This window comes from Silurus meridionalis, chromosome 10, assembly GCF_014805685.1.
Source record: "Silurus meridionalis isolate SWU-2019-XX chromosome 10, ASM1480568v1, whole genome shotgun sequence".
In the NCBI taxonomy this organism is placed as follows: Eukaryota; Metazoa; Chordata; class Actinopteri; order Siluriformes; family Siluridae; genus Silurus; species Silurus meridionalis.
In genome coordinates this window covers 5,217,002-5,492,015 of record NC_060893.1, presented here as the reverse complement: position 1 = coordinate 5,492,015, position 275,014 = coordinate 5,217,002, and the positions used below count along the sequence as shown (strand labels likewise).

Below are 275,014 nucleotides of genomic sequence, written 5' to 3'. Positions count from 1 at the left end.
AGGCTATGAAGCAGCAGGTCTTCAGAGCCTTTGTTCACAGTCAACCACTCCATTGCTCACCACACACTACTTTCCACACAGCTTACCCAGTGTGGGACAAGCCAGATTCGAACCAGCAACCTCTGCGCTCAGAGGCAAGGCTTTTATCACAAAGCCATCAAGTCCCACAACACACCTTCTTTTTTTTGGGGGTTTATCCTTCGTTTAATGCTTCAAAACAAGAAATTCTGACCAGACAAAGACACAGAAAGCAGGATTCGAACCCTGAACCCCACCAACAGCAAAATACCAGTCTTAACCCACTGTACCATCAGGAAGGACCGGCTGCGACGCTTGTTAAGAGCAGGTCTATCTTTTCTTTCAAACCATCAACACAAGAATATAATGCTAAAGACAGACGCAGGAAGTAAACCCATATCGTGACTAGCAGGGACAAAGCAGGATTCGAACCCTGATTTACACCATTAGCAAGGTACCAGCATTAACCCAATGAACCATCAGGAAGGACAAGTTGGAAAGCTTGTTTAGAGCAGGTCTATCTTTCTTTTTAACCCAGCAAAACAAGAATATGAAGATGTAGGAATCAGGAATTTAACCTACCTCATGACTAGCAGACAGAAAGCCAGGTTTGAACCCTGCCCACCAACATTAGCAAAGTACCAGCCTTAACCCACTAAGCCATCAGAAAAAACAGGATGGGAAGCTTGATTAGAGCAGATCTATCTTTCTTTTCAAACCATCAACACAAGAATATAAAGGAAGATGTAGGAAGCAAATACAGATGTAATTAGCACAAGTTGAACCCACATTGTAAATAACAGAAAAACAGGATTTGAACCCTGATCCCCACCACCAGTGAGATACCAACCTTAACCCATTGAACCATCGGTGAGGACAGTCTAGGAAGCTTGTTTAAAGCAGGTCAATCTTTCTTTTCAACCCATTAAAAAAATATATATATATATTGCTAAAGAAAGATGTAGGAAGTGAATCCTGATCGTGACTGGCAGACAGAAAGCAGGATTCGAACCCTGAACCCCACCAAAAGCAAGACACCTGATTTAACCCACTGAACCATCAGGGAAGACAGGCCAGGAAGTTTGTTTAGAACAGGTCTATCTACCTTCAAACCATCAACACAAGAATATAAAGCTAAAGAAAGATTTAGGAAGCAGGAACATAACCTACATCGCAACTAGCAGACAGAAAGCAGGATTCAAACCCTGATCCTCACCATCAAGTCAAGTTAAGTGGCTTTTATTGTCATTTCTACTATACAACGTTCCTCCAGAACCCTGGTGCCACACTAAACAACAACAAGCTACATAAAGTGCATCGAGTGCAACCTAGTGCAAACAGTGCAGACAAAAAACAGTACAGACAGACAGTGCAGACAGAAAACACAAGACAAGACACAAAACCTGTGATAGCGCCAACTAGTAAACCTACTGTATACTCTGAATATACAGTACTGTATGAGGAAACTGTAAAAACTATACCCGGGACTGAATATAAACAGACACAATGTAGTGCAAAAAACAGCATGTAAACAGTATAGTATAATAACAGTATAGTGTAATAAGAAACAGTAAAGGTGCAAAAAACAGCATATAAATGAGTATAATAGAGTCAAATGTGCAAAAAACAGCATGTAAACAGTGTAGTACAGTAGAGTATAAATAATAATAAATAAATGATGGTGGAATGGGCTGAGATGAGTAATGAGTGTGTGTCGAGTGTTAAGTCTAGGACTTCAGCGAGGCACCAGCCTTAACCCACTGAACCATGGAAGAGATCAGACTGGGAAGCATGTTTAGATGAGGCACAAGCCTTAAACCACTGAGCAACCACTGCTGAAAAGCATGTGTGCTTTTTGGAGGGTTCATACTTTGTTTAATGCCAGCGCAGTAAGAAAGAATGCATGTAGGACTGGCTTTGAAACCTTATCACCAGCGTGGACTATATTAAGGACCATGTTCAGGCACAAGCCTTAATCCACAGAGCTACCACAGAAGTGCCTTTTTTTTTATCTTTCATGTTATCTTTCATTAAAGACCAGGAAATCAAGAAATTAATCCAACACAGAAAGGACAGAATTGAAATATTTTCAGAGTGGACAAGGTCCAGAAGTTTTATTTACCAACACAGCAACCAGGAATCAAACTCTCAAACTCATCCTCATGGGGACCCTGACATTAGCCCACTAGGCTATCACATCCATCTATCCATCTATCCATCTATCTATCTATCTATCTATCTATCTATCTATCTATCTATCTATCTATCTATCTATCTATCTATCTAAGTCAAGTCAGGTTTATTTGTATAGCGCTTTTCACAACAGACATTGTCTCAAAGCAGCTTTACACAAATCAACAGTTAAGGTGAATGGTGTGAATTTGTCCCTGATGGGCAGCCATGGCGACTGTGGCAAGTAAAAACTCCCTTAGATGTTATGAGGAAGAAACCTTAAGAGGAACCAGACTCAAAAGGGGAACCCATCCTCATTTGGGTGACATCAAGAGTTTGATCATAAATCTTTCAACAATACAGAACACTGGAGAGTGAGAACTAACATGATTACTGGAGTATAAGATTATAAGTGATGTTCTTTCTGCAGTCTTCTACAGTCTATATGGTCAGTAGCTCCTAGTTTTATGAGCTCAGCATTTGTGATCATCACAGATCCAGCATCAGCTTCTCCATGCCAGAGCCTTTAAACACTCCAGGAGGTCCAATGTCAAACTCCACACATGTAGCGGGATCCAAATGGCACTGGTACGTCTCTAGATGGTTCAGGATGTTTGCGAGTTCGGCATCTACTTCTTCAAAGGTCCGTAATCATCAAGATGGTGGGAGGTGACTGGAGCTGGCCAAACCTCAAGGTGTCTCGGGATGGGGAGAGAAAGAGAAGCAGTGGAGAAGAATTAGCGTAGCTGCTGTTCATGATATTAACAGCACAAGTTGATAATGTGCATGTGATCAGATGTTCTGGAGCACAAGGTTATGATGTAATGTGTGTTATGTGTAGGCTTTGCTAAAAAGATATGTTTTTAATCTACACTTAAACTGGGTGAGTGTGTCAGAGCCCCGAACACTGTCAGGAAGACTATTCCAGAGTTTAGGAGCTAAATGTGAAAATGCTCTACTACCTTTAGTGCACTTTGCTATTCTAGGAACTACTAGAAGCCCAGAGTTTTGAGATCTTAGGGAGCGTGGCGGATTGTAGCGAGTTAAAAGACTGGATAGATACATGGGAGCCAAACCATTTAGTGCTTTATAAGTGAGTAGCAGTAGTTTGTAGTCTATTCGAAACTTAACAGGAAGCCAATGTAGGGACGATAAGATCGGGGTTATGTGATCATATTTTCTTGACCTTGTAAGAACTCTGGCTGCTGCATTCTGGACTAACTGAAGCTTGTTTATTAATGACGCAGGACATCCACCTAGTAATGCATTACAGTAGTCTATTCTGGAGGTCATAAACGCATGGACGAGCTTCTCTGCATCGGATATAGACAACATGTTTCTTAACTTAGAAATGTTGCTGTCTAAAATAACTCCCAGGTCTTTTACCGTTGAACTAGTGGTTACAGAACATCCGTCTAAATGCAGGTTAAGATGCTGGAGCTTCTGTATACTAGTTTTTGGGCCGATGAGCAAAATCTCAGTCTTATCGGAATTTAAAAGTAGAAAGTTATGGGTCATCCAATCTCTTATTTCCTTAACACACTCAGTTATCCGAGTTAATTGAGCTATATCGCCTGGTTTAGATGAGATATATAGCTGAGTATCATCAGCATAACAATGGAAGCTAATTCCATGCCTTCTAATAATATTTCCTAATGGAAGCATGTATATTGTGAAGAGCAGGGGGTCCTAGAACTAACCCTTGCAGCACGCCATAATTTACTTGCATTAGCCTGGATAGCTCTCCATTTAAATCTACGAAATGGTAACGATCTGACAGGTAGGATTTAAACCAGCTTAATGCCTGTCCCTGAATGCCGATGTAATTTTGTAACCGATCTAGGAGGAGATCATGGTCTATAGTGTCGAATGCAGCACTAAGATCTAGTAGAACCAACAGCGAGATGAAGCCTTGGTCTGAAGCTAAAAACAGGTCATTAGTGATTTTAACTAGGGCAGTTTCTGTGCTATGATGGGGCCTAAAACCTGACTGAAACTCTTCAAAGATATTGTTCTCTTGCAGGTAGGAACACAACTGGGCAGCGACAATCTTTTCTAAAATTTTAGACATAAATGGGAGATTTGAAATTGGTCTGTAATTCGATAGTCCAGATTAGGTTTTTTAATGAGGGGCTTAATAACTGCTAACTTGAGGGATTTAGGGACATGTCCTAACGATAGTGAAGAGTTAATAATATTCAGATTAAAAATATTCACCAGTTGTATATAACACTTCCTTCAGTAAATTAGTAGGAATTGGATTTAACTGACATGTTGTCGATTTAGCTTTGGCAATAACATTTTACAGCTCTTCCTGTCCTACACATGTAAAACAGTGGAATTGTGGAGTTGAAGGTAACACTGTCTCAGGAGATGGTGTCAGAGGTTGGACCGCCACAATTGTTTTTCTAATGTTATCTATTTTTCAGTGAAGAAATTCATAAAGTCCTCACTACTAAACTGTGATGGAACACAATTTTCAGAGCCCTGATTTGTAGTTAGTTTAGCTACTGTACTGAAAAGGAACCTATCTATCTATCTATCTATCTATCTATCTATCTATCTATCTATCTATCTATCTATCTATCTATCTATCTATCTATCTATCTATCATGATGTGAGGTCCAGTTAACAGCTAAAACAGGTAGAAGTAATAACTACTTTTTACTTAAGTACATGTCAGACTTGTCAGACTTCTTTACTTTCACTTCAGTAAAAAGTATAATCTCAACTTTTACCCGAGTATTTTAATACATGAGTATCTGTACTTCTACTTAAGTAAAGGATGTGTGTACTTTTGCAACCTCTGCAATGCATACAAGTAAATTGTGTTCTTGCTGTTGTGTGTAGATGCCTTTGTTTTCCTTGACTCTGACGCTCCTGATGTCGTTGCCGCCCCTGTTTGCATCCCAGTTTCCTGAAAAAAGCATAACAGGTGGTAATTTTTTTTTTTTTTTTTTTTCCCTGAATTTAAAAATCAGTACATACTTCCGAAGCGAACTGAACATTTTTAATGAACCCAATAATCATTGTTGTGATTCAGACGTGAGGTCGGTTCAAACACATTCGAAGAGCAATTCAACTCAAGGTAATGGTAATGTTTGAAAATAATCAGAAAAATGCATGTGCATGCTTGATGTTATTGGCTGCAACTATTGAATACAAATCAAATATGATAAGTTAAAATACCTTTAAATTGGAATTTGTTTAAGTGGTGTGTGTGTGTGTGGAGGGGAGTTTTTTTTTTGGGGAGCTTAGTGGTTAAGCCCCTGAGCATTGCCCTTAACCCTAAGGTTAAGTTGCAAGTCGCTTTGGGTAACGGCATCTGCCAAATAAAAAAAGATTTATGAAGTACATTCTATTATAAGCTTGATATAATAATTTTTTCTGGTAGGTCATTGATCACTTGGCAAGCATGTCCTTCTAGGAGGAAGCAAAATGATCTGACCACAGTATACCAATTACTATACTGTAATTATGTCTAGAAATAATAACTTTAATTGTAATTCTATAATAGGAAATACCAGATGCATTAGCTGATATTCAAGATATGATTCATTTTCATGGCACATACTGTACCTACCAATTTGCTTACAAGTAAATTCTTGGGGCAAGTAAACAGATCAGGCATTGACATTATAACATTATAAGCAGTGAAGTGAATAACACTGATTTATCTCTTCATCATGGCGCCTGTTAGTGGGTGGGATGTTCCTGGTCTGCAGTGGTCAGCATCTATGAAAAGTGTTTCAAGAAAGGAACAGTAGTAAACCGGTGACAGGGTCATGGGCGGCCAAGGCTAATCAAGGCATGTGGGTAATGAAGGCTGGTCCGTGTGGTCCGATCCAACAGACGAGCTCCTGTAGCTCACATTGCTAAAGATGCTGTTGATGATCGATGAGTCAGGAGTGTAGCAAAAGAGGGACCAACACAATATTAGGCAGGTGGTCATAATGTTATGCCTGACTGGTGGCCATGAAGTTATTCCTGATCTGTGTATATCATTATAATCTCTGAAATATGTATTGAATTTGTTCGAGCACCTGTTTAAGAACGTAAACAGCCAATGTGTTCGCAGTGTACGTGGCTCTACCTTCATCCAGGAGGCTTTAAGGCGAGCCAGAGAGCTAACAGATGCTGCTTATGCGCGGACTAATGAGAGGTCTGATGTGTTTAGATCTCATTAAATTGGAGATGTTTTACAAAATGAAATGCTGCTGTGTTCATTTTTGAGCTTTTGTGTCTCAGAGTGAAGATGTCTGTGAAACACGGCTCTTTCCGTCCCAGTGACCTGCTGGCACAGTTCAAACAGATCGGCATTGGAACCAGGAAGCATATCAGAGCTGCGGAGCTGCTGGACAACACGATGGAAGTCATCAGAGAGATGGTGTACACACACACTATGGCTCAGCCTAAACATACCGGTATAGACTTTACCACAAATATTCAGAGGTCCGATCTAATCACCTTAGTATCCACAAACATCTGTTTAATCTATTCATGTCTACAGCATGCCTACCTACACTAAATCAAAATCCAATTGTGTGATGTGTGAGCCATGTGAGTCCATCATGGCTGATGTGTGTGTCTTAGAGCTGTTGAGCATGGAGGATGTAGAGACCTTACTGGAAGCTACAGGCTGTTTAGCAGAGATCAAGAGACCTGAGTGCAAAAGAGTCTGCCTTTCAGAGCGCTACCGCACCATCCCAGGCCACTGCAACAACAGGTATTTACTGAATATGGCAGCACTAAAGACCAGTGGTGTACGAAATACACAAACCATGTAATAGAGATACACTAAGTAAAATATTACTCCAGTAAAAATGCTCCACTTTCCCATCGCTCCCTTTGAATGTACTTCAAAGTATATAAAAAAAAAAAAAGAATTTTGAGAGGAATAAATAATGGAAGAAACTCCAGACTCGAACTCGTCACAACACCCGTGGCCTTCATTGCACAATTTATTTTAAACAGGTAAAAAGAAGGTTTTGGGCTCATGATGATTTGAATAGATATCAGTGTTGGACTTATTAATATTATTCTATGAATAGATCAGTGTGCTGAGAGTAACATTAGAGTCTTTTCACATAAACTGAGTTGAATCTTGTGACAAAAATGATAAGAACATTATAGCCATAATAAATCATAGTACTTTGGATACTTAAATACATTCGAAGGCAAATATTTGTACTTTTACTTAAGTGAAAGTTTAAAGGGAGCACTTTTACTGGAGTCATATTTTACCCTGTGTATCTCTACCTTATCTAAAGTACATGGTTTGTGTACTTTAACCACCACTGATCTCAGAACACACATGCAAAATCCCTGAGGTGAATTCAATAGTGTGCAACAATAAAGGGCCAACTTAGGATCCAAGGTCAGACACAAACTCACAGGGTGGCCTACAGGTTACGAAATGCATCCCCTGGTCCAATTGTACAGTTTCAATGAATGTCAAATTACAATGTGTTCCTTAAATGTACATGAGAGATATAATATATAATGCAGACTGAAAGGTGTAGTTTTTCATTTGTATGCAGACAGAATCCACTGCTGGGGGCGGCTAATACTCCATATGCTCGCTGGCTTCCACCAGCGTATGAAGATTTTCATGGCACCCCCAGAGGCTGGAACCCTCAACACACCTACAGTAACTTTACATTGCCTCCAGTAAGATATGAATTATTACTCTATAGACTGTGCAGTTGTGTGTAAACACATATATGTATTGTTTTTTTTCTAATTTAACTGTTGTATAATGATGCAAAAAAACTTTCCAATTGAGTTCCATCGTTCACACTTGTGATGTGAACGCGAGAAATGCATTAATGTATATAAGAAAAAATCCACGTTTTTGTCCATGAGACCTATTGGATAAATATTTTAAGGTGTATTAATAATGAATAATAATTAGAAAATTAAATAGCCTACATTGCATATATTCAAATAATACACTATTTATTGTTATGATATTATTATTAGTATTAATGAATAGTCCCTGTTTTCTTTTATAAGCACTGAACTGTTGATGTCTGTGTAGGTTCGTGTGGTGTCACAGGAGGTGTTGTACACCCAGAATGAGAAAATCTCCTTGGATACATCTCTGTCCCATCTGCTGGTCGAGTGGGGTCAGTGGATTGACCATGACCTGTCGCTGACCCCTCAAAGCCCAAGCACGGCCTCGTTCAGGACCGGAGCGGACTGTACACGTACCTGCAGCAAAGACACACCGTGTTTCCCTATTCAGGTATATATATACAGTGCCCTCCACAATTATTGGCACCCCTGTTTAAGATGTGGTCGTGGACTTCTGAAAATTCTCCTTTTTTTTAAAACAACATAGAACCCAAATGCAAAAAAAGAGAAAAATCCAACCTTTCATTTAAGTACATAACTTTGGTGGTAAAAAAAATCATACATTTAGAAAAAAAAAAACTTGAAATCATGTGTCCCACAATTATTGGCACCCCTAACATTTCCTCTGAAAAATGTAATTGTTTTTTTTTTTTAATATATTTTTCTGTAGTTGCTAAGGTTGGTCAGGGTATCTAGGGACTTTTAATTAGTAATTCATGATTTCCTGTTTCCCTGGGGTATAAATATGACGTGACACAGAGGCCTAATTCTCTTACCCATTTGTCAACATGGCAAAGACAAGAGAACACACCATTCAAGTAAGGCAGATGTGTGTCGACCTTCATAAGTCAGGCAATGGCTACAAGAAAATAGCCACTCGCCTTAACTTGCCGGTATCTACAGTCAGAGGAATCATTAAGAAGTTTAAAACAACTGGAACAGTGACAAACAAGGCTGGAAGAGGTCCCAAGTTTATCTTGCCACAACGCACAGTGAGGAGGATGGTAAGAGAAGTAAAAAAATCTCCCAAGCTCACCGTCACAGAATTGCATCAAAGAGTGGCATCTTGGGGTCACAGAGTCTCCAAAACAACCATCAGACGCTCTCTACATGCCAACAAGCTGTTTGGGAGGCATGCAAGGAAAAAGCCTTTTCTCACTAACACTCACAAACGTAAACGCCTGGAGTTTGCTAAGCGGTACTGGGACTTCAACTGGGATCGTGTGCTTTGGTCAGATGAGACTAAGATTGAGCTTTTGGCAACAAACACTCTAAGTGGGTCTGGCGTAAAACAAAAGATGAGTATGCCGAAAGCACCTCATGCCCACCGTGAAGTATGGTGGAGGATCTGTGATGCTGTGGGCCTGTTTCTCCAAAGGCCCTGGGAACCTTGTTAGGGTGCATGGCATTATGAACGCTTTGAAGTACCAGGATATTTTAAATAAAAACCTGATGGCCTCTGCCAGAAAGCTGAAGATGGGTCGTCATTGGGTCTTTCAGCAGGATAATGATCCAAAACATGTGGCAAAATCTACACAAAAGTGGTTCAGCAGTCACAAACTCAAGGTCCTCCCATGGCCATCTCAGTCCCCAGACCTCAACCCAATCGAAAACCTGTGGGGCGAGCTAAAGAGAAGAGTGCATAAGAGGACCCAGGACACTGGATGATCTAGAAAGATTGTGCAAAGAAGAATGGTCAAAAATCCCTCTCTCTGTGTTCTCCAATCTTGTAAAATGTTATAGAAGGAGATTAAGTGCTGTCTTGTTGGCAAAAGGAGGTTGTACAAAGTATTAACATCAGGGGTGCCAATAATTGTGGCACACATGATTTCAAGTTTTTTTTTTTTCTAAATGTGTGATTTTTTTACCACCAAAGTAATGTACTTAAATAAAAGGTTGGATTTTTCTCTTTTTTTGCATTTGGGTTCTATGTTGTTTTAAGAAAAAGGAGAATTTTTAGAAGTCCACGACCACATCTTAAACAGGGGTGCCAATAATTGTGGAGGGCACTGTATATATATATATATATACACCAGTGGCAGGCCGTGCATTTGGTACCTGGGCCTTCATTGGGGACTTACCAGACTTAATCCACCTCTTAATACCACCACTATCATTATTTCATCAATTATAGAAACCATTAATACTATACAAAAATGGAATATAACAACACGTGGCATTACAGAGAGAGAGGCATTTCTCACATGGAGGGTGAACACCATTTTACTAAAGCAAGCACCAAACCTTTAAACTACAACCACAACTGTGCCACCTACATCATCTGGAAACAAAAACATTAAAATGTAAATAAAATACAACCTACTCACCAGAGATGCAGACTCATAATTTGCAGCACTCCTCAGAGGCTGTAAGCCAATGGTACCACTCGTGTAACAGTTTTCATCTAACCAACCAATCAGAGGATGGACAAATTGTGATGATATTTTGGGCCAGCTAGCTGCCCTGTAAGGCGAATATGAAATCTGATTGGTTAAAGAAACAGATCCATTGCAAATATAGTCTAAGGTACATAGGCCAGCACTACTGATTGTGAAGGCCCCGTGCAGATTAGATTGACATGGCAGCACATAGAGGCTAAAATCTGATTGGACAAAAAAAAATCTAACATCCACATACACGTACTGGAAGCAGTGCAGCCAAGAGAAATGCTACAAAATGAAGAGAATAAACTGTTGGGAATAAATTAATACAATTTCATAGAACAAATATTAGAATTTACGTTGTAAATGTTGGTCAGTTCTTCTGATAGTGTTTAGGCCAGCGGAGAAGGCTTTGCTGGCCCTGACTGCCCACCACTGATGGGTGCGCACACACACACACACACACACACACACACACACACACACACACATTTCTCTTTCGCTGCCTCCTACTTTCTGTCTCTCCCTCAGATCCCTCTCATGGACCCTCGTCGTGGTGTTCAGAGCTGCATGCCATTTTTCCGATCAGCTCCAGGCTGTGTAGACGCCTCTGTCGTGTGCCGACACCGGGAGCAGCTGAACGCCATCACGGCCTTTGTAGATGCCAGCATGGTTTACGGCAGTTCAGAGGAACTCGCTCGCTCTCTGCGTAATCTCTCCTCACCTTTCGGCCTGCTCACACACAACCAGCTACATTCAGACCAGGGACTCGCATACCTTCCGTATCTGCCCCGCACACACACACAACTGGACCCGTGTGCACCGCGAGAGGGCTCCAACACAGGAAAGAACACAACATCTATGGGCAACTTGACCTTCTGCTTTCTGGCAGGTTAATGGATTAATTGATATGATTTTGTGGTAATTAATCATAATAAAAAAATGGCCCTTAAGTAAAAATAATATATAATAATTATTTGCTGTTTACAATTACAAAACAAAATGTGAATCAGTTCTGTGTACCTTCTGGACATTCAATTTTCATTTATGAAAACGAAAAAGGACCGTTATTTTTATTTTGTTCTAATACTCCAGAACCACATTTTAGAAAAACAAGTCATTTTCCATTTCTTTGCACTGAAAATAAAATGAAAGGGAAAATGCAATACAGCACAGCAGGTTCAGGACAGCAGTTTCAGATCAGAAGTAGGGGAAGCTTATACAGTCTGTTTAGGTTGATGTGCTACCTAATATGTGTAGTGTCCTTTTTTTTAGGTATAAACTATAATACATAGATTCTTTATTGTATTGAAGTTTCTTTTAATATAATTTTTGTCCACATTAAACAATTACTTTATTTGGGACGCTAAACTTTGCTCGCTGTTTTCATGTTCTGGCCTTTATACAAAAATGTAATACAAAATGTAATGCCCAGAGGGTACACGGATACCACGATGCTTTCATTCCATTCTTTCTATTTAATACTGAAAAAATACTAAAAAATTGAAAACTAGTTTTTTATGGTGTTTGAGAGACATATGCATGTTCCTTTTACTTGTATGCAACAAACTACCTGTAGGTCATCAATGGTATGAAGATTTACTTTATAAATGCACAGATTGAATTCTGATCTGAATTCTATTTTCATTGAAAAATACTCCCTTAGCATGAATAACAGCTTTACACACTCTCTTAGCAACAGGACAAATCCTTCCTCCATTCAACTTAAATACTTTGTCATGCCTTGTGTAAATGATTAGTTGGAGATTCCTTTCTGACCTTGTGATCCAGTCCATCCCAGACCAGTTCAATAGGATTTAGGTGCAATGACTGGGCAGGATGTTCCATGATAGATATCACTCCAGACGACTGTTTGCTCTTTAAATAATGCATACAGAGTTGGGAAGTATGCTTCGAGTCGGTTCCAATGTGTTTAAGTGTGGAATGGTAGCCAGTATTCATTTCACTCAGAACCTTCCATGCTCCAAAACATCTCCAAACCATTAAGCTTCCACCTCCATGTTTGACTGTGGGGGTGAGGCAGTCTGCTAACATCTTCTCTCCTGTTTTCCATCTTACAGAAAGTCAAACAGTTCTTATTGGTGTTTTCAAACTTTTGGCAGACACTAAATGCATACATTTTCTCTATTCATTTAATGACATCAGGTATAGAAATTGGTCGATTCTCCCACTACTAAATATGGTCAATGCCCAAAAAAGTGCAATATTTCCAATCTCACAATCCTACACAAAAAGTGGATTTTAGGTTCACGCCATCATATCATGATTGAAGCAACAGTTTCAGATTCAGGACTGTAAATGTGCTCAACCAATGTGAAAACCAACTGACCAAGTGACAGACATCCATATTTACTGTAGGACTAAAACTGGTCAATATTCTGTTTCAGATACGTGATGGTCATCTTCTTGTCAGCATCCATATGTTATTAAAACATCTAGTACCTGAGTAATGTATTTGCTCTAACTGAGCTAAGAAATGAAAAAAACAAATATGAGAGATGACAGTTTCTGAAAAGGGACTTGAAATAAAAACCCAGTACTTGTCCACTAACTCTACAGCAAGCAGTTTGATCTGTGACCTGTGACTAAATATTTACCTACATTTTATTTGCATATTATTAGTTCAGCACATCATTAACAAACATGGATTGTCGATGTTCTCCTGTGTCTTTCAGGTGATTCTCGGGCTAATGAGCATTTGGGAATGATTGCTCTCCACACCCTGTTTCTGAGAGAGCATAATCGAATAGCCAGGGAGCTGCACATGCTCAACCCCCACTGGAGCCCAGATACACTGTACCAAGAGGCCAGGAAAATCCTTGGAGCTGTCCATCAGGTTCAAGAAAAAATTATTTGCAATTACACAGAATGCTGGATGTGTCCGATTTACACCGATCAGGCATAACATTAGAACATTATGAGCAGTGAAGTGAATAACACTGATTATCTCTTCATCATGGCACCTGTTAGTGGGCGGGATATTATTATTATGCGGCAACTGAACATTTTGTCCTCAAAGTTGACGTGTTAGGAAAAAATGGTGTTTGACAAGAACCAGATTGTGATGGCGAGACAATTGGGTCAGAGCATCTCCAAAACTGCAGCTCGAGTGGGATATTCCTGGTAGCAGTGGTCCAAGGCTGGTCCGTGTGGTCCAATCCAACAGACAAGCTTCTGTAGCTCCAATTGCTTAAAAAGTTAATGCTGTAAATGCCAATAGGTCACGAAAGGCAGCAAAAGGGGGACCAACACAATATTAGTCAGGTGGTTATAATGTTAAGCCTGATCAGTGGTCATGCAATCTGTCTGAAAACTGTGAGTTTCTTTCCTCTGCAATCTCAGATCTTGACATGGGATCACTACTTGCCACATGTCCTGGGGCACAGAGCATACGCTGAGCTCATGCCACCCTATCGGGATTATGACCCTGAGGTTGACCCCAGCATAACCAATGGGTTCTCCACTGCCGCCTTCCGCTTTGCCCATGTGACCGTGCAGCCCATAGTGAACAGACTGGGACCTAAATATCAGCTCAACCCTAAACATCCACCGCTGCCTTTACACCACTCCCTGTTTGCCTCCTGGAGGGTGGTGGAAGAAGGTGTGTGTGACAACAGAAACTCAAGTCAAACACACAAGTTTTGTCTTTTGGTATGACGTGTGCAGCACAGATCAATACAATTATGCCCATTAAATAATTTTAACAATAGACAAAATTGTATCTATTCTATAAAAATGATTTCTCCACATTCTCTAAAACTACTGTAAATGAGATATTTAAGTGTTTTGCATTTATATGTTGAAGATAATTCTGAAATTGTTCCACAGTTTGTTGAGAATTTTTCACAGCTTGAAGCTCGTCTTTACTTCTAAGACACTCTCCCTCTCTAAGATACACTATTTATACCCAATCATATTACTGACCTGTTGTCCATTAGGCTAATTAGTTGCAAAATGTTTCTCCAAGTATTTAATTCTAAAATGACGTGTTATGAGACGTGTTGCAGCCATCAAATTCAAATTTGACCTTATTTTTTCCTTAAAATTGGACATTTCCTTAATATAAACATTTGATATTTTATATGTTCAATTGTGAAAAAAAAATATAGGATCATAAGATATACCAATAATTTATATTTATATTTTTACACAGTGTCACAGCTTTTTTGGAATTGAGGTGAATATATTTATTGATATTGATATTAGATGATATTGCATTATGGTTTATTTAGGTTTCTCTGTTTCTGTAGGTGGTATAGATCCAGTGCTGCGAGGTATGTTGTTGTCCCCAGCCAAGCTCCAGGCTCCTGAGCAAATGATGGTGGAGGAGTTGACTGAGAGACTGTTCCAGGCCAATGGTGGACTGCCCCTGGACCTTGGGGCTCTAAACTTACAGAGGGGACGTGATCATGGCCTGCCTGGTAGTGTAATGTGGTTTTCACATTATACCAATTATGCTAGAATTATCAGCGTGGATCCTATTAGCATAATAGTCAACAATTACATACATACATACATAATGTCCCTTTTTAAAGCACGTCCTGATCAATAAATAGAGAATATGACTTTTTTTTGTTTATATCTCAATTTTTCCTTATTTTTATCTACCAAGGATACGGTGCATGGCGAGAGTTCTGTGGTCTCTCTGTCCCTGGGAACGAATCTGATTTAATAGAGATTTTAGGGAGCGTAGGCCTGGTGCGTAAGCTGCTCGCCCTGTACGGTACAGTCTGGAACATTGATGTGTGGGTGGGTGCAATCTCAGAGCGTCCACTGTCTGGAGGGAGAGTTGGACCCCTGCTGTCCTGCCTGATTGCCAAACAATTTCGTGCACTCAGAGATGGAGACCGGTAAGCCTGTAGTTATTTATATATTATTTTTATATATATATATATATATATATATATATATATATATATATATATATATATATATATATATATATATATACACACACACATACATACATACATGATGGTGGCACTAGATAGTCGATTCCTCACAACATTTTGAAGCCACAATGTACAAAACATCAGGGCTCTATAAGTACAGCAACATTGATGAACAGAAAAGCAATCAAAAATGAATTTACAACATGTAATTAGACCAGAATATACCTTTACAGAATCTCCCAGAAATTGTAAAATATTTAAATCCCTGCTGCTAAGATGCTCCTTAGTCAGTCACGGATCACGGAAACTGAAACTCAAAGCTGGGAAAGGGTGGGTTGGATTTATTCACATACGTCAAAATATTTATTAAAACATTTATTATAAACTTCTTTTGCCTTTTTTTTATTTACAACAATATTATAATATGTTGTATATTAACTTATTAGAAGAAAAACAGTATTTATATGAGAAATCCGACACACACACACACACACACACACACATATATTATATATATATATATATATATATATATATATATATATATATATATATATATATATATATATATATATATATATAAAATTATGATTGGATGACCCTGTCTGTCTGTCTGTGTGAGGTTTTGGTGGGAGCGAGAGGGTGTGTTTAGCACCGCTCAGAGATGCTCGCTGCGTACGGTATCTCTCTCTCGCATCATTTGCGACAACACGCACATCTGCCTGGTGCCCTCGGACCCATTTGTACGGACCCTTCACCCTGACAAGCTGTTACCCTGCACACATGCAAACATCACACACCTAAATCTCTCTGCATGGAAAGAACCAGAAACTGGTAGGACCAATGGGAGAGTGTGTACTCTTTATTTATTATGCATAGATATTTACAGTCACAGACAGCCACTGAAACAAAACTGCTCTCAAATGACCAAAATGCTCTCAAAAAGTACTGACTTTTCCAGCCATATGTGGTTTGTCCCCAAATGTTTACCACAAACCACACAATTGTATAGAATGTTTTCGGATGTGGTAGCATTACATTTTTTATTCACTTAAACTAGGAGACCCAAAGCTGTGCACAAATCCAGTTCCACGAAAATATCTATACTTTACATGGAGTTAAAGGTCTTAAACATTGCACACCTTTGGGTAAATTTGAACGCTGACTGCACCCCAGGCCTCCTCACCTTACCTTCATCAATACCTGACTTTACTAACACCCTTGTAGATGATAAAGCACAAATCTCCATAAGCACACTTTAAAATCTAGTGGAACACCTTCCCAGAAAAGTAAAAGGTATTATTGGAGCACATTGGGACCAAATGTGGAGTTGTGGACGCTGTGTAATATGTAAATAAAAACAGAAGGTTCTGATTTGCAAATCTCATAAACCCATATGTTATTTACAATAGAACCTAGAAAACATATCAAATGTTTAAACTGAGGAAATGTACCATTTGAAGCAAAATATTATGAACATTTTAATTTGATGTCTGCAACATGTCTCGAAAAGTTGAGATAGGGCAACAAAAGTTTGAAAAAAAAAACTGAACGAATGAAATGTTTTATTTCTTTTTGGAAACCATGGATGCCACATCCTCTGGACTAAAGAGGAGAGGGACTATCAGGCTTGTTATCAGAGCTCAGTTAAAAAGCCCCTGATGGTACGGGAGTGCATTAGTGCCTGTAGAATGGGCAGCTTGCACATTTGGAAGGCTCCATCAATGCTGAATGATATATACAGGTTTTAGAGCAACAAATGCTTCCATCCTGAAAATGTCATGTTTCCAGGAAAGGCCTTGCATATTTGGGGGAAACAATAACTGCATACTGCATCTATTACAATAGCGTGACTTCTTAGTAGAAGAGTCTGGGTGCTGGACTGGCCTGTCTGACTTCTAAACCTTTTTACCAATTGAAAACATTTTGTTCCTCATGAAATAAAAAAAACAATAAAAAACATAAAACTGTTGATTAGCTAATCCTGTATCAGACACACATTCAGTTATTTTGTTGTTTTTGCTGAACAAAAATTCAGCAACTGTCTTCTCAGTCCCCAGATGTTTACAGACAGAAGATGTGATGCTACACATTGGTAAATAAGGAACTTTTTTTTGAGACCTGTTACAGCCATCAAATTCAAAATTATTTCTTTCTTAAAATGGTGTATAGTCTTAGTTTAAACATTTGATATGTTTCCTAAGTTCCATTCTGTTTTCTATATTCTGGTTTTATTTACATTTTACACAGTGTCCCAACTTTTTTTTGGAATTGGGGTTGCAGTATATATAGATATGACTATATACATCAACTAATCAGATGGCAGAAGTGCAATGCAAAAAAAAAAAAATTAAAATGCAGTTCAAGAGCTTCAATTAATGTTCACATCGATCAAGAAATTTAAATAAAAAAGATTAATCTTTGTGACTTTGTTTAGGGCTTGGCTCTGATCATTTCATTTGGACTGCTCTGGTCTTTGGGTCTTTAGAGTCCTCTAGTGCAGGGTTCACCACCAAGGGGTCACCTTTTCTAAAAATAGGTTTCCTACATTGTTAAATCATTGTTTGATAATTATTACGAGAAATCAATAACATGATCAGTGTCTTAACATAGATGAATATCAATAATTATTAATAATAACATAATAAAAGGTAAATTGAGCAAATTTGTTATTTCAGATCAAACTGAAAACTGTGTGTATCAAACTGGTAGCACTTTACATTAATCGGTACCCAAAAAGTAGCTCTCAGATTCAAAAGGTTGGTGACCCCTGGTCTAGTGTCTACTCCCAAATGCACCATGTATCAAAACAAAAGTCATATCAAAGTTGCATCATGAACATGACAATAAGTTTAGTGTTCCTCCATGTCACAATCTTGCAACAGAACGCCTAGGTGATTTCCAATATCTTGTAGAATCCATGCTTTGACAAATTGAGGCGGGTTTGAAAACAGTAAGAAGAAACGCTGTCCAATCTTTTCCAAAAAAGAAAATCTAAAAAGGTGGAATCTGGTGTGCCTTGTTGGAATGAAAGCCTACACCCACACTGGCTCTTTGTGGAAAAGATCGGACAGCCCTGCCATATACATTATCAGTGCCATTCTCCCAATAAAGTACTTAATAACTTTTCCTTTACTCCCTCCTTAGACCCAGTGTGTGGCTCCATTCCTCGGCTGACGGTGGGTTTCTCGGTGCTCTGTGATTCAGCAGTGCTGTACCAGTGTCCCTCTGGCTATCTGCTTCATGGGGCAACAAACATTACCTGCAATCCAAAGACACGATTGTGGACTCCAAACCCCCCCATCTGTCAAGGTTTGTTTGTGCATGTTTGAATAAGACTTGAGGCTGAAACCTAAAAATCAACACAAGGATAACAACTATCAATTGGCTTTGTCTCAGATATTGACGAGTGCCTAAGTGGACCTGTCTGTCCACCAAACCTGCTGTGCCACAACACCCCAGGTTCCTTCATTTGCACAGGTTTGAGCTGTTTGCTAATACCTTCTTCTTCTTCTTCTTTTGGCTGCTCGCATTAGGGGTCGCCACAGCGGATCATCCGTCTCCATACCACCCTGTCCTCTACATCTGCCGCTTCCACACCAACTACCTGCATGTGTTCCCTCACCACATTCATGAACCTCCTCCTTGGCCTTCCTCTTTTTCTCCTTCCTGTTGGTTCCATCCTCAGCATTCTTCTACCAATATAACTTATGTCCCTCCTCTGCACATGTCCAAACCATCTCAATCTCGCCTCCCTCACCTTGTCACCAAAACGTCCTACATGGGCTGTCCCTCTAATAAACTCATTTCTAATCTTGTCCATCCTCGTCACTCTCAACGAAAACCTCAACATCTTCAGCTCTGCTACCTCCAGCTCCGCCTCCTGTCTTTTACTCAATGCCACTGTCTCTAAACCATACAACATCTCAGGTCTCACGCCAGTCCTATAAACTTTCCCTTTCATTCTTGCAGATACTCTTCCATCCCAAATCACTTCTGCTATCACTCTTCTCCACCCACTCCACCCTGCCTGCACTATTTTCTTCACTTCTCTAACACACTGTACATTACTTTGCATTGTTGACCCCAGGTACCTGAACTCCTCCACCTTCTCCACCTCTTCTTCCTGCAACCGCACCACTCCACTGCCCTCCCTCTCATTCACACACATGTACTCTGTCTTACTCCTACTGACTTTCATTCCCCTTCTCCCCTAATACCAGAAACCAGAAAAAATTCTAATGAAACTCTTGTTGTAGAAGACTTTGTTTTAGTCATATTTGAGCAAGTTTGCGTCTTTTTCCAGAGTCCACTACACTTTCTGCCTCGTCTATCGTTGCTGCAGTGACGACAGTCATTGGAGGTGTTGCTGTGATGGCCCTAATAGTTAGTTTTTATAAAGGGTGGGTTTGGTTTAAGATGTATGTACTTGCTGTATTACGTCGAGCTTCAGGATCAAAATCTGCTATTCTTTCTTGCAGGCTTTTCATCAGAAAAGGGACAATCAGCCGAGCATGTTGTAAACAGAAACACTGAAACTTCCGTTTCACCCCTCCTGACCCCTAGGGGTGACGTGAAACATCTGGATGCGTCATTGTTTATGTTTGCAGCATAGTTTCATAGTGTATGCATGCTGCAGAAACGGCAATGCGTTCTGCTGCCTTGCAGATGTCTTTCTTCTTGCTCTGTATAAAACAGTAACAGAGCTTCATGGTGTAGCCACTGAATTTTTACAAATCCCCATTGCTACCTAACCAGCAGCTAATCAGCAGCTTTTTGCTGCTAATCCACAGCTGTAGGGTTTTATTTGCTTTTCCCTTCACAAATAAATGGTCACCACTTTTCTCTTTAGAGTCCAACTTCCCTCTATCGTTGATGCTATGCTAAAAACCTGTGTCTGAATCTATTGGATGTTAGATGGGCACTAAATATGTACTCACTCTTTTAAAATTGAGCATCATACAGTTTTTCTCAGTTGCTCTGCAGCTTTTTTCTAATCATCCGTAATATTTGCAAAGCAGTAAGTGCATTTCTCAAAACATTGTGTACAAACAGCACAACACATTGGATTTCTTGCAAAAGTCTGTATTTTAAATTTTAAAAAATCCCTAGTTCATCTTTCACAAGTAAGTATTTGTATCAATGATCACCTCATTGCCATCAGAATGACACGTCCTTTTCTCATTGTTACAAACAAGATCGTCAAAATGTTTGGTTGTGTTGTCAGTATGCTGGCGCACGGTTTGGCTTCCAATGATTGAAAATGACGAGGCTGAATTTCTTCTGTATGGGAATCTCAACAGCACAAATGTACACATTACTGTACAGTATGTAGGATATTGATTGCATAAGACCGGATGTACACTTTTACTGTTCTGTACTAGTGTTCGTTCTTTTCCTGGTTGTTCCTCCATTTTCATTTTTTGCTCTGTCGCTAATTGAAGGTTCACGAGACCTTTGACCTGTTTTAGAGAACTAGTTGATCATTGGTTGATCTGATGCCGTACATGCATCTATGCAGGTTGCAGAACAGAAATGTTTGTCTTTGGGAACCACATACACACAGGACCAAGACCAAGAGTTGGAGAGTTGTTCATCGTGGGGATAACCTTGTCTTCTATGTGTTGGTAGTCACAGAACTCTGGGGTGAACTTTTGGTTCCTAACCAAGGTGGATAGTAAGGAAGTAAATGCAATTAGTTTCTGTATTTAAGTCATGTATCTGTACTTTACTGAAGTATTTCCATTCGGGAGACTTTTACTTCACTACATTTTGCGAAATCACTCGTTCCTTTTCATTTGAGTGGATAAAAACTGGTCAAACACGCAGCAATCCACCAATCAGAGTGAAGCGCACCCTGTTTTGAACTTGTTTTGATTGCTGCTTTTACTTATCGCCAACCTACAGTTCAGCATCAAAGGAACAAATGATGGAAGGAACTCCTGATTTTATTGAAGTACTTGAAAAGGTTTTGGACTCATGATAATTTGAAAAGATATAAATCAGTGTTTGACTCATTAATATCATTCTATTAATAGATCGATGTGCTGAAACAGTAGAGTCTTTTCACATAAACTGAAAAAATCTTGTGACAAAAATACTTTTGTACTTTTACTCAAGTGACCGTTTAAAGGGGACACTTTTACTGGAGTCATATTTTACCTTGTGTATCTCTACTTTAACTCGACTACACAGCACTACATTCTCACCCTCAAGTCAAGTCAAGTCCAGTTTATTTCTATAGCGCTTTTCACAACAGACATTGTCTCACAGCAGCTTTACAGAAATCAACATCAAGGTAATTGGTGTGTATTTATCCCTGATGAGCAGCCGTGGCGAATGCGGCAAGGAAAAACTCCCTTAGATGTTATGAGGAAGAAACCTTGAGAGGACCCAGACTCAAAAGGGGAACCCATCCTCAGTTGGGTGACATCAAGCTACTACTGATCACCCTCTACTGTAATGTACCATTCTGGTAGGAGTATTTTTCTCATGCCAATTGCTTAAACACCAGCCAATCCAAAAAATCATTGCTAGTTTCACTTTAGCATTACAAAGCTCTAATTTAAAAATCTAGGATAGTCCTAAGATGATTAATGTTCCTCTTGGTTTTTTCATACTAGTTAAATGTGTAACCACGTTTCAATGTTTCAATAAACCACTAAAAAAACAACTGCCATGGTTCAAACCAGTGCAAACCCGATAAGGTCTTGAGTAATGACGGCTGAATTTGATAACGTACCTTATAAAGCAATCATTCAGTTGACTTACACCTCTCCTAGTGCTTATCTGGGGTTTATAAAGCCAGTCAAAGTTGTAAGCAAATATGGATTGTATTTCTATTGATTGTTTTAACGGGTAATTTATCTACAGTGACATAACGTGTGTGTGTGTGTGTGTGTGTGTGTGTATATATCTGATTAAACTATTTACTGTAAACAAAATATTTTTACTCAACCAACCAATAATAAAGTATTTTGTTATGTATACTGTATATACTGCAACAGTGTGTTCTGTGTTGTTTCTGCCTTTCTTTTGCCCTGGTAAATCTGTTCTTTCCTGCTTACCTAACCCATATATCAGATTTATAGCCTACAGGCACTTCTGCCATGGAGTATCTTCTCCCTACAGCCAATCTGATATGGATTATTCAGTGCTTTGAAATAGACCTGCTTCCTTATTTCACAGCACTGAATTATCCATATCAGATCGAGATACTTTAAGCCTTAAAGTATCCCACTCTCTCAATTTGAGTGAACTTCAGACGTATACAGTAGCGACGGGTCGTTCATAAGCGATTTGTTCATTTTGAACGAGTCTTTAATGTGACTCAGAAGAACGAGATTTATTTTCTACTGAACAGAGTGGAGTAGTTCATTTCTCGACTCTTCCAGTTCGAGTTATTTCTTCTTTTACACTTTTTCTCAGCTGCATGGGAGCATTTCTCGAATCATCCTGCATTTCTCGAAACAATGTGTACAAACAGCACAAAACATTGGATTTCTCGCAAAAGCCTGTCCTTTTTTTTTAAAAATCCTTAGTTCATCTCTCAAAAGTAAGTATTTGTGTCAATGAACATCTCAGAATGAAAAGTGCTTCAGTCATTGTTCACAAACAAGATCGTCAAAATGTCTGTAAATACAGTGTGTAAATACAACCAAATCCCACTTCAGATTTTATTTGCTTTGCATTGCAAAGATGAATTTTTTTCTTTATATTGATTTTGTTTGCTTGGTAACAGTCAAAATGTCATTTTAATTGACTAATAATGTAATCACTGGTCAAGATGATGCACACTTTTAGAAAAATAGCGTTATAAAAAGGTAAAAATGTATTAAAACTATTATAAAAAAAAAAAATGAATCCCTGTCACTGCTGAGAATTGCCCACCACAGAGAATATGAAGAATTTCAAAAGTTTTAGAAGTCAGCTGTCCATTGCATTCCTTAAGGTACCAGCACAATAACTCACTAAGCAAAATATCCTCGAATATGATATCCTGAATATCGTTATCAGTAAAATCCCCCAAAAATATCAAGATATTGTTTTTTTGTCAATATCGCACACCCCTACTGGAGCTGATGATAATGTAAATCATAAATATATATATATTCATTCTACTACTATAGTGTTATATTGTATTATTTTATTGCATTGTGTTGTATTAATCCAATAGGCAAGGCAGTAAAGCGTAAACATCAAGGAAAAAACAAAGAACATTAATGGCTTAAGCTTGAATATTTATGTAATCAATATATTTTCTGGTTCTAAATAAAAAAAAAAAAGAAAGACTAAAACCATTGTAATCAAACGAGCATGAGCCTCTCTGATGTAATCAATACATCAATCAACGAGATTTAAGCCTGACACTAGGCTTAACTATGAGCTATGCATAGTTTTGTTGTGTGCCAATCTGAAAAGGAACTTCATTTCGATTGTCAGATCACGCAATTATATAAAGATACAAAATAATTCTGACCCAAAGTCCCACCCAGTAAATCAATTCAATAAAAAAAAAAACATAAATTATACATTTTGAATGAATTTATACTACAGGACTGCTTTGTCCTGAAAATGTAGTTTTTCTGACCCCTGGTCAAACTTTCATTAAAATGAGTTTATAGTGATAACAAATCTAGGGCTGATTGCTTGTATTTCTCTTTGTGTGCGTTTTTTTTTTTATTCCACTGAATACGTCACAGTAAATACGTCAAATACGTCACAGTGAATATATTACAGCTCATAATTAGACATCAAATGGTGTATTTATTTGGAAGATGTCTACGGCCTTACGATGACATCTATGCAATTTCTCTCCAGCAACATGAACATGTAGTGTGTGTTAGTATTGTAATTTGATCTGTGCTTGATAAAGCAGAAGCAGGTACACTACAGAATAAGTTGGATAGTGTGAACTCTTGAGAGTGTGCGTCGGACAGGTTCCAACTACGAGGACGTAAAAGTTTTGTAAACCGTCCCTTCCCAAAAAAAGTCTAAAAGTCAATCCAAGGCAACTGTATATATTTGCTCCATAATAAGAACCATGCTAATTGTTATAGAATAATAATAAAAAAAATAATCACATTCCAGTCCAATACTGATCATCATGGCAGAACACCTTTACACAGATTACCTCTGGGCTTCTAACATAGCAGTCAATGTCTCAGTAACGGAGTGTATCGATGGATGATCTGGTGCTGGTGACGGATTTCAGGGTGTAGAAAAACCTGTCATGGAATCTGGGTGTCCTTCAGTTCTCTTCATAGAAGAACCCTAACTTGGCGACGGACATCTCCCGTCTCAAGCGCATCACCTCGCAGAACATCTGCTCGGCTGCAGGAAGAGAAAGACTTGGTGTTAATGTCAAATACCGTATGTATGGAACAGAACAAACTGAATTTTGTTCTTCATAAGCATATAAGGGGGAGCTATCGCTTACCATCATGTCTGACCAGACCCTGCTGGATGTATCTGATGTAAGTAAAGAAGTTACACACTGCTGTGATCTAGTGTTCGAGCAAGGAAGACATAAGTCACATATATATATACATATACACACATAATCAAAAGGTGCAGGCTATTTGTTGGTACCCCAAATAATAAAGACTACAGCAGGGGGCGGAGCTACTGTAGCCCACATTGCTATAGAAAATAATGCTGTTAATGCTCGATGGGTCACAACTGTTTTGGCAGCAAAAGGAGGACCAACCCAATTTTAAGCAGGTAGTCATAATGCCTGATTGGTCTATATGTAAAAATGAACAACAATTATGAATAATAAAACGAAGTTGGATCTACTTAAGCTTTAGTAGAAAGTAAAAAAAAATAAAAATAAAAAGAATAAAAAGACAGAACATTCAGTTGTTTGTACCCTCGCTCTGCTGGAAGGCGAGATGTAGTAATAATTCTCTTTATCTCCCAGTTTGATGCGATGTCGGCAGAGATGAGACATTCCACTCAGAGCACACTTCCTGCACTCGCACACAAGAGACTTATTATCAAACAGTAGACCATTGTCTGTAAATCACTAAACATCCAGTCCAATGTAGTCAAAAAAAAAAAACACACCAGTCTAACAAAAATCCAGGTTCTCCTCCCAAAAATCAGGGTTACTTCAATAACACTATTTTTTATCAGGGGCATCCAAAATATTTTTTTAGTGGGGACCAGGTTAGACCTCATGAAAGTATCAGAGAGCTGGTCATATACACATACTGTATATCTACTATATTACAGTTAACAAGAAATAATGAATAATAATAATGACACAAAGTTCATTTCTTTTTGTATGTGGTCCCCACTAATCTTAGCCGCTTTTACCCATGGGGTCAAACTTTGGACACCCCTGTAAGAATAAAAGGGGAAAAAAGGATAAAATGAAGAGAGAGTGTGCTGTTACAGGAACAAAAACCATGCGATTAGTGCATAGTCCCCTGTCCTGAAAAAACTGTTATAAACATGTTATAAGGCACTACAGACTCTTTTTTATAAATATGAAATACTTACTAAAGACTTTTCCAGATCAACGCTAACAAGTTTTTTTTGTAATCTGCATATTATAAGGCTCAGATTATGTGGTAAAACACCATGGTGTGTCCATTATATGAATCTTACGACAGCGTTTTTAATGCCACCTTAAAAAAAAAAAGTATATTACGAGATTAAAGTCGTAGCAATACGAATAAAGTCACACACCGTTGTTTAACTCCTTCATGGACGATTAGTTTAATTCAATTTAATTTACATTTTCTACATAACTGCTGCAGTGTAAGTTTCTGCTCCTTGCTGATGTGCCAAAAGACAAATTTTCTTAATGCTAATTTATCAAATCCTACACATTTATTTTATGGGAAACAGCCAAAAAATTCAGCGATTTCTCTTAAAATATTACCAGTTTAATCTCGCATTGCAAAGAGAAACATTTCGGCTTTATTCTCAGAATTACGACTTTATTATCTTATTGCTACGACTTTAACCCCTATATTTTAATGTGCCACTAAAACACTGCCGTAAATAGTTACAGAAATGTAGAATGAACAATTTCTTTAATATACACTTGTGATTGACCTCACAGCCAGAACTACTGTCAGCGCTTTTGTTACACAGCATTTTTTAACACCTTTTTACCAATCAGATTTAAACATTGAAGAGCTCTGTGGTTTGAAACACTATATGGACAAAAGTATTGGGACACCTGACCTTCCCAGCCATTTCCGGTTCTTTCGCAAACTGTCATCGCATCGCTGAAGGCATGCAATTGTGGATGCAAAAGCGTGAACCTTTCCCTTCACTTGAACTAGGAGCCTTTAAACTGTTCCAAGCATGACAATGCCACTGTGCACAAATCCAGCTTCATGAAGATATAGAGTGGAGGATCTCTTTGGCATAGAGCACTGACCTTAACCCTAACACCTTCGGGATGAATACCTGACTTTACTAACACGCTTGTAGCGGAATGAGCACAAATCTCCATAAGCACACTACAAAATCTAAAACATCTTCCCGGAAGAGTGGAAGGAATTATAAGACCAAACTGGAACTAAATGTGGAATACAATGCTCAAAAAACCCACCAAAAAACAATTTTATATATATAGTCTACACAAGCTCCCCATTAAATCTGTCACTTAACGGTCTCAAGCCGCAGTATCTGAGTGAACTTCTGTACCATTATGATCCCCTATGCCTACTTAAATCAAAAGGTGCAGGCTATTTGTTGGTACCCCAAATAATAAAGACTACAGCAGGGGGTGGAGCTACTGTAGCCCACATTGCTGTAGAAAATAATGCTGTTAATGCTCGATTGGTCACAACTGTTTTGGCAGCAAAAGGAGGACCAACCCAATTTTAAGCAGGTGGTCATTTATAAAAGATAAATAAATAAATAAATAAATAAATAAATAAATAAATAAATATCACATAGCATTTATACGACCAGGTGTCCGCAAACTTTTGGGAATATAGTGCAGAAAATCATTTAGCTTAAATAAAAGTGTGGCAATAAATTTACTTATTTTTCCAATTCAAAATAGATTTGTAATAAAAAATAGCTACATTTAATGCCACACTTTTGTTTAAGCTAAATAATTATTATTATTACACACCAACCAGTGAAAGGTCCAGAAACAAATTCACATTCTCCCAGCTCATACCAAAAGATATGTGGTAAGTAAAAAGGCAAGAATTAGAACGGCGATTTGACACGATAGGCTTCTGAAGTCACTTACGTCTCTACTGGTGCTCGGCAGCCACTGCGAAAATAACCCCATATTAAACTGATCAAAATGTGATTGACGACATGGTGCCCAAATCGTAATGTGATTACCGTCCCCGAATGAAACGTATGCATCGAAACGCTATGCTACGACGTTGTGTGTAGTGCACGACTCACTTGGGTCCTCCGCAGTCAACAGCGGAGGTCTTGTCCATCTGCGATGTGGTCAAGGCGACAGGCTCGATAGTCAGAATGTTATTCTCCACAGCGCTCTGAACTGACCGAGACAGCTAGAGAAGGATACAATGATATGTTCTTTCACAATGTATGCAAAAGATATCTAATACATATGCATACATGCTTGAACGACCTTACTTCTGAGCAGGTGAAAGAAAGACAGGGTCCGATTTCCTCGTTGTAGATCCGGGTCAGGAAGGCAGATGACCGATCCAGACTGGGTTTCTCTCTCCAGGACAAAAACTCAGCAAACAACACAGAGTCCAGCTATAAAGAGCGATAAACAGTCGTTTTAATTCTTTGGATAATTAAACATAATATCGTGTTACTACAAGACTCATACGCGATATTGGCAAAAGTTTGTGGACACCTGGCCATAAGACTCATATGTGACTTATGAACATCTTATTCCACATCTACTCCTTATTTGCTCTTATAATAACCTCCACTCCTCTGGGCAGATGTTCCCCTAGATTTTGGAGTGGGATTGTAGAGATCATTCAGCCACAAGAGTGTTAGTAAAGTCAGGTGCTGATGAAGGTGAAGTGAGGAGGCCTAGGGTGCAGTCAGCATTCTAATTCATCCCAAAGCTCAATAAGTTTGAAGTCAGAGCTCAGGAGATCTTCCACTCCAACCCATGAAAATCACATCTTAATAGAGTGTGCTTTAAGTGAAGAGAATATTTCATGCTACAACATCCAAAGACACCCTGAACAATTGTGTGCCTTCATTTCTGTGGTAATGGTTTGGAAAAGAACCACATATGGCTAGAAAAGTCAGGTGTCCCAATACTTTTGTCCATATGGTGTATTAGAGAACAACTGATTTTTCTTCAGAAGACGTTTATTAAACATTTCTTCAATCTCAAGTTTCTCAGCACTGGAAAATCTTCAAGGTTCAAGATTTTTTTTTGTCTTCAGGAACTAAGCAGTTTGTGCTTTCTGGTTTCTCAGTAAAAACACAAGCTGAATTTATTTATTTTTGCATTCCCTTGCAAACAAATGCAAAAAAAAAAAAAAAAGTTTCCATTTCATCCTGTAACTTAAGCGAAAAGTAGAATCCGAAAAAAATATGTACAGTACATAAATTGCAAGAATTCTTAATATTGGACTTTTATTTAGTTTGTGTTTAACCGATGATCCACTTTAGATGAAATCCATATGGTCTGAAAGCCTGCTTCGCTTGAACAAATCCATCTTACACATAATCTGAACTTTCCTTATAAGGTTAACATCATACATGTGCTTACGTTTCAATAGTAATATAACAGCCGTAGTCAGTCAGCGTCATTGATATTTAACTAGAGTTGACTAGAAACTTTCCATGGGGACTAACAGGAATTAAGGGGAATAAACTGGGAAATTTAAATAAAAAAAAAAACCTGCACATTTATCAATCATACAGCACAAATACTGCAGGTCTGCTGAGGCCACGCCCCCTACAGTGTAAAATAATTCTTTGATCCCCTGCTGATTTTGTGTTTACCCCTTACAAATAAATGAACAGTCTAGAAGTTATATATTCTGTCTGTCTGTCTGTCTGTCTGTCTGTCAGTCTGTCTGTCTACACACACACACTGTATAATCAATTTGTATTTGATCAAGTGAAAAGTATTTGATCCTGTACAAATCAGCAAGAATTCTGACTCCCACAGACCCAAATTATTCCTGTACCATTAGGAAAGTTCTCCTATTAATTCATTATGTGTATAAAAGACACCAGTCACAGAATCCTCTACCATTTGAACCTCTCCACCACCATGGGCAAGAACAAGCAGCTGTCAAAGGACGTCAGGGACGAGATTGTGGACCTGCACAAGGCTGGAATGGGCTCGAGTAAAATAAGTATTTAATCCCGTACCAATCAGCAAGAATTCTGACTCCCACAGACCCAAATTATCTTGTACCTTTAGGAAAGTTCTCCTATTAATCTCCTAATGATAAATAAAATGTATTTGTTAGTTTTCAGTGTCCTATCCAACGTCGTGTGTAAATAACTAGATCCTAGCGAATGTTAAAATGAAAATGTGTTGTTTAGGCACTAAATGTATAAAGTGAGGTGTCCACAAATTTTTGTCCTTATAGTATATATACACTGTATACCTCTTTTTCTTGCCGGCTCGTGTGTGCGTTTTCGCTGGGTGGCTCTGATTGTAGCTGAGACAGAGTGAGGGTGGCGCTCTTGTTGCGCGTGTGTCCTCCCGTCCTCCCAGCTCTTCTGGACCCTGGGGAGAGTAACTGGGGGTGGAGCTGGGGATTAGGGGAGGAGGGGGTGGAGGTCAGCACGAGGGTCTTTAATGCAGTCACTTCTGCCTGAAGCACATCAATCTAAAATGGGGGAAAAAACATGTACAAATGAGACTGATTTTAGGTTTACACTTGAGCTTATTAGTATTAAAATAATACAATACCTTGCCCTGTGCCTCTTTTAGCTGCTTCTCGGCAGTGGCCTGTTTAACATTGGCCTCCCTCACCATCTTGTGAGCTTCCTGGAGAAATAATTTCCAGGCTCGGGTAAGTCATAGTCATACCTTAATACATCAACTACTGAATATGTACGAGGTGGTATCAAAAAGATTCAAAACTGGTTCTGTAATACGCCAACAGGTGGCAGCACAAGGCTGCACGCGCAGTCACAGGGAGCACCAACCTTCAGAAGACTGCCCTGTGTACATCGGGAGCTGTGCAACTGGTGCTGTTCTGACCACGTGCGCACTCTTTTACCGAGCTCTCCTCACACGCGAGTTTCTCCAGGAAACATCGTCACTTCGTCACCCACCCTACTCGCCAGATTTGGCTCTTGTAGACTTTGGCTTCTTCCCGAAATGAAGATCCAGCACAAATGTTGCCGTTTAGACACCATTGCGGAGATCCAGATCGATTCACAGAAGGTGCTTGACACGCTTCAAAAAGACGACTTCTGGGACAAATTTCAGAGGTGGCAGTAACACTAGGGGCGCTGTATTGCCGTGGAAGTGGACTATTTTGAAGGTGACGGTGTGTAAACGTTGATAAATAAAGTACTTTAAACAGAGCTAGTCTCGAAATGTTTTGGCACCACCTCGTAGTATGCTTAATCCCTCTCATTTATGCTAATAAAAGAAGATAAACGAAACAGGATTATACCACTGACAATCACGAGTTAATGCATTTCACCTCAAACAGACTTGCAGTCAACTCTTCTAGTTCCTGCTCCAGCTGGTTTCTCAAATGAGACAGGCGCTCACATTCTTCCCCCTTTAGCTTCAACTCCTGCAGACAATATTATTAAAAACGTTCATTGGACAGGACAGTTGAATGTAAAGCTCCACCATAACTAATGCAATCAATCAATCAAATATGATCAAAAGTCATCACTCTCAGAACTCTCTGAATTCTAAGCTTAAGAGTTTGATCATGAAGAGGTATTTTCTTTGCTTTTCCTGTTTAGAGGTTGGGAATTATGAGTTACAATCTCTTTCTGAAATGTAGCCTTTAAACTCTTTATTTCCATTTTCAAATGAGGAAAAAATAGGTTTCATTTCATTGTGTCTTAAATGATGTTAACTACTTTATACTGGACCAAGTGACTGTTAAATCACTATAAAAACACTGCATATAACCTCTGTACAATCATGCAATGTGTACTATACAATATAATATGTACTATACAATGTACATATTACATAGTATATCTTTTTTACTATCATTACATCTGCACTATTTTATCTATATGTATCTTTATATCCTTACTGAACATTCTGCCCAACATTTCACAATCATGTATATATGTGTATATAATGTGTGTGTGAGGAGAATATTTATTATCACTTATATCAAAGTCAGAAGTATACATACACTTCCTTAGTATTTGGTGGATTTGCCCCGAAACTGTTTCACTTGGGCCAAACGTTTTGGGTATCCTTCCACAAGCTTTCTACAATAGTTTGCTGGATTTTTGGCCCACTACTCTTGACAGAACTGGTGTAACTGGGTCAGGTTTGTAGGCCTTCTTGCTCGCACTCGCCTTTTCAGTGCCGCCCACAAATTTTCTATGGGATTGAGATCAGGGCTTTGTGATGGCCACTCCAATACCTTGACTTTGTTGTCCTTAAGCCACTTTGTAACTAATTTGGAAGTATGCTTGGGGTCATTGTCCATTTGGAAGACCCATTTGCGCCGAAGCTTTAACTTCCTGGCTGATGTCTTCAGATGTTGCTTTAATATATCCACATAATTTTCTTTTCTCATGATGCCATCTATTTTGTAAAGTGCACCAGTCCCTTCTGCATCAAAGCAGCCCCACAACATTATACTACCACCCCCATACTTGACAGTTGGGATGGTGTTCTGAGGCTTCAAAGCTTCGTCTTTTTCCTCCAAATATACCGTTTATCATTGTAGCCGAACAGTTCAATTTTTGTTTTGTCAGACCACAGGACATGTCTCCAGAAATTAGGATTTTTCCCCTCATGTGCAGTTGCAAACTGTAGTCTGGCTTTTTTATGGTGGTTTTGAAGTAATGGCTTTCTCCTCCCAAAGTAACCTTTCAGCTCATGGTGGTACAGTATTCGTTTTACTGTGGATAATGACACTGTCTTACCAGTTTCAGCCAGCATCTTCACAAGATCTTTTGCTGTTGTCCTGGGGTTGATTTGCACATTTCGCAACAAAAAACTTTCCTCTCTGGGACTCAGAATCTGTCTCTTTCCTGAGCAGTATGATGGTTGTACATTCCCATGTTTTTTATACTTGAGTATTATTGTCTGAACGGAAGAACGTGGGACCTTTAGGCATCTGGAAATTGCACCTAAGGATGAGCCATACTTGTGGAGGTCAACAATTCTTTTTCTGATGTCTTGGTGGATTTCTCTTGATTTTCCCATGATGTCAAAGAAAGAGGCTCTGTGTTTGAGGTGTGCCTTTATATGCATCCACAGGTGTGCCACCAATTAACTCAAATGGAATCAATTAACCTATCAGAGGCTTCTTAAGCTCAGAATGGAATCATCTGGAGTTGGGTTTTTTTTGATAAACTTAGTGTATGTATACTTCTGACTTTGATAAAAGTGATAATAAAAATACATAAAAATTCTTCCTCGCTCGATTCTGACATTTACCAAATGCAAAAAATATGTTAATATTTATTGATTTAAAACAGAAAATGTTTACTCTGATTTAATGTATGACAGTAAAGAAATAAAAGTTTTTGTGTTTTTTCTGAAGTGTATGTAAATATCTGGTTTCAACTGTACATACATATATATATATATATATATATATATATATATATATATATATATATATATATATATAGTAGACTTGTTTATTCAGCTTGCACATTTCTTAAATCTATCTATCTTCTTTGTTATAGTTTGAACATAGGGCAAAAAAAAAAAAATATATATATATATATATATATATATATATATATATATATATATTTTTTTTTTTTTAATTATATTTTCTGTTATTTTCTTTAAAAAAAAAAGGATAAAAAAAATTAAAGATTTTCTTTGTCCTATGTATCTATTACTAAATCCCTAAACTCCCTTATATTGTCCTTTTGCTCCAGTGTTCAGCATTTAACACTGTAGTGAAATAAAAATGAAATGAATACTCTGAAATAATGGTTTGAAATGCAAAGTGATGGACTGCAGAAGAATCGAACACGCGTATGTGATCTGAGCGAAATCACTGGTATACAACGGATCAAAAAAGTTCTTCCTCTAAAATTGTTCATACTTTGTTCAATTATTTAAATATTTTTTTCCAGAATGTCCATTAACTCATTCTCACTGCTGGTAGCTGCGAGGTGTTGCGATGGAGTTTAATAGGAAATGTGGCAAACATTTTACACGCCGATTCCAGACTAGGAACCGAGTTGGAAGAGATGACGTCATACGGAATGTGTTTACATTCGTTTAAGCTTGTTTTGCAAATAAAGTTTCCGCTAATTTACTGAATTTGTGCGAACTTTTGGGACATAGCGGTAAAAAACATCACACTCATGACTGCGACTGGATGTACCTTCTGTGCAGCATCCAGCTGCTCTCTGAGGAACTCTGTGCCTTTTTCTCTGATCTCTATGGAAGAGCTTCGGAGTCGAGACACTCGTCTCTCCCTCTCAGTCTCTGTATCCTCCTGGAGCATTGTTTCTCCTCGACTTCCTCGTCCAGACTCTGTGCCGAGATCCAGATCTGCCTCTAGGTCAATCAACCTATAGAGACAAAGAACTAATTATGCTACTGGAATTGGAATTGAGGATCTCCTGCTTTGGAGATCTACAACCCTATCAAACACCTTTGGAATAAACCGGAACGCTGACTGCACTTCAGGCCTCCTCACCTCACCTACATCAGTTCCTAACTGGCTGAAAATCTACTTTTTTGCTGGTTTGTCATGTCAGGCCAGTGGTTGTTCTTTCAAACTAGGAGACCAAAATCTGTTCCAGCATGGCAATGCTCCTCCACACAAAGCCAGCTCCATGAACTTAGGGTTTCCAAGGGTTGGAATGGAAGATCTCAACCCTATTGATCATCTTTGGGTTGAAATCCTTACCTCACCTACATCAGTACCTGACTCCAAAATCTAGTAGAACATCTGCCCAGAAGTGAAGAGGTTATGATAACGTTCTTGTGATCCAATTTCATCGCAGGATACTGCTTGTTCGTGGTTGTTTACATGAACTTGGAGACATAAACCTGTTCCAGCTTGACAATACCCATGACAGCTCCATGAAGATATGGTTCCTTTAGGCTGGAGTGGAAGATCTTCTGCTTTAGAGCTCTAAACATCTACATCAGTACCTGACTGAATGAGCATAAATCTCAAACAAAAGCACACTCCATAAGCTAGTAGAACATCTTCCCAGAAGAATGGAGGTTATTATGGCTTTTGCCATGTCATGGCAGAACCAGTGCTGGTTTATAAACACTTATAATGATTCAAGACCACAATTAGAAGTTGTAGAAGGCCTGCTTAAAGGTTCATAAACCTATATAAAGTGCATAAGTGCTTCCAAAATGTCCTAAGATTAAACAATGTGTCTATTAAGAAATAAAAAAATCGTAAACAAAAAGTCTTAAAAGAGCGACAGGCTTCTTGGGGAAATATGTTGAATGGTAGGTTTCAGAGAGAGAGGAGATCCACACCCTTCTTACCCCACCGCTGTTTGACTGAAGCATCCGATTCACATGTCGACAACTGAAAACAATAACAAAACTTTGCCGTAAAATTACTTTTAAAAAGATTAGTGTCGGAAAAAACACAGTCTTCTTCCACGAGTCCACGAATTCCCTCTCCGAGACTCCGCACTGAGCCGGAAAACTTTCGGTGGTTAGTCCAGCTGGACTGGGTCACATGACCGCCGCAGCTCAGACTCCGCCCTCTGAAAAAAGGGAGACACCCGGAAACTTAAGTAACCCTGCACTTTTAAGATGTGTGACGTCACGACGCGGGGTTTCTAAAACAAAATGGGCGTGGCCTACCTTTTTCTTTTCCCCGCCGCCCCTTTTCAGTGTTACGTCTCAGATCCCTACTAGAGGCGATTCTAGGGTTTGTTTGTTTTTTACAGGGTGGCACAGGGGGGGCCAAGACCCAGTCAGGGGGGCCCATTGGAAAAGTCAAGTGGAATGACATAAAAATAGCACTGCACAAGTGCCTGGACAACGCATCTCTCTTTTTTTTTATAAATAAAAAATATTGAACAGACAATAACTGTGCCTGACTTTGTCCCCTTTCCATTTTTTTTCAAAACAATTCTGTCTAAACAAACGTAATCATCAATGTTACACAAATAGTATATTTAATAGTCACATTTAAATGTTAATCTCCTGTTTTAGCTGTGAAATTGGCAGCACTCTAAACCAATGGCATTGTAAATATACGGGAAATAATTGGCAGTGAACCAGACAGTGAATAGGTGTGTTCTACTTCGTGTGACGCTAAGCTGTCGATTAGCGTATGACATCAGCTCGTGAGATTTTAAATGCACCTGAATTGCTCCTGCACCACAGATGTTATTCTCTGTGCCACCCCGTGCTACCCCGTGCCACCCTGTAACCCCCCCAGCCCCCCACGTTTAGACTCACCCCTGGGTTAACCCTCAGTGCAGGGGTGCTGTAACATCACTGAGACCCCAGCTCTAACCCTAACTTCCTAACATCGCTGAGATATTCAAAGAAAGATTTTCACTGTTCTGTAAAGTATATGTGACAAGTATAAAGCACATTTCTTTAATACCATTATTATGATCCCACAGCTATAAAAAACATCAATATTAAAGAGAAACGAAGTATAACAGAGCGCTGAATCACAGACAGGTATCTCATACAGTGTGAATGAAAGGCATTACTAAAGCAAGAACCCCATTAAACACAATTCAACAAGTCTCCTTTCACTGTAGCCACAGCTGCACATTTAACTAATAGCAAATTAGCAAATTGTGTGTTTTTGTGCAGAATTTGTCCCACCATCCTTTTCAGTTTTTCTAAAAACAGCTTTTAAAGCTAAACAAATATATTTAAACTTGTGAAGTTTGTTACAGGTTGCACAGACCCAAAAAGCAGACATGATTCTATGCCTTCCAGAGGGCGATTGAAGTTTAAACTTGCAATCTGATTGGTTGAAAGCAACACTTTCAACAACATGGATTTAAAGTTACCAAGTGGCCAAATTGTACATTTTTGTGTTGGCCTTTTGGCAATACATGATGTGACGGCTGAAATTTGATTGGATAGAAACTCCAATGCAAAATTCCACTCGGTGAAGCACCTGAAAAAAAATTTAACGAAGAGAACACCGAACATTGGAAAAACAGGTGAAACGCTGTATAGGAAAATATAATCCATCTAAAAGTTTTTTGCAATATGTATTTACTATTAAATCCACTAGTATTTTTTTCAATCTCTGTATTCAACAAATGTAGTGAAATAACAATGAAATGAACGTGTATGAATTAATGAGATTAAAAACAAAACGAAGGACTACAGAAGCCCCAAACACGTGATCTGAGTGAAATCATTCTGATATACAGCATGTCCCAAACATCAGCAAATTCATACCCTGATGTTTTCTCAACCTCTATTTCATAAACGGTTAAAAAAAAATCTATAAAGAAACTATGGCTCTAAGATAAACCACCTTCTGTCTAGTCAGACTGTTACAAAGGATGACTAAACAGATGCCGTGAATGCATTACAGCAGAACATGTTCATGTTAATGGGCTATGTTCCACCAATTGTCCACCATTTTCTCTTATAATCACCTCCATTCTCCAGGGAAGACGAGAGATTTGTGTTAATCAGTCAGCACATTAGTAAGAACAGGGACAGCTGATGATTGGGGATTGGTTTGGGTGTGTATTTAGCATTCTCAGGGAGAGCAGGACACTCAAGTTCTTCCACTGCAACCTTGGCATGTCCTCAAGGAGCTCCATTGTGCAGTAGCAGTGTCATGCCAGAACTTATCTGAACCCCTTAGATTTGGATTCTGCAGCATACAAAGGCATACTGACAATTTAGTGCTTTGTGGCAACAGTTTTGAGAAAGACTTATGTATTAGAATTATGTGTCTACATGTTTTTGGCTATGCGGTGTAGTAGTTACAGATGTCACAGATGTTATACTGATCTTCATTATCATCATATTTCATCTTCAGTTTATCTATCATTTTCATTTCAATTCATTGTTGTATTTGTTAACCTTCACCACTACTTGTTTTGTTCTTGTATAACTGGTATGGCACTTTTATTAAAAAGAAAATGTTGCCATTAAATGATTTGTTTATCTTCAATATACACCTTGTACAGAGTCAAATCTGTGGTGTATCCAGATCGCCAAATACTGAAAGAAATGGAAAATATAGCCTCTGTGCTATTAATTAGGATTTAACCATAAACCTTTAGCTGTACTGTCTGATCGTAACACATAACTACAGATTTTCCTCTTTTAAATAATAAGAGCCCCCTTTCTAAGAAAACGATTTATATAGATGTAGAAATTGGCAAAAAAATATTCCATTTAAATGACCTTTTATCACATTAAATAATAGTGATAAAGTCAGAACATTTATTAATATAGCAACGCTAAAAATCATCACGCGTCTTAATTAATTTGGCATTCATTACAACATACTTTCCAACAGGACATTCCTTAACTCGGCTGTGGTTGTTTCTCCCGACCTCTGAAGAATCCTCTTTCCCGAAAAATACATGGGAGGAGTACAGTGCTATTCCTTTGCTGCCTGTAACCAGGAGCTCATATCCAGGGCTGGGTGTGGATCCTGCTGGAGGAGAAGACGAGATACATACTGCGTGGATTCCCTCAAACGAATCCATCTTCCAGGGAGATCTAATAAATCCAACCCACGGATCTGTCAGGCTTTCTGCATTGGCACCTCCATTGTTTTTAAGTATTCTCCTGTGCCTGGATAGGAGAGGAAAGTGATTTCTCTTTCCATTGTAAAATTACGACAATGTGATCATTCTCTACAGATCTGTTAGGTGTCAGACCCTCTACATATGTGCTTTGTTTATTGTCTAAATCTTTTTCCTATTTTTTCTCTTTGTATGGTCTTAATTTCTCTTAATAATGAAACACAGCATTTCATAATGGGCTCAAACCAACTCCATGGACATGGGTCTATTATTGTTGCGCATTGTCTAAAGATCTGAAAGGGGGAATACCAACTTGTGATCAACTATCTCCTTGTCTAGTCAGAATGGAAAATGTTCAATGATTAAGCTTAACCTGTAGAGGTTTAGGTAATATTTACAGCCACAGTTCAAAGGCCTATCGGGCTGATATACACCACTACATTGTCCTAATTTAATGTTGGCACAATGTTGGATTGATTTTAGGATTGTTATTAAAAAAAAAAAATGCTCCTTTGCTAAAAATGGCAAAAAAATATAGAGTTTCAGACCTAAAAGTGATGGTGTGCTGCTTTAATTCCTGAAAGAAGGGATAGAAAAATAGCTGTTTTGATTTGATGATCTTTGTATGCTTTGTATACATCACTAGCTGTGGATACTATAGAGTAATAATACATATTAAATTAAAGTATGTGCTACAATACGAATACATGTGCTGATATAAAGAAAAAAAAGTTTGTTGTCCTAGAACTCATTTTTTTAATAAGATGAAGAATGTTCCATTATAAGTGTGTTTTTCACAAATGGTGTACTTGAGGTCATGGGCTGTTTCTGATTTATCCTACACTTCAGCACAAGTTAATCATAAGTTAATGGAAGTGCTAATTCAGTGGTTAAAGCATTGGACTTTAAATGGAAAGGTCATGAGTTTAAATCCAAGCACCACCATGTTGCCACTGCAGGGCCCTTGAGTAAGGCCCCTAACCCCCACCTGCTCAGTTGTAAGTGGCACGGGAAAACTGTCGTGAATGTTAATCTGTCCGATAAGTTGTTTATATTAACTGTCTGTTCTTTTGAGTTGTCTGGATTCTTGTAGTTAAACATAAACATTTCTTCATTTTCTGTACTCGAGAAAATATACTCGGATTTTGCTTCGCTTCATCTCCACAGGTTCGAGGGATTTTTGTGCGCTCATGTGGTTTGCTGATTAAACATTTCCCAACCCTGCTTAGATTATACACTTCTTTCCCCATCATGGTGTTATGAGCAAAACAATCTGAGCAAACAGGACCTACATCAGGTCCAAGTGTTTTTGTTTATATTCGCTTTATAATACAGTGATTATTATATATATTATAATTATATAAATATCATGATGTCATTGTTTTTGCTCGCTTGTTTGGTAATAGTTTGTTTACCATGGCCCATGTTAAATTCTTGTGGAAGCAACTACAGTATTCAACTGAATTTAACTGAATTTGTCTTACCTAGCAGTAAATAGTGATGGTATGATAATCAATCGGTCCTTACGTCTTGACAAAGTGAGCTTTAGTAGTATACCAGTGGACTAGGTGGAAAATCCAAACTTATTAAGAAGAATAGGGGAAAACAGTTCCCCTTCAGTGACTTAAGCATGAACAGTAACTTGTGTTGTAAGGGAGGTCCCTCTCACAGCTCTCAGGAAACTAAGCAGACAATGTCATGGTTGCCAGATTGGAATATAATTACAATAAACACACACAAAATATCATATTACACAGGAAATCAGAACGAATAACACAAGAGAAACATATTGTTAATTAAAGATAGACTCATATCATTTTGATATACACTCACCAGCCATTAGAAACACTTGCTCGGTGGTTTATGAATCAATCAATCAATCAATCAATCAATTACTCATGTGTTATCAGAGAATCATGTGTAAGATACACTGTATTAATGCCAGGAGATCAACTTCTATAATACTCAAATTAGTCTATCTGGTACTAATAATCATACCAGAGTAATCAAGATCACATTTATTTCCCCATTCTGACTAAATCCGGCAACTTCTGACCAAAAACAATATGAAATATCAAATGGCAATAATGCAACAATTTGAAAAGCAAATATATAATCTCAAACATTTATTGATCCATTTAGTATATTTGGATGGAAAAAAACATTCCCATCTTGTAAATATCTGCCAGTCCACCAGTTCTTCCCAGGATCATTTGGTTACATTTTGCATTTTTTTTTTTTTCATTCCAGCATCCTTAATTTTATTTCATTGTGTCCTTTTGTCAAGGTTGTGGCTTTCCGCTGTCCATAGTCAGCATTTTCTTTTAATACTCTCAAAATGTGTTGCTATAAAAGTCAGTAGGAGTAAGACAGAGTACATGTGTGTGAATGAGAGGAAGGGCAGTGAAGTGGTGCGGTTACAGGGAGAAGAGGTGGAGAAGGTGGAGGAGTTCAGGTATCTGGGGTCAACAGTGCAAAGAAATGGAGAGTGTGTTAGAGAAGTGAAGAAAAGAGTGCAGGCAGGGTGGAGTGGGTGGAGAAGAGTGATAGCAGGAGTGATTTGTGATGGAAGAGTATCTGCAAGAGTGAAAGGGAAAGTTTATAGGACTGTGGTGAGACCTGTAATGTTGTATGGTTTAGAGACAGTGGCATTGAGTAAAAGACAGGAGGTGGAGCTGGAGGTAGCAGAGCTGAAGATGTTGAGGTTTTCGTTGGGAGTGATGATGATGGACAGGATTAGAAATGTGTTTAATAGAGGTATAGCGCATGTAAGACATTTTAGAGACAAGGTGAGGGAGGTGAGATTGAGATGGTTTGGACATGTGCAGAGGAGGGACATGGGGTATATCGGTAGGAGAATGCTGAGGATGGAGCCACCAGGAAGGAGGAAAAGAGGAAGACCAAGAAGGAGGTTTATGGATGTGGTGAAGGAAAACATGCAGGTAGTTGGTTTAAAAGAGGCAGATGCTGTCCTCTCATTGATGCAAATACGATGCTGTCCTCTCATTGAAATTATTATACTGTAATACATTATGCAACACAACCACTTGCTAATACCTTTAGTGCCTCTGTCTAATAAAATCAGTGAAATAGTAATTTAGTTCACGAGAAAATTAAGTTGTAATCATGAGAAAACAACTTTTGTTATAGTGGTTATTTATTTATTTATTTATTTATTTATTTTCTGTTTGTTTCTCTAATCCTGTATCCATGCTAGCGACCTAAAGAAAGAGAGAGAGAGAAAGAAAGAGAGGGAAAGAGAAAGAGAGTTAGGGAAAGACATTTTTCACACACCTTTACTTATATTACACTACATGAACATACCGTAAATTCCAGACTATAAAGCGCACCCATATATAAGCCATATATAATATATAATATTTTACAAATATTTTTATTTTTAACATAAATAAGCCGCACCTGTCTATAAGCCATCTACACTAATGTACTTTACACAGGCTTTAACGAAAGACACGTTACACACGGTGTAACGGGTGAAATATGTTGCGCTTCCTTTAAGAGCAGAGCGGTATTTTGGGAATAGCCTGACACTGCATTTTTCCAGTATTACTGCATGTGTGCAAAACTGAGGAATATGTCCTTATTATTTTCTTATGCTCATTTCTAAGTTTCTTTGACTAACCTGTAACGCTGTTGCCAAGAAAAATAAAAAAGCACAAGTTTTGGAAACCTGTCTGTGCTTATATGATTTCTGTTGCAACTGGAGTTAGTGAGCTCTCCCTTCACCCAGACTCAACGCGCTACAACGGCTTGTATCTAAACAGTAGCCGACCAAGAAAGTCATTGTTTGCTGTCTTCCTCCTTCCTTTTACAACTATTTCTCTCGGGAGTTTTTCTTTTGGCATCGTCGTGCGTTTAAAAAAAAAAAGCAGCTCAGAACATAGGTGAGGTGCGTTTTTTCGTTTCCGTTCGGAAATTTCCTTGGTCCAATGTTATGGGGTTCAGATTTTTGGCTTGAAGTTTGTGAAAACAGGAAAAACCCATAAATTAGCTGCTTTGTTGTTTAAGCCGCAGGGTGTGAGAAAAAAGTAAAAGTAAACGTGGGAAAAAAGTAGCGGCTTATAGTCCGAAAAATACGGTACTTCATTAATGCGATAATGTGGTTTCTCAAGGAATAATCATTAAATTGGATAAGAACACAAATAACATTTTTTCCTCCAAGTGTTGCCCATTGCCCTGAAATTATGCGCTCTAATTCAATCGAATGTCATTTAAGAGCAGCCTTTAAATGGATTGTTGGTCCATAAAACTGCTCATTGCACTATTATTGGGATAAACTTGTCCTGCCAGTGAATGCAGGTTGTTTTTCACTAAAGGATTACTGTAAATTAATAAAGCACTGCTTCCCCCACAATGCTCTTTTGTTAAAATGAGATTACCAGATCAAGTGACTTGCGTTGTAGGCGCCTCTGTTTTTCTTTTTTCTCTCCAACATCTTTAACTTTGCTGCTGCTCCTGAAGTCCGTTTCCTTCCATCCTGTGAGTAGCTTTAATATGAACTTTTTCTTTTTTTGTCACTATTTTGTGTTGTGGCAGTGACAAAGTATTCAGGTGTTTATTACATTAGAACCCATTTGTGATACTGTATGGAGCCTGGAATCCAAAAGATTTGGGTCAGTGCTCTGACAAGCCATTGCAGAGCAAGTGTACAAATCCCTTGTATTACATTTTATTAGTTTTTCTCCGTTGCTTTAGAGCATTTTTTCGACTCATCCTCAATATTTGGAAACCAGTAAGTGCATTTTTTAAAACAATGTGTACAAACAGCACAGCAAATAGAATTTTTTTGCAAAAAAAAAAATCTCCAAATCCTTAGTTCATCTCTTATAAATAAGTATTTGTGTCAGTAAACATCCCTGTTGTCTTTGTTAACGAACAAGAGAGTCACAATGTTTGGTTATGTTGTCAGTATGACAGCACTTGCTTTCAATATTTCTTGATATAAACTACGGTTTGTGGGATATTGATTGTAAAGTGTGTTCACACTTTTACTGTACTGTACTAGTGTTCATTCATTTGCTGGTTGTTCATTCGTTTTTAGAAATTGTAATTCTGTGTTTTGCTCTGTCGCCAGTTGAAGGTTCACGAGATTCACCTATTTTTCAGAACTAGTTAATAATTGGTTGATCGGATGCAGTACACATTAAAAACAATTGAATAGAAATTTTAACTTGACAGATTTTAACAATGGATTTAACCATTTTGCATTCAATGAACTGATGCCCAGATGTTGTGTGGGTTAATACTATTCAGGTAAGAATCAGTATAATATATTTTAATCAACATATAACAAACAATTGGTGGTCTAGTGATTAGGATGCCTGAAGGATTCAACTCTAATTCCTTTTACTAAATCAACATGTACAGTAATATGCACACAATCACAATATCATTTTCTTATACCAATTTATTGACTTTCTTTTTGTTTAAATGCCACACAGACTTCAAGAATCCGCAGCCCGAGCGGCAGCATTAAATTGTGTCCTGGTAAAGCAAAAGCAGAAAGTCAGCGATGACAGTAACGTACTCACGCAGGGTTGCTGATGCCCGTCTTGGGACCTTTTCTTACCTGCTACTGCGCTGGAAAGGAAGTATTTATAAGCTGCTGTACCGCGAGCTGCTCATCTTTATTGCTCTTTACTACATCATTAGTGTCCTGTACAGGTACAAGCAATCCACTGGCACCATTGCACTGTGGTATTTTGTCTGGTTAAAAAAGCTCTAAGCAGGATTTGGGAGAGATGAATTTGTCCTTAACCAGTAATAGAAGACAATATTGTTTAGGAGAATGTGTATGAATATAAGTGATCACTATATTTTGATACAGATTGCTCTTAAATGATGAGCAAAGGAGGCTGTTTGAGAGACTTGCCATCTACTGTGATCAGTATGCACAACTCATTCCTGTATCGTTTGTACTGGGTGAGTACAGTCTTTATGTTGACCAAATACATTCCCTTCTTCTTGTACATTACCCAAGTCCCAGCCTTTTTTTGACACTCCTTGCAGCAGAATTTCCAGTGATGGAGAGTAATAAAGTAAATGTAATAAATTACTGTACTTAACTAGCTTTTTCACATACTTTACTGAAGTATTTTCATTTAGGTGGGATTCAACTTTAACTTCACTACATTTCAAAGTCAAATATCATACTTTTTACTCAGCTACATTTTGTGAAATCGGTTTCTTTTTGTTTATGAAATAGATTTAGTCTAATAAACTCTCAGAACCAAGAACCATAAAACTCCTTGGCTATTTATCATAAGATACATACAACATCTATATCCTTATAATATATGTATTTTAAATTAGCCTTTTATGCTTCACTGGAGATTCCCCCCTTACTGAACTCAGTTCAGGACCTTAGCACAATCACAAAAAACCTTTATGACATCACCTCAATTAAAGGTAACCAAATCAATTAGTGCTATTTTGACTACTATCCAACTAGACTAGTTTGGCTGTAATTGTTTCGTTGCTACACACATTATGCTAAACTACATACTATAAAGTATAATGTTATGCAGCTAAAAAAAATATATTGTTGCTCTATGCGTAAAAGCACAGCAGGCAACACAGCATTACCCAAGTGCTATACAGTTATTAGCCTATTTTATTAAATGCATTACCCAATACTATCCTCAAAACGAGATGATTGACACACATGACATATACACACCTTTATCTTTTGCATGTTTCCCCCTACTTCCTTCCTCTGTTTTCTGAATTGGGTTACTGAAGGTTTAGACCTTTTTTGTCACCCATAATTGTAATTTGGGTTCAGCTTTCCTTACTGATGTGATGTCACCCAACCACCACCTCTCCTTTCTGAATGTGTATGAGTGATGGAACTTCTTGCGACCAGATTCATTGACCGTGACATGATATAATAATTGACACGACCATGCATATGAGCGATAAAAATGAATAAATAAATACATAAATACATACATACATACATACATACACAAATATATATATATATATATATATATATATATATATATATATATATATATATATATATATAAATAAATTACAATTGATTTTGTTTTGGCCGCCCCGTGCTTGGCACTGTCGTCTAAATCGCCACTGCCAAGCGGCAATCAAAACCAGTTTAAAACAGAGCGCGTGCTCAACCCTAATTGATGGCTTGCTGTGTGTTTGACTATTGACCAGTTAAGTTTTTATCCACTCTAAAATAAAATAAAAAAACAATTGAAAATGTAGTAAAGTTTAAGTAAAAATCTCCCTAAACGGAAATATTTGAGTAAAGCACAGATACGTGAAAAAACTAATTACACAAATTACATTTACTTCGTTACTGTAATAACGTTACTGTAATAATATATGTAAATAATATTACTTGTGTTAAAAATATACAGACACCTTGTGTATCAAAACTTTTGTGTGCGTCTGGTTTTGTGTTTGTTATAAAGATATCAATCCCAAGCTTGTTACTCTGTGTAGACAAACCCGAGTCATAACAGTGGATAAAAACGTAACTGGTCAAGTGCAAAGCGGGCCACCAATCAGGGTAGAGCGCATGCTTTCTTAAGAACTTATTTTGATTGGCGTTTGGTGGTATCTACTTAGCACAAAAATACAGTTTAGCATCAGTTCAACAGCAAGCAGAACATTTCGAGAGGAAAAAATGACTCCTGACTCGAACTCGCCACAACACCCGTGGCCTTATTAAGTAGTTCAAAAGGCAGTTTTGGTTTATTGATCATTTGAATAGATATCAATCAGTAAATATAAATATCTGCACTTGTGCATTCCAGGTTTTTATGTGACCCTGGTGGTATCTCGTTGGTGGGGGCAGTTTGAGAGCATCCCATGGCCAGATCGCTTGGCAATGTTGATTGGGGGACACGTCCGGGGAGCTGATGAAGGTGCCAGGTTGATCCGCAGGAGTCTGGTGCGTTATGCCAACCTGTCTGGCATTCTCATCTACCGCTCCATCAGTACTGCTGCCTATAAAAGGTTTCCCACCATGCAGCACCTGGTACAAGGAGGTACGCTGGATGAACTAATGATGAACTAATAATCCCGTATTATCTATGGTTGTTGTCCTTGTCCAGGCACACTTCCTTACTGCATGTGTTTTATTAAGCCTGTGAGTTCATCTAAATAGCCAAATTGTGCTTCTGATGTGGTATTTAGGAAATACATACATTCAAATGAGAGCAGTGTAACCAATAGATATATATAATATCTGGGGCAGATAATATTTCAAGTGTGCATTACATGTGTGTATGTATGTTTTCTCTATATGAACACAGGATTATCACAGAAGTATCAGAAAACATAATAAGGAACACAGCAGTAGATTTCTGATTTAAGTTGTTTTAAGTAATGGAACAGTCTGTGGAATGCAGTCTGTCTATTGCTTTTGTACCCCCCAGTGTCAGGAGCTCAGCTTGGGATTATGGTCTGTTTTTTTCCAGAGCTTTGACTCTAACAGAGGAGATATACAGTTATATACTTTACAGTTATCATTTTTAGTGAATTTTCATAATGAATGAACATTGGATCTATAGAATTATGCTTTATTAGTTTGTCCCCCTTTTCCCATGTCAGAAAATATACAATACTATAATGAGAGAAAGAAAATACTTCAATTCTGTGTTTCTGATTATCAAGGTCCTCACCAGTTTTCATACATTGATCAAAGAACCCTTGGTCAAAGATTATCCCCGCTCAATGCGTAAAGCAAGCAGGCAACACAGTGCTATACAGTTTTAGCCTATTTTATTAAATGCATTACCCGATACTATCCTCAAAACGAGATGATTGATAGAGCTGCACACACACCTTAATCTTTTGCATGTTTCCCCCTACTTCCTTCCTCTGTTTTCTGAATTGGGCTACTGAAGGTTTAGACCTTTTTTGTCATCCATAGTGGAAAAGTGGAAAAAGTGTATACACCCAAGTGAAAAAATTGTATACACCTTTTAAATGTAATCAGGTGTTACCAATCTTTTGATGTAATCAGGTGTTACCAATAAAATGCAAAAGATTAGTCCTTTTGACAGTATGGTGTTTTGGAGCATTACAGTGTATATCAACATCTTATATCGAATTATATAAAATAACGAGATCAGCCATGATCTGAGAAATACAGTGGTTGCTGCTTATTAATCTGGGAAGGGTTATAAGGCCATCTCCAAAAAAAATTGCCATTCTACAATGAGAAGGTTTGGTTACAAAGTAGGCATCCTTTAGTCTAAGATCAAACAAAAAACCTAAGGGTCTTTTCAAGCACATTGAATGTTCATGTTGATGATAGCACACTCAGAAGAAAAAAGGCTAAACAAGTACAGAATGGCTTTAATGGGAGGGTGGGTGGAGAAAAGCTCCTAATCTCCAAAAACCATACAGCAAAATGACCTGATGCAAATGACAAAATTTGCATCTGAACAAATCACAGTACACACTTTCCCCCTGACTGTACTTTAAAGTGTAAAATGAGCGTTTAGCAGAGTAGATATTTCCTGTATAACAAGGCTAAATAACAAACATATCACAGTTTTATATTTGAGTCTGCCACATAATGAACTTATGTCCATAAAGCTGATCATATAAGTATGCAGACATATACAGGTTATATGTTGCAGGCTTATACAGGTTACAGGTCATATGTTTACACCAATCAGGCATAAAATAATGGCATTATAACATTATGACCGGTGACGTGAATAACACTGATTATCTCTTCATCATGTCACCTGTTAGTGGGTGGGATAAATTTAGCAACAAGTGAACATTTTGACCTTCAAGTTGTTAGAAGCAGGAAAAAATGGGCAAGTGTAAGGATTCGAGTGAGTTTGACAAGAGCCAGATTGTGAGGTCAGGGCATCTCCAAATCTGCAGCTCTTGTGGGGTTTCCCGGTCTGCAGTGTTCAGTATCTATAAAAAGTGCTCCAAGGAAGGAACAGTGGTGAAGTGAGCAAAGGCTGGTCCATGTGGTTTGATCCAACAGACGAGCTCCTGTAGCTCACATTGCTGAAGAAGTTAATGGTGTTGATACTTGACGAGTCAGAACTGTTTTGGCAGCAAAAGGGGGACAGACACAATATTAGGCAGGTGGTCATATCATGTTATGCCTGATCAGTGGCCATAAAATTATGACTGGTCGGTGTATGTTTACATATGTAGCACCAAACAGGATATTTCATTCCATTGTATGTCTTCACTTGAGATGACTTGAATATATCACTGCAATGAGCTGTGTTATAATAACTAGAGTCTTATTCCACTCCAGGACTGATGACAGTAGAGGAACTAAGGCAGCTGGATGAACTGCCGTCTCCTCATAATAAATTCTGGGTTCCTTGCATGTGGTTTGTAAATCTGGCACTCAGAGCACGGACAGAGGGACGCATCAATAACGACGTTGCACTCTCTGCCATTCTAAACGTACGTTTGAGATCTGTATATTTGCAAATATTTAACGAAGTACTGGAACTGATTGTGTTTCTAGTGAATTTAAAAGGAGGTAAATTTGAAAGCTTTGTCAAATTGTACTTGCAGTTGTGTATGTGTGTGTGTGTGTGTGTGTGTCTGTTTTTTCTCCTCCTAGGAGCTAAATACATTGCGCTCTCAGTGCATGAAGCTGTACAGTTATGATTGGATCAGTCTGCCACTTGTATACACTCAGGTCTGACTGATTAGACTAGATTAGTGTCAATCTGATGTTACTAACAACAAAGAGGAACAATTATTTTAGCCTTACACACCATAGTTACACTTGCTGATTTGGACCAAAAAATTCAATTCTTCTTCCTTGTCTTCAATGTTTGAATCAGCATAGAAAGTCCAATAAGTCATCTGCTCATGAAAACTAACATAAATCTGCAATCTTTCAAAGGTGGTAACTGTGGCTGTATACAGTTTCTTCTTGACTTGTCTGATTGGTCGTCAGTTTCTTGACCCCGCCCAGGGCTATCAGGGCCACAACCTTGACTTCTACCTTCCGGTCTTTACACTACTGCAGTTCTTTTTCTATGTCGGCTGGCTCAAGGTACGTTTTTCTTATACTTAATAGAAACTACTTAAAGCAGCCATTTCTACTCATTTTATGTCTGTCATTAAACTCAATTATGACAAAAGGTCGCAGAGCAACTCATCAATCCATTCGGGGAAGACGATGATGACTTTGAGACCAACTGGCTGGTGGATCGCAACCTGCAGGTATCTTCATCTTCCACTGTAGAAAAAATTGGGACAAATTTGATTGAATCATTGGCCTAATACCACCATGTCCGTTTGTACATCGTAGGTATCTCTGCTGTCTGTTGATGAAATGTACGATCTGCTTCCGATCATAGAGAAGGATAAATACTGGAATGAATCAGAGCCTCAGCCACCGTATACGCCTGCCAGTGCTGAACACCAAAAACCCTCTTACATGGGATCCGCTCTGGATATCAAGTAGGGTTGCAAAATCCCAGGAATTTTCAAGACTGAAAACTTTCCATTGGAATGAATGGGACAATATTGGAATTAATGGGAATAACCTGGGAATTTACAAAATTGCAGGTTAGCCTATAACGGGGACATAAATGAGGTTGGAAAAAATCTCAAAGGATAATTTTGTTTAAAACAACCAAATGTAATGCAATTTTAGCTGAATTTCTGACCTGCACATGCATCAATCACATGCACACAGCACATTTCCTGCTGGGCTGCTGAGGCCACGCCCCCTACATGCAACAAAATTATACTAATAATTAAATCAAAATAAATTATTATTTTTTTTAAATCTGTATTAGTTTGCATGCATGTCAGCTTATGACCAAACTCAATGTTTATATTTACGTTCGTATATATGATACAGTTTATATAAATTTCCCCCAATTTCCAATTTATTCCTACTCATTTCCATAAATTCCTGTTAAGCTCCCATGGAAAGTTTCCAGAAAGTTTCCAGAATTTCCACCGCTCAGCAAACCTAATATCAAGTGACTAATCAATAGTCTTTGTGTATTTTCTGCTAGAAAAAAAAACATATTTTGTAGAGCTTCATTTTTTTCCTCTTTCTCCAAGTGTACCTAAAGAAGATATGGAGTTCCAGCATAACCTGGAGCAAATCAAGGAACATGAGGAAGCCAACCATTCCACTCCTCTTCTGGGCAGCCTGACTCGTTTGCTGGGTGTGAAGTCGTCTATTTTTCCCCGATCTTCCACTTCTTCTTCTAGGGCTTCTCTCCTTCGTCGCCGCCCACGTGCACCATTCAGCCGCTTCCCTCTTTATTTCCATCCTGAAGCCCCTGTGTTGCACAGCCAGAACCAAAATCCGCCTGAATGTGACGTGACTGAGTACGCTTTTTCCTCCATGCCCCTATATGAGAGACCTGGTTTTTATAGTTGCCCCCAGACACCCATCCACTGTTTGCCCCCACCTATCAATTGGCCCCGCCCACTCCGCAGGGCGCAGGGCGACTTGGTACACAGCACCAGCTCAATTTCTCATTCTCTACTAGGATCACAGCTTCTGCTTCCTGGTACACCAGGCCACATGCCCCCTACGACATCCTCAGGCTTTCCTGGAAAGGTAGAAGAAAGCTCAGAACACCCCTCAGCATCTATGTTCTCCTTCCCTGACCCTGTAGGAGAGATGTGCAATTCAGGTAAACTGTGGCTAAATCAGGCACTGCTATCCAATCGTCCTCCACCTTCTTGTCTCTCTATGGACATTCCTCCTTTAACAGAAGGACAACTGGGACCCTTAAGCGCCCATACGATGAGTGGAGGAGGAGAGAGAGTGTTCTCCTTCACTCCTCCAATACAGAACAACATTCAGAGCAGCATGAGCTCAGGGTGCATCAACATACCCATTACATCCACCAGCAACACCAACAATACCAACAGCAGCATGGGGAACCTGTGTAATCTCACAGGTCTTGTATCTGGCTTGAGCAGTAACCCAAGACTTGGCACCATGGCGCTGACTAACTCAGTCAGTACCGTCACATCTGCTGCTGCAAACACAACGCAGCAAACAACCAGCCAACACAATTCCCCCAAGGATTCTGGGATCTCATTGTCTGAGAAGGATTTACTGGGCGGGTTATTGGTGCAGAGTGGAACTGTGCAACCCAGTGGGGCGAGGGAACCGTTCTGAGAAAGGGCAAAGTTTTTCTGATGCGCTGGATGAAGTGGGGGATGACGTACACAAACCATGTACTTGAGTTAAAGTAGAGATACACTCTGTATAATATGACTCCAGTAAAAGTAAAAGTGCTGCCTTTAAACTTTCACATGAGTGAAAGTACAAAGTATTTGCCTTCAAATGCAAATCATTTATTACGGCTACAATGTTTCTATTATCATTTTTGTCACAAGACTCTTTGCTTAATAAACTCAGTTTATGTGAAAAGACTCTAATGTTACTCTTAGCACACCGATCTATTAATAGAATGATATTAATGAGTCAAACATTGAATGATATCTAAACCTTTTATTCAACCACTCCAAAAAATTTAATGCAAATGAGGTCGCAGGTGTTGCGGCAAGTTCGAGTCAGGAGTCAATCATTATTCCTCTGAAAATGTTCTGCTTGCTGTTAAACTGACGCTGAACTGTATGTTGGTGATGAGTACACCGAGCGCCAATCAAAACGAGTTTAAAACAGAGCGCATGCTCGACCCTGATTGGTGGATCGCTGCGTGTTTGACCGGTTACGCTTTTATTGACTCATAAATAAAAAGAAACGACTGATTTTGCAAAATGTAGTTGAGTGAAAAGTACGAAATTTTACTTTGAAATGTAGTGAAGTAAAAGTCAGTAAAGTACAGATACGGGAAAGAGCTATTTAAGATTGACAAGATGATAACAGTATGGTGGAAACTGAAAAAATGTGGTGGTGAATGTGAGTGTTTTGAAAAACAATATATCTCTCGTCGTCCTCCAGTGATGTTCTCCTGCTCTTGAAGCATGTGCAAACGACTCATTGCAGCAACACCGTATGTCATGTTAAACATCTCTGGCAGATTTGCATGCAGATATTCACTTTTACTCTTTTTTCTAACTTGCTGTCTGTGACGAAATCGCAGACGTGCTAACACATGTGGTCAGAATAGCACCAGTTAGCATCATTTGTCTTGAATATAAATAGTCTCTTATATAATTCGATGTACAGATTGTAAATAAAATATATAAAGTATGTGTGTGTATGCTTTGGGACAATAAACCTTATATTTTGTTTCTGTACATCATGCACAAAGAAAAAAAATATATAAAAAAGTTTGTAAATACTGCACACACTCCTCCAGTCTGCTAGGTGGCGATAACACACACTATGAACGGCTAAAACCGGAAGAAGGCGCTGAACCTCAGAACCATCTTCTCCACTCCTATAGTGCACTACGATACAGAGGAAATAATAGTGTCTACAGCCTATATAGTGCCCTCTGTATGGCTTGGGGGACTCGATTGGGATACAGCCTGCTTTTTGGAGCAACGTGAGCCCAGATTTGAAACTGGATGGCATTAGAAGAAAATGTCTCAATGGAGACTCATTGATAATATTTTTGTCCTGTTGCACTCTCCATTTATTCCAATCTAATATGTAAATGAGGTTTTATTAGACAAGATGATTGATATATTGTAATAAGTGTGTGCAGTTGAACATGGAAGTCAACCCTGAGTCCACTGATTCACCTGCTATGGTTTTCTTTGATTTGGAGACTACTGGCCTTGGTATGTATTTGAAAACATGAACACTTTCTGCATCATTACAACATAAATCCAGGGCAGTTTGAAGGTCATCCTACTGAAGATCATAAATGAAAATGGTAGCTACCAAAAGACAGACTTACCTGGACAAAATGCTAGAAATTCATTTCAGTTCACTTATATTAATATAGTACTTTGAGTAATTGGACTCAAAGCGTCTTTACAGATATCTGGATATGGGCAACGACTTCTCACGAATGAGCAAGAAGGTATGGCGATAAGGAAAAACTCCCTGAGATGACATGAAGAAACCGAGAGAAGAACCAGACCCACCTGTGATACCTGATCATTATATTTATATACATACTGTATGTATATTGAAAGGAAACTCTAGACCAGGGGTGTCAAACTCAAATTCACAGCGGGCCAAACTCAATAGCCTTTCGAATTCCTTTTTAATGTAAACCTTTTTTCACAGGGCAACAAAAAAACCCGAAAAAACTAATAATAAAATAATAATAATTTCCTTCAGTTAAAAAAAGCAATAATTTAACTATTAATAGTTCATGCTTAGAGTAGAAAAAGTGCATAAAGACAACATTCATTCAAGCTCAGTTTTTACACTCTGATTTACTCTGATTGGTTGAAGTCAGATTCCTGCATCTCTTCTTATATGCACGTGCATCATGTCTGGGTTTAGGCTCTGAGCTGAGCATCATGTCTGGGGTTTAGGCTCTGAGCTGAGCATCATGTCTGGGTTTAGGCTCTGAGCTGAGCATCATGTCTGGGTTTAGGCTCTGAGCTGAGCATCATGTCTGGGTTTAGGCTCTGAGCTGAGCATCATGTCTGGGTTTAGGCTCTGAGCTGAGCATCATGTCTGGGTTTAGGCTCTGAGCTGAGCATCATGTCTGGGTTTAGGCTCTGAGCTGAGCATCATGTCTGGGTTTAGGCTCTGAGCTGAGCATCATGTCTGGGTTTAGGCTCTGAGCTGAGCATCATGTCTGGGTTTAGGCTCTGAGCTGAGCATCATGTCTGGGTTTAGGCTCTGAGCTGAGCATCATGTCTGGGTTTAGGCTCTGAGCTGAGCATCATGTCTGGGTTTAGGCTCTGAGCTGAGCATCATGTCTGGGTTTAGGCTCTGAGCTGAGCATCATGTCTGGGTTTAGGCTCTGAGCTGAGCATCATGTCTGGGTTTAGGCTCTGAGCTGAGCATCATGTCTGGGTTTAGGCTCTGAGCTGAGCATCATGTCTGGGTTTAGGCTCTGAGCTGAGCATCATGTCTGGGTTTAGGCTCTGAGCTGAGCATCATGTCTGGGTTTAGGCTCTGAGCTGAGCATCATGTCTGGGTTTAGACTCTGAGCTGAGCATCATGTCGGGGTTTAGGCTCTGAGCTGAGCATCATGTCTGGGTTTAGGCTCTGAGCTGAGCATCATGTCTGGGGTTTAGGCTCTGAGCTGAGCATCATGTCTGGGTTTAGGCTCTGAGCTGAGCATCATGTCTGGGGTTTAGGCTCTGAGCTGAGCATCATGTCTGGGTTTAGGCTCTGAGCTGAGCATCATGTCTGGGTTTAGGCTCTGAGCTGAGCATCATGTCTGGGTTTAGGCCTGAGCTGAGCATCATGTCTGGGTTTAGGCTCTGAGCTGAGCATCATGTCTGGGTTTAGGCTCTGAGCTGAGCATCATGTCGGGGTTTAGGCTCTGAGCTGAGCATCATGTCGGGGTTTAGGCTCTGAGCTGAGCATCATGTCGGGGTTTAGGCTCTGAGCTGAGCATCATGTCGGGGTTTAGGCTCTGAGCTGAGCATCATGTCTGGGTTTAGGCTCTGAGCTGAGCATCATGTCGGGGTTTAGGCTCTGAGCTGAGGAAATCCTCAGGATTGAGTGAAGGTGTTCATCAGTGAGAATCCTGAGTGGTGTTTTGTTCATCTTCATTAAAGAGAACAGTTACACACACAGATATGTGCTGGTGAACACAGAGAGGATTTGAGCAGCTTGGGCACGGAGTTGGTGCAGTGTGTCGGGAAGAAAACATGGAAACGGTGCAGCACACACAGAGTCGTACTTTGACTTGAGCGTGTCTCTACACTGGAGTTCAATCAGCTCCATTTGGAGGTTGGTTGGTGCGCTTCCCATGTCAATCACAAACGGATTACTGAGCAGTTCAAATCCGCATTTCTGGGATTTAAAGTCGGTAAATCGCCGATAAATTCAGCGCTTATTCAGCGCGGAGTTTTTCAGCGGTCTCGACTGACGCGCATGCGCACTAACAAAGCATTCTGGGATTTGTAGTATTAGCGGTGTATGCGCTATATACTGGCGGGCCAGCTAGATTTTTAAGTTTGACACCCCTGCTCTAGACTCCTTAATTGCAACATCAGTGTTCTGTTTTACAGAAGTCTATAAGATCCAAACGAAGTTATCTTCTGTACCATGAATGAGACGTGAGCATTCTTTTGAGCAGGTGTGATCTTCAGACTGTGCAAGCAAGAACACCGAACCTCATCTTCACATTACGTTCATGGCATTTGGCAGACCTGCATTAGGCAGTAATTAAGGCTCCTGCACTGGCAGCTTGGTGCTGATTTAAACTCGAGACTTTCTGACCAGAAGTCTAACACCTGAACTATTAAGCTAGTAGGGGTGTAACCGTACACAGAATTAAAAGTTTGGTACGTACCTCTGGTACCTTTTAAGTCACGGTTCGGTTCAAGTTCAATATATTTGGGGAAAATGCAAAATTGCTCGTCATTTTTTTTTATCAACGTCATTTATTATTAACGAACAATTTCTCACTCCCAACTCGTCACACATCACACAGTGGAAACACAAAAATGTTATTTATTCAATCAATTTATTCATTCATAAATGAATTCATTTCTTCCATCCTTCTTTCATTCGTACACTCCTTCGATATTAGATTAGATTCAACTTTATGGTCATTGTGCAAGGGAAATGTCAGAAATTATTGAAGCTGTACATTAAATGCGAAATAATCCATATCGTTGTAAAAAACGACAGGAAGTCATCGATTTTACGCATGCGCAGAACAAAATCGCGTTCCCTGAACGGGTCCAGTGGCCACATTGACCAGAGGTGGCAAAAGTACACACATCCTTCACTTAAGTAGAAGTACAGATACTCATGTTGTAAAATATTCAGGTAAAAGGTGACGTACCGATTATACTTTTTTTTTACTGAAGGTAAATTAAAGAAGTTTGTGCTTGGACATGTACTTAAGTAAAAAGTAGTCGTTACTACTACCTGTTTTATTGTCAACCTGGTAACTGGACGTCAAGTCATATTAATATTGGGGCTGTATGGTATATTTAATCGTGATTAATTGTACGATTGTCATAAGTCAACTCGCGACTTTTTTTATCTGTTCTAAATGTTCAAACATTTCAAGTGTTTATGGGCAAATGTTGATGCTTTATGAAAATGTATGTTAATTATTAGTGAAACTCAACAAACTCAACATAGAGCATAAAGACTAAATATGCTTGTAAATGTTTGAAAGTAATTACGGTGTTTTGAAATACGTGAATCATCAGGTCACCAAACCGAACCTTTGCTATGTTTCCACACGGACGATTAATGAGGTGATACCGCAGCAATTGTACCTCTTCTAACTTCCATATGGATTACATAATCAGATATTTGTTTTAGATATGAATTATTCTGATTATTTAAAAGTAGACATTTCGCAATTTATGTCCTTCATGGCGGATTTTGGTTCTGATTTGAGAATCGGCGCATCAGTAAAACAAATATTTATATGCGTGAATAAATAAATAAATGATGCGTTGAAGGTTTTAATTTCGCCTCATATTTATTTATCTATTTTTAATATAACTGGTAAATTTTAAAATCAATTTGTGTTAACAAGCTATTAACGCTTAGTTTTGACAGCCCTATTTAATATATAAATACAAAACGAATTTCAAATTTTGATATCTAATGAATGTGTCCAGGCTGAACATCCACATATAGAACACAAGCAGAGAAAAGATGATGATGATCAGGAATGTCTCTGTTTTCAGTCATGTTTACATCACTGACTCCCTCTGTCTCATCCACGTTAACCCCAGACAACTTGTTTCCTTCTGCCTGCTCATTGTTATCGTCATAAACTAGTCTGTGGTGTGTGAGAGACAGGAAATGATAAACCAGTGGTAGATTGAAAAAGCTGCGCAAAGACAGGAAACGGGTTGATAAGATAAAACCCGCACTTAATGAGAAGAAAAAAATATAGACATTTCACCAAATAGTAACGAGTCTGTTTTGAAAATGTAAGAAGTAGAAATAACAGACGATGAAGTTATGGGAAAGAGTAGTGGAAGCCAGGCTGAGAGAAGAGGTGACCATCTGTAAACTATAGTATGGTTTCATGCAGAGGAAGAGCACCACAGATGCATTATTTGCTTTGAGAATGTTGATGGAGAAGTATAGAGAAGGTCAGAAAGAGTAGCATTGTGTGGTTGTGGATTTAGAGAAAACGTACGACAGGGTACCGAAAGAGGAACTGTGGTATTGTATGAGGAAGTCTGGTGTGTCAGAGAAGTATTTGAGGGTGGTGAAGGACATGTATAAGGACAGTGTGACAGCAGTGAAGTGTGCAGTAGGAACGACAGACTGGTTTAAGGTGGAGGGTGGACTGCATCAAGGATCGGCCCTGAGCCCTTTCCTGTTTGCAGTGGTGGACAGGTTGATGGACGAGGTCAGACAGGAGTCTCCATGGACTATAATGTTTGCGGATGATATTGTGATTTGTGGGGAGAGTAGTGAGCAGGTTGAAAAGAGCCTGGAGAGGTGGAGGTACAGTTGGAGAGAAGAGGAATGAAAGTCAGTAGGAGTAAGACAGAGTACATATGTGTGAATGAGAGGGAGGGCAGTGGAGGGGTGCGGTTGCAGGGAGAAGAGGTGGAGAAGGTGGAGGAGTTTAGGTACCTGGGGTCAACAGTGCAAAGTAATGGAGAGTGTGTTAGAGAAGTGAAAAGAGTGCAGGCAGGGTGGAGTGGGTGGAGAAGAGTGATAGCAGGAGTGATTTGTGATAGAAGAGTATCTGCAAGAGTGAAAGGGAAAGTTTATAGGACTGTGGTGAGACCTGCGATGTTGTATGGTTTATGGATATGGTGAGGGAAGACATGCAGGTAGTTGTTTTGAAAGAGGCAGATGTAGAGGACAGGGGGGTATGGAGACAGATGATCTGCTGTGGTGACTTTTCATGTCATTTCATTAATTTTTCAATAAAATTGCTGTAATATTCTTTATAAGAACTTGCCTAAACTAGATACATATAAGATACAATAAATCTGAAAGACTTCAGTAAACGATTTAGTTGATCAGATTGCGTAGTGTATATCTAAATAGTCCAATACATAAGTAAAAATGTAGGCATGAATACATTTGAATCCAATTTTTTTTCCCATTAACCCCAAAAAAAGGAGACTGAGGATTTGTTCAACTTTATACTTTCTTTCGGCTTCTCCCATCAGGGGTCGCCACACCGGATCCTCCGCATGTTTGATTTGGCACATGTTTTTACACTGGATGCCCTTCCTAATGCAACCCTCCCCATTGATCCGGGCTTGGGACCGGCACTAAGAGTGGCTGGGGTTGGTTCCCTGACCTGGGATCGAACCCGGGCCGCAGCGTGAGAGCGCCGCATCTTAACCACTAGACCACCAGGAACCCATTTGTTAAACATGTCACAAGGCAAAAATACAGTTGAGGGTTTTGACAGAAGTAAAGTCAGTAATGATGTGATTGAGAAGGTTTTGTTTTAAATATATGTACTGCACATTTTAACAATTGGAGTGCATATAAACAGTATGTTAGGAATTTGCGATCTGTGTTGAATTGGAATGATTTCTGATTTTAAGCTAATTAATTGCTCAGTAGCTCCTGGTTCCACAACTCCAACTGCTTGTAGAAGACTGTAGAAAGGACATTACTCATAATCACACACTCTGGTGCTCATGTTGGTTCTCACTTTCTGGTGTTTGTAATGTTTTAATGATTTACAATCACACTCTTAGTGTCACCCAAATGAGGATGGGTTCCCCGTTTGAGTTTTTCTCATGTCATCTACGGGAGTTTTTCCTTGCCACAGTCGCCCCAGGCTTGCTAATCGGAGATTACTCATAATTTCCCTATATTCAAATTTTTGTTCTATACTTTTAACATTCTTTAAAGCTGCTTCGAGACAATGTCCATTGAGAAAAGTGCTATAGAAAATAAACTTGAACTGAATTGAAATAATCAGATTGGATTTATCTGAATTGATGAAAATTGGCCTTTGAGGAATGCAGGCAAATCAAAGTGCTCAGTTTGATGCTCCATCAAGTCTTTAAAGCAAGCCGGTTTTCCAAAGCTCCCTCAACTTATCTTGACTCCATGACCGTTTCTCCTCCAGGGCCCTCGTGTGACATTGTTCAGCTCGCAGCGGTGAGCGGTCATCACACTTTCAACCTCTTTATGGTTCCTCGGTGCAGGATGGAGCCTGGTGCTTCCAGGATTACGGGCTTCAGAGTACGTCGACATCGACTCTTTCGCCACCGCAGGCCAGTGCTCACCAATTCGCTCAAGGAAGCCCTGGTGTGCTTCATCACCTTCCTTCGCATGTTTGGACGCCCTCTGCTGGTGGGTCACAATATCCGCAGATTTGATTGCCTTGTCCTGGCTAGAGTTTTGGACGAGTTTGACCTAAAAGCAACCTTCCAGGATGGAATCTTGGGCTTCCTGGACAGTCTCCCATTGACCCGGCAGCTTCTGAAGGACAGCGGCGTTCAAAGCTTTAAGCAGGAGAACTTGGTTAAGACTGTGCTTGGTGTTTCCTATGCGGCCCACGATGCCTTGAGTGACGTCCAGGCCCTGCAGATGCTTTATCGTGCTCTAAAACCAGCAGCCAATCAGATTCAGCGGCACACGTTCAGCTTGGACTCGTTGTTTAGCAAAAAAACGAAAGACTGAACGAGAGTTTTTTGCTGGATTCAAATGAATGATCCGTGTATAACTCGTTTCGGAGTTTCACTTTGTTTTTAAGAATATTTATTGAATTCCTATATTTAAATAAATGTTTATTTAACTACAAGGAGTTATGAATCAGTTTTGCGCCTTGTTCGGTTTGAATTCAAATTCCACTAACACCATTATCTCATAGCTCTTGGATATCCTGCTTGCTAATATCCTCAGCTATGGTTAGGAATAGATATCTTTTTATTTTTTTTTTTATATATTTTTTGGACCGGTACGCAATTGGGCCAATACCATACTACAGGACAAATGACAGTTATCGATACTTCTCTTGTTTTATCTACATATACTTTCGGTGTTAATGGCGAATGAGAAGCGGCTGCTTGTCATTTTCCGTCCATTAATGATGTCATCAAGTGGCCGTCGTTTGCTCAACGTACATGCGATATCCATGCGCATGTGTGGTGTGTGTTCCTGTGCAGACAATCAGTCATGGCAGAAGTGTTTTATTGTTCAAAAGTGTGGGTTCATGTTACAAAACTTTACAAACAAATCTTCAAAACCAAACATGCCATCTACCTCAAGCAATATTTACTATATCTCCGTCATCTCCTGGCCACAACTCCAACTTTACTGCCTCAGCCTCAAGCGAAGGTAACATTCATTATAAAATAAGTCTTTAGTTAGAACTAAAAGTCTTTCAGGACACCACATCTGTTTTAATATGTGAATCTGATATGAATAACCCCACAGAAAACGATACGCTAAAAAGGGTTTAACCGTCAGGGTCTCACTGACTCTGACACCCAGGAGCAGCCCCTTCACTGTTGTGATGCACGGAAAGAGGGTCCTAGGGCTGTCACTACATTCAAAGTGGAAGATTTATTGCCTGTCACTATGGTGGAGTCAAACTGGTCAAGTCAAGAAACTTTTGTCATTTTAACCATATATACACTACATTTCCAAAAGTATTGGGACTGTTACCACAAAGGTGGAGGCACTCAATTGTATATAATAACATTTTGCATTGACTTAAACTTCACTTTTGAAACCAAACCCACTCCAGCATGGTCCCCTCCAGCATGGCCCCCAGCTCAGTACAAATTCAAGGGGAAGTACCGCAAAAGTAAACACTCGGATACACTGCTAACAATGTAATGTTAAATGTTATAAAACAAATATTCTAGTAGTAAGGGGGACAGACTAAAGCACCGCTCTACTAAACAAAATTTATTTCAAATTCTGAGATTAAAGCACCGCTCTACTAAACAAAATTTATTTCAAATTCTGAGATTAAAGCACCGCTCTACTAAACAAAATGTATTTCAAATTTAAGCACTTTCAGGGACCAATACCTTCCAGGCCTTGAAACCATGTGTGTAATATTCAAGTACTTTCATGAAGCGTGGGACTTATAGAGAGTAGTAATAATAAGTACATGTATTGATAAAATGTAAACGATACCCAACCCTAGTGTACATGTTGCCTTGTTATGACCTGGCATCCCATCTTGGGACTATTCCCACCGTGGCCTGGCGTTCCCGGACCAGGATAAACCGTTTGCTGAAGATGTTCAAAAGAAAACACAAAGTCCTGAAGAATTTCGACAGAATTGTAGTTTATTAGGGTTTAAATAGTTTACACATCCTCATGCCACAGCAGATTCCAAAATGCTAATCCATGCCTTTATTCCGACCCTTCACCGGAGGTAGCAAACACTGAAAATCTGAGGATCTGGTGCACTACCCGCATCGGATGCCCTCGCAAAAAAGTGCACAGAGATTACAGTAAACAAATATTCGTAAAATACTTTGTACATCAAATATCGTCATGTGATTCCAGTAAGAGACGTCTCAGGGAAAGAACAAACACGTACTTGCAGAGGAACAGGGACGGAGGACGGGTAGTACCAGGAACAACTTTCACGCTAGTCATGTAAAAACACTATCAGCAACTTGATCACTGGTTTCCTCTTTCACCAAGAAAAAAACAAAACAAGAGATCTGACCAGCATCCTGTTTACAACCGACTCTATTAGCAGATTCATAAAAGAGTACGTAAAATCGGTTTTACGTTCTTAAATAAAAACCGGAAGTTTTTTTCCTCAGTAGTGGTTATTTTTATAATTTAAAAAGTCCCTGAAGAGTGAGTTTTGCGTTTCACATAGTAAGAGTGATTCGTGAGTCTGCTGACTGAGCATGTGCTTTCAGGTTAAAACATTTCCCTGTGAGAATTTCATTTTACATTAGGTATAACCTTCACAAGTCCTAAGAGGTCATGCGTTATAATATTTTTTCTTTCTTCTTTTCTGGTTATCAACATTTAATTGGCATGCAAATGCCCCAGTCTCTCAAACTGGCTGGTAATGAAATCAATTACACGTTCAGGGTCGCTATATTGTCTTCCACAATAAAGTTGCAGACCTGACAGCCTCCTCCCACTTAAGTGTAAGTGTCCATCACTGACAGGCACAGAGCTATTGTAGTTTGTGTTTGAGTCCCCGATCAAAGCAAATGCTTTTACTTTAAAAACAACTTTTGTTATGAGGAGATCACGAGAAAACAACTTCTGTTGTGAAGAGATCACGAGTCAACAACTTCTGTTATGAGGAGATCATGAGAAAACAACTTTTGTTACGTTGAAATCACAAAAAACAACATTTGTAATGGCCAAATTACGATAAAACAACTTTTATGTCCAGTTCATGAGGAAACAACTTTTGTTATTCCGACAAAATTAAATAGCGATAACAAGAAAACTACTTTGTTATGGCGAAATCACGTAATAACAACTTTTGTTATGGTGAGAAAATTAAGTCGTGATTACAAGAAAACAACTTTTGTTATGTCGAGATCACGAGAAAACAAATTTTTGTTATTCCGGGAAAATTAAGTCGTGATGACAAAAAACTACTGTGATGTTTACATCATGAGAAAACTACTTTGATGTCGAGATCACAAGAAAACTACTTTGATGTCGAGATCACAAGAAAACTACTTTGATGTTGAGATCACGAGAAAACTACTTTGATGTCGAGATCACGAGAAAACTACTTTAGTTATGGCGAAATCGCGTAATAACGTTTGTTATGCCTAGAAAATGAAGTCGTGAAAACTACTTTCACGTCGACATCACGAGAAAACTACTTTCATTATGGCGAGATAACGAGAAAACTACTCTTGTAATGTCAAGTTCATGAGACAAGAAGAAAAGAATAAAACATTATAATGCATGCCCTCTTAGGACTTCTATAATAACCTTAATGCAAGCTGCAATTTATTTATTTTGTTAGACTAAATGCTAATTAGAAAGTCAACTACAACATGCAGCTGCGCATTCGAATGATGATTCTAACTGGGCTGGGTGAGGTGATGTCAGCAGATGACTGGCTCGTTTCTATCAAAGCACATGCGTAATAATAAGGAGGAAACTAAGAGGACTTTTTCTTCAGGCAAACACAAAAGCAAATAATCTCAAATGATTTGTCATGCTCGGCCATAAGTATGCTCGGAATGAGAAAACTGGCACTTTGTAAAGTTACCCATCACCCAAATACCTGTTCCTTAATTCAACCATTATACGGCTCAAAGGAAAGGACCCCTACCAAAAGACACCACATGGGTATATTTCTGTGTGTGTGTGTGTGTGTGTGTGTGTGTGTGTGTGTGTGTGTGTGTGTGTGTGTGTTGTTACTATACTGATTTTGCTTGGTATATTGCTGAAATGGTTTGGTTAATCCTCAGTGGTTATGTTCCCTTAAAGTTGCTGATCAAGGAGCAACGTTAAAACCAATGTATTATGGGTAAAATCATACACGCTGAACATATCAGCGAGAGCAAAACATGTCCTACGAACTCAGGACCGCATTTCTGTCTAGAGAAGACAGCAGGCTCGGAACATTCTAATGCCAGAAGACGATGTCACCTGCAGCGTGACGCTCTCATTGGCTGAGATGAACAGGACGGAACCCTTGTGCAGCATGAGGTCTGATAGAGTGCTGGCCTCTCCTGGATCACTAACAGGATAGACGCACAGTCCAAAGAGCTCATGGTGTACTGCTTCACTGAGGGAGGAACCTAGAGATAGAACACAGCAAAAAAATATTCAACTGTATTTAGTACTTAAATCTAGAACTGTAGATCTGAAGTAGAAGACCACCTAATGTGTGATACTGGTCATGTCATCAGCTTTGAACAAAACAAAATATTTTTTTCCTCATGCCTAATCCCTTCTACTGAAGCATGTGTTCAGAAAACACACTGACGGATCTGATCTAAAACGAATCATTAGGGTTTCTGCTCAAAAACACAAAAAAGTGTGCCTCGAATTCTAACATCAGGGGTGTAACGGTACACGAAATTCACGGTTCGGTACGTACCCTGGTTTTTAAGTCACGGTTCGGTACGTACCCTGGTTTTTAAATATAACATAAAATTGTTATTATTAATATTTGTGAAAAACAGTTGAAATTTTTAAAACACTGCTTGGTTAAATAATATTTTATTATATTTTGTAAAGAATAAAATATATAAAAAATAAAATAGAATAAATGAAATGAAATGAATGCAATACACTTTTATTACATTGAGCAATCGATTAAATTGGCATGAATTAAATTTAATACAAATAAATAAATAAAAAAAAATGCAATTCAACATTACATTTATCAGACCCTATTTGAATAATACAGATGTGTATGTAAGTGTGTGTGTATGTGTTTTACATTTAATATTTATTTTTCTAAAGATATGTTCTACTTAACTGTTCCACTTCTATTTCATCATATTTTACCAAAGATCTTCATTCCCTCTATCCTTCATTCATTCACTCCCTTGATATGTGGATTTTCTTAAAGAAGATTTCCTGAAGCTTCTTAAAAATAAAAACAAAATTGTAGTATAAAACGCTAAACAATCCATATTGCAAGCGCTGGAGATGGCAGAATGTGGCGTCGATTTTGCGTGTGCGAAACAACGCACTATATATTGTGTTTCAGCGCACAACAAATCCTATTTCCGGTACGGACTGAGTAACCACGGTGACACTGCGCTAACTGTAGTTTCGTTTTTATACCCCTGGCATTGTTGGGCAGGTTTTCACGTTTAATAATAATAATAATAATAAAAATAAAACAGTGACTCTGAGCTAAAAGTGTGAGGCGGAGACTAAACAAACGTGAGGTCTGCCACTTACGTGAGGGAAATCAGATTTTAGCTACGTTTCACACGTAAAAAAGAATTGTATTCGGTCTGGTACGAATATGTGTACTGTTACACCCCTAGCTGACGTGCTCTGAAATTCAAGGGAATATTTTTTTCCAGTAATGGGGAGTACAGGAAACTGATCCAGGACTTCATTGTATGATTTAATGGATGATACTGCTAACACGGACGCTCTGTGCAGGAGAGAACAAAGATGGCTTATTTCCTCAGAAGGTTGGCGTCCTTCAACGTCCGCAAAAAGCTGCTACAGATGTTCCGTCAGACTGTTAAGGCAAGTGCCCTATTCTATGCGGAGGTGTGCTGGGAGGCAGCGTCAAGAAGAAGGACGGTCATGTCTGGACACTCTGGTGAGGAATGTGGGCACAGTTGTGGGCTCAGAGCTGGACAGCCTGACATCAGTGGCAGAGACACAGGTGCTGAGCAGGCTCCTGTCAATCATGGACAAGCCACTGCATCCACTGCACAGCACCGACTACAGGCAGAGGAGAGTTGCAGTCTTTCCAGAAGCTCTGTGTGCCTTGCTCTTTTTTGAACTTCAGAATGCAGTCTGTTGTGCTTCTGCGAAACGTGTCTCATGACTAGCATTCCAGATGCTGATGTGGAGCTACCTGGACTGTAACTTCTGGCTGTAAGTTTGCCATTACTTGCCCAGAAATTTTGAACACGCCAGTGTTCTTATTGTTTATATTCCCCCACATGCCGACGCAGTGGTAGTTTTTGACATCATCCATTCCGCTGTTGCTAGACTACAAACACATCACTTGTGTTAATCTCTGCGGACTTTAATCATGTTACTCTGAACCGGCTTTCTCCCAGTATGTGGACTGTAACACCAGGGGAAATAGGACTATTGACTATATGACAATGTAAAGGATGCGTACAGCCCCACCCCTCTGCCTGCACTTTGGAAAGCAGACCACAAGCTTATTCTGCTTCAGCCTCACTGCAAACCAAGAGTGAGGAGGTTACCCACAACCAAACGCTCATTCAGGAACATCTACTTAGGCAGAGCAGGCTTTTAGAGACTGCATCAGGAACACAGACTGGGATGTACTGCAGGGGTCGCACAGTGGGAACATTGAGAAGGTTGTGAACTTCTGTATGGACGTTGTTGTGTTCTGGTAAGAACTGTATGCTGCTATGCAAACAATAAGCCCTGACATCAAGGGTCTTCTGAACCAAAAGAAAGCAGGAGCTTAAGCTTATGCAGAGGGAACTCAAAGTCCAGCTCAGGGAAGGAGCAGTACAACAGGAAGCTGGAGCAGATGTTGCACAATAACAGCATGAAGGAGGTGTGGGACGGGATTAAGATATTCACTTGAAGCAGCTGAAAGCAGTCTCCCCGACATCTCTGGAGAGGGTGCTGTTACACCACATGATACCCCAGGTCCACCATGCCCCTTGACCCTCTGCTGTTTGCATACATTTTTTGACTTCTCCAGTGCTTTCAACACCATCCAGACACTGCTCCTCAAAGATAAGGTAAAACAGATGGGAGTGGGCTCACACCTGGTGGCGTGGATCACAGACTACCTGACAGGGAGACCTCGGTACATGCAACTGGGTGACTGCAGGTCTGACACTGTGGTAAGCAGTAGGGGAGCGCCGCAAGGGACTGTGCTCTCTCCAGTCCTGTTTACCCTGTACATAGCGGACTTTTAACATAACTCAGAGTCCTACCACGTGCAATAGTTCGCAGACGACACTGCTATCGTAGGCTGTATCAGGAGGGGGGAAAGAGGAGTATAGGAAAGTGATCTAGGACTTCAATGGACGATACTGCTAACACGGACGTTCTGTGCAGTAGAGGACATAGACGGCTTATTATCTCAGAAGGTTGGCATCCTTCAACGTCTGCAAAAAGCTGCTACAGATGCTTTGGCATCAAGAAGAAGGACGCCACGTGTCTGGACACTCTAGTGAGGAAGGTGGGCTCGGTTGTGGGCTCAGAGCTGGACTGCCTGACATCAGTGGCAGAGACACAGGTGCTCTCAATCATGGACAAGCCACTGCATCCACTGCACAGCACAGACTACAGGCAGAGGAGCAGCTTCAGTGACAGGCTGCTGTAACCGCCCTGCTCCACTGACAGATTGCGGGGTTGTTCTTCCCCCATGCCATGCGGCTCAATTCCAATTCAGGGGGGAAAAGTCAGTGCTGACTTTCTCACTGTTCTGAACTGTACTACACACTGTAGACTATGCACCTTAACACTCCAGTTTGCACAGGACTTCTTAAAATACTCGGATTTGCACAGGACTTGTTAAAAACACTCAGTTTTCGCACAGAATTTGTAACTAAAGTTTATTACTCTACATTTTTATTTGTATTTATTGCATGCCTTATTGCCTAGGTTTGTGGATACTGCTGGAATTTGTAAATTTCCCATTGGATTGAATAAAGTGTCTGTCTGTCTGTCTGTCTATCTATCTATCTATCTAGTCATAACCTCAGATCATAACCAAAAATTGTGCCCGCTTTCTATAAGGATACATAGGAACAAAAGTTTTGAACACCATAATGTGAGGCGGTCTGTGGTTCAGTGTTCGCGGTTACTCCAAAGGTTTGAGGTCAAAACTAGGATTGAGGACAAAACTTTGCGTGACTTACCTGTATCCTCATGACAGTGAAGTCCGGTACAGGTGGGTCGTACAGGCGGACACAGGGGTCTGAAGGGTCCTGAATTGCGGGAAAGATTTTGGCACTGGCCAGAGCGGGACTGTAGTTTAACATTTCACACAACGTGTTCACATCGATGTACTTCGGAGTCAGTCCGGCACGCACCGTGTTATCCGAACATGCCATGCACTCGATGCAGTCTGGAAGATGAATTTATGGTCAGCATTTTGTCATAGTTTAAGAACAAACAATGAACATCTCAAAAAATGCCTTTTGGCCATGTCTACACAGATACGTTCAGTTTGAAAATGCATATTTTTCCGCCCGTTTTGGTCTTCCGTCCACAATGAGACTCTGTTTATCATTAAACGCTCTGCCAAGTGGATCAATTTGAAAAAACATTTTCTAAGTCATTGCCGTAAAACAAAAAAATAAATAAAAAATAAACGCCATAACTACAAATTTACAGCAAAAATATACGTTTTGCTTATGCGCAGTACAGGGACGTGAGTGTTTTCAGACATTTTGCGGGGGGTTTTCAGACGAAAACACTAATTCATATTCATATAATTTCTAATTCATCCGAATAGTGTGGACATAGCCTTTGTTTTATAAAAATAAATATTTTTACAAATTCTTAATTTAATATTTTAGAAATCTGAATAGGGCAATAAACAAATCAGAAGAAGAGAGTGACCTCCAGACAGATAGGCGTGAGGTTCATTAGCTCCCAGAAACATGGCCTCTCCTGGATGCAGCACAATGCGGTTCAGGAAGTAGATGGAAAAACAGCCAATATCACCTGGGTACTGAGAGTGGAGCCGAAGCAGCAGCTCTCCGTTACTGCTGCATACGTCTTTGCCTGCAGCCTCTAGGACAAGAGGAGAATAAAGAAATAGTGTTTTTTTGTCTTTAATTAAACAACGAATACATCTGGTGTATTCTCCTGGGAGTAGAATGTTCACCTGGAAATTTAAAATGTGTTTTTACCTTCTTCAGAGACTCTTTTCACCAGCATGTTTAGCTGATCTACAAATACTTTCTTCTCACAGTTCATCATCCTGCTGAAGCACTTCTTCAGTGCGAGAGAGGCACGTGCAGGGTTATCTCTGCTTCTCTGCAGCTCATCCGCTGGCTCATTACCTACCAGCGCATGAAATTCTGGGACATCTGTGGGCGAAAAACACAGATTCAGCAAAAATGCACATGGGAATACACGCCGCACAATCCAACGTGGGAACAATGTACTGACTCACTTTTGAGAAACGATATGATTTCTTCCAATGGCCGGAAACCACACAGGCCTTCAAACTCAGTCAGTGCAATCGCCATCTCGGGCTTGTGGTTGTTGTCGGGGTAATGCTCAGGGAACTGGGCGTGTAGCTTAGCCGCTAGCTCCTGAAAAGCATTTAGCTTAGTTTAAAAATGTGTGCAATAAATTGATGTCCAGTGAAATAATATGTATTATTTCCTATTCGATCCCCCTGACCCTTTAATACTCACTCTATTGGGATGAGCTTGGATGGAAAGCGCAGTGTTGACCGACAGCACTTTAAACAAGAAAGGGAGCTGCCCATGGAAGGTGTCTTTGACTTTTGACCCCAAGCATGCTGGGTAATCAGCGATCCACTGCCCTAGGGTCCTCTGCGAAATTCTGTTGTCTTTGATAAGAGCATCTCCTTTAGGGTGGGCGCCCATCCAAAGCTAATAAACACACACATGCGCACATAATGCATCTCACAAGATCTACGAACAACCGTAGATTTGTTTATTCAGCAAAAATACAACTGAGACAGAAGCTTCTAGAGCCTTTACACAGCTACGCGACACCTTCACACAGACCCTGCTTGACTTTTTAGCTATTTAAAGAGCCATGCATGACCTCTAAATGTGTCTCACAGGAGGGGTTCCATTATTTTAATAGACCTGCTATGTTTTTTTTTTTTTGGGATCCAGGCCAAGACAGAAATAAACCGATCCACAAAGGCCAAAGCTATTTACAGATTTGTTGAGCTAAAAGGCATGTGTCAGTTTAATTCATTAAGCAGGGTCACAAAGCAGCTTTATAGAATTCAGGATATAGATTCAGATCTTATATGAGCAAGCCAAAGGTGATGTGCAATCCCAAATCAGCAAACCATTGATAATAGGACAGAAATGACATAGGGAAATCTAAATCTTTCCCGGGGGATAGTAGGTTTAGTCGTCGATCTTTATTTAAAGAACGCAATTAAAAACAAGAGAAGTTGCTTTACTTTCAAGTTTACACTTTACAATTTACTTTGTAACAAAAACAGTCTATTAAAAAGTCTATTAAACTCTATAGTGATTGTGAACATCTCGAAGTTGCCGTGTTAAAAGTAGGAAAATGGAAAGCGTTTCTTCCCCGCGTTTCTTCCCCCCTCTAACTGGACCTAAATTGAACCAAACCTTCATTTAAAAACCAAGAAATGGACTGAACTGTACATTTTGTGTACCTCGGGCTGACAATTCTTTATGTCTTTCCTTTTCACTGAAGTATTTTCTCCTATAAGTGAATGCGAGTGAACGACGCTGGACAGCTGACCGTCACACTCATAGGTGATTCTTCTTCCCTAAACCAATACCACGAGTTTAGAAACACAGGACCTTCTAGCATGTACATTTACAACTAAGTAGCAAAGAGTTAAGGGCCTTGCTTAAGGACCCAGTGGTGGCAGCTGGGATTTGAACTCATGACCTTATGAACCAAGGTCCAATACATTAACCACTGAGCTGCCACCTCATCACTTTCCTTCACTAAAACTTAGAAGACCAGACCTTTTCATTTTCTTCACTACAACGGAGCAGTCAAACCTGCTTTTCCAGCAGTGCGAGGACGCTGTATACAAAACGAGTTCCATGAAGACATAGTCAGCCAATGTTATAGCAGAAGTAGAACTCGAGCATCCTCCAACAAAGCCATGAAGAAAGCCCCACTGAACACCTTTCGTTCTGGAACACCGACTACACTCCCTCAACCAACCAGTACCTGAACACACTAATGCCTACACTAAAATAGTCACAATTCCATTTTTCTATATATAATAGGTGTGTACCGAATGCAATCCCTGTTACGTGCGGAACCAAGTTAAAAATCCCAGTTCCCTCAGGAACGTATTAAGTGGTGGACCGCAGGTTTGTTTAGTCTCCGCTTCGCACTTTGAGCGCAGTGTCACTCTCTTTTTATTTTTTATTATTCAACTTCGAAAGAAATACACAAAAATGGCAGAGGTATAAAATAGTAACCTAAATTTACGTAGTGCACTTTTAAGCAATATACGGATTCTTTGCCGTTTTATGCGCGGCTTCGTGAATTTCTCTTGAAAGGAGAAAATCCCGACAATTCCGCATATCGAGGGAGTGAATGAAGTGTTGTGTCAATTTATTCACTATAATAAAAAAGTACATTTCTTTTATCTGATTTATTTTATTTGTATATATTTTATTTTTTTGAAAATATTAGAAAATATTATTTGATATATTTTTTAACCATTTAATTGAAAGAATTAAAAAAAAAAATTAAATTGTTGTTCACAAATGTTAAATAATAATAAACTGCGTTAATAAAAAAACTACAAGCAATTTTTACGTTTTGCATTTATTCCCCCTCCCCAAACGTACAGAACCGTGAATTGTGTGTCTTATCATATGTTATGATATTATTATTGCGTTATGATCATATAATCGAATTGAGTCAAGTCTTATGGAGGGGTCCCCAGTTGTTGTGCAATTCATAGATTTTTTAATAAAATAATCTTGGGGACCCCCTAAGTCTATTTTTTTACTTGTCATGGGGGTCCCTAATGCCTTATGGGGGGTCCCGGATCCCCCAGCCCCCCCTCAATTCAATCACTGTTGTAATACTAATATAATATGCACATTATTACACAGTCAGGTCCGTGATGGAAAAAAGGTTTTGGACTGCTGGGACATTAAAGATAACATATGACCATCAGAACCTATGGGTGTGATGGTCAGGTGTCCACAAACTCAGCTATAATCAAAAGAAGGTTCACCTGATGAGCAGATAAGCCTGGATCTGTGATCTGTGATGATCAGGTGTAAGTGGATCATGTGCTTACCTCGGCGTATGGTCTGTCATCCTGTATGACAGCTTGAGGATCTCCACCTAGCACCAGCTTGGCCACCTCACTGTCCAGCCCCACCTTCCCCCAGGCATAGTTTTGGACCATGCATGACAGTGGAAACACTGCAGAAGACAAATCAAGAGTCTACACACTTGACTTTACACACCGACACCAAGGAAAAGGCGTTCGATAAGATTTAATCATGTAATCGCAAGACTTTCTCAGGTTTCTCACACACTGCGTCTAGAGACAACTGCACTGCGCTATGGACACCAAGTGCACCATGAACGAACACACACACACACACTGTCACACGCCCACGTCCTGAACGCTTCCCTTTCACATATGAATGCTGGTCCAAAACAATCCTTATTTATAATAACGCTATAATAAAACCCAAAGCTGAATGAAACCCACCTCTCACTTCCTCCATGTCTGAAAGGTGCCACTCCAGCAGGCGTGACGTCACTCCAGCGATGCCAAACCGGAAGTCCATTCATTTTGGCCCACAAAAAAAATATTCATAAAATAATAATTTCATAATGAAGTCATTCTTAGTATTGTTTTTGTTTTTTTCTCCCCCAAAATAATAATAATAATAATAATTACAAAAAAAACCGAATCCAACCACAATTCGCGTTTATTCGTGCGAATTAGTTTTCCGTTTATAATACGGATGACCTTTTATGCATGAGATAATTGTATGGCAAATAAAACATTCATATGTCTTCATAATGATAAAATTTTTTTTTAATTAAATTCAATTCTCGTGCACAATGGTGACGCGGGGCCCCCCTTGCTGATGCGCATGCGCATCGTATGACCAAACAACGCGGAAGTGAGCGGAGCCGTTGGACTGCCACGGGACCTGCTCTGCTTCTTGTCTTTCTGTTTGTTTGTTTGTTTTTCCGCCAGGATGTCGGGATTCGACAGCAACCCTTTCGATAACGCAGTAGAGGTCAATCCTTTTCAGGTAAGACACCCATGTCTGTTAGGGTTAAACGTGGTAAATCGGTTAATACGCGTACTATTGTGGAAACCCAGTGATAATCTGGGTTAGTCACAGTTCCGGTTTGAGATGCGCCATCTGATTGATTGGCATGACTGTTAGCCAATCAGCGCTCGGGATTAGTTCGGTAGGTGGGCGGATGAACGTTATAGGAAGTGTTTCGCGCAATTCTTGGTGTCGGTGCGCAGATTGGAGCGGAATCGACGAGAAAATGCGATGAAACAGCAGGATCCTGGTCAGCTTTGTGTCAGGAAGGTTCTTGTTGGATTGTTTCATTGTATAGGATGTAAGAACATCAGTAGATATTAGGATCATCATCATCACCATCATCATCACTAGTACCAGTAGTATTGACAAAATAATCTTCAGTCTGTACAACATAGGGGGAATGGGAAAGTGTTAGTTCAGTGGTTGAAGCTCTGGGTTACTGATCGGATTGTTAGGGGTTCAGGCCTCAGTATCTCCAAGCTGCCACTTTTGGGGCCCTTGAGCAAGGCCCTTAACCCTCCAGACCACCCCTGCGCTCTGACCCCCTCAGCTTTCTAACAATGCTGGGATATGCGAAGAAGTATTAAATATAAGGATAAAAAAACTGCACACACTCACACACACATACAAACACACACTCGATATATACTGTATACTGTCAAAATCTGTCATATTGACAGTTGTACAGATTTACACATTCACTGTGCTGTAATGTACATGTGATGAATATGAAACCACCTTTCATTCTTTCTTTCTTTTAAGTAAAAGGTGTAAAAAAAGGAGTAAATACAGCATGCTGGGAAACCTGCATTTATCCCCGTGTTACACCTTTATTAAATCTCTTACCTTCAGATACCGCTTTCAAGAGGCCCCACTTCCTGTAAAGGAGCTGGTAGATTATTAATTTCCACAGTTGTCCGGGAGAACAGTTTTGTTTGCACACAAAAGCAACACCTCGTAGACATAAAGGAAGAGAGTTACGTCATATTCAGAGAAACACAAGACGTAGGACCCGATTGCCACCCAGGACCAGGATGTATTGACAAACACGTAGGCAATGTGATTGTTTTTCTCGGCGCCGTGTGACATGCACGTGTACGAGATTGCTTTATTGAAATCAAAGGAAATATGTTTATACGAGTATAAGATATAGAGGTTTTCTAATATTGGGTTAGTAGCAGATTTTGGTTTCTTTTCAGGGCTTTTCTAGAGGTTGATGTTCAGGATTCTAATGTCTAATTTAACAAACATTCAGCTCACATCCTGGAATATTCGAGCAGGTGGAGTTGTGTCTCTGTCCTGAAACACCGCTTCGGGACGTGATCGTGCCTCTTATCATCGTTATGACGTGAGCGCGCTTACTGTTTGCCTACAGGGCGTGCATGATTCTGAAACGGAGTGAATAGATACAGTGGACCAGCCAATTATTTCCTCTGACAGTTCAGAAGAAAATCTCTTTTCTCTTAGATGAGTTTGTAGCAAAGCTGCTTAAGTATTTGTTTACGAAAGAGCCAAAAATCAAACCTGACTGAGAAAAGTCGAAAGAAAATGTTGCATTGTGTCAAACATTATAATAAAATGCAGGCGGTTAAAGCATTAGACTTTGGAACCGAAGGTTCAAATCCCAGCCACACCAAGATGACATCTCTGGGCCCCTGAGCAAGGCCCTTAACCCCATAGCTGCTTAGTTGTGTGAAGGTCGTGCTGGATAAGGGCATCTGCCAAAATGCTGTAATTGTATAATGTGAATGTTACATTTAAAGGGAAGTGATGTGTCAGATGTTGGGCTTCTGATCACAATGTCATGGGTTCATATCCCATAATCACCAAACTGCCAATGCTGGTAGATCTCAAGTAGTCGCTCTGGATAAGCGTATCTGACCATAACTGGTTACCCTCATCGACGATTTCATTATATTTAAAAGGAAATAAATGAACGGAAAACATGACTATGTAAAAGTGTGAAAAAGTATGGGAATTGATTTGTGGGGGAAAAAAAACGCTTTTGCCCTATTTTCTTTTTAAAACAAAAAGGCACAATACAAAATACAATAATCCGCATACATTCGAAAAGCTTTTTCGTTTTCAATCACACTAAAACGTCTGAAAACGCTTACGGCCATGTCCTGTGCTCCTCGAAACGTCGCGGCAGTGACTTTGTATTTTTTGTTTTTAATAAACAGCTTTGGACGAAAGGCCAAAAACGACGAGAAAAATATGTCCAAATGGTGTTTTTGTTAATGGGTTTCAATTCTGTTTTGTAGTTTCGTGGACACTTTCACACGAACGATCTATCTTTTGCTCTAGAATTAAACGTTTACAATTTAAAAAAATCACATTTCTAAATAATTCACATATTGAATTTCAGTTTGAATGAAATCCTGTGAATCAGACATGGTTTTGTGTGGTTTATTATAGTTTAATAACAGTTTCTAGTACAATAGAGCTTAACGCCTTCTACAGCTATTCAGGGGCCTCTAATGAGAGCAGGTCGAAAATTTTGTTTAATTATAATGAACTTCTGTTACCTTGTAACTCAGGCTTTAAAAACCATGTGACTTGACATGCGTCATGTGCACTGGTTCACTTGTTCTACAACTCTTCTGGTTAACTCACTCATCTATAATACATTGCTGGAGACGAGTCTGTATAAACGATTTAGATAATATGACAATAACGTTATACGATTACACGTGATTATATTGTTAAATGATGACTATAAATGTTTAAGGCATCTTTGTCCTACCCAGCTTGCGACCTGCCCACTTATAAGAGCTGAATCACCGTGTCCTAATAAACCGTGAAACCTCTCGGTCTCTTTCAGGATCCCTCTGTCACCCAGGTGACCCAGTCCGGAGTGGATCACATGCAGCAGTACCAACCGTTCCCTGCCGGTGACTCGGTAAGTACTTAACAGGATAAACAATTCGCCAAAATCAAAGGAAATCTAAGGAACCTGTGCAGCCCAAGAACAAAGCAGTGATTTTGAGCTTTTGTGCTGGAGAGAGCAGGCAAACATGAGTAAGTGAACGGTTGATGATTGTGGAAGCGTAGACGCAGGTTTGTTTGTGTGTGCATGCATTTACCTCCAGTTTATCCTGGTCAGGGGCATCAGGGGCTGATTTGGTAATATATAGAGCAACAGAACCAGTTATGTTAATAGGAAAATGCCAAAGGCAGGTAGAGACAGATGTAATTGCTGTGGGAGGAGGTGAGAATGTCACATGCCTTCTTTCAGTTTTTTTATTTAATGGTAAATACCTGACCTCTGTACATGATGATGCCTGAATTACAATTGTTTGATTTTCAATCTTACGATGCCATAGCTATAAGACAACATTGTATATTTGAAGGTTTGTGCTATTAGCAGTGTATTAGTAAATTAGACATAATAAGTAGAATATAGCGCTCTCCGTGCAGTGCGCAGTCTCGCGTGCATAAACAAGCGGTCAGCTTTTCGCCTCTAGAGGCCGCTGTTGTAACGAAAACGGGAAAATTCGCAAATCTGTAAGGATTTTTGCTGATAGCTAATAGTTCCAGCAATCAACTATGCATGTATTAAATTAAATACAATTACAAACCAGAGTTTGTTTCATCCTGTATCGCATTAGTCATTCGCTGGAGGTCATTGTAACAGCTGACTAATTGTGTGGTTTATTTTTTATTTTGTGTATATATAGGGAGCTCTGACCGGCACCACCATCCCAGCCTCTACGGCCCAGACCCAGCCTGCTGTGCTGCAGCCGTCTGTGGAGCCGAGTCCTCAGGTCAGCGTTACGCACGATGCAGTGTGACAAGAAAAAGCTTATTATATATTATATTAAATTATTAAGCTATGCTATAGGGACAAAAGTATTTCGACACCTGAATTTTCCAGCCATATGTAGTTCATTTCTAATCAGTTAACACAAAGTTGGTGGTATACAATTGTATAGGATCCGGTATCTGGTAACTAGGAGACCCAACGTTGTTCCAGCTCCATGAAGATATGCTTTACATGGATTGGAGTGCTCTTGCTCTAGAGCTGCAACCCTATTAAGCACCACTGGGATGAATTGGAACGCTGACTGCACTTCAGGCCTACTCACATCACCTACATCAGTACCTGACTTTTAAAATCCGTGCAGCTGAACGAGCAAAAATTCCCACAAGCACACTCCAGAATCTAGTGGAACATTTTCCCAGGAGAGTGAAGGTTTTTATAACAACAAATGGTGAATCAATATGGAATAGGATGCTCAAAACACAAATTATATGGTCAGGTGTTTACAAACTTATGTCCCTTGAGAGCATGTGATGCAGAATACGGTGCCGTATTCACAGCGCTTCACTTTTTCCACTTTGTTTTTGTTACAGCTTTATTCCAAAATGGATTATATTCCTAATTTTCCTCAAAATTCTACAAACAAAAAACCTATATTGACAACATGAAAGAAGTTTGTTCGAAATCTTTGCAAATTTGTTAAAAATAAAAAAACGGGGAAATCATGTACGTAAGTGTCCACAGCATTTTTTTGCTCAATACTTCAGTGAAGCAACTTTGGCACCAATTCTTTTTGAGTATGATGCTACAAGCCATCATTTTGCCATTTTCAGATCTCTACAAAGATGTTTAAAGTCTTGGCTCTGGCTGGGCCACTTAAGAACGTTCACAGAGTCGTCCTGTAGCCACTGTTTTTTTTTCTTTTATCTTGGCTGTGCTCAGGGTCTTCGTCTTGTTGGAAGATGAACCGTCACCCCAGTCTGAGGTCCAAAGCGCTCTGGAGCAGATTTTCATCACGGACGTCTCTGTACATTGCTGCATTCGTCTTTCCCTTGATCCTGACACAGTCTCCCAGTTCCTGTCACTTTAAAACATCCCCACAGCATGATGCTGCCACCACCTTGCTTCACTGTAGGATGGTTGTGGCCAGGTGATGAGCAGTGCCTGGTTTCCTCCAGACATGAGGCATGACATTCTCGCCAAAGAGTTTAATCTTTGTTTAATCAGACCAAAGAATTTTGTTTCTCATGGTCTGAGTCCTTTTGGCAAACTTTAGATGGGCTGTCATGAGCCTTTTACTGAGGAGTGGCTTCCGTCTGGTCACTCTACCATACATGCCTGATTGGTGGAGTGCTGCAGAGATGTTTATGGTTGTTCTTCTGGAAGGTTCTCCTCTCTCCACAGAGAAACGCTGGAGCTCTTTCAGAATGGCCATGGCGCCTTTTACCTAAAAGCTCAGTTTGGCCATCCAACTTTCCAAATCATGTCTAATCAACTGAGTTTACCACAGGTGGACTCCAATCAAGTTGTAGAAACATCTCAAGGATGATCAGTGGAATAAGGATTCACCTGAGCTCAATTTTAAATGTTATGGCGAAGGCTGTGAAAACTTATGCACATGTGATTTTTTTATTTGTAATAATTTTGTAACAAAACATAGCTGTAACAACAAAATGTGGGAAAAGTGAAGCGCCGTGAATATTTTTCCGGATGCACTGTACATTGTGAAAGCCCATAGATAAAAAAAAATAAACCACTGAAACGCTTGTCGCTCTCGCAGGTAGCTGCTGCTGCAGGACAGGCCAATTTGCTGAGGCAGCAGGAGGAACTGGAGAGGAAAGCAGCCGAGCTCGAGCGCAGGGAACAGGAGCTGCAGAGCAGAGAGCGAGTTACAGGTAACATATATATATATATATATATATATATATATATATATATATATATATATATAATATTTGAATTTGAAATGTAGTGAAGTAAAAGGAAATGGAAATACTTCAGTAAACTACAGATACACAAAAAAAGCTACTTAATAATGTAATACATTTTCATTTACTTTATTACTGTCCACCATTGTCTAAATCTATCGCTTTCTCTCCACAGGCAAAGAGAACAACTGGCCTCCATTGCCCAAAATATTTCCCATAAAGCCATGCTTCTACCAGGACTTCTCTGAGGAAATTCCCGAGCAGCACAGGCGGCTCTGCAAGATGATGTATTACCTGTGGATGTGTACGTATTTACAAATGTCATTTTCGTTCTCAGATCGATCAGAACCTGATATAAACTACGGTTTGGTTGAAAATGCACAAGGCTGAATTTCTTCTGTATGGGATTTATAAATTTCAACTACACGAATGTACACATTACTGTATGTGGGATATTGATTGCAAGAGACCAGATTCACACTTTTACTGTACTGTTGTAATGTTTGTTCGTTTCCTGGTTGTTCCTCCATTTTCAGAAATCGTAATTCTGTTTTTTGCTGTGTTTGATCGCCAAATTGATGGTTCACATCGGACCCGTTTTAGAGAACTGGTCAATCGTTGGTTGATCTGATGCTGTACACTCGCTCTCGTTAGTGATTCATCTGCACAATTCTTAATTTGTGTAAAAACAAAAAAAAACTAGTTTAACTATTTAGCATTTAATGACCTATGCAATTAACTGAAGCCCACATGTTTTGGGGATTAAGACAATTCAGGTGACATTTGGTCCTTGAAGTTAGAAGCAGGAAAAATGGGCGAGCGTAAGGATTTGAGCGAGATCAACAAATTGTGATGTCTAGACGACTGGGTCAGAGCATCTCCAAAACTGCAGCTCTTGTGGGATGTTCCTGGTCTGCAGTGCTCAGTATCTTATCAAAAGTGCTCCAATAAATTAACAGTGGTGAACCGGCGACAGGGTCGAGGCTCATTGATGCACGTGAGGAGCGAAGGCTGGACCGTGTGGTCCAGATCCATCAGACGAGCTCCTGTGGCGCAAACTGCTGAAGAAGTTCATGCTGTTGATGCTCAATGGGTCAGAACTGTTTTGGCAGGCATTATGTCTGATCATGTAGGTAGACCATTTTGACCAAAAAAGTGTGAACACCCCCTGGCTTTGACAAATTTAATGCCATCATACCAAATATTTGTGAGAAATGACATTAGGTTTGAGAAAACTGATGCCTGTAGAACCGGGCAAGATTCAAAAGCGTATTATTATTTAGAAAAGGTTTGTAACTCTGGCAACCTTTTACAAAGCACTGGTCTGGGAAGGTCGTACTGAAATGAGGTTAAGGTTAAAATTCCTGAGAATGGGTGTGTAAGGACTTGCTGTGATTAAAAAACAAAAGGAGATGACAGACGATTCGCTGGTCACACCCAAAACTATTGTTGTATACTCTTGTATTCTGCTCTGATTTCATATCCATGTTTTTTTTTTTTTTTTTTGTCCCTTCTTTTTTCCTCTTTATCTCTTCTTTATCTCTCAGTGTATTGCGTGACACTGTTCCTAAACGTACTGGCGTGTTTGGCGTATTTTACCGCCAAAGCCGATTACGGAGTGGATTTCGGCCTCTCCATTCTGTGGTTCATCCTCTTCACCCCCTGCTCTTTCCTCTGCTGGTTCCGACCCGTCTACAAGGCCTTCAGGTGAGGAGCTCTATATATAATCCCCGGGAACTGTATATAAAATATACGTTGGTTTATTGGTGAGTTTTTTTTATTTTGCCCCGTAATGGATAATAACTTCATGGTCAAAGGTTTGTGCTGTCGATCCCCATTTGCTGTTATAATAACAACTGTTCTGGGAAAAACCATATAAATCTGTTTCTTATGAGTTGCAAAGGGCGGAAAATGTATGGGAATTAATTAGAAATTAGGGGAAATTTTCTATAAACTGTATCATATACAATCATAAATATAAACATTGTGTTTGGGTATAAGCTGACATTTATGCAAACCGAAACAGATATAAAAAATGACTTTTTGACTTTGATTTCATTGTTAGTACACTTTTGTTGCACAATAGCTTACACACAGCACAAGGTTTTAAACATAAATGAATGTAATTTATGTGAATACGTGCCATTTCCTGGAATTTTGCAACCCCACTCCTAATTGACAGACTTAAATGCCGAAAGTAGTCACCTGACCTTTCCTGCTATATGTGGTTCTTTTCCAAAAAGCTGGAGACACTGAATTGTACAGAACGTCTAAAGATAGCGCTATAATAACATTTTGCATTCACTTAAACTTGGAAACCCAAACCTGTTCCAACATGGCAATGCCCCCGTGCACAAAGTGAGCTCCTTGAAGATCTGGTTTACATTCTTTGGAGAGGAAGATCTTGAGTGGCCTGCTATAGAGCTCTGATCTAATCCATACTGAACACCTTTGAGATGAATGTGAACGCTGACTGCACCCCAGGTCTCCTTACCTACATCAGTACCTGCCTTTCGTAATACCCTTGTGGCTGATAACCACAAATATCCATAATCACACTCCAAAATCTAGTGGAACATCTTCCCAGAAGAGTGGAGGGAATTATAAGAGAGATTGGGACTAAATCACATCATACTTATGACCAGGTGACCCAATACTTTTGTTAAATGAATTCACATTTGTTTTAAAGCTGTTCAGTAGGGTTGACTTCAGAGCTCTATAGCAGGCCACTCAAGATCTTCCACACACGTCTAACCTGTTGTAAAGTATCTCTTCATGGAGCTGGCTTTTGTGCAAAACATATGGCTGGAAAAGTCAGGTGTCCCATTACTTTTGTCCATTTATCGTGTGGATCTGTGATCCATGACGGATGTTTACTTTTTCTTTTTTTTTTAGGACCGACAGCTCCTTCAATTTCTTCTCCTTCTTCTTCATCTTCTTCATCCAGATCGCAGTGATGATCATTCAGTGTGTCGGGATTCCCCGCTGGGGCAACAGGTCAGTGCGCAAGCTTTTCCGATCCGTGCTTTTTAAACGCTTTAGGAATGAGAATTTATGTGCACTGAAGAGGTACGAGGAAGTGAACAAACAAATATTGTGGAAAGGTTTACACTTGACACTCATCACTCGAACCCATCTTAAAAAGAACAATAAAAGACAGCTTCCTCACAGAGTCGTCCTTGACCCCAGCAGGGAGATTATTCATTTAAACATCTAAACAGTTCAGAGATCAATTCACTCACTTATATGACTTTATAGTTTAGAAGGTGTGGAAGTTCCCTGAACAGCACAGGTTTATATGAAGTGATCTAATTTGTCTATAGGAAAGACTTACTGAGGGACTTGTACAATAAAAAACACCACATAAACTGAAAAAAACCTGTAATAGTTGATAAAATTGTTTACTTAGAATTTCTAGAAAGATTTATTTATAAATTTTTATAATCAGGCAAAACTGCAGTAATCCCCCGCTTTACCGCGGTTTGAATCTGGCGCCCCGGTTTATCGCGGAATCGCGTTTGCCACATAACTAATTAGTTTGGCTGATTTTCCCGGTCTCTCGCGGAGAGCACGACAGACAAATACACTTACAGGGAATAGTTTTTATGGATTTTTATGTTGAAATAATGAAATGTATGAATACAAATATAATTATTAATTGTGAAATAAAGTAAAATGATAATACAGTACAGTACAGAAAGTAAAGGTGACGTGCCCTTTAACTCCGCCTCTTTTTGGACGTCATAAGACGCATCAACCAATAAACAAGCAGAGAAACTACGCTACTAAGGACCCGTATACTGTACATTATACGTACTCACTATAATTGTGATACAGTGCACTGTATTTCTACCAATTCACACAATTCATCTCGCCATATTCTTGCAAATGTTTTCCATGTGTGTTTAAAGCGGGTGGGAGGAGGATTTACGGCTTAAACAATAAAAAAAAAACTTAACTAGTACTGTATCTGATAGGAGAGGAATCTTCAGGACAGACTAGAAGCATTTATTTGAAGTAACTACAGGCGAGAGAATAAAATGGGCGTTTATAGCTACTATAATGTAAGGAGTAACAGGAACTACTACGGTTCTTAGGCGTTTTAGAACATTATATAACTCGAAATGAGCTAAAACCTATTATTTCAGGGGAAATTAAAGAAACGTCCCTTGGTGCATAAGAAGAATATAATATATACAAGAAAAATTATGTACACCTGACAATCACAACTGTGTGTGAACATCCCATTCCCGATTTTATTCCCCTTTCGCTGTTATAATAAGCTCTACACACCTGGTAAAGGCTTTTCATGATATTTTGGAGAGTGGCTGTGGGGATTTGTAGATGATTTTGGCAAAGAACTGCATGGTCAGGTGGTCTTGGACATGCTGTGCTGTAATTAGGGAACTTAGGGAATCAAAGGTAACTTTGTCCCGTGAGAGGACATTTCACTGCAGATACTGCAATGCTCTTTTCAAATAATGTTAGAGACCAATAAAACTGAACAACCAGGATGTTGGTTTCTGGATATCCCTTGGTAAGCTGTTGATGGCCAATAGAATATGCAAACGTTTTAGAAATAGATTCAATGACCTTCTATTAGGTTTAATGTAACCGTATATTATGGATCATTTTGACTTTATAAGTTTGAAATGACCTTTTGCCGTTTGATTTGCTACCGTGGGACGTTTATGGTGTTTGGCAGACGACTGTCTACCTACCGATATATACACCGAGCGGTGAAGTGAGCAACACTGAATATCTCTCCGTCATGGCACCTGTTAGTGGGTGGGATATTATGAAAAAAACAAGTGAACATTTGTCCTCAAAGTTGACGTGTTAGAAGCAGGAAAAAATGGGCTAGCGTAAGGATTTGAGCGAGTTTAACAAATTGTGACGTCTAGACGACTGGGTCAGAGCATCTCCAAAGCTGCAGCTGTCGTGGGATGTTCCTTGTCTGCAGTAATCCAATGAAGGAACAGTGGTGAAAAGGCGACAGGGTCACGGGCGGCCGAGGCTCATTGATGCATGTGGGGAGCGAAGGCTGGTCCGTGTGGTCCGAACGAACAGACGGTGTATATTCCTATACTGGTTCATTAGGTCACAAACTAATACTAGCATCAGTTTAAAACTAGGGAGCAAATATAGCGAATATTTTTGAGGTATACTATATGGACAAAAGGTATTGGAACACCAGGCTTTTCCAGATTTCTTTATTTGGTTCTTTTCCAAACCACAAAGTTAGAGGCACACAATTGTATAGGGATAAAATGTTCCCCTCACTTGAACTAGGAGACCCAAAACCTGTTCCACCATGCACAAAACAAACTCCATGAAGATGTGCTTTACGTGGGTTTGAGTGGTAGATCTTCTGCTATAGAGTTTTGAACTCAACCCTATTGAGCACCTGACTGCACCCCAGGCTTGATCATCTCACCTCACATCAGTAGCTGACATTACTAACACCCTTTTGGTTAAATGAGCCCACAAGAACACTCCAAAATCTAGTGGAACATCTTCCCAGAAGAGTGGAGCTTATTATATATTGTAAATGGGAACTGAACGTGACATTACAGCTGTACGATTTGAAAAAAAAAGAGAAACCTAAAGAAAAGTGGTGCGCTCACTTCCTCAGAGAAACCTCTTTATATATTTAACCCAAGAGCTCTTTTTCACTTGTGGAACAGGAGCGTTTGTGCCGATCTCTAAGGCTTCTGCTCTGTCTATGCCGGACGCTTCATCTCCTTGCATTAACACCTCTTGGGCCTTTCTGCACTTTTCATCCTCTGTGTCTGAAGTAGGTTCTTTCCCTGCATCTGTGTTTCATCTATGGCCTCATTTTTCTGTTCTCTGCTTCAATCTGTTTGGTTTTTTTTGTCTATAAAAGGATTCGTATTATAACACCGTGCTGTTGTTTTGTTTACAGCGGATGGATTTCTGCTCTCACCGAGATCGGCGGTCACCTGGCCGTGAGCGCAGTGATGATGGTGGTCGCGGTTTTCTTCACCGCCTGCGCCGTGCTGTCGGTCATCCTTCTTAAAATGGTACGGGCTTCTATTTTGGAAGTACGCAAGGTGCAACATTAAAAGTCACAGTCTGAATGGTGATTTCTAAATTGTCAATATGGCTTCCCCCCTCCCCTCAGGTTCACTCTCATTACCGGAGCAGCGGCGCGAGCTTCCAGAAAGCGCAGCAGGAGTTTTCCCAGGGCGTCCTCACCAATCGCACCTTCCAGACTGCAGCGGCAACCGCGGCCACGACGGCGGCCCAGAGTTCCTTCCAGAGGAACTAAACCTGAGCAGCCCGATTAACCCTCCCACCCCCACAATCCCCCCCTCCCCTGCCCACCAAGAGCCAAGGTGCCGTCGCGTCTACCCGCGCAGGCTGCGCAGCTCCATAACGCTTTGGCCTTCGGACTGCAGAGACAACACTTTAAAAGTTGTATGTGATGCTGAGGGGACGAAGTTCCAGCACTCAGTAACGTGTCTGTATATTTGTACGTGTGTATGCTTTTCAGTTCGAATGTATATCGTGTATTGCATCTCTGTGTGCGAAATAAAACTAAATTAAGAGTCGGGGAAGGTACCACAGAATCATCAGCGTATCCTTACCACAGAACGACAACGAACAAAAGGTTTCTCCTCAGCGGCGTTCGCGGAAATTATGGGTTCGTTTGCCTGCGTCCGGCTTATAAATTCGTCGCGCTTGGAGCTTTTATTCAGCAACGCCTCCAAATTCTCGTGCCTTGCAATTTCAGCCTTATAGGAATTCAGTCGTTATTGCAAAAAAAAATGAAGGGGAATTCGTGTTCCAGGGTCAAATATAGAAATTAACCAATTATTGCAAAACAGCACTGGAATTGTAAAGTTTTTTTTTTCTCTTTTTTCTCCATGAAGTCCTTTCATTAGATAACAGAGCCAAAATATAGTATACTTCTGACCTTCAGATCATCAATTTCTGAATACTGTTCACTTTCTTATGATGAAGGATAAATACCACAAGCACCAGTGTGTGTCTGATCTCCGCCTGTACATGCATAGATATTGTGCTGATTAGTGGCCTATGGAGTTTGATTCTGCTTTTTTTTTTCTGAAACAAAAAACAAAACAAAAATCTTAGCATGTTTTAGCATGTTCGACTTTTCTAAACAGAAACGCGTAGAGGTTTTTTGCACCTTAAGGAAGGGATAAATAAATAAACGTAACTGTAACGGGTTGTGTGAAATTGATATTGTATTTGCCTGTATTTTTTATTAAATACAGTGATTTAAGCAAATAAAGAAAAATTTAATTTTGTTTTATGCCTCCTCTTTGTCGAATTGTTGAAAATGAGCATGCCAAATATATGAACCTGTCAAACGTTCAAAACGTAGTCCTTTGTGGTTTTTGAGAGACGTGTGTTCCTTTTGTTTAAATGCAATAAACGGAAAAAGAAAAATAGTTGTACAGTGAATGAGTGGAAGAAAGTTTTGTGGAGTTTTTGCCTTTAAATGAAGAAATTCTGCTTAATGGTTTGGGATTGTTTTGGGGCATGGAAGGTTGGAGACTTAATCCGGGTGTAATGAACCAACATGGCAACCATTCCCATACTTCAACACCTTGCAACTCTGCCTGGACTGCAGCTCTTTTAAACCGTCTTCACCATGCACTTTGAGGTGGCAAAAGTACACACATCCTTTACTTAAGTAGAAGTACAGATACTCATGTTTTAAAATACTCGGGTAAAAGTTGAAGTACTGATTATACTTTTTTACTCAAGTGAAAGTAAAGAAGTCTTGGCTCTGACATGTACTTAAGTAAAAAGTAGTTATTACTTCTACCTGTTTTAACTGTTAACTGGATCTCACATCATGATTAGATAGATAGATAGATAGATAGATAGATAGATAGATAGATAGATAGATAGATAGATAGATAGATAGATAGATAGATAGATAGATAGATAGATAGATAGATGGATGGATGGATGGATGGATGGATGGATGGATGTGATAGCCTAGTGGGTTAATGTCAGGGTCCCCACAAGAATGAGTTTGAGTTTGATTCCTGGTTGCTGTGTTGGTAAATAAAACTTCTGGACCTTGTCCACTCTGAAAACATTTCAATTCTGTCCTTTCTGTGTTGGATTAATTTCTTGATTTCCTGGTCTTTAATGGAAGATAACGGCACCAAAAAAAAGGCACTTCAGTGGTAGCTCAGTGGGTTAAGGCTTGTGCCTCATCTAAACATGCTTCCCAGTCTGATCTCTTCCATGGTTCAATGGGTTAAGGCTGGTGCCTCGCTAAAGTCCTAGACTTAACACTCGACACACACTCATTACTCATCTCAGCCCATTCCACCATCATTTATTTATTATTATTTATACTCTACTGTACTACACTGTTTACATGCTGTTTTTTTGCACCTTTACTGTTTCTTATTACACTATACTGTTATCATACTATACTGTTTACATGCTGTCTTTTGCACCTCTTGACTGCTGCTGTTTTTTGCACTACATTGTGTCTGTTTATATTGACTCCCGGGTATAGTTTTTACAGTTTCTTCATACAGTACTGTATATTCAGAGTATACAGTAGGTTTACTAGTTGGCGCTATCTCAGGTTTTGTGTCTTGTCTTGTGTTTTCTGTCTGCACCGTCTGTCAGTACTGTTTTTTGTCTGCACTGTTTGCACTAGGTTGCACTCGATGCACTTTATGTAGCTTGATGTTGTTTAATGTAGCACCAGGGTTCCGGAGGAACGTTGTCTCGTTTTTACTGTGTAATGTGTACCACTGTGTATAATAAAAATGACAATAAAAGCCTCTTGACTTGACTTGACTTGATGGTGAGGATTAGGGTTTGAATCCTGCTTTCTTCCTGTTATTTACAATGTGGGTTCAACTTGTGCTACTTACATCTGTATTCGCTTCCTACATCTTTCTTTAGTGTTAAGTTCTTGTGTTGATGGTTTGAAAAGAATGATAGACCTGCTCTAATCAAGCTTCCCATCCTGTTTTTTCTGATGGCTTAGTGGGTTAAGGCTGGTACTTTGCTAATGTTGGTGGTCAGGGTTCAAACCTTTCTGTGGTGCTTTCTGTCTGCTAGTCATGAGGTAGGTTAAATTCCTGATTCCTACATCTTCATGTTCTTGTTTTGATGGGTTAAAAAGAAAGATAGACCTGCTTTAAACAAGCTTTCCAACTTGTCCTTCCTGATGGTTCATTGGGTTAATGCTGGTGCCTTGCTAATGGTGTGACTCAGGGTTTGAATCCTGCTTTGTCCCTGCTAGTCACAATATGGGTTTACTTCCTACGTCTGTCTTTTGCATTATATTCTTGTGGTGATGGTTTGAAAGAAAAGATAGACCTGCTCTAAACAATCGTCGCAGCCGGTCCTTCCCGATGGTTCAGTGGGTTAAGACTGGTATTTTGCTGTTGGTGGGGTTCAGGGTTCGAATCCTGCTTTCTGTGTTTCTGTCTGGTCTGAATTTCTTGTTTTGAAGCATGAAACGAAGGATAAACCCCCCAAAAAAAGAAGGTGTGTTGTGGGACTTGATGGCTTTGTGGTAAAAGCCTTGCCTCTGAGCTCAGAGGTTGCTGGTTCGAATCTGGCTTGTGCCCACACTGGTTAAGCTGTGTGGAAAGCAGTCTGTGGTGAGCAATGGGCTGGTTGACTGTGAACAAAGGCTGTGAAGACCTGCTGCTTCACAGCCTCAGAAAAAGTGAGGGTGATAGGTTTTTTGGCAGAATTTTTCACTATATATGCAAAACTAAGTCAACACTTTTTTGGACGTTTTTGCTTCATAACACCTTGTTTTCAGCTTCTCAGACACTGGGGGGGCAGATGCCCGGATATTGCCCCCCTGCTTCAGGATACACCCTCCGAAACCGTCCACATCCAACCTTCAACCCAGCCATTCCTGACACCTTCCACACTTTTAACTTCGAGCCCTGGCCGGGGTTTGAACCGGCAACCTCTCAACCCAGAGGCAAAGCTCTTCCAATTGAGCCACAGGATCTCCTGCAAGAACCTGAATTTTAGTACCTTTTATAGTTCTTTAATAAAACTTTTTAAACAATTTAAAGAAAAATTAAGCGGTAGGAATTGAACCGGGTGAGTCAGATAGCAGAGACCGTATCACTAACCACTACACTACCATAGGGGTGGCAAACAATGTGTTGGTTCTCTTGGTTTTCTATAGTTAAGAGACCACTGTTTTCTCTTAGATCATGATGGTAGAGGGTCAAAACTTCTCCTTCCTGTTCATTCTCTCAGTTACTCGAAGTCTATGAGAAGTGACTCAGGTACAAGAACCACATCTCCAACACCTGCACCACTGATATACCATGATTTACCAGCAACCAATTTCAAAGACCTTTCATTGTTCTGTTTTTAAAAACTTCTTATAATGTTCAATATGAAACTAGAGGTAAGAATCGAACCAGGAAAGTCTTTCATCATAGATCGCTAATGGCATTACTTTCAAAACTCAAAACTTTGTTAGACATGTAAATAAGCAGGAAAGACAGAGACAAAGACAAAGAGACACAGACACAGCTTTAGAAAGAGTGAGAAACAAATAGAGAGACAGCAAGAGAGAGACATATACAGTGAGACAGAGACATTTGCTAAAAGAGACACAGAGACAATTAGACAGAGAAAATAGAGAGACAAATATAGCGAGATATAGCCACTTCCTGTTGGAAGTGTTTATCCCGAGCGACTCTTAATGATCTCATTTACTAAATGATCAGTAGTGAGTTAAGGGCTTGCTCAGGTGCCCAAAACTGGCAGCTTGGAGGTGTTAAACATGTATCATATTTACAGCATGTGATATATATGTACTTATAAAGCACTAAATGGTTTGGCTCTTATGTATAAAACAAAGGTTTACTGATAAAAAATATTTTTATCTGTAGTTTATTTCTTTATTTTATATCTAAGTAAAGAAAGGACGTCATGGATAAATTCATTTTTTGCCAAAGGTTTTAATTTTGCCTCTTTTTTATTTAGTTATTTATTTATGTATTTACATTTGGTGAAACAGAAATGTGCGCTGAATTGATTAATTGATTAAATTTTGTGCCGTTTAAAATAATTTTCATTTTGACAGCCAAATATACATATACACACATATACAGTGAGGAAAATAAGTATTTGAACACCCTGCTATTTTGCAAGTTCTCCCACTTAGAAATCATGGAGGGGTCTGAAATTGTCATTGAAGGTGCATGTCCACTGTGAGAGACATAATCTAAAAAAAAAAATCACAATATATGATTTTTAAACTATTTATTTGTATGATACAGCTGCAAATAAGTATTTGAACACCTGTCTATCAGCTAGAATTCTGACCCTCAAAGACCTGTTAGTCTGCCTTTAAAATGTCCACCTCCACTACATTTATTATCCTAAATTAGATGCACCTGTTTGAGGTCGTTAGCTGCATAAAGACACCTGTCCACCCCATACAATCAGTAAGAATCCAACTACTAACATGGCCAAGACCAAAGAGCTGTCCAAAAACACTAGAGACAAAATTGTACACCTCCACAAGGCTGGAAAGGGCTACGGGGAAACTGCCAAGCAGCTTGGTGAAAAAAGGTCCACTGTTGAAGCAATCATTAGAAAATGGAAGAAGCTAAACATGACTGTCAATCGCCCTCGGACTGGGGCTCCATGCAAGATCTCACCTCGTGGGGTCTAAATGATCCTAAGGAAGGTGAGAAATCAGCCCAGAACTACACGAGAGGAGCTGGTCAATGACCTGAAAAGAGTTGGGACCACCGTTTCCAAGGTAACTGTTGGTAATACACTAAGACGTCATGGTTTGAAATCATGCATGGCACGGAAGGTTCCCCTGCTTAAACCAGCACATGTCCAGGCACGTCTGGATTTGGATGATCCAGAGGAGTCATGGGAGAAAGTCATGTGGTCAGATGAGACCAAAATAGAACTTTTGGGTCATAATTCCACTAAACGTGTTTGGAGGAAGAAGAATGATGAGTACCATCCCAAGAACACCATCCCTACTGTGAAGCATGGGGGTGGTAGCATCATGCTTTGGGGGTGTTTTTCTGCACATGGGACAGGGCGACTGCACTGTATTAAAGAGAGGATGACCAGGGCCATGTATTGCGAGGTTTTGGGGAACAACCTCCTTCCCTCAGTTAGAGCATTGAAGATGGGTCGAGGCTGGGTCTTCCAACATGACCATGACCCGAAGCACACAGCCAGGATAACCAAGGGGTGGCTCTGTAAGAAGCATATCAAGGTTCTGGCTTGGCCTAGCCAGTCTCCAGACCTAAACCCAATAGAGAATCTTTGGAGGGAGCTCAAACTCCGTGTTTCTCAGCGACAGGCCAGAAACCTGACTGATCTAGAGAAGATCTGTGTGGAGGAGTGGGCCAAAATCCCTCCTGCAGTGTGTGCAAACCTGGTGAAAAACTACAGGAAACGTTTGACCTCTGTAATTGCAAACAAAGGCTACTGTACCAAATATTAACATTGACTTTCTCAGGTGTTTAAATACTTATTTGCAGCTGTATCATACAAATAAATAGTTAAAAAATCATACATTGTGATTTTTTTTAGATTATGTCTCTCACAGTGGACATGCACCTACGATGACAATTTCAGACCCCTCCATGATTTCTAAGTGGGAGAACTTGCAAAATAGCAGGGTGTTCAAATACTTATTTTCCTCACTGTATATTATATATATATATATATATATATATATATATATATATATATATATATATAAAATACAAAACAAATTAAAAATGTTGTTACCTAATGAATGTGTCCATCCTGAAGATCCACGTATAGAACACAAGCAGAGAAAAGATGATGATGATCAGGAATGTGTCTGTTCTCAGTCATGTTTACTTTACTGACTCCCTCTGTCTCATCCACATTAACCCTAAACTTCTCACTGCCTTCTGCCTGCTGATTCTTAGCTCCATAAACTAGTCTACATCTGTGGTGAGTGAGAGACAGGACTTTATACACCAGTGGATTGAAAAAGACACGCAATGACAGGAAATCGGTTGTTCTGTTGAAATTGGCACACAGTGAAAATAAAAATAAAATATTTTACCAAATCAATGGATTAAAACTAAAGTAGCGAGTCTGTTTTAAAAAAATGTAAGAAGTAGAAAGTACAGATATTTGTGTAAAAATTTAATGTGTAAAAGTAAAAAGTTGTCTGAAAAATAAATAGCGGAGTAAAGTACTGATACCAAGGAGACTTAATCCGGGTGAAATGAACCAACATGGCAACCATTTCCATACTTCAACACCTTGAAACTCTGCCTGGACTGTGGGTCTTATGAACCGTCTTTACCATGCACTTCGACTCATCGTCTTCTTGTAAGTCCAAGTTCTGGAAGTGTTCTTAAGAGAGTCGTCTGGAGAACTACTCAGAAGAACTGGATTGCAAGGTCTCCAACTAGTGTAGAACACATTTTTTGCAAGAGGCACGGCAAAGTATTTCAGCTGAATGTTTGGAGTAACGAAATGCCCGGATGCCGAGAGTGTGTAAAGCTGCTGTTCATGCTAAAGGAAGGATTTTGCAAAGAAAATAAAGTGGAACATCTGGACATTTACAGGTTTGTTTAGTCAAAGTAGATCTTAATTGACATTGCTGGATAAAACCAAAAGGAACATGCATGTGTCTCTCAAAAACCATAGAACATTAGGTGACCGTACACACGTTCTGAAAAAGCAACGCAACACTTTTTAGAATTAAAGATGATTTACAAAAATTTATATATTTTTTTTTCTCTGAAACAACATATTTTCCACTGGGACCAACACATCATTATACAACATCAAAAAATAAGCAGTAATGAGCTTGTAGTACAAGATCAACTCAAAACAACTGAATTCAGAAAAACCCCTCTGTTATTACACAAAATAGGTTCTTTTTTTTTTTTTTTTTTTATACATGACATCAGTATTTCCTTTTGAAACTCCATAGAAAATGTGCAAATGAAGTTTTTATGGTTCGGCAAAAAAAAAAAAAAAACATTTCAACAGTTCGAACGTTTCCTGTTCGGAACGTTCGTAAAACACGCCTTACAAACACTTTATTCGTTAGCAGTCACGTTAACGTTCATCTTTATGACACAATGTACATGGAAATGCATCTCACAGAGTTCTTGTGTTCTGTTGCTAGGAGAAGTGATGGAGTGAGAAAAACATACTTTACAAATCAATTTTCTTCATATACAGCACAGACCGAAAGTTTGGACACACCTTCTCATTCAGAGTTTTCTTTATTTTCATGACTATGAAAATTGTAGATTCACACTGAAGGCATCAAGGGCTATTTGACCAAGAAGGAGAGTGATAGGGTGCTGTGCCAGATGACCTGGCCTCCACAGTCACCGGACCTGAACCCAATCGAGATGGTTTAGGGGTGAGCTGGACCGCAGAGTGAAGGCAAAAGGGCCAACAAGTGCCAGGCATCTCTCGGGGAATTCCTTCAAGACTGTTGGAAGACCATTTCAGGTGACTACCTCTTGAAGCTCATCAAGAGAATGCCAAGAGTGTGCAAAGCAGTAATCAAAGCAAAAGGTGGCTACTTTGAAGAACCTAGAATATGACATTTTTCAGTTGTTTCACACTTTTTTGTTATGTATATAATTCCATATATAATTCCACATGTGTTAATTCATAGTTTTGATGCCTTCAGTGTGAATCTACAATTTGCATAGTCAGGAAAATAAAGAAAACTCTTTGAATGAGAAGGTGTGTCCAAACTTTTGGTCTGTACTGTATATATATATATATGAAACAAACACAATATTAAAAAAAAATGTCTTTTGGAAATGTAGAAAGGAGAAAATTGGTGTCACTCAACTGCTCAATCACATAAAACCTACTGACATCTTGATTCCGTTTGTGCTGCGTTGCAGGGACGCCCTTGAGTGTGTTTTAAAAGTTGATACTCTTGCAAAAAAAACAACCCAAAAAACCTCAAGGTCATGTGTCATGTCTCCTTTTAGCATGTGAACTACAGCACTGTAGACTTCAGCAGGAGTTTTTTTTTTTCCTTTCAGTAGCAAAAATAACTTTTACATCCAAATGTACATATTCACACACATTCTTTATGTTTTACAATTTACAATGCATATGTAGAGTTTCATGCTTCGAATCTCCCTCGGGAAAAATTAATGCACATCCGCATTCTCTCTCTGGTCGGAGGAAATTTGTTCTTTAATGAAGAGTTTAAACCCAGACGGCAGGTTCAACCCAAAAGGTGACGTCCAAACTATAAGAAAAAAACCAAACACGTGTTCCCTTTTACGAGTAAGGATGACTTTGAATGGAGTTTGTGTAAATCCAGGTCTTGTGAATGGAGTGTATGAATTTCTGTATACAAAGAAATGCACTTAAAAAATATCTCCACGATGTTTCCTTTTCGAATGTTTACCTCAGAGGCTGATCCGAAACAAACTCTGGAGCGAGTATCTGAAGCGTGTCCTCCTCCTCCGCCGCCGAGAAAACAACGTGTGCTTTCTCAAAACTTTTCCTTGACTTTTCTCGCAGTAGATGGTGCGTTAACGCGTTCAGGCGGTCGTGATGGCGTTCAGGTCTTTCATCAACCCCTCCAGATGTGCCATCTCCTCTGATAGCTCATCTGTCCTGTAGGCCTTAGAGAGAGAGAGAGAGGCATGCAAGGGAGCGTCGGGGTTAGAGTTATGGCCACAGCAATGAACGCAGAATGAGAGGGAACGAAAAAGAGACATGCGAGAGCCCGAGTAATGAAGGATGTTGAGGGTAGATATGAGAGCAGGGGAAAAGGACAAAAAATCTGGACATGTATTAATGAAACTGAGGTGTAAATAAAACACATACACACACACACACACACATACATTGAGTGTTGATGGAGTTTCGGATTAATACATGAAATTTTGTTTGGTCATTCATTTATACACATTTAGTGGTTATTATGGGTTTAGTACGTTTGAATTAAGCCAAGCAGCAAATCCATGTAAAAAAAAAAAAAAAGAAAAAAGAAAAAATTTTAGAAATAGTTTCAGCATTTTAACAATAAATTAAGTGATTTATCAAGGCTTATTAGCAGTGGTGATCAGTAATGAAGTACAGTATCTCACAAAAGTAAGTGCACTCCTCACATTTCAGCAACCTCAGGCAGCTTCTATAGCGGTACTCACTTTTGTTGCCAGATATTTACACAATAATGGTTGTATGTTGAGTTATTTTTCAGAGGACGGTAAATCTGTACTGCTATACCAGCTGCACATTGATTACTCTAAAATATATCCAAGTTTCATTTTTATGGTATTGTCCCTTGAGAAGTTACACTACAATGTTTGCTGAACTGTGAGGGGTGCACTGTAAATATACTGTAAAAGTATAAAATATACTGTATTTTTTTTTTTCTGTACTTTACTGAATTATTTCCATTTGGGGAGACTTTTACTTCACTACATTTCAAAGTCAAATATTTGACTTTTTACTCGACTACATTTTGCACATGAAATCACTCCTGGAGCAATCTGTTAAATAGGGGTCGAGCTCGTGCCCTGTTTTGAACTCATTTTGATTGGCGCTCTGTGTATCTACTTGTCACATGAACATACAGTTCAGCATCAGTTCAACAGCAAGCAGAACATTTTGAGAGGAATAAATGATAGAAGAAACTTCTGACTCGAACTCGCCACAAAAATTTTTTTTTTTATAATTTGAATAAATATCAGTTTTTGACTCATTAATATCATTCTATTAATAGACTGAATAGTCTTTTCATTTGATTAAGCAAAGAATCTTGTGACAAAATGATAAAACATTATAGCCATAATAAATCATAGTATACTGGACACTTAAATACATTCAAAGGCAAATACTTTTGTACTTTTACTCAAGTATCTTTACTTTAACTCAACTACACGGTTTGTGTACTTCATCCACCGCTGCTTATAAATGAATAAAGTAAGCACACTTAAAGTGGAGGAGAAAGATGGACTTACAGACTCTTTCGGTGGCAGCATCTTGCTGGTTTCTGATTGGTCGGGAGCGTTGGGAACAGTGACAGCCATTGGGGCGCGCACTCTGCTCAGGGTGCCAATACATGCTGTCTTCACACCGGGAACTGAAACAGATAGGAACAATGATATAAAAGCCTGTCCCTGAGGTGCAGTTAGCAGACATTGATCTCTTCAACAGCTAATATGAGTGTGTACTTAAGGGCAGACCTGGTGGGGGCATGAGGACGGTGCAGGGCAGGGCAGAAGTGGGTGTGCTGTGAGTTGACACGGTGACAGTGGGGACAGTAAAGCTCTTCATGGGATGCGTGGGGTGGACGCCGGCCGTGGGAGGTTTATAGCAGTGTGCCTCATCCTCTTTAATCAGCACCTCTGTGTGCTGCAGGTCAACTGTGCTGGAGGCCACCGGCAGCTCGGAACCAGGAGTCCTTATAGATTCTGCACACACACACACACACACACACACACACACACACACACACACACACACACACACACACACATGAGCGCCAAAAATTAAAAAATATGGTGACACTATATGGACAAATATATTGGGACACCCATCTTTTCCTGTCATATGTGGTTCTTCACCAAACTGTTACCACTTAGTTGGAGGTGCACAACTGTATAAAAAGTCATGCAGTAGCATGAAATTTTACCTTCACTTCAACTAGGAGTCCCAAACCAGTTGACAATGAAGATATGCTTTACATGGAGTGGAAGATCTCCTGCTATAGAGCTTTGACCTCAACCCTATTGAACACCATTGGGATAAACTGGAATACTGACTTGCCTCCTCACCTCACCTACATCAGTAGCATGACTTTACTGACACCCTTGTGGTTGAACGAGCACAAATCTCTACAAGCACACTCCAAAACCCAGTGAAACATCTTCCAAGAGGAGTGGCGGTTATTAGAAAAGCAAACAAGGGACTAAATATGGAATGGGATGTTTGAAAAGCGCACACACATCTTATGTTCAGGTGTCCACACACTTTTGTGTCCATATAATGGATCTACTTGCTCTGTATAGTTACATTTTATTGTTCAAATTAGAAAAATGTCTTTTGAAATGTGCTGTTCAAACCTTGGAAAACTCTCTGTTTCAACTTTCTGTTGTGTTTTGTTGAATAGGTCTTCACACAAATATCAAATCTATTTGTTCATCAATTCATAAATAAATAAAGTTCTATAGATGGAGCTATACACCGAAGTGTTTCTATATCAGGAAGGGATCTGAACTAGAAACCTCTTAAAAAATAAGAACTATAAAACTGTGTATACCTATAGAGTGTCTATAACTAGAACCTACAGATATAATTTACAGTGCATTCAGAAAGTATTAAGACCCCCTTTATCCTCTCAGACTGGGTTTCTCAATTTCTCAAATATTGATTGAAGTCTAACAATACATTGTAGAACACAAAACTCACTTTTTCATTTTAAGGGATAAATAAAGCATTTATGTCCATAACTTAAAATTTTCTCGAGTTTGCATAAAAAAGGAACCAACATACTGGCGTAATGTCTAGATCAGGGGTCACCAACATGGTGGACCACATGAGACGTTTCTAAAAATCAGTGAGCTGCATCTAATCTTTTTTGTTGCTATTCTTTTTTTAAATCATACTTGCATTGGTGTGAATTTGAAAATGAAAATATTCAAATATAGATGACTAGCTATAGATAAATATCATTAATTATTAATAATAACATATAATTAAAGGTAAATTGAGCAAATTTGTTATTTCAGAAGTGTGTATTAAACTGGTAGACCCTCACATTAATTGGTACCCAAGAAGTAGCTCTTAGTTTCAAAAGGTTGGTGACCCCTGGTCTAGATGAATTCACTAATGTACCATAGGGGCTGAACTCGCAGGGGGGTATACCCAAATCGAAGTGTGCAAAGCATATCAATCATATCAAAAGCATCATAACATTTCTGAACACTTACGCACGTGATATAATAGTTTTGTTCATTCTAAAAAAAGTTTACAGACATTTCTAGAACTTTGTCGTTATGGGGTCCTGTGTGTAGATTAATAGCATCAGGTTACAACACAGTGGTGGATACCAAACCATGAGGTTGAGTTGAAATAGAGATAAACTCTGTTCATTCAGTTGTAGTATAATATTACTTGAAGCACTCTGATCTATTAATAGAATGATATTTATGAGTCAAACACTGAGTTTAAAATGTAGTGAAGTTAAAGTCTCCCCAAATGGATATTATAAAAAAAAAGTACAAATACGCAAAAAAGCTTCTTAAGTACAGTAAAAAAAAATATTTACTTCACTATTGTCCACCACTGCTGCAACATTAAAAAAAACAAAAAACAGTGAAGGGGGTCCGAATACTTTCCGAATGCACTGTATATATGAATTCCTTTTACCCGAGTCCTATACACGTGTGTGCTTCACCTGATGAAGAAGGTCTGTCTAGATAAGGGCCCGAGAAAGAGGGCGTGGCGGGAGCCCTCAGGCTGATCTGGTGATGGAGGTAACCACGCGGTGGAGGATGATAGTGATGATGATGGTGATGATGAAGGTGGTCAAGAGAGTGGATGGGATGTGCGCTAATAACAGCTGAGAATGTGCAAGGCAAATGATGTGTAATTAAAGACAAATAAAGACAAACCAGTATGTAAAGCGGAACGAGACATTTTTACACACTGGTTAGATGAAAGAAAAATGACAAATCGTTGATTGGATGAGTTGCAAGACAGAGGACTCCTTATTAATCTTAAACATCCTATACATGTTCAGGTTAGAGATTTCTAAAAGCTCACGTTGTGGAGGCGGGGAGTCGAAAGGCATCATTATTTTGGGTCTCATTCCTCTTCTTCCGGCTAGAGTAGACACGCTTTCCTCAATCTCGTGACCTGAGAACACGTTTCATCCAATTCAAAACACGTCTCAATCACAGCAATGTGATATAATTAAGAAGTTAAAACAATTCTGTTCCAAACTATAGTATTGTATGTGAAACCTCGGTATGTGTTTTGTCTTTGGTGCGCCGTCTCGCCACTGGCCGACTCGTGGGTGCTGCGGGGGATGGGCGTCTCCGTCATCACCACGTTCGGCTCCGGAGATTTATCGATAGACTTCATTTCCACCCGCTCGTGATGGATCCACAAGTCCGGAGGCTTCAGGTCTTTAGAGGTGCTTTTATACTTGTGAGAAGCACTGGTGGACTTACTGGCAGCACGTTTCCTGTAGAGGAGAAAGAAACAGACTTGACGTGTATGTCTCACGTGTATGTCTCACATTGATGTGTGGAGAAAGGGTGTAAACCCTTACTTTTTCTGATGGGAGTTGGAGTGGCATGTACACAGGACTGCGCCCACTACCACGGTGATGATGGTGAACACTCCCACAGAAACGATGATGATGATCACCAGGATTTGGTTCTCCTGACTGCCTGTGATTCCTGGCTTGTCTGGGAAAGAGAGAGAAAGATGTAGTGTGAGTGAGAGAACACACTGTGGAAGACAAAGAGAAAGAGTGTGAGTGTGTGTTTTGAAAGAAAGACCAGGACAGAGAGAGTGGAAGGAGTGTGTAAAGAAAAAAAACTTTGAAGACAGAGAGAGAGAGAGAGAGAGAGAGAGAGAGAGAGAGGATTGTGGGTGTGTGTGTGTGTGTGTGTGTGTGTGTGTGTGTGTGTGTGTGTGTGTGTGTGTTCGTGTGTGTGTGAGAGAGAGAGAGAGAGAGAGAGAGAGAGAGAGAGAGATTGTGTGAAAGAATGAATGTGTGTGTGTGTGTGTTGTGTGTGTGTGTGAGAGAGAGAGAGAGAGAGGAGAGAGAGAGAGATTGTGTGAAAGAATGAATGTGTGTGTGTGTGTGTGTGTGTGTGTGTGTGTTTGTGTGTGTGTTTCAAAAGAAAATGAGAATCGAGGAAAGATGAGAAAAGGAGATGAATGAATTGAATAAAGTGTGTGAGAGTATGAGTGAATGAATAAGTGTGTGTGTGTGTGTGTGTGTGTGTGTGTGTGTGTGTGTGTGTGAGAGAGAGAGAGAGAGAGAGAGAGAGAGAGAGAGAGAGGAGAGAGAGTAAATGTACAGTACATTTACCTAACGAGGATCCAAATCCGTGATCTGGAGCAGGAGAACGTCCACCCGGCTTCCCCTGAAAGCCTACTGACATCAATGTTAAAGAGTTGAGGTTCAAGAGCAAAAAGAAAGCGAGATGAACAAACACACACGAGTAAAAAAACTAAACAAAACAAAAAAAAAACAGTTACCTTGATCACTAGACATTTTGTCGGAGGGCTCAGCTGCAGAAATCGGAAAAAAAAATCCAGGGAGATGAAATGAGAAAATGTGTAGCAATAATTCAACAATTGGTGAAATATAAAAAAAAGACGTATCTCATGGGTTATACCTTTGGGCGTGCGGAAGTGCACGGCGTCCGAAAGCGGCCCCATGCCTTTCGAGTTGCGTGCCTGGATTTTAAAGTAATACGTCGTGTCTAAAGTGAGCTCCTGGATCTGGTGGGTCAGTCTGTTCCCCATCACCGGTTCCACGACCCAGTCGTGTACCTCGGCATTGGCATCCGTACTGTAGTAAATGATGTAGCCTGGAGTAAGAGGTGGAGAACCAAAATTTAAACGTTCATGATGAAGCGCTCGATGGCGTATCTGTGGCGTTCAGATTTGTTCTTGCAGTATTGCGCTACCTGTCATTTTGCCATTGGCCTCCGATGGCGGCTGCCAGTTGATGTTGATGGTGCGTGGACGACCTTCTTTACTCACCACCGTGACGTCTTTGGGTGCCGACGTGGGAACTGAAAAGATGGAAATCTGTAACTGAACGACTCCGGCTCAGCCTTCATCAGCCGTTCAATTAGGGTGATCATATATTTTTTTTAAACAGTGACATTTTGACTAAAATACACTCTAGGGACAAAAGTCTGTGGACACCTGACCGTAAGATTTGTATGTGCTTTTTGAACATTTCTGTTATAATAAACACCACTCTTCTGGGAAGATGTTCCATACGATTTGCTTGTGGAGATTTGTGCTCATTCAGCAAAAAGGGCATTAGTAAAGTGAAGTAAAGACAAGATGGTTGGATTGCTGCCCATCAGGTTAGCTAATCGGCAGGTCGGATCATGGACTATGGAGTATTAGATTTTGTGGAAACATGGCAGCTCAGTGGTGAGGATGGAGCCACCAGGAAGGAGGAAAAGAGGAAGGCCAAGGAGGAGGTTTATGGATGTGGTGAGGGAAGACATGCAGGTAGTTGGTTTGAAAGAGGCAGATGTAGAGGACAGGGGGTATGGAGACGGATGATCCGCTGTGGCGACCCCTAATGGGAGCAGCCGAAAGAAGAAGAAAAAGGACGGCAGCTTAGTGGTTAAGGATCTGGGTATAAGCCACGGTATGGTCAAGCTGCCACTCTTGGGCCCCCAGCTTCATAACATCGCTAGGATATGCGAAGGAAGAATTTCATTGTGCTGTAAAGTAGATGTGCTAAGTATAAAGCACCTTTCCTTTCCTGATGTAGGTGAGGTTCGGAGGCCTGGGGTACAGCCAGCGTTCCAATTCATCCCAAAGGTGTTTAATAAGGTTGAGGTCAGAGCATGAAATCTTCCACTCCAAACCATGTAGCAAAGTCAACAGCATTGTGGACGACCCCACACACCCCTCACACACACACACAGTTTCTTCCCTCAAGCTATCAGGCTTCTCAACACAGAACTGAACTTACACTCTCGCACACACACACTGAACTGTGTGACTAAACTGTGTAACTGATCTGTACAACACACACTCATACACACTTCACACATCCATGTCTTCAGCACCACCCATATTACATCACTTCATTATTTCTATCTGTTTTACATGCTGGTTTTTTGCACATCTTTTTGACTGCTGCTACTGGTGTTTTTCACAAACCCTTTTGTTTACATTATGTTTAATCATAAGGTACACTCCTTTATGGTTCCCTGGTGGTCTTGTGGTTAGGATGCGGCGCTCTCACCGCCCCCAGCCATTAGGGTTGCACAAGCCAGTGCACTCTTAGTGCTGGTCCCAAGCCCGGATAAATGGGGAGGGTTGCTTTAGGAAGGGCATCCAGGGTAAAAGCCAAATGGAACATGTGAATCATGAATACGGATGATCCGATGTGGCGACCCCTAATGGGAGAAGCCGAAAGAAAGTCTCATAAGGTACACTCCTGTACTCAGTTCTAATATACTAATATAGTGTAATATACAGCAGGTTTACTGGAGGAGCTATTTTGCGTTTTGTGTATATTTCCTACACCATCTTGTGTTGTCTTTGCACTGTCTTGTCTTGCACACTTTATGCACTTTATGTGGCGAGGACACTTACTAGTCCTTAGCCCTGTGTTTTCTGTTATGTTGTTGTATGTAGCACCAGGGTTCTGGAGGAACGTTGTCTCATTTCGCTGTGTACTGCGTCAGCATATACGGTTGAAATAACAATAGAAGCTTCTTGACTTGATGTAAAGCATATTTTCATGAAGCTCACATGTCTAGCTGGAACAGGTTTGGTTCTCCTAATTCATATGAATGGATCATGCAATGCTACTACATCCAAAGGCATCCTATACAATTGTCTGCCTCCAACTTTGTGGAAACAGTTTGGGGAAGAACCACAAAAGGCTGGAAAAGTCAGGTGTCCCAATACTTTTGTCAATTAAGTGTACATACATGATACAGCACTTGATTTGCATTAGTACACTGTGTGTGTAATAAAGGAAAACACACACACACACAGTGAGTTTGCTTATATTCATCGGGTTGCAAATCCTAGTTGAAGTTCTTACGAGTCTCCAAGGTGGTTCCGTGAGCGGTCATACTCCAGGTGCTGCTGCGCCGACCCTTGGTCACCATGACTGAGAACTCGTACAGTGTGCTGGGCTTCAGGTTCGTCACGGTGTATGTTAGAGTGGTGGTGTTGGCGACCTGTGCACAAATACAAGAGATGGAAACAAGGTTAGCCTCGTTATCATGTTGAGATACTATAACACCGAAAACATGTTTTGTATCTATGATGGCTGTTATGATGATACTCCAATAAACAGCCTTCAGCGCTACATTTTTGTCACCTAAATGGGATTAAACACTTGCCCACTTGGAGGCACTGTAAGCTTTCGAAAAAAAAAATTACACCAATCAGGCATTACATTATGACCACCTGCCTAATATTGTGTTGGTCCCCATTTTGCTGCCAAAACACTCCTGACCTGTCGAGCATCAACAGCTTTAACTTTTTCAGCAATTTGAGCTACAGGAGCTCGTCAGGTCGCCAGCCTTTGTGCAACACGTGCATCAATGAGCCTCGACCGCCCATGACCCTGTCACCGGTTCACCACTGTTCCTTCCATGGAGCACTTTTGATAGTTACTGCAGACCGGGAAACCCCACAAGAGCTGCAGTTTTGGAGATGCTTTGACCCAGTCGTCTAGACATCACAATTTAGTTGTTGTTAAACTCGCTCAAATCCACACACCAACTTTATGGCCAAAATGTTAACTTGCTCCCTAATAATACCCACTCACTAACAGGTCCCATGATGAAAAGATAATCAGTGTTTTTCACTTCACCGCTCATAATGTTATGCCTGATTGGTATAGCGTTTGACACGTTTGAGTTTTCCTTTCCCGTGTGTCTGCGCTGTAGTACCTTATACTTGGTGTTGGCTGGTATGTTGGTCTTCCAGCGAACGGTGTAAAATCTGGAGTCTGTGATCTTCTGATTCTTAGACAGCGAGTTATCGGCCCAGGAGACTTTGACGGCATCGTGGCTGATAACGGAGGCCTGCACACCCACTGGGGGAAGCATTGGGGAAGGCTCGGGTGCTGGGGTGTGAGGGGTATGATGATACATTTTAAATAAATCAATATCTGGCTCGATGGGATCTGGCAGCAGCAAACATGGTATTTAAATGAGGTAAAAAAAAAAAAAAAAAAGTATGAAGCAATGGATTATAAGAAGCAACATAATGAGGGAGGAAACAGGAAGGTAGCAGGATGGCATGGAAATGGGTTGGGGTGTGAATGCAATGTCAGGAGGACAAAGAGAAAAAGAGAGATACTGTTAGAGCCAAGCAATCCTCAAAGAACAGAAACTGATTCACAACAGCAGGATAACATTTAAAAGGAAAATGCAGGTAATCTTAACCAGAAGCGTAAAAATAATCTCTATTTCAGGCTCTGTATTTCATGATACTGAAGATTTAATGAGAACTATAGATTAACCAAGGGTCCCTGACCGAGGGGCCATAGACCAGTACCAAGCTTTGGAAAGATTAGCTTTGGGCCAAGAATAAAACCTTCTAATTTTTATTTTATTTTATTTTCATTTAATTGACTTTTGCGGTCTGCAGGGTATTTTTGCTATAAAAAAACAAACAAACACAAAAACAAAAAAAGATTTGTATTTTTCGCCAATGGCAGTGTTCTAACAAAAATATATATTTTTAATTTTCTTCGTATCGTTACCGTAAGATCAAAAAATCATACCACGGGGACTACGTCTATATGTAACGATGAAATGAATAAATAAACGATATTATACATATATTAGGAATATGAACGTTATACAGAAAAGGTGCAGAAAATAAAAAAAAAAAAAAAAATGTTGCGGACCACCGGATTAAACCGCATCTATTAAATTGACCCGGTGTGTGTGCCTTTCTGTTTCTGATCCTCTCACAAGCTGGAGATGCGCAAACATTTAAAGCTAAGTTTGTCTGCCAACTAGCAGTTTCTAGGTCAGGGTTAGCTGATGTGGTATGCTCTCACATCTGTCCCTACAGACTTCACAAAAGTCTAAGACGTGCTGATGTTAGCCATGACAGGTCAGCGGGGGGGTTCCTGAAAGAGCGATCTCTCTTCCTGCCTCTTTGATGCTTTTCTCTCGATCGGCTGAAAGCACGAGAGAGATGCCAGGGGAGTGCAGTGAAAGGAGGAGAATCGTCCTCGTACAAAATCGTGCACTTCAATCCAACTGACGCACAGGGAATTGCTGGGATCCCAAAACTATAGGAGGTTTTCCTGAGCACCTGGTGCTGCATTGACACAGTAGAAATAGAAAGTGTACGCTACAAATATTTCTACTATGGACATGAAATGTATCTGCACCCCAAAGAAAAGTTTTGGTATTCCAAACAAACACAAACACAATTTACTCGAAACCTTAAAAAGTGCGAGCATTTGCAGGCAAAAAAGTGTGATGAGTGTTGCAATATACCTGATTGAGGCCTGGTGATGGCGCTCTCGTACACAGGTATTCCCTCGCCCATGTTGTTGAAGGCCTTCAGCGTAATCACGTAGTGCGAGCTTGGGTCTAGCATGGCAGAGAGCAGTAAATGAATCGCTGTCGCATGTGAACATACAAGATATGGACAGAAAAAATTGGGACACCTGTACACAAAGCCAGCACAGATCCGAGTGGAACATCTTTGGGTTGAATTAAAATGCTAGCTGCACTCCAGGCTTCGTCACGTGTCCTATATCAGTACCTGACATCACTAAAGCCCTTGTGACTGTGCAAATATCCACAAGGACCCCCAAATCTAGTGGAACATCTTCTTTGAAGAGTGGAGGCTATTATATAAGCAAACGGGGACTCGATGTGGAATGGGATGTTCGAAAAGTACATACGAATCTTATAGTCAGATGTCTGCAAACCTTCGTCCATATGGTCTATCATTTATTATTCACTTTCCCAGTCAAACTACTATAAAATGTAATACTTAAAAAATTTTTCGAACAGATTATCACTTGAAAGATGTGGACAATTAATTAGGACAATGGCCTATGAGAGAATGTGAAAGTAACGGAGCTCACCCAGGTTTTCAATGCTGTAGTAGCGTTGCTTGTGGTCCATTTTGATGCTCTGTGAGTGAGGACTGCCTATACCATAGCCAATGCTGTATCCTCGCACTACGATGTCCTGGTTTTCTGGAGGTGTCCAACTGACTACGATGCTGTTCACCAGCGGACGCACATGCAGTGAACTGGGCACTCCAGGTACCTGAGACTCTGGAATAAAACACATTAGTGGTCAGTACTTGAGGACGACCGATTTGACCGATACCGATAGCTAGGTTGGATCGTACTTGCCGATAACTGATTAATCAAACGATAGTTTTTAAAGTAGATACTGGATAAAAACAAACAAAAGTAACACTCCATGTAAAATAGTATTACAAAAATTTAAAACCGTACTGGATCATAAAATATGTGCTATATTCATTAATAAATAAATTATATAATGAATAAATTATAATCATTAAATATAACATAGCGCTCTTCATGCAGCATGCAGTTTCACATGTAAAAATAAACAGCATGTAGTGTCAGCGATTCACCTCTAGAGGCTGCTCTCGTAATGAAAGTGGACCGGAAGCCGGAAAAACTATTTTTGCCGATAGTTGATAGTTTCAGCAATCAACGGTATCGTATATTACATTCCAGTGGGCCACACACCAGGGTTGTCCCAGTTTTTTGCAAAACCTGCATTTACCTTTAGATGAGAAAACTTCATAGCAGGGCTACAAGTTTCTAATGCTCATAGCAGATGATTCCTTCAACTATACAATAAACAACAACAAAAATATATTTCCCAAGAGCTGGTTCTCCTGATATTCTGTGACCCAGGAACACTCAAATTGTGGTCTGGCTGTGTGCCATGTGTGCTCTTCCAGTTATGTTCAAGCCACACCATGAGAAGAATCTAAGAACGTTAATGTGTTTGAGAACATATACAAAATCCCAGTCAGTGCACTGGCCATGATTTGTGAAATGCAAGTTTCTGGAGAACTGCCAAGGGCTCTACACGATCACAAAGCCACCCGGTCTCTGTATTTAAACCCAAGCATCACTAAAGTCCTGATGACCCCAGGATGAAACCAGAACAGGTTTAAGAGAAAGGTATGAATAAATCAGTGCTGAGACGTAGCTGTTCTTCAGCTCTCATCGTCTAAATGCAGAAAGGGGCCTGTGATGTATGAGGTGGCATTAAAAAAGTTCCGAGACTAGTTTTATAACACGCCAACAGATGGCAGCACAAGGCTGCATGCACAGTCATGAACCTTATAAGTCAGGGTGCTGAAAGACATCGTCCTGTGCACATCGGGAGCTGTGCAACTGGTGCATTACCACGTCTGCTCACATGTGAGTTTCTCGCCCTAAACTATACGAACTCATCTCCCTCTTCCTGAAGACGAAGATCCAGTTTGAAGGTCGGCGTTTTCACACCAGCGCGAATCGCAGAAGGTGCTTCGGAAAGAAGACTTCCAGGACACATTGCGGAAGTGGCAGGAAAGCTGGGGGGCGCTGTTTTGTAGGTGATAGTGTGTAAACATATATAAATAAATTACTTTCTTGTAAACAGAGCTAGTCTCTAACCTCTTTGATACCACATCATGTATGCTCCATATGAACTGATCAAATGGTGAGGGTGAGGAATATTTGTAGACAGGATCTAGACCTGATGATCACGAGCATCCCCTCCTTCTATACCAGCCTTGAATCAAACGTCTCAAAGTTTTTGGTTAATATTTCGACTTCTTAAAATGGCTACAGAAATTGTTACAAAAAAAGGGGTAAAGTGGAGTAAAATCTGTAGTTTTTAAGCCTACATGACATTCTGTTTGACAATTTCGATCAACTCTGCCAGTTGTTGTATTTTTAATGATTTTTGGCCTCCCACAAGAAGAACAGCTGAACTAAACTGGTCAGCTGTTCTTCTTGTGGGAGGCCAAAAATCATTACATTTCTAGGTTGTGCAAGAGGGGAAACTCTTGCCTTACAAAATAATGCTCCGATGGCACTATAAATCTTCTCAAAGCAAATAGTGGTAGCTCAGATGTTGGAATTCTGATCAGAAAGATCATGAGTTTACCACCAAGCTGCCACTGTTGGGTCCTTGAACCATATTTTAGCAATAGATAAGTAATATGCAAAATTGCACATTTGAAACTCGATCTCTATTTCAAGAACTTCTCCAAGCTTTCTGACAAGCCACGGCAGTTCACACAGAATGACAAATAGCCAACCCGTACTAAGCCTTTTCTTTCAACACACCACATTTCTGTGGCCTTATACAGTAACCGATTACAGGCAAGATTGCTGTCACAGTCCCTCAGGACCTTCACACTTCTGAGCACGAGGGAAAAAAAAGACACTAAATTATTCAGCACATCTTTCAGTATTGATGAGCTACAGTCTACCTCCATGCCTTTATTTGATCTGTGTTTAATAAACTCATACTCTCTGATATACCAGACAAACCAATGGATTAATCAATAACATTATACCTATATCTACTGGGAGAAAAAGGGAAAAAAGCAGTGTAGGGACCTTGGTCAAGGAGAACATTCAGGTTTCAGCAGAATCTATTTGGTGCATAATTAATGTTTATGATAAAATACCAGAAATATTTCTATACATAACAGTCAGATTATGTATGTCAGCAGATTTTTTTTTACCATCCAGGTCGTTCTCAAAGGTCTCGCAGAGATCCACTCGGATGCCGGGCCGCTGCCGTTCACTGTGATGGCCGACAGCCGGAACGAGTACTCGGTTCCTCTTTCCAAACCTTCATCAAGATACAAGCAGATTAGCAAAAAGCTTAGCACTTAGAATATTATCCTTTCCTACACACTTTAGAGTGATTATACTTGTAGTGCAATACCATTTAATAACTTTTTGAAAGAAATAATGCGCTGAGAAACAAACAAAAAATACTTGCCAATGACCGATAGTTTTTAAATTGGATACTAAATAAATAAATAAAATACTTTCTTGTAAACAGAGCTAGTCTCTAACCTCTTTGATACCACATCATGTATGCTCCATATGAACTGATCAAATGGTGAGGGTGAGGAATATTTGTAGACAGGATCTAGACCTGATGATCACGAGCATCCCCTCCTTCTATACCAGCCTTGAATCAAACGTCTCGAAGTTTTTGGTTAATATTTCGACTTCTTCAAATGGCTACAGAAATTGTTACAAAAAAAGGGGTAAAGTGGAGTAAAATCTGTAGTTTTTAAGCCTACATGACATTCTGTTTGAGAATTTCGATCAACTCTGCCAGTTGTTGTATTTTTAATGATTTTTGGCCTCCCACAAGAAGAACAGCTGAACTAAACTGGTCAGCTGTTCTTCTTGTGGGAGGCCAAAATCATTACATTTCTAGGTTGTGCAAGAGGGGAAACTCTTGCCTTACAAAATAATGCTCCGATGGCACTATAAATCTTCTCAAAGCAAATAGTGGTAGCTCAGATGTTGGAATTCTGATCAGAAATTCATGAGTTTACCACCAAGCTGCCACTGTTGGGTCCTTGAACCATATTTTAGCAATAGATAAGTAATATGCAAAAATTGCACATTTGAAACTCGATCTCTATTTCAAGAACTTCTCCAAGCTTTCTGACAAGCCACGGCAGTTCACACAGAATGACAAATAGCCAACATTTTAACCCGTACTAAGCCTTTTCTTTCAACACACCACATTTCTGTGGCCTTATACAGTAACCGATTACAGGCAAGATTGCTGTCACAGTCCCTCAGGACCTTCACACTTCTGAGCACGAGGGAAAAAAAAAAGACACTAAATTATTCAGCACATCTTTCAGTATTGATGAGCTACAGTCTACCTCCATGCCTTTATTTGATCTGTGTTTAATAAACTCATACTCTCTGATATACCAGACAAACCAATGGATTAATCAATAACATTATACCTATATCTACTGGGAGAAAAAGGGAAAAAAGCAGTGTAGGGACCTTGGTCAAGGAGAACATTCAGGTTTCAGCAGAATCTATTTGGTGCATAATTAATGTTTATGATAAAATACCAGAAATATTTCTATACATAACAGTCAGATTATGTATGTCAGCAGATTTTTTTTTACCATCCAGGTCGTTCTCAAAGGTCTCGCAGAGATCCACTCGGATGCCGGGCCGCTGCCGTTCACTGTGATGGCCGACAGCCGGAACGAGTACTCGGTTCCTCTTTCCAAACCTTCATCAAGATACAAGCAGATTAGCAAAAAGCTTAGCACTTAGAATATTATCCTTTCCTACACACTTTAGAGTGATTATACTTGTAGTGCAATACCATTTAATAACTTTTTGAAAGAAATAATGCGCTGAGAAACAAACAAAAAATACTTGCCAATGACCGATAGTTTTTAAATTGGATACTAAATAAATAAATAAAATACTTTTTGTAAAATAGTACTGTTCCTTATGAATAAAAAACAGTACTGAATAATTATACAATTAATCAATGATAAATAATAGAAATAAATATAATATAATATTGCACTCTCCGTAAACCATGCGCTCTCTCACGCAGCGTGCAGTCTCACGGGTAAAAGGTAACAGCACGTGGTGTCAGTGATTCCCCTCTAGAGGTCGCTCTCGTAATGACAGCAGACCTTTTCTGCTGCTCCAGCAATAGACGCAACCCGGAAAAAATATCGCTGTGGATTTTTGCAGACAGTCGATAGATATAGCAATCGACTAACAGTGCAGATTTATTGGCAAAACCGATGAATCGGCCGACCTCTACAAAATACTATTACCAATAATAGATTAGAACTACACAATAGTAAAAAATAAAATATATACAATCGAACAGTAAAATCTTCAGAGGTGTTGTGAAATGCAGATCAGGCCATTTTAGTTATATGTGAGGGCTCAATGTCTGATTTCACATACTGGTGTTCTCCCAATAAGTCAATATACACCTTATTATGATAAATGATTAGAATAAATCCAACCAGCCGTGACATATTTATGTTTCACTTTCCATAACCCAAGACTGACACAAGACCATCTTGAAAGCAGGGATTTAAATATTAATTTCAAGACAAGTTCCACTTTTATCCATATAGTGCACATGTTTGTGATCCTACTGTGCCTGTTTTTCAACCTACCATCAATAAGCTGGAAGAGTTGATTAGTTATAATCTCAGCTGCGTCTCCTTTCCTCCCGGCTTTCCTGTAGCGGAGCTTATAACCTGTCAGTTCCCCATTGTGGGTGCCTGGAGGAGGAGGCTGCCATCGTACCATGATGCTCTGTGGTAAAAACAAAAGAGAATGTACAATAACTGTGAAGTCATACTCATAAAAATTCACATTGAGTCAAAGCTACAGTGTGAGAAAGATGAAAAACATTCCTCTTCACAATTTTTCCTTCATTTTGTGGAGCACGCTCTGCTTGGGTTGATTTATTTGCTCAGACGATAACTTGTATATACTTGTTAGTTTTCAAAGCTCAAGCGGACTTTGGACGGAAATGGAATGATCCAAAACGTCCTAGATTACTCCTAACTTCTTGTTCTGCTTCTAAAAAGAGAATAATGTACTTCAGTGCATATGTGAAGATCTGCTCCGTGTGTCTATGTTTAGACACAAATAATCTAAAGCAAATTTTTATACCTGCCTTGAGGTTGCCTAAAGATTCTGATGCATAAGGATCAGAAGCTTTGCATTTTTGTTTTAAGTGGGAGGAAATCAGTGAGCTCTCAGATGTAGCTCGACAGGAAAATAGATCACAAATGACTGCATTGCAAGGCTAAAACATGCTAACATTTAACATGCTACTGTTCTAAGACAAAAGAAGTAAAATAGTTTCGCTATATAGCACACAAAGTGGCACTTACCCTCGAGTTCTGGACTTCCAGAGAGATATTCTGAGGTGCAGTGCTTGGTACTGCAATAAACAGTAACACTGTTAGGTTTACAGTACTATACAATACATAATTATCAAACCTATGATTGTTTATCTCCTGTTATTAAGAGTAATAAAAAAACATTCTCTGGCAAAGCACAAAAAAAACATTGGATTTTGGATTAGATCTGGGATTCCACTGTGGATTTTTTGATTAAACTCGAGCAGTAGGTTGCCTGATGAGATAGAGATATTAAAACGCACGGCTGGAGAGAAATCGCTGCTACTGTGTGTGTTTTTGGTTAAAAAAAAAGGCCCTGCATGATAGATATTACGCATTAGAATGTAGTGAAGTCAAAGTTTCCCCAAAGGAAAATAATCTAATTTTATACAGTAAACAAGTAAAAACACTTCCTTACAGCCAATCACTACTTTAATCAAGATACATCCAAAGTAAAAGAGAGTTCATCTCATATAAAGAGTGCATTATGAAGTCACTTAGCACTAGCAAACAATAAAAACAAGATACCGTCGGAGAAGGTGTGAACGCTCAGGTCGTCAGTAGACACTCCGGGTCCGTGCTTGTTGTAAGCCACGACTCTGAAACTGTATTCTGTGAACTTCTTTAGTCCTGTCATTGTGTATGACAAACCTACAACATCAACGTCCTGATATGGGAAAAAAAAACAGGAAAAAAGTAAACCACAAACACACACACGCAATGAACCATGTCTCATCACACCTTCCTCTCCTCACCTGTTCTATGTCCTTTCCTTTCTCTATGTAGTAAAGTTTATAGGTCTGGATCTCCCCATTCCCTGTGAGTGGTCTCTCCCAGGACAAAGTGACTGTAGTGGGTGTAATGGACACTACCTGGAGATTGGGAGCAGGTCCTGGTACCTGCACTGAAAACCCCACAGAAAAAAATCATGATTTTTAGGAACGTTCTCCTGCATTTTAGGAATGTTGTGTCCTGCATTTCTGAAGTATTGCGACGAGGAACAGTTCCGACAAAAGGTTTCATTAGATAAAAACTACACCTCTCATCCCGAGCGTTAGTCTCTAACTGAATTGGAACTTCCTGAACTACGTTGTGATTTATTACAAAATCGCAGCAAACAGTTTCAAAGCACGAAACTTTTGACTGGTTGCAGTTTTGCTTTTCATCGCTTGTGCTTTCTGCTCTATGCCAAAAACGTTATAGTGTATTAAGGAAAACGAAATAAGTGACATCTCCTCCCACTGCAGCGTACGTCTTTGAATAACAGGCTCGTATGGAAGAGGGTACTGAACAATGACTGATGTATAGAGCGCAGATTTTTTTTCTTTTGATCACTGCGGAAATGTGGTTTGGAAACATACTCTCGTAGGAAAGAGCAGTCTCAAGGCTGATGTGCTGACCTAGAATCAACACTGCTTGCTGCTATCGCTAGACAAAAAAAACAAAAGACAAACACAGATATTATACACTATACGTGGACATTATTGGAATACAAGACCTTTCCAGCTGGACTATTACACAAAAATCTAAAGCCGACCAACCCTATGGTCAACCGTTAGCTTAGGGTGTCCCAGGCTTTAAGTTCTTATCCTTCGTTCTTAATCTAGTCTTGTTCAATAAATGTTTTATTGAAGGAATTTTCTATTACTTTTTATTCATTAACTGTTAAAATCTACATATTTGCTGAAAGAATCCACATCATACATCGACCACCAGCTAAATATCAGTCGACCTTAAACTAACACTCCGCCAGGAATGAACCGAAGACCCTGGAGCATTGAATAGGCAATGCTGATGTCTTTATACGGTATATCAGCATCAGAGTGAACCACTTGTTAGGCAGATATTTTTTATTTATTAAGACACATCTTGCCAAAAATGACAGCTCAAATAGAGAACGCTTCAGTTTGAAAAAGGTGGCAAACCCCCTAAATTTTCTCAATTCAATGTTGGTCAGCTTGGTCAACTTGGAATCATTGCACAGAAGTCCAGTTTGGCTCTGGAGTGAAACGGGCAGCATGTCGGAAAGAAGACTTGGCCAAGTTTCTACTCTTTGCGGTAAATGCTATAAGGCAGAATGTGTGTGGCTGTGTGTGCATGTGGCTCACCTTCAGGCTGGGTGGCCACTGTAAGCGGAGCAGAGCTTTCACCCAGGCCGTTTCTGTTGGATGCCACCACCCGGAATGTGTACTTAGTGTCAGGGATGAGGTTGTCAATAGTGACCTGTAGTTCTCCTGGAGCGGTAGTGTTCTCAACACGCTCCCTGACGAGAAAGCGAGAAAGCAGGCATAAGTGGAGCTCTCACTGCTAAAATAAAGATGCCGTGTCGCTATGTGGTGAGCTGTCAAAGCTTCAAACGACATAGCTGAGTGTTTACCACACGAGATGATCCCTTAGCCTTTTACTATGTCTTGCAGCAGTGTCGATTTCCTACCTGCTGGAGCCATCAAGGCTGTAGAAGACAGAGTAGGTAAGGTTGTCTCCGTGCAGCTCGGCCGGGAGCCTCCATGTGAGCTTGATGAAGCGGGTGGAGACAAGTGAAGCCACAAGGTCGCGTGGCGGCGATGGGACGGAGCCCCGGCGCTCCCTGGAGTCTATATGGTCAGTAGTGGCACTGGTCAGTGAGGGGACAGGAGACGTGGGGAGGGCAACGTCTTGGGTACACAAGGGGGGACGATATCACAGGGGAAGGGAAACAGGGAGGGTAAATAATAGATGCAAAGGTGGGGACGGAAGAAAAGGAGGGCGAGGAAAATAGGAGGGAAAAAAAAAAAACTTAAAATTGACACAAAAATAAACACAAAACCACAAACAGTCCAGGAGACAAATGAAAAACTAAAATTTTCACAATGACGGGATGATATCAGAGGCTCTTGTACAGTGCATGCAGAAGGCTCACACCGAGCGACACAGAAATATGCCACTGACTGGATGAGAGGAAGCATTTTAGATTAGCACAAAACTCGAGAAATTTCGAAACATTATATATCTACATTTTTTATTTTCTACCTTCCTAAAAGCATTCCCTCGAAGAGGTTAAAATGCAGAATACTCCTGAAATAATAATATAATTCTACCGTGCTTAATACAACAAAACAAAGTGAGACAGCTCCTTTTCTGTGCCTTTATCTCCACGATTTATGACTCAAATCGAGCTGTCTGTATCTTTCGTTAAAAAAACAGCAGTTACATCCGTGCGGCCCAGGAAGCCTCAGATACAGACGAGCACTCTCTTTTGCTGAATACTGACTAGCCCATTTTCTCTCCTGGAGGCCCGGCAGACTGGAAAACGACCCGTGGTGAATACTCAAGGCAATTCATTATGTTCGTTTGCAGTGGGATGCGTTCGCTTGCAGAGAAGAAGTCAGTCAGGCAGACATGAGGATCTCATAGCGAAAGTCAAAACAGCAAAACCGGGAGCGTTGGGGACAAAATTCATGTCTCTGAAAGAAAATTTGAGTGATGTATTGTCATTTTAGTATAAAAAAAAATAAAAAAGAACTGCAACCATTACATGACGTGTAAAACAAGCTCCGATACCCCCCCAAAAACCTGCTAAGCTGAAGCAGCCAAAGCCAAGTGCTGAAGGCCAAATCTATGATTTCCTACAGAACCCCTAAGCAGGAGCGTGTGTGTTGGGGATTACCCTTTGTGCAGCCTAAGTATTCATTCACTGCATGAATGAATGTCGGTGCTAAAGCAGGGAGAGAGCGTCAGCTACGAGAGGTGGCTGCCAGCCTGAAGCGCTTGGCAACGAGATGCCAGATCTAACGCCAGCTGGAGTCTGTCACATACGAGGACCACAGAGTGGAGCTCCTCTCCTTTGCTCTCCTAGCAAAATACGCCATTATTAGCAGTCTTTAATCTGGCTACGTTGCAATCGTAATAGCCGGCCCAGATTGCTGGATATACAGAATAAACCTTTCAACAGATTCAAACAGATCCTGAGTCAGGCCTCAAAGCCACACTTCCACTCTTGTACCGCCCAAATCGCCTGCCTAGTGTGTACATTCCGAAAAGGTTACACTTTTCCAGAACGTATCTCTCACCAAACACGTCATGGATCGGCAGGGGGAAAGACAACAGGCCACAAAAGGACATAAGGATAATGCGAACACAGCAGGTCTACCCACGTCACCTTGCTGCATGCTGTTTAATATTAGAATCTCTATTTATCAAAGGCCCTACGAGGCAGGTGGGTGCACAGGATGGTGGTGGATCCACACCCTCATGATAATGCATTTGCACTATATATATAGACACACAAAGATTTCTCCACAGGGTAGCTGATGCTGTGGAGCATTAACTTTGTACTTTAAAGAGAAAATCGGCACAAGTGAGTACATGAGATCAGATATGCCCTAAAAGGACAAAAATCGTGCTCTAGGCGTAGTTCTAAAAACTGTAATCATAAGATCTTGGGGGAAAAAAACATGCTTAATTTTTTTCCTATAAGGTTATCAACCTTGGTCATAGGTTTTGGCAGAAGTTTTACTGTGATGTCGAAAGAAAGAAGAAGGTCTGCAGTCTGGGGCCGATCCATATAGGACTCTTGGGAAGTGCATGTCAGCGCTGCATCTTCCCATCAACCTGCCAGACAGGTGACCTCTACAAAAGAGCTGCAAGGTCTCAGTAGTGCACTACAAATAGCAATAACAGAACATCTCAGTGATCTGTAACAAGAAGTCAGCAGACGTTGCACTGCATGAAGGCTGATGTAACAAATACACCTCACTTTAAAAAAAAAGCCCATTCGGTCTCCACATGTGTCTGGAACTAATTAAAAATACATTCTTCTGCCTTCACATTCGAGCTTTAGCTCTAATATACAGTGTCTAATAGTGATGGGAAAACCGGCTCATTTTAGTGACTCGGTTCTTTGAATTTGGTTCATCAAAATGAACGAATCTTTTAAAAAAAATCATTTACTTCATTACGTTTTCTTTGATTAGAAATAAAGTATTACATTTTCAATAAGCAGATCCCCCAAAACATCTGCATACTTGAACTTCGACTATAGAATCGATAATTTATATACACTATGTGGCCAAAGGTTTGCGGACACAAGTATGGCATGTGCTTTTTGAGCATCGCATTCCACATTTATTCCCAATTTCCACTAATTTTCCCCTCTACTCTCCTGGGAAGATGTTCCACTAGAATTTGGAGTGTGCTCAGATGTGAAATCAGGTACTGATGTAGGTGAGGTGAGGAGGCCTGGGGTGCAGTCAGCGTTCACATTCATTCTAAAGGTGTTTAATAGGATCAAAATCAGAGCTCTTAAGCAGAAGATCTTTCACTCCATTTTATGTAAAGCACATCATCTTGGAGTTTGCTTTGTGCACATGGGTATTGTCATGCTGGAACAGGTTTTGGGTCTCTTACTTCCAGTGAAGGGAAAATTTCATGCTACTGCATCCAAAGACAATTGTGTGCCTTCAGCTTTGTGATAACAGTTTAGGAAATTAACCACATATGGCAGGGGAAATTCAGGTGTCCCAATACTTTTGTCCATATAGTGTATGTACATAGCATATATAGGAGTCACATGACAAAATAACGAGTAAAACAATAAAAGAGTTGAAAAATTAACTACTCAATTCTGTTTCCTGTACATGAACTACACAGATTTTGTGATGATTAGCTCATGTGTCTCGACTAGAAAATGAAAATTTGTTACATTAAAAACCTCAAATCATCACCTGTATCTAACTGAAGTCTAACATCTGTCTCAAGGCTACGAATTGGCACGTTTCATTTTTTGAGCCATTTACAGGTAACTAACCAGCCAACATAGCTTGCTAACGTGTACAATGACTGTGATGATGGCAACCTAGCATGCTAATAAATCTAGTTTAATCTGACCAGCAACAAAAGTGAGCTAAACTGAATAAACTGGTCAACTATCTTTGCTTCAATAACCAAATATTCCAGTAATTAGGAAGCTGGAAAATAACTCATCACCTCTACAAGTTTGAGCAGGTGGCAACTTGTTTTGGCAGCTGGTGGGTGCAGACCCAATCTGGATTTTTTTTTCGAGCATATTTAGCTAATTTAATCTTATAAAAGAATAATAATTAATATTTGTAGTAGGCTTACACCTAGCAAATTAGACCAAAAAATGTGGTCTAGAGCTTGGTTTTATATTCTTTTAAAACTAAATCTTCAGCTTGGGTTATATGGATCAGTGGATCATGGCCTTGTCATTGGTTGCTATTGATCTTTGGCCTTGATTTTTCATTTACTGGCTTGGTCTTGTCTTGGTCAATATGGGGCTTGGTCTTGTTTTGGTAGGTTTTGTTTTAGGTATTGTTTGCGTTGGGTTTTTGTCCTGTCTTGGTTGGATTTGGAGCTGGTAATAGTTAATATGCAATGTGGTCTTGTTTTGTTATCGAATAAAATGGATTGAAATGAACTGTGGTCTTGTGTTCAGTCTTGATCTTGCCCTGGCTTTGCCTAGAGCCTTGGCCTTGGTTTTTGCAGGTCTTAGACTTGGTACCTGCAGGTTTTACCAAGTCAAATGTAACACTTTTTAAGACCTTTTCAAGACCATTAAAAAAAAATAAAAATTTAAGACCAACAGAATTTTATGACATCAAAAACACAAATATGCCCTAAAATATATTTTTTTTCAAGCCGACTATCGCTAAATTTGAAAAATAAAATCTGTTTTATGTCTGTTGTACAGAAAATATGTATTTTTAAATCCCATGGAAACCCTGCTTGTCCTAGAATTATTTTATATACACTTCATTGATCCCATAGGGAAATTGTTATTTCTTCGCATATCCCAGCGATGTAGGAAGCAGGTGCCAGAGCGCATAGTCAGCCATTTTAAAGCACCCCTGGGGCACAGAGGGCTATAGCCAACCTTCTGATCATTAACCCAGAGCCTTAACCACTGAGCTACAACCTTCCCACACAATAGTTGGAAAGAGTTTAAAAAAAGAAGAAGCAAAATTAGACAAAAAAAACAAACGATCAAAATCTGTATAGTTGGAGAATCTGAATAAACCTGCCATAAATCTGTCAAAAATAGACTTCAATTTGTTTTTTTGGAGTCACCACACCTGGACATCAAGTGGTTACAAATCATTTCAAAGCAGAAACAAAACAATGTGGCTCACTACTGAATAATGAGCCACGTCGAAGCTTTCTGTCAAAACGGTCATAATGAGTATTATGTTCAGGAGCGTTCCTGACAGGATGTTTGCATAACCTGAAATCCACATGGGTCTTATCACAGGAAAGGGAGGTGTGCATCACTCTGGAAAACACATTTATGGCTAAATTTGAAAAGGAGATATTAAAGGCAGACTGGCAAAGCCCACTGCTATTAATAGCACTTCACCCTGATCAGGGTGCAGGGAAATGTAGCGCACACTCAACACCAAGGTTTGTCTATAGGTGGGATTTTAAAATGCTGGCGAATAAACCAGCCATTATAACATAACAACTTCATGTCAGTCTAAAGCTGCTTTGCATTTAGTCACACTAAAGAAAAATTCAAAGCAGAGCTTATCAAATGTAGTCAGAGTCTCCCTCCCTCTTTTCGTGCATAGTCCAGGACACCTCATCAGCAGCAATTCTCTGTCTGATTGCTCATTGATGAAGTAGCAGCAGGCTGAATTACTACCTCTGTAAGACAAGATGAGATTTGACAGGGATGAGCTTTTACCTGTAATCATGAGGATGACCAGAGATGAGTGAAAGATGGGAAAAGCAACAGAAAGAAAGAGAGAGGAAGATCAGTCTCAGTATTATGGGTGGTTGGTAAAAGGATTACCAGGGCTCTTTTGTCTTTTTAAGATAAAACGACATCATTACATTATTTCTGGCATCTACATCCGAATTCTTTGCGACATCGCTAGACTTGTATAGTATAGAATGATATAAAGAAGTGAGGGTGGGGCTGGTATTGAGTAATTACACAGAGTGAAACACCCCCTACATCTGTACACATTATTTATGCTGTTATTTTTCTATCATATTTCTATGGATGTATTTGTTTTGCAAAAGTAAAAGTCCATATGTATGCTTTCTCATTTCTATAGTTCCAACCATTAAAGCCCTAACCCCAACTTGTGGGACTTTATCTTGGCTGATGATATTTGTCATGCTCTTGGTTGAACTGGGTTATGGTCTTGGTATAGGTTTATATTGGCTGTGGTGTTAGTATTAGTAGATGTTAGTCCTTGGTTTTTGTCAGTGGTGAACGAAGTACACAAAGCATGTACTTGAGTTAAAGAAGAGATACACTAAGCAACATAATGCCCCAATAAAAGTAAAAGTGCTCCCTTTTAACTCTTACCCAAATGAGGATGGTTCCCCTTTTGAGTCTGGTTCCTCTCAAAGTTTCTTCCTCATAACATCTAAGGGAGGTTTTTCTTGCCACAGTCGCCATGGCTGTTAATCAGGGATAAATGCACACCAGGTTCCCTGGTGGTTTAGTGGTTAGGATGCAGCTGGTCAGGGAACCAACTCCAGCCATTAGGGTTGCACAAGCCAGTGCCGGTCCCAAACCCGGATAATTGGGGAGGGTTGCGTTAGGAAGGGCATCCAGCGTCAAACGTGCCAAATCAAACATGCGGATCATGAATACGGATGATCCGCTGTGGTGACCCCTAATGGGAGAAGCCGAAAGAAAAATTCACCTCAACTGTTAAATTCTGTAAAGCTGCTTTGAGACAATGTCTATTGTGGAAAGCGCTATAGAAATAAACTTGACTTAAGTCAAAGTAAAAACGTATTTGCCTTCAAATGTACTTAAGTATCCAAAGTACTTTGATTTATTATGGTTATAATGTTCTTATTATAATTTTTATCACAAGACTCTTTCCTTAATCAACTCAAGTTCATGTGAAAAGACTCTAATGCTACTCTTAACACACCGGTCTATCAATAGAATGATATTTATTAATCAAACCCTGATTGATATCTATTCAAGTTGTTATGAACCTAAAACCTTCCATACCCTAGAACTACTTCAACAAAATTGTGCAATTAAGGTCACTGGTCTTGTGGCGAGTTCGAGTCAGGGGTTTCATCATCATTTGTTCCTCTCAAAATGTTTCATTGCTGTTGAACTGACGCTGAAGCATATGTTGGTGATCAGTAGATACACAGAGCGGTAATCAGGTGCGCGGAACCAAATAGAGCGTGCGCTCGACCCTGATTGGTGGCTTGCTGTGCGCTTTACCGGTTTTGATCCACTCATAAATAAAAAGGAACTGATTTTGCGAAATGTAGTTGAGTAAAAAGTGCGATATCTGACTCTGAAATGAAGTGAAGTTGAAGTAAAAATCTTCCCATATAATAAAACATCAGTTAAGTACATTTACCGTAATTTCCGGACTATAAAGCACCCATATATAAGCCGCACCCATTGAATTTGACAAAGATTTTTATTTTAAACATAAATAAGCCGCACCTGTCTACACTGAAACTAATGAACTTTACACAGGCTTCAATGAAAGACAGTGTCTGTTACACGGTGTAACAGGTGAAATATGTTGCGCTTCCTTTAGGAGCATAGCGGTATTTTGGGAATAGCCTGTCACCGCATTTTTCCGCTATTACTGCATGTGTGGAGACCGAGGAATATGTCCTTATTATTTTCTGATGCTTATTTCTAAGTTTCTTTGACTAACCCGTAACACTGTTGCCAAGAAGAATAAAAAAGCATGAGTTTTGGAAACCTGTCTGTGCTTATATGATTTCTGTTGCAACTGGAGTTAGTGAGCTCTCCCTTCACCCAGACTCAACGCGCTACAACGGCTTGTATCTAAAGAGTAGCCTACCAAGAAATTCATTGTTCACTGTCTTCCTTCTTCCTTTCACAACTATTTATCTCGGGAGTTTATCTTTTGGCATCATCGTGCGTTTAAGAAAAACTTTTTTTCTCTTGAAGTCGTGCAGTTCAGAAAACAGGTGAGGTGCGTTTTTTCGTTTCCGTTCGGAAATTTCATTGGTCTAATGTTATGGGGTTCAGTTTTTTGGCTTGAAGTTTGTAAAACAGGGAAAAAAAACAGGAAAAATTCATAAATTAGCCACACAACGAAGTGGCTAATTTATGAATTTTTCCTGTTTTTTTTCCCTGTTTCACAAACTTCAAGCCAAAAAACTGTTCAAAACGTGGGAAAAAAGTAGCGACTTATAGTCCGAAAAATACGGTACATTTACTTCCTTACTGTCCAAAACTGTTCTTTGTAATATTTGGTAATATTTGCAATGGTCTTATATGATACAGGCTACGGTCTTGGTACTGGTTGGTATATTTCTTTTTTAATTCGAGGGTCTTGGAATTTTTATGTACCTTGGTCTTCTCATAGCATTCGTTGATATCGGTTGTTGTCATGGTACAGGTTTGTATGAGCTGTGGTGTTATTATTGGTTGGTATGAGTCTTAGATATGCCTTGGTATTGTTTTTTAGTTGGTATAATTCTTTGGGTTTTTGAGGCATTGGTTGATATGGGTCTTGGCATTATAAGGACTTTGGTCTTCTCATAGCATTTGTTGATATGGGCTGTGATCTTGGCATTAGTTGCTGTGGATGCAACCTTTTAGTACGCTTAGAGTAGCTCTAAAAAAAAAAACTACTGAAGGAGAAGACTTGTCGTCTTGATAAGTTTGGTGAGAGTGTTGCAGGTGATAAAAGACACGTCTCCATATTGGGCCATTAATAACCCTCATCTATTCTGCTTGCCCTATACCAGAGCAGTACACCCAAAGAATACAAACCCTACAAAGCCTTTGAAGTCTGGACTTCGAACCTCACAAATACTGTGCATCCTCTCTATATTCTCCCCAAGTGGACCAGAGATTAGACCAGAGATGAATCGGATAAGATGGATCACACTAAAACATTGAAGCAAACACTAAGAAAAAGATCCTATTAAGCAGTAACACCTTTTAGAGCACTGAGCTGCAGATTTACACTTGGCGATATGCACTCTCACAGTGAAAAAAAGTGCTAATATATAGCTCAGTAGTGCAAATGAGATGCAACACACAGTGCTAATTAATAAAAGAATTTTAATTGCAGATGGAGTAGTAGAGCCACTACAGGCTGCACTGTATCTCTGCCTGGAGACTCCCAGCGTAACAGCTAGAAACGCACAAGCAGCATGTAGCAGACTTCACACACACAACAATCAATGCAGCGCCACTCGCACCTTCCATGTGCTGTACGAGTGTGAGAACATGTGCTGCAAAAGATGTGTATGTGTGTGTGACAAAGTGTGTGCCTGTGCTGAGTGACAAGAGCAAAGAGTAAGCAAGGAGAGACACAATGAGAAGAGAGCAGGAGTGTGTCGAAGAATGAGAGTGAGTAAAAAGTGAGGTGTGTGTCAGTATGTGTGTGTGGACATGACTGTCTCTTCTGTGATCTTCAATGCATGAAAAACGAAGCGTGGACCTGCATGCAAATTCGACTAGTTCATATCCTTCCACGATAAGCTAGAGTCCAGGACTATAATCAAACCCCGTCGAATAAACCATACACGTGCATGTGCCCCACACACACACACACACACACACACACACACACACTGGCAGTAATGCTGAAATTTCTGTCCACGCTTTACTCGCTTCAAAAACCTGTATGTAAAGCCAACGTGTTTAAACCCCTACAGTAGGTTTGCTCAGTGGTTAATAAGGCTGCAGAAAGAAAAAATCACAATGTATTAGGGGTGTAACGGTACACGGGGAGATATAAAAGAAACTAGAGTTAAAGATATGACATTTTGCACACAGACATACACACTTGTAGACAATTTAGAGCTGCCAATCCACCTAGGTACATCTACATGTGTGTTTTTTCAGGGATTGAAGGAATCCAGGAACCTTATATGTAGAGAGGTACATAAATAAATATGAATATATGAGATGAGTCATGACTGCACTCAGTGTCTTACCAATGGTGCCATTAGGAATCAGAGAGGACAAGAAATGTTGCCAGGGATAATTATTTAAATAGCCATTAATATTTCTCAGGGGTCCTTAAATGCTAGGAAGGCAAACCAAACTCCTGGCATGTTAACATGATGCGGGTTTTATATTAATAACAATTATTAATGCTTCAGTTATACGGACATTTGAATGTCGGAACTCAGCAAATAGGAAAATGGAGCTACCACAGACCATAAGAAAGCAATAAAGTAAAGTATTTATAAATATACAGTGTATGGCTAGGAATTGGTGGACACCTGACCCTTAAATCCATATATAGGTTTTTTTCCAAAATGTTGCCTAAAGGTTGAAGCACACAACTGTCGAACTATCAGTTCGATAGTTTTTCCAGGTTGTGCTATACAGTAGTTCTAGAGGTGATTTACTGACACCATGTGGTGTTTATTTGAAGTGTCTTTTTTTGTTCATTTTGGATGTTACTGTTTTTATTTGTTTGGACTGTTACTTTTTGTTTAAATCTTTTATTTTTATAAATATTAATTAATATAATGAATATATTTATATTTATTTCCGTTCCCACATTTTATGATTCGGTACCTTTTTTAATTCCCTTTTTAACTTTTTATTTTTGTAATGAAGTTCAGTACTATTTTACATGGAGTGGCAGTATGGTATTTTAAAATCCAATAGCCATTTAAAAAGCTATTAATGGTTATCGGCAAGTACCATCCAACCCAAGCTATTGGTATCGGTAAAATCCACTATAGGTCGACCTCTATAGAATAAGAATAATTCTCAACTCAATTCAAAGCTGAAATTCCTACTTAATCCAGAATGACACTGACTGGCAGTTTGGCAGATGCTCCGGATAAGGACTTACTTAGAGCGAGTCTCATTGATGCAACTGAGCAGTTTATGGTTGCTCAAGGGCCAAGCAGTGGCAGCTTAATAGTGGTGGGATATAAACACAACCATCTGATCAGAAGTCTAACATCTTAACTACTAAGCTACCCTTTTATGCAACATCAAATGCCCCAATCAGGCCAAATGTGAGTCTTACCAAGGTCCAGGATAATGAGCTGTGCACTGGCCTGGGTGTTGCCCACCTCGTTCTCAGCCACACACTGATAGAAACCCTCGTCAGACTTTACCAAACCCAGCACCTGCAAATCATGCTGATTCTGGAAGAGAAAAAAAACAAAAAACATTTATCATTAGATGAACAAGTCACAAACAGGAAGCTGGCTTTCTGCAAGGACTTTTTAATATCGAAGTCGATGTCGCGCAGCTGAAAATTAGGGTAGAAAGCGCAGATGTTAGGACGAGGACACTCTCAAAGGCGAGCTCATCGACTGAATATCAAGACAGCAGATAAGCTAATACATGCAGGGAGAAAATAGAAAACATTGCATGGCAGAACCAAGCTTTTCTGTTCAAATATAAGGGGTTTAAATGTAAATGCTGACACTCATCAAGACTTTAGATTTAGCTTTAACACCGAATACATTTTTTTCCGCATACCACTATTTTAAAGTAGTCACTGGGGATGACTGCGTCTCCGTTCTTCACCCACTTCACCGTAGGGGCTGGGGAGCCCATGACATTGCACTCGAAGATAACATCCATGGCCTCATGAGCGTACATGTTCGAAGGTTTCTTTAGGAACCGAGGGGGAACTGGAAGATGAGAAAAAAGAGGAGAGGAAAACAAATATGAATCCATATGAATACACAGAGGTCATAGCAAGGTATAAGAAATTGCTTGGTTCAGTAAGTATAAGTAAAAAAAAAAAAATTTCGTGCCATAAAAACACAAGATAGTGTTTGTGTTCAGCGACATTTTTGTTTAAGTAAAAAAAAAAAAAAATACACAATATTCCCCAGCTTCTACATCTTTGTGTGGCGGTAATATATTGAGTGTTGATTTATTAACGGAAACAAAACCTTTCCTGCAGCAGTGTAACTCTAAATCTCTGCAGGTTTGGCCTGAGCTCTCATAGCTTGTGAAATATGTGTATATATCCAAACCGATGCCTTGAAGGGACTGCCACAATGTGATATTTGTTCCTACAGGAGCTAAAGTGTGTGTGTGTGTGTGTGTGTGTGTGTGTGTGTGTGGGAGGGGTGGTGGATAATAGATAGTCACATCAATGTTTAGATGTGTTTCTCTGCAGAGAAGAGGCAGTGCCAAGCTGTTCCTCTGAAAAACACTGCTCTGTGTTAAGCCTCGGCTCAACAACGTCCATGTCTGGCTGCAGATTTCGAAACCCGCATTAACAGGAAGTAAAGCTGTTTAATTCTTCCTCTGATCTGGCAAATGTTTTCGATCCGAAGGAAAACCTCTGCGTTCGCACGATTGACGGTTCGGAAATGAAGTCGTCTGACTTCTCTAAGCGGAAATGTTAATAACATTATAGGATCAGTGCGGTGCACAGGGAAACGAGTTGCCAGAAAACCTAAAATGCATCTCGCATTAAGGAGAGCTAAAATACTGAGTGTTTTCCTATGAATTATACATGAGCACTTCTAACTGTAGTGTACAGTATGAGCAGCTTGTGGAACATAATGTCAATACGTATACTATAGAAAGCAAATACGCAAAGCAATGGCCGTTAAAGTTTTTCTCAGGTGCTTTGGAGCGTTTTTTAGATCAGAAATGAAATTCTCAAAACTACTCGCTCAACCTTCACATCTTTTTATCACTTGTGCACATCATAAAATAATTTCTTGTTGCTTTAAACAAAATTGCGAATGCTTTGGTACATCATTTAATCGATTGTGTACAAGTGTCTGCTGTTTTCTACATTATCAATTGTTTATGTTTCATGTTGATCTAAACAAATTATACTGGTTTCACCTGATTAGTCTTAATCCCCCAAATATTTTTAAGTGGGTTGAATTAATGAATTATGCAGCTGAATCTTGAATGTCACTAACGAGAGCAAGTGTATGGCATCAGATCAACCAATGATCAACTAGTTCTCTAAAACTGATCAAAGGTGAATCTCATGAGCCTTTAATTGGCGAGCGTATACAGACAGCAAAACACAGAATTACCATTTCTGAAAATGGATGAACAACTAAGAAAGGAATAGACACTAATACAGTAGAAGTGTGAATCCTGTCTGGTCTTTTGCAATCAATATAAAACAAATGCTTAGTTTTGAGAGATGAACCAAGGATTTTGAGAAAAGTACAGGCTTTTGCAAGAAATCCAATATATTGTGCTGTTTGGACAAACTGTTTTGAGAAATGCACTTCTTGGTTTGCAAATATAAAGAATGATTCGTAAAAAGTGCTCCAAAATTCAACAAAATAGCCTTCTGTTAATAAAAGATTCAGATATTACAGTATTTCTCAGGTGCTTTGGAGCGTTTCTCAGATCAGAAATGAAATTCTCAAAACTACTCGTTCAACCTCCACATCATTAATCTCTCTTGTGCACATCATAAAAGCATTTCTTGTTGCTTTGATCAAATTGCGAATGTTTTCGTACGTCATTTAATCGATTGTGTACAAGTGTTTTTTGTACGTCGCTCTGGATTAGGACGTCTGCTAAATGCCGCAAATGTAAATGTAAGTGTCTGCTGTTTCCTACATTATCAATTGTTTATGTTCATGTTGATTAGTCTTAACCCCCAAAATTTATCGCCATCAGTTTATTGTATAAGTCATTGAATGCAAAATGGTTAAACCAGTTATCATTATCTGTCAAACTTAAATTTCAATTAAACGTTTTGTTGGTAAATATTTCTAGAATTGATGAATTGTGCAGATGAATCTTGAATGTCATTAATGAAGGTGAGTAAGCAGAATCAGATCAACTAATAATCAACTAGTTATCTGAAACAGGTCAAAGGTGAATCTTGTGAACCTTCAATTGGCAACAAAGCAAAACATAGAATTACAATTTCTGCAAATGGAGGAACAACCAGGAAACAAACAAACACTATTACAGTACAGTAAAAGTGTGAATCCTGTCTGGTCTCTTGCGATCAATATAAATCAAATATGCAATCGAATAAATACATTTGTGCTGCTGAAATTCATAGACGACGTCCAGAAGAAATTCAGCCTTTTTCAATCATTTTAATCCGAACTGAAGTTTACCTCAGGAAATACTAAAATTGTGCACCGTCATACTGACAACATGACTAAACATTTTGAAGATCTTGTTTGTGAACAATGACAAAAGGGACTTTTTATTCTGATGGTAATGAGATGTTCATTGACACAAATACTTACTTTTGAGAGATGAACTGAGGATTTTGAGAAAAGGACACAATTTTTTTAAATAACAGTGATGTGTATAACTTAGTGAAACACATCACTGTTATTTAAAAAAAATTTCTTCCAACAGGTATGTCTGTCCTTCACCCCAGACATCTACCTTGGGCAGGGCTTTATTGTGATTGAGGCAAAAAACAAAAGCCTTTCACTCAGCACTCGACTCACATCTGCTGTCTCTCCTGGGCTCTCAGCTTCCGCAGCACAGAGACAAACAGATCCACCTGTACCATCGGTTGATATAATGGAATGACTAAAAAAATCCATTATGACAAAAAAAATAAAAAAACCTTGGAAATTTAAAAGTGCAGGAAAATATCAGCAGACACGAATCCTGCGAGACATACATCCTATTTTGGAAGGTGTCAGCAACAGAGGTCACAGAATAGGTGAAAAAAACAAACATACACACCTACACACACACACACACACACACACACACACACACACACACACACACACACACACACACACCCTTATAGTCAGGGAGGTGATAGATGAGGTCCAGTGTCCAACACACACACATACATACACACACACGCACACACATCCCTATAGCCAGAAAGGTGACGGATGAGCTACAAAGACCAGCACACACACACACACACACACACACATAACGATCACAATGTCGATTTCACATCCACATTTTTTTTTTCATTTCTGACTGAGTGTCATAAATCGTGCTCACAAATTGTCCTGGTTAAAATTTTACATTTCTGAGTCCTCCAATTAAACTTTTATTGTGTAAGCAGGTCAGAAACATGAGAGACACCGATCAAAGCAGGAGCCGTTTCGATTTATTTCAAAGCTCAAATACTGAAACCCACGTATATACTGCCTCCTGTACTTTATTCACTATAGCTTGTAATCATACAGGCTTTGAAAAGAACGTAAAACATGTAAATTAAGATATAGCAGACTATATACATATAAAAGCATGGTATGGGTGCTTTGGAGTCCAGTGACAGTTGTGCAATTGTGCAAAAAATGTTGTGCAAAAGGAGGAAAGGAGGACAGAGAGAGAAGTCCAGGTGCTAGGTGTTTTCTTGGTTTAAACTCTGAATAGCCTGTGGGAAGAAGCTCCTTCTCGTTCTCTCTGTGTTTGCCTTCAAGGAGCAGAAGATTTCCTGTCTTTGCGTGCGGTAGCATTATATTTTCCCTTCACTTGAACTAGGAGACTTAAACCTGATCCAGCAATGGCCCTATGCACAAAGCCAGCACTATGAAGATATGCTTTTTTGAGTTGCCTGCTATAGAGCTCTGATCTCAACCGAACTGAAAACCTTTGGAATGAACTGGAATGCTGACTCCAGGCATCCTCTCCTCACCTACATCAGTACCTGACTTTACTAACACCTTGTGGCTGAGCGCAAATCTCCAGTGGAACATCTTCCCAGAAGAGTAGAGATTATTATAAGAGCAAATGGGGACGAAATGTGGAATGGGATGTTCAAAAAACACAAATCTTATGGTCACGCATCCACATGCTCAATTATACCAACTCTTGTGCCTTGTTTATGCTGTGCTAATAACCAGAAAGCATGGCAGTGCTCTGGACATAAACAGAGACTATTATAGACACCTATGACTAATGATGGTCATTTGCCAGTTAGAAAGCAATTCAAATGTGAAAACACAACATCTTACCTAATAATATACAGGTATGTGACCTAATTAAACATCTCAAACATTAAACCAATTCATGCTCATTTTATGCTAGCAGAAACCATTGCTGCAATACACACATGCTAGGTGAAAAACATGCCAAACATGTGCTTGTATTCCAACGGAAAAAATGCTATTGATGCTTTCCTGAATGAAACGATATTGTCTGTGCAGATGTGTAGCACCACACAGCACTAAACATAAAGTCTCAGCATATTTAGTCTACACTAGAGACTGTTCCAGAAACAAAAACATCCCATGAGATGTAATGGAGCATTCTATATCATACTAACACTCAGACAGGTGCCGGATTATATACCCACCTTGCACATTAAGCTCTGCCTCAGTCTCGATGGTCTCGTTGCCGTTGTCTGCCTGGCAGCTGTAGCTCCCGGCATCGTCCTCAGTCAAATTCACAATCTGCAGGTTGCCTCCACCAATCACTGCAAACCTTTCATCACTGTATTAAGAAAAAGCAAAAATGGCATTAGACAAGGCCAAGAACATCTTGTCATCTTCAGTAAACTGCTTTAAAGGGTCAGGTTTAGGTTGGATGTGAAGCCTGTCCTGAAAACATTGTCCATAAGGTAGAAATACACAATGAATGGGACCAATGCATCGAACCATTCACACTCAGGAGATGCTGGAAGAAACCAACATGGACAAAAAATACAAACCATACAAACCATAATTCAAACTCAGAAGACCCTGGAGCTGTGAGACACCAATGCAACTCACTGCTGCTACTCACAAAGTACATAAGTATAGATACAAAAGAATACTATTTTTATTTTGCATTTGCTTGTCAAATGTACATTACAGAACAGTAAAATTATTTCTTGGCATATACCAGCATATTAGAAACCTGGGGTCAGAGCGCAGAGTCAGCAATGATACAGCACCCCTAGAGCATAGAAGGCCTTGCTCAAGGGCCCAAGAGTAGCAAATTAGCGATACTGGGGCTTAAACCCCCCCCAAACTTCCAATGTACTTGATGCTCCACTTCATTCTGGAGATGTTCAGTGGGGTTGAAGTCAGTTCATCCACAACAACCTTGGCAAAGCATGTCTTCATGTCATTGTCAGAGATACACTATATTAGGGCCGGGAGATATGGCAAAAAATGAAAATCTAGGTTTTTTTTTTCCCAGAATGTTTGACAATTTCCAGAAACGTTCTATTATTAGTTCCCCCTAATGGGAGAAGCCGAAAGAAGATGAAGATGCCATAAATAGTGCTCAACATGGTGTAAATAAATGTAAAACATATTCAATATCTTTGCAGAAAATTTTAATGAAATATGAAAGCAAAAAATGTGCAATTTGAATTAAACGTTAAATATATCTGAACACAGAGAAAGAAAATACCCATTTTAACCAATGTAAACATGATCTCAGCTTAGTGTTTTTGTCGCAAATGCTGAAATTAATGAGTGGTGCCGCCGGTTTCGGCATATTTAGCATTTTGACAAAAGTTTGTTCAACGTCTGACCTCTCAGATCCGAACCATTTCCAAACCACAGATGAAGCGTTACTACCTTTCTTCTGCACGAGGTCATCCTGATGTGAGAGCCGTCCGTCTCCATGATGTTAGACCCTATTTCTACATTACTATCGTTCATAGAATGCTCGAATGTAAGCAGTTAATCAGACGTGCCATCATGTTGTCGGACAATATTGTCTTTTAATTATTCTCCCATTGGTGCAGTGACAATGTTCTGATTGGATACATGTGTCAACATTTGTATTAAAAATCGCGATACCTCGATTTAAGAAATTTTTTTATCTCCTTTACATCTAAGCATTTGGCAGACGCCTTTATCCAGAGCGACTTACAACCGAGCAGGGGAGGGTTAAGGGCCTTGCTCAAGGGCCTGGCAGTGGCAGCACTGAACTACACAGACGATCCAAAATGCAGCTGTGTGACTTGTGTTCAACCTGCCCAAGTTCTCCCACACCACCCCACTGCTGTGCTCCCTCCACTGGCTTCCAGTAGCTGCAAGCATCAGATTCAAAACACTGATGCTTGCCTACAAGGCCAAAAATGGACCAGCACCATCTTACCTCAGAGATCTCATCACATCTCACACTGCACCACGCTGCCTGAGATCCTCCAGCACTGCTCGACTGGTACCACCTTCTCACAGAATGAGAGGTAAGTATACTTCAAGGCTCTTCACTGTTCTGGCACCGAGGTGGTGGAATGAACATCCCGTAGATGTCCTAACAGTGGAGTCACTAGCTATCTTCAACAAGACCGACCTCTCTTCCAGAAACACTAAAACTTACACTTTTCCAGGTTTGCTTTGTCTTTTACAACCAAAAAAAAAATGTCTCCTCTCAACAGAGATGTAGGCCGAGTTTGTAATTTAGCGTAGCAGTGTAGATTTATTCACTGATAGAGACGATTTGTACAACGCTCTGGACATAGGCGTCTGCTAAATGCCATGCCATGAATGAGCAATATACAGATCTATGAGAAATCAATGTAGACTGATGTAAAGGTGTATAAGGTGTTGAGATGAGGTTTATAATGAGAAGCCAATCAAAAGTCATTCAAATAATTGAAAACTTGTAAGGAACCCAGTAGAAAAGTAAGACAAGGACTACTGTATCTACTACTGGATTTGAACCACGAAGAACTAATCTCCGATAAACCCCTTAACCCAGGAGGAAGTGAAATGGCTCACATTGTGGACTTCATCAGAGACTTTGTAAAAGGATACAGTGGCATATCATTCAAAGAATATAGAAGAACTAGGGACCATAGTAGAAAAAGCTTTATATATCATAATATGTCTAAAAATGATTTTTCTGTGTGTGTTGACAGGCAACATCCTGCAGCAATATACAGATGAAAGAAAAGGAATTTGGTGTATAAGCACTGCAATCTATATGTTTCTATTGCATACATACCCATGCAGAAGCAGTGTTTTAATATGTCAGGACTTTTAAAGTGTTTTGGCGATCAAATCATGGTTGTAAACTCATTCTTCCTTTTACTCGTGATAAAACAATTAGCACAATTAGCACAACACCAAGCCATCAAGCCAGTCGTTATGCATTGTCATAACTGCCAGGACACACATTTTTGTCAAGTTTGACTTTTCCTTTATTTCTCCATGCCCTTTCAGGAGGGGTTTGATATCAAAATAGGATGTAATATCAGAATGTTATAGGACCCACTCATAGTGGTGGACACACTCTCGACTTGTTGTTAACATTTGGATTAAAAATAAAAAACTTAGTCATAATTCCACAGTCTGAAGCTATTTCAGACCATTATCTAATCTCGTTTAAAATTTGCCTTAGTCATCGCATTTCTACGTCACCACGTTACCGTGTTAAGCGTACTTTCACGTCAGCTACAGCAGCGCGTTTTATTAATTATCTTCCCGATATTACGATATTAGATAGATCTCCGTCAGACCCCGCAGAGCTCGACTGGGCCACTGAACATCTAGAAACAACGTTACGTTACACTCTAGATGATGTAGCTCCCCTTAAGACCAAAATGATCAGGGAGAAAAAATTAGCACAGTGGTATAATGATCATACACGCACCTTAAAACAGAACACTCGAAAACTAGAGCGTAAATGGCGTCAAACAAAATTAACAGTATTTCAAATAGCATGGAAGGAGAGCCTCCTAAATTATAGAAAATCTCTTAGTGCTGCCAGATCAGCATATTTCTCCACCCTCATAGAAAATAACAAGCATAATCCTAGATTTTTATTCAGCACGGTAGCAAAATGAACAGGGAATAAAAGCACTGCGCTAACATGCACACCATCAATAGGTAGTAATGATTTCATGAACTTTTTTAATAATAAAATTGAAAACATCAGGCAAGAAATCCAGGCGGTTAATATAAATCCAAATTATTTTACAAGTAACCCTGTAGACAGCAGTGTCATTATAGCAGACAATCAATTACAAAGCTTCACTACTATTCATGAGAGTGACTTAATTTCATTAATCTCCTCATCAAAATCATCAACCTGTATTCTCGATCCCTTGCCTACTAGTTTCTTTAAACAGATAGCTCCAGAGGTAATCAAACCTGTTTTAAAAATAATTAACTCTTCCATTAGCACTGGTTATGTACCGAAATCCTTCAAACTGGCAGTTATCCACCCCCTTATTAAGAAACCTGACCTTGACCCATGTCAGTTGTCCAACTACAGACCGATATCAAATCTCCCCTTTATATCCAAAATTTTAGAAAAGGTTGTAGCACAGCAGTTATGCTCACATCTGCTTATGAATAACATTTTGAAATGTATCAGTCAGGATTTCGCCTCATCATAGCACAGAGACGGCGCTAGTTAAGGTGGTAAATGACCTGTTATTGGCCTCTGATCAGGGTTTTGTCTCCTTACTTGTTTTGCTCGACCTTAGTGCAGCTTTTGACACCATTGATCACACTATACTGCTTGCTAGACTTGAGAATGTTGTAGGAATAAAGGAACAGCTCTCTCTTGGCTCAGGTCTTATTTGACTGATCGCTATCAGTTTGTGGATGTAAATGGTGAGTTCTCCACGCTCTATGAGGTAAAGTTTGGTGTTCCTCAAGGATCTGTCTTAGGCCCACTGCTTTTCTCTTTATATATGCTGCCTCTTGGTGAAATTATTCATAAACATGGGATTCGCTTCCATTGCTATGCTGATGACACACAGCTGTATATTTCAGCAAAGCCAGATGAGAGATCAGCTTAACAATGTTGAGAAGTGTGTAAAGGACATTAGACAGTGGATGCTTAATAACTTTCTTCTGCTCAACTCAGATAAGACGGAAGTACTTTTACTAGGACCACATGCAGCTAGAAGTAAACTTTCCGATTACGTAGCATCTCTGGATGGTGTTTCTGTTTCAGCATGTACGGCTGTCAAAGACCTTGGTGTGATTATTGACCCGAGTCTTTCCTTTGAGTCTCACGTGAATAATATCACCAGAATCGCCTTCTTTCACCTTAGAAATATTGCTAAGATTAGAAATATGATGTCGTTACAGGATGCAGAAAAACTGGTTCATGCTTTTGTTACTTCTAGATTAGACTACTGTAACGCTTTACTGTCTGGGTGTGCGAGTAAGTGCATCAATAAGCTTCAGTTAGTCCAGAATGCAGCAGCAAGGGTCCTCACTAGATCTAGGAAATATGACCACATCACCCCTGTTTTAATCAGTCTACACTGGCTCCCAATCAAATCTCGCATTGATTATAAAATATTACTACTGACGATAAAGCACTTAACGGTCTCGCACCGCAGTATCTGAGTGAACTTCTGTACCAGTATGATCCTCCACGCCTACTTAGATCAAAAGGTGCTGGCTATCTGTTGGTTCCTCAAATAATGAAGACTACAGCAGGGGGCAGATCTTTCTCTTATAAAGCCCCACAGTTATGGAACAGCCTTCCAATCAGTGTTCGGGACTCAGACACAGTCTCAGTGTTCAAGTCGAGGTTGAAAACGTATTTATTTAGTCAAGCCTTTTATCAGTAGATTTCTCTTAGGTAAAGGCACAGATCTGGAGGGAACATGGATATAGAGTGTTTGGTGAACTGGTATATTTGTATGCTGTCGCCCCTCACATTCACACGCTCACTCAGGTTTGTTGACGGTGGTGTGGTGGGTCGCCTCATCCCAGAGATCCCTCATGTCTGTGTTACCTTCTGGTTCTCCCTTTTAGTTATGCTGCCATAGCGAGTCTTGCCGGAGTCCAAACTGCACAGTGACATTAACTTTCATACACCAATAGTTACACTTAATAATCCATATCCTTCTCTTCCGTCACCCTCTCTCTCTCTCTCTCTCTCTCTCTCTCTCTCTCTCGGTCGAGTTAAACATGCTCCTGAGGCTCCAGTGACCAGTGTTCCTGCCCCTCTCCCTCCATGGATCTTCACACTTCTGTGCAGCTCGGGACGGTCTCTTAATTCGGAGTAGAACGGGTGCTTTGAGGACGGATTGACTGTAGTTGGTGTCGGCGGTCTGCTGCACTGACTCGGGAGTGCAGTTTGCTTCTGATCATCATCACTGTACCCCACAACATTGTATATCTGCTTCAAATGGACATTTGGTGCAACCCAGATGAGGATGGGTTCCCTCTTGAGTCTGGTTCCTCTCAAGGTTTCTTCCTTATGCCATCTCGGGGAGTTTTTCCTTGCCACAGTTGCTCATCAGGGACAAACATACTTACAAAGAACATATTTATGTTTAATCACCACATTATCTGTGTAAAGCTGCTTTGAGACAATGTTCATTGTTAAAAGCGCTATACAAATAAAAATGAATTGAATTGAATTAATATTAATTCAACACCCTGAAGCCTTTCCATAAGGGAGAGCACAATACCAACTCTAACTACCCCCCATGGTTTCAATTTTGAAGTTTGCACAAATACAATCTACCGATTGTTGGCAGGAGGCAGTGGTGTGTGGTAAATTTAAAGTATAGGAGACATGAAAAGACCAGAAAAAAATGAATAGCCATTGCACAAGTGCAAAGCCAAGAGAGAGAGAGTGCGAAGGGCCTGTAGGACCCTGATGGATATGCAACTCGAATCCCATCCTGCTCCAATCTGCTCAAACCCACTCACTACCGACTGTGAAGCATGCCGTTCGTCTTATTCGTGTTGACTTGGCGAGGCTCTAATTTAATCAGAAATTGAAACGGATTTGTTCTCTGTCTCACTTGTAGGCTCCCTCTGAGATATAGTCTATCGCTATCGTCAATCCATTTTTTTTTTTTTATCTGTAGTGTCCTCTCAGGGGAATTTCAGCTCACCAGGTCATTAATGTCATGTACATATACCTTGCTTTCATAGTCAAACAAATGCTGTGGACTATAGCTAATGGAGCATTTCTAACCCCAATTTCTAAGTTACAGAGTACGGCTCACTAAGTAGTAAAAGCACCCGAGAGCAGCAACCGTGTGCTTGCTGTGATTACAGTTAATTTAACAATAGTTGAAGGGAAAAAAAACAATGAAAGTCAAACCTTATAAATCTAGATGATAAATTAAGTTAATTATTGTCCAACACCAAGCCATTCAACCATTAAAGCCAGGCATTGAAACCCCCTGCTGAATATCACAACCAGCCTTTAAGACCAACTGCCAAAATAAAGAATAAGAAAAATTTATGGCAGATATGAATGTTACTATCCCTATTTTGGAATAAGTTTTGCTGTTACTGCACTAAAGAGAATAAAATTAACTGCTGAATATAAGTCCCCTTGTGCCACCAAAAAACAGCTTTGTCCTTCCAAGCTATGGACTCTACACAACCTCTAAAAATGTGCTGTGGGATCTGTCACCAAGATGTTAGCAGCATATACTTTAAGCCCTGTAAGTTGCAAGATGGTTCCTCTATGCATCACACTTTTGTCTAGCACATGGCATGAACGCTCAATCAGATTGTTGCTGGTTGTCCTTTCTTGGAAGATTTTTCATAGGCACTAACCACAGCATAGTATGAATATCCCACATGACCCAGCTTTTTGGAGACGATACGATCTATTCGTCTAGCCCAGCAGTGAGAAAATACACAAACTAGGTACTTGAGAGAGAAGAGAAGAAGAGAGAAAAACAAGGTAAAATATTACTCCAGTAAAAGTGCTCCCTTTAAACTTTCTCTTTTAAAAAAAGTTTAAAGGATTTGCCTTCAAATGCACTTGAGTATCCAAAGTACTATGATTTATTATGGCTATGATGTTTTATTATCATGTTTATCACAAGACACTTTGCGTAATCAACTCAGTTTATGTGAAAAGAGTAATGTTACTCTCAGCACAAAGATCTATTAATAGAACGAAATGAATGAGTCAAACACTGATTGATATTCATTCAAATGATCATGAACGTTCTTTTCAACTACATAAAAATTGTGCGAATAAGGCAGCGGGTGTTGTGGCGAGTTCGAGTCAGGAGTTTCATCCATCATTTATTCCTCTCAAAAAGTTCTGCTTGCTGTTGAACTGATGCCGAACTGTACGTTCGTGCTCGTGATAACCAGCATTGCTAATGTTGGTTAGCACCAGGGTCTAAATGAATGGGGACTTGGGGCAAAATTGTCAATGTACAACTAATGTAGCTTTATTACCAGTGTCATTATTTAAATGTCATATGAAATGAATGAAAAGTGTTATATTTGAGAGTAGATCTGCCTGATGATTTCGAGCATTACTGAATGACCAATCACACTTGTGTTGAGGAAGCAGCATCCAATCAAAGTGTTTTAATTCGTCACTGCGGAAAATGAAGGGTTTTTTTTTTTTTTTTATTGTGCGAAAGTGCATAAATCAAATTAGACTCAAGTTTTAGACTTTTCTTTGTTATAGAGCTTCAATTTGTAAATGTTTTTTTTTTAAATAAAGACCAGTTTGAGGTTTATATCCCCTTCTCCTTTTTGAACTACACTAGAATCCCCCACCCCCACTGTTAAAAAAGTAGTTCTAAGTACATTTTAAATGAGATACTTTTTTCCATGAGTAGATTTTTAGGCCAACAAATTTCATTGAGGTAACAGTACTATTTTATTTCTCTTTCCACCAAGGAAACATGGACTGGGACACTGAAACAGACCCTGACCTACGACCAATCGACTTAAGACATTTCAGAGATACGACGGTCAATTTGGACGTCGTTAGTTGGGGTCTACCTGTAGTTATAACAGCTCAAGACGACGTTGCATGGCCAACCCAATATTCTGACTTGAAGCTGATTTGCTGATTTACGAGAGGATTTTGACACTGCAAGTCCTTCAGGGGGCAAGCATAAACCTTTAAAAATAGACAGAATTTCAAACGAAAATACAACAAATTTCAACTTTAATACTGCAAATAGCTAATTACATCACGCTAAAGACACCTCAAAGCTGGAACTGTCAAGAACAGCTTTGCAAACAAAATAACACTAAAACTGAATATTTGTGGTATTCGGATAGATGTCTCCCCAATTAATTTTGTTCAGTCTATTGTAAAAATACATCATGTGTGCAAATTTAAAATGAATATGCACTGGAAATAAATTGCATAACCAGAACGAACAGAAACATACGTCCCCTCTCTGTATAAAGAGCCTTTAGAGATTCGCCCAATGCAAAAGACACACATTACATTCAAAGATTTCCCAAATTAGAAGAGCAGCATGAAGAAATTCATACACCTCATCAAATGTTCTGGGGAAAAAAAAAAAAAGACTTGAAGAAAAGAATCCATAGCTGTGGTTTTTTGCTTTTCAAGTTTGGGACAGACTAAAATGTGATGGCTGATGGCCTGAAAGAGAAGGTGAAGGTGACACAGCACGAAGCCCTATTCTTTATTGTCAGATGTTTTTCCCATAGTGGAGCAATACTGCCTGTCTGAAGCATGTGTTGCATTCAAGGTTTTTGTGGGTGTACTACCAGCAGAGAAAAGTAAAGTATTTTGACTTTCTCTTTATCCTATGATACCTTGACATAAAGTCCCAATTCACAGGGAACAAGGGGCTGAATGATTTGATCGTGATGAAATAGTTGACATTGTACGCTCAGCATCCACATTAATAAGAACATCTGTGCCCCTGCTCATTCATGTAGCCAGTCGTGTGGCGATATCGAAATGAAAAAATTCATACAACTCGTGCAAGAAATGTGGTCTCAGTAAATTTGCATGACTGTTGGTGTCAAATTGGCATATTGCGTATTTTAGAAACGGCTGATCTACAGGGATTTTTGTAGGGGTGTATAATAATATCGATACACGTGAGTATCGCGATATTTTGTTTGCCGATACTGTATACCGCAATACTGATATTTAAGAAAAGATTCATGCCATTTGTTTCTTTTTGATTTTATTGTTTTTATCTCGACCACTAGATAGATAGCAGTCTTCTTATCTCTTACAACTCTTAATAGTGACAGGAGGTACTAGGATAAGGGAACACTTTCTTTCCGCTTCTCCCATTAGGGGTTGCCACAGAGGATCATCCGTATTCATGATCCGCATGTTCGATTGGGCACTAATGTAAGCGTTTATATCCACCTGTTTTCTGGGGTCCCTGCTGTAAAAACAATTATGGGCCTTTCTTACGTTATTTTCTTGCCTTCCTAGGATTGTAGCTTTTAAATTTAAAAATCATGCTTTTACCACTAGCCTCGTACTTTATGGTAATACTAATAATATAATACAATAATTGTCATCATCATCAACCCCACTTCATATTGGGTGTCTTTAATAATTATGTGCATATGTTTAAAAAATATATATAATTTACCATGTTAGGTACTATGATACTTACGTAAAACATATCCCTAGATTGCACACAGCAATCTCTAATGTTGACACAGAATGGTGTGAAAAACAACAAAAAAAATCCAATCAGAAGCATATCTGTAGCAAGAAACGCCTTGTTAAAAAGACAATTCAGAGGTGACCTGCCAGGCTTGTTTGACCTGAAACTGTGGCAACCTGAACAATCCCACTTTACATTGGGTCAACTCCTAGAAGACAGGAACAGGAATTTGAGGTTATAGTGGGACAACAATATTGGATAGCTAGACTGGAAAAACATTACCTGGTCAACACTCTCCATTCTTATGTTTGCTAAAGCTATTGACTTGTATATGTTTTGTGTACTGATAAAAGTAGTAAAATAGATGACAGCAGTCCCTACAGTTAGTATCCCAAATGCCAATCATTAGCATCAGAAGAAAACAAACCAAGCTGCTGTGAGTTCAGTTTAGGAAGTCTCATTTTACTGATAGTATCGATCCAAAAGCCTATAGGGGTAAAATGCACTCACAAGCTCACTCGAGTGGTGCCGTAATGTGGTCACGCTAACTGCTTGCTTATGCTTTGCATGTCAAGAAAGACCACAAGGGTTCTTGATCTTGTTCACTTTGGCTGAGATAAATCTTGAGATAAGTGCGAATGGCAAAAGCCAATAAGGCAAGAGTGCTTTAGCTGTCAAAGCAATAACATATGGCAATGTTCATGGAAAAACTTCCTTGTGCTTCGATCAAGCGTCAATGCCTGGTTGAATCTTCCTTCGACAAGTTTATAAGGCACAGACCCAAATTGCTGTGTGATAGTTAAGTGGTGCTTGTGTTTTTAACCGAAAACAGACTGTCATGATTGCGCAAAATAAATGTTTCCCTCTACCAGGTGCAATACAGTGCAACTTATATACAAGAATTTAACGCTGATTTTATTTTTTCATTGTGCATACACCTGAGTCGATGGTTTTGCATGCCCATCGTTCGGAAACACCTGTTTTGTGTAGTTTTTTGAGACACATGCTCCGTTTGTTTATATGCAACAAACTGTGTAAAAAAAAAACACTAGAAACACTAGAATTGAACGGTGAATAACTGAAAGAAAGTTTTGCGGACAGAGGAGTCCAATTTTGACATTTTTATCTCTAACTGAAGAACTTTTGTAAGATGGAAAACAGGAGAGAAGATGTTGGAAGACTTCCTCACAGCCACAGTTAAACATGGAGGTGAAAGCTTCATGGTTTGGGGTTGTTTTTGTGCAGGGACGGTTGAAGATTTATTCCGGGTAAAAGGAAAAATGAACCAACATGGCTACCGTTCCATACTACAAAACCATGCGATTCCGTATGGACTCCAGCTCATTGGAACTGACTTCACCATACACCAAGACAATAATCGAGAGAATGTCTGTAAGCATTATTTATAGAGCAAACGGTCAGCTGGAGTGTTAGAGATAATGGAATGGTCTGCCCAGTCACTGCACCGAAATCCTATTAAACTGCCCTGGGATGAACTGGATTACAAGGTCGGTAAGATATCTTCAACCTGGAAAATTTGACAAGAGACATAGCAAAGTATTTCAGCTAAATGTTTGGAGAAACAAACTTTCCAGATGCCAAAAGTGTGTAAAGCTCTTATTCATGTTAAGGGAGGATTTTTCGATCAAATAAAATTTTAACTGTTTTATTAAAAATTTATACTATCTGCACATTTATACATGCTTGGTATCTCTCATAAAAGCAAGTCAAAATTTTTTATTTTTTGACAGGCACTGTAGACAATCATGTCTACATTTGAAGTCTTAGTTGATCTAAAGCCTATGCCAAGAACACTGGGAGCAAAGGGGGAATACATCCTGGATCAGACACCAGTCCATCACAGAGCGCTGTACACTCATTCACACTCGTTCAGATCTAGGTTCTGGTCATATTCCATATTCCATGCAGTATTTTATAAACTGGTAGGAAACCTAAGAACTCTGAAAGGAAAACAAAGAAACTCAATTTTGAATCTTTTCTTTTTCAATTTTCTTTTTCACTTTCCTTTTCTGAGACTTGAAAGCAGGAAATATCAGTATACACTTGACCACATTTTCAATATAAAATGCCATATTTACATAGTTGTATCAATGGTTAAAGCCAACATTTTGTACACAACAGATAGACAGCTATCAGCTAGCTAGCTAGCTAGGCAAACAAGCAAGAATACAGAATTAGCTAAATCTGCTAAAAGAATAGAAATGATTTCTGAATTCACACTATATGTAAATTTGAATAGTGTCTCTTAATAAGTGTTACAGTGTCATATTTATAGACATTTTCCCCAGAATGTTCTTGTGACCTATTAGCAATTAGCAGTCCGTGTTTTAAAACCTCTGGTTTAAGTAGATTACCAATTTTATATTGAACACCACTTGCACACTGACTCATAGGCCTGTTCGTTCCCCCACTAGCGTGTTGACACAAGCATCTTACACTCTGGCCAAAACAGCTTCTATATAAGGAAAAAAAGCAACAATATCAACAAAACCGTGCATGTCATCTTTCGAAGTAATGTTATCTATAAGTTTTAAAATGGGAAATTTTTCCATCTCATGGATGCTGCACGCCAGTTCTGAACTAGATTCCAGCTCAACTCCACTGAAGCTGCACAGTCAAGTCTGTTCACTGTCATTTCTTTCAAAGCCTCACCGTTTGTAATATCTGCTAAAATACAGTCACAGAACCTAAATCCAGTCTGCTTCAGAGACAGAAATCCCTCTCACCTTTTTTGTCGCATCTTTCAAACAATACCTTTTCAAAAAACATAGAGTCAACGTCATGAGTTTAAGATCATACCCCCTTTTAGAATCTGCGTAAATGTTTTTTAAAAAATGCATGAAGGATCACATTTATATTGCATTTCGCTTTTCATTTAGTACTGGTCTGAATAAGCTATTTCACACAGCAGATGCTTACATATAGTCCACAAGACACATTAATAAATGAATACACTCAAAAGTGTAATATACAGTATGCTTGATTCTTAACACTGTGTGTTGGCCCAGATGATCAACGATCCAGGAACTGCACATTGTTTAGTTTTCCTGCATCTCCTGCATATCTGAACCCCATTCCAGCAGCACCTATTTGATTTCCTACAGTGCCTATTTAGATCCATTATTTTCCACTAATGAACTTGAAAACAATTATTACAAGTTGCAAAGTGCAATCATTCACTGATGCTCAACAAGGCAACACTATACATTAAAAGCCAAGGAGTAAATCTTTAAACAGGATGATAATTGTAAAGACAAAATAATAAAGGCTTACATGGGCTCTATCTTCTTCACCCCATTGGAGGACGATTTGTTGCTGCAATGAACGCACACTATAGACAAATTGACTGGGACATCAGATTTTTTTTCCAGCTTTATGTTGTTCTTCCCCAAACTGTTACTCAAGGTACTTGTGAGATTTGGATCCATTCAGTGAGTGATTCAGAAAGATTTGGATCCGTAAACAGATTCGGATTTCTCATCTCTAGTTGGTAGATCTTGAGTGGCCTGCAATGGAGCTCTGACCTCAACCCTGCTGAACACCTTTGGGATGAACGTAGCTCAGTGCGGGAAGACTCGCGGTGGTGGTGGTGTGTGTTTATATTAACACGGAATGGTCCAAGAACTCTGTGCTTGTTTCACACTACTGCTCATCTCTAGTGGAGTTTGTGACTGTAAGATGCAGACCGCTTTATTTACCACGGGAATTCACCACTGCTTTCATTGTCGCAGTGTACATTCCCCCCAGCGCTAATGCTAAGAAGGCACTGTGTAAACTCCATTGCGCTATTAGCAACTTGCAGAATGCTCACCCCGAAGAATTGTTTAGTATCGCCAGAGATTTCAACCATGCGAATCTCAGGACTGTGCTCCCGAAACTCCATTAGCATGTGGACTTTGCAACGAAAGGAGCGAACACGCTCCTTGTTTACACAAACATCCCCGGTGCGTATCATGCGGAGCCCGACCCCATCTCGGCTACCACATCTCTGTTATGCTAATTTCAGCATACAGACCGCTCGTCAGACGCTCTAAACCGGTTCTGAAACAGGTGAAAACCTGGCCAGCAGGAGCCACCTTTGCTCTTTAGGACTGTTTTGAGTGCACTGACTGGGAAATGTTTAGGGAGGCTGCAACCAACGGCGATTCCATCAACTTAGAGGAGTACACATCAACAGTGACCAGCTACATCAGCAAGTGCGTTAATGACATGACCATCTCCAAGATCATCAATACACGCTCTAACCAGAAGCCGTAGATTGTCGCAAAAGTGCGTGCGCTGCTGAAACAAAAAGACTCTGCTTTCAGAACAGGGGACAAGACGGCCTTAGAGACAGCAAGGTCCATACTGTCCCGTGATATCAGAGAGGAAAAGCACGCACACGCCAAGAGAATCCACAACCACTTCAAAGACAGCGGAGACACCCGGCACATGTGGCAGGGTATCAAGGCGATCATGAACTACAAGACAACATCGCCTGCTTGTGACCGTGACGCCTCCCTGTGCCGAAGAAGTCTACTGTCTCCTGCCTTAATGACTATCCATCGTGATGAAGTGCATCGAGAGGCTTGTCATGAGGCACATCAAGACCCAGCTTCCACCCTCACTGGACCCCATGCAGTTTGCATGTCGTCCAAACCATTCCACGGACAATGTCATCTCCACAACCCTCCATTTGGCTCTCACCCACCTGGACAACAAGGACACATACGTACGAATGCTGTTCATAGAATTCAGCTCAGCATTCAACACAAACATCCCTTAGCATCTAATTGATAAACTGAGCCTACTGGGCCGGTACACCTCCCTCTCCAACTGGATCCTGGACTTCCAGACTGGGAGAAATCAGTCAGTCTGAATTGGGAACAGTATCTCCAGCACCACCACACTGAGCACTGGGGCCCCTCAGCCCGAACCACGTTGTCAAGTTCACTAATGACACGACTGTGGTGGGTTTCATTAGCAGGAATGACATACAGAGAGGAGGTGGAACGGTTAACAGCCTGGTGTGAAGCCAACAACCTGTCTCTGAAAGTTGACAAAACAAAAGAGATGTTTGTGGACTTCAGGAGAGCACAGAGTGGCCATTCTCCACTGATCATCAATGGATCCTCAGTGGAGATCGTCAAGAGCACCAAATTTCTTTCTTGTTTATCTGGCGGATAACCTCACCTGGTCACTCAACACCGGCTCTATCACCAAGAAAGCCCAGCAGCATCTCTACTTCCTGAGAAGGCTGAGGAAAGCTCGTCTCCCTTCCCCCATCCTGACCACGTTTTACAGAGGGACCATTGAGAGCATCCTGAGCAGCTGCATCACTGCCTGGTTTGGGAACTGCACCGTCTCGGATCGCAAGACCCTACAGAGGATAGTGAGAACACCTGAGAAGATCATCTGAGTTTCTCTCCCCTCTATCATGGACATTCACACCACAATGCATCCACAAAGCCAACAGCATTGTGGACGACCCTACACACCCCTCACACACACTCTTCACCCTCCTGCCATCAGGAAAGCGGTTCCGAAGCATTCGGGCCTCTCATCCAGACTGTGCAACAGTTTTTTCTTGCAAGCCATCAGGCTCCTCAATACACAGAACTAAACTGAAACTCACACACACACATACACAACTGTGTGTTACTTATATTTAACCATATTATACCATTTACATGCAGTTTTTTGCACCTCTCGACTGCTGCTACTGCTGTTTTTGCACTGCATTTTGTTTGTTTACAAATACTCTTAGTTATATTCTTTATAGTCCTCTTTGCACAGTACTGTATATTCAGAGTATACAGTAGGTTTACTGGTCGGTGCTATCTTGTGTTATGTGTATTGTCCCACACTTGTGTTTCGTCTGCACTAGGTTGCACTTAATGCACTTTATGTAGCTTTATGTTGTGTGTTGTAGCTCTATGTTGTTTAGTGTAGCACCAGGGTTGTGGAGGAACGTTGTCTCGTTTTTACTGTGTACTGTGTACCACAGTGTATAGCAGAAATGACAATAAAAGCTTTTTGACTCTTGACTTGACTTGAATCAAAATGCTGACTGCACCCCAGGCCTCCTCAACTCATCTACATCAGTACCTGACTTTGCTAATTCCCTTGAGGTTAAATGAGCAGAAATGTCCACAACCACACTACAATATCTAGTGTGACATCTTTCCAGAGATGTGTTTATTACAGGGGACTAAATGTGGAATTGGATGTTTAAAAAAATCACATGCAAATCTTATGGCCAGCCGTCCACAATCGTTTGTCCATATAATTGAGATTAACAAGCCTTTGTAAGAGACACCTATTTATCCGGAACCTAAACTTGAGATGATTTCAGCTAAAAGGACAAGAAAAAGACCAGGATTAGAAAAGTCATCTCTACTGTGTCTTGAATCCACTTGGGCCTGGCAGTACTCCTGTTTCCCAGAGGGGTCAATCAGACATAGCAAAGGTCTCAGTCTGGCTTCAGAGGGGTCAGAGCATTGTGGGTAATGCATCAATATTACAATGTGTGAGAGACCGCCAGGGTGCAGCAAGGGGAGCCATCAAGAATGCATTACGCTGTCGGAAGGCCATTAAAGAAGCAATTACAGGGCAAATGGAGTCTGTCAGCAATATCCATTCCAGCTCACCAAATGAGCAAAGACCCACAATTAGATGTTTAGCCGCGCTGCCTGTTGCTGCACTCTGACGAGAGCCAAACTCAGAAAACACAGAGCTGAGCACCAGGATGCAGCTGGCATGTGTTGGGGAGGCCTCACATTATCAGCTCCTGTACAGCTCCTAACGACTCGTCTATTTAATACTATCAATCCAATCATCACCAGTTACACTCATTAGAGCTACAGAAGCAAAGACATAGCCTAGGGGAATTTCAGACTTCACCTGGCAAAAAGTTATGAATGTCTTCGAAATAATTCATAGCATTTCCAGCTTATATTAGGAGTTTCTCACAAGTGCAGGGACGTATTTGTCACACAGAAGTAAGAGCTCACACTGAGCAATAATCCGATCACTGCAGTGAATCTCCAGCCAAGTGCTTTGCCAAGATGTATTGATGAATGCATATTAAATGAAGTTAGTTTGACTCCAACTCCCCCTTCCATGCCTCTTTTATCCCACTACCTTCCAAATGCAGCCTATTCTCTTGGAAGAGCTCCATGCATTTTTCATGGCTGGTGGCAGAGAAAAAAGATCTCATCGTTAATCTTGGTAAGCTGAAGTCATGGCAAAGACACTGACCAGCATGGATAAGAAATCTAGCAGGATTCTTTAAGGCTCCATTTATTGTGATGTACAACTTACCCAATTAGATTTTTATCTACCTACCCTGTACCTGGATTTCTCTGTACCTGAATCTTGGACAAAAAAAGAGGAATTGTTCTATAAAACCACATTTATTCTACCACAAAGTTCTCAGTAAAGAGAGCCACATAACTTGTCTGCAACCTTCCTAGATTCTCCCACACCAGCCAAAAATACACCAGAACTACTTCTACCTCTCAGCATTTATTTCACCCTGCATTGCACCATGCACCATCTGATCCTCAGGCATGCTTCCAAACTCTTCTTTGCTCTGGCACCTTCAGTAGGTGGCAAAATAAACTTCCATTTGATGTCCAAACAGACTTACATATTTGAGAGGTTCTAAAATAAGCACTTATTTATAGGTATGACAGTGGCAGGTTGTACATTTCACATCTAGGCCTTTAGTGGTGTCCTACCTGACTCAATCCACCTCCTAATGCCACCAATTTGATGCCATTGATATAGAAAGCATCACTATTATAAAGAAACACAATATAACAGAGCATGTCTCTTATACAGCAAGAATGAATATCATTAAAAAAATTATGTTTCACTGCAGCCGCATCTACACTTCCTGCATACATCATCTCTTTTTGATTGTATTTCTCAGCTTTCAGGACACCATTAATCCAGACCAACTCCATATGTAGAAATGCAGCCCCAAACTTGCAGGAAACCTCCACCATGCTTCACTGTTGCAGATACTTATTTTTGTACTGCTCTTCAGCCTGACTTATTTTAGATTTTAATTAATCAATCCAGAGCACCTGCAGCAATTTCTCTGCTCCCCAGTTCCTATGTCCATCCATAGTGTCACTTAGCCTTGGTTTAATATCACAGGTATGGCTTTTTCGTTGTAATTCTGCCATGAAAACTACTTCTGTCCAGACCTCTCCAGACAGTCAGTGGGTGTACCTGTGCCTCACAGGTTTCCACCATTTCTTTGCTGATGGCACTGCTGGAAATCTTCCAGAGTCAAAAGGATGAAAGCATGATGTGCCAAGGTTTCTTTGGCTGACACTGTCTTCTGTCCTCGGCATTGTCCATTTCTTTGTGCTTTTTTCAAAACATAGCAGTCTACTTTGAAATCCTTGTCTGTATGAGAGACCTTGCTGATTCAGTTTAACTACCTTGTTTTGTTGCTGTGCTCATTCTTCTTATGGTGACATGAAACTGTCTTCCACACCCTTACGTTAGTAGCAATGTTCACCATACATATAAAATTGATGATCATCAGCACTTGCTTGGTATAATTGCTTAATCATATACCTGATTCTGATTGTACAAAATCCCTGACTTTGTGCCAGTGTACAAAGTGTGCAATAATTATCTCTGTGCTTTTATAACTATTTTCTCCCAACAGCACTTTAGACGATGATATTCTTAGTTTGTGTCCTAATGAAGAAGGATTATGATGTATTTATTGATGGAGACTTTAAAGCATCACAAAAGTAATCGTAAATGTGAATTAAATTTACAGTGCTCCAGATTCTGACCATTTAGCTGCAATTTATGTTCATTCAACATTTTTAATACGCACTCCATCCTGCTTATGGTTTCACTGGATCTGGAAAAACGGAGCATGAAATGGAAATACACCTTGAACAAGACGCCACCATGCACCCAAACCTTCACACCTAGGGGCAATTTAGTGAAGCCAATTCCAAAACATGAATTTCTGCACTAAAACACAGAATGGTGTATGAAACTACTATTTGAGGTGACATCAAAAAGTTGCGAGACTAGCTCCGTTTACAAGAAAGTACTTTATTTATCTACATTTGCACACTATTATTATTCAAACAGTCCCCTTGCACAGCAATACAGCGTTACCAGCGTTCCTGCTACTTCTGGAATGTTACCTGGAAGTCTTTTCGAATGGAGCTGGATCTGAGGATGATGTCTTTTGGCTGAGTGACTTATGAAGGTCGGTGCTCACTGTGACTGTGTGTAGCCTTGTGCTGCCATCTGCTGCCAACATTTTATACCACCTAATGTGTATAACCTAAAGGTTTTTACTGAAAAAACCTAATGTCCTCTTTAAGTGTCAATTCATCCATGATGACACTCGGGATGAAGATAGCAAAAGTTATATTTATGGGAATGTAATGAAGGTTTCATGTTGGTGAACTAGATCTGCTACGCTCTACGTTAGTGCTGCTGAGAAATTTGAACACTCCTCAGTGAAGCATGCTGAAACATAGAGGTGGAATAAAGATGGAGTGAGAAAGACCCCTGTAGCACATCTACACAAGTAATGCTGGGCAAGTGGAGGGACGAATGGAAATATGCTCCTATAGCCTGGTAACCAAATAACCCAGAAATTACACACTATAGAGTTGAATTTTATTACATAAAGGTGTATATAATAAATCCATTGACACCCATATGATTGATTGAGGCTGGGGTGGTAAAGGGACAGACTAGAGGAGCTGATGGCTCATTTACATTCTGGGTCACACTTGGCAGCTGTTCACAAATTTGTGTGCGTGTGTGCTGGTTGAACAGCAGGATGGCTTTGTAAAGACATAGTTATTTCCCTATTCACTTCACAGAACAAGAAAACGATTTTACTGACGATCTATACGAAATGCAGAGCAGTATATTGTTTTGTGCAATCCCAAGCACATATATGCATATATACCAAGAAAGGTATGTAGAGGTGTGGATACAGCATGCTTCCAGCATCCCAGATCTGACGCCAACACACACACATGCAGGATGAACCACACAATGTCCACACTGGAACAACTATATGTTATAGCACGGTTTCTGCAGGTTTTTAAAGACCTTTTTAAGACAATTAAGAATGAAATTTAAGACCTAAATCACGACATCAAAAACACAAACACGTAGTTAGCAACTGGCCTTAACCAAGCCCTAAATAAATTTTTTTCAAGCCAACTCACTAAAAGTTGTACTTCCCCATAGCTGAAAAATAAAATCTGTTTTAGGTTTATGCTACAATCTAAGAGAGATTCGTGCCAATAACTAAAAGCTGATTGGCTGTTACAATTTGGTCTCATTTGTAATTGGAAAATTATATTTGGACTAGCGAAAGAAAGAACTACATCACCAATAAAACAAACCGCAAATAAGCATTAGAGTTGGAGTTTCATTGACATCGGAAATTTAAGACCTGATTACATTAATTAAACCCTAGAACAGCGACTTTTTAGAGGCTAAAATTAAGATTTTTATATGTTAGACTTTTTAAGACCCAGCAGAAACCCTGCTTTTAGACTGGACTACTATGATTACTTGTATGCGATACTCATTGCAATATAAAGGGAAGTGGTAGCTCAGTAGTTTGGATGTTGGACTTCTGATCAAAAGGTCATGAGTTCGAATCTAAGCACACCTCATCCACTACCACTGCTAAGACCCTGAGCAAAGCCCTTAACCCCCTCAATTCTAGATAAAGGTGGGTGTGTTCCAAATGCTGTAAATGTAAATGACACTTTAATCCAGTGCCATCTTTAATGAGAGCTGGTAACAGTGGGGAATTCTCACAGTCTGAAATTTCCGAATGAATTCTCGTGAAAATAAAGAGTATGCATAATGGAAAGCCCAACCCGAACTCCAAGCTTTTAAATGGGGTCAATTCAAAAGCTTTTAAGAGCAATTACCACAGCAGGCTAACGTCACTTTACGTTCGGTGATGGTGAATGGAGTGTACTGTGTTTATGCCTGAGTGAATGTACTCCCTTTTACTCCTTCTTTATGAGGATTTACGACCGAACTGTACTACATTTGGAGTGGAGGGAGTATGAATGATGGCAGTGTGTGGCTGGAGGTGGGCTGTGCAGTAGTGATGGGAAGATCGGATCATTTTAGTGACTGGGTTCTTTGAATCTCTGTCATCAAAATGAACAAATCTTTTTTTGCCTTTCATTCCTTTGATCAGAAATAAAATTATATTTTTAATAAGCATATCCCCTACATACACAAACGCTGACTATAATTCCAAAATATATGTTTATATAACTGCATAGTGTATATGGGACCAACAAACAAACAATGAATCGGACCAGAGGATTAATGAGACAAACTACTCAATTCTGTTTTCTATATAATGTGCTGCATAGCGTATATGGGAGTCACGTGACAAAAGAACGAACGATTTGAACTAGAAGAGTCGAGAGGTAAACTACTCAATTCTGTCTCCTGTACATAACATACATTTTGCAAAGCTTTGCTCATGCGCGTTCAGTAGAAAATGAACGCATCACTCATGAACGACCCATCACTACTGGAGTAAAGAGAGAGAGAGAAAGAGAGAGTACGGTGTTTTTTTCAGAGCCAATACACTGCATGTGTGTGTGTTCACCCGGCTCATTGTCACATGATTCCTCGCTTAATTTAATTTCTTCACTGAAAATGGCGAGGAAAATGAGCATCTGCAGCACTTTGCGTCTGAGAACTCCTCAGACTGCAAACTCAGCAAAATTACAATCTGGTCCTTGCAGAAAAAAATGAGGCTCTCTTTGAATCTAGAAATATTTTTGAACTCTGTTTCAGGTTGGGCCCTTGATGAAGACAGAAAGCATTATCACGCCTGACACACACACACACACACACACACACACACACACACACACACACACACACACACACACACTCACCTCTCGTCAACAACCTTGCCGTTCCGCATCCAGCGAATGACAGGGAGTGGGAAGCCCTTCACCACACAAGGCAGTAGCACCGTATCTCCTAGTGGCTTCGACACAGCAGACGGGCCAATTATGACTTCCATTCTCTCGACAACAGCAGAGTCTAACACAGAACAGAGGAAAAAACAAAAAACAAGCTTCCAGTTTTTTATAATGTACATCTTCTCTAATGTACGTCTTTATAAAGCAGCGTTTCTCTCAAACAATGAATCGAACATGACCCAGGCTTCTACTTATAAAAAGAACAGTGTTGGACTAAGTACTCCGTTCCTGTACAAATTTACTGCTTAAATATGACTCCATAATTAGTAACAGTATTCCATGAGCATTTCTACTTGAGAAAAAATACAAAAGCTTTAAGTATCTAAAGAAAAAAATTACTTGAGTACTCAAGAACTATGAGCGTTATATTTCAGTAATTGATGCAGTTCAGCCCTTTATTCGTCTGCACATCATACCTGTATTAGAAGAAAGTTTTCTATAGTCACAGATAGTGAGAGAAAAAATGTGAGATAAAAGTGAGATAAAATACAGGAAGTTCCCCAAATTATGATGGAGATGCATTTCGGAGACCCCATCGCAACTTGAAAGGCGAGACGCTGCCTAGCCTACACTGGAGTCTTAAAGAATGGTGTTCAGCATGGGGTAGTTTATTGTAATTTGTTAATAATGTAAGAATTTACAGTACACAATTTAGCAAACTTACAGTACCGTAATGTATAAAGTTTACAGCAGCCACATGGATAAACGCCGGTTCGTGAGTGGAGGACGGAGCTAGATGCACTCTGTTTGAATGTCCAGGGATGTTGATGAAAAGGAGAGAGGCAAGAGCAATTGGGCTTTGAAACACTAAAAACAGAAAAAGGTACACGCTCTAACTGAACACACAACACAAAGCTTTCGACTGCTGTTGACAGTATTGCATCACGCAAGGAATACGCCGCAAGGTTGCCTGCCATGCGAAACTTAAAATACTTTTACAAATGTGTCGTATCGTCATCTTAAGATTAAGAAATCGTAAATTGTAAATCGTAATTCGTAATCGTAAATCGTACATCTCAAGTCTCACTCGGGTACTTCCTGTACTTTAACATCCTTGAGTATCAGCTGTGTATCAGCTTATACTCACTGTCGGTGCATTTCAAACTTTGTCCCAAGTGTGAATACTGAAATAGTAAAGTGTATGGTAAATAGTCCTCAAAAATGAACCTGGTGATTCAACACTTAGGTCATTATTCGCCATGAAAAACCTTTAGGTACAGATATACAGGTCAACCAATTCATTAGTTTTGCTGACTGACAACTGACTGATCAATAGATGCTTGCTGGAACTTTTAGCTATTGACAAAATCCATACAGATAGTTTTTCCGGTCCGCTGTCATTACGGGAGCGGCCTCTAGAGATGACTCACTGACTCCGCATGCTGTTTGTTTTTGCACTTCAGACTGTGTGCTACATTTTTTATTTATAATCTATTAATTATACAATTATATTTACTCTAATATATTCATATTTATTAAATTTAGCCCATTTTCATGATTTAGTCCATTTTCATGATTTTATTTCTGTAAGTTCAGTACTATTTTACATGGAGTGTTATGTTTATATGCTTTTTAGTCCAGTATTTTAAGCTTTGCTATCGATATCGGTAAAATCGGTCGACCTCTTTGCAGCACCTCTATCAGAAAGACTTTCCATACCAGGTTATAAATAGGGCTATGATGATGGAGATGAGCTTCGAAGCTGCACTCACTCAATTATTTCGGCTTAGAAGCCAGCGAGTGTTAAAATAAAAAGAAGATTTGGCTAGGTATATTTATTGCACAGATGTATTTCATCATTAACAGCCTAAAGGATGTAATCTAATTTGTAGCCTGTATTGAATAAAACTGTAATATGAATATTTTTCTGAACATAACACATTATGCACATTTGTTCTGTCGTGTTACCTGGTAAAAGCTCCAACTGAGCATCTTGGCTCCTCTTGGAAGGCCCAAGTCCCTCGATGACGCATTGATACGCACCAGCGTCGGCCTGTGAAGCATTGCTGATCACGAGAGCCACACGTGGCAGCTTCACCAGCCGCATGTCTGTCTCTACAGTCTGACCGTTCCTCTGCCAGTGCGTGAAGGGAGCCAGATCATCACTCACCTCGCAGATGAGCACCTCGGTACCCCCGGCGTGTACGGACACGCTCTCTGGTTGGCTGGTGAAATGTGGCAGACCTGCAGCGCACAAAAAAAACCCCAATACGAATAAATAAATAAATAGCTCTCACTCACAATACAGTTGCTATTAGGAGCCATTGTTCTGTCGATGTGCATTGCATTTTTTTCTCCCCCAAGAAATCTCTTGGAATAAAAATATGAAACAAAAAAACCCCTGCGATTTTCATTACCATTAACAATAATGCAAACTGATACTCATGACCTCAACCTTGTTTGGATTATGAAGGTAATGCCGTATAATTCCGCTCTTTATTGACATATCGCACTAACAAATGGACAAACAACCAAAAATCCTCTGCAATTATTTTATTACTGGCTACGTCAAAGCCTTAATGAATGTTAGCTGAGAAGTAAACAGTCAAGCTTTCAACACAATATCCCATTCCACATGTAGTATTACAATAACCTCCACTCCACTGGGAAGAATTGTGTACCTATGGAGATTTGTGCTCATGCAGCCACAAGTTTGTTAGTAAAGGCAGGTACTGATGTTGGTGAGGAGGCCTGGGGTGCAGTATGCGTTCCAGTTCATCTCGAAGGTGTTCACTAGCTTGGAGGTTGTTAGCTTTAGCAGGCCACTCAAGATCTTCTACTCCAACTCCATTAGAGCCCATGGAATAAAACCATAAAGCATATCTTCATGGAGCTGGCTTCATGCATAGTGGCATTGCAATGCTGGAACAGGTTTGGGTCTTGTAGTTCAATTGAAGGAAAAATTTCATGAATCTAAAGACATTGTACAGTTTGAGAAAAAAGATGTGGCTGAAAGATTCAAGTGCCCCAACATTTTTCTCCATGTGTGTGTGTGTATGTATATATATATATATATATATATATATATATATATATATATATATATATATATATATACACACAGTACAGACCAAACGTTTAGACACACCTTCTCATTCAAAGAGTTTTCTTTATTTTCATGACTATGAAAATTGTAGATTCACACTGAAGGCATCAAGGGCTATTTGACCAAGAAGAAGAGTGATAGGGTGCTGTGCCAGATGACCTGGCCTCCACAGTCACCGGACCTGAACCCAATCGAGATGGTTTAGGGGTGAGCTGGACCGCAGAGTGAAGGCAAAGGGCCAACAAGTGCCAAGCATCTCGGGAACTCCTTCAAGACTGTTGGAAGACCATTTCAGGTGACTACCTCTTGAAGCTCATCAAGAGAATGCCAAGAGTGTGCAAAGCAGTAATCAAAGCAAAAGGTGGCTTCTTTTAAGAACCTAGAATATGATATTTTTCAGTTGTTTCACACTTTTTTGTTATGTATATAATTCCATATATAATTCCACATGTGTTAATTCATAGTTTTGATGCCTTCAGTGTGAATCTACAATTTGTATAGTCATGAAAATAAAGAAAACTCTTAGAATGAGAAGGTGTGTCCAAACTTTTGGTCTGTACTGTATATATAAATAAAAATACAGGAACATAATTTAAATTAAAAGAAGTGGCAGCAGAAAAACCCCAGTGAGACAAACCAAATCGTCAATGTCAGAAAAGTGAGGGACTGGATTCAGCTTTAGCAGATTTTTGGAAGAAAAAAAGAAGAAAAGAAACAGAGGTATGTGTTAGTGTGAATAGTAAACACTTAGATACGGTTTTCTTTGTACTAATAATAATCACTCACGGGTGCAAGGCGCTCAGTAGGAGCGCTAAAAAATAAATAAAATAAAATCAATAAAAGCCCAGGAGTGCACTTTTTGGACATGAGGTTTATAATGGACTGTTTATACGACTCCAGTAGCACTTTACTCATTAATAGCTCTGCTTGCTGTGTTGCAATGCTCTAGACATTTAAATTCAGGGCCCTGCGAGAGCCAGAGTGATGTCCTGATGATGTTACTGAGTGTTTGGGTTTCTTTTCTGTGTTGGGAGACCTCGTCTGCGACCAATGAAATGATCCTACAATGGTTTAGGTTGCATGAACAAATTTGCATTTACATGCCCATCAACTGAACAATGCACCTCAACATCCATCCTACATAGCTGGGATATGCAAAGAAGTAACAATTTCCCTGTGGGGACAATAAAGTATTTTTTAATTCAATTCAATCAACTGTGAAGAAACTGTAATGAATGGACATTCAGTGTCACCCAGATGAGGATGGTTCCTCTTAAGGTTTCTTCCTCCTACCATCTCAGGGAGTTTTTCATTGCCACAGTTACCACTGGTTTACTCATCAGGCTGACTCTACACTTATAAGGAACAAACTAATCCGCACTAAGCTTATGTATTATTTTATACAACTTCATAACCAGTTTATCTTTTTACAGCTGATTTGAGACAATGTACATTAGGGATGTGCATCTCCATAACTGAGGCTGATGCGCTTCTCATCTCAATGCATAGCCAGCAATACAATACATTAAAACTACATATGAAGTAGGGCTGCACGATTAATCGAAAAATGTATCACGATCTCGATTCATACATGCATTCGATCTTCTTTTTAAATGACAGCGATTCACGTGCATATATAGTATTTCCCTGTATTCAGATGCTGCATTCACGTGTTCACGTATTTACTTACAACATTCTAAGATGCTATATCAGTCAAACTTACTCACACTGTGTAAAACCAAACCCTATTTATTCACCAATCAGACCCGATCGTTTCTCTCCTCCCTCGTCCTTATTTGCGGCGTTCTGCTGTCACTCACGTGACGTGTATCAAAGCGGCAGACCCGAATACATTGGTGGATTTAGAGCGGTAACATAACTTGGTGGATTTAGAGCGGTAACATTGGTTTTATTCAAAAGAGAGGAAAAAATGAGCGCCAGTTCGGAAATTCCTGGTGGCGACGATGCAGCAACATTGGTAACGAAAAAAGGAGCACATTGCACCGTGTGGAATTTTTTCGGGTTTAAACCTGACGATGATGCGCAACGAGTCGTAATCTGTAAGCAGTGCTTTTTGGCATTGTGGCAGCCCCGCAAGGTAACACCACCAATCTCTACAACCACCTCAGACGTCACCACAAAATACAGTACGAGTTAGCCATGAAAGACAAGGGAGCCACACAAAAAAATACCAGCCGCCAGACCACACAAACTTCAATAACTCAGACATTACACGGTGCATCCCCATACCCCTCAAGTTCCCAGCGGCACAAAGACATAACAAACGCCATCGCTTATCACCTAGCTAAAGACATGGCTCCTATAAACACTGTTGAAAACGAGGGATTTAAGGCAATGATAAAGACTTTAGACAAGCGCTACTGTCTGCCCTCTCGCAACTATTTTTCATCCATTGCGTTGCCAGGTCTATATACTCAGTGTCGCATGACAGTCAAGAAAGAACTGCAAAATGCAAATTACTACTACTTTTATTATAACTGAAAATCCTGTGTAGCACCGTTTTTACTTGAGTGCAATAAATGTTTTGGTTGAAAACATGAGAATCGTGTGAGAGAATCGTGATCTCAATTCCCATGGAGAAAAATTGTGATTCACATTTTAGCAAGAATCGTGCAGCCCTAGTATGAAGCAGCTACTAATTCAATGTGATACCCTTACTTTAATGCAGTTCGTTTCAATTTCAATTTGATTCAACACAATGCGATTCTAAGCAGTATGAAGCAAAGGGAAAAATATGGTGCTATGCAAATTCAATATGGTACAGATAATTTGCTTTTGTTTCGTGGGTTCTAGCACACAGCAAATCAAAAAATTAAGTGCTTTCTGACGTCTAACACATGGCCCTTACACAAACTGGTCTTTGTAGCGCAAAAAAAAAAAAAAAAGATCAAATAAAACCAGACGTTCTTTTCCCGTTCTGTCTCCAGGAAGATGCAGCTCTACCTCTGCCGTGTTAATCTGTATTCTATGTGACTCTCAGGACGCAGAATCTCGGTCATATTCACGTCGCAGCAGCGGTGCTGAGAGAACGCATTTGAGAAACATTTTAGCGAAGAGAAATGAATCCACATATAAAATTTTGGTCACAAATTATTGGCAACTTTCTAAATAATTAAAGTTTAGCGCATTGACTACTGAATATATTTACAGTCAGACCCCAACCTATGACCACTCTACTTACGAAGTTAATCTCTAAAGAAAAAATAAATAATAATCGTATTTTTTATTTACTTTATTTGTAGTATGTAAAAATTTATTTTTAAATGTGTAATAGTGCCTCTTTATGTCTGCGTCGGAACGCTTCATAAAGTAGGACTTGATGAACTTACGACCCTTTTATCGGCCCCTATCTACGTCGAAGTATGGGTCTACCTGTATATTAAACCCGTGTGGTGTTATACACTAGCTTCACTATTCTTACCAGTTTAAACTCATACATTAGCCACAGCGGATTAAACACACACACATCCAGCGCACTGTTTTTTTTATTCACTGTATTATGTCTAGACCGTATTTAACGTTGAATACATAAATTCTAACATTACATTTCACATACAAATACTGATGCACTGATGCAAATATGTTAAAAACGATGCAACGTGATACAAATGTCACATTTTGTCCAATGCACACTTTTAAGAATCTGTGAATTTTACCATGTCCATTGTTAAATAGCGACATACAAATAAAATTGATTCTGCTCTTGGATATAGACGTGTCCTTGGTCATGAAAATCTCCTACAGCACACTCCTGCGTTATACACGCTGCATGCTGCACAGAGAAGTCTTTACTGAGCCGGAACAACAGAGCAAACATCTCACCAGGCGAACGATTCAAATCAACAAGCACATCGCTCTGAATAGACAAACAGAAACTGGGTTTCAGAGGGAAAAGTTGAAAGATCGGGGAAATGAGTTATAAACTGCTAAAAGCAGCAAAGCAAACACACAACACTGAGAATGTGTTGAAGATGGCAGAGGAACAGTGAAGCTGCAAACATCTGGCTGCAGTTGCAGTGACGCATCAAACACTACACTGTGGCTATTTTGGGCTTCATAAAGACAATATTTATTCATTCTTTGGATTCCAGGGGGCACATAAACACGCGCACACACACGCACATATAAATGTGCGGACAAACATGCGCACACACATAAATGCATGAACACACTTCCACACATGTACACATACACGTACACATTAATGTGAGGACAAACATGCACACAGAAATGTATGTACACACTTACTTACACATACAGGCAAATACACGCAGACGTACACACACATACATATGTTAACATGTGAGCAAATGCACACACACACACACACACACACACACACACACACACACACACACACACATATGTATAAATATATACAGTGAGGAAAATAAGTATTTGAACACCCTGCTATTTTGCAAGTTCTCCCACTTAGAAATCATGGAGGGGTCTGAAATTGTCATCATAGGTGCATGTCCACTGTGAGAGACATAATCTAAAAAAAAAAATCCAGAAATCACAATATATCATTTTTAAACTATTTATTTGTATGATACAGCTGCAAATAAGTATTTGAACACCTGTCTATCAGCTAGAATTCTGACCCTCAAAGAGTCTGCCTTTAAAATGTCCACCTCCACTACATTTATTATCCTAAATTAGATGCACCTGTTTGAGGTCGTTAGCTGCATAAAGACACCTGTCCACCCCATACAATCAGTAAGAATCCAACTACTAACATGGCCAAGACCAAAGAGCTGTCCAAAGACACTAGAGACAAAATTGTACACCTCCACAACGCTGGAAAGGGCTACGGGGAAATTGCCAAGCAGCTTGGTGAAAAAAGGTCCACTGTTGGAGCAATCATTAGAAAATGGAAGAAGCTAAACATGTCTGTCAATCTCCTCGGACTGGGGCTCCATGCAAGATCTCACCGTGGGGTCTCAATGATCCTAAGGAAGGTGAGAAATCAGCCCAGAACTACACGGGAGGAGCTGGTCAATGACCCGAAAAGAGCTGGGACCAGCTTTTCCAAGGTTACTGTTGGTAATACACTAAGACGTCATGGTTTGAAATCATGCATGGCACGGAAGGTTCCCCTGCTTAAACCAGCACATGTCCAGGCACGCCTTAAGTTTGCCAATGACCATTTGGATGATCCAGAGGAGTCATGGGAGAAAGTCATGTGGTCAGGTGAGACCAAAATAGAACTTTTGGGTCATAATTCCACTAAACGTGTTTGGAGGAAGAAGAATGATGAGTACCATCCTAAGAACACCATCCCTACTGTGAAGCATGGGGGTGGTAGCATCATGCTTTGGGGGTGTTTTTCTGCACATGGGACAGGGCGACTGCACTGTATTAAGGAGAGGATGACCGGGGCCATGTATTGCAGATTTTGGGAACAACCTCCTTCCCTCAGTTAGAGCATTGAAGATGGGTCGAGGCTGGGTCTTCCAACATGACAATGACCAAGCACACAGCTAGGATAACCAAGGAGTGGCTCTGTAAGAAGCATATCAAGGTTCTGGTGTGGCCTAGCCAGTCTCCAGACCTAAACCCAATAGAGAATCTTTGGAAGAAGCTCAAACTCCGTGTTTCTCAGCGACAGGCCAGAAACCTGACTGATCTAGAGAAGATCTGTGTGGAGGAGTGGGCCAAAATCCCTCCTGCAGTGTGTGCAAACCTGGTGAAAAACTACAGGAAACATTTGACCTCTGTAATTGCAAACAAAGGCTACTGTACCAAATATTAACATTGACTTTCTCAGGTGTTCAAATACTTATTTGCAGCTGTATCATACAAATAAATAGTTAAAAAATCATATATTGTGATTTCTGGATTTTCTTTTTTAGATTATGTCTTTCACAGTGGACATGCATCTACGATGACAATTTCAGACCCCTCCATGATTTCTAAGTGGGAGAACTTGCAAAATAACGGTGTTCAAATACTTATTTTCCTCACTGTATATATATATATATATATATATATATATATATATATATATATATATATATATATATATATATATATATATATACACAAATACATATACACATGTGAAGAATCATATACACAAACATACACTTCCACACACAATTGAGCACATGCACACACACACACATACACATGTACACACACACATAAATCTGTGCAGAAACATACAACACACACAAATATGTGCTTAGACTAATAAATCTGTGTACACACATACACATACATATAAATCTGCACAGTAACACATACAGACAGAATGCCCACATACACACATTTACCGACACAAACACACAGATACACACAGAGTCCCCAAAAGCCACTGTCCTGCTACTGTAATTCTGATTTTCTCTTTCAATGAGACAGACAACGTGTGTGTGTATGGGTATGCACCCTCCAACCCCTCCAACACACACACACAAACACACACACACACAGAGGGAGATCATTAAACACAGCCGTGGGCTACCTATTGCCTGAGGGAAAGCTTTGGGCTTTCAACGACTGCACATATGAATAAATACACCTGGGTGAGCTGTCTCATCACTGGCCTTCATATTTCACAATGAAAACTGTAAAGACGAGAGAGAGAGAGAGAGAGAGTGAGACAGAGAAAGAGACGGTGTCTGAAGGACACTTGTCCTTCCCTTTTCCATATTCCCATTACTGTTCAATAATTCAGTGTTTAGTAAAGAGTGAACCGTCTTCGTAAACATGATCGCGTTATTGACTCCATTTTATTAGACATACATTAAACGTATAAAGCGTGCAGTGTGTGCTTCTGTTACACGAGAGTTCAAGCACACGGCAAATCGATTCTGTCCGTTTCAGGGGCAAAAATAGAGAGCTGAACTGGCAAAAAAATCGAGAGTGACTTGCGGAGTGAACAGCTACTGCGAGGAAAAACTGATTCAGACCAAGAACTTTTACAGTATTCAGCTGGATTTACTAATTAAATTATGCCTGTTCACTATTTGTACAGCATGGGTTCACTATTAGGCAACTAATCACTACAGTAAGGTTTCACTACTTAGCAAATAATTACTACAGTAGGGTTCACTATTTGGCAACTATTCACTACAGTAAGGGCTCGCTATTTTGCAACTGATCACTACAGTAATGCGTTCACTATTTGGCAAATAATCACTACAGTAAAATTCGGTTCACTATTTAGCAACTCTGGGGTTCACTATTTGGCAACTGATTACTACAGCAAGGATTAATTATTTGGCAACTAATCACTGCAGTAGGGGGTTACTATTTGGCAATTAACTGCCACTGTTCATGTTCTATATAGTTCTATAAAGATCATGTCAATACTATTCCGAGTTCTATATTACTACTGGGGTTCTATATAACTATTTACTATTTCCCACAGTAAACAAATGCTTGGCTTGTGTGATATAATTATCAACCTTGCAAGCTATTTCTATGCTACAACGAATTTTGTGTAGAAGTTCTGTACAAATATTGGTGGACACTTGTCTGAGTGATGTCCCTGAAGCTGAAAACTAAAAGAAAGGAGATTTTGAGTTTATCTAGATTAGGATAGAATCTAGTTTTCCCCAAGGTTTCCTTTTCACACCATCTCAGAAAGTTGTTCTCTCACCACCGTCATCACTTGGCTCACTCATTTGGGATAAACATAAACGGACTGATTTATGATGCTAAAATGTACAATGATCTAAAAAGCGCTACACAAAAACTTTCATTGAAATGAACATTAGACAAAAGCATTACTTTGAAACAGGGGGTATTATGTTTCTTTTTTTTTATTGATTTCATAGTTTGCTCCATATTAGTGCAGACTCACAGTCCAGCTGAGTTTCCACCATTGCCACAGTTCCTGACTGCACAGCTGATTATATTATCTTGCCTTTTGAATACATGAGCTTTTGGGCACCCATAGCTGGCTGGCACAGATGTAACTTCTAGATAATTATAAGTCAAACACAAAACTAGGACATTTTTGATACTCAGTTTGGTAAAAAAAAATCCAGAATCCCTAAAGTTGTTATAGTTAATATTTTTATTTAAATTTAATATTGAGCATTTTAGAGCTCATTTGAATTGGCCACCCTTCAGGCATTTTATAGACACACCCCCAACAGCCCATCACATCCTCTTAACTCATTATGAGATTATTAGATGTTTATTCAGCATGATATAAGTTATAACATCAAATCTCATCATGTAAATGACCATGTGTGTATGGAAAAGATGGTATGGCAGTCCTTCCTAAAGATAACACTAGTTATGCTAGTGATGGGTCGTTCACGTTTAATCATTTGTTTAAGTTGTCTTAGAAACTGCTTTGTTCATTCTCTTATCATCCACCATAAAATAATAATAGCTCTGAATAGAAACAGAAAAAATTAGTTTATCTCCTTACATGTCTGTACTTTTGTACTATTTGGGGTTCATTATTTGGCAAGTATTTTCTACAGTACATGTCTGTACTGTATAGGGTTCATTATTTGGCATCTACAACAGTATATGTTTGTACTATTTGGGGTTTATTTTTTAGCAACTATTTACTACAGTTCATGTCTGTACTTTTTGGGGTTCACTATTTGACAACTATTTACTACAGTTCATGTCTGTATTGTTTGGAGTTCATTATTTGGCAACGATTTAATACAGTTCATGTCTGTATTATTTGGAGTTCATTATTTGGCAACGATTTACAACAGTTCATGCACGTACAAGTTTAGTTTAGTTGAAAAACATTACTTAGCAACTACTACAGTAGGTACACCCCTCACATTTCAGCATCCATTTCAGTATATCTTCTCAACGGACAATACTATAGAAATTAAACTTGGATGATTTTTTTTTAGAGTAGTCAATGTGCAGTATGTATAGCAGTACAGATTTACTGTCCTCTGAAAACAACTCAATATACAGCCATTACTGTCAAAAAAGCTGGCAACAAAAGTGAATACTGTACACCTTAATTGATAACAGCTGTACGTCATTTAACCATGCAAAGCCACATGTCCTGTTCCTCATGGTCATGTTTTTGTCTGCTTGACAGGAATTTTCTCATACTGACTACTGGATGTTTAACATGGCACCTCATAGCAAAGACTCTCTGAGGATTTGAGGATTCAAATTGTTGCTTTCCACAAAGAAGGCAGAGGCTATAAGAAGATCGGTATCACCCTGAAACTGAGTTACAATACAGTTGCCAGAGTCATACAGAGGTTTTCCAAGATGGGTTCCACTCGGGACAGACCTCGCAAAGGCCCAAGAAGTAAAGTCCTCGTGCTCTGTGTGTGTAATTGCTGCCAGCATTGCTTAAGAGGTTGCGGAAGCAGAAGGTTCGCTTGTCAGTGCTCACATCGTATGCTGCACCCTGCAACAAATCGGTTTGCATGGCCATCGTCCCAGGAGGAAGCCTCTTCTGAAGCTGGTTCACAAGAAAGCCTTCAATTTGCTGAAGACAACCTGTCCAAGAACATGAATTAGTAGAACCATGTCCTGTGGTCTGATAAGACAAAAATTTTGTTTAACTTGTTTGGCTCAGATGGTTTTCAGCATGTGTGTTGATGCCCTAAAAATAGTGTCTTGCCTACAGTCAAACATGGTGGGAGTGTCATCATGGTCTGGGGCCGCATGAGTGCTGCTGGTTCTGTGGAGCTGCGGTTTATTGAGGGAAACATGGATTCCAACATGTACTGTGACATTCTGAAGCAGAACATGATGCCTCCCTCAGAAACTGGGATGAATGGCAGTTTTCCTACATGAAAACAACGCCAAACACACCACCAAGATGACAACTGCCTTGCTGAAGGTAATGGAGTGGCCAGGTATGTCTCCAGCCAGACCTGAACCCTATTAAGCACCTGTGGGGATCCTCAGATGGAAGATGGAGAAGCATCATGTGTCTAACATCCAGCAGCTCCGTAATCTCATTATGGAGGAGTCGAAGAGGATCCCAGCAACAACCTGTGCAGTTCTGGTGAATTCCATGCCCAGGAGGATTAAAGCAGTGCCTCAATTTTGTTGCCAGTTATTTTGACAATAATGGCTGTATGTTAAGTTACTTTCAGAGGACAGTAAATCTGTACTGCTATACAAGCTGCACACTGGCTACTCTCAAATATATCCAAGATTCATGTCTATAGTATTGTCAGTTGAGAATAATACTAAAATGGTTGCTGAAATGTGAGGGGTGTACTCACTTTTGTGAGATTTTATCTGTACTCTATGGGGTTCTCTATTTGGCAATGTTTTGGCAACCACAGTGCATATCTGTACTGTATGGGGTTTACATTTACAATTACATTTGAGGCATTTAGCAGTTGACTACAGTTCGTATCGGTACTATATAGGGTTCACTATTTGGCAACTATTTACCACAGTACATATTATTACCGTATGGGGTTCACTATGTGGCAACTATTTACTAGAGTTCAAATCTGTACTATATAGGGTTCACTATTTGGTGACTACTACAGTACATACTTTACTGTATAGGGGTCACTATTTGACAAATATTTACTATAGTTCATGCCTGTACTTATGGGGTTCACTATTTAGCAACTACTTACTACAGTACATATCCATACTAATTGGTGTTTAAAAGTTTGTATAAACAAGTGGGTCATTCGTTTATGCTCTAAACCAGGGGTCACCAACCTTTTTAAAACTAAGAGCTGCTTCTTGGGTACCGATTAATGTGAAGGGCTACCAGTTTGATACACACTTCTGAAATAAACAATTTGCTCAATTTACCTTTAATTATATGTTATTATTAATAATTAATGATATTCATCTAAATCTAGTCATCTATCTTTTAATATTGTCATTTTCAAATTTACACCAATGCAAGTGTTATTTTAAAAAGAATAGCAACAAAAACAAATTAGATGCAGCTCACTGGTAAGGGGCGCTATGGTAAGCTATTTTTAGAAAAAGGCCTGCGGGCAACTCATGTGGTCCTTGCGGGCAACCCACGGGCACCATGTTGGTGACCCCTACTCTAAACTGTATGATGTATCTGTATGATGGGAAAATCATACAGATACATACATACATACATACATCATACATCATACATCAGTTTGATCATGGTTACAGCAACCAATGAACGAAAGACTCTGGGCAGAGAAGAAACTCCAGGCATGTCACTGTTTTCTAAACAGAGCCTGTTGCTCTTTTTGAACAAAATAACTTGTTTGGTTTCAATTTGTTCATTCCGTACAAGATTTTAAAATCCAAGTCAGTAAAATGATCCGATCTTCTCCTACTGCATGCTAACTCTAGTTGAATCACTATCAAATTATTTTGGAGGTGTAGCTTTGTGTGCTTGGGTGAGAATGAAAGTGGGTTCAGTGAACAACAAATAAATCTTTCCTGTTCAGCTTCACCCCTTTAACCCACAGAAAACCTATTGTTCATATATCTTCCATTTTCAAGGGATCTTTGGTTGTCCCTGTAGAGGCAACATTGAATGTTCCATAGAGAACGCTTTATCAGAAAGATGTCCAAGTTTAAGGAAGCTAATACCTTACAGTTATCCAAGGAAACCTCCGAACCAGCCTGGCAGAACATTTTCTAATAGTGTGCTGCAGATGAAAGCAGAGAAATGAAATAGTGTGAATGCTATTAAAGTCATCTTCTCTTTTGTGCTGATTTGCTGAGCACTTAATAGGCCCAATCAGTGCTGATGAATCTATTGCCATCGGTGCAGGACAAGCTACAAAGAACCTGCTCATGGTTTTCTGTCACCAATGCTTGCTAGCCTACTGGGCCTTTATACTGCCAGCATGTTGCACAGCTTTTCCTCTAACCTTTTGGCTGACATCCCACCTCTGTATCCACTTCTTTCAGTTTCTCTCGTTCCTTCTTCCCTCAGCAAAAAAAAAAAATGGTGGACTTCTAAAAAAGCCCTTCAGACATCCAGCTCTCATACCTCTACCTCTGATGGAAGCTAGCAGGTAAACTGACAGTGATATCTGTTGCCACTGACAAATATTTGCCTGAATATTACCACCCACAGTCATTCGTCATCAGGTTTGCTTGGGCCTAATCCTAAAACCGGTCAAGCTGGCCACAGTCAGTGAAACAGTGTCCTTCTGATCCTGGTGTCTGGGGGTAAGGGAGTTTGGGTTTGTAGCTCAGGCCAGGACCTCACACATTCACTCAACCCCAGCGTGAGGAGAGCAAACAAAACTTAGCATGAGAGCACACAGTCACTATTCAGCACTGAGAACGGCAAGTAAACTGCGAGGACCACACAAAAGCACACTGATCCTCAATAGTAAGATGAGGACAGGGACGCTTAGCCATCAAAGCTTACCAATAAAGAACATGGCTGCTTTCCCTTGTATAGGTGGTATTATGGTGAAGATTTCTACTCGCTTAGGCCTAAGATCTATCTTTTCCTCAATGTTTCTCATATGGATGACACTTGATTTTGCATGCCTATCATCAGGCGTGGGTTTTATTTCAGTCTTGCACACAGATCAAGTCACTTCCCAGCTGTGGCATTAAGCCAATAAACTCGCAGCAGGTCCAGACATGAATTTCTCACTCTTGTTTTCAAGCATTTTTCCTATCCATTTTCCTGTAATTACTGAGCAATGCACAGCTACAAAATACAAAGATACTTAATAAATTCTGCTGAGTAACCATCTAATAAATACATAACAAATAATAATTATTTAAACCCATACATGCTAAACAATGTCACTCATAAATATGAAATAATGTCACCTAAGTAATCCATATATACAAAATAATGCAATATAAATACTAAAAATAATAGATATTTATACCAACCTTTTAGAATCCCAAATAGGCTGTCCATGGAATAATCAATACATACAAAAATATCTATCAATTTCTATGGAATAGTCAATGAATACAAAATTAAATCCACTGAGTAGCCCATAGCGATCAAATAACATTTATGCAGTAATTCATTTACAGTAATTTATGCAGCCAAACAGTGAACCCTGTAGTAATTAGTTGCCAAATAGTGAACCCCAAATAGTATTGACATGAACTTTAGTAAATAGATCCTAAAATAAATGTCGAAGCAGAATAAAAACTATTCAGAAACTGAAAGATAATAAATAGTTATCATGAAATGTAAAGTAATCTATATATACTGAATAATAAACATTTATTACCTAACTATACAATACATAGACAAAGGTATGTGGACACCTGACCACAGGAACATTTCGTTAGATATTTAGTCACCATTTGCTGTTATAAAAAGCTCCACTCTCCTGGGAAGATGTTCCACTAGATTCTGGAGTATGCTTGTGGAGATTTGTGCTCATTCAGCCACATGGGTGTTAGTAAAAGCCGGTACTGATGTAGGTGAGGTAAGCAGGCCTGGAGTGCAGTCAGCATTTTGATTCATCCCAAAGGTGTTTAGTCAGGTTGAAGTCAGAGCTTTATAGCAGGAGATCTTCCACTCCAACCCATGTAAACCATATCTTCATGGAGCTGGCTTTGTGCACGGGTGCATTGGCATGCTGGAAAATGTTTGAGTCTTCTAGTCCAAGTGAAGGAAAATTCGATGCTACCACATCCAAATACATTGTATACAAATGTTTACCTCCAACTTTGTATTAACAGTTTTCAGAAGAACTATGTATGGCAGGGAATTGCTAATATTTTGTTGTGGTGTTTCTGATTTTGTTGTTAAATGTCCTGTTTTTGCTGTATTTCTGGATTTGTTTTGTAATATGTCTGGTTGTATAGTGTTGTCTCTGGATTTGTTGTTATATTTCTGGGTTTATTGTGGTGTCTTTGGATTTGTTGTTATATTTCTGGTTGTATTGTGGTGTCTCTGGATGTGTTGTTATATTTCTGGGTTATTTGTGGTGTCTCTGGATTTGTTGCTATTTTTCTGGTTGTGTTGTGATGTCTCTGGATTTGTTATATTTCTGGTTGTATTGTGGTGTCTCTGGATTTGTTGTGTTTCTGTGTTTCTGGTTAGTTTTTGGTAGTGATCCTGATCTTGTCATTGTCTGCTTGATTCTGTTGTACTTTCTGATTTATGTCACACCCAAATGACAAGAACATTGTTATTGTGATTGTGCCAGATTTTGTAATTAATCTTTTTATTTCCCGCTTTGTAGCAGTCATGAGGAGCAGAAATCAATCTTAAGAGTCTCTCTAATCTCAGCCAGCTCACAGCCAACAAAAGCCAGCACCTGGAGCACATATGGCCCAAACCTTCATTCATCATGTCGCTCAAGACACCCCATCCTTAACACACACACACACACACACACACACACACACACACACACACACAAAACACTCACTGCAAAACTCTCCATTTTTCCAACTAAACTTATTTCTAGCTACATGTTTAGAAACATGATACTGGACAAGATCAGATCAAAGCCAGATCTTATGATCCTGCTGATTACAGCTTGAGTGGCTCCTCCTTCTTTGAGGTTGCTTTCCTTCATCTTGGAAACAAAGGCTAACTTGACATATAGCGGATATATAATGTCTGCGAGCCCCTGATGAAATTGCAGGCTTCTATGATGTTAAAAAAATGAACCCAAGATCTACCGTCAGATCTTTTTCCACCTTTAATGTCATATAACATCAAACAAAAATCAAGTGAAAAACAAATATAAATATGTTAGGGGGAAATGAGAAAGAGTTCCTAACTTGGCTGCAGAAGTATTCACACCACTTAACTCCTTTTTTTTTTTTTTGAGCACCTTTTGCTTTTAATGCAGCACCCCGTTTTTTGAGGTAAGAGTCTACCAGTTTATCACAATCATTTACTCAAAGAGTATTTTTTCACTTTTCCTTAAACTGTGAGAAGATTTGGGATCTACTGTGCACAGCCCTCATCAAGTCATTCCACAGGTTTTTGTGGAATGCACAAAACCCAACGGAGAGCTGGTTTCTGACACCATTCGTTTGTTGATTTGGATTTGTCAAGTCAAGTCAAGTTTATTTCTATCGCGCTTTTTACAACAGACATTGTCTCAAAGCAGCTTTACAGAAACCAACAGTCAAGGTGAATGGTGTGCATTTATCCCTGATGGGCAGCCATGGTGACTGTGGCAAGGAAAAACTCCCTTAGATGTTATAAGGAAGAAACCTTGAAAGGAACCAGACTCAAAAGGGGAACCCATCCTCATTTGGGTGATATCAAGAGTTTGATCATAAATCTTTCAACAATACAGAACACTGGAGAGAGAGAACTAACATGAGCACTGGAGTAAAAGATTATAAGCAATGTTCTTTCTACAGTCTTATACAGTCTTTATGGTTATAAAACTGGGAGCTACTGAGCTCAACATTTGTGATCATCACAGATCCAGCATCAGCTTCTCCATGCCAGAGCCTTTAACACTCCAGGAGGTCCAATGTCAAAACCACACATGTAGCGTGTGCTTTAGGTCTGTAGTTGGTATGAAATCTTTCAGACAGCGGTTTTGTGCAGATGTTGAGATGACCCTCAACCTAGCTCCCTTTTATAAACTTATTGATAAGTTTAGTTAATTGGTATAATGAATATATACATTTCCAATAAGACACTGCATGTACATTTGAATCCATTCAAAAGGTGAGGCTTCTATTGTCCGATTGTGCTGGAATAAATAGGTGATTCTGAGCTAATCATAATTCTCAGTTTGCTCTAAGAGAAGCAGCCTTACAGCACAATGCTGTCATCACCATTCCTTACTATGAGTGTGGTGTTCATTGGGTGATAGACCTTTTTTTCTTTATGTGCCAACGTATCTTCAAGCCAAAAAACATTCCACACTGATTTCATCAAACCATAACACAGTTTGCTCAAATGGATAGGGGTGTTTCAGGTAGGCCTGTTTTTTTTTTTTTTACATTTATTAATTTATTTTATTTAGGCCCAGGCATGTGCAGAATACATGAGAATATTGCAGGGAGTGACCAGTCCTTGCTAGACATTCCCGCAACTCCTGCCAGCTCTTGATAGCCCCCAGATAATATACACTATAGGAATAAAAGTATTGGGACACCTGATTTTTCCAGCTATATGTGGTTTTCCCTTCACTTGAACTAGGAGACCTAAACTGTTTCAGCATGACAATGCCCCTGTGCACAAAGTGAGCTCCATGAAGATATGGTTTACATGGGTTGGAATGAAAAATTCCAAGAAAGTTGCTTGCTATAAAGCTCTGACCTCAACCCTATTGAACACCTTTGGGATGAATTACCAGAGGCCTTCTCACCCAACATCAGTACCTTCACAAATCTCCACAAACACACTCCAAAATCAGCTTCCTATAAGAGTGAAGATCTTAAATGCTTAAAAATCACACACAAATATGTTTGTGATGATGTCATGTCTCTGTGCTGCCTATTTTTCCTCCAAGTGTTAATCACGACCTTCACATTATTTTATAGGACAAATAACATTTTTAATATTCTTCCTGATCTACACTTTATATAAAAATATCCCATACATGAGAACTACTATTCTAACAGGAGTGTGGTTTTTTTAGATCCACTGTATAGAAAAAACGTATAAATTAAATCAAAATTTTACAAATGCATCTGCAGGTAGGAAAAAAACATCAAGTTGACAATTATTTATGCATTGAAAAAAAACCACACTGGATACGTTTATAATGGAAAAGGGATAAACACGTGACAGGCGTGTTACTCCTGATTTTACAGTGCTCGCATAAGCTGTCATGTCACGTCTCAAATCTTAAGCTGTAATTCAGAATAGCAGACGCTGTACTCAAATATGACTTTCAGAGCGTCATAAAGCAGCCACAATGGAAAAGGATGAGAAGAGAAGTGGGTAAAAAGACTGTAAGATCTGTGAGGTTTCCTTTTAAACATTTAATCCACTTAATAAAATAAATACATTTTAGGTTATGGAATAAGATTTTTTCATATTCACCTCATCTTAAGTCAGTGTACTGTATGTTTGCGGGTATTGAGTCTTCCCTGAACACCCATATGATACACTATATGGAGAAACGTATTGGCCGCCTGTCTGTTCCAGCCATATTTGGTCATTCAGCAAACCTTGATGGTAGCAATTGATAATGCCCCTATGCACAAAGCTAGGTCTATGCACATATGATTTACATGGATTAGAGTGGAAGATCTTAAGTGGCCTGCTGTAGAGCTTTGACCTCATCCCTATTAAACACCTCTGGGATTAACTGGAAAGCTGACTGCACCCCAGGCCTCCTCACCTCACCTACATCAGTACCTGACATTACTAACACCCATGTGACTGAATAAACCCAAATCTTCCCAAATCACACTCCAAATTCTAGAGGAACCCTAACCCTATAACAGCAAATGGGGACTAAATGTGAAATTGTATGTTCACCAAAAATAGATTCATGTTTAGATGTCCATATAGCTTACCAAGAACCTCACTACAGGTTATACTGATTATGACTCTGGCATTGCAAAATGCAGACAGAAAGCCTGGAACCATGACTGCTCAATGATCCAATTAGCCAGAAAGGTTGGCTTTGAGCTGATGTCATTAAAAGGTCAGAGCCATTATAGTACAAAGATTGTGTTAGCAGTATAGTGACTGCTATATGTATTTAAAAATAATCAGGGGTAAAAAGCATCAGAGATAATTAAAGGATCTCGTAGTCCTACAGTGCAGACATCAGCAATGACCTCACACCTTAAACCAGGTGACAAGTAAATATGGAATTGTCATCCTGATAGTCAGTAGTTATTGTTACTCATAGAGCAGGGATGGACGGACTGAAAGTTACTCCTTTTATTATTATTTTTTTTTATTATTATACATTATTTTAAGAGCAAAATGCTAAATGAAGATTCCCATGGTTTAGCGAATCCCCTTTTCTCTTTTGAAATCTCTGGAAAGCTTCTGGAGCAGGTCCATGATTTTATGGACATGGTTTCATTATTGACCTAAAGGCGGCTTGTCAAGAAAAGAACCAGTTTCACACATTTTCATTGTTTGTCATTGCAGTTTCCCCTCTCTAGCCTGATTAGTCAAGTAAAAAGAAAAAAACAGAATGACGAAACAGAATGAAACTTTTTGAAAACAAAAGGAAGCAGAAGTGTGTGTTTATTCTCTGGCTTTATGGAAGCTATAAAACACATCAAACTGAACATAACACTTTCCTAATGATGTCTGACAAACAAATACCATGATATATATATATATATATATATATATATATTTACTGCTCAAAAAAATAAAAGGAACTCTTTGAAAACATCAGATCTGAATAGGAAAGAAAAATCAAGCCGGATACCTATACTGATATGGACAGGATAATGTGTTAGGAACGAAAGGATGCCATATTGTTTGATGGAAATGAAAATGATTAACCTACAGAGGGCTGAATTCAAAGATGCTTTTTTTTGCATGCGTGACAATGCCAGAGCATGTTCCTAATGAGACGACGGATGGTGTCCTGGGGTATCGCCTCCCAGATCTAAACCAGGGCATCAGTGAGCTTTTGGACAGTCTGAAGTGCAACCTGGCAGCGTCAAAACATGATGTCCCACAGATGTTCTATTGGATTTAGGCCGGGCGAGTTTGGTGGCCAGTCAATAGTATCAATTCCTTCACCCTCCAAGAACTGCCTGCATACTCTCCACATGAGGACGAGCACTGTTGTGCACCAGGAGGAACCCAAAATAAACTGCACCAGCGTAGGGTGTGATAATGGGTCCAACAATTTCATCCCGATACCTAATGGCAATCAGTGCCGTTGTCTAGCCTGTAGAGGTCTGTGCGTCCCTTCATAGATATGCCTCCCCAGACCATCACTGACCCACTACCGAACCAGTCATGCTGAATGATGTTACAGCTTTTTCAGACCCTTCCACATCTGCCACATGTGCTCTGGGTGAGGCTGCATTCATCTGTAAAACCACAGTGTACCAGTGATGGACCTGCCAATTCTGGTGTTCTATGGCAAATGCCAATCAAGCTCCACGGTGAGAACAGGGCCCACAAGAGAATGTTGGGCCCTCAGGCCACCCTCATAAAGTCTGTTTCTAATTGTTTGGTCAGAGACATTCAGATCAGTGGTCTGCAGGAGGTAATTTTGTAGGGCTCTGGCAGTGTCATTCTGTTCCTCCTTGCACAAAGGAGCAGAAACCGGTCCTGCTAATGGGTTAAGGACCTTCTACGGCCCTGTCCAGCTCTTCTAGAGTAATTGCCTATCTCCTGGAATCTCCTCCATGCTCTTGAGACTGTGCTGGGAGAAACAGCAAAACGTCTGGCAATGGCACATGTTGCTGTGCCATCCTGGAGTAGTTGGACTGCCCGGTAAACCTCTGTAGGGTCCAGGTATCGCCTCATGGTACCAGTAGTGACACTGACCCTATCCAAATGCAAAACTACAGTCAGAAAAGATAAGGAGCAAAAAAATAATCTTCTCCAGCACATCCCAAAAATTCTCTATGGGGTTAAGGTCTGGACTCTGTGGTGGCCAATCCATGAGTGAAAATGATGTCTCATGCTCCCTGAACCACTCTTTCACAATTCAACAGTCAATGATGAATCCTGGCATTGTCATCTCTAAAATTTGCCTGTGCCATCAAGGAAAAAAAAAATCCATTGATGGAATAACCTGGTCAGTCCGGTAGTCAGCTGACCTCATTCTTTGGGCACAGAACGTTGCTGAACCGAGACCTGACCGACTGCAGCAACCTTGGATCATAGCACTGCCCCCACAGGCTTGTATCGCAAACTGATACAGCTATTACTCTGGAACAGGGTAAATCTGGACTCATCAGACCACATGACCTTCTTCCATTGCTCCAGAGTCCAATCTTTATGCTCCCTTGCAAATTGTAGCCTTTTTTCAGATTAGCCTCACTGACAAGTGGAATTCTTAAGGCTACACAGCTGTTTAGTCCCAATCCCTTGAGTTCCCTTCGCATTGTGCGTGTGGAAATGCTCATACTTTTACTATTAAACAAAGCCGTGAGTTCTACTGATGTTTTTATTACGATTTGAGGTTTGAATGATCGCTGATTATTCAAGATTTTTTTCCGACCACATTTAGAAAATGATAGTTCTCCACTGCCCTTTCCAGTTTTTAATAATGCGTTAATTTGATTAGTTTCAGCAATCTCCCTAGATGTTTTCTTTGCTTGATGTGTGCCAATAATTTGACCATTCTGAAACAGATGAACATGTTTTGCACGAACCACAGGATGTGTCTTCCGACATGGTTGTTTAAGAAATGAGAAGCTACTCATTGTTAGGAATCCGTAGCTTGTTGCCAGCTGAAACATAATCATCCATGCCCTAATTATCCAATAGGAGGCTCTTATATATTTGCCTGTATAAATATATATATATATATCAAATGCATTACTCATTAAAATGGTGGTGGTCCTGGTTGTGGATTACCCGGTTTGTTCTATGGTTGTTTGCCAGCATTGACAAGTTAATTTTCTTTTATTATTATGTACAATTAATTATTTCTGATTATAAAAAGTAATTAGAGAAAAAGAAAGACAAAGAGAGAGAGAGAGAATTACATGTGTTTCTACCATGTCTCTACTTGTAATGAAGCTGTTGTTGTAATGAAGCTGGCACTCATTGTGCCTTTTTTTATTAATTGTTCTCGTTTGAACCTTTTTTCCTCAGTTTGTCAGATTCATCCTGTGCCTCAACATCGCCGTATTTACCACGTCAGTTAAATGACACAAAATCCATCCATTTAGCTCAGCAAAGGAGTACAGAAATGTCCACACTAGCTGTTTTACTCTGTATGGATCAATAACTCTATGTTAATATCACTAGCCATTTACAAGACACCAATCAATAAAGAGTAGTGCATAAACTGACCTTTATCTGCAATCAAATTTAACTTAAATCAAATTTCTAAATATCTTTAATCATACAGGGAGTGCAGAATTATTAGGCAAGTTGTATTTTTGAGGATTAATTTTATTTGAGGATTTAATTTGAACAACAACCATGTTCTCAATGAACACAAAAAACTCATTAATATCAAAGCTGAATATTTTTGGAAGTAGTTTTTAGTTTTAGCTATTTTAGGGGGATATCTGTGTGTGCAGGTGACTATTACTGTGCATAATTATTAGGCAACAACAAAAACAAATTCATACCCATTTCAATTATTTATTTTACCAGTGAAACCAATATAACATCTCAACATTCACAAATATACATTTCTGACATTCAAAACCAAACAAAACAAATCAGTGACCAATATAGCCACCTTTCTTTGCAAGGACACTCAAAAGCCTGCCATCCATGGATTCTGTCAGTGTTTTGATCTGTTCACCATCAACATTGCGTGCAGCAGCAACCACAGCCTCCCAGACACTGTTCAGAGAGGTGTACTGTTTTCCTCCTTGTAAATCGCACATTTGATGATGGACCACAGGTTCTCAATGGGGTTCAGATCAGGTGAACAAGGAGGCCATATCATTAGATTTTCTTCTTTTATACCCTTTCTTGCCAGCCACGCTGTGGAGTACTTGGGCGTGTGTGATGGAGCATTGTCCTGCATGAAAATCATGTTTTTCTTGAAGGATGCAGACTTCTTCCTGTACCACTGCTTGAAGAAGGTGTCTTCCAGAAACTGGCAGTAGGACTGGGAGTTCAGCTTGACTCCATCCTCAACCCGAAAAGGCCCCACAAGCTCATCTTTGATGATACCAGCCCAAACCAGTACTCCACCTCCACCTTGCTGGCGCCTGAGTCGGACTGGAGCTCTCTGCCCTTTACCAATCCAGCCACGGGCCCATCCATCTGGCCCATCAAGACTCACTCTCATTTCATCAGTCCATAAAACCTTAGAAAAATCAGTCTTGAGATATTTCTTGGCCCAGTCTTGACGTTTCAGCTTGTGTGTCTTGTTCAGTGGTGGTCGACTTTCTGCCTTTCTTACCTTGGCCATGTCTCTGAGTATTGCACACCTTGTGCTTTTGGGCACTCAGTGATGTTGCAGCTCTGAAATATGGCCAAACTGGTGGCAAGTGGCATCTTGGCGGCTGCAGCTTGACTTTTCTCAGTTCACGGGCAGTTATTTTGCGCCTTGGTTTTCCACACGCTTCTTGCGACCCTGTTGACTATTTTGAATGAAACAAAGCCGTGAGTTCTACTGATGTTTTTATTACGATTTGAGGTTTGAATGATCGCTGATTATTCAAGATTTTTTTCCGACCACATTTAGAAAATGATAGTTCTCCACTGCCCTTTCCAGTTTTTAATAATGCGTTAATTTGATTAGTTTCAGCAATCTCCTAGATGTTTTCTTTGCTTGATGTGTGCCAATAATTTGACCATTCTGAAACAGATGAACATGTTTTGCACGAACCACAGGATGTGTCTTCCGACATGGTTGTTTAAGAAATGAGAAGCTACTCATTGTTAGGAATCCGTAGCTTGTTGCCAGCTGAAACATAATCATCCATGCCCTAATTATCCAATAGGAGGCTCTTATATATTTGCCTGTATAAATATATATATATATATCAAATGCATTACTCATTAAAATGGTGGTGGTCCTGGTTGTGGATTACCCGGTTTGTTCTATGGTTGTTTGCCAGCATTGACAAGTTAATTTTCTTTTATTATTATGTACAATTAATTATTTCTGATTATAAAAAGTAATTAGAGAAAAAGAAAGACAAAGAGAGAGAGAGAGAATTACATGTGTTTCTACCATGTCTCTACTTGTAATGAAGCTGTTGTTGTAATGAAGCTGGCACTCATTGTGCCTTTTTTATTAATTGTTCTCGTTTGAACCTTTTTTCCTCAGTTTGTCAGATTCATCCTGTGCCTCAACATCGCCGTATTTACCACGTCAGTTAAATGACACAAAATCCATCCATTTAGCTCAGCAAAGGAGTACAGAAATGTCCACACTAGCTGTTTTACTCTGTATGGATCAATAACTCTATGTTAATATCACTAGCCATTTACAAGACACCAATCAATAAAGAGTAGTGCATAAACTGACCTTTATCTGCAATCAAATTTAACTTAAATCAAATTTCTAAATATCTTTAATCATACAGGAGTGCAGAATTATTAGGCAAGTTGTATTTTGAGGATTAATTTTATTTGAGGATTTAATTTGAACAACAACCATGTTCTCAATGAACACAAAAAACTCATTAATATCAAAGCTGAATATTTTTGGAAGTAGTTTTTAGTTTTAGCTATTTTAGGGGGATATCTGTGTGTGCAGGTGACTATTACTGTGCATAATTATTAGGCAACAACAAAAACAAATTCATACCCATTTCAATTATTTATTTTACCAGTGAAACCAATATAACATCTCAACATTCACAAATATACATTTCTGACATTCAAAACCAAACAAAACAAATCAGTGACCAATATAGCCACCTTTCTTTGCAAGGACACTCAAAAGCCTGCCATCCATGGATTCTGTCAGTGTTTTGATCTGTTCACCATCAACATTGCGTGCAGCAGCAACCACAGCCTCCCAGACACTGTTCAGAGAGGTGTACTGTTTTCCTCCTTGTAAATCGCACATTTGATGATGGACCACAGGTTCTCAATGGGGTTCAGATCAGGTGAACAAGGAGGCCATATCATTAGATTTTCTTCTTTTATACCCTTTCTTGCCAGCCACGCTGTGGAGTACTTGGGCGTGTGTGATGGAGCATTGTCCTGCATGAAAATCATGTTTTCTTGAAGGATGCAGACTTCTTCCTGTACCACTGCTTGAAGAAGGTGTCTTCCAGAAACTGGCAGTAGGACTGGGAGTTCAGCTTGACTCCATCCTCAACCCGAAAAGGCCCCACAAGCTCATCTTTGATGATACCAGCCCAAACCAGTACTCCACCTCCACCTTGCTGGCGTCTGAGTCGGACTGGAGCTCTCTGCCCTTTACCAATCCAGCCACGGGCCCATCCATCTGGCCCATCAAGACTCACTCTCATTTCATCAGTCCATAAAACCTTAGAAAAATCAGTCTTGAGATATTTCTTGGCCCAGTCTTGACGTTTCAGCTTGTGTGTCTTGTTCAGTGGTGGTCGACTTTCTGCCTTTCTTACCTTGGCCATGTCTCTGAGTATTGCACACCTTGTGCTTTTGGGCACTCAGTGATGTTGCAGCTCTGAAATATGGCCAAACTGGTGGCAAGTGGCATCTTGGCGGCTGCACGCTTGACTTTTCTCAGTTCACGGGCAGTTATTTTGCGCCTTGGTTTTTCCACACGCTTCTTGCGACCCTGTTGACTATTTTGAATGAAACGCTTGATTGTTCGATGATCACGCTTCAGAAGCTTGGCTATTTTAAGACTGCTGCATCCTCTGCAATATATCTCACTATTTTTGACTTTTCTGAGCCTGTCAAGTCCTTCTTTTGACCCATTTGCCAAAGGAAAGGAAGTTGCCTAATAATTATGCACACCTGATATAGGGTGTTGATGTCATTAGACCACACCCCTTCTCATTACAGAGATGCACATCACCTAATATGCTTAATTGGTAGTAGGCTTTCCAGCCTATACAGCTTGGAGTAAGACAACATGCATAACGAGGATGATGTGGTCAAAATACTCATTTGCCTAATAATTCTGCACTCCCTGTATATCGATTTGCAGTTCGGACACCCATGACCAATGTGATCACCTGATAATCACAATTATTTCCATTTCTTTTAATATTTAAACGCTTTTCTTTCTCTTTCTTTCTTTCTTTCTTTCTTTCTTTCTTTCTTTCTTTCTTTCTTTCTTTCTTTCCCCCCCTCTGTTAAGAAGTTGAGCTGTAGAAATTGGCATCATCCCCACATCCCTGATGTCACCAGTTCTCAGTTTGCAGCATTTTGGCCGAATTAGGGAAGCGTCTTTTTGTGTCGGAAAAGCTTGGATTGCTTCCAGATTTGGCGGCTTTTCCCAGAAACAGTGGAAAGCCAGAAGCAGCTTTTATTGCGTGGGTTTGGAATAAACCAGATATGCAAAGAGCGAAATAAAAACTTTAAGGCTCAAAATGCATCTTATTATTAGGCAGCAAATAATTTTGCCTTTTTATAAAAGAGCAAGCCTCATAAAACTTCACGCTCCTCCGCTGCAAATATGAGACTTTTTATCTATCCAATAAAAACGATGTTTTATTGAGACGGAGAAAGAGAAGCTGAAAAGCGCGTAGGCTGCCTCATGAGAAACCCTGAACCGCACTGAGGCAGAGCTCTATAACTGAGTTAAAGCCGAAAAAAACGGAGGACGCCGTGTTCGGCAGGACAGAAAGTGAATAGACACAGAGAGTCTGAAGGTGCAGTGTTCAGCACTGTGTAATGTATCACACAAACCCATCCACCTACACACACACACGTATATAGAGGTCCCGGTGGCTTAAAGCAGATGAGTAAAACCCTCTCACATACACTGTTGGCTGTATAAACACTTGAGGGGCCATGGAGAGTTGCTCCTGAATAATTCAAACCAGGCCTCCACTAATAGAGGCTACCCCCATCCCACAACTCTCCCTGCTGTTACTGCACTCTCGTCCCACACAGGCGTTTAATCTGATAATTATTGGTCTTCTGTCTGCCCTTCTCACTGGTGTTAGCTGTAGGTGACGACGCCAATTACACAGCTACACGACTGAGAGCTGTACCGATCATGTACCGCATAGAATCATAACAATAAACACCTCTGATTTCGTCCAGTGACATCATGTGTTAAAAGTGTGTGGGGCTTTGTTTGAAACTTTGCAAATGAATTAAAAGTCTTACTAACTGTGATACACTTAAATGTAGGAGACAAAAACTGAGCAGCGATACTACAGGCTTCACGAAAGACAGAATCCTGAGTGCTACATTTCTCAGACGTTGTTGAAATACAACAAAACAGTGCAAGAAGTAATTTTCTGAAGCTTGGGAGCCAAGTGTAGCGCATTCACCTCATGGCCTTTTTGCTGTTAAGGTTCTAAAAAATTGATAGCTGAACGTCGTCCAAGGTCTGCGGCGTCCGACTCGACTCGAGAGAGGGAAGTTGAAGATTGAAATTATCAGAGTAAACTTCTGTGTGTTCGAGCTACGCATTAGGTTCAAGACAAAATGATGTTATCACTTTTCTGATTTTGTGACCAAACTATCTATCTATAGTGGCTAACTGCATAGTCAAAGTATGAGAGCAGCCACCTTTTTTCTCATCACTTGCTGAACTTGGGGTTTGACGTAACCAACATGAATAAAAAATTCCAATTTAAGGGTGTGTTTGCCAACAAGAGGTCGGAAATAAGACGTTTGAAAATACATACATTATTTACATTTAGTTCAATGCATTATATTGTAAACTGACTTGTAAAATATATTACAAATGACTAGATCTTTTTTTGTGGAAAAAAAGTGTATATCAAGCTTCAGTTCAATACAAATCACTTCAATTTACAACATATAGCACTTTTAATGCACAGAAACCACGTATATACGCAATGGACGAAAGTTTGTGGACACCTGACCAAAAGATATGTGTGTGTTTCTGAACATCACATTCAACATTTAGTCCTTATTTACTGTATTAATACCCTCCAAGGTTCCCTGGTGGTTAGAATGCAGTGGACTCTTAGTGCCAGTCCCAAACTTGGACAAATGGGAGGGTTGAATAGGGATCATGAATACGGATGATCCGCTGTGGCGACCCCTATAGGGAGAAGCCGAAAGAAAGTTTAATACCCTCCACTGTCCTGGGAAGGTGTTCCACTAGATTTTGGTGTGCACTTGGGAGATTTGTGCTCATTCAACTGCAGTGGCACCACTGGCTTTGTGCACAGGGGCATTGTCATGCTGGAACAGGTTTGGGTCTCCTAGTTCAAGTGAATGGAAAATGTATTGCTACCGCATCCAAAGACATCTATACATATAATTGTGTGAATCCGAGTTTGTGGTTACAAATTGGGCAAAATCCACGTGACAGGAGAAGCGAGGTGTCCCAATACTTTTGTCCATATGTTGTAGATAAAGATATAGGATTTTTCCAACTAAGCAATCCAGGGGCGACGATATGGCAAGCCACTGAAAAGTCCATGTTTTTCCCCCCAACATTGTAAGTTAGAAAATGATGTCATTCTAAGCTTTGGCTCAAATTCAGCATACATTCCTGAGTTGACCTCACTCACCCCAAGCTCGAGTCTTCTCCGTTTGATTGGCAGCTAGTCCTCTGGCTTCTAAAACCCTTTAGACATTTGTGCTTTGGCATTGATTGTAGTACAATTCTTGCTCAGCATTACATATGCAAAACCTTAAAAACGGTCTTAGTGAGTAGCGACAAAGAATAGACACAAAATCTTCATCTCTCTAAGCAAGATATCTTCCCCAAGAATCATTCATCTGAAAACAAGTCCAATGTTCAGCTGGGAAATGCAAAAAAAACAACAAAAACAAAACACACTGTAGACAAGACGCTGAAGTAAAGCATGTGGGGTAGGACTAAAGCTGTTGTGGGAGATACATAGTGAAACAACAGACACCCATCAGGAGGGACCGATTGTCACAACTTCCCAGATTGCCCTGTTTCAAGCCATAATGGGCAGCGACGAGGAACGCAGCTGACAGGCATTTAAGAAGAGATAACAAAAGAAGAATAGTGGGTCATTCTGACCCGATGGAGGTAAATGGATTGCTACCAAACCACTTCCTGTGGACGCCTGCCACTCGCCACTAATCAAGCAAGAAATAATACTTCAAACCCGTAAGTATTCGGCATAGAAATCCGAAACACCGCACGACGGGGGAAAAAGAAAGAAAAGGAAAGTGCGTGCAATTTTCTTTTATGTGTTCCGAAAGAGGAAAAAAAAAAAAGGAGTGTGACATTTAAGCGTGGATTTGTGCAGAGGAGACGGAACGAAGTGTAACGATAGCAGTCAGACGAGTGTAAACTCCGCGTGTAAACTTCCAAGAGTTCAATTTGGAGTTTAAAGGGCAGGCGGAACGTTTCCACCCAGAACTTTTAAAACTTGGTGTTTTGGATGGAATTACGATAACTTCCAGCGGCTTGCGGTTCTGTGTTCATGAGGGGTTTTTTGTATAACGGGTGAGTGAAAAATACTCGAGGGGACACTCGAGGGGACACGCCTCTGATCTCAGACGTCATGCCACGCAGTTACGTGTAATTAGATTTTATTTGTCATTTCGAAATATCGCAGTCTACCAGTAATCCAGGCTTTTGGTTATTACTTAGGAAACGAAGAGGAAGGTCGATAAATTATACACGCACTCAGATGTGAATTGTATATATAATATATGCGATATTTCCCATACATTTTTTAAAAGCCTTATTATGCAAAAAAATTATTTCTGATACTTGCCAATTTACCCTGGTTTATCAAACAGCACCAGAATAATAAGAAAAATCACAGGAAATTGCTCTGTCCTACCTGCCACTGCTCTCACTATAAAAAATAAACAAAATCTCGCTATATCTCTGTATATACCTCTAGAGTTTTGCTTCATGGTGGTTGACTTGAGGTAATGAAGATGTAGCGCTCGGCACTTTTGCTCTGAGACTGATGTACCTTTTACTGCATTTACTGCTAATCTGCATGCGTCCAGGCGACTGCTACGGCCCGTGCAGTAATGAAGTCGGCTGTAGTGAAACTTAAGGGACGTTAGTACACTATAATCTATTATAGTTACCGCTGCAAAACGCAAAAAAAGACTCCTTTGCGGCGAGCGCGCACTTTCTCTGCTTCCACAAAGAGCAATTCTGCTTCTGTAAGGTACATGATCACTCTCAGATTTGGAGCAATGTTACAAATAAATATTTTAAAGCTAAACAGCAGTTTCTGAGCGATCCAATGTCTTTAAGCACAGTCCAGTTTTTCCTTCAGGTAAATCATAAATCATGGTGATTCTGTGCAATGAATAGCTAAAAGATGGAAAAAAAAGATGGAAACCATTCAATGATGGCCTGAAGCTCCACCACTATCAACTTTGCTCACGGGTCTGATCTCCAACAATGATGAGGCAGCCAACCTACAGGAAATGAAAACCAGTGAGATGGTGCAAGACTACGGAGTTGATAGTGGACTTCAGCATGAAGCAGGAGCGGTCATACCAACCGCTAACCATTAACGGGACACCAGTGGAGAGAGTGTTCACATCACACGTCACATCAGCACCATGGTAAAGAAGCCCGGCAGCGTCTGTACCATCAGAGACGCCAAAGGAACTTTAAACTTCCCTCCCAGGCCCTTAGGAGCTTTTACACCTGCACCATTGAGAGCGTCCTGATGGGTAACATCGCTTCCTGGTTCGGGGAACATCACCATGCAGGACAGGCGAGCCCTCCAGAGGGTGGTGCGGTCAGCTGAATGTACCATACCTCACTGAGCTCCCTGCACTGACCTGCAGGACATCGTCTCTAGGTTACGACCGTAACCCTAGTTTCCCGAGGGAACGAAACGCTGCGTCGGAACGCTATGGGAACGCCCATAGCGTTTCGACGCAGCTCGAGTTCCTGAAGGGGAACTACAGCACGCAGTGCAGGACCAGGGCCAGGAAGATTTTTAAGGACCTCAGCGATCCCAACAATGGACTCTTTTCTCTGTTGCGTTCAGGAAAGCGATTAAAAGCAAACACAGAGAGAATGCGGAGAAGCTTCTTCCCACAGGCCATTCGGTGTCTAAACCAGGAGACACTTAGTAACTAGTACCTGGAATTCTCTCTCCGTCTCATCTCCGCACAATTATCTTTCCACTATTGTTTATGTTACTTTAACTCTGGACTGGTACAGCACGGTGTCACTTTATGTCACCTTATACAGCACATGGACACTTTAGGGACAAATCACACTGGACTACTTTAATCTGTACTTCTTCAGAATCAGAAACGAGATCTGTACTTATATACACACACACCACATTTTCCGGACTATAAGCCGCTACTTTTTTCCCACGCTTTAAACAACGAAGCGGCTGATTTATGGATTTTTCCTGGATTTTTCCATAACATTAGACCAATGAAATTGCGGAACAGGTTCAGGTGAACCAATGAAACTCTTTATATTAAATCAGATGCGCTCCTGAATCGGGCCGCACCACATCATAAATATGGATGAGGTTCCTCTGACGTTTGACCTGCCGCTCACTCGGACTGTCTACAGGAAATGCGAATCATTCGTCACGCTGAAAACAACCGGACATGAAAACACACTTCACCTGTGTTCTGAGCTGCACGGCATCGGGAGAAAAGCTTCACCGATGGTGATTTTTAAACGCACGACGATGCTAAAAGATAAACGTCCGAGAGAAATAGTTGTGAAAGGAAGGAGGAAGACAGTGAACAATGACTTTCTTGGTAGGCTACTGTTTAGATACAAGCCCTGTAACAGACACTGTCTTTCGTTAAAGCCTGTGTAAAGTTCATTAGTTTCAATGAAGGAATTATAGACAGGTGCGGCTTATTTATTTATAATCTTTGTAAAATTCAGTGGGTGCGGCTTATATTTGGGTGCACTTAATAGTCCGGAAATTACGGTGTATATATATATATATATATATATATATATATATATATATATATATATATATATATATATATATATATATATATATATGTTTATATAGAAAGATAAAAAAAGATTTTGATAAAGAGAGAAAAATGATAAGCAAATAAGTAGTAGGGTAGGAGAGAGAAAGAAAGAAATGAATGTAGGTACATAGTAAGAAAGGAAGGAAAAAATAAGGGAAGGAAGAAAGGAAGGTAGGAAGGAAGGAAGGAATTAAGTAATAAGGAAAGAAAGAATGAAAAGAGAATGAAAGAATGAAAGGAAGTAAGAAGGAAGGAAGGAATTAAGTAATAAGGAGAAAGAATGAAAAGAGAATGAAAGGAAGTAGGAGGGTAGGAGAAAGAAAGAGATGAACGTAGCAAGGAAGAAAGGAAGAGGGAAGTTACAAATTAATGAAAGAAGGAAGAAAAAGATTGTGATAAAGAGAGCAAAATGGAAAAAGTAGTAATGTAAGAGCGAGAAAAAGATGAATCTAGCAAGTAAAGGACAATAATTAAGTGCATGTTCATTTGTATTACATGTAGGTGGGAAGGAAGAAAGATAGGAATGGGTGAAGAAAGGAAGGAAGGAATAAAAATAAGGAAAATGAGAGATTGTGATAGGGAGAGAGAAAACGGAAAGAGAATGAATGGGAGTAGTACGTTAGAAGAGATCGAAAGAGATAAACGTGTGAAGGAACGAAGGAAGGATGGTAGGAAAGAAAAAAAGGAAAGACAGAACACAGGGGAGGACAATAAAAAAAAAAAATGTCCAGCTGTAGCTCAGGACAAACTTCTGCCCAAATACAGACTGCTGGATTTATACAAGGGCCTTCTCTTTACAAACACAAGACGACTGTGTGCAAACATCTCACATTCACAGAGCCCTTTACCACTGACCTGACACGGCACACACACACACACACACACACACACACACACACACACACACAGTGTTTGAACATCACAGCAAATATAAAAGTCAAGCTGCACAAACATCTGTGAAGCAGAGCGATACAGTGAGTTTTAACACTCTGAGTCTTCCACCGTCTTTCAACACTTCCGCTGCACAGAGCTCCACTTCACTTTTACTTTCATTCATCCCTTCATCCACGAAAGAGGAAACAATAGAGGAAGAATAGGATCTGCGGGGTCTTCATCAGTAGCACGATTCTATTAAACACCCCGAAATGCATCCGCCTTCATAAAAACATATTAATACAATTGTGAGGAGAAAATGCAGGAGGAGAGAGAGAGGAAGAAAAGGACAAAAAGAAACCAAATCAACGGGAAGGTAGAAATTTAGGAGAAAAAGAAACGGATGAAAGAATAAAGAAAGGAAGGAAGTAGAAAGTATCCCTTAGTCTCAACTCTCCTGTCTCAACTCTGTTCTCTCACCACTCCTGTCTCATCTCTCCTGTCCCACCACTCCTGTCTCATCTCTTCTCTTTAACCACTTGTCTCATCTTCCTGTCTCATCTTTCCTATCTTATCTCTCCTGTCTCCCCTCTCTTGTCTCACCACTCCTGTCTCATCTCTTTTCTCACCACTCCTGTCTCATCTCTTCTCTCACCACTCCTGTCTCATCTCTCCTGTCCCATGACTCCTATCTCATCTCTCCTGTTTAACCACTCCTGTCTCATCTTCCTGTCTCATCTCTTCTTTCACCACTCCTGTCTCATCTCTCCTGTCCCACAACTCCTGTCTCATCTCTCCTTTTTAATCACTCCTGTCTCAGCTTTCTTGTCTCACCACTCCTGTCTAATCTTTCCTGTCTCACCTCTCCTATTTTATCACTCCTCCTGTCACACCTCTCCTTTCTCATCTCTCCTGTCTCATCTTTCCTATCTCACCTCTCCTGTCTCACCTCTCTTGTCTCACTACTCCTCTCTCATCTCTCCTGTCTAATCTTTCCTGACTCACCTCTCCTATTTTATCACTTCTCCAGTCACACCTCTCCTGTCCTGTGTCTCTTTTTTCATGTTTCCTCTTTCACTACACCTCACTCTGAGTGTTTGTTCACGTCGCTAACAATTCCCAAAACAAATTTTGTTTTCTTTCTTGCATTAAAAATTTATACAAAAATAAAAGTGTTCTTCTAATTGGACGATATATAAGTGTATAATCGTTTATATTAAAAAAATTAAACAAGGAATAAAGAAATGAAGAAAGGGAAAAGACACAAAATAGACAAACGGATAAACGAATAAACGAATAAAAGTGTCTGTACCTGGCACAGTGACCCGAGCCGAGCGGCTGATGATGGTGCCCAGGTTGTCGATGGAGGCCACGCACTGGTACACGCCCTCGTCTGGCTTGTTGTGGACAGAGTGCTCCACAGTGCTGATGAACAGAGAGCCGTCTGGAAGGAGGCGTCTGCGCTCGTCTGCTGCCAGGTTGAGGAACGTTCCATCCTTTTTCCACTCCACCCTCACCAGATTGTCGCTCACCACCGAGCAGTTCAACACAGCGGGCAAACCCCGGACCGCCAACATGTCCACCGGCTCCACCGAAAACCGGAGCACGGTGAAGAGTTCAGGACCTGAGAAAAAAAAAAAAACACCACAACATGAAGCTCTACATTCATTATGAAGACAACTTAATTATTCATATACATATACATACATAATTATTCATTATGTATTTTATGCAGGTATATAATTAAAAGGGGGGATCAGTGTATTTTTCAGATCATCAGACTAATTATCTGCATAAGTGGGGTGGAGCAAAAACAATTACAGCACCTAAAAAAAGTGCTTTGTAATGGAACAAAAAACTGTTTTGTATTTTCATTACTCAAATAATTGCCTCCTTTTCTCAGGTAAATCGTTCCACAAATAACACATTCGCTATCTTTTCATCTACGATCTTCATCATGGATATTTTTAACCAGGCTTTTTCCCAGTGGGATCTCGGATGCATCAGCTACACCCGAGACTCGGAGCAAGACGATTTCAAACATCCCCAGAATCCATCAATATGACAGAACAAATCTTTCCTCTTTACTGAGTATCATTAAAGATCTGAGAAATTTGTAAAAAAGCTACACACACACACACACACACACACACACACACACACACACACACACACACACACACACACTTTTCGGATCTCTGAGATTCGGGTACAGGGATGACTGTGAGGTTTAGTTGAGCTCGCACTGCCGATGGGGATTTTTACATTCAAATCCCTTAAAGCCAGGACTGGGTTTGATCTCGGGGTGGAACAGCGTAGCTGAGCTCAACAAATGTGGAAGAAATTGGGAAATGCTTTGTGTAAGAGGGCGTGTGGGATCGGCAGGACAAATATCTTGAACTGATCGAGACATGCGAGCTGGGGATTTTCTAACTGGCTTAAATAGAGATGTAAAAACAAGCAGGTTCATTCATTCCTGTGCGTTCCTCAGAAATCCCTCAGGAATGGTTTCTGAAGCAAAACAAAAGCGCAGTGATTGGAAGAGTAATGATATTTCTTTTAATTTAAATCTGAGTGAAGTAAGGAGTTGTAGTGGTAAAGAGGGGGCGTGGTCAAGCTACTGTTGAAAAGAAAGAAAGAAAGAAAGAAAGAAAGAAAGAAAGAAAGAAAGAAAGAAAGAAGAGAGTAAGGAAGGAAGGAAGGAAGGAAGGAAGGAAGAAAGGAAGAATCCTTAAGAAAGAAAGAAAGAAAGAAAGAAAGAAAGAAAGAAAGAAAGAAAGAAAGAGGAGAGAGGAAGGAAGGAAGAAGAAGGAAGGAAGGACAAATCCTTAAGAAAGAAAGAAAGAAAGAAAGAAAGAAAGAAAGAAAGAAAGAAAGAAAGAAGAAAGAAAGAAAGAATGGAGGAAGTAATGAAGGAAGAAAGGAATGAAGGAAGGAAGGAAGAAATTCATGAATGAATGAATGAATGAATGAATAAAGGAAGGAAGGAAGGAAGGAAGGAAGGAAGGAAGACAGAAAGAAAGAAATTAATGAATGAATGAAGGAAGGAATTAATGAAGGAGAAAGAAAGAAAGAAGAAAGAAAGAAAGAAAGAAAGAAAGAAAGAAAGAAAGAAGAGAGTAAGGAAGGAAGGAAGGAAGGAAGGAAGAAAGAAAGGAAGAATCCTTAAGAAAGAAAGAAAGAAAGAAAGAAAGAAAGAAAGAAAGAAAGAAAGAAAGAAAGAGGAGAGAGGAAGGAAGGAAGGAAGAAGAAGGAAGGAAGGACAAATCCTTAAGAAAGAAAGAAAGAAAGAAAGAAAGAAAGAAAGAAAGAAAGAAAGAAAGAAAGAAAGAAAGAAAGAATGGAGGAAGTAATGAAGGAAGAAAGGAAGGAAGGAAGGAAGAAATTCATGAATGAATGAATGAATGAATGAATAAAGGAAGGAAGGAAGGAAGGAAGGAAGGAAGGAAGGAAGAAAGAAAGAAAGAAATTAATGAATGAATGAAGGAAGGAATTAATGAAGGAGAAAGAAAGAAAGAAAGAAAGAAAGAAAGAAAGAAAGAAAGAAATTAATGAAGGAATGGAGAAAGTAATGAAGAAAGAAAGGAAGGATGGAAGGAATGAAGGGAGGAAGAACAGAAGGAAGAAAGGAAGGAAAAAAGGAAGCCTAATCATTGGGAGGAAAGAATGCATATATGATGTTATGTATTGCACTGCTGTGTGCTGTTCCTAATAAAGTGGGCAGTGGGTGGAAGATCATTACAAATCCCTCAGTGCATCATGGTGCTAATGACTGACTATAGAGTGTATGTAGACTATATGATGCTGGTATCTACTGAATCGTAGGCTACGCCGCAAATTATTATAAAAGAATAAAACAGCCACAGTGGAGAATATCATCAGCATGCGCTGGTGGTAAACAAACACAACTAGAAGTATCACGCTTTGGCGACTGTGGCTTTTATGTGTACTGAAAAAATAGATGAAGGCAGAACAAAAGGAGATGTGAACTTCAATTTCTTTTCTATTAACTTCCATACATTTTCCTTGTTGAAGTGGTCCTGGTCACCGCTAGGTAATGTCCTACAAATAAGACCTCTGTTCCCACAACTCCATAAAAGTTTTCTTCTTTTTTGGAATCCTGCATATTCCTATTATCTCTTTTTGCCTCCATGATATTTAGGTTTCAGTGCCGATACGTCATTGATCAATACACCAAGTTACATTATGCCAAATTATAACAAAATAAAAAAACAGTCCATATTAGCAAAAATATCACCAGGCAGCCAATCACATGGGTTTGTGTGAGATAGGTCTCATCAGGTGTATGAGTCATGGCTAAAGTCAAGATATACACCCCCACCCACACACACACACACGCGCACACACACACACCCCCACCCACACACACACACACGCGCACACACACACACACACACACACACACACACACACACCCACCCACCAAGGACCTTACAGTATAGTGTATACACCAGGCGGCCATTTTGGCAATAGATAGAAAGAAATAAAGAAAGAAAGAAAGAAAGAAAGAAAGAAAGAAAGAAAGAAAGAAAGAAAGAAAGAAAGAAAAGAAGAGAGGAAGAAAGTAAGTAATGAAGGAAGGATCCTTAAGAAGGAAGGAAAGAAAGAAAGGGAGGGAGGAAGGAATGTTCAAATTCAAAGAAAGAAAGAAAGAAAGAAAGAAAGAAATCTATTTATCCATCTATCCATCTATCTATCCATCCATCCATCAACAGTAAATACAAGCTTTAATAATCTAATCTGCTATAATCATAAACCAACAAAATCTAAAGCACATACTAGCAATCGGAATCTTACATTAAAACAGTGTATTACTTTAATGGACTGTGTTTAATAGCATAATAAAAAGAATGTTTTAGCTACAACAGATTTACCGAACACGCTTTGTACCACACACTGTAATCTACTTTTAACAAAGTCAGCAAAAATCTTTTTTCACTTATACACATTGTGTCATGATAGTTTAACTGAACATTTTGGCAACACCGGAATCGAAAGCTAACCCTGATAACTTCGTCTTCTGATCCAGTAAATTCTGAAGCACTCTCCTCTCATGAAGCAGCATGGAGGCTATCATGAGAATCCTGTGACTCTAAATCCTGATTACCCATTACAGCATGGAGCTGGCAGGATGGCGAAGCGTATGGCTACGGAAAGGCGATATTTCACTCGGAGGGAACAGGCCAATCTATTCAGGGCCAACTCTGATGGTGCAGTAAGGGATATGACTGCGCATCCTTGACCCCAGTGCAGAGAGACAGCAAGAAAATAAGGCTGTCAGCTTGATGAGTATGAGCCGTTGCTCTCTGTCCACATGCTAAAAAATATCCACTTTGGAAACAGTCTCGGTCAGCTCAAACCTCACACAAACTGATAGGAGAACATCACAGTAGATGAATATCACCTCGGGATGAGAACATGCAGAGAGGGAAAAGGGACGAGTGTGAGGAAAACAGTGTGAGTGTTTTAGGCGAATATGCAAATAAATCATTGATAATGCGCATCATTTGTCTAAATAGAGATCGCTAATTGCACTAGTCGTATTATTCTATTAGGAACACTTGTACACCTGCATGCAGATACATAGTGAAACAAAGTAATGTATCATGTTCCTTTTCTCTAGAAATAAGCAACGATCTAACATAGAGAAAGTTACAAAATATCAGATAATCACATGGGCTTATGTGACATGGGTCTCATCAGGAATATGACTATAGTCAGGATATACATAAAACAAGGATGCTATAGTAAATTGTGTATACCAGGCAGCTATTTTGGGAAAAGACGTTCATATTCAGTCATCGCAGAACATCTATTTTAACAGAAAATCACCTATTGTACTGGAATAGACACAATCGGCTGAAGGATAGACAAAATTGACAACTACAAAGTGGCCTCTTCCTTCAAAACTACTGATTCTCATGTAATGATGCGAAATGCACAATATGTAAGGATCACATAGATAGAACTATCTATCTATCTATCTATCTATCTATCTATCTATCTATCTATCTATCTATCCATCCATCCATCCATCCATCCATCCATCCATCCATCCATCCATCCATCCAATTTCCAATTTTTTTTTTATTTGTAGTTGAATGTAGCAGTTTTTTCTAGACCTTCTATTCAAATGTTTGCATTTGATTTGAATGCAATGTGAATTTCTGCCTGGAACAAATCCATCCATCCATCCATCCATCCATTCATTCATCCATCCATCCATCCATCCACCTACCTACCTACCTACCTACCTACCTACCCATCCATCCATCCATCCCCTACAAGATACATGTAAAACTGAATACCAATGTGTACTTTACTCTTAACAGTTAAACCTGCTGGCTTTTAATAATAAATTGTTGATTTCTGAGTTTAAAAACATCAAGCAGAATTTCTCACCTAAAACCTGCTGGAATGATATGATGTGGCAGATCTATAAATGTGATCATTATGATACTATTTTAAACAAAAATCAATTAAAAACCATATGGGGTGCTAAGGCTGATAATATCTCGGTAAACAGAAAAGTAACGGTTTTATTTGTTAAGATGTGCTTTAAATAAAATGGGAAATTCTTATTGAATGTAAATTATGACAGCCATATCACAGACCACATCTCGTCTTTCCAAACGAGTTTTATTTACTGCAATAAAGTACAGCAAAGTGACAGGTTGGTGTGACTGAAAAAATAATGCTATCCTTTAGTTAAAACATTAATGCTATCATTATCATAAAAATACACAAGCTTATTGGATTTCTTTCCAGTGTAACAAAAATATACTGGCAGCCCCCAATTTACGGTACAATGGAGATGCATTACAATGACACCATTGTAATATGTAGTCAAGACATGGCCTGGTCATGTCTTTAAGGAATCTTAAATAATGATGATCAGTATGGGTAGCTGATAATAATTTAACACATTACATTACATAATTCAGCATAACAGAGCAACTTAAAAACTTGAAATGCTAACATCAAACTTTGTCGACTGCTGGCGAGAGTAAGGCATCTCACAAGGCAGGAGATGAGTACATAAAGGCAGCATGCCAAAGTATCCTACGAAGAAAAAAATAAATGTAACGAATTTTCTCGTATTGCCATCGTAAGATCGAAAAATCGTGAGGCGACCCCTCATAACTCGGGGACTAATGATGTTCTGTTCATATTTATGCATGGAGCACCAGTGGAGACAACAATGAGCCAAAGAGCCCAAATTAAGGCTGGCATACTTTCCTCACACCTGTCACTCACAGCAACACCAGCCAATCGTAGGCCTCTGCCATCTCATGTGTGCGGAAGAGGGCAGATAGCACTTTCCTCACTTTTATACTGTAATAACCCACTCTGTACAAGTTCTTTACCTTATATGGTTTTCTTTCCTGTCCAAATGATCTTACTAACTGCAAACATTGTAGCACTCCAAACATGGTGTTTCAGGATTCATTGTTTTGAGACCTTATGCTGCTGTCTGAGGACATACATATTCTCACTCACTGAACATCTTTGTGGGTCATTAAGCTAATCTTCCAGGTGCACTGAGCAGGAAGTGTGCAACAGGGTGAAATAAAAAAAAAAAAAAACAATTGAGGAAAGAAATCAGAAAACAGTTACATTGCTGTCTAAGCAGCAGGTCAAATACAAGTGGCTAATTGGCTTTACAGTACATGGTTTAAAGGAAGCAGGTGTTAGCTTTCACTCTCCCTGGTTGGTTGCTTTTGAAGAGCTAGCTGGTAAGCAAGGAGGTTGAAAAAAACCCAAACGCTTTTACAGTAGCGACCCAACCATGACACTGTCTTTCATACCTTCCTTCAACTCCTTTATCTTCAAGTTGACGTGATCCTACACCGTTTAATAGAACATAAAAGCAGGTGAAAAAGAGTGGCTTCGCCTTTCATTTACCTGAAAACCAAAGCATCTGAAGGCAAAGCTAGCTTCAAATATATAGCGAGTGTAGCCTCAGGGCATGCAGGCATCTAGTTGTTAACCAACAGGTCAAAAATACCCCGTCCCCAATATAATGTGAGCTTAATTAGAGACCATTACATAGAATTACGCCACTACTCTGTGTGTACCCTGTGTGTTTGTCAATGGTCAATGACTTTGATAAAGAAAATAAAAAAAACAAGAAAAGCCTGGAAAACTCCTTTATGCAGCTGAGTTACTGAGCTAGATGCAGTTTGATGCAATTTTCCACCAGTAACAGTGAAAAGGGTTCAGGAGGGAATAAACCGTGAGTAATCCATTTCCATAACGCCGGCCTGACAGATACAGTGCCGCTAAAATGCACAGACCGGCCCTACTGGAATAGGATGTCTACTGATGGAAACAGCTGCTAATAAGCTGGAAAAAGACTTTTCGGACTGAGAAGTCCATCTCCTGCTGAGATGACTGACATATGGGCGTTCATTTAACACAAATAAAGTGTGGTTTCAAATAAATATCTACCAAAATTCTGAAGCAAAAACCTGCCGAACCACAAATTTCATCTGAAAGAATAAAAATGCTAATTTCCATCAATCGAGTTCGTCTTTTCTTGTCGTTTATTTTAGACATTCGTTTCCTGGTTTGTTGAGTTTCACGTGTTCATACGGCGTTCCCAGGATACTTTAGGGCTATGTCCGCACTAATACACTAATACAAAGAGCCAGCGTTTTTAGACATTTAAGTGTGGATAAGCACCTTCAGGAAAGAGAGGACGTGGAGTGTTTATCGAGCAACAGACAGGGATCTCATGCAGCGAGATTGAATGGCATTACTAGAGCAATTATTCCAATGAACACAATTGAACAAGTTTCCTTTCACTGTAGCCACAGCTGCACCACCAGCATACATCATCTCTAACTGAAGCATTAAATTAACCTTATTAATGACCCTGGTTTCTCTATAGATTTTTGTGCATTTTTTTTTGTGTGTTACGGTTTTGAAATGAAGACAAACTGTTTTTGAACAAAGAAAAAGCAAAAGTATAAATGATTCATGAAAAAGCTCAACAATTGTTATGAACTGTTTGGGTCGACCTTTCCTCGTGATGTCCAGGTTTTCTTGAAAAGTCCGCCTTGTAAATGCCCTTGTATCTGCTACCATATCAATTCTTCTCAACTATCTGCCATTTATATATATATATATATATATATATATATATATATATATATATATATATATATATATATATACACACACACACACATATATATATATATATATATATATATATATATATATATATATATATATATATATATAGACTCAGGACTACTTTTCACTTCTAATCATCAACACTGCACCCCGCAACATCTTATATCTGCTATAAACGGACATTCGGTGCAACCCAGATGAGGATGGGTTCCCTCTTGAGTCTGGTTCCTCTCAAGGTTTCTTCCTTATGCCATCTCAGGAATTTTTCCTTGCCACAGTCGCCACCGGCTCGCTCATCAGGGACAAACTTACTTATAAAGAACATATTTACTTTTAATCACCACATTATCTGTGTAAAGCTGCTTCGAGACAATGTTCAATTCAAATTGAATTAAATTATATATTATATATATAAATAATATATATATATATATATATATATATATATATATATATAAATAATATATATATTATATGTATACTATTGTTATAATATCAGTCATTGCTCGTCTTGCCAGACCCCCGTGATCATACTGTACAGTCCTTAACTATCATGTAAAAACATGATAGGTCTGTTACATTGGTCTAGGGCTGCAACTGTCATAAACAGTTATGCTTTTAAGTGTCCATCAGTAAACAATTGATGATAACTTCAACAAGGGTAAAACTATAATGAATGGATATTCGGTCTCACCCAGAATGGGTTTTCTTTTGAGTCTGGTTGTATATTATATTATATCTTAACCTTATTCTCATACTTTTAGTTATACTATACTTAATACTTTTTTATCCTTATATTCTATTTTTATTTTTCTATTTTTCATCTTTACAGGTTTGACAGTCACAAAACAGCATTTCACTGCATGCCCTACTCTGTATTTGATTGGAATTTGAATTTAGAAAACCTCTGTACAGATGTTGCTGTTTTACTGAACTCACAACTTGGGATTATTTCGGAGTAGACTAATTCAGCGTGACAGTGAAGAGGGTCCGTTTCAGGCTTTTCACTCTGGCTCCATTCATGATAAGGGAAGCAACAGTTTCAACACTAATAGTGTGAATGTGATGTGGTTTCTCTGTGTGTGTGAATGTGTGTGTGTGTGTGTGTGTGTGTGTGTGTGTGTGTGTGTGTATTGTGTGTGTGGATGGGGCTGTTCGGGGGACCCCCTAGGGCCTCATGGGTTACCATGGAGAGATTTTCTCCACGCTCTTCACGAGCAGCAGGAGGGGGAAGTCGCCTCACAATAGTGCCATTCAACGAGCAATGAGTGGATACGGGGTGGGACTTTTCCCATTAATCAAATAAAAGATAAGGCCTTAATGATATTCCATGGAAGTGCAGAGAGTTTTGAAAGTGAACACGGGTCATCTGAGGTCTCGGCGGTTTTAGCATCCTGGGTTTTTTTTGACGCCACATTAAATTGAGAGACCTTGTGAGTCGGTCTTAAATCTATGTTGTGGAGGAGCGAGCGTGTTGTGAATCCATCCACACCCATTTCCTTTCACCTGGAGCTTCTGCTTCAACTGGCCGGAACACACTCTAGTTTAATCCCGAATTCCTATTTTAAGCTTCCCTAAACAACAGTTCGACACGTCTATAAGTAGAAAAGGCCAATGCAACCTATGAGACAAACCTCAAGCTCATGCTCAAGAGCCAAGCAGGAAATTGATTTTTGATGCCATTTGCTCACTCTTCTGAAGGAAAGGGGGGCCAAAAGCCACAAAAACACTGAACATCAGAGCAAAACAGCTCTCACCTGCAATAATTCTCTGCTCATTTGAACGCAGGCAAAGCTGCAACAAGAAAAGGGGAGATAATGATGATAAATAATAGTCCACAATGCAATTAATCTCCCTGAGTTTCCTCCTCAGGGAAAGGAGAGCATCAGTGAAATCTCTGGGATGTTCCTGGCGATGATACGCAGAACACAAATGTCTAGCACTGGTGTCAGTTTGATATCCATTAAACTCGCTTTAAATTCTCCAGGAATGAAGACAGACTACATCACTTGATTGGCTGTCTTCGCTGTAAAGGCTTGATTGCCGAACCTTCGAGGCGTTTGGCTTTTTTTTTTGGAAGTTTGTTGTTTGTGTTAGCGCTGATTTGCAGTGCGCTGTTCGCAAGCTGTATGGGTCGGTCAGGATTCCCACTATTACTTACCTTTGAAGCATAAAATTCTGTTTATGAGTATTGTGTTGGGATCACGATCTAAATCTTTTATAGGAAAATTACATGGGATTTTGACCACAGAAAGGAATTGGACATCCAAGCACCGTAACTAATAGCTTGTAGCCCTCGGCCTGCATTGCTACACGGTTTTCCCATGAGGTCCTGCCTGGAAGGGGGAAAAAAATCCACTCAGAAATACTTACATATCAGCAATATTTATAATAATGTGTATATGATCTTCAGTTGACTTAAGTTCAAATTTCTGGGATTTGGAAGATGCCTTTTATCCAGAGTGACTGAGCAGAAGTAAACAGTTGAGGGTCAAGGATCTCACTCAAGGTTCCAGTTGTGGCAGCTTGGTGGTGCTGAGATTTATATGTCTTATTTACTTAGCTTATTTACTTGACTCTTCCAGCAACATGCTAATCTACTTTCATTTTGGTTATTGGTTTAATTCTTTAGTATGTCCAGTTAATCCAAACAGTCTGCTCAAACCCAAAAACATTCAATTCAATTGTATTTCTATTGCGCTTCCGACAATAGACGTTGCCATGAAGCAGCTTTACAGAAATAAAACTGAAATAAAATCAAACATACAATTTCATTTGATAAATTATTCCATATAAGTTTATTCCCAAAGAGCAAACCAGAGGCGCGTTGGTTTGAAACATTCATCAAAATTATCAACTGTTTACTAATGTAGAAGAACTTCAAATGAATTACAGAAGGACCTTAAGCATCGTTCACTAGCTGAGCCGAGTCTCTGGCATGACCCAGGTCCAGCGCTTCATGTAGCTTCTAAAACTTTACCACTATTCTACTATACACAATCAGCCATGATAGTAAGACCACTGTCAGGTGACAAAAGAATTATTAATTATCTCGTTACAATGGCATGAATTACATGGGTGGGATTTATTATTTATTCAGTGCAGTGTGTGTGTGTGTGTGTGTGTGTGTGTGTGTGTGTGTGTGTGTGTGTGTATATATATATATATATATATATATATATATATATCAGTATAATATTTAAGGTGTTGATTTGTCCTCCAAATTCCTTGAACCTTAGTCTGATCAAGTATCTGTAAAAAAAAAACAAGTCTAATCCACAGAACAGACATTGTCTCAAAGCGGCTTTCAGAGTTTAACAGTTAAGGTGAATGGTGTGCATTTATCCCTGATGAGCAGCCGTGGCGACTGCTGCAAGGAAAAACTCCCTTAGATGTAATGAGGAAAAAACCTTGAGAGGAACCAGACTCAAACTATAACTATACAATATCAGGCATGTGGTTTTATTGTTATAGCTGAGCATGTACATTTCTATTTAATAAAACCTTATGAGAAAAGCCACTCTTGCTTTATTGATTTTTTTAAGAGCTATCACCAGAAACAGATTATGTTTCAGATGTCAGATTACCAGCACCCCAGCCGCTCTCAACTGCGTAGTGACGTCATCACGCCACGGCACAACGTCGACTTCTCTCAGGAGGCATAAAAGTACACAGAGAAACGAGTGCCAAGAATCACTATAAATCCTTCAATGAAAGTATATTTCATGCGTTTTATGCGTCAGGATAGATTTTTCCTTTGAAACCTGCTTATTATGGTTATTTAAATAGCCCTTGACAAAGAAATGGCTTGTATTTTGACGTGAAGCTAGTCTAGAAATGTCTTTTCTTGATATAGAAACCGGTTTTCATAGTGTGACAAAGAATTTGAAACCCACTGTCATGTAACATATGGAAAATACACGCATGGAAATATAGAGTGTGTGATCTATGTTGCAATGAGCTGCACCACCATGTACTGCAGTAGAGACTAAAACAATTAAATCCACTGAAGGACTGGCTCAAAGCTAGTTATGCCTACAATGGAGTTTACACAGTGGGGGACAGTAATGAAGTTAATGTAATTTGTTACTGTACTTAAGTAGCTTTTTTGTGTATCTATACTTTACTGAAGTATTTCCATTTAGGGAAATATTTACTTTTACCTAAGGTCAAAATGTTTAACTTTTTACTCACTTACATTTTGCTAAATCACTTTTATTTATGAGTGGATAAAAACGTAAGTGGTTATGCACACAGAAATCCACCAATCAGGGTCCATCACATGCTCTGTTCTGAACTTGGCGCTTGGCGGTATTTACTTATCACCAACATACAGTTCAGCATCAGTTCAACAGCAAGCAGAACATTTTTAAAGGAATAAATGATGGCAGAAACTCCTGACTCGAACTCACCACAACACTAAGAGCAACATTAGAGTCTTTTCACACAAACTCAAGAGTTGATTAAGCAAAGAGTCTTGTGATAAAAATTATAATAGGGAATTATAGCCATAATAAATCAGTCTTTTAGATACTTAAGTACATTTGAAGGCAAATACTTATGTAATTTTTCCTCAGATGACAGTTTAATATAGCTGAAATATTACTGAAATATTATTTTACCTTGTGTATCTTTACTTTATCTCAAGTACATGGCTTGTGTACTTTGTCCACCACTAAATTAACAAAAAACTGGCTTTTTAGGGTGCACAAAAAAAAGACAACAGGGAAGAAAAAGTCTTTCAACACTCAAGCACTTGATGGTGAGATGGTGTCTGAGGGCAAAACCATCAATTAGAGCCAGTGGAACAGGAAGTCTGGCTGGTGCATTTACTGCCACACTGGTCCTTTTAAATCATGGTGGTGGCGTACATGGGAACAGACAGTTCTCAAAAACCCCACCAAATTATGTCTCACTATGATCAGTCAAATCCTCAAAGCACACCAAGAAGTTTTAGTCTTGACGGACAGTAGGATCTATGCTCAAAGATGGCTGGAAAAAGAGGAGTGTGTTTGCCACTGCCAATGCCAAGAACAAAGCTGGTCTACCATCACCATGGCAACCTATTAAATAGTGACAGGCAGTTCTGAATAACCAATCGTATTGCTCAGCAGGAGAGGGCCCCGCCCCTCCGCACTGTGTGTCGCCTTTGGGCAGGTACACTCTCTCAGAGAGACAAATGAGATCGTGAAGGCCTGGAGTAGGAGTTTTGACAGCTTGTGTGTCATATCCCAGGATCCCCTGTGGTGCCTGCAACAGTAGGAGTTCCCTGTGACAGACAGGTTCAGGGTGGAGAATCCTAAGGTGGTCTTGCTACTCTGCCCAGGTGGGCCGTTTGTAACGGCAAAAGAATTTGTGTGTGTGTGTGTGTGCGAGATAGAGTGGGACATATGTTTGAATTATATACATGAAGAGCCTGACATTATGTGTAAAAAAGTGTCTCATACTGAGAGAAAAAAAGTGGAACAGCATGAGTGCCAAATATGACAAAGATGATCCGGTTGTGTGTGTGTAGGTGTATGTACATACAGAGCATATTGTGCAGACAGCGCTGCGCTTTCTCCAGCCGGCGTGTGAGTGAATCAGAGACAGAGAAGTAGTATTGATGTTACACCAGTACTCGTGTGCCCATTCAGAACCGCTTTAAACATCTGTCAAGTGATCCAATCACAAGCAGTCTGCGAGAAGCCGGGGAAAAAAACAGATGCTGTATGCGGGTGAAGTTCCTAATGAAAGAATTAAGTGACTAGGCCAACACGTTCAGAGAGTATGTGGTTAAAATCCTTTAAAATTGCATTCAAGGATCCTCAGCAACAGAAAAATCTTGATTGTCAGATCGGGTGTGCAGATTCAGAGAGGAATTTTTTTAACTGGAGATACAAGAGAGCTAAACTGACCGCTTTCTCCAGGTGGTAGGGCTGATATAATTTTCTGGTTCCTCTCAATTATAAATGTAAGCATCAGCAGGTTCCTGTTCTGTGTGAGTTATTGAACAAATATATATATATATATATATATATATATATATATATATATATATATATATATATATATATATATATATATGTATGAATGTGTATGTGACAAAATTTGATTTGATTTCATTCGATTCGATTTGACAAGCGACGAATCTGATGCAAGGGTGGGAAATGCAGCTACCGAGTGAACACCATCAGGAAAACAACACAAGGTGTTGTATTATTCCTAAATTCTGTAAAGCAGCTTGTGAAAAGCGCTCTAGAATCTTGAACTTGTAGAGTAGTGGTCTACATGGAAAACGTGTGCTCTACTATCGATATGGTCTTTCACAAAGATCCGAGAAAAATCCGAGAGGTCAAAAATGGGGGAAAAAGTGTACAAAGAGATACGTCAGGAAATATTTAACACTGGCTTTAATCTGATGACTAAGCAAATTGTTACACAAAGATAGAAAACCTACAAAGGAGTACAAGGCAAAGAAAAGATTAGCTTAGCAAACAGCATCAGTAGACTAGGTTGTCACTTACATAAACATCATGTCAGAACGAAACTTGAGGAAATTCGTGACTAAAGCTCTAGTTTGTCCAGTCCAGCTCTAGCAAAAACTGTGAGTTCATGTATGTGGAAGAGGGCAGATAGTGCTTTCCTTTGCATGTATTCGCTATGATTTAGCAAGTAACCCAAAAAAAAGATTCACACCCAGTATAATATTATACAATGCAACCACTGACAGATCGTGTATCGGCATTATACTGTTAGTAAGAGCTGGCAAAAAAAGCCTGAAGACTAGTTTTGCAACACGCCAACAGATGGCAGAACAAGACTGCACGCACAGTCACAGAGAGCACCGATCTTCATAAATCGTTGTGCCAAAAGACCACTTGATATTCTGACCACGTGTTCACCCTGTCACCGAACTCTCCTCTCACGTGAGTTTCTCGCTTTAACAACATCTTACATTCGCACACACTCTACTCAGCAGATATGGTTCAAAACTTCTGAGAACGCTTTGACACCAGTGCAGAGATCCAGCACGATTCAGACTTTCAGGACATATTTTTGTGCAAGGGGACTATTTGGAAGGTGATAGCGTGTAAACGTAGATAAATAAAGCGCTTTCTTGTAAACAGAGCTAGAAACTTTTTGCTACCACCTTGTATTGCATAATGTATACCAGCGTTACTTGCGCACTATAAACTCTAACCAATATGCTTGAATATCTGTTATTTTCCGGTTCCAAATGCATCTGGGAAGTCGCTGGAGAACTCTTCCTGGTTAACACGACCAAAACGTAGCAAATGAAAAGGCATAGAGTTGAAAAATGATGGCGGCATGGTGTCAGTGCACGCACAGCATTTTCACTAGCCCCTATGTGACGGATCACAGATGCTGATTTATGAAGAGAAGCTGTAGCTCTATAATAAATCCCTGCTTTTTTTTTTTTTTTTTAATCCCTGGTGACACACACACACACACACACAGGGCTTGATCTTGGCATTTGTTCAAAAGGGTTTGTTCACTCCTTATGCTTTTTTATCCCTAATGCATGAGTGTTTGTGTGTGTGTGTGTGTGTGTGTGTGTGTGTGTGTGTGTGTGCAGAAACAGCACTCATCCTCACTGTCTGGAGAATGTGAGCAGCATGCAGTGGATGGCATGGGATCCTGAAATCTGCCATAATTTCTTCTAGTAAAATGCTAAGTAAAATCATCCATGCTAATTATTTTGGAACGTACTCTATGTTTGTCATGTAATAAAGGCTTAGACAGATGCAAGGGCCATTTTAGTGAAGAAGCAGACAAATCCTGGATGAGAATGAATGGAAGGGTCAAAAACAGGCACCGGGTGATCAACAAGCAGCAGGGAAATGGGGGGAAAATTGAGAGGCAGGAACCAGTTTAAACATGACTGAAGATCAAGGTTTGGTAAAGACCGATGAACCAGACAAACAGGGCGTATACATCGCCAAGAAGTTCGCCACAAGAGGTATACAATCTAATTATATAGTCTGATAGAAACTACTCAGACTACGTCAACACTAATCTGGCTAAATCTGGCTAAAACAGCGTTTTTATTCGTTTCCCAGCAGTTGCTCATCCACACTGAAATGTCTGAAAACGCTTAGTTCCCTGTACTGCGCATGAGCAAAACGCTTCGAACTGCATCATTTCTGCCTGCCGTTTCTTTACTTCCCGGCTCTCTAAAACGTCGCGGCGATGAGTAAAAAATGCATCATTTTCGAAAGCCTCCATTGTCACTGCGTTTTCAAATTTATCCACTTTGGAGAGCGTTTTCAAAAAGCTACGTTTTCGTCACTGTGTGGCCAGAAGTCCAAAACGGAGTGAAAAATATGCTTTCACTGCCAGCTGAAGTGCATGGTGAGAATTTCAACCTAAATATTCCCTTCTTCTAACAGAAAAACGTTGTGTTGTGTGGTTTAGAGACCGTGGCAATGACAAAAAAGACAGGAGGCAGTGCTGGAGGTGGCAGAGTTAAAGATGCTGAGATTTTTATCGGAAGTAACCAGGATGGACAGAACTAGAAATTAGTGTATTAGAGAGAGCGAAGAGGTTGTTTCGGAGACAAGGTGAGAGAGGCGGGTTTGAGTTGGTTTGGTCATGTGGGTACAGGGAGCAGGGACACAGGGTATATTGGTAGAAGACTGCTGAGGATGGAGCAGTTTAATGGACGTGGAACACATACAGGTAGGGCTAAAACTTTGGTTGAGTAATTATTACCATTATTACTGACGCACCACCCGCTAAACTCTGGACCGTTCTGGGGTCTCATTTATAAACTATTTTTAAACTCAAAGGTTGTGCGTGTCTGTGTTGCCAATCCCCCTTCTCGCCTTCTGTGTTTTTAGCCTCGTTTTGTGCGTACGGCACGTTTATAATGAGACCCGTGGACAGGCAAACACAGAAGACGCTGCAAAATAAAAAACGGCGGAAAAACAGCGAAGGGGAAGTTTGGGATCGTTTCAAAGTAAAACAAACAAAACACTGTACAGTGCGGTATTTCGAAAGTATTTTGAAAAAGATTTTTATATTTTTATGTGCAATTCAAACCTGAATTGTCTATCAGTTTAGCGTTAGCACCAAACATGTTTGGAAATGTCCATAAGGAATTTTTACCAAATATATAAATTCAAGTTTTTAAAATGGGCTAAATTTGTACTTTTTATTTCTACTTGTGCATGTATTGGTTGATGCAATCCAATCGACTGCAAAAAACCAAGCATGGCGCATCTCATTTGCATGTAGCCGTGCTCACAAAACACCATAAAAGGTTAAATGCACAGCCAAACCCCAAACCTTAAACTATTTTTGACCAAAAAATAAACAAAAACACACTGAATCTTCTTTCAGTTGAGATATTTGTTTACACCATGCCATATCCACTGTTATAATTAAATAATTTGTTCTTAAGTCTTCAATTATGCACTGGTGTTGCCTCGGTTCTCTCTTAAATTCCTCAATTGCAACAAATAATTTAAAATGTCTTGTTTTACAAAATATTAGTCTCTTAGTCCCTGATCCTGTGAACTAGCACTAGTCTGTCTTTCAGGTTATCAGTGTCCGCTGAAAGCTTTCATAAGTAAAAGCTATTTACACACGGGAGTTTATTCCAGGTATAAAGATGCCATAATCCGTGCTTATAACATGATTTTTGAACACTAGTTAGTCTTCTGAGAAACAAGTACAACACAAATCTTTTCTTCACAGGATTTTCAGGAGCACAATATTTCTGGTTGTTATAATGAAGTACCACTAAATCATTTGGAATCCGGCTAACTCGATAAATGAGTTATTGTGTTCATTTGCGCTGGCACAAAACAGCATTTCTTGTCTGGTAATGCAGCCATTAGAGAATATTCAAAATATACTGTATATAGAGAAAAAACATTGGGACACATGAGATTTGTGTTTCTTTCTTAAACACTTACCAAAAATTTGGAGGCAAACAATTGTACAGGATCCAGGACACATTCCAGAAGTGTGAGGAACACTGGGAGCCCTGTATTGCCAGTGCAAGTGGACAATTTTAATGGTGATAGTGTGTAAACGTAGATAAATAAAGCGCTTTCTTGTAAACAGAGCTAGTCTTGAAAATTTGTGGAAGAAGGTAGATAGCACTTTCCTCTATATGCACTATGATGCCCTGTGATGGGAGGACAGGTGAGCACTAGCAGATACTCCCCCAAAAATTTTCATATTACATATAATATTGACTATACAACCGCTGACAGAACACACATAAGCAATATACTTTTAGTATTGCATACACTAACATTACTTGCGTACTATGAACTCTATCCTACCCCTTTTATTATGTGGTTCCAAAGGCTTGTGTTTTTTCTCAAACTATTACCACAAAATTGGATGCTCACAATTGTAAAGTGGCTTTAGATGTTTAAACTTGAACTAGAACCTGGGATTTAAACGCTTGACGCTCTGACCGGAAATCTGACAGCTGTGCCACTAAGCTACCACGTTGAAAGCTCAATGAATGAATTAGTGTGTTCAGGTATGCTAACACTGGTGGACACGTTGCTATAGTGATAATTATATAGTATAATTACGCTGGGACTTCACCGCATGCATGTAGTCCCTGCGTAATTTACATGCAGAATGCAGGATTCGAGCTCTAGATGTCTTTAGTGTTTAGAGGCAAAAAAAACTATAGTATAAAAATCATGCCTTTCCTCAGATCTGCAGCAGAGATTAGCTTTATTGACCGAATGATGGATGTGATCTCTGGACGTATCGGAATTCCCACATTGATCCCAGAGATCTGCAGAACTCTTTTACGAAACCCTGCTCTGCAAACACCAAATTCTTGACGAATCACAGTGACCGTAATCCAGACCTCTGTTGCTTTTTTACACTTTTTGTCACAGTGCTCTCTAAGGATGTGGCTTTAGGTTTTACACAGGATTCCCCCAAAGCAGGATTGACATTTTCTGTCAAAAAATGTTGTAAAAAATAATAATAATAAATAAAATAAGAGTGTACAGAAGCCCTGAATAGCACGTGTGTTCAGCCCTCAGTGCCCTTTCTTGGAACAATAGGTCGGAGGTAAATAGTGTGCATTTACTGCGCATGAGCAAATTGTAAGACAATTCGTCCAGCATCCAGGAATGAAGCTGGCCGAATTGTCTTACAATTTGCTCATGCGCAGTAAATGGACGTTAGCATTTTCGGCAAAACTGTGCGAGCACAGCAACTTCTCCCCTGAAATAGAAAAACTGTAAAAAGAGAAGAGGGCAGTTGGAAAACCAGGTCAGCGATGAACAGGTGATAAAGTGCTGGTGAGAAAATGTGCTTTACTAAGCACAGCTGAGTGGGAGCTGTCATGAAGAGACATCTTCACTTTCATTCGTTTAACAAGTGTGTGTGTGTATGTGTGTGTGTGTGTGTGTGTGTGTGTGAGAGAGAGAGTTTGCGTGTGAGAGAAGACTACTGGCTATGAGCAGGTGAGCTAATAAAGACGTGACCGGAATACACAGCGGCCTCTCTGAGACATCTGTTAACGCAAGTGTTACGACATGCCTTCCTGTCACTCTCCACACGACCCCACTGTAGCAGAGTTGCCGCAGAAAGAATACACAAGTCCATGCGAACGTTTTTTACCTATAAAACGTTATGGTGCGTGATGTTACGTGTGGGAGGTGGTAGCTTAGTGGGTAAACCATTGGACGTTGGATACAAGGGTCATGAGATCAAATCCTTACCATACCAAATTGCTGCACCTGGGCCCCTGAGCAAAGGCCCTTAAACCCATAGCTGCTCAGTTTAATAAATGGGATAAAATGTAAATCACTCAGGATAAGAGCATCTGCAAAATGCCATGAATGTAAAATGTAGTGTTATCATGGCGACTGAAAAACATTGAATAAGGCCATAAATGTAAATGCAAGCCACTACACATTACGCCTGTCTAAAAGAAAGCCTAAGGATAGTCTGACTTGCACAGAAGTAGGAAAACATTAGCTTTAATATTACAGTATTTGAATTTCTAGGGCACACAATATGTATCACAATGTACAAGTCTGCTAAAAGAAACTGGCAGTCAAACAGCACTGCTGTAAAAAAAAAAAAAAAAAAAAAAAGTGAAATCTACTATATCTACCTAGTCTTTTATGTTTTTAAGAGACATATATTCATGTTTCTTTTGTCTATATGCAACAAATTGGTCATTTAACGGTTTGATTAAAAATAGGTACATAATTTATATATCTTTCTACATTTATTGTGCCTTATGCACATATTGCACATATAATCATTTTCATTTTCACCTATAGATCTTATATAGATTACATTATATCTTATATTGCCTTCAGGAACTTGAGTTGCATCAACAACGCTTTGTTAACAAGTGTACAGTACCGCCAGACTGACTAATCCCTGCCTAGTGTGTATGGGCACAGCTAGGTCGAAGGGCAGACGGGCCAGGAGTGGCACTAATGTCAAGGCTATAGGACCTAACAAAGGTCAACACTTCGGGTTGAGTGAACTCTGACCCTAAAATGGGCAGGGAGACCAAAGTACTTATAAGAGGAGTGGATAGCATTAATCCACCTGCTGAGGGTCTGCTTATGCGCAGGGACCCTTCTTAAAAACCGTAGCAGACAAAGACCGTAGCAGACAAACAGCTGGTTAGACATGATAAACCGCAATAGCAGACACAGAGACAACCCTTTGGAAACCTGTTCTTCAAGAAATTCTATCACAGGCCCAACTGGGCAGTTAACTGGGTCTAACTGGTGACCTTTGCACCATGTAGTGAACAAGCGGCACTTTGCGGCATATAAGATAAGATAAGAAATGACCTGCTTGTGGAGGGAGCTTTGGGTTGAAAAATGGTCTCTATGGCCTTGGATGAAACACCAGTTGCTAAGAGCTGTGCCCCCTCAGTGGCCACAGCCTCCACAGATCGGGGCGAGGGTAAGGCAAAGCACCCCCAGCCTTTGACAGAAGACTAGGACTCTAGGGACTACCAGGAGGAGACAGAAGAGTTAGAACTTTCTCGTCGAAGCCCCCTTACCTCAGATCCGTAATTTTAAAAGAGATTAAGCGCTAAAAGGACTGCCTCTTTGACTCCGGGAAACCTGTCAATGACCGTAGTAATGGCCAAGAGGATGGCTTAGTCCCTGTCAGAGAGATCATACAGGGTCAACCAGAGGTGCCTCTTCACTGCCACCAGGGCTGCCATGGACCGGCCTATGGCCCTAGCGGTCTCCTTGTGACCCTGAGGGCTAAGTCTGTAGCACAACGCAGCTGGACAACATCGTTGTGTCTACTTTTTCTTCCCTTGTCTATCTCCTTTAACAAGTCAGCCTGGTAGGCTTGGAGGCTGGCCGCTTGCCATGGTATGCATGTAAATGTTGTTTTTGACTTTCGGTTGGCCAAGCAATATTGAGCTTAGCCACAGCACTGTTTTTACCAATGTTCAACCTTCTTTTCTCCAAATATTCAGATAAAATACTTTGCCATGCCTCTTGTAAAACTTGCCAAAGGTGTTCTTCACTAGTTGAAGATTTCTTTTTGACCCTTTGGTCCTGTTCATCCCAGGGCAGTTCAGTAGGATGTAGGTAGGTGACTGGGTAGGTTAGCAACCTTATACATCATGATCCACATTGTGTATTGTAAAAAGAGATTTCAATTAAATATTTTTGCAATATTGCCCACCCCTAGTGTACAGTAATTAAACAGTGTTTTGCAATGATGTAGAAATTAAAATCGTAATACTGCCGTGTCCTCTATTTGTGCTTCGTTCACACAAAATATAAAATCCAGATTGTCTTTACTGTGTGCATTAACTGTCCTGAAAGCATGTGACACAGTGGTTTTCTAATTTAATAGTAGGGTCAGTAGCATGGAAAGTGTTTTCGAAATTGACCTGTCGGCATTAGTTCCCCACTCTCTTGCCCTGAGAGAGGATTAAGTGGAGAAACACGGCCATGCTGATGAGCCCTGACTGATTCCTGTATCGTTTCATTTATTTTGTCCATATGACAACAGCTTAGGCTAGAGGATTAATCTGATAAAGCTAATACTAAATAAATCCCACCTTCCTAGCTCTGAGGACAGAAGTATAAGGGCATCTTGTGTAGGTGTGGGTGCGATGAGAGATATTTGCTATGCACTGAGGGACGACATTTGTGCCTAAATCCGATTTAGTACCTGAAATTGATTCTGGGAAGGTAGAGGTGTAGCTGGGTAAAGTGTGACTTTGGGATAAACCGGACAGATTTGGTAGAACTGTACTGACAGGAGAATGCGGTGTTAACCATCATCCTAGGGACCAATTCAATCAGGGATAAAGTGAGATGTTATCTGAAGAGCATCGTCATCAAAATGTCTCTTAAAATAGAAGTAAACACATAAAAGCTCCAATCCAATCTGTCTCTCTGTCTGTATTTTTTCCCTCAAACACTTCTCCTCCACACACCCTTACCTCCATTACCTTCACTCTGTACAGCAGACTTGAGGCATTGCACTTCCTCTGAAATGTCAGCCGTGCAAATAACTGTAAACGAGGCAGTAAGAGAACTATTAATAATGATCTGTACTTCACACCTGCGTTTCTGGAGCTGCACCAGCCTGAAACCCTGCCCAGGCATTAGGCTCTGAACCCTCAGTGCACCGCTTCACCAATCTCAACTCTAAAGCTAATTCTCTCGTTCCGCTGTTGAGTTGGTGAGTGCTCCTGAAATCCTGAAATCCACAATTGTTCGGAGACTGTTTCAAGGTGAACTTAAAAAAACATTTTCCTTATTATTAAAAGCGTTCTTCATTTCCAGTACAATGCAGGTCTTCAAATTCTATAAATATGTACATATATATATATATATATATATATATATATATATATATATATATATATATATATATATATATATCAGAACTCACAAAATTAACGTGTTAGCACAATTAATTGTATTAGCTGTGATTAATGCAGTGCACATTTCTGTTTGACCATCTTTATTAAAAATATTAATAAATAAATAAAAACCTCCAATGCAGCACACATTTATTCACGACGTCCCTTCTTTGCTCATATATAATGAAAATAAATAAACTCCACCAAAAAATTATTTGTAATCACTAAACATTAAATTTACTGAAGTCTCAAATCAAGGACCAAAATCCGCCATGACGCACACATCTGGTAATTAAACCTGTCCGTGTGGGTTGGAGTGGAGGATCTTCTGCTATAGACCTCAACACTTTTAAATATTTTCGGGATGAACTGGAATGCTGATGGCACTCCAAGCCTCCTCACCTCACCTACATCAGTACCTGAATTTATTAACACCCTTGTGTCTGAATGAGCACAAATCTAAACAAGCACACTCCAAAATCTAGTGGAACATCTTCCCCAAAAGTGTGTCGAATGATTTCTACTGTAAACAAGTATTTCTGTTCCTGATATTTTCGCAATACATTGTAGCTCAAGGTTCAAAATTACTGAGAAAATCTGTCTTTAGCTTAAAATTCTCCAATATCCTAGAAACAATAAGAAATGTTTTACATGTTACAAGATTTTGCTTTAATTCAAAAGCAGTTCAAGTCACGTTAATGCCACTGATGTGTCACTGATCATCATGTATCATGTATCCTCTCCTTTGCGTTTGAGACTCTAAATAAACTAGACATTCTTGCAGCTTGTTCTTTGGCTGTTTAGTTTTTGACATTACTTCAGCCAGTGTCTGAATCCTATTTTAGTGGCCAGCGTTCCTGCTGTGCTTTGTCCACGTATTGTATACTGCAAACAAATATCCGCTTCATTATTCAGCAACTCTGCGCCAGGCTTAACAGGGCAGAGGAATGGACTGCGCAATGACGACTTCCCCAGGGGTGACTGGGAAATATTCAAGGCAAGTAAAAAAAAAAATAGTGAGGAACTGAGTGAGGTTATGCGAGTTAACAGCAAGATCATCTGGCGTTCCGAGGCCAGCGGGGAGAACGAATACGACAGACAGCACCTTGCTGAAATAAATCAATTATGGCTGCTTTATACTCAGTGTCAGCAACTCTAGTGGATGTGATTATATTATGGGGGTCTGAATGTGTAGAGGAGGAGTGTGTTAAAAAAAAAAACAAGATAGAGCAAAGGAAAAAAAAATGTAATCAATATGAAGGGTTGATAAATCAGCAAAAGAAAAAAAAGAGAGAAGCAAAAGCACCACTTTTAAGTCTTTCACATGCAAGTGTTCTACAAGAAACTACAACACAAGGACTCAATCACATCCCACCTCATGAAGATAATGGACCTTAAAAGAAGTAGATGCTGAACTCGCAAACATCCCGTACCATCAAGAGACGTACCAGTGCCAATTGGATCCCACTTCATGTGTGGAGTTTTGACATTGGACTTCCTGGAGTGTTAAAGGCTCTGGCATGGAGAAATCTGGTGTTGGATCTGCTATTTTATGAGTTGCTCTGTAGCTCCTAGTTTTATAACCACAATGACTGTATAAGACTGTAGAAAGAACGTTACTTATAATCTTACATTCCATTGCTCATGTTAGTTCTCACTCTCCAGTGTTCTGTATTACTTAAAGACTATGATCACACTCTTGATATCACCCAAATGAGGATGGGTTCCCCTTTTGAGTCTGGTTCCTCTCAAGGTTTCTTCCTCATAACATCTAAGGGAGTTTTTCCTTTCCATAGTCACCACGGCTGCTCATCAGGGATAAATACACACCATTCACCTTAACTGTTGATTTCTGTAAAGCTGCTTTGAGACAATGTCTGTTGTGAAAAGCGCTATAGAAATAAACTTGACTTGACTCTCGCAATCACCTACAGATCGCTATACAACGGTTCTATTTATAACCAGAGGTGGACAGTAAGGAAGTAAATGTAATTCATTTCTGTGCATCATATGTAGCATTTTTTGCTATGAGCATAACTCGTTTTGATTGCCGCTTAGTGTATCTACTTATCACCAACATACAGTTCAGCGTCAATTCAACAGCAAGCAGAACATTTTGAGAGGAATAAATGACGAACATGCCACAAGACCTGTGGCCTCAATTGCATGATTTTTTTGCATGAGGTTTGGGGCTCATGATAATTTTAATAGATTTCAATCAGTGTTTGACTCATTAATATCATTTTATTAATAGCTGTGCTAAGAGTAATATTAGAGTCTTTTCACATAAACTAAGTTGATTAATTAAGAGTTTTGTGACAAAAAAAATACTAGGAACATTATAGCCATAAAATCCTTGGATTCTTTGAAGGTAACTTCTAAATGGGTGCACTTTTACTTTTACTGGAGTAATATTTTACCTAGTGCATTTCTACTTTACCTCAAGTACATGGTTTACGCCACTGCTAATTACACTATACACTATACTTCACTATATTTTGACCTGAAAAGACACAGGACACCATCCGTTGAGGGGCTGAAAGTTTCAGCTTTGCATGGATTTGAACTGAGTGCTGAGTCAGTCCTTATGTGGTGTCTGGGACATTCCTAAAAGCTGAGCATGTGCTTCAGTTTCTGAGCTCGTATGCAGATTGTGGACAGGAGGTAAAGCGGCGCATGCTCGGCCGGAGGTCAGGATTTGAATTTGCACTCCATTTAACTCAATGATGAAAAGAAAAGGTGTCGATAATGAGGTCAATTTACTCGACTGAGATTGTTGTGTAGCGAGACACTAAATAACTCGCAGCCGGTTTGTGCTTTAATAAAGAGGGGGACGAGTGCGGGAGGGAGGTGGGATTCTGACGAAGAATTACAACGCCATTATACTGCAAATTGGTTTAAAGCTGGGCGGTGACTGTGACAACGTGACATTCGTATCGCACAACACCGCAGACTTGATTAATAACCAAATGAGCCGGGTGTTGACACGTCGTCTTTGTGACAAAGACATTTCATTTTTCGCATTCCCACACGGAAGCTGCGTCAGACAGCTAACCAAATTCATGCAAATGAAACTTCGACGTGGATGGAGATGTTGCTGGGCACAGCTTGTGACAGCCCGACTGTTTAGGCACACAAAGCAGCTGTTCACAAACAGGGTTCCTTCTACAGTGTGTAGATTTTACACTTACATGCACTCAGACTAAATTAGCTTGCTAGCATTTTCCACACACACACACGCCACTTACAATCTTCGTTAGGATCTTTTCTCTTCGGGACCAGCTAAATGTCCCCAGAAGGTCACAACTGCCAGATATTCTTACAACACAGTCTGGCACTAGTCACAGTCCTCTGAAGGTCACAACTGCCAGATAGCTCTACCTTTTTCTGGGGTCCCAAGCACAAAATACACAAACATCTTGCTATCGTTGTGAGGACCTTTCTTCATGGGGACAAGCCAAATGTCCTCAAAATGTTACAACTAAGAGATTTTCACTGCCGTGGGGCATTTACTACCAACCTAGACACACACACACACACACATAGATTTACACACATTTTGCTATTCATGAAGGGACCCGTCCTCATGGGGACCAGCCAAATGTTCCCAGAAGGTGCCAAATGTTCCTACCTTTGGGGGAATTTAGTTCTAACCACAACACACACACACACACACCTTACTATTCTTGTAAAGAACCAGTCCTCATAGGGACTAGCCAAATGTCTCCAGAAGGTCACAATTGCCAAATTTACCTACCTTTGTGAGGGAATGTGGTTTCAAAAACAACAGACCCCCACCTAACACACACACACACACACACACACACACACACACACACACACACACCCTACCACAAGCCACATAATGGATCACGGACGACAGCATTAAACTCAATATCATCCCAGTTAAAGCCGTCATATACCCTGCTCTAATTCCATTAACACAGTTAATGCAGTAAATTTGAGGTGTGAGGCAAGGTGACTGCGGCTTCCAAAACTTCTCACAACCACCTCTGTTTATGCGAGAGTGCCCGTCCTTCACCTCCTCATGTAATAAATGAGTGCTAGGTTTAATCAGAAGCGAGGGGGGGGGTTGATGGGGTGGTGAGTAAGAGAGTAAATTGGGCAGCAGAATTGAGCATGATTTATGATTTATGCATCCGCAATGCTAATGGAGAGAAAACTCCGGGCAGGGAGAGCTGAGCTTTTACAGACTCTACTTCTTTTTTTTTTTTTTAAACCATGCTTGCTAACCTTCAGCCTCAACCAGCCACACCGACTCTGCCAGGTGCACTGAGTGGTCATTGCCTATGTTACACTTTCTTTATTCAGTCTCCACACTTGTATAATGGAATGCTAAGCGACTGAATTCTGTATACGCTGCATTTTTGTTATTTCTGCTTTGAAATTCAAATGGGAAAACAAGGAAACTGCATTTTTACATTATTATTATTTACAACATGAAATTAATTCATTCTTCTTTTTTTTTCAAATTGTTAAAAAAAATAAAATTAGTAAAACTCATTAGTGGGCCAAACACTGGCACTGTTCTGGAATTGTATGCCTACAGTTATCCTAAGCTTTCTTTTCTTTTTGATAAAGTGTTTTTATCAGGAGCAAATTTAGACCATGTGCTTTCAACACTCTAGTGCCACCGTTGCGTCAAATCCAGATCTCATTTTGAAGTTTATTGTCATAGCTTTAGAGCCTGTGTCCATAATGTAACATTTACAATGAATACCTCTGCAACACAGCGCCACAATTAATTATTTGGGTCAAGGCGAGTTCAACTGACCCCATTATGTTAAGTTACCCCATATTGGATTTTTCTGCCAGTTAAAAAATGTGTTCAATTCTATTGCTAGAAAATTTTTTAACCCTGCCCTTTGACATCAGATTATGTCCAGCTGTGCCATCAGCAAAGAACTGGCGGAAACCAGTCAGAAAACCAGTCAGTACACCTATGTACTTTCTGGGGAAGTCTTCATGGAAGAATTGCAGCCAAAAAGCCATACCCCAACACTGAAACAAAACTAAGCGACACATCTATGCACGAAAACAAAAGAACTAGGGTGCAGAAAAATGGCAGCAGGTGCTGAAATATTTGGCTGTAGCAGGATGCAAGTTGTTTGGCAAAGGAAACAATAATGAGCCTCTGCAGAGTGCAAAGGCAAAGTGAAGCATGGTGGAGATAGTTTGTAGTATCTATACATGTTTCACCAAATGTGAAGAAAAGAGTGCAGGCAGGGTGGAGTGGGTGGAGAAGAGTGATAGCAGGAGTGATTTGTGATAGAAGGGTATCTGTGTGAGTGAAAGGGAAAGTTTATAGGACTGTGGTGAGACCTGTGATGTTGTATGGTTTAGAGATAGTGGTATTGAGTAAAAGACAGGAGGTGGAGCAGGAGGTAGCAGAACTGAAGATGTTGAGGTTTCCATTGGGAGTGATGAGGATGGACAGGATTAAAAATTAGTTTATTAGAGGGACAGCCCATGTGGAACGTTTTGGAAACAAGATGAGGGAGGCGAGATTGAGATGGTTTGGACATGTGCAGAGGGGGACATGGGGCTTCCAAAAGAGGAAGGCCAAGGAGGAGGTTTATGAATGTTGTGAGGGAAGACATTCAGGTAGTTGGGTTGTAAGAGGCAGATGTAGAAGACGGATGATCCGCTGTGGCAACCCCTAAAGGGAGAAGCCGAAAGAAGAAGAAGGTCAACCCCGATAATTCCCAGTTCGGAAATTGTGGCTCATTTGGAACCTAACTAACAGCAAGTTGGGAATTATGTTAAAATTCGCAGGAATCCACAGCAAGTTGGGAATTATGTTAAAATTCGTTATGTTAAAATACCAGTTGTTCAGGAACGTTAGGATTAACATTTTAAACCATGCATATGGTCAAATACTGTACACTATTACGCTTACAGTGACAATGTCTAGATAAATTCACTAAGGTACCATAGAGGCTGCGGGGGTGTGTCCAGAATTCGCGGATTTTCATCCTTTCTCCCCGCGAGTTCCGGTGGACCATTATAATAACCAAAAATTATAATAACAAATAAAATAAATGCTATCCAATCATGGGTGTTTGTGTGCTCATTTATGTAGAAGGTGGCAGATTGCACTTTCCACAAAGGGTGTGGCATTGCTATGTGATGCGGATTGGCTAGCCTTATTCATAAATTTTCACCCCGGAAAGAATCTGAAATCCTGAAAAAAAGTTAATCAGAAATATTTATCATGTGTATTGTTTTGAAGCTATATTGAAACTGTTTTAAACCTATATTGAACATCTTGCCAGCACTTCGAAACAAACAAACAAAAAAAAAAAATGCACAGTTCACAGACACAAAAGCTTGCTGCTATTTGTAGTTCTCGTTCGCAAATGACTTCAACCCACGCACTCTAATGTAAACTCGCAGTGCACTTTTTTTCAAATCTCTCAAACGGAAAAGTATAATTACAGAGATCCAGCATCGGTGTGCATGCTGTGACCTGTGCTTCTGTCACAGTGTGCTCATTAAGAGAAAAAGAAGGGGAAAAATGATCACTTGAGATGACATCGACTCTCATTTACCATGAAAATGCAAGGGGAGGGCTGTTATGAAAAAGAGAGAGAGAGAGAGACTCTCAAAATAAACCAAGCTAGCTCTTCTTTATAGGACGCTCAACAATACCAAGTGATCCTTGAGAAGATTTCGCACCTTTTCTCAGTCATAATGAGGAGTTCCATCAATTGTGAGTGAGCACCAGTTATGTTGAATTTGCTTATCACGAATACAGATGGCACTGGGATGGGACCACCTGAATACCAATTAATGCACAAAACATCTGAGAAAGGCAGGGAACGAATATACTGAGATTAACTCAATAGATGTGCTTAATGTGGACACACGAGACACTTGAGGCATTTCCTCAAGTACCGTCTGAAGCAGTGGCATTAAATGGTGATGAATGGCTTGTTAATGAGAACTATCGGTCATTAAGGCCATTGCCATGGTAACAAAGGAAAGAAAACTGTTGGTGTATCCGTTGTGCTGCATGTGCACGTGTATACCCCGAATGCAAACCTTTTTACATGCGGAACATAGTTAAAATCAGAGGTGCCTCATGAACATATTAAGTGGCGTACCGCAAGTTTGTTTAGTCTCCGCCTCGCACTTTTTTTTTACTATTAATTAACTTGCATTAAACATTAAACAAAAAAAATGCCAGGGGTATAAAAAAGAAACTAGAGTTAGCGCAGTGTTACTGTGGCTACTCGCTCCGTACCGGAAATACGATTTGTGGTCGCTGCCACTTCCTGCCATCATCAATCCTAGCGCTTTAAGTTCAGCCTCAAGAATTTCTCTTAAAAAGGAAAAGAAATCCTGACAATTCCACATATCAAGGAGGGGGTAAATAAAGGATAGTAGAAATAAAGACATATGTTGAGGTATACTGAAATATGTAGAACGGTTAGGTAGAATATATCTTTAGAAAATTAAATTAATAACACACATACACATTACTGCATGTGTGCAAGGCCGAGGAATATGTCCTTTTTATTTTCTGATGCTCATTTCTAAGTTTCTTTGACTAACCCGTAACGCTGTTACCAAGAAAAATAAAAAAAGCACGAGATTTGGAAACCTCTGTGCTTATATGATTTCTGTTGCAACTGGAGTTAGCTAGCTATCCCTTCACCCAGACTCAACGCGCTACAACGGCTTGTATCTAAACAGTAGCCTACCAAGAAAGTCATTGGTTACTGTCTTCCTCCTTAATTTTACAACTATTTCTCTCGGGAGTTTATCTTTTGGCATCATCGTGCGTTTAAAAATCAACACCATTGGAAGTTTTTTCTCCCGAAGCCGTGCAGCTCAGAACACAGGTGAAGTGCATTTTTCGTTTCCGTTCGGAAATTTAATTGGTCTAATGTTACGTCGCTAAGTTTCTTGGCTTTAAGTTTGTGAAACCGGGAAAAACCCAGGAAAAATCCATAAATTAGCCGCTTTGTTTTTTTAGCCGCGGGGTTCAAAACGTGTGAAAAATGTAACGGCTTATAGTCCGAAAAATACGGTATATCATTTTATTAAATCAATTTAGTTTGTGGCAATTAAATCAAATATTGAATTTAATCAATATAATATAACAAAATAGTGTATTTAATTAATTAGATTTATTCCATTTTATTTCTTTATTTCAGAGAAGCTGCTACAGTCTGAAATATTTTGGCTTTAGAAGGAGGCAAGTTGTTTGCTGAAGTGCTAAAGAGCAGAACAATAATGAGTCTCTGCAGACAACAGTGAAGCTGTCACGGATAGACCAAAAACAGAATGTCTTTATTTTGTCTAAACATACAAACACATGAGAGTTTTAGATGTGACTGGAGTAAATGATACACTTAACTGAGTGCTTCCTGCGAAACATAACCAGGAGCGTGGACGCACAGGGAACAGAGCAGTAGGTCGGACGGTGAGTAAAGGGAAATAGGGACCTCTTAAAGGGGACAGGTAAATGGGGGACAGGTGTAGATAATTACGAGGAGGGAGAGGCTGAGCAAGAGTGTTGAGTGAAGGAGGAAGGCGTGGCTGGTGGTTCTCTGACAGAAGCATGGTGGAGGTTGTTTTTTTTTTATAGGTTTTATATTTATTTTTGTGAATCTTTCTTTCTCTCTCTACATATATTAATGCATACATATTTACATAAATGTATCAATTTAAATATATTAGGGCTGTTAAAATGAACAGGTTAATGATCTGCATTTATCAAGTGTAAATAAAATCTGTGCTGTTGAAATAAATTTGCGTTAATACGCATGAGCGCAAATTCATTTCAACAGCACAGATTTGATTTACGCTTGATTAATGCAGCGAGCATTTCTGTTTGACCATTTTTATGAAAAATATAAATAAATAAATGCAAACAAGGCGAAATTAAAACACAACACACGTTAATTCACCACTTTTTTTCTTTACTCATATATATATAAAAAAAACAATAAACTCCAACAAAAAACATTTGTTAAACATTCGTTTTACTGATGCGCCAAGTCTCAAATCAAAACATCCATTTGCATAAAGCATCTATATTTGTTCCTGCCAATGTTGATTGAGAGATTAAAAACTTGAAAAGTATTCATTTAAGGTAAACATTTAAAAATGTGTGATGGTTTTGTGTGTGTGTGTGTGTGTGTGTGTGTGTGTGTGTGTGTGTGTGTGTGTTTGTGTATACGTTTGTGTGATATATACCCTTCTCACGCACAGACTGCAAGTTAACTTTTTGTGAATAATTTTAATTCCTTCAAACTAATTAGACTTTGTAAGAACAAGGAAAGGGGTCAGTTGGGGTCAGTATCTTGAATCCGTAGCTCATTCATCAAAAAATGAGATGATACGACACATGAAAGGCAACACATATGGCAAACATGAAGGACACATTAAGTCACTGCCAAACTGATGAATGGCAAAAATGTGTTCAGGGATTATTTAATTATCATATGTATCCTGGGTGTGTTTTCGTATCGTGTACCTAGTGTTTCTCCTGGGGCTCCAGATCCAACATGAATCTGACCAGGACGAAGCGCTTACCCAGGATGAATGAATAAAATGAATTAAAGGGCAACAAACGTCAATCGCTCCATCACACCAGCACTACATGTGAAAGCAAATAGGAAAGAACTTCTCAAGAAATTTATAGGATTTCATCATTAAACTCTCTGAAATTATATATAAGCTATACAGACAAGTATTGGGACATCTTTCTTTTCTAGCCATATTTAGTTCTACTCAAAACTATTACCATTAAGTTGGAGGCACACGATTGCAAAGGATATCACAAAGTGAGCTACATGAAGAAATGCTTTACATAGTTCAGAATGGAAGATCTTGAGTGGCCTGCTACTGAGCTCTGCTGAACACCTAAATCAGTACCTGGACTGTACTAATGCCATGGTGCCTGAAAGAGCACTGGTGGCTCTCCACAACCATACGCCAAAATCTAGTGGAACATCTATCAAGCAAATAACTGACTGAATGTGGAATATTATGTTCACAAAGCACATACAAATCTTATGGTCACAACATCTGTCCACATACCGTATATAACATTATATCGGCCAGCACTACTTGCTATTATGTAGTTCAGCAATGAAATCTTATTTATACGTTTATACGGTTAAGTACACAGTGTAGCCTACAGACCTTTGTTCAGATTCACTCGGAATAAATGAAGCAGAGGCAACAAGTGTCTCGTGACCCAGAAATCTTGTTTCAACTAAAGGGTCTGAACGGTTTCTCATCGAATATAAACTGCCTCAGCTGGGACAAAAAAAGGAAATAGTTTGCGTGACATTATTAGGGACCAGTCCAGGAAGCCTTTTCCCGGTGAAAAGTCACCAGTTTGTATGCAACTTTTCCAGCAATAGCTTCCATGTACATGAACCCATGAACCCTTTCGATCCACGAACAATCTCTTTCTTCGAAAAGCTCATTGAGTCTTTGAAAGTGTTTAAAAGTTTCGTTAGTAGCAGGAGAACATATAAGGGACTTTAAATCTATTAGTAGGCTTCTCACACACACAAACATACAAAGTGTTCAGTAAATAGCACGGCGCATGGACAGAGGTCCTGCATCCTTGTCCAGACACAGCAGAGCTTATCAAGTTAAATATTAGAACCAAACACACATCAACAGCGCCAATCTCATCTCTCTCCTGCCGCTGAGGCCTGATGGGAAATAAGGTTAGGGACTTATCTCTGGCTTTATCTCGGCATCTGCTATTAGAATAATACTGTTTGTTGACTTTTTCGGAAATGCTAATAAATATGGAAGCGCCACTGCTATAATGCTTCATCTGTTTCTCATCAGATTCTTCTTACAAAATGTAAAGGCTGTGAGCAAGGTCAGAGCCTGACGGTGCTGAGTAACAGGGTCGATAAGTAACTTTTAATCCACTGCTCGTGGTGTAGTGCTGGATAATATACTTGTATATGTGATAGTTACTCAAGTTGTATTATATCAGCACTAGAATGAGTTACCGCTCAAAATTAAGGCAACATATTTCTCCCCGATAAAGCAAAAGACGAATCAATTGACATATGAACAGAAAAGGTCTCTCTTATAGAAGGTGACAACAGCTTTTGTTTCTGGGCAGAAGCTCAACAGGATCAGGGACATAAGACTGACTATAAAGCGTACCCATATATAAGCCGCACCCACTGAATTTTACAAATATTTTTATTTTTAACATAAATAAGCCGCACCTGTCTATAAGCCGAACTTTACACAGGCTTTAACGAAAGACACGTTACACACGGTGTAACAGGTGAAATATGTTGCGCTTCCTTTAGGAGCATAGCGGTATTTTGGAAATAGCCTGACACTGCATTTTTCCAGTATTACTGCATGTGTGCAAGACCGAAGATTATGTCCTTATTATTTTCTGATGCTTTTCTGAAGTTTTTTTGACTAACCCGTAACGCTGTATCCAAGAAAAATAAAAAAACACGAGTTTTGGAAACCTGTCTGTGCTTATATGATTTCTGTTGCAACTGGAGTTAGCGAGCTCTCCCTTCACCCAGACTCAACGCGCTACAACGGCTTGTATCTAAACAGTAGCCTACCAAGAAAATCATTGTTCACTGTCTTCCTCCTTCCTTTCACAACTATTTCTCTCGGGAGTTTATCTTTTGGCATCGTCGTGCGTTTCAAAATCACCCGGTGAAAGCTTTTCTCCCGAAGCCGTGCAGCTCAGAACACAGGTGAGGTGCGTTTTTTCGTTTCCGTTCGGAAATTTCATTGGTCTAATGTTATGGGGTTCAGTTCAGAAAAACCCAGGAAAAATTCATAAATTAGCCGCTTCCTTGTTTAAGCCTCAGGCTTCAAAACGTGGGAAAAAAATAGCGACTTATAGTCAGAAAAAGAAGGTATTCACTCCTTCTTCGTTAAGTATGTTCAAATCAGTTTGGAACTCGCGGCTGGGAAAATTTGCGGGTTTTTATTTGGCACCTAACTAACAGCAAGTTGCGGATTATCTTAAACATCGCAGGAATCCCGCCGCGAGACAGACTGTTCAGGAACGTTAGGAATACATTTTAAACTATGTATTTGGTTAAATACGGTACACTATTATGTTTATAAAGTGGCATAATGTCTAGATTAATTCACTAAGGTACAATAAAGGCTGCTTCCAAAATGTGTGGATTTTCAGAACTCGAATTTCGGAGTGTATACATTTAGTTAAAATTTAAACAACTTTATTGTTTACCTCATCAATTTTTTGTTTAAAAATAAAAAAAGCACAATACGCTCTCATGGGTATCAAACAATTGCAAACAGAAAGTTGTATAAAAAAAAAAAATACAAAATAAAATTAAAAAAAAAACACATGGCAAGGGATCTGGGATCATTCCTCCATACTGATTTTCTCCAAATCCTTCCAATGTCGAGGTCCACACTGATGGACTATCATCTTCAGTCATGGAATGGCCATGGCAGGACCTTGATTTTGTGGTCAGTAAAAAAATTTTCCTACAGGAAGAACCATCATGCCCATTTCCATTTCAGGTTTTCTGTTAATTTAATATCAGTATCTCTAATATTTGATAAAAGAACAAGGTTATTTATTTTTCACATATGCATTACAGTGCAGTCGAATCTTTCTTCACATTTCCTGGCGATTTTGGGAAGCTAAAGCGCTTCCTGAAACACAGAGGGTGCAGGGCCCTGCTATGGGCCCCAAGAGTGGCAGCTAGGTGATACTGAAGCTTACCTGACCTTCTGATCAGTAACCCACTGAGCTACCACTTCCCACAGTCCATGATGACGTATGCGTAAGTCACTAAAATAACACTCACTGCTGGTTTAGGTGTGTTAATCCAATAGTTCAGTTTAGTCACAGCAGGACCATGCAGATTATATGGATTTATATAATACTGTTTCCTGGATGCCATCACATATGTCGCATATTCTTCTAAATCGTCCCAAAAAAACGACTCAGACTGTGGGCCTTCTCACCTTTGTAATAGAATGAAGTCCCTATCTGAAGTACTGTAATAAAACAACAGGCAAATAAAGAACCGTATGTGTGAGGCACCATTTTGGCAAAACGCAGCCGGGTTCCTGCTCAAACATGCCCCGGTTCCATCAGCAAGTTGACTTCTCAAATATCCAGCAAAGCAGTGCGCATTAGGAGAGAAGCCCTGGTAGCTGCAAGTGCTAGGAAACACCTGCTCTGATGGCACCTGTCCCAACAGGCAAGTGTGCGCGCATGTGTGTGGTCCCAACCACCAACTGTATCAACAGAAATACTGTAATTGGTTTCTTGCCACACAAAGGCCACACAGTCTAATCCTGTGGTCCATTTTTCTGGCTAACAGCAGTGGTGGACAGTAAGAAGTAAATGTAATGTGTTCCTGTACTTAAGTAGCTTTGACACGTATCTGTACTTTAACTTCAGTACATTTAAAAAGTCAAGTATCTGACTTTTTACTCAACTACATTTCAGTCATTTTTATTTAGGAGCGGATAAAAACTGGTCAAACGCAGCAAGCCACCAATCAGGGTCGAGCGTGCGCTCTGTTTTGAGCTCGTTTTAATTGGCGCTTGGTGTATCTACTTATCACCAACATACAGTTCAGCGTCAGTTCAACAGCAAGCAGAACATTTTGAGAGGAATAATGATGGAAGAAACTCCTGACCCCGAACTCGCACAACGCTTGTGACCTTATTTGCAAGATTTTCTTAAGTGGTTAAAAAAAAGCAGGTTTTGGGCTCATGATCATTTTAATATCAATCAGTGTTTGACTCATTAACATCATTCTATCAATAGATCAGTGTTCTAAGAGTAACATTAGAGTCTTTTTACATAGGAAACATTATAGCCATAAAAAGTTATAGTACTTTTGAATACTTATATACATTGGCAGGAAGATACTTTGTTCCTCAAGTGAAAGTCTAAAGGGAGAATTTTTACTTTGACTGGAGTGATATTTTACAGAGTGTATCTTTACTTTTACATTGTTTGTGTACTTCGTCCACCACTATCTAACAGCACTACATACATAGCGGCAAGAGTAAAACAGAACCGTCTGAGTAACCCCCCAAAAAACCTGTGCGTTTCTATTAATCCCTTGATCTTAGTGTGTGGACCAGTCCAAAGACACTTCTTTTATTGGTTTGTGCAGAATGTGTGTTAGTTGAGATCGAAAAAGGTGGTCATGTGGCAGAATCTTTCTCTCTCTCTCTCTCTCTCTCTCTCTCTCTCTCTCTCTCTCTCTCTCTCTCTCTCTCAAAATCCACCCCATGAGAGGCACGACATAAGTCCTTTCAAGCGTGGTGCTCAAAAATTCCCTTTCAATACAACTCGATGAGGTTGTGTGATACAGGATATAACGGTTCCACATACAATGATACATGTACTACGTTTTACGGCAAAAAAATAAACCAAATCAAATAAATACACTTTACCTACTTCCAGTGCAATTTAGTTGGAGTACTCAAAACACACACACACACCCACATACACTCTTCGGGCATGAGGATGCAGGGAATAGTGGTGAGAGATAAGCTGACAAAATTACTATGGTAAACAAACCGAAGTCAGAAGCAATGCCAAAACAACCAACCTTATATACTGTCAGGAGAGGAAGAGAAAAAATAAAAATACACACATCATTCCCTACAGCTGCAGGAGAAACACAGAAATGCTCCACTTATTAATGGTTAACCGAGTATCCTTCAAACAACAAAGAAACAGCTTCAACTGACTACAATAGTATTCTCTAAATGACTACCATTCAAATTGCTGGTTTTCTTATCATTATAGTGAGAAATGTTGACGTTTCTATGTCAGTTTGCGTTTCCTCCTACGTTTAAAGCGAAGAATAAAAACCCCAGCCTGCAGGTTTGTTCTCACACCTCTTTAGATTTTAAGACCCCTGTCTATGAATAGTCATTTTTAATTAAAGTGTTAGCGTGGGGCTGTGGGACACCTGTGGGAGAACGACTGCTGCTGAAAGCAATGTATACTGACTACTGCGGATTTTTTTTTTTTTTCAATGTTTCATGCATCTATTCAAAACACAAAGAGACTGAAAAAAGTGAAGTATGCCTATGTTCTTTTTAAACAAACAAAAATCACTGAAACATGAGCACTATTCAGAGTATATGGTAAAACTGAGAGTAAACAATCACATCTTATACAAGTATAATGCATTCCTGACTACTACTACTTCACCAACCCAGCCAGGCTTCTGTGGCAAAAGTTTTGGGACAACTGTCTATGTGCTTCTTCCCCAAATTCTTACCAAAAACCTGGAGGCATCTAATTTGGATTGGATATGATGTCTTTGGATGTGGTCAAATTCAATTTTTTCTTCACTGGAACTAGGATACTTGAACCTGTTCCAGGATGACAATGCTGGAATTGTGCACAAAGCGAGTTCCATAAAGATATGGTTTTACAGGTAGTCGTCGACTTACGACCACAATCGCTAGCCGAAGCGGTAGCCGCGGCGTACGACAGTAAGAAACTAAATGGGGTAGAGATGATACAAATGGCATAAAATGAACAAAGAAAATGATGATATATATACAGTATAACAATAATGAAAGGAAATTATGATAAAATACTACTTAAAGATTTTTATAACATAATTTCACAGTACTGTACATATAGCCTACTGTACTTACGACCAAATCGTGTTACGACCGGTCTGTCGGAACCAATCGTGGTTGTAAGTGGACGACTACCTGTACATGGTTTGTAGTGGAAGATCTTTAAGTGGACTGTTACAGAGCTTTAACCTCAACCCTATTGAACATTTCTGGGATGAATATGAACATTGACTGCACCCCAGGCCTTCTCATCTCACCTTAACCAGTACCTGACTTTACTAACGCCCTTGTGGCTGAATGAGCACAAATCTCCACAAGTACACTCTGAAATTTAGGATAGTAAAATTGAGCTAACTGTGTTCAGTTTCACCTGGACACAGTTACCTCAATCTTGCCATCCTAATCTTTTCAGATACAAATCAGGTTGTTAAATATGAGCATGATTCATAAATCTATACAATAATGCCCTAGTGGGAATGTTTTCTCTGTAAAAGGGGAACATGGGCTAACGTAAAACATTAGACAACACACTATACCAGCGCTTAGCTAAAATTCAACTGTCAGTGTAAATAGTATAAACTACACCCTAAACAATCCACTATCTCCTTTTTCTTGAAGTTACAGTAGCGTTTCCAAACAAGGAAGAAATAAAATTACATTAACAATGCTAGCTAAAACCTTCCTAATAAGTTCAACTTAGCAACACCTTGTTTCTGTTGCTCAGCTTCCAACCATTTTGAGAAAAAGTCTTTATTTTCTTATACTGATTTGGCTATTCAGCACGATGTTTTCTAGTTGTCTATCACAAGTAAACTCGTGCGACATCCGAAGTGAAGCTGCAAGTGGTAATTCCCCCTCATTAAAATAAAACACACCCAAACATCCCTTTAAACCTGTAATTTATGATGTACCTCATCAATTTGACATTGTATTTTAAACTCCCTTCCTTCCCCGTTTGCAGTGTTACATCAAATCAACATGGTTGTGAGCACTGTGACCATGGTAAATGACAGTCTTTTAAATCACGTTAAAGCAGAATTGGCTTTAGATCAGTCAATATACACAGCAGTACTTGGCTAAATATATAGCACTGACTAAACTAATCACTGGTTTGAGAAGCTAATCAACACTACTAGCAATTGTTGCTAGTCATGTTACTATAACACACTGTTGTTGCTGTATTGCAATGAGTGCAGCATAAGGCTAGATTTGAAACAAGCCTAGCAACAACGTTCTTTTTCAGTAGAAAACGTGGACGACCTTACTGCTAGCTAAATCAGTTAAGGAAATCTAGCCTAATTATTCTGCATTCACTAAAGCCTTTGTTTAGGATCGACTGTATGCTTGTTATTTAACACTTCAGAATCCCTAATTCTAAAAAAAACCCACAAGGTCCTTTAATCAGATACATGTATGCTATTGATGTGCATATTCAAAAGCCACAGACACATTCACCACAGGAAGTCCAAAAATCCATGCTGTTTCTTCTCATTCTGCAAAAGAGTCTTCCTGGATTCACACTCTTGTTCTTCAATACAAAGGCATCTAAAACATTAATTAGCACGGCGGACCTCAAAGCACACAACAACCTATTTAAAACGCTAATAATACACACAATTATATTAAGACTCCAACACAGTCATTTTTTTCCTGATGTGCTGGAACTCGCTTTTACACTGATCGCAGATCAGCTTTGTGGATCATATTCTAATGAATCAAATTGAAACTGGGATGAGGGAAGCTACATAAAAGGGATAGCTCCCCTGAGAGACCACCGGCCTGACCACCCTCATTAGCATTGGCAGGTTAAATTAGTTTAGAGCCGAAAGGAGTCCCAACGGAACCAGAACTGGGTCAGGGGTAAATATCTGTTCGATACAGGTACACCATTACCGGCTGGTAATTGTTCTGAAGCCTCTTTAGACCTGATTCAATCTCACTCCCAGAGTGCCTCATTCGACTGCGATTCCTAAATACATTAGGAGTTAATGAAGGAAGGACCACTGAACTGAAACAGAATTGAGTAATCAAAACGAGTCCCTAGATACTAAAACAAAAAACAAAAAAAACACTTTTTGCAATAAACGTAGTATTCTGAAGCATGAATTGATTAGTTCACTGTTGAGTATGTTGAGAATGAGTATGTACCTTCCAAATCACCAGCAGATTTTTTTTAGCCAAAAATGTTTATTAGCTATCCAATTGAATCCAATCTCTGATTAACTGTCATTATTTAGCCATAACTTTCTACCACTAGCTTATCTGTTTACGGTTCTCAGAGAAATACACCTGTTGGTAGGTTTGTAATGATGGGAGACACTATATTGCAATAATATTTGTGATATTCACCCATATTTTCTTGTTGAAGACCTTTCACTAAAACTGTAATATTCTAGATTTGGGGATTGTGCATTAAGCTATAAAAGCGTTAGTGAGACTGGGTACTGATGTTGAACGAGGAGGCCTGGGGTGCAGTTAGAATTCTTATGCATCCCAAAAGTGATTTATAGGGTTTGGTCAGAGATCTGTGCTGGACACTGAACTTGATCCACACCAACCTTGGCAGAGCATAATGGTATAAATCTTAGGGTCATTTTAATGCTGAAACAGGTTTGGGCCCTTAAATTCCACTGAGGTACAATCTTAATCCTACAACATTTAAAGGCATTCTAGACATTTCAAGGCTTCTGACTAAATGTAAGGTGTCCACATCATGTACAGCTAGCCACAGACTTACAATAGAGATGCGTTTCGATGACCCTATCATAACTTGAAAATATCGTCAGTTGAGACATGGCCTAGTCTACTTTGAAGTCTTAAAGATCGATGATCAGTATATAGTAGTGATAACCGCTTTTGATAGATACTGACCACTGCAGACTGGGAAACCCCACAAAAGCTGCATTTTTGGAGATGCTCTAACCCAGACTAGCCAATAAAATAATAAAATAAAGGCAATGTAATGCCTTTTCTGTGTATTTTTACAATTTTGTCGTATCGCTATCGTCATCATAAGATCGAAAAATAAACCATGGAAAATCAAAAAAGTCGAACCATCGCAACTTAAGGTGCTTTGCGCCAAGAAGTTTGGAAGGGACTCGCCTCCATCTGCAAGGCACAGGTTCAAGTACAGTACAGGGTCATCTTGTTCTGAGCAGCTCAGATCCTATGTCTCATAGGATTGTCTCCAAAAGCCTATAGTAAAAAGGCGGTCAGTATGTGCTTCTTATAACCTATTCCAGAAATATTTAAAGGTATGACACGCAGCAGCTTTCTCAAGCTTTTTTTTGATGGTGGGTTTTTTCCCTTTCCTCAGGCATTCCCTCTTGTTCCTTGTGTCGCTCACCTGTCTGAGACTGCCCTTTCCATTACTGCTTTGGCCTCGTCTTCTCCAGCCGACGTGACTGGGCTTTTATCTCCCGGCTGCAGCCTGTTCTTGACAAGCAGCTGGATTAAAAGCAGAAACTGGCTCAAACTCTCAAGGGTGGATAAACGGATTAAAAATAACAGCCAGATATTGCTCTGTGAAGCAACGTTAAAAATATCGCTGTTAATCGATTGGCTTCGGCTTTATCTTAGTACTGATGACAAACCTGCTGCTGGAAGTGAATACATTTGATTCTTCTGAGCGAAAAGAAAAAAAGCAGTTCATTTGCTGAACTTTATTAAAAGTGGTTGGAAGGTTTAAGTGTAAAAATGTATTTATTCTTAATTATCAGGGTAAAATAAATTGGAAATTTACTGGCAGGAAGATTTGATCAGATCTCATCAATAAACTGCAACATCAGGCCAAATCATAAGATTGATTCAAGAGTTTCCCAGAAGCACAAAGAAACCTAAATAACTGAAGCAGCCTGATCCAGATGAGTGCCTAATCCGCTTTCCTTAAAACTGCACCCCGCCTCTGTTGTCCAACGACGTGCCATTGAACATAATGCAGCCCCACCGCCCACAAACGACTAAGTAAATTGGTCACGGTCAATGATCTTTCACAGTTATCGCAGCCCTACATATACAATTTAGCTATTAATCATGGTGCAAAAAGCCATAAGGAGGATGACTAGGACTTGCTGCAGGTCAGAAAAGAGGCATAAGGAGTCGTTAAATCACGTACGTTGCTTTTTCATTACACTGTGTCATTTTCAGTGAAGGTGAATGTGATGACATCTTACTGTGATGAATTAAAAAAAAAATGTATGAGGTTCTTCAAGCACCTGAATATGACCTTCTGTGTTCCAATGGAAAACTCATGGGTTCATTAATAATGTCACTCAAACGAATCATTAAAAGGTATTTGAGAACTGGGAAAAGATTCTACATTACACAAAAAGTACTGCTTGACCACAGCTGGACGACTGTTCCTATATGTCTAGCTTCCGACTGAACTTCTAGATTAAGTGTTGAGAATTTGGTCGAAAAAACAAAATGGCCGTCTAGTCAGGAAGGTTATCTTAGTAAACCAAAGACATAAATTAGTGAAATATAGCTGAACATTATATAGATACAAATTGTGTATTTAGACCTTAGATTAACCAAAAGTTTGTGTATCTCCAACAATCACAAGCATGTTCTTTTATTTAATTCATTAATATTTGTATAGTTTTTTTTAACAATAGACATTGTCTCAAAGCAGCTTTACAGAGATAAAGCGGTTATAAAGTTGTATGAGAATGTATAAGTTTCGTGCCTATAAATTTATTTCCTAATGAGTCTTGAGAGGAAAACCTTGAGAGGAACCAGACTCAAAGGTGAACCCATCCTTCTCTGGGTATCCAATATCCATTCATTACAGTTCTATCGTTTTTGAGGTGTACTGTTCAGTGATGGTCTTTTAAAGCAGAACCATTTATGAAACCAGTGCTACTGAGCCATTGTTGCAGACTGTTGATATTAATTACAGTCCAAATACATACAAGGTTCTTGTTAAACATCCCATTCCAGATTTTGAAGTGTATCTGTAGGTGTTTCTAAAAATAATTAGTGGGATCAGATATTAATGTTAGATAAAGACGTTTGGGATTTTAGGCAGTGTTTAGGCAGTTTTAAAATTCATCCCAAAGGGGTTCAGTGGGTAAATAAGGTCAATAAAAAAATTACGTAAATAAAAAAACATGGTGTGATGGTCAAGTGTCCAAAACGTTTGACCATATAGTGTATTTTATAAAGAAAACACAATGAACAACCAAAGGAGAGACCTAATCTTTTATTTGGACCTGATCCTCAACATAGCTATCCAAATATATTTACTCAGGTGGATTAGGCAGCAGCCAGCTATTCGTGATTGCTTCCTGTATAACACATAATAGTTTCCCCTCTGAAAGCCTTATCAGTGCAGCCAACTGTCACTCAAAGTCAAAGCCATGACTCAAACCACATGTGCAGACTGGGGACACCTCAATTTATTTGGTATACGTATACTAACCTCAATGCATTTCATGTTAATGCATTTAAAGTAATTAAACAATGTCATGCTGGTGGTACACATGCCTAAAAGAAAAAATAATGAACACAAATAATCGTTAGAAAAATGAACAGCCTTGGTTAAAATTGAAATGCTGCGAAAACTACGTTTTATTTAAAACTCGGAAAACGGACCGATTTGTAAGCAGGACGTGTGTAAAAATTCACAGATTTACTAATCCAAAGGTCAGTACATTTCCGGGTAGGGTTTAACTTAGCCAAATGAATCCAGTGGAAGGAAAAGACTGGAATGTAAAATTCAGGATCAAATTAGATGTGCCATTAGGGTGCTGTGACGCACCACATATGACAGGGTTTCTGCAGGTTTCACCAAAACAAATGTAACACTTTTTGAAAACCATTTACAGTTAAATATAAAACCTATATCACAAGTTCACGCAAATACAGTGTTAGCAAAAAGCATTAACCGAGCCCTAATTTAGCTAAGTATCGCTAAACTTGCACTTCTTCAAAGCTGAAAATAAAATCTGTTTTACGCCTGTGCTATGATTCAAGAGAGATTTGCACTAATAACAGAAAGCTGATTGGCTGTTGCGTGTCGATCTCATTTGTAGTCGTAATACAGAGAATTATATTTGGACTAGCGAAAGAAAGAACATCCACCACAGAAATTATTTTTTTTAATTCAACAAAAGAGTGAATTTCAATCAGCATTAAAAGTACACGGACACTTTATAAGACCTTGTATAAAGGAAAGTAACCTGAACAGGTTCTTCAAAACGTTCTACCGTGCAAGCTTCATGGAAGTGAAGCCTGCTGCTCTGTCCGTCAACCTTTTCTTTTTCAGACTTTCTCTCTGGTTTCCCGTCAGTGTTGATCATTACAGATGGCAAAATAGTGATTCCAATAATAGCGATCTAAAAGCACCATTAACACAGTGCCTTGGCTCATGCTAAATGCACTTCAGCATAAAACAACAACAACAACAGGGAAACACTGCAGCATTGCAAAACAGGGAACAGGGCACGTGTTAAATTAATTACGCCTACAGGTGCTGCGGGGCGAGTAAACGCACACTGACCGTGTTAACATTAAATGAGCGACGACTGATTTATTAATAGGGTGGTAATTTTCTCGTTTAATTAAGCCCTACTGTTAGATCGGGGCACTGAGCCCAGTCTCATGGCCTTTGTGGAGGCGTCTAAACCTTCACTCTGGCTTTATCTGGAGTGCTAATATGACACCTGTGTCTTTCTCTCTCGCTGTCTGACTTGGTCTCACACATAATAATGAGATAATGGAATTTCATTCACTGCTTTTTTGCAAAACATTGCAACAAAAAAGGAATAATATAACGTTCGTGGCACGTACACAACGCTTCCTTTACATGCTCAGGCTGGTTTATTGGCATGAAACAATAGAGATGTTGCAATAATAAAAAAATAAATAAATAAGGCTCGTGCTCATGAAAAACTTCAATAGCATAAGACATTAATTGATATAAGCCTACGACACAAAAAGTCAGCGATCTGCATGTATTCAACGAATGTTCAAACTGCACAGTGACATTAACTTTCATACAACAATAAGGACACATAATAATCCCTATCCTTCTCTTCCTGTCACCCCTTTTCTCTCTCACTTCGTCCAGGCCTGCCTCTGGATAGTGTTCTCTTCATTTGGAGGCCACTCTGTGCAGCTGGGGACGGTTTTGTTATCAACGCCTTGGGTGGTTCCATTAAATTCCGGAGTAAGAACGGGAGCTTTGAGGATGGATTTGGACTGTAGTTAATGTCAACAGTCTCCTACACTGACTCAGGACTACAGTTTGCTTCTGATCACCATCACTGTACCCCGCAACATTGTATATCTGCAATAAATGGACATTTGGTGCAACCCAGATGAGGATGGGTCCCCTCTTGAGTCTGGTTCCTCTCAAGGTTTCTTCCTTATGCCATCTCGGGGAGTTTTTCCTTGCCACAGTCGCCACCGGCTCGCTCATCAGGGACAAACTTACACTTATAATATTCATTTTTTATCACCACATTATCTGTGTAAAGCTGCTTTGAGAAAATGTTCATTGTTAAAAGCGCTATACAAATAAAAATGAATTGAATTGAATTGAATGTTTATATCAGCAGGAAGTACTGGAGCATCTTTTGTACTTTACATGTAACCTGAGCACCATCAGTAGAGGAATCGAGCAGTTTGAGTCAGCGAGCACTGAGCTTCCTTTTCTACTCGGTTGTCCATTTATACCACCGCGATGATCCGAACTCTGCTCGCTCAGATCGAACACCATCAGGCTAAACATGATAATGTTAAACAGAAACTCAGCTTGAAGAGTTTTGGTATAATCACATGGCAGCGTCAATGTCATTCAATTCATTTTGATTTGTACAGCACTTTTAACATTCGACAATATCTCAAAGCAGCTTTACAAAAATAAAGCAGTTATAAAAGAACATACAAGCTTAGTGCCTATAAGTTTGTTCCGTTTACAGGTAGTCCCCGAGTTGCGATGGTTCGACTTACGATTTTTAATTCTTACTATGACGATAGCGCTATAAAAAAATGCCCTACACTGAAACAGACAGCGTGTGGCTCCATCTACGTGCCCGCTGCAACATACATACTGTACATACTACATACTGCAAAGTTTATACATTACGGTAGTGTGAGTTGCTCTGTTTTGCTAAATTATGTACTGTAATGAGTTTAATTATTTACAAATTACAGTGTATAACCCCATACTGATCACCCTTCTTTAAGACTCCTGGGTCTTGGCTTCAATATTTTAAGTTATGATGGGGTCATTGTAATGCATTTCCATCGTTCCAACTACCAACTACCAACAACTACCTGTAATTGTTGTCGTAAAAGTTTATACCTAATGATCAAGCCAATGGCAATTGTGGCAAGTAAAAAACTTATTGAGGATGGCATGCGGAAGACAGTGTGAGAGGAACCAGACTCGAATAGGAATCTGAGTTTCACCGAATGTCCATTCATTACAGTTCCAGCGATAAATGCAAAAATGCAAAACTCTTCATGCAACTTGTGGCTCTAAACCATTGTCGCAGACTGTTGATATTAATTACAGTCCAAAACCACTGTCAAAGTTCCTGAGTTGGACAGTAACTTGGATCTTGAGACTGTTTATGTGGATCGAGCAGGGCTAAGTCGCAAAGTGTAAAGCAGGCACTTCCTGTTCTATGTGGTGAATGAAAGAAAAACCACACTCTCTCTTCACAAGCTTGGAGTTTACACAATCACCCGAGTTCATCGTCAAATCAAGAGCGATTTGTTCAGGCGAGTGTCCCGGGAGACCCTCCTTACGTAAAGGAATATGCATTTTCCTGTCGTACCACAGGCAGCAAGGTAATTGCCCGCCTAAACTTGTGTTTAATTAGCAACAGTGATTTGATTCTGACTGAAAAAGCCCCCACGCAGCAGCCGAGCTGGATGCGTACTCGCATGCAGAAAAACGTTTATTATCCGCTGTTGCTAAAGGATAAAATTAATTGGCTCGCTGACGACACAGACCCACCGTATAATTAACTCCCATCGGTCTTTCCAGAGCGATATCTCCACTGACGGATTGGACGGTTATGACAGGTTCAAACAGGGGTCATAGGAAGCGTAATCCAGAAATGCACAGCTCCTCTGGCATATCCGCAAAGGACGAAAAGGACAGAGGACAAAGAAAGTCAGTCACAAGAAGATTAAGGATGTGTTAATTACCATGCAGGTCATCATTTATTACAAGCTTCGGTCACCTGCAGTTCCTTAATTTATGTGGTAGTCGAATTAACTCTGACATGGATACCTCTGTGCAGAAATCTAGCGATCCTGATGGACTGTGCCTAGAGGTGTAATGGTACATGTATTCGTACCGAAATTTTTCAGTACATGGCTTTCAGTCACGGCACATGTGTTAAGTAGCGGACCACAGGTTTGTTCAGTCTAATATTAAATATTATTATTAAACTTGAGAACATACACAACAATGCCAGGGGTATAAAAAATAAGTTAGAGTTAGCGCAGCGTCCCTGTGGCTACTCAGTCTGAACCGAAAATATGATTTGCAGCGTGCCGAAATACGTTTTGTGGTGCGTTGTAAAACTCATTTTTACGACAGCCTCAGAATATGGAGTCTTTATCGTTTGATTCAAGAATTTCTCTTAAAAGGAGAAAATCCTGACAATTCCACATATCGAGGAAGTGAATGAATGCAGTATGGAAAGAATAAAGACATTTGTTAAAGTATGCTAAAATAATTAGAACATTTAAGTAGTCTTTAGAAAAATAAATATTAAATGTAAAACACACTTATATACACATCTGTATTACACAAATGGGGTCAACGAATGTAAACTATTTAATTAATATTTTCCATTTATTAATTTTTTTTTTACTTAATTTGTTAGTAAAAAATTAATTACCAAATTGAATCAATATAATAAAGTGTATTCAATGCATTTTATTTATTCTATTCAATTTTTTTATATATTTTATCTCTATAAAATATTATTTTATATATTATTTAACCAAGCATTTTATTGATTTTTTTTAACTGTTGTTCTGAAATGTTCATAAAAATTAACTGCAATTTTTTTCAATGCATTTCTTCCCCCTAACCATATCAAAATTGAACTGAACTAACACTTAGAAACCGAGGTACGTACCAAACCGTGAACTTTGTGTACCGTTACAACTGTGACGTTGAAGTGACATCTAATTAACTCTTTAAATTGTTATGTTAGCCATGTTGATTTGACATCACTTGTTGGAGTTCAAGTCAAATGCTAACTTTAATGACCTTCAGTTGCATGTGGCATTAGATAGAAATGCCGTGTTCACACTTGACTGACATCTAACATCTATCTGAGGGCATGAGCACGAAATGAATACAGGTTTTTATACCAAGGTTTTTCAAGTCTCAAATCCGTCTCCAGGAACCATCATCGGTCTTCATGAGTAGGTCTATTGATATTGACCGATCATGAATAGAGTCTTGTTCCCTTCCCTTTGACAATATTTACATTCTGCCATGTTTTTTTTTCTGTGGTTGGATTCCCAACAGGAAAAGTTTCTTTTTTCATAGTATGTTTTTTTTTTTTATCATCTCATATACACCTGACCATAAGAATCTTACTTTCTTTTTAAGCATCCCATTCCACATAATATAAGTCCCTTATATTATAACCTCCACTCTTCTGGACGAATTTTCCCCAAAATTTTCGAGTGTGCTTGTGGAGATTTGTGCTAATTCAGCCCCAATGGTTTTAGTAAAGTCATTTTGTTCATACTTTTTCTACTCAACTCATTCTTTGCTTTCTCGCGGTCTTTATCTGCTTTAGCACCTCATGACGAACTAACGCTGATGCTCGTCTTTTACTTGGCCGTGTCTTGCCCAGTGGGTTTTTAGGGACATTTTGTTGTTTTCCTTCAATACTTCAAAACACCCCAAAAAAAAGAACACACAAAGGCCTATCCATAAACAGGCCCTGCCCTGGAGAGATAAAGCTGATACTCCATAAAACTAATGAGAAGGAAAGGTCAGTTTATCATTCACAAGCCATTGCAAAGCCTGAGTGCCTTTTACGACCGCTGCGGCCCTGTGTGTACCGCCGCTGTAAAGCACGCCGTTACTGCCAGCTTCACTCTTTTAAATCAATCATTCCTGGGAAGGTGAAAGGATATATGGCTTTTCCCAGCAAGAGTCAGCCCGAGCTGTGTTTTACAACCTGGTTCGAAAAAAATAATAAAGATTGCGCAGATTTTTAATATTTGACAAGTATTAAAGCCAATATAGGAGCGGATCTCGCACATAGATTTTCTCGGCAGACGTTTTTAACGCAAAGCAGCTTTAAAATTAATTCTAGGAAATGATGGTCAAGGACAAGGCTCAAGACGTCAACAGTAAAAATTTTAAGCTCTCCGTTTTTAAACCAGGCTTCACCTATGAGCCGCTCCACCACCACCACCACCACCACCTCTTTGGGACCACTCCTTCCCAAGACATGCAGACACACACAATGCAATGCTGAGAAGGCATAGCCCAGGGATCAGCAGTGCTTTTGTTCTACTCAGACAGGTACACACCTCATTCCTGAGAAAAAATTTTTTATACTTTCCGTGTATGAGTGAGTCTGGGGAAAATTGGGCATGCAACACACATATAATGAAATTGTTTAAATCGGCATTTTGGAAATAAAAAATAAAAGGTAACTGTCTGGTTTTGAACGGCGACTAATCATGACATAGGGGTGTGCGATATTAAAAAAATCTCGATATTTCCTGGGATTTCGTCCGTCAGACGATATTTTGCATAATTCCAAAATGTGTCAACAATTCAACAATGTAAGAAGAACACCGATTCATTGAAACAACACACTAAATGGACAACCCAAGAGAGATTTGTGCAAATAACAAAAAATCTGATTGGCTGTTGCTCATTTGGTCTCATGTAGTACATTTACATTTGCGGCATTTAGCAGACGCCCTTGTCCAGAGCTACGTACAAAAGTTCATTGAGTCTCTAGCAATGAATAAATCTACACTGGTACGCTAGATTACAAACTTAAGATAAATAAGACGACAACTCTTGATTTTTACAAAGCAAACTTGGGAAGTGCTAGCAATACAGTGCATTATATTTGGACCAGCGAATGAAAGAACTACATCACCATGGAAAAAAATGTAGTACTGCAAGAGCATTTCCATGAGCATTAGAGGTAGCGTTACATGGACATTTGGAAATTATTTAAGACCTAGAACCGTGAATTTAAGACTTTTAAAGGCCTAAAATATAGTTTTTTTTCAATTTTTGAATTTTGTGGCCTTTATAAGACAAAGCAGAAACACTAAAGTAAGAACAACAAAAATCCCTGCTCTGCTGTAAAGTGAACCTTCTGCACCTCGTGCGCTCTCTTAACTGCTAAAACTGGTACCATGTCTCTGGCAATGTTATTGGTGACAGCGTTTGTTATACCTTTGTATCATCTGTTGCTTTTTCTGTCGTACCTAACTTTCTTGCTAAATGATTCGGTCGAAGTTTGTTGCATGTGCGCAGTGTTTTTAAAACAGAACCGAGTGCAATCAAATCAAATATTTATTTTCAGTAATTAAATGTATCACATACACACAATTAGTGACAGTGGTCCGTTTTTCATACAAAGTGCCAATACTTTTTCAATACACCGTAGGTCGTTTACAAGGCAACAGCTTTTCCCGCTCCTTTGCACTGCTTCTAAATCAGTGAAAAACCCTAACTAAGATATTAAATATTTGAGATCTACAGTAAAGACACTTCTGTTTTTGCTTTCCTTCGCTCATTGAGCACAAGCTGTTTCATAACGAACAATAGAGAACCTTTGAAATATTTATACTGAAATTTCTTATTCGGTTATTTCTTTTTCTTTTTTTTTTTTAAATGGCCGTGTGCACTCATGCCGGAATGGACTCCGCAAGCTCGTGCAAAAACCTTATCATTTATGTGAGATGAAATGCAGGAGACGTGGCGTCTGATCACACAGTCCAATCGATGGGATTAAACACGAGGAATATCCGATCTTTTGTTCAAAGCTGATAACTGCATATCAAGTATTGAAAATGTGAACATTTCCCATATAACTGTTAAAAAATATTAAATATTTGAAATATGCCTCATTCATTTTATATATATATATATATATATATATATATATATATATATATATATATATATATATATATATATATATATATGAATGTATATAAACATAGTTAATTAACATTTTTGTTTTTGTTGGACTCCTGGATGTAAAATAGCTGATCAGGCATCCATCTGTAGCTTCATCCAATACTCAGGCTTCAATCTGAGAAGTTCATATGGATCACTACATGCTTTTCAAAAAGTGGCATGATTCTGCACCAAATCTTTTGAAACTCATTGCAAAAGAACCCCAAATAACCCAGCCATGTCCCATCTCCCACCACCCCACCCTGCCCATACTTGATTTTCAGCGATTTCTTTGTTTCATATTATTGAGAATTTGTGCAATTGGCTGCAGAGTGGACATTTCTTAAAATTAAATAAAAATTGAAAAGAAATGTACTTTTATCTACAGGTTCGATTTGGATGTTAGATTGGAAAAATTGTGCACTTGATCATATTTAGTAGTGAGATTTTGATCGCGTGTTTTGATTTTGTACGATTAAACGAATAGAGAAAATTAACAGTTGCTTCCTCTTTTTTTGTGTGATCAGAAACCTTAAAAAAAAAATCATTTTCTCCTTTTTCTGCTTTCAACACTGAATCAGAAAAGGAACAAAAGGAGTCATAATTTACATTTTGCTTTAACAATTACAATTACAAAAAAAAAAAAAAAAAGAATAAATACAATGACCATGGACCATTTCAAAATTCCTTTTATATTCAGTTTAAAATAAAGAAAATAACCCAATTTTACAGCACGGACCTTTGAAGGCTGTACATTCATTTTGAAATCTTACTTAATACTTGCTCATTTTAAAATCCATGGCAAATGTAATTAGCGCTATGTGTTTTGCTATGTCAGTTTGCTTTAATGCATCTCAAAGTAACAGATTAAACCGCGACGAATGACTAGTCAAAAGTGGATTATTCTCCTATGACGGCGCTAAGCATTTTATTCCTCTTTTATCACAACCTTGTGTCTCCAATTCAATGTTTTAATTCATGAAAGAACAGAAAACCGTTTGTAGTTACATTTAACGTATTGGCACAGCGAGTTACTTCCAATTATCGTTTACATACCTGTCATAAATTCTCTCTCCTTAGGCTCCCTTTATAACGTTCTCAAAGTCAATAAGCCCAAAAGACGGTAGAATGGTACACTATATAGGCAAAAGTATGTGGACACCTGACCATAAAATACGTTTGAGGTTTTTGAACATCCCATTCCACATTTAGTCCCCATTTGCGGGTAAAATAACCTCCACTCTACTGGGAAGATGTTCTAGATTTTAGAGTGTGCTTGTGGAGATTATGAGGGTGTTAACAAAGTCAGGTACTGATGTAGGTGAGGTAAGGAGGCCTGGCATGCAGTCAGCGTACCAATTCATCCTAAAGGTGTTGAGCAGGCAACTCAAGATCTTCCTTTTCAAACCTTTATACCATATCTTCATTGAGCTGGCTTTGTTCACAGGTGCATTGTCATGCTGGAACAGATTTGGGTCTTCCAGTACAAGTAAAGGGGAAATTTTATGCTACACCATCCAGAGAGGTCCTATACAAGTGTGTGCCTCCAACTCTGTGGTAACAGTTTGAGAAAGGAGCACATATGGCTGGAAAAATCAGGTGTCCCAATAGCCAAAGCTACAGGTGTGCCAAAGCTCTTCAAATGTGCCAGAAAGCCTCCAAATGTTAACATCATCTGTTTTTATTACACACATACTTACATTATCCATTAATTCTTGAGCGAATGAACTGTTTCCATAGCAACAATAAAGAATGCATTAGAATGGGCACACTGATAGAAACCTGTGATGATAATTTAATTAATTCCTATAGCCATTGTTACAAAAACTTAATTGACATCAGACCAATCAGATTGAAGAAGTCAACGCTGCCGCTTTCGATATTTAAGTTGTAACGCTTCTGGTTTCCTAGGGTGGATATCGAATGCACACTACTGCCACCTGTTGGTATGAGAAAGCTATGTTCTCTTACACAAGCGCATAACGTACACGCGTGGTTTGGTGTGTCAGATGCGCCTGCCTAATAATCGGCCTGATTTGCAGCACAATCGGTTGATGCCGATTCATTTATAAATGCAAGAAATCGGCCCAATTAATTTGCCGGCCGATCAATCAGTCGGCCTCTAATATAGATTAATATGGCAGAGGTAGAGCTGCATCTTCCTTGAGACAGAAAAGGAAAAGGACGTCTGGTTTTATTGAGTCTTTTTTCTTTTTGCACTTAAAAAGGCCTGTTTGTAAAAGAAGGCCATGTGTTAGAATTCAGACAACACTTGAATAAATGTATCATTTGCTGTCTGTCTGAACCAAAGAAATAAAATCAAATTATCGGTAAAATTAATTTGCATTAAATAGGGAAATCGTATCGCATCGGAAGCTGCTTCATATGTATTTGTAATGTACCGTATCGTTGGCTATGCAACGAAACGCGAATCGCATTGGTCTCAGATATGGAGATGTGCATCCCTAGCACGGGGTACAGGGATCGTATCCCAAGTTACTGTGATGTTAGGCATGACACGAATTGCAGCGATAATCACTGGAACTGCGTTAAATCGAGTCTTGCTGTAATAAAGAACGCAGGCTTATCGGGTGATGAAACTTGTTCTTATTTTCAAGTCTTAGTGCTGCACAATTTTCCTCTCCGCTTATCTTAAGTTTGTGCACGTCAGTAGCCAGGCTCTAGCACTGTCGCTTGTACTGAAAATCTATAAAAATCGGACGTGTACACTTCAGGCCAGTGCTCACACTCCTGGATTTAAAAAAAAGCCAATCCCAGAATACTTTTAATGTTCTAAATAACAAATAATTGGTCAGAAAAGGATTAAACATTGAGATAAAGTACAGTGGAAAAAAGTATTGGAACGCCTGACTTTTCCAGCCATATGTGGTTCAGGAATTTGTATAGGATGTCTTTGCATGTGGTCGAATTCAATTTTCCCTTCACTTGAATTAGGAAACTCGAAACTGTTCTAGCATGACAATGCCCTTTACACAAAAGTGAGCTCCATGAAGATATGGTTTACATGGGTTTGAGTGGAAGATATTGTGTGGCCTGACCTCAACCCTGAACACCTTTGGGATTGATTGGAACACCCACTGCACCCCAGGCCTCCTCACCTCACCTACATCAGTACCTGACTTTACTAACACTTTTGTGGCTGAACGAGCACAAATCTCCACAAGCACACTCCAAAATCTAGAACATATTCCCAGGAGCTTATTATAACAGCAAATGGGGACTCTATGTTGAATTGGATGTTCAAAAAGAACAATTGTATCTTGGTTATGTGTCCACAAACCTTTGTCCATATAGTGTAAATCTAAATGTGGACTGAAAGTCAGCCAAGTTTAGCTCATTCAACTTCTCACAAATGGCTGTCAAGGCTTTCAATTCCAATTCCCACACAGAGCTTTGCCCACCAACCCCCAACCCACCCATATGTGTCACTTTTTTTATTCTAAGCCTGCAGGCCTGTCAGTCGGCTGTCAACAAAAGCCATGTTGACTAAGTTAAAGTTGAGTTTTGGCCTTTAACCCCTCATTCTACTTTCCCAATGGTCTTTGCAAAAGAATCTGCGGGAAATGTTCAACAAGCGCTAATAAACAGCTAGTGCTTGCTTTTCACTCAGAAAACCAGGAGAAACCGAGAGTGGCTGCTTAACAAGTCAGTAATCATTTGTGCTCAGCAAGCTAAAGATGCTCTGCCACGATAAACAGCAACATGAGACGCAGATGAGCCTGGAATCCGCCATCTATTCCACACCCGCAAATTTACTGGCCTCGACCGTTTCTTCCATCCAAGCCTCAGCGTTCCAGCGTATTCTCCTTTCATTCAACACGGGCGGGTCCAGAACGTCTCGCCAGCACGGTTAGTGGATTCTCTTTTAACAGGCAAGGTTGAACAAAACAGCACAAACTATAAGTTCAGAACAATTCTATCTATCTATCTATCTATCTATCTATCTATCTATCTATCTATCTATCTATCTATCTATCTAATTTAGGGCTGTCAATCGATTAAAATATTTAATTACGATCATTCGCATGATTGTCATGAGTGAACTCGTGATTAATCGCAACTTAATCACACATTTTTATTTGTTCTAAATATACAAATGTTAAATTCATATTTTTCATAATCTAATCAACATGGGCATGTACAAATATGGATGCTTTATGCAAATGTATATTTATTATTAGTGAAACCAAACCCAACATAGAGCAACATTTTCTTGTAAATGTTTTAAAGTAATTATGGTGTTTTCAATTGCGCAAATCATCCGGACACCAAACGGAACTTTTGCTTCTATGTCTCTACACGGACGGATTTAATTGCCGGATTTGTGCAACTTGGCGGATTTTGGTGCATCGGTAAAACAAATGTTAAGTGATTCAAAAATATATTCCGGTGTACATTTTTTTTCAAAACTATATGAGTAAAGAAAGGACGTCGTGAATAATAGTGTGTTGCATTGAAGGCTTTAATTTCGGTTCTTTTTATTTATTTTATATTTTCAATAAAAATATTCAAACAGAAATGCGTGCTGCATTAATCACGCGTTAATAAAATGAGTGCCGTTAAAACGTATTTGTGTTAATGCGCTATTAAGGAAAATTTTATATAATTTTTGTACGATGCTAGGATGTATACATACTTATTCTTGCCAGCGGTTGACAAACTTCAGTTGCCTCTGTGTATTTTTACCTGTGTTTTTGGTGTTTCAAAGCTCAAGTTTAGCTCATGTCTCTCTCCTTTTTAGTGGCATCACCATCATTAAAGAAGATTATTGACTTTTCGCAAACTGTACACCGCCAAAGCGAGGACACAGGAATGCAAAATCACCATGGACATCACATACCCAGTAACCACTCTTTCAACTGCTGCTTTGTGGTTGGTACTACCGAGCACCAGTCACCAAAACTTCAAGACACATGAACCCCCACCTATGCAACCAGGAAATCGCATTTGATACTGGTAATCAAACACATGCACAATATATGTGAGCCCATTCAGGTGCAATATGTGTGAACACGTGCAATATATATATAATTTTTCTATTTATTTATTACATTGCATGCACTTCCACCATTTTCTTTTTCTTTTTTGAGAGATGTAATAATTTAACAACACTAGTTTCCATCAGACTGTCATCTTAGGCAATAACATTAGATGTTAGCAGACTGCCTCAATCCCACAGTCAAACATGGAGGTGGAAGGTTAATGGTTTGGGGTTGTTTTGGATTTTGGGTAAAAGGAACCAATATGGCAACCATCCCATACTTCAACACCATGCAGTTCCGTCTGGACTGTGGCTCTGGACTGTGGCTAAACCATACAACAAGACAAGTTCTGTAAGCGATATTTAGGGAGCAAACGTTCAGCTGGAGTGTTAGCTATCATGAAATGGCCTGCCCAGCTACTACACCTAAATCCAAATGAACTGCTCTGGGATGAACTGGATCACAAGGTCATAAAGAATTTCCAACTAGTGAAGAACATCTTTGGCAAGTTTTACAAGAGACATGTCAAAATATTCAAGCTGAATATCTGGAGAAAAACTTTCCAGATGCCAAGAGTGTATAAAGCTGTAATTCATGCTTTGAGAGGATTTTTCAATGAAAACTAAATTTATCATTTGCACATTTATGTACACTTTATTTCCAAAAGTATTGGGTCACCTGGTCATAAGTGCGGTATGTGATTTTTGAGCATCGCATTCCACATTTAGTCCTGATTCGCTCTTATGATTTCCTCCACTCTTCTGGGAAGATGTTCCAAAAGATTTTGGAGTGTGCTTATGGATATTTGTGTTCATCAGCCACAAGTGTGTAACAAAAGGCAGCTACTGATGTAGGTGAGGAGACCTGGGGTGCAGCCAGCGTTCATATTCATCCCAAAGGTGTTCAGTAGAGATGAGATCAGAGCTCTATAGCAGGCCACTCAAGATCTTCCTCTCCAAAGTATGCAAACCAGATCTTCAAGGAGCTTACCATGCTGGAACAGGTTTTGGGTTTCCAAGTTCAAGCGAATGCAAAATTTTATTATAGCACCATCTAAAGACATCCTGTAAAATATTTTTGGCAACAGTTTGGAAAAGAAGCACATATAGCAGGAAAGGTGAGGTGACCCAATACTTTTGGCAATATAGTGTATTTATCTGGTCAAAGTAAATCAAAAACCATTTGAAAAAGAACTGTATGTTAGATCTGTAGATTCTGCATGTGAATTTTTTTCCTGTGAAGCTTCTGTTCTTCCTTGAGTATGGCACACTTGGCACCCTTTCGGATTCGAAATCTGAAAACTGAAAAACAGTTCAAGAGAATTGAACGTCCACAGCAGGGCTCATCCGCTTCCACTGACACTGACGTGCTAAGAAACGAATCCTTGTCCATTCCACATTGCTGAACGAGCCGTACTCAATGAGTAGCCTCGTGCCCCGCATGAGCACTTGAATGAATACCCTGCCCTGTTCAATTCTGTGTGTTTACACATGGGCTTAATTAGGCAGGTTTATTAATCTATCTCAGGCGGGGAACTAGAATGAAGGGCAGCTGTGCGAGACGGCAGAGCAACAGCTGAGAGAAGCCTGGAGACACCCTGCTGTCTCCCCTATTCACTCCTACACAAGAACACACACACACACACACACACACACACACACACAGGACGTGTCAGTGTGTATGTGTGAGGGTTCTGAATCAGGCACAGTCAGTCGAAGCTTACTACAATCCTATGTACGTGTGTGTGTCCATGTAAGCAAGAAATAACTGTCAGGTTTTCATGAGATCGCAGTGAATCGCCAATGAATCTCCCCTGACACTGATGAGGATTAAGCTTGCTTTGGAGATCAGAGACTCGTCCCTCGTCCCCTGCAGAGCACTCGAGTGGGCCACGGAGATAGTACAGATGTCTCCATTTCTGCCCATTACCTGCCGCGCCACATGCAATTATGCAAAAGAAATTCCAACGATAGAGTAACCAGATCTAATGATATTGCAGACAGAGTATCTTCTTCTTCTTCTTTCGGCTTCTCGCATTAGGGGTCGCCACAGCGGATCATCCGTCTCCATGCCCCCCTGTCCTCTACATCTGCCTTTTTCAATTCAACTACTTGCATGTCTTCCCTCACCACATCCATAAACCTCCTCCTTGGTCTTCCTCTTTTTCTCCTTCCTGGTGGCTCCATCCTCAGCATTCTCCTACCGATATACTGCACTGTCCCTCCTCTGCACATGTCCAAACCATCTCAATCTCACCTCCCTCAGCTTGTCTCCAGAACGTCCCACATGCGCTGTCCCTCTTATAAACTCATTTCTAATCCTGTCCATCCTCATCACTCCTAACGAAACCCTCAACATCTTCAGCTCTGCTACCTCCAGCTCCGCCTCCTGTCTCTTACTCAATGCCATATTGCAGACAGAGGATATACACACTTTATTCAGTGCGTATCGTCCACATTACTCTAAAAACTACACCAAGGCATTTAGATCAATTATTTGTTGATCAGTCTGAAGATCACTTCACAGCTCCATCGTCTACAGTTCGCACCCGAGTTTAAAGCTTCGTAAGTCTTCATACGGGTTTCCATTAGGTTCTCCTCATCCCTTCTACCTAAAAACATAAGAAACTACGCTAAATTGCCTCTCCAAAGTCTCCAAATCTAACACATTCTCCAAATCCAACACTAAAGCAGTGACCAAAGATGCAAACAAACAAATAAATAACATTGCACTCGTCTTACATTTTTGTGCCCTGAAGACACATTTCATTCCAAGTCATACCAAGAGAAATGACTCCATGAAATCCGGCGGGGACGGTCATAGAGTTTATCTGCACTCTTTTTCGTGACCAGAACACTCTTTTCGAACCGACGAAGGCTTTGGTTAGTAACTCGAAACTTGCCACATGAACAAAAACATTCTCCAGCTCAAACACACACACACATTCAAAGTTCCTTCGTTTGTACAAATACAAGAGCTCAAACATTCAGCACATTCCCCACCGTCCTATCCTTTTTTACGTTCGTATATTAAAGAGCATGAATACGAAAGATTCGGGATAAAAAAAAAAATCGGTTCCTGGCTTTTCAATAAGCATCGATCCACTGGTGTGATAGTGGTGACTCCAAATGCAGACCTTCTCACTCTCTTTTTTTAGTTGTAACAACTTTTCCCACTTTTCATCCCTAGAATATCATTTCTTATCGTTTGTTTGCTAGTTTTTTTGTAATAAAACATTAAACATTATTCATCATAGTATCTAATGCAATGTGGACTTTTTTCCCACCAGTTTGAACTCTAACCAATCAAGACTCCAACAGCCAATCAAGATACAAATCAGACCTTTAAGCAACTAGCAATATTTCTCATAGACACTTTGTTGTTTTGACGCAATCAAAAGACAAACAAACAAGCCTTTGAACATTAAAAAGAAATTCCAGGAGATGAAAGGCAACGAATGTGGCCGTAAAACTGTTACATCTATTTGATGTTTGATGGGTTACAAATTATCAAAGAATAAAAGAAAAGGAAAAAAGAAAGAAAGTCTTACCTTTTTGCGCATGGGAAGCCCCGGTGTAGAGAGAGTTGAGAGCTAAAAGAAAGAGGAGCAGCCGCGCTTGCTGCTCCGCCATCACCTCCATGAAACAGGAGCAGAAAAAAGTGCCAAAATAAATTTAAAAAAAAAGATGGATAGATGATAGAGGGATAATAGGTAAACGATGGGAAGTTGGGCTAGAAAATAGGTGCTGCGATTAGCAAAACGCTGAGAAGAGTAGAAGCCCGGAGAGGAGGGAAAGAAATGTCCTGCAGGAGACACATTGGAGCTGGTGGAGGAAGGAGATCGGCTGCTCGGGTTCAACTCAGCAACCAGGAGCTGCAGCAGGGAAGATCTGGTTTTAAAAAAATATATAGGGAAAGAAGATACATTACAGCCTTGAAGAGGTAATTAAAGAAAAAAGGAATCGCTCTCACACACAGCTCCACACACTGCAGTGTGGTGTGTGGAGTCGCTGTGCTGGAGTGTGCTGGAGTCTGGAGAGGAGGCTTGTAGTAGTAGCTTCTGGTCGATGAAAACACCCGGCAGAGGAGTAGCACATGAGTGGGATTCCGGATTGTGTGAGTGTGTGTGTTGTGTGTGGGTGGGTTTCCCCACAGCTCCTCTTTCTCAGCTCAGAATCCACAACCTATTAAAAAAAATACCTTTATTGTACAAAGCAGCTTGGATTTCTTTCCAATTACCCTCAGGAAAACAAACTGGTAATCACTTCATTCCTGGATTCTGAGTCCTTCACACCTTCTCATACTGTACCTCCAGAAAGCTCGGTGGAAAATCCACTTTACTGCCTGCATGCTTCCTGGGAGGGAGAAGGAAACCGGAGAACCCTGAGAAAACCCTGGCTGGATATGAGGAGTGAGATGAAATCGATAGATAGATAAATAGATAGATAGATAGATAGATAGATAGATAGATAGATAGATAGATAGATAGATAGATAGATAGATAGATAGATAGATAGATAGAATTTTGGCATCTACCAGAAGTGCAAAAAGCAATTGTGCAAATAGTGCAGATAGATAGATAGATAGATAGATAGATAGATAGATAGATAGATAGATAGATAGATAGATAGATAGATAGATAGATAGATGGACGGACGGACGGACGGACGGACGGACGGACGGACGGACGGACAGGTAGATAGATAGATAGATAGATAGATAGATAGATAGATAGATAGATAGATAGATAGATAGATATAGAGCAATTAATACATTGGTTGTAGCCAGTAAATATCTGAAGAGTTGTTGACCAAATAACAGTATGATTAATAAATTCACAGCTCAGTGGTTAAAGTATTTGACTTTGTACTGTATGTGAAGGTCATGAGTCCAAATCCCTGGGTTACTCCTGGGCCCCTGAGCAAGGAACTTTGCCACATAGCTGCTCAGATCTGATCGCTCTATAAAAGGTCGTCTGCCAAATGCCAAACATGTAAATGTAAAAAAAAGTATAATTCGAGCATCTATATAAAAAAAGGCTGCAATAAAAGATACAAGGCTGAACCAGGCTGAAGTCAATATTATATTTAAGATAAATGTACGTAAAGGAATAATAAATGTCTGTAAATAGGTATAGTCTTATATAAAGTTGTAAAAAGTTGTATGAGGATAATGTTCATTATTGACCTTGAGTCAAATGTAGCTACAGCCATAATCATGTAATTATTATTTTACAAGTGTGTATAGAAACGGCCTCACGAATAAAAAAAATTTATCCTTTTATCATTAGCATTAGAATTACAGTTAAATAAACAACAATTAAAGCAAAATATTCTAACCTATGATCAGTACATTGAGATAATTACCAAGTCTGTAGTCCACTTACTTATAATTACTGTCAATCTTTTTGCCAACATATGAAATTGTTTATGTGAATTTGTCACTGCAATCTTTCTATATGAGTGGTTTTCGTTAAAGGGTCGAGGAAATAATAAATTGTATTAATCTCTCAATGGGAAGTGATGGTCGCTTTTTTACTGTTTATAAAATTGCGGTTAACATTTTCGAACTATCATTAAACAATTATCAATGAATAGCAAGAAACCTATTGCGTCCCGATCTACCCATGACCGTGGGGCTCATCACCTCCATTTAAGACAGTTCATCATATCCATTATAACAAATGAAAAACGGTTAAGAAAATCAGTTTTTATATATGAGTGTATTCACTCCAGTGCTCATGTAAGTTCTCACTCTCCAGTGTTCTGTGTTCTTTAAAGACTATAATCACACTCTTGATGTCACCCAAATGAGGATGTGTTCCCCTTTTGAGTCTGGTTCCTCTCAAGGTTTCTTCCTCATAACATCTAAGGGAGTTTTTCCTTGCCACAGTCACCATGGCTGCTCATCAGGGATAAATACACACCATTCACCTTAACTGTTAAATTCTGTAAAGCTGCTTTGAAACAATGTCTGTTGTGAAAAGCGCTATAGAAATAAACTTGACTTGATATGTATGTATGTATACGTTTATTGATTCATTTATAAATAGGTATAAAAGCAGTGCAGGAGGTCTTCTTGCTAACATTCACAAGCCATCCGCATGCCCTTCTACCTATAATATTCCCCACCTCTGCTAAATATTACATTTCCAAACTGTTTATTTTTTTGCTCAGGACATACACTTCTCCACCTTTGTCTCCATACAATGTACTGTATAAAAAAAAACCTTTGTAATCCTTGAAAAGGTTTGTACATTCAATATTTCACTTTTAATCTATAATTTGGTGTAACATGATTGTATAAGTGACACCTCATCATTTGCCAAAAATAAAGGGAAGAAAGAGAGAGAGAGAGAGAGAGAGAGAGAGAGAGAGAGAGATTTTTAAAAATTCTATATAAAAAAAAAAAAACCCTTCTCAGGTACAGTCAATGAGAACAACAAAAACAAAAAGAAAACCACCAAGAAAAGAAAGAAAAACGCACATTGTGTAATGTGGGTATATGATCACTGCAGCACTTGTTGACATCTGACCATAAAATTCATATGTGCTTTTTAAATATCGCTTTCAACATTAAGTCTTCATGTCCTGTTATAAGTTATAATAAACTCTTCTGGGAAGATGTTCCACTAGATTTTGGAGTGGAATTGTGGAGATTTGTGCTCATTCAGCCTCAAGAGTGTTAATAATCTAATGCACTGATGTAGATAAGGTGAGGAGGCCTGGAGTGCAGTCAGCATTCCAATTGATCTTAAATGTGTTCAGGGGGGCAGAGGTCAGAGCTCTATAGCAGGAGATCTTCCAGTCCATCCCATGTAAGGCATATCTTCATAGAGCTATTCTTTACAACTGTGTGCCTTTGACTTTGTGGTAACAGTTTTGAGAAGGAACCACATTTAGCTGGAAAAGTCCGGTGTCCCAATACTTTTGTCTTTATAGTGTATGATGCATAATAATTATTTAATCGAATAACATTTCTGAATGTATATAGTGTAAACATTTCTGTTTGGTGTTTGGCGTGCAGTTAGAATATCCTGTTTAATATCCTGTGTTGACTTATAGGACGTGTAAACGAACTGAGCTTAATTAGAGTAATATTCCTGCTTAGATACTGTTTGATACTTTTGCGCACTGCAAAGAAAAAGCCGGAGTCTGATTCCCAGTGAGTTCTTCTTCATTAAATGTCGTGTGAGTGATGGAACACGATGTATCGTGTGATCTGTTGTGAGCTTCGAGTCTTCTTCTTGATGTAGACAGGTCCAATTATGCCTATCACCTAAGCAGTTTTATCTTCTCACCCATCACCAAGGAGCTTGACTTAAGGTAATTTATTTGTTTTCAGCATTTGATTAAAAAGGGGATTTTTCTATGTGCTGTACATCAACCACATAGGATGCTGTTCACATGCTGATTAAGAAGCGACCTGTGTAATAAAAAAAGAGGTGTGATGCATCTATTTAAAAAAGTGTTCATCGGATATAGGTTGCCTTTAAAATTTGGGATTTTCAGCTTTCACATATGGTTGTGATGGTCATGTGTCTGGTGTCCGCATACTTTTGGTCATGCAGGGCATCTCATTTACAAGATGGAAGAATTTGAATTAGAGTTAAATTCATGTGACAGAAGAGGTGTATCATTAACTGTTTATAGAGTTGAACGATCAATTCTTTCAATTGTGATCCTTTGAAAGCCTAGAGCTCTCTCTCTCTCTCTCTCTCTCTCTCTCTTTTTTCCTCTGTTTTCTTCTCCTCCTCATAGTCACACTGTGCTCATAATCTTCCACTTCATCTAAATAGGTTGTCCTACAATAATCACATAAAATCTGTCGTTTCTTTATCGCTGATAGCTTATACTCTACAGTTTTATAACTCACAGGGATTCGTGAAACAGAGGTTTGGCCCCGTGAAAGATTTAATCTCTTCATCCCTTGAGGAAGGAGAGAGGAGCTGCAGGAGCTCTGACCTCATCCGTCACCGGCTCCGTTCTCTCCCAGACAAAAGCTGAAGACTGCCTCATCCAGGCTGTCAGTCAAACTGAGGCTCTGGCGCTGTCAGAGATGTGCAGTGATCTAATGCTGTGTCATGTAATATCTCTATGTGGATTATTTTTGAAACTGGCTTCACACTGAATTTGTTCTGTTTTTTCTCTCTTTTACTTTTATTACTTGCATCCTGCATAAAAAGTAACACATTTTTTGAATGTGTATACATAATAATACAAATAACTACAAGTCACTTAGTACCATAGGAATGCATTTACACCATTAGAAGAAGATCTTCTGCTATAGAGCGCTGACCTCAACCCTAGTAAACACCTTTGAGATGAACTGGAATGTTGACTGCACCCCAGGCCTCCTCACCTCACCTACATCAGAAAAATAGGAAATCAAATCTTATGTTCTTCATTGCAGAACTGCAGGTTCTACATTGATGGGTTTTGTTCTTCATGGAGGATTCTATAACGAGGCATATTTACATTTATGGCATTCGGTAGACAACATTTCATCCAGGACGACGTACATGTAGCTCATTTATACAACTGAGCAGCTGAGGGTTAAGAGTCTTGCTCAAGTCGGTGGGACTTGAACAACCTACTGATCAAAATTCCAACACCTGAGCTACCACTTCATTCTTGAGTAAAACATAGCATTTCTATGAGAAATACTGTAAGTACAAAAGCCTTCTAAAGAAACCATGCATGAACTCACAGCTCATATCTAATACATGGACTTAATTAAGACCTGCATCTTTGTCTATCATTTTTTAGAACAATCCTTTAAAGAGCAGATAATTCTATGTTTTAATATTTAATTGCAGAGTGAATTCTAAAAAAAAATACAGGCAGTTTTTGTCTCATCTTACATTTGTTCACTAATTGAAGGGCAGTGATTACATTCTGAATGTCGCTTGTCACATATCTTGCATAACCAAGTGTGTGAATGTAGTGCGGCTGGCTTTGAGGTTGATTGGTGTCTCTGCCGTCGAGACAGCTGATCTCCTCCCACCTATTGGCAAAAGAGTAGGTAGGACAAGCCTGTCAGTCAAGCTCATTCACAGAACAAACGCACAGCAGATGAAAAAAATCTGACAGCTGGTGTAGAGGGCATTGGACTGGAACAAGGCCACCTTCGGACTAAAGCTGTAGCTTTGTGTATTCACATGATTGAAGAGCACTCAGGGGTGTGACATTGATGAGGTCCGTCTCTATCATAGTATGTGTTTATATCTATACATGACAAATAAAAGGAAAAAAAACAGCATTATCTTAATACGGAATTCCAAAAGAATGGTGTTTAATTCCTCTAGACAATTCAAGCAACGTGTTGAAGGTACAAGTAAAAGAACATGAACAAGGAAGTGGAAACCAGAGCAATGAGCACCATTCAAGGTGTTTTTAACACGTATAATGCTGGAAAATGCCTTTTAACAACCAATGGAAAATCTTTAGTGAGAGTTTATATAAGATAAGAGTTGGTGACTGTGCAAGCCCTAGCATTTCATTTCTATCTTCAGCGGTTCCTACACATTGTTCCACACATTAGATGTTGATTTAAAAATTCTAAATCATTCCAGACTTAAATATACAGAATTTCTTACAAATATATTATACGACGCCAAACCACGTTCGATGCACAGCGTTTGTTTAAACTGTATACCTTCAGTCCTACAGCAACAGAGAGATTGTTCATGTACAATTCATCAATAATTTACAAAACAGAAGTAAAGTACATTAACAAAAACAAATTTTGGACATGTCTGCCATGTTTTCGCTCGAAAACGCATATTTTACTCTTTGTTTTGGCCTTCCGTCCACACCGAGACGACGCTTTTCAGTCATCGAAAACGTAGCTTTAAAAAAAAAACGCTTTCCGAAGTGGATACATTTTAAAACGCCATTTTCATGTCGCAATGTGGACTGTTAAAAACTGAGGATTTCGAAAACGATGATGCTTTTTTAATCATTGCGACGTTTCAAAGAGGCCGGAAAGTAAATAAATGGCAGGCGGAAATGATGCAGTACAGGAACATAAGTGTTTTCAGAAGTTTCAGCTGTGGATGAGCAACTTTTGGGTAATTGGAATTTAAGTTAATTTAAAAATTTAATTTATCTAGATTTGTGTAGACATAACCTTTGTTTTAAAATTCTTTTTTTTTTTTTTTTTTTTTTTTTTTTACAAATTCTTAATTTTATATTTTAGAAAACCGAATGGGCAATAAATATGGAGACTATGGGTTTTATTTCCCCCTACTAATCCAGACCTGGACATCAAATTTCATACATTTTCGTACTTTTCCAAAATGTGTAAGAACTCCAATTGTGATAAAAATCGAATCATACTATTGGTGTAGAACCAGCCGGAACATCTTCCTATTGATTTGCAGTGACACTTCCTATATCAGACAGAAATTACCTCAACAACATAACACCACTGTTTTTTTTTTTTTTCCATTTAATCTGTCACCTGTCTACAGTGAGAGCTTTGCTGAGGCTCGTTCAAACTACATTACAAAGAGTGCCTCTTTATATGGCTACTATTCAAGACTTGACTACTGCAACTCTCTGCTGGCAGGTCTCCCCCTGAACGCTATTCGTCCACTGCAAATGATCCAAAATGCAGCTGCACGACTTGTGTTCAATCAGCCCAAGTTTTCCCACACCACCCCACTGCTGCACTCCCTTCACTGGCTTCCAGTAGCTGCACGTATCAGATTCAAAACACTGATGCTTGCCTACAAGGCCAAAAATGGACCAGCACCATCTTACCTCAGTGACCTCATCACATCTCGCACTGCACCACGCTGTCTGAGATCCTCCAGCACTGCTCGATTGGTACCACCTTCTCTCAGAATGAGAGGTAAGTACAATTCAAGGCTCTTCTCTGTTCTGGCACCGAGGTGGTGGAATGAACTTCCCCTAGATGTCCGTACAGCAGAGTCCCTGATTATCTTTAAGCGATGACTGAAGACCTACCTCTTCCTAAAATACCTACATTAGCACTTTCCAAGTTTGTAGAATTCGAGTTATAGTTATATTGAGTTTGTAATCTTGCGTACCAGTGTAGATTTATTCATTACTAGAGATTTAAAGCACGTTTGTACGTGGCTCTGGATAAGGGCGTCTGCTAAATGCCGCAAATGTAAATGTAAATGTACTATTTGATCAAATCATAATTTCCTACAATTCAAAGCTTAATAAATATCCTCAAGGCTTTTTGTGGCTTGCATGCTTTTAAACTGTCCTTTAAAAAAAAAAACAAGCATGTTCACTTGTTTTACATAGCACTACTGCTAACAATAATATTAGTAATGATCTAATGTGTAGAGAAGTGAAATAGTTTTCCATCATATGTGCTATTTGAATAAGAAATAACAGAAGACTTGACTGCATACTGAAGTATCCTGCTTGTATAAATACCAATAGTGAGTAATATATCATACAAAAGAGTGCAAAAAAAGGTGTGTATTCATAGTTCAATATCAAAATGATGGAGCAAACGAAGGTCACAACACAAGAAGTCAGAATTTGACAAGGGCCAATGGAATAGTCCAGAGAATAATCCAGTAAACACAGCAAAGGTTGAAACAGGGTCAAGACCGTTAGAAATGTCAAAGTACAGCTCCCCACTTCACGACCATGCACTTTACAAACAAACCTGTCCTCAAAGTAATATGTTCTGAGTCAATAAAATAGCTAGCTAGCTAGTCGTCGACCGTAACGAGTGTACATAATGCGCACTGGACTCTCTTAATCTTTTACAGTGAATTGTTTTTAGTAATTTTTATAATTTTTTTATTACCTAATACAAAATATTGTATACAGTATTTCGATTATTTCTATTTGTTTTAGTGTATTTTATTGTTTATTTAAAAGTATTTTTTAGCTCGTACATCATTAGGAGATATGCGTAGTCATTAAAGAACACAGTAACAACTTACTAACAAATTAGTTTTACTTTTTGCAGTCAAAACCAGGTGTGCCTAAGTGTTACAGACACTCAAAGTAACTTGGGAGTGTTGTCTGAGGTTGGGGTTAGGGTTAGGGTTAACCCAGAAAAATTGGGTGAATGTGGATTAGAGGGTTGATGATCATTCGTTCATTCAGTAACACTTTCTGGTAGGGTCATTGTGAGACCTGCCGATAAAACCCCAAAGTAGCTTGGAAATGTTGTCATGTTGTGTGGTTAGTGTGGATTAGAGAGTTGGTGATCATTCACTTATTCAATCATTAATTAAGCAACTCTAAGATATTTAAAGGTAAACCAACTCTTTTTCCAACAAAAAAGACAGTAACATCATTTATCAAGCCTTTACTTAGTGTTGGATAGGAAACACCATGCTATACCACTTAACATTTCCTCATTCCTTTTATGTAAATGCTTAATAATGGATGATGGAAGGGGTAAACCATTGGGCACACAACAAAAAACCCTTATTCATACTCACAAGAGCAATTCTACCTATCAGGATGTTTGGGGGATGTGAGAGGAAACTAGCAAACCTGCAGGAACAAACATGCAAAACTAGCATAAAGCCACTACTGATTAGATACAGCCTGCTCAAATCAGAGCTTTGGGATAACCGGTATCATGCTGCCCAAAAAAGAAAAGGACTTTTTGCTGCTATCACTTGATTTCTATAACCAGAAATCTTATCTACACTAACTGGACAAATGTATTGGGACACCTGACCTTTCCAACCATATGTATCTAAAGATTAACCACAAAGTTGGAGGCACAAAATTTTATACCATGTCTTTTCCCTTCAGTTTAACTAGGGACCCCTAACCTGTTTCTGCATGACAATGTCTCTTTGTACATGAAGATATGCTTTACATGTGTTGGAATAAAAGTTCCCTTTCAGGAACTCCAGCTGCGTTGGAACACTTTGGAAACGTGACTGCGTTGTCCACACTCTGAATAATGATTCTAATCATTCAAAATTGAAGGCAGGCTGTCACTGATGGTGTGACGTCATGACCTAGTAAGTATAAAATGCACATGGAGAGAAGCTGGCTTCAGCTTCTGTTTGTTCATGAAGCGCTCTGTGTAAAATGTTATGTTTTGTCTGTCTGTTTGTCAAAAAAGAAATGAATGCATCTAAGAAAACCAAGCACACTTTTCGTTTTATTATGGAAAGGGATACACAAAGCCTTTGTGTGGCTTGTTCCCCGGCGGGCACTCTTTGAGAAGGATGCCCCCACACCTCACAGTTCTGGTCCCGCCTTTGCTGAGAAAGAGCGGCATTCCGGTTTCTGGGGTTCGCTCATGGATCTCGCAGAAGGTTTGGAGACGGGCTTATCCCTTTCTCTTTCCTCCTCTGCTTGGTCCAGCTCTCATTCGGCTTCGGAGGCGCACCTCTCGGCTATGTCTTCCCCCCATCACGAGAGCGCGCAACTTCACCTTTCTTCCTCTGAGGGGGGCAGGCCCTTGCAAACTCGATAGCAAGGAGCTCCTGGAGGTTGTGACACATACCGTTCAGAAGCTGGATATAGCTTGGCGGGCCAGTGAGCATAAAGCTCCTCCCTCGGACAAGCTCAAAGAGCATTTTTTGCTCCCGGCATCACAGCCTCGTCGGGCCTTGCCATTTTTCCCTGACCTGCACACCGAGGTTTCCAGGTCCTGGGCGTGGCCTTTCTCAACCCACACCATGTCCAAAATACTTGACAGGGACAAGGTTGTGCAGCTGGATGCCCCACTCTCTCCTTTAGGCCTGTTCGGCAATGCCGTTGATTTGGTAGTCGACAGGTTCCAGGAGTCCAAGAGACAATTGGTGGCATTTCAGCGGTATCTCCCACGCCACTCTCATGTGGCTGCTCAGCGGGTGCAGCCCCAATGACAACCCAGCACTTTGCACCACCAAGTGCAGAGATAGAGCGTCACGACACACTCTCCCTCTGTGCAGGATTCCACATGGCGCCCTGGGTCAAAGCCCCATGAAGTGACAGATCTGAGGACTGTCATCTCCAGAAAGAGGGCTTCAGCCAAAAGGTCCTGATCCAACCTGTGGAGAAATGACTGGAGGGCGCATAGCACTGCTTCTTTTGGAGCCCGTTTCCTTCCGGCCCCTTCAGGGACCTGGCTCTGTAACTCTGCCATGAAATGTGTTTCAGGGCACGACCAGCTCCAGCGAGCTCCCTTTTTGGGTTCCGCCCAGCGGAAGGTCTCATCTAAAGAGCCGCATCAGGGCACTGCCCCAGCTTTAGACACAATGGAGGTCAGTCTTAAGAGACTGACACCCTGAAGGGAGCACTTGGCAGCCTGGATGGCTCTGCCAGACGTGTCCTGGTGGGTCCTGCACACTGTAGAGCGAGGCTATATGATTCAGTTCGGGTCTCGCCAACACCGGTTCAACTGGCTTTCTCCCACTCTGGTGAGAAGCAAGCAGGCTCTGGTCTTGGAATGAGAAGTAGACACTCTCCTGAGGAAGGAGGCCATTGAGGTGGTCCCTCCGTCAGACAGAGAGCCCAGGTTCTACAGCTGGTACCTAATAGTTCCCAAAAAGGACGGTGGGTTGCGTCCTATCCTAGATCAACGTCAGCTGGACCGCTCTTTGAGGCTCCGGTTCAAAATGCTTACCCTCAAGCAGGTTGTGTCTTAGTTCAGATCTGAGGACTGGTTTGTCATGGCAGATCTAAAGGATGCGTCCTTTCATGCATTCAGGCAATTTTTGTGGCCCCCCTTTTCCTGGAGTTCACTCCATGCATGGCCAGTGCCTTCCTGCACCCTAAAGCGGGTTACGTCCTCAAGGTGCTCTTGGTCATCCCGCAAAATGTCAGGCTCCAGGCATTCAATTCTCCTCCATTACAGACCCCATGCCAGGAGAGATAGAACCGGCTGTGCCCAGTCTGTGCACTGGACTGCTATGTCCACCGAACAAGTCCCTGGAGAAAGTCGAAACAATAGTTCATCCGAGGAGAGGCCTTCCTGCTCATAAGCAGACGCTCAGCAGATGGATTATTGACGCTATAGGGTCTTCTTATGGGTCCTTTGGTCTCCCCACTCCATTCGGGGTAAGAGCTCACTCGACCCTGAGTGTGGCAGCCTCCAAGGCTTGGTCCTCTGGAGTGTCCCTCCAAGACCTCTGCAATGCTGTGGGCTCGTCCACTCCGCTCACCTTTGCAGGGTTTTACAACCTTGACCTCTGTGCCACTTCTGGCACCTTTGTCCTTCGACCGAGCTGTGCTCATTCACACTAGTCAGGGACTGGTCGGTGTGGTGGTATTGGACTCTCATCCCTAAAGCATTCCAATGCAGCTTGAGTTCCTGAAAGGGAACGTCTCTAGGTTACGTATGTAACCCTAGTTCCATGGGGAACAAGATGCCGGAGGTGTGGCATAGAGACACAGCGTCTCATTCCCTCAGGGAAATAGGGTTACATACATTCCCTTTCAGGAACTCAAGCTGCGTCCCTTCAGCGCTTACTTCTCGGGTACAGAAGCTGAACCCTGCTTCTCTCCATGTGCATTTTATACTCCCTTCTCTTTTCCATATTGTGCGTGTTGTTTGTTTTTGCAGTCTATTTCACTGAAGTTAAAGTGAAAGTAAAGTTCTGGATAATTCTGCAACTTTTCGACAACATTCTTTTCTGTCTCAGATTATAACACAAAAAAAGACAGTGTGGAAATGGGGCAATTTTTTTCCCCACAACACACACACAGGGAAAACGCACAAGCATTAGAGAGGACAATGAGATAAAAGCCTGCAATCCTTCACAACCAGGGTTCCAGCAGGACTTCCATAAAAAGAAGCTCCCTCATATCAGCCCTAAACAAGACGTTGTGAGGAAGAGGAGCTGAGCTGGGTTCATGCTGTGCTCCTCCTCTCTGCCAAAGCTCTCTGAACTCTCTCTTTTTTCCCCTTCCTATTACAAAGCCAATGGATGGTTGATGCAGTGTTTTTTTTTTTTTTTTTTTTTTGGGGGGGGGGCATAAAGTAGGGCATATCCTTTAAGGATAAGACTGTCAAGAGTGTATGTGTGGCTTCTTTCTAAATAACTAAAGATCAGTGTATGGTTATGTCTTTTTCTGCTAATTATATCACATTTATTGGTCTAAATCAATTTTCTCCCTGTCTGAGATTTGAAATTAAGGCTCATGTATGACTGATATACGAGCTTTTTATGGGAGGGTAAAACTAAAAGCAGGGGATCAAACGGAAATAAGAGAACATGTTAGAGAGAGATAGAGAGAGAGAGAGAGAGAGAGAGAGAGAGAGAGAGAGAGAGAGAGCGCGAGAGAGAGGAAGGGAGGTGTGTAAGTTAATGGCATGCATATTTCAGAGGATGAGATGGTTTGAAGAATGTTGTTCGCTTGGCACGTGTGTGGGCGTGTATATGTGGATGAGTTTGCTGCTGAGCCAAGAGTCCTCGCTCTTACATCTCAGCAGGGTGCCAGCACTGATCAAGGAGGGCTTGTGGAATGAAGAGAGCAAAAAAAAAGAAAAATGTAATAAAAAAGTGCATACTGGAATTAGAAACGACTGCTGGGTTCCTGCTCCCTTTTTGGGCATCAGTGAGGATCCGATTAGTGCTGGACAATCTGTGTTTTTAAAGATTAACATAACTGAAATGTCTATAAATAGTCTCCAAATATTTTTTTCAAGAACCCAGTCCAAAGGACATCCATATCAATTTTACCAAAACACATTAATTTTTAGTTCCTTCCACTATCTTTGGTGGGGACAATGAATGTTGATGGAGAAGTATAAAGAAGGTCAAAAGGAGTTGCATTGTGTGTTTGTGGATTTAGAGAAAGTGAACGACAGGGTGCTGAGAGAGGAGTTGTGGTATTGTATGAGAAAGTCAGGTGTGTCAGAGAAGTATGTGAGGGTGGTGAAGGACATGTATGAGGACAGTGTGACAGTTGGACTGCATCAAGGATCAGCTCTGAGCCCTTTCCTGTTTGCAGTGGTAATGGACAGGTTGACAGACGAGGTTAGACAGGAGTCTCCGTGGACTATGATGTTTGTGTATGATATTGTGATTTGTAGTGAAAGTAGGAAGCAGGCTGAGATGAGCCTGGAGAGGTGGAGGAACACGCTGGAGAGAAGGGGAATGAAGGTCAGTAGGAGTAAGACAGAGTGCATGTGTGTGAATGAGAGGGAGGGCAGTGAAGTGGTGTGGTTGCAAGGAGAAGAGGTGGAGAAGGAGGAGGAGTTCAGGTACCTGGGGTCAACAGTGCAAAGTAATGGAGAGTGGAGGAAGCAGAGGAGGGATATGGGGTATATACCGGTAGGAGAATGCGGAGGATGGAGCCGCCAGGAAGGAGGAAAAGAGGAAGGCCAAGGAGGAGGTTTATGGATGTGGTAAAGGAAGACATGCAGGTAGTTGGTTTGAAAGAGACAGATGTAGAGGACAGGGGGGTATGAAGATTGAATTCCTATTTTTTTGGATCTGCATTGAGGTCTTTCAGCCTGACAGCGATGTACTCATTAGAGGCTCAATGGGGATATTTCTACTGTGTCTCTTTTCCCACCAACAAAACTTTTAACCCAGAACCAGTTTCGAAGCCAAGTGCTTTATTCATCTAAGACTGTCAGTTGGTTGGTGAGAAGGAAAAGAATGACGGATTTTGCCAAAAACGTCTTTGTTGTTCATATTTGTAACTTAAATCATTATAAGATATACGGTCGCCTTAAAGCATCATATTTAAGCAAATTACTTACGTATGATTCGTCATCTCAACCTTTTTTTTACTTTGCTAGAAATATCCTTTGCAATTATGCCATAACGTTGCACAAACACACTGTATATGAAACTCATCTTCGTTTAAAAGTTTGATTTTATGTTAATACAAATTGAATACATGGAGTGAAACATGCATATTTTATGCTGAGTTGTAACTTTTTCACAAAATCTTTTTTATTTAAATATTATCCGTTTTTACTATTTCAAAGACCTCACCAGTGTTACATCATTCCACATTTTTGCATTTTTGACTCCATTTGGTTACAACCACTAAATTACAGTATGGTTGTTGTATTTTTATTTATTATTACACTTGTATAATGGAAATAAGTGCCTGTGTAACCCTCATGAGCCAGGGAGAAGCCAGAAATGTTTTTGACCTTTACTCTTTTTATGTGTGCATCTATTTTTTCCACACTCCACTACTCCTCTATATATTTCACGTCATTTGGCAAGCTCTCGCTGCATGGTCTGTCTGCTGAAAGCTGTCAGGTGATGAAGGGGAAAAGGTCACTTAATTTTCCCACTCAGCTGCATCCACATGAACCACCCTGTCATTTCTTACATCATTTCTATCTGTCAAACCCAGTGGTTCTATTTAGGGCTGCAATAGGTGCTTTATACATTTAGTACATTTAATACGTTCCATACTGTTACTGATTGAATAATCATGCTGTGCATCATGGAGTGTGTGTGTGTGCTGATAGATAAAAGATTCATAGGCAGTGCTAGAATGAATGGTAAGACAATGTATATGCTGTGCTACATTGACAATTATGAGTCAACACAGACAGACAGACACACACACATACACAAAACAATGTACTTCAAGAGTGCTTACACTCCAAACAATGTACAGTAAGTGTAATAATGAGCTGGAAACAGGATGTAACTTAACAGTAAGAAAACACTGAAAGTACCATTTTTACCCCATGAGAGCTTCTTTATTGTATTTAATTCTAGAAGCAAGAGAATAGAAAGAAAGCTCAGTTTACAATTTATAACTGTTTAACCAAAGATTTGAGTCATTTACAGATTGCTGCTGTATGAGTGGGATAAACCACTTTGGGCTGCACTGTTATGTGGAAAATATTTATGTAATAATCACCCCAGTATTGATCAATTCATGTTTTATTACTTACACTTTTTGACTCATTTGGCATCATTAAACTACCACATGTAGCTATCCATATACCTGACATCAACTTTTGCCATTCCAACTACAATTTCTTACCAAGAATTGGACGTTGAATGAGTGGAGAAAAGAACAGTACTTCAATAGCATGCAATTCCGTCTCTATTGCGGCTCATTTGAACCGATTACACCATACAACCAATGAGCCAAAACCTACGTGCAATCTGTGTAAGCGTTATTTACAGTATCTCACAAAAGTAAGTACACCCCTCACATTTCAGTGACCATTTCAGTATGTTTTCTCAAGAGACAATTTTATAGAAATGAAACTTAAAGATATTTTTAAGCGTCAACGTGCATCTTGTATAGCAGTTTTGATTTCCTGTCCTCTAAAATCAACGTACAGGCATTATTGCCAAAATAACTGACAAAAAAGTGAGTACACCCTAAGTGAACGTGTCAGAACTGTGTCCAAAATGTCAATATTGTGTGTGTACACCCTTGTTATCCAGCACTTCTTTAATCCTTCTGGACATGGAATTCACCAGAGCTGCACAGGTTGTTGCTGGGATCCTCTTCCACTCCTGAATAATGACATCACGGAGCTGCTGGATGTTAGACACATGGTGCTTCTCCACCTTCCATCTGAGGATGTTGAACAGGTGCTCAATAGGGTTCAGGTCTGGAGACATACTTGGCAACTTCACCTTCATCTTCCTCAGCAATGCATTTGTGATCTTGGTGGTGTGTTTGGAGTCTTTTCAATTAAAAGAATTTTCTGCACATTTGTTTGGCCAAAGTACAACTTTGTTGCCTATAAACAAAAGGAAGATGCATGTGTCTCTTATAAACCATTAAAGACTATGAATTTTCATAATCATATATTTCACAGGCTCTGTATATAATTATACAGGTCCTAAATACACAATCAGTAATATATACATTTTTTAACAATTTCAACAAAAGCGCTAAATATTATCTACACTATTCCAGAGTCTGTGCGCTGACAACATTCGTCATGCATTAAATATCATTAAATATCCAGTTGACTTAAAGCAAATTAGTCACATAAAAAAAAGCGCAATTAGCCCCTGAACAGGCAGTAAGTGTCCTAATAGTAGCAATTAACCATTTCCCTTTAACCATAAAGCATATAGAAGCACTAGAGCAGAGAACAAGCTCCATTTGATGAGACCAATTTTGTAAAAGCCTTTCATGAATGAACTCTCACTCTTTTTTTTTTACCCTCGGAAATCTCTCAAATGCTTCTCTGATAGCCACTGAATGAGCCTCTATCACAGGAATTTTGTCGCTCGAAGCCTCATTACATTCCCGAAGAGGCGCACCGTTTCCCAATAATAAAGGGAACCAAGAAGGTGAACCACAGTTTAAAATTGGATTTCGGTACCTGAAACGTTTCAGATAACAGACAGTGGAAGGCAAAAACGCAGTCGTGAGGGACTGTAATGAGCTTTAACTGAAAAGAGAAAACGAGATGAGCAGAAGCAAAGATTTAAAGATCCTGCATATGCACCCAGGAGCAGATACACAACAGCTTTCATGTGTCATTTAAGGGCATTAATACAATTATTTGATATTTGTCTTGATAATCTTTTGATTCTTTATGGTTTATATTTGCATTTTACATTGAGGGGATTTATCCAGAGTGACTCATTTTAGAGTTGAGGGTTAAGGGTCTTGCTCAAGGGCCCAGCAATAGCAGTTTGGTGATGCTGGAATCTAAATCCATGACTTTTGTGTCAAAATTCCAGCATCTTTTCCATTGAAAACTCTAATTCCCTCTAAATTCCCTCTAATAATATTCATAATATTTAAATGATAAGTTTAATCATAGCAACATGCATATATTCAATAATTATGCTGATATAATCCTTATAGCCTTTGTTTCTCATGCGCAACTCTCTCTGATCTAACCTCTACAGCCGCAGGCAAATTGTTTTATAACCATGGCTCATTGTTATGTTTCATTCCTGGGGAATATACTGTATATCATTGAATGCATTCTAGCTGTGGAGGGAAAAGAAAAGAAATGCGGTCCCAGCATAATCGAACCAAAACAAATAGACGTAATGCGATGATTAATTCATGACTGGAAATCAAAGAGACCAGATTAAATAATTGGCTTGCATCAGCGTTGGATCATTAAGAAATCTTCTATTCAAGACGCACACACGGATCTGTTTCTGCCACGATTAATACTACTTTGCAAACAAATTACAAACACTCCACTGCTTCTGAAATAGAGAAAAAGCAGACGGGATGGTGGTATGGATTAGAGGAAATTGGAGCTGAGAGATTTCTTGTGAAAATCTCCCGAAGCTCTGTCGCAATCGGACAGACTTTGTAACACTGTAATTAGCTGCAAATGGGCTTGAGAATGATTTTTTTTAACTATATTGATGTGAACTCATGGGACCTGCTGGAATTGTATTAAAAGCAGATTAATGTTTATGTATTCACGTACAAATAAAATACTGTAATAAAAAATCCACCATAAAGAAGCAAACCCTGGTCTGGTATACTGTATATATGCACAATATTAAGTCAAGCTGATGTAGCAGGTAGTGTCGCCGCTTCACCGTGTCAGGTTTGACATGTGAATGTCCTCTGCGGTCATCGGTTTTCCCCTAGAGGAAAAATATGCGATTCTAAATTGCTCCTCAGGACGAATGTGTATGTGGGAGACAATATGAGTGCACCTTATTCCAGAATGACTTCCCATTCAGAGCGTATTACCATTTCACACTCAACATTCCCAGGAGAGAAAAACCAGATCTACCAGGACCCTTACCAGAATAAAACACCAAAGAGGTGGTAGGCTAAAATAAGTAATTCTACCAACTCTGTAAATCTTACACACCACTTCATATCTACTTCTGGTTCCTTCATTTGCTTCTATCTACCTGCATCAGATTCAAATCACTAATGCTAGAAGATAAAGCCGATAAAGGATCAGCACACCAACAACTGAGTCACCTATAACCTATAATAACATCTAAACACCCAAATGTGCACATTTTGATCACATCAACTCTTACAATGACTTCCACTCTTCTGGGAAGATGTTACACTAGATTTTGGAATGTTCTTGTGGAGATTTGTGTTTATTCAGCTACAAGGGTGTTAGTAAAATCAGGTACTGATGTAGGTGAGGTGAAAAGGCCTGAGGTGCAGTCAGCGTTCCAATTCATCCCAAAGGCGTTCAGTAGGGTTGCGATCAGTGTCCTATAGCAGGAGCAGGTTCCACTCCAACCTATCAACCTATAATGCTACAGAATCCAAAGACCTTTTATATAGTTGTGTGAGTCCATTTTTGTGGTAACAGTTTGGACAAGAAGACTTTAAAGTGTTATTGAAAGTCGCTCTAGATAAGGGCATCTGCCAAACGCTGTAAATGTAAAACTAAATAGATATAAAAAGCTATGTCTTCAGTTAGCTCTTTGATACATTCATTTCCTGTTTTACACCTACCCTCACTGTGAACTCCACTCATTCATAGGAATGCTGGGAAAGGGTACGGATAGCACTCACTGTAACTGACACTAATCGTGTTTGAGTATGTACCGCATGTGTCTCGCGTGTCCCTGGAGTTTTGACAAGGTGAATGGCCTCCAAATGGAAAGTGATATCGCGATCTGCCACGATAGAATTGAAATGTGTTTCCGAAGGATGTCGTGGATTCAGCAGATGGCCTCGGGCAGATGCGCCAGTCCCAGGCGATCCAGGAGAAAGGAGTGTTTGTCAATTTAAAAAAAAAAAAAAACACGTAATCTCCTTTCTCCCCTCCCGTTCCCATTCCTCTAACCTCTATAAAGCACCTGCCTCTGGAAGTATTCGTCCAAAATTCTATTAGCTCTATAAGGCAATATGAAATAGCATAAAAAAAATTCAGAGCATTAATATACCACGATTAGGCGTAATTACGAAAAAGGCTTCTTTTAGGAGGGAAATATAACTACAAATGTATTTTGAAATACAATATGCATGCAGCAGGCTTTTTTGTCAGGAAGATTTGGTCAGTTGCAGCAGAGGAGACGACCTGCTGGTTTTTATTTCCTATGCAAATGTAACCCATTCTGCATTCAACAAAAAGCGTGCTCATCCAGATAGAAGACTGCAAATGAATACCTTCCGAGGGATATATTAAATCTAGGAAGTATGCGGTGATGAAGGACACAGCAGGTTTGCCCTACGTTAAAGACTATCTTGTGCAGGGCAATCCTGAGCGTTGACAGATTGCATTTCTCTCGTGCTACGTCAGGACCGTGCGGGTTTATCTGATCAGACCACGCTGCAATCAGAGGAATTCATTCTACATTCTGTTTGAATGAAAGCAAGAAAGCGAGCAATCTGTGCTCTGTTCTCTTCACACGACTTTAAACAAACGGAGCCGTTCGAATGCAGGAAATCACAGTACACCATTTTCATCACTTTGGTGTGCCTTATTATATGCTGAACGATCATTTTGGAACATAAATATTCATGAACCAACGCACACACACACACACACACAAATAACCTTAGGCACAGGCATTATACAGTGGATGGTCATCAGACAATTCTACGTTATTACCCCTCTCTGAAACTGTAATTACTTCATGCCGCTCACTTCACCTCACCTCAACTCACATCACATGCACACTTCCTGTGGAGATCAGTGGTGGAAGGAACTTTCTTCAGATTTGCCCTAAATGGCCTGAGGTTGCATCATGCTCATATGAGTAATTAACAGATGGATCAGTAGGGAGAAAGGTGAGGGCAGTTCTGAAGCCATACACACTAACAATCTCACTAAGGGGCTGCATTCCAAGCAAAACCGACTATAATCATCTTTGGTCGATTGGTGCTGCTTGAGCTTATGAATAGAATGGACAGGGTTTGAATGAAATACAAATTTTATAATCATGGGCAGTTTGAGGGACATTTATTCATATCCAGGGGCACCTGGAATTTGAGTCATGTCAACTGGACTTCTGTTGAAGTGAGATGTTTCACCACTCATCCGAGCAGCTTCCTCAGTCTGATAGTCAAGCAGATAGAAGTCCAATTAACATGACTCAAGTTCCAGATAACCCACCAGGATGACTGAGAATATTTACAGATTATACAGGGGCAGTTGAAGGGGCACTCATTCATACCAAGGGGGAGTTTGGGGGGGACTCATTCATACTCAAAGGAAGTCTGGGGGCATTCCTAAAGGTGTCATACACAACAGCAATTTGAGGGGCACTACTAGGGTCATACTCAGGTCAGTCGAATGGGCACTCATTCATACCCAAGGGAAGTTTGAGGGGCATTCATTTTTCCCAGGGGCAGTATAGGAGGCAGTCATTCACACCCACCAAAATTGTCCATAATCATCTTTAATAGCTATGTTGGTGCTGCTTGAGACCCTTGAAGATCTGAGATTTGAAATAGAATGGATACAGGGTTTGAAATTAAGTACTCATTCATACCCAGGGGTACATTAAAGGGCACTAATTCATATTTAGGGGCAGTTCAGGGAGCAATTATTCATACCCAGGGGCAGTTTGCGGGCACTAATTGACACCCAGTGGAAGTTTGAGGTAGACTTATACATAAAACTGTCTATAGTCATCTTTGGCAGCCATGTTGGTGCTGTGAGTCCCCTGGCAAGCTGGGATTCTGAATAGAATGGATACTTTGAAATGCACTTTTTATAATCACACTCTTGATGCCACCCAACTGAGGATGGGTTCCCCTTTTGAGTTTGGTTCCTCTCAAGGCTTCTTCCCCATAACATCTAAGGGAGTTTTTTTCTTGCCACAGTCGCCATGGCTGCCCTTCAGGGATAAATACCGTATTTTCCAGACTATAAGCCGCTACTTTTTTCCCACGCTTTGAACCCCGCGGCTTATACAATGAATCGGCTAATTTATAGATTTTTCCTGGGTTTTCCCAGTTTCACAAGATTCAAGCAAAAACCTGAGCCCCAAAAATTAGACCAATGAAAATGCCAAACTGGTTCAGGTGAACCAATTAAAATCTTTATATTAATTCGCGATTCCACTGAATCGGGCCGCACCACATCATAAATATGGATGAGGTTCCTCTGACGTTTGACCTGTCGCTTACTCGGACTGTCTACAGGAAATGCGAATCATTCGTCACGCTGAAAACAACCGGGCATGAAAAAACGCACTTCACCTGTGTTCTGAGCTGCACGGCATCGAGAGAAAAGCTTCACCGATGGTGATTTTTAAACGCACACTGATGCCAAAATATAAACTCCTGAGAGAAATAGTTGTGAAAGGAAGGAGGAAGACAGTGAACAATGACTTTCTTGGTAGGCTACTGTTTAGATACAAGCCGTGTAACAGACAATGTCTTTCATTAAAGCCTGTGTAAAGTTCATTAGTTTCAATGTAGACGGCTTATAGACAGGTGCGGCTTATTTATGCTCAAAATAAGTATCTTTGTAAAATTCAGTGGGTGCGGCTTATATTTGGGTTCGCTTAATAGTCCGGAAATTACGGTACACACCATTCACCTTAACTTTTAAATTTCTGTAAAGTTGCTTTGAGACTATGTCTGTTGTGAAAAGCGCTATAGAAATAAACTTGACTTGACTTGACTCATTCATACCCTTGGGCAATTTGAGAGACACTCATTAATGCCAAACGGATGTTAAAGGGCAATTATTCATAAACCTGCCATCTTCCCTGGCCATGTTGGTGCAATCTTTAGAGTTTCTGAACAGAATGGACACAAGGTTTGGACAGGGTTTGAGTACTCATTATTTTAAACACATTGTAGCACCTATCAACCAAATAGGGGGGTTAAAACACAATGTTTTTTGGTTCATTTATCATTAATGTATTATTTTATCACATAGTAGTGAATTAAAATCACATATAATTGTATTAATGCCTCGTGATATCTGCCTATTCTGGAAAAACTGAGTCACTATTTCCGAAATCTGAAATGACATTCGTGTGTTCATTAACTGAGAAAAGTGGTACATCCTGGAGCCGGTGGTTTGCGAGCGTGGTTTAAGAAGAGACCAGTTGATGGAGTAAAGCCTCCGCTTGCTGCTTCCGAAACTCATTAAGAAACTGCTGCTGATCGAAAACAAATTAGAGCAAAAAAGTCAAAGGGAAAAAAAGACAAATGCTATTTTGGAAAGTTAGGACCATATTGGTCATTTACAACTCAAATTAGAGGCAGGGGGAAGGAGAAACAACTGATTAGTGCTTTAGTGGCAGCCAGAGTTTCACTGGCCAACAGTACAACAACTTTAAATGCTATATCATACAGAAAAAAGATGGCACTGGAAGGCGGGTGAAGTTTGTACTTTCCGAATGAAACATTATGCGAGTTATCGTCAAACATTTATGACTTTATAGTAAGTCAAAAAAAAAGGAAATTGAATTGAGGTGAAGAAACAGATGGATGGTAATTCAAAAAATCAAAGACTGGTGACCAGCACTGAATTTTTAATGACTTTATGCTTGGTGGAGTGTGTGGTTGTGTGTGTGTGTGTGTGTGTGTGTGTGTGTGTGTGTGTGTGATCTAGTTGTCATTTTGATAAAACTGAAAAAGAAAGCTTTGGCTTGCAGTCTAGCTGGATTCTCTCTTCTCTTTTAAATCCATCAATCTGTGGAATGAATGATTTTTTCTTTCGAAATCCCGACACATTCCGCCCAGCTCTCTCTGATGGATATCGAAGGCACAGTGTTGTCTAATGCTGCGCTATGAAAGCAGGTAAGAAACAAGGCCTTTTTAAAGGAGGCACATTATTAAGCAAGAAAGACATGCTAAAAATTTGACGCAGCAAAATGTAAATCTTCAGGCTTCATTATCTTCTGTATAGTTATTATCTTTGTCTTTCAGACACTACAGATTGCCTTCTGATCCTGTAAGATCCTGTAAACTGACACCCACCCTTTGTATATATATATACACACACACACACACACACACACACACACACACACACAGACACAGACACACAGACACACACAGACATTTACAAAATGCAAATAACATTATAGACTACTGAGTCCACATCTGGATACTACGTCTGCACACACACACACACACACACACACACACACACACACACACACACACACTATTTCTGACTTTTCCAGCCATATGTGGTTCTTTCCCAAACTGTTACCACAAAGTTGGAGGCACATGGTTGTATAGAACATCTTTGGACCTTGTAGCATCAAATTTTCCCTTTACTTCAAATTGGAGACCCAAATCTGTTCCAACATGACGATGCCTCATACACACAACCATCTCCATGGTTTGGAATGGAAGATCTTAATTGGCCTGCTATAAAGCTCTGACCTCAAACCTATTGAACACATTTGGGAGAAATTAGAGCTCTGACTTACCTCAAGTCTCCTCACACCTAATCAGTAGCTGACATTATGCCCCACAATGCCCTTGTGGCTGAACGAACACGGATCTACACGACCACAATTCCAAATCTATTGGAACATCTTCCCAGAAGAGTGGAAGTCTCTGTTTTTTTTACGTTTTTACTGTAATTTTGTCTTCTTTTTATGTTCTACCACGATTGTTTCAGTGGTTGCTGGGAAGATTTGCATAGTAAGACCTTTTCCTGTACATATGTATATAAACACGTGCTTATAATGCCATCGGTTTACAACATTGTCTTATGATTCAGTCGTATTGGTATAGTGCTTTTAACAATAGACACTGTCCCAAAGCAAAGATAAATAGGTTATTAAATTTTGAATTTATGTTAGTGCTCACACGTTTAATGCCTGTAAGTTTACCCTTATGAGCCAGAGGCGACTGTGGCAAAAACAAATTCCCTGAGATGGTACGAGGAGGGAACCTTGAGAGGAACCACACTCAAAAATAAACCCATCCTTATCAGGGTGGCACCAAATATCCAATAATTATAGTTGCATCATTTTCAAGGTGTACTGTTTAGTGATGGGCTTTTTAAATGCAAACCTGTTCATACCGATAGAAGTCCTAAGCCAGGTGGTCATATTTGGTTCTTTATCCTGGATACGGTTACAGTTCTTTTGAAGCTTGTGAGGAAAAGACGTATGTAATTAAACCTGCAATAAAAACAATTTTGGATCACAAAATGAGTCTCTAAATTAAGATAATTGGGATGCAGATGGAATCCCTGGTTACTCAAGTTGCCTCTTGAATTCTTTTGATGGACGCTGTGATGACTGCATCATTATGTGACAAGCTATGGTTCATCCAGGACAGACTTGTAGCATGTATTAGACTGTATCAAATTGCTGCAACAACATTATTATTATTTCTTTACGCTTATTGACATGAATAGTTTGGATATCTCGCTTTAGTCATCATGTCATTTGTCAGTTTTTTGTTAATAGACACGGATTGTATACATCTTTGCCTAGGTAATACAGCCACCTTTTGGTAGAAAGGAGAACAGCAGAAATAGGATGTTCCACTTCTCAATGGTGACTTTGGTTAGGAAAAGCTCTAAGAAATTCCTAGGTTATGAGTGCATTGGGACAAGGTATAAAAATATAGGATAGGACATATGAAATTGATATCATGCTTTCATAATAAGGAAAAGCTGCTGGTGCATGATGAGTAAATACAACATCATTAATATTGAAGGATTCACACGATGCAGTTTAACTTCTAAGGTAAAATCAATCATAAATCAAGAATATGCCTTAATATTCTTAATATTTTTACGATCTCAGGGCAGTATTTCAGCATTTTACAACCCAACCTGTTAATTGTTACATGTGCAATTATTTGTATAATTTTTTTGCCTTCTGTTTCCTATTTTATATTTTATTAAAATGTCTTATGTTGTAGCTTGCTTTAATCTTTACTTGAATTTCACTATGAGCAATTGCAAGCCAACAATTTCCCTATAGGATCAACAAGGTATTCCAATACTAAATTCTGAATAGGGTCTCTGGAGGTCTAGTGATCAGGCATTGGTTTTCTTCTCACCACCAATCCCAGTCACGTCTTGTGGGGTTGCACAAGACAGTGCAAATTGATTGTGTGGATTGGGATAGTCTGCTGTTGTGACCACCAAAAACCTATGCATGTTACTGTATCTTTTATAGTTTCTTACAATTCATTACTTTGATTCTCCATATTCTTATTTTCTTATTCTTATTTTATGCAGACACTATTCTGTTGTGCATGTTCTGCCTTCTGTCTATGTGGGTTTCCTCCAGGTATTCCAGTTTCCTCTGATGAGTAAGTAATATCTTATTATAAATGATTAATATCAGACACATCTACTAGAATCTCCTGTCCAGTTTAGGATCGTTAACCTATTTTAACAGAGAAATAATAATACAGTTGGTCAGTGGTTCTCAATGTGCATGCTATGAAACAAAGCCAGCGGTTCCATGAAATTTTAATTGAGTTGCAATGGTGGAAATCGTAGCCCACCATATTTCTGGAGCCACAATGTCTTAGGACTTGAAATAGGAAGCTAGCATTGACTATGCTGCCAAAAAAGCCCAGCAGAGGATGTACGTCCTGTAGCTGAGGAAGTACATCTTACCACAGATGCTGCTGGCCCGGTTCTACACAGCCATCATTGAGTTTGTCAATACCAGTGTGGCTTGGCTCCGCAACCAGTAATGAGCTGAACTGACTGTGACATATTGTCAGGTTGGCTGAAAAGCTCATAGGAAGAATCCTGCCCTCCCTAAAATAACTATTCTCCTCCAGAGGCATGAAGCAGGCAGAAGAAAATAATCACCAACCCCTAGCACCCAGGCCACCACAACTTCCTTCCCTACAGACAGGAGCATCAAATCAATGTACGTCACCAGACACAGAAAAAGCTTCTTTCCACATACAGCTAGACTTACATGAACACTTGATTGCCTCAGGAACATGATGACTTTGTCACTGACAGCATTGTGTTTTGTGTTCAAGATGCAATAAGTTTTGTGTGCAATATTGATGTGTGCAGCATTCTCCTCTGTGCAATATTCTACTACAGTGATATGGAATCGAGTCACATGACTTGGACTTAGATTCAAATCACAAATTTATGACTTTACTTTGACATCAATGACTTTACTTGGACTTGAGCCGTTTTATTTGGGAAGACTTGTAATATTCTAGTATCCCAAGAGTGACATGACTAATCTGTCTCGACTTGCTACTTGACTTGTGACTTCTCTGTCTTGATTTGTTACTTGCCTTGTGAGTCTGTCATGGGCCATATTGTTTGTCATTTAGTTGTGAAAGGTGTGATCATGTCTGTATTAATATATGTGTTGTTTGGGGATGTTAAACGCACACTGTTGGTTTAATATAAACTGGACACAAATTCCTTGTATACTCAAGCATACTTGGACAATAAAGCTGATTCTGATTGTGACTTGCTTGTCTTAATTTGTGACTTAATTTGTGTCATATTTGTGATTTCACTTGTGTCTTGTGACTTTATTTGCCAGCTGACATGTGATTTACCTTGTGTCTTGACTTGCGACTTGACTTGTGGTTTGACTTCTCTACTGACTGTCTTGACTTGTGACTATTATTGTGGCTTGACTTGTAGTTTGACTGTCTTGACTTTTGACTTTCCTTTCTTGACTTGGCTTGTGTCTTGACTTGTGACTTGACTTCTGTACTGACTGTCTTGACTTGTGACTATTATTCTGACTTGACTTGTGGTTTGCCTGCCTTGACTTGTGACTTGACTTTTGAATGGCCTGTCCTGACCTTCTTGTCTTGTGACTAAACTTGTGATTTGGCTGTCTTGACTTTCTTGTCTTGGTTTGTGACTTGACTTGTGGTTTGCCTGTCTTAACTTGTGACTTGACTTCTGTATTGAGTGTCTTGACTTGTGACTATTATTGTGACTTGACTTGTGATTTGCCTGTCTTGACTTGTGACTTGACTTTTGAATGGCCTGTCCTGACTTTCTTGTCTTGTGACTTAACTTGTGATTTGGCTGTCTTGACTTTCTTGTCTTGGTTTGTGACTTGACTTGTGGTTTGCCTGTCTTGACTTGTGACTTGACTTTTGAATGGCCTGTCCTGACTTTCTTGTCTTGTGACTTAACTTTTGACTTGCCTGTCTTGACTTCCTTGTCTTAGCTTGTGACTTGACTTGTGGTTTGCCTGTCTTGACTTGTGACTTAGCTTTTGACTTGCCTGTCTTGACGTTCCTATCTTAGCTTGTGACTTGACTTGTGATTTGACTGTCTTGACTTGTGACTTGACTTCTGTATTGACTGTCTTGACTTGTGACTACTTGTGACGTGTGACTACCAGACTGTGACGTGACTTGACTTGTGTCTCCCCTGTCTTGACTTGTGTTTATACTTGTGACTTGCCTGCTTTATTTGAAACTTGACTAGCATCCAGATCTGTGATTTTTGCCTTGATTTGTGACTTGACTTGTGCCTTGTCTCTCTTGACCTAGTAATCGACTTGTAACCTGACCTGTCTGATTTGTCCCTGTCTTGACTTGCCTTGACTTGTGACTTTCTGTTTTGACCAGTAACAAGACTAGAGACCTATTTTGTGCCTTGAAAAGCAACTTGGAAAAATCCTGTCATAATACCACTGTTACCTTATTGCCACATGAATAAGAAGTCCAATTATTTGTATTTTCTAGTATTATTGACCAGTATGGCACAATTATCAGGCATTATTAGCAAGCTATTCACCAAATTAC

At 39.6% G+C, this 275,014-nt stretch overlaps 7 protein-coding genes across 14 annotated transcripts; 4 read left to right on the top strand and 3 right to left on the bottom strand.

Annotated features, from left to right (window-relative positions):
* The first annotated feature begins 5,114 nt into the window (after nt 1-5,114).
* Nucleotides 5,115-22,862, top strand: epx (eosinophil peroxidase). Of its 2 annotated transcripts, XM_046860246.1 has the most exons (16): nt 5,115-5,125; nt 5,234-5,278; nt 6,269-6,352; nt 6,439-6,614; nt 6,784-6,916; nt 7,731-7,860; nt 8,231-8,437; nt 10,959-11,319; nt 13,124-13,284; nt 13,791-14,049; nt 14,699-14,869; nt 15,061-15,298; nt 15,963-16,174; nt 18,488-18,652; nt 18,740-18,820; nt 19,647-22,862. In XM_046860246.1, the coding sequence occupies exons 4-16, from the start codon at nt 6,446-6,448 to the stop codon at nt 19,874-19,876; spliced, it is 2,517 nt and encodes an 838-aa protein (XP_046716202.1). In that variant the 5' UTR covers nt 5,115-5,125; nt 5,234-5,278; nt 6,269-6,352; nt 6,439-6,445; the 3' UTR covers nt 19,877-22,862. The 2 variants fall into 2 exon arrangements, with proteins under 2 accessions (XP_046716202.1, XP_046716201.1); XM_046860245.1 differs by lacking the exons at nt 5,115-5,125; nt 5,234-5,278 and having other exon boundaries at nt 6,098-6,614; nt 19,647-19,743; nt 19,822-22,862.
* A 1,478-nt stretch (nt 22,863-24,340) lies between these two features.
* rab3il1 (RAB3A interacting protein (rabin3)-like 1) lies at nt 24,341-39,787 on the bottom strand. Of its 6 annotated transcripts, none has more exons than XM_046860252.1 (12): nt 39,631-39,787; nt 37,905-38,195; nt 33,799-33,988; nt 30,946-31,041; nt 30,201-30,278; nt 29,893-30,117; nt 27,929-28,057; nt 27,731-27,843; nt 27,567-27,590; nt 25,212-25,311; nt 24,780-24,846; nt 24,341-24,673 (listed from the first exon to the last, which is right to left on the bottom strand). In XM_046860252.1, the coding sequence occupies exons 2-12, from the start codon at nt 38,105-38,107 to the stop codon at nt 24,591-24,593; spliced, it is 1,308 nt and encodes a 435-aa protein (XP_046716208.1). In that variant the 5' UTR covers nt 38,108-38,195; nt 39,631-39,787; the 3' UTR covers nt 24,341-24,590. The 6 variants fall into 6 exon arrangements, with proteins under 6 accessions (XP_046716208.1, XP_046716211.1, XP_046716209.1 ...); XM_046860255.1 differs by lacking the exon at nt 39,631-39,787 and adding an exon at nt 34,932-35,158 and having other exon boundaries at nt 37,905-38,040; XM_046860253.1 differs by lacking the exon at nt 27,567-27,590.
* Nucleotides 39,788-42,571: 2,784 nt separating this feature from the next.
* best1 (bestrophin 1) lies at nt 42,572-51,551 on the top strand. 2 transcript variants are annotated; one of them, XM_046860247.1, is made up of 10 exons: nt 42,572-42,646; nt 43,609-43,831; nt 43,995-44,089; nt 45,952-46,185; nt 48,435-48,589; nt 48,753-48,830; nt 49,041-49,193; nt 49,283-49,363; nt 49,452-49,603; nt 50,219-51,551. In XM_046860247.1, exons 2-10 carry the CDS (start codon nt 43,680-43,682, stop codon nt 51,294-51,296), a joined length of 2,178 nt encoding a protein of 725 aa, XP_046716203.1. In that variant the 5' UTR covers nt 42,572-42,646; nt 43,609-43,679; the 3' UTR covers nt 51,297-51,551. The 2 variants fall into 2 exon arrangements, with proteins under 2 accessions (XP_046716203.1, XP_046716204.1); XM_046860248.1 differs by lacking the exon at nt 48,753-48,830.
* Nucleotides 51,552-52,593: 1,042 nt separating this feature from the next.
* Nucleotides 52,594-59,940, top strand: trex4 (three prime repair exonuclease 4). The gene is made up of 2 exons (XM_046860260.1): nt 52,594-52,873; nt 59,263-59,940. The coding sequence occupies exons 1-2, from the start codon at nt 52,804-52,806 to the stop codon at nt 59,817-59,819; spliced, it is 627 nt and encodes a 208-aa protein (XP_046716216.1). The 5' UTR covers nt 52,594-52,803; the 3' UTR covers nt 59,820-59,940.
* A 1,483-nt stretch (nt 59,941-61,423) lies between these two features.
* mpi (mannose phosphate isomerase) lies at nt 61,424-72,349 on the bottom strand. Its single transcript, XM_046860250.1, is given in 9 exon segments — nt 61,424-63,832; nt 63,835-63,898; nt 67,655-67,863; nt 68,361-68,534; nt 68,654-68,833; nt 68,920-69,061; nt 69,167-69,367; nt 71,767-71,894; nt 72,190-72,349. Coding segments are annotated over 9 exon segments (1,314 nt in total). The 5' UTR covers nt 72,269-72,349; the 3' UTR covers nt 61,424-63,695.
* Nucleotides 72,350-72,589: 240 nt separating this feature from the next.
* On the top strand, nt 72,590-85,756 carry scamp2 (secretory carrier membrane protein 2). The gene is made up of 9 exons (XM_046860258.1): nt 72,590-72,745; nt 75,594-75,671; nt 76,450-76,536; nt 78,313-78,427; nt 78,636-78,764; nt 80,008-80,167; nt 81,356-81,457; nt 84,387-84,504; nt 84,606-85,756. The coding sequence occupies exons 1-9, from the start codon at nt 72,689-72,691 to the stop codon at nt 84,750-84,752; spliced, it is 993 nt and encodes a 330-aa protein (XP_046716214.1). The 5' UTR covers nt 72,590-72,688; the 3' UTR covers nt 84,753-85,756.
* A 13,005-nt stretch (nt 85,757-98,761) lies between these two features.
* On the bottom strand, nt 98,762-247,595 carry LOC124392945 (neogenin). The gene is given in 24 exon segments (XM_046860244.1): nt 98,762-98,904; nt 99,537-99,602; nt 99,707-99,739; nt 99,847-100,041; nt 100,141-100,248; nt 102,261-102,399; nt 103,120-103,355; nt 104,689-104,784; nt 105,288-105,482; nt 109,364-109,393; nt 109,396-109,473; nt 110,393-110,534; nt 111,122-111,171; nt 111,659-111,797; nt 111,886-112,034; nt 113,239-113,393; nt 113,565-113,784; nt 124,102-124,222; nt 124,563-124,717; nt 129,319-129,455; nt 151,218-151,368; nt 153,216-153,491; nt 187,053-187,364; nt 247,060-247,595. Coding segments are annotated over 24 exon segments (3,417 nt in total). The 5' UTR covers nt 247,151-247,595.
* Nucleotides 247,596-275,014: the final 27,419 nt, after the last annotated feature.

Coding starts and splice junctions, on each gene's coding strand:
- epx (XM_046860246.1), top strand. CDS start 6,446: ATGTCTGTGAAACACGGCTCTTTCCGTCCCAGTGACCTGCTGGCACAG. Junction 7,861..8,230: donor GTAACTTTACATTGCCTCCA/GTAAGATATGAA, acceptor ATGTCTGTGTAG/GTTCGTGTGGTGTCACAGGA. Junction 8,438..10,958: donor CACCGTGTTTCCCTATTCAG/GTATATATATAC, acceptor TCTCTCCCTCAG/ATCCCTCTCATGGACCCTCG.
- rab3il1 (XM_046860252.1), bottom strand. CDS start 38,107: ATGGATTCGTTTGAGGGAATCCACGCAGTATGTATCTCGTCTTCTCCT. Junction 27,844..27,928: donor TTTCTTTCACCTGCTCAGAA/GTAAGGTCGTTC, acceptor ATCCTTCTCTAG/CTGTCTCGGTCAGTTCAGAG. Junction 24,847..25,211: donor CGCCTTCCAGCAGAGCGAGG/GTACAAACAACT, acceptor CTCGAACACTAG/ATCACAGCAGTGTGTAACTT.
- best1 (XM_046860247.1), top strand. CDS start 43,680: ATGACAGTAACGTACTCACGCAGGGTTGCTGATGCCCGTCTTGGGACC. Junction 44,090..45,951: donor TCCTGTATCGTTTGTACTGG/GTGAGTACAGTC, acceptor TGTGCATTCCAG/GTTTTTATGTGACCCTGGTG. Junction 48,831..49,040: donor TGCCACTTGTATACACTCAG/GTCTGACTGATT, acceptor AATCTTTCAAAG/GTGGTAACTGTGGCTGTATA.
- trex4 (XM_046860260.1), top strand. CDS start 52,804: ATGGAAGTCAACCCTGAGTCCACTGATTCACCTGCTATGGTTTTCTTT. Junction 52,874..59,262: donor TTTGGAGACTACTGGCCTTG/GTATGTATTTGA, acceptor TTTCTCCTCCAG/GGCCCTCGTGTGACATTGTT.
- scamp2 (XM_046860258.1), top strand. CDS start 72,689: ATGTCGGGATTCGACAGCAACCCTTTCGATAACGCAGTAGAGGTCAAT. Junction 72,746..75,593: donor TAGAGGTCAATCCTTTTCAG/GTAAGACACCCA, acceptor GGTCTCTTTCAG/GATCCCTCTGTCACCCAGGT. Junction 78,765..80,007: donor GATGTATTACCTGTGGATGT/GTACGTATTTAC, acceptor TTTATCTCTCAG/TGTATTGCGTGACACTGTTC.